The sequence below is a fragment of the Pogoniulus pusillus genome, chromosome 8 (genome assembly GCF_015220805.1).
Source record: "Pogoniulus pusillus isolate bPogPus1 chromosome 8, bPogPus1.pri, whole genome shotgun sequence".
Taxonomy (NCBI): domain Eukaryota; kingdom Metazoa; phylum Chordata; class Aves; order Piciformes; family Lybiidae; genus Pogoniulus; species Pogoniulus pusillus.
In genome coordinates this window covers 30,557,142-30,823,691 of record NC_087271.1, presented here as the reverse complement: position 1 = coordinate 30,823,691, position 266,550 = coordinate 30,557,142, and the positions used below count along the sequence as shown (strand labels likewise).

General features: G+C 43.2%; 7 protein-coding genes and 1 long non-coding RNA gene across 15 annotated transcripts; 7 read left to right on the top strand and 1 right to left on the bottom strand.

Annotated features, from left to right (window-relative positions):
• The first annotated feature begins 31,600 nt into the window (after nt 1–31,600).
• DDAH1 (dimethylarginine dimethylaminohydrolase 1) lies at nt 31,601–97,023 on the top strand. 3 transcript variants are annotated; one of them, XM_064147932.1, is made up of 7 exons: nt 31,716–32,535; nt 75,860–75,959; nt 77,223–77,296; nt 78,484–78,603; nt 91,058–91,201; nt 92,554–92,717; nt 94,936–97,023. In XM_064147932.1, the coding sequence occupies exons 1-6, from the start codon at nt 32,110–32,112 to the stop codon at nt 92,668–92,670; spliced, it is 981 nt and encodes a 326-aa protein (XP_064004002.1). In that variant the 5' UTR covers nt 31,716–32,109; the 3' UTR covers nt 92,671–92,717; nt 94,936–97,023. The 3 variants fall into 3 exon arrangements, with proteins under 3 accessions (XP_064004003.1, XP_064004002.1, XP_064004000.1); XM_064147930.1 differs by having other exon boundaries at nt 31,718–32,535; nt 92,554–97,023; XM_064147933.1 differs by lacking the exons at nt 91,058–91,201; nt 92,554–92,717; nt 94,936–97,023 and adding an exon at nt 89,141–91,000 and having other exon boundaries at nt 31,601–32,535.
• Nucleotides 97,024–102,418: 5,395 nt separating this feature from the next.
• Nucleotides 102,419–109,466, top strand: BCL10 (BCL10 immune signaling adaptor). Its single transcript, XM_064147928.1, has 3 exons — nt 102,419–102,563; nt 105,778–106,066; nt 107,127–109,466. The coding sequence occupies exons 1-3, from the start codon at nt 102,486–102,488 to the stop codon at nt 107,492–107,494; spliced, it is 735 nt and encodes a 244-aa protein (XP_064003998.1). The 5' UTR covers nt 102,419–102,485; the 3' UTR covers nt 107,495–109,466.
• An 857-nt stretch (nt 109,467–110,323) lies between these two features.
• Nucleotides 110,324–112,986, top strand: C8H1orf52 (chromosome 8 C1orf52 homolog). Its single transcript, XM_064147929.1, has 3 exons — nt 110,324–110,929; nt 111,052–111,262; nt 112,454–112,986. The coding sequence occupies exons 1-3, from the start codon at nt 110,669–110,671 to the stop codon at nt 112,534–112,536; spliced, it is 555 nt and encodes a 184-aa protein (XP_064003999.1). The 5' UTR covers nt 110,324–110,668; the 3' UTR covers nt 112,537–112,986.
• A 4,242-nt stretch (nt 112,987–117,228) lies between these two features.
• LOC135177899 (uncharacterized) lies at nt 117,229–121,571 on the top strand. Its single transcript, XR_010303227.1, has 3 exons — nt 117,229–117,444; nt 118,282–118,338; nt 119,438–121,571. It is a non-coding gene; the product is annotated as an uncharacterized LOC135177899 (long non-coding RNA).
• Nucleotides 121,572–139,863: 18,292 nt separating this feature from the next.
• Nucleotides 139,864–171,382, top strand: SYDE2 (synapse defective Rho GTPase homolog 2). Of its 2 annotated transcripts, none has more exons than XM_064147927.1 (7): nt 139,864–140,129; nt 143,695–144,423; nt 153,065–154,164; nt 157,213–157,339; nt 161,473–161,654; nt 162,545–162,776; nt 168,229–168,946. In XM_064147927.1, the coding sequence occupies exons 1-7, from the start codon at nt 140,021–140,023 to the stop codon at nt 168,237–168,239; spliced, it is 2,490 nt and encodes an 829-aa protein (XP_064003997.1). In that variant the 5' UTR covers nt 139,864–140,020; the 3' UTR covers nt 168,240–168,946. The 2 variants fall into 2 exon arrangements, with proteins under 2 accessions (XP_064003997.1, XP_064003996.1); XM_064147926.1 differs by having other exon boundaries at nt 139,866–140,129; nt 168,864–171,382.
• A 6,358-nt stretch (nt 171,383–177,740) lies between these two features.
• Nucleotides 177,741–209,699, bottom strand: DNAI3 (dynein axonemal intermediate chain 3). Its single transcript, XM_064147920.1, has 23 exons — nt 209,680–209,699; nt 202,682–202,796; nt 201,338–201,376; nt 196,542–196,723; nt 195,926–196,030; nt 194,421–194,576; nt 192,812–193,011; nt 191,431–191,544; nt 190,536–190,717; nt 189,094–189,218; nt 188,906–188,995; nt 188,377–188,448; nt 188,026–188,154; nt 186,370–186,443; nt 185,692–185,836; nt 184,437–184,524; nt 183,366–183,487; nt 182,602–182,665; nt 182,093–182,223; nt 181,239–181,443; nt 180,601–180,692; nt 179,296–179,429; nt 177,741–177,988 (listed from the first exon to the last, which is right to left on the bottom strand). Exons 2-23 carry the CDS (start codon nt 202,782–202,784, stop codon nt 177,982–177,984), a joined length of 2,559 nt encoding a protein of 852 aa, XP_064003990.1. The 5' UTR covers nt 202,785–202,796; nt 209,680–209,699; the 3' UTR covers nt 177,741–177,981.
• Nucleotides 209,700–209,795: 96 nt separating this feature from the next.
• Nucleotides 209,796–228,863, top strand: MCOLN3 (mucolipin TRP cation channel 3). Of its 4 annotated transcripts, none has more exons than XM_064147924.1 (14): nt 209,796–209,836; nt 214,755–214,999; nt 216,723–216,890; nt 217,413–217,566; nt 218,056–218,140; nt 218,223–218,319; nt 218,907–219,006; nt 221,463–221,575; nt 221,653–221,802; nt 224,020–224,121; nt 224,234–224,356; nt 224,895–225,101; nt 225,457–225,586; nt 227,235–228,863. In XM_064147924.1, the coding sequence occupies exons 2-14, from the start codon at nt 214,772–214,774 to the stop codon at nt 227,252–227,254; spliced, it is 1,677 nt and encodes a 558-aa protein (XP_064003994.1). In that variant the 5' UTR covers nt 209,796–209,836; nt 214,755–214,771; the 3' UTR covers nt 227,255–228,863. The 4 variants fall into 4 exon arrangements, with proteins under 4 accessions (XP_064003994.1, XP_064003995.1, XP_064003993.1 ...); XM_064147925.1 differs by having other exon boundaries at nt 209,814–209,836; nt 214,770–214,999; XM_064147923.1 differs by lacking the exon at nt 209,796–209,836 and adding an exon at nt 212,712–213,014 and having other exon boundaries at nt 214,770–214,999.
• Nucleotides 228,864–231,196: 2,333 nt separating this feature from the next.
• MCOLN2 (mucolipin TRP cation channel 2) lies at nt 231,197–258,698 on the top strand. Of its 2 annotated transcripts, none has more exons than XM_064147918.1 (14): nt 231,197–231,551; nt 234,763–234,922; nt 238,014–238,187; nt 243,044–243,188; nt 244,194–244,281; nt 244,415–244,511; nt 244,986–245,085; nt 245,749–245,864; nt 247,868–248,017; nt 250,774–250,875; nt 250,985–251,107; nt 255,164–255,370; nt 256,721–256,836; nt 258,132–258,698. In XM_064147918.1, exons 1-14 carry the CDS (start codon nt 231,502–231,504, stop codon nt 258,166–258,168), a joined length of 1,665 nt encoding a protein of 554 aa, XP_064003988.1. In that variant the 5' UTR covers nt 231,197–231,501; the 3' UTR covers nt 258,169–258,698. The 2 variants fall into 2 exon arrangements, with proteins under 2 accessions (XP_064003988.1, XP_064003989.1); XM_064147919.1 differs by lacking the exon at nt 231,197–231,551 and adding an exon at nt 231,602–231,885.
• Nucleotides 258,699–266,550: the final 7,852 nt, after the last annotated feature.

Sequence of the window (266,550 nt, the reverse complement as noted above, 5' to 3'; positions counted from 1 at the left end):
CAGTATCACTGTGGCACACACAAGTCAATACAAAAGAGTGGTTGGTCCCCATCCGACAGCTGATTTCCAGTACTGAGGGGTCCTGGTCTGAATGCTGAGTGACATTTTGCTGCTGTTGTGAATGGGAGCCGTCTTTCCTGCAGCCTATCTGGAAGCCTCTTGCTTCTTATCAGTCTCATCTCTACCACTCCAGATGACAGCACCTTCAGCATGCCCTTTTTTTTTTTTTTTTTCCTTTCTGCCTTTGCTTTTTAGTAACTCAGTGCTATTTAAACAGCAGTTTGAGGCTAAGCTGCTTCTGCTCTCATTTTCGTGTTAGTTTTAGGAAGGAAAATATTTTGAGAAGCAGATTATCATGGAAAGAGAGAAGGTGTGGGATACATGGACTAAGCTGTAAATACAGACCGAGGCTGTGTCTTGCTGTCCTGGTCACCTCCTGCAGCAGGGGATGTGCTGTCAGCTCACACCCTGCAGCCTGTCAGCTCTGCTGCAAGCCATCTTGACAGCAAAGTGAATTCCTGTCCCACAGACAACAGCCCAGCTAATTTTGCAGTTGTTCATGTGATGCATATTTATTCTTCATTGTCTTAAACAGGTATTTATTTTTAAGCCTCTATGGTGTCTGGTGCCATACAGTCTTACTGCATGTGTTGGAAATGTCATCTGTATGTGCCTTTGCATTTTACACGTGGGAAGCCAGGGCACAGGGGAAATAGAAGATGACTGGATAATTCAGTCTGGAATTCAGAACCCAGTCTGAACCTCTCTTTTCATGCCCAGCTTCTCTCCTGTGCCCACCACTGTGAGCAGCCTGGCTTTGCCTTCTGGATAAACACCCTGGAGGTGCTGGGGGCTGCTCTTGGGTGCCCTGGAGCCTTCCCTTCTTCAGGATGACCAAATCTACTTCCCTCAGCACATCAGGCCAAAGGCCATCTTCACCACTGTTCTGTGCCTGGTGCACGGGCAGGAGGCCTGCATCTTCATCACTCTTCATGCCTGTTGCAGCCGCTGAGTGCAGGAGAGGGAGTCATTGGTTAGCTTTAACAGCCCCCTGTGATGGTGTGCCCAAACGCCATGGTCACTGGAATGTGCTTGCCTCCCTTTTCAGTCTTTTTAGAAGTTAGATAGCTGTAGGGCATCTGACACCTTCAGCGCTGTGAATGGCGATGGGTGTGCTCTGGGTTTTGCCTTTGATTTGGTGCATTTGTTCCGTTGTGTGTTTTCATGTTGAAGCATCTTACTGCCCCTGCGAAAGGCGCATGTGAAGCAGTGTTTAGCGCAGCAACAGCTGCTCTGTGGCACGGACCCGCATGCAGGTCAGCAAAGTTCGGCGGTGTTTCCTTGCCACCGCTAAATAATTAGTCTCGCTGAGAGAAAGCACATATTCACAAGAGAGCCACTCCTAAGGTGGCAAATGCAACGTGCACCTGCTTAGTTGTGTGTACGGGAGGAGTTTGCTAGCTTTCTTCCACCTGCTCTTCTGTTGCTGTGCTGGGTGGTCTGTGGCAGAGATTGGGATGCTCCCTCATCTCATGCCTACAGGAGGAGGTAGGGAAGCAGCAGTTGTGCTGCTGGGATTGCTGGGGACATAGTGAAAGGCTCAGGAAAGTAACTTTACTGATGCCTGAGAAGGTAACTGAGAGCCTTTGTCATGGCTCCCTCCCTCCGTGCCTGTCCTCAGCACTCAAAGATGTGTAGTGGATGCCTAGTGCCTCCTTCCTGGCATTAGGGAGGTTTTCATTCGTGGCTGACTCAAGACTCTGAGCTGCTCCTGCTTTGTAGTATAATGTTTTTGTGGTGTTGTTCAGCTGGCTTTCTTATTAAATGCCTTTTTTTTCAGTTATTTTTGCCTGCAAGTTCACCCTCTATTTTTGAGTCCATTGGATCAATTTCAGCTGACCATAAAAAGAAGGTATTTGCTTCCAAGAGATTCAGTCAGAGGCCAGGAAGATGAGCAGGCAGAGGGAGGGGGGATACCCTGCAGATGTCCTCAGGGAGCCGGCAGCTAGAAGCTGGAGGAAGACTCTATGGTGAGGAGGCAGAGGGAGAGGTTGTGAACGCCCTGACCACAGAAAGTGCCTCCTTGGCACTGACATGGTCTTCAGACACCGGAAAGTTCAACCACAAGACACAAATCCATAGGAAATTGTGTCTCATTAGTTCCACTGCCCTCAACTTGCTCATGGCTCCACCAGTACTTCCAAGCGTTCGGCTTGGTCGAAGGGCTACTGGAAACTGGGCAGATGTCTCAGTCACCCTGTGTTTCTATCTCCCCAAGGTCAAGGTGCTTCACAGGTCAGGACACTGCTAAAAGAGGTGGTGCCCTGCTGTCTGTTATTGTAGGTATAGGCTGCATATGGGTAGGTATAGGCTGGATGTTAGGAAGAAGTTCTTCACAGAGAGAGTGATTTCCCATTGGAATGGGCTGCCCAGGGAGGTGGTGGAGGCACCGTCCCTGGGGGTCTTCAAGAAAAGCCTGGATGAGGCACTTAGTGCCATGATCTAGTTGATTGGTTAGGGCTGGGTGATAGGTTGGACTGGATGATCTTGGAGGTCTCTTCTAACCTGGTTGATTCTATGATTCTATGATTGTACAGGCATCCAACCTGCCTCTGCTGCACTGACACTTTGAAATCTATCTGGATCTTCTTTGTGTTTTTGCCAGAAATGTTACCAACCAGAAAAATGTGGCATTGGAAGAAGGCTGTACCACCCTGTTATTCATATCCTCTCCCTGGAAAGAAAGAGACAGAGAGCATGTTGTAAACATAACCTATAGTCAGATGGTGTAGTGAATGCTGGAAGCCTGAGATGGTCTGGCAATAAAAAATTTCCCCAGCCATGCAGCCTGGGCATGGATTCATGGCTGGATCCACTCCCAGTGCACCCCTGAGCGAGCTCCTGCTGCAGAGTTTGTGGCCACTGGTGAGGGATAGGCTCTGCCCTGCTTTTGGCTGCCAGAGAAGAGGTGGTGGGGGTCCAAAGGAACATCCTTCTTCCTTGTTGGCAGCTTTGCAAGCTGCTCGTTATGGGAAGAAACTGTCGGTGGGGCTTAACATTTCAGAGGGAGGGTAGGGTGTGCTTGCACAGCAGGAGCAGCGGCAGCAGGGCTGGGCAGGGCACAGGGCCAGGAGTACTGCTTGCTGGCCGTGCTGCCTCTTGCGGTTGGGATCCCATCAGGGTGTTTGCTGCAGCTCTGTCATGCCATCCCAAAGGGAGCAATGGGAGGAGGTAATGCAGAGACTGGGAGGCACAACATACAGTTTAAAAGAAAAAGTTAGCCCTTCAAGAGCATCATTAGGGAACAGTTGCCTGTATGATTGGGCAGCCACTGCTCGGTACATGCTAACAGCAGCTTAGATTCAGTGGTGCTGAAAACACTGTCTTTTCCTCCTGCCTGTGTGATGCTGTAAGTCCACCTCCCATCTCCCCCCCCCCCGTGAAGGACAACAGCCCTGTGAAACCAAATTTTCCAAAGGTGGCACATTTCCCTAAAATTGCTTTCAAATGTTCCTAGTAAGAGCCTGTGCTACTCATTTTGCCCATGGCCCCGCATGGCCTGTGGCATGGGTCAGTGTGATGAGGCTGTGGGTACAGCTCTGGCTTGACCAGCAGCTCCCTGCTGGCCACCATAAACATAGTATCCCCCATAAGACAGGTTATTGCTGGGGAGGTGCCATTAATGCCCTTCCCAGCACTGCCCAAGCCATCTTTTCCAGCCGGCCGCTTCGCTGATGGTTTGAGTGCTGTGCCCAGCTGGAATGGGCAGCTCAGCAGCCAGCTGCAGCCTGGAAACATCACGTCTGGACAGGGTGTTTGAGCTGCTTTTGGAGATGAACCCGTGTGTATCCCAGGGCTGAGCCAACTCACCCCTGCTTGCAGGAGGGGTCCACAAACTTCTGGAGGATGGAGGGGCTTGGGAGGCAGGCAAGCAAAATGTCCAGAGTAATTCTTTAGAGCTTAGAGGAATTTGAGTGTAATGCCAACACCATCCTTCGATGTTCCCACCCTGTGTTCTTTCCTTCTACCTCTGTAAATAGGTTCCTTCTTAAACAGAAGGGGAAGGCAGCCCTTTGATATCAGATCCAGTCCATTAAAAACAAAGTTATGGAGAGTTTTCCCTCCTCTGAGCCCACCTATCAGTGTTTGCAGTTTTACTATCATATTTTCCAACATCTTCCCAGTGTTTTTCTCTCCTCTGTTGCTGTACACAGACGCAGAGGAAACTTTCCTGTACAGAGGAAAAAGTGAACCAGGCTTTCTCAGATGTTCTAAACAGCCTGAAAAAGCTTTACATGATGATCCTACACCACTTTAGTCATCAGAGGTCTTATTTACAAATAGACCTCTCTTTAAAAAAAACCTGAAAACATAACAGACACAGCAGACCACCTGTAAATGTAGCTCACCTGGCTAAATGAAGAAAAAAGCCTCTGCAGAAAATTGTAAATAGATTCAAAAGGATATTATCTTAAAAAAAAAAAAAATCAAACCAAAACAATCCCTCATGAATATTGTCTCTTTAGGAGAAGATGGTACCATTTAAAAGTGCTAAACCAATGTAACAGCTCTAACACTCTCCACGTGTTTCCTGGCCTCCTTCCACGATGCTCATAAATATTTTAACCCTTTGGTAAATCAATCCTTTGCTGTAGAATGGAAAGTCATAGAATCAACCAGGTTGGAAGAGACCTCCAAGATCAGCCAGTCCAACCTAGCACCCAGCCCTATCCAGTCAACTAGACCATGGCACTAAGTGCCTCATCCAGGCTTTTCTTGAACACCTCCAGGGACGGTGCAGCCATCTGAAACCTCACAGAATAGTCTGATAGTTCACAGGCAGAGATTTTCAAAGAAAGGGATTGTAGAGATTGATTTAGTTTTTGTGTTTTTCAAATGAGGATGAGTGGAGGTAGGTCAAGAACTATGCCCAGAAGGCAGCAGTGGTGCCAGCAGGGCGTTGCATAGCTGCCTGTCTTTGGCAGGCCCTTGCAGGGTTCTCCTGCCACCCTTGTAAAGTGCACGTGGAATTCCTTGTTTACTTTCCCTAACTGAAGGCAAAAATTAAAACAGCTTAACTGGAGAGGGCTGAGGGCCATGACAACAGCACAGCAGGGAAGGTTAAGCAGCCCCTGGGGCGACTTGGAGCAGCACTAAGGCTGCTCTAAATTATTCAAGCTATTAACAAATTGTAGGAGTTGCTATCCTGGAGTGCACTGGGGTCCAGCCAAGTCCTTCTTGTGTCCAGTGAGTTGCTGGCAGGTTCCCTGCTCAGTGATGGCACAGAATTGTGTGTGGTAGAGCATCTTAAGCAGCGTGGGCCAGGGACACTGGTCATGCCTGGGCTGCATCAGCCTGCCTCAAGAATCCTTGACGGGGAGGGTGACGCTGGTATTTTTGGAACAGTTTTGCTCCAGCTGGAGGAAACAAAACACACTGCCAAATGGAAAGGGCAATGTAGTATCTCTTGGATAAAAAACAAAACAAAGTACAAAGGTAAGGTAATTGCAACATGTTTGTATACAGCTGTCACGCTGAAAAGATCTGGTGTGAGTCTCTGAGTTCATCTGGAGTGCAGAGCAGCAGAATTATATGCAGGTGTTTTATTTCATTAGGAAAATCACCTAATTTGCGTGGGAAACTTTGTTTCCACCAAGTCCTGGTATGGTTTTTTTTGTTAATGTTTATTTGTTTGTTTGCCATCGTACACATTGTGTTAGTTAAAGAAAAGTATTTAAGTCAAAGGAAGCATGACACAGAAGATTCAGAGTGCCATTTGATAAACAATGGGCTGCAAGTTGTCAGGAGCCAAAGGAAAAAAAAAAAGAGGCAGGTCTGGCACATGCTGAGTCTATTCCTTTCTGTACAGGAAGAAAAATAACAATTCGTTTCCCATATGGCCAAATTCTTTCACAATCCACATTGCTCAAAGCTTGAGTAATGGCCAGCAGCAGCAGGGATGTTCATCTGTCAGGACAGCCTTTGCGAGCAAGCAAAGGTAAGTCATGCGGTGCGCTGCCAAGCTCACAGGGACCCTGTGGCTGATGAAGTATTGTCTGCATCTTGGTGTAGCTGGGGAGAGTTAGTTTTCCCTGACAAAAAAGCAGTGGGCAATGTCTGAAACATGCTGAATACTTTTCTGTTTGTGCCAGCTTTGCTCACGATGCTGGTCTGGGTGAATCATAGCATCAACCAGGTTGGAAGAGACCTCCAACATCATCCAGGCCAACCTAGCGCACAGCCCTAGCCAGGCAACTAGACCATGGCACTAAGGGCCTCATCCAGGCTTTGCTTGAGCACCTCCAGGGATAGCAACTCCACCACCTCCCTGGGCAGCTCATTTCAATGCCAATCACTCACTCTGGGAAGAACTTCCTCCTAACATCCAGCCTAAACCTCCCCGGGCACAGCTTAAGACTGTGTCCCCTTGTTCTGTTGCTGCTTGCCTGGCAGAAGAGACCAACCCCCACCTGGCAACACCCTCCCTTCAGGTAGTTGCAGGCAGCAATGAGGTCACCCCTGAGCCTCCTCCAGGCTAAACATCCCCAGCTCCCTCAGCCTCTCCTCACAGGGCTGTCTTCCAGGCCTCTCACCATCTTTATCATCCTTCTCTGGACACATTCCAGTATCTCAACATCTCTCTTGAATTGAGGAGCCCAGAACTGGACACAGAACTCAAGATGTGGCCTGACCAGTGCTGAGTACAGGGAAAGAATAACCTCCCTTGTCCTTCTGGCCACACTGTTCCTCATCCAGGTCAGGATGCCATTGGCTCTCCTGCCCACCTGGGCGCACTGCTGGCTCATCTTCAGCCTACTCTATACCAGTTACCCCCAGGTCTTTCTCTGCCTGGCTCCTCTCCAGCCACTCTGTCCCCAGCCTGTAGCACTGAAGGTTGCTTATGTGTCTCATGCCTAAAATGAGTTGTCTTATGGCATTACCAATCACTGACTCAAGGTGGTGATACAAACAGTGCAAAGTTTTTATCTCATCTTTCTGGATCATGTTGGCTGACAAGCTAATCTTAAAATAACAATTATCTAATGGGGAAAATCCTATGGATCTGGAGAAGTGGATTATGAAAATAGTTGCCTTCACTGGTAAGAGTCACACAGTAATTTTTGAACCATGCTGTGGTTGGGGGCTGTGTTTGATAACATGTACCTGTTACCAGAAAAAAAGAAAAAGGAGAAGCAAGAGGCTGGGAAGATTTCCCCTCTACTCTACTTGGTATCAGTAAATATCTGCAGGTCAGCAGAAGATGTATTTATAGTTGTAACCACATGAAGTGAGAAAGCCTACACTTGCCCTGTATTTTTCCATGAAAGAGGTGAAGTAATTCAGGGTTCATGAATAGATCACTGTTCCTGGACCTTCTTTTTTGACTCTGATTCCCTTTATATAACAGTCTGCTGTTCCTCCTGTGGATATGGGGTTTTTTTTCTGGGAAAGTTATTTTGGGAATGAAGGTTTATAATTGATGTTCAAGCATGCAGTAGTGCTTTGACATATATTCTGTGCCCTCACACTTGTTTTGTGTAAATGCCACCAAAATTCAGCCTGCTTTCTTTCAATGTTTTTCCCATATTTACATCTGCTTTTGTCTCTTCCTCCTGACTAAATTATCCAAACACATTATTGGACATGAAAGATTCAGTTTGAAGTTCAGAGTTGCTTCCATTCATGCAAAAGTATTGATATCTTACTAAGTTCATTGTCACATTTTGTCACCTACTTAGGCTTTTTTTTTTTTCCTGTAGAAGAAAAGTAGTGAATTATGGAGCAAAGTTGGAGGTGGGTAGATTCAGACTGGACATGAGGAGGAAGTTCTTCACCATGAGAGTGGTGAGACTCTGGAAGGGGTTGCCCAGGGAGGTGGTTGAGGCCCCATCCCTAGAGGTGTTGAAGAAAAGACTGGATGAGGCACTTAGTGCCATGGTCTAGTTAATTGAACAGGGCTGGATGATAGGTTGGACTGGATGATCTTGGAGGTCTCTTCCAACTTGGTTGATTCTATGATAATGTGCATAGACCACCCCACTGCACCTGGGAATATCATGGAAGGAGAGTGCTGAAAGCAGGGGGCTCCTATTCCCTGATCTAGGGTAGGGTGTCCCTGCCTGTGGCAGGGAGGTTTAAACCAGATGATCCTTGTGGTCCCTTCCAACCCTGACTGATTCAATGATTCTATGAATTATCTTAACATACTTCTATGCACTCAGAAAGACAAGGTAATAAATGAATGTGTGCTTAGGACCTACTCTGCTTCCCCATAAACCCAAGAGGGGAGGAGTAGAGCAAGGAAAGATAATTATTTCTACTTAGTTTGTGGAAGCCTTAAACCTGGCCTTTCTGCAAAGAAAGATCAGCAGTCCCAGTCTTAACATACAGATGTACTGAAACAGCTGAAATTTTACCAGGTAGTGACTTTGTTGCATGAGCCACACCAATTGAAAATACATCCTGGCCAAGGGACAGAGACTTGAACCTTGTTCTGAGAGGGTGCAGTTGAATAATGGCATGTTTGCTTTGCATAATTTCTCCACATCTTGAAATCCAGCAAACAAGGTTAATTTTGCTAAATGAAGAGACAAGAGCTATTCTTGCAAGCATTCCTTTTTTCACTCTAACCCATACTCAGGTTGGGATGCTTGCTGGGATTATTATGCTCTTAAAATCCTGCTTAGGCATACAATCAGAATGACCTTGCCTTTTGGAAGTATTGAGTGTTTAGGTTATCCCAAATTCAATATGGCTTTCAGAAGCCTTTAAAAAACTTTAAAATCCTTAAGTTATGCTTAAGGCCTGAGCCTGGAAGTGAAGTGGCTGAAAGGCTCCATTTTGCTCCTAGGCACAGGAATATGTCTGTTGAAAAAAACCTATCAGGTTTGGTAACCCACATTTGAAAAAGTCCTGGAAACTTAGGGTGTTGGTGACTCATCCTGGAGGTGAGCAGTGCTGGAGCTGGTATTGGTTTTCTCTAAAGGATATTTTTACCCTTGTTTTGTTTCCCAATTCAAGAGCTTTTTTGTGAATGAGATAATCTGTTATTTTCAAAACTACAACTAGGTATTTTTTAGACTGTGCCATTTTTGGTACCCATTATGTCTTTCCTGAAACTCATTCCCAGATCTGAACAGATAACTCTCAACATGTGGTAAAGTAATTTTGTCTCTGAAGTGTATATAGATCATTACAGACTGCATCCCAGAGCAGGTGTCCATGGATGGAGATGACCATTTTCCATCTGTTTGTTTTATTCCCTGGTTTATTTATCACTATTAAATGATTACTGCAGTGACAGAACTCCCCAAGTATGCATTACTGAATTTCTATTTCAGCCAGGAAGCAAGATGATAGCTCTTTGGCATGCACACAGCCAAGGGAAGACAAATATGAACAAAGTGAGGCTTTCAGTTCCCATATCTTCATGAAATCTCTTTTTAAAATAACCTTGTAAGGCTCAGTAATGAGTTTCTGCCAACGTGGTCTCAGCTGCAAAGCCATCAAGGTCAGAGGCGAAGCTAAACAGAGAAGGAGTCATTCTGACTGAGGGGTGGCCAGGGGAGCACTGCAGGTGACTGGAGTGGGACAGGGACAGTGCATGGGCATAGGAGCTGCTTCCTGTACTACCAAGGTCCTTTCACGCCAGTATGCTGTGCTGTGAGGAGCAGCTGGCCCTGTCTCTTAGCTGGGGAAAGGCAGAGACTGTGAACCACATTCCAGGTCCAAGTGAAGACAGAGCACAACTTCAGAAGACCACTTAAGTTCAGCTCAATGTGCTTATTAAGCTAGGCAAAATTATATTACCAACTACTACTTCTTTCTTCATTACCAGTACTGAGTCAGTTAATAACATAAACATATAAAGGATATTTTTGTTCCTTTGGTCAGTTCCATTTAACTATAAATATTTCACAGTCTTAAATAAATCCCATCAGAAACTAAAGTGCTGCTGCAAAAACATGACATTATTAGGGACATGTCCTGATCTCTTGTCCCCAAAAGCATTTGGTGCTCCCAGAGTATAGGTAAGAAAAAAGCAAATTACCAAAACACATTGGATTTAAAGAGTAAGCTTTCAATTGACATACCCAGAGAGGTTGTGGAGTCTCCTTCTCTGGAGACTTTCAAAACCCACCTGGATGCAGGGAGGTGGTGGAGTCACCATCCCTGGAGGTCTTCAAGAAAAGACTGGATGAGGCACTTAGTGCCATGGTCTAATTGACTGGATAGGGCTGGGGGATAGGTTAGACTGGATGATCTTGGAGGTCTCTTCCAACCTGGTTGATTCTATGAGTGAATTACCCTAGATGATCCTGCCTTGGCAGGGAGGTTTGACTCAATGATCTCTGGAGGTCACTCCCAAACTCAAAAGTTCTGAGATCACTGAAATGATTGGACTACAGGTTATGAGTCTAGGTATGCTACCAGCCTAGAAGCTGTGGGTCAGTATAGCATTGGAGCCAAGAGATAAAAGAGCACAGGGGCTGGAACCAGGCTGCTCTTATTTTTAGGTCCTGACTCAGCACAGCCTGGACAGATAAGGGCTGGGAGGTTTCCCATTGACAGCTGCTAGCTCCTAGTAGAAGAGCTGGCTGCTCCCCACAGGCAGGGGATGCCCTCCCCAGCTGTGGATTGTTCCACGTCAGGAGCAGTGCAACTAAAAGGAGCAATGCAACTAAAAGGAGCATCAACTCCCCTGCATTCTTCTGCAGCAGCACTGGTGCTGCAGACTGGTGAGGTCTGTTGGCCTCTGACACCTGTCTGCAACTCCCTGCTATATTTCTATTTTCAGCAGTGTATTTTTAATAACTCTTAGATTTGAAGAAATTGCAGCATAAAGGTTGATCTTTGTGCAGCCATTTTCCCACATGCTCTGATGAGTGTGAAAGATGATGGAGGATTCCCAAAGGTGTGAGCATAGGGTGGCAGGAGGGCTGTGGACTTGGGGGCTGGCACTGGGAGCAGCCATCTCACCCTAATGGCCAAGGCCCACCTCTGCCAGGAGAGAGAGGAAATGAAGGAGCTGTCTGCTCTGGTACACCATGTATTAGAAATTAATGGCACCAGGGAAAATTCAGTGGGAAATGTGTTTGCACAGAACATCTAGAAGCCTTTCAGGCATTTTTTGAGGTGGGGACAGGAAGGTATCAGGGATAAAACTGTGGCTTGGAAATTTATTTCCAACTATTTTTAAAGGAAACAAACTCCTTTTGAAGTTTAGGCTTGTTGCATAAATTGTACATTTGACAGAGTAAGTGGTGGGATGTTATGGTAATTACTAATGTCCCTTGAATATTTGGTTAACCACTATATATAATCCCACGTGCAGGAGCTTTTCCAGGGAGAATTTAGGTTGACCCTTTGGGCAGGATTAACTGTTACTCTCTTGTTTCAGCAGGTTTTCAATTATTTGATTCCAGCACAAGGTGTTTTCCACTTTGGGAGGGGAAAAAAAATAAGATGTCCATTTGACATCTGACTTGTTTTTAAAAGTTCCATCCTGTACCTCTGTGTTTGCTGAGCTGTGAGGTGACTGCTTGGGCACTGTGTGGGAGCACTGGGAAGGCTGTCCCAGCTGAAGACCCTGTCTCTGTTGCAGAAATGGATGTGACATTTTTCCTCCCCAGGCCCAGACACACAGCAGATGCATGAGTGCAATGCTGAACTCTGTGTTTCAGGTCACATTTCTTGCTTGAGAAGGTTCCCATCCCGAACTCGCTTCTCCTACTGGCATCCAAAACTGCCCCCATACTGTCCCTGCAACTGCGTGTTAAAAGCACAGACCACACCTCCCTATGCTTTCAGAAGAGCTTCTAATCTGAGGTGACCTTATTGTGACCTTCCAGTATCTGAAGGGGGCCTACAAAAAAGCTGGGGAAGGACTTTTCAGGCTCTCAGGGAGTGACAGGGCAAGGGGAATGGAGCAAAGCTGGAGATGGGTAGGTTCAGGCTGGACACAAGGAGGAAGTTGTTCAGCATGAGAGTGGTGAGAGCCTGGAATAGGTTGCCCAGGGAGGTGTTTGAGGCCCCATGGCTGGAGGTGTTTAAGGCCAGGCTGGATGGGGCTCTGGCCAGCCTGATCTAGGGTAGGGTGTCCCTGCCCATGGCAGGGGGCTTGGAACTAAATAATCCTTGTGGTCCCTTCCAACCCTGACTGATTCTGTGATTCTAATCTGAGTCAAGTTGCCTAGACTGGATCTCTCAATGGTATTAGTACCTCTCTGCTTGGTTTTACAGTGTGCTTTTAGACATTTTATTTGTATGCAGTTGTTATCCATTCTGTGGTTGGGATGTGTGTCTTGTTCTTCACTACTGAGGCAATACAAACCTTACAGTACTCTAGACAGAGCTATCCAAGGCTATGGCTTGCATGGATGCTGAGCACTGCCTTGTTCACCTTCCTGCCACTGGTTCTTCTTCCTCATTTCCCATTTTCATGACAGTTTGTCTTATAAATGCACTCAGGCATCACCAGCACAGCTCTCAGTGCTTCCCCTATACCAGAGGAGAGAACAGGCTCTGTAATTGCTATCTTTGGTGCCTTCTATTCTTTGAGACATTAACAGCAAGTAAAAGAACACATTACAGCCACTTACCCACAGAAATCTTTATAAGCAAGTTAAAATAAGATCTTAGCTCACTGGAGTACAATCTGAAGCTCAGACAAATGCCAGATGTAAGCCTTTGTACTTTTCTGTATAAAATGAGTCTGACTTAAGTTACCAAAAATTATTTAAAATATAAATTTAATACATCTTTCACTGGGGACAGACCTTTTTATGAGCTGCAAAGGTTACAAGAGCAAGCTTTAACAAGCTCTCAAATGTGGAAAATGGGACAATCACTCTTCCACCTTTTTGCATGTAGAAATTGGGTAGCAGTATAGTGTGAGGCATTTTGGTACTTAGATATCTACAACAGAAATGCAACAGCTCAAGTATTTTAAAAACATGTATAACTTCTTACTTCATTTTCCATCTTACATGCTCACCTGGAGACTCCTAGGTTACTGTGTCCAGTTCTGGGCTCCTCAATTCAAGAGAGATGTTGAGATACTGGAACGTGTCCAGAGAAGGGTGACAAAGCTGGTGAGGGGCCTGGAACACAGCCCTGTGAGGAGAGGCTGAGGGAGCTGGGGGTGTTTAGCCTGGAGCAGAGGAGGCTCAGGGGTGACCTCATTGCTGTCTATGACTACCCGAGGAGGGGTTATAGCTATGTGGGGTTCGGTCTCTTCTCCCAGGTGAACAGCAGCAGAATGGGGGGACACAGACTCAAGCTGTGCAGGGGAGGTCTAGGCTGGATGTTAGGAGGAAGTTCTTCCCAGAAAGAATGATTGGCATTGGAATGGGCTGCCCAGGGAGGTGGTGGAGTCACTGTCCCTGAAGGTGTGCAAGCAAAAACTGGCTGAGGCACTTAGTGCTGTGGTCTGGTTGATTGGATGGGGCTGGGTGCTAGGTTGGCTTGGATGATCTTGGAGGTCTCTTCCAGCATGGTTGATTCTATGATTCTAAGCTTTGTCTTTTTCATTTGGTCCAAGTCAGCTGAAATGTTGCATATTGCTAATCATGCTCTGCAGAATTAACTGGGCATGGGAACAGTGCCATTCCTAATCAGCATGGGTATTCATCAAATACTAGAAACAGATATTGCTAGGTGCTTTAAGAGAAATCCTTTTACTGGAGGTGGCATAATCCAAATTTAAGCAAGACCAAAAGCTTCATATAAAAACAAGCTGAGTGTTTCCAACAGAAGAAGGGATGGAGAGCAGAGACTAGAGCCACAGACACCAGTTTTGAGGTCAGGGCACCAGCTCTGGAAGGGGAATTGCAGTGGCTCTCACAGTGTTTTGTTCCTCTTCACCCTTCCTATGTATGCAGTAACCTATCCTGACTTCCAGCAAGCTCCTTTGGCAGCCCTGTCTACAAATGCCTGGGAAAATAGTTACACCATAATGTGGCATAAATTCTTGAGAAGCTAATGCAGATAACCAGACAATACCTTGTTTGCACTGTGAGCAGGCTGGCAAGAGTTTGTTTGAGGAGGCATTTGAAAGATAGGATGTTGTAAGCTGAGCAGAATTAGCAAAATATTTCCTTATGGAAAGTGGTGCAGAAGAGAAGAAAACATCAATCTGGATGAGCCTGAGATGTGTATATAACAGATGCTGTTAGAGGCTGGATTTCCAAAGGGGGAGCAAGGTGTAGATCTACAAACAGTAAAAAAGATTTATACTGAGGTCAGAAGGACCTAATGTGGCTTCCATTGGCTTTAGGCTTACTTTGAGAAGCTCAAACTTGATGAAAGAGCATGAGAAGCTATGGTTTGGGAGGATCCCAGAGTTGAGCAACTTGGAAAGCAGCATTATTAGCCAGCAGGGTGGGGTGGCTGAGAGCCAGGTTGACAGAAGGGATACCATGCTGCAGGCATGACCACATCAGCCTGCACTTCTCAGTAGAGTTGTAGAGGACTAAATGTCAGAGTCCAGACACACTTTGGGGAGACAGAAGAAGTAAGGAAATAGATGAATCAAAAATTGTCCATCTCCAAGTGTTTGAGTGGAAGGAGACACAGTGGGACTGCTGACATGAATGTGGGCAGAAGGGAGAGGGTTAGGAGGAACATGGGGATTTGGTCTATCACTCACAAGTGCTCTGCACATCTAAGCATTGCCTATCTGCTCTCACTCCTGTCACCTCACTGGGAAACCCTCCAGGACACAGACATCTCCACAGCAATTGGTACTGATCTGCATCCTTGCTGATGCTGGCTGGGAAGGAATAAGGCCATTAGGGGTGTGGGCAGTCTGCCCCAGGGACCATAGTGGTGGCTGCTGAGGCCAGAGTATGGCACAAGAGGCTGGGGACAGCTGCTTCCAGCTATTGCTCCTGTGAGCTTAGTGGACTTTGGTTTCTGTCCAACTGTAGCCTTTCATCAGCTCCAAATCCAGTCATAAATTTTAAAATACATTATGGCTGTCACGTGGTTGCACCCCCATGCCATTCTTTCTGCATATTTCTAAGTTATTTTCATTAAAAGCACAAGTTTGCAATGAGTTCAGACACACCTAAGGCAGTTGGTGTCAACTAAATGGATGCACACAGCACCTAGCTCTGAGAGGGCTGCAGCTGGAGAAGACTTAGAGAGGATTTGATAAATGTTTATAAGTATCTGAGGGCTGGCCAGGATGGGGTACAGGCTCTGCTCACTTGCTCCCTGGGATAGGACAAGGAGCAATGGGTGTAAGTTGCAGCACAAGAGGTTCTGCCTCAACACAAAGGCTTAACTGTAAGGGTCACAGAGCACTGGAACAGGCTTCCCAGAGAGGTTGTGGAGTCTCCTTCTCTGGAGACTTTCAAGGCCTGTCTGGCTGTGTTCCTCTGTGATCTGTGCTAGATTGTGTGGTCCTGCTCTGGCAGGGGGGCTGGACTTGATCTCCTTGGGTCCCTTCCAACCCCTAACATCCTGTGATACTGTGATCTTTCTGGAACAGACATCCACTCTATTTAATAGGAAACAACCCCATGCACACCCTGACACCATGCTCACAGCTCTTTGCTATGCTCGAAAGTTATAGCTACTCAACAGGAAATAATGAACCAGTTTCTAAGCACCTCTTGATTCTAGGTTGGGTAAAGGAAGCTCATTTACATTTAAGGCTCAGGGGTGACCTCATTGCTGTCTACAACTACCTGAAGGGAGGCTGTAGCCAGGTGGGAGTTGGTCTCTTCTGCCAGGCAACCAGCAACAGAACAAGGGGACACAGTCTCAAGTTGTGCCAGGGGAGGTCTAGGCTGGATGTTGGGTGGAAGTTGTTCACATAGAGAGTGATTGACATTGGAATGGGCTGCCCAGGGAGGTGGTGGATCGCTGTCCCTAGAGGTGTTCAAGCAAAGCCTCGATGGTCTGGTTAATTGGCTAGGGCTGGGTGCTAGGTTGGACTGGATGATCTTGGAGGTCTCTTCCAACTGGTTGATTCTATGAAATACCTTGAACCTCTGAAAGACTTTGTGGGTTTCATTATGTTTGGAAAATAGCTGATGCTCCTTTTCTATGTCTCAGATGTTATTCCCTTATTTACAACTGGCCTCTTGTTTCAGAAGTCCACGTATTCCCATATTCATCTGTGCCAGGCATTTCTGTAAACTCCTCCACTGATCTATGGTATGTGAAAAATATCACAGATTTTCTTACACCTTTCTAAGACCACTTTCTCTCCATTCTATCTTGTTTGGTACTGCCTGTTGTAGGCTGCAGAGTATCAGTATATGGGTGGAGCCTTTACCATGGTGGATAATTTATGAGTTACTTGGAATTGATGTTTGGGCTTGCTAGGAAGATTCTGTGTTAACAATTTTTTCTTAGGAAAAATCACAGCTGACCTTTAAAGTCTGAAGGTCATATTTATGAATGACTCAGCCTCCTCTCAGTGCAGCTGAAGATTACTGTGGGCAAACAAAAGCTGAAGCATACTTCTCCCATGTAACTATTTGAGAAAGCAGTATTTGCCGCTGGCATTCACTGAGGGAGCTTTCCCTTTGTGTGCAAGAGGAAAATGGGACAGGCTACAATAAAAGGCATTGTTGGTCCCAGCATGCAAAGAATGATGATCCAAGAACTGAAATAATAGAAAAGTGTCGAGAGGGAATTTAGTTCACAAACATGTCAGGATAGCTTCAGGCTTACTCAAGTTTTGATTCAAGCTTCTTATTCTTCTTAAATTCTTTCCAGGCCAAAATAGATTAAATAGTTGCAAATCTTCAAGCAGCCAGCATTTTGCTGGGATGAGCATTTAAGGATGGCCTTGCTGTGCCACCACTCAGCAGCAGATCCCAGGGAATTGCAGAGTATGTGCTTGTGTGCCATGATTAGGACCTGGCTCCTCAAATATCATGGTTAAGGTCTCTGCAGGATGGGCCTTTTTGCTTTGTGCCTTGAAGAATATCTGTCACGATAGTCATTGGGTATGACCAAGTATTGCACTCAACGTGAACAAAAACTAGTGTTGTTGTGGAGCCTGTTTCTAGACCAGAATATTGCCTGAAAGCTGTGCTTGCAAATCACTAAAAGATGAAGAAGAAAACCAGCCCTGCCCTGTGTGTCATACCTAATAAGATACCACCAGCCCTGGACTTTTATCAAAGGGAAAATATCATTTGGAATGGTCATCTTTTTGTTCTCTTGCTAATCTTCTTGGGATGTTGTCCAACTGAACTGATCACAGAATAAGAACAGTGATAATAAAACATTTCCATATAGACTTTTTTTTCCCTCAAACGTTTTGGTTTTTTGAGAGTCTCCTTTAAAAGCTCAGAACATGTCTATCTTTTTTTTTATTTTCTCCCCCTCTTCATCCTTATCCCTCCTGAACTTGCCTCCCCCCTCCCCACCCAGGAGCAAATGCCAGGCAAGAATTAGTGGTAGCAGCTAAACGTAAAAACTAGCAAATATAATTACAAACCAAGTTCACAGCACTGCAAGTTACACAGCACTTCACCTCTGTGGGAGATGGCATGTTGCCTATTGTGATAGATGATCCCACATGTAGAATGGCAGCTTCTGAAAGATGGCATGGCATCCCTTTTGTGCCTGGCTGATGAAGGACAGATGGTCTTTTTCTCCTTCAAGGAGAATTCCCATCAGGCTTTATTTGCAGCAGTTTATGTGCATATGAATTATTTGTATTAAAAGAATGAATATGGAATTTATTGGCATCAAGATGAAGTAAAATGTTGATTGCTGCACCAACAATAGTACTGACTGTTTGGTATTTTTTTCTTCCTTTGATAACTGAGATAATTTTCCTTAGCTCTGAGGCACACTTGTGCTTCTCTGGCAGTGTAAATTAATTTATACCTACCTCTAAGGCCTCTCTATCCTTCCAGAGCAGTGCAGCAGAGGCTGAGGATAAATGAGAATTAAAGTGCTATTAAAGGGACCAGAGAAAGACGTAACGCAAGTTAATACTCCTTAATGCTCAGCATACTCTATTTAACCTTCCTTCTCTTTAGAATCTGCCATGTAAATTGGACCACTGTGGACAGCTCAAGGGAAATAATGGATTTCCTCTTACCTTTTCTCCCTTGATGTATCCCATAGCTTGTTTGTTCTTTGGTGAATAAAGTTGAACCGTGTTCAGATAATCTTGTGGCTAAGTTAAAGTAATCCAACCATGTTGTGCAAACACAAGGTGACATACAGCAGAGTGTTTTTTGGTGTTGTGATCTTGAGCTGCTGGGCTAAGTGCAATACTATTTTACCTGTGACTTTTTAGAGCTGTTTTAGAGCCTTTACTCTTGGACCCATGGGTACTTAATGGATTTTCCCAGTTTAATTCATAATAAAGTGGTAATCGTGGTGATAAAACAAGAGGCCTGAGCTTTCAATGAGGGTTTCTTCTTGCTATTCTTTGCATAGCTTCACTAATTGCACTACACTTTTAGACCTGCATCATGGACATGTTCCAGCACCTCAATGTCTCTCTTGAATTGAGGAGCCCAGAACTGGACACAGTACTCAAGGTGTGGCCTGACCACTGTTGAGTACAGGAGAAGAATAACCTCCCTTGTCCTACTGGCCACACTGTTCCTGATGCAGGCCAGGATGCCATTGGCTCTCTTGGCCACCTGGGCACAATGCTGGCTCATCTTCAGCTACTATCTATCAGTACACCCAGGTCCCTTTCCAGCCACTCTGTCCCCAGCCTGTAGTGCTGCTTGGGGTTGTTATGGCCAAAGTTAAATGTCATCCCATTGGCCTCTGCCCACCTGGAACACAAACCCTATGAGGAGAGGCTGAGGGAGCTGGGGTTGTTTAGCCTGGAGAAGAAGAGGCTCAGGGGTGACCTCATTGCTGTCTACAACTACCTGAAGGGACATTGTAGTCAGGTGGGAGTTGGTCTCTTCTCCCAGGCAACCAGCAATAGAACAAGGGGACACAGTCTCAAGTTGTGCCGGGGGAAGTATAGGCTGGATGTTAGGAGGAAGTTCTTCACACAGAGAGTGCTATTGGAATGGGCTGCCCAGGGGGGTGGTGGAGGCACCGTCCCTGGAGGTGTTCAAGCAAAGACTGGCTGAGGCACTTAGTGCCATGGTCTAGTTGATTGGATAGGGCTGGGTGCTAGGTTGGACTGGATGATCTTGGAGGTCTCTTCCAGCCTGGTTGATTCTATGGAAAGTGTCTGAAAAAAACCCCATGTATTTTGGTCAAGGAAAAATAGAAAGAGTTTGCACTGCTCAAGTTCAGCTGTCCAGTAGTTACTTTCATTTATACAGCACTAAAATCTGCCCAAAAAGTTAGAGATTATCAAGTTGTATGAGAAATTTTTGCTATATTGTTTCTTACAAGGGAAGTAAAAACTGCTCTTTCCTGTTAGAATCCAGACCTGCCTCATTTAACAAGAGATGGATGGATGCTGTAATGACAAAATACTGTCACTAGTGTGCCCCAGGGATCAGTGCTGGGCCCAGTCCTGTTCAATATCTTTATTCATGATCTGGATGAGGGGATTGAGTCCACCAACAATAAGTTTGCAGATGACAGCAAGCTAGGAGCAGGTGTTGATCTGTTGGAAGGTAGGAGAGCCCTGCAGAGGGACCTGGACAGGCTGGATGGGTGGGCAGAGGCCATTGGGATGAGATTTAACAAGGCCAAGGGCAGGGTTCTGCACTTTGGCCACAACCACCACAAGCAGCACTACAGGAAGGGGACAGAGTGGCTGGAGAGCAGCCAGGAGGAAAGGGACCTGGGGATACTGATAGATAGTAAGCTGAAGATGAGCCAGCAGTGTGCCCAGATGGCCAAGAGAGCCAATGGCATCCTGGCCTGCATCAGGAACAGAGTGGCCAGTAGGACAAGGGAGGTTATTCTTGCCCTGTACTCAGCACCGGTCAGGCCACACCTTGAGTACTGTGTCCAGTTCTGGGCCCCTCAATTCAAGAGAGATGTTGAGGTGCTGGAACGTGTCCAGAGAAGGACAACAAAGCTGGTGAGAGGCCTGGAACACAAATCCTATGAAGAGAGTTTGAGGGAGCTGGGCCTGTTTAGCCTGGAGAAGAGGAGGCTCAGGGGTGATGTTATTACTGTCTACAGCTACCTGAAGGGAGGTTGTAGCCAGGTGGGGGTTGGTCTCTTCTCTCAGGCAACCAGCAATAGAACAAGGGGACACAGTCTCAAGTTGTTCCTAGGAAGGTATAGGCTGGATGTTAGGAAGAAGTTCTTCACAGAGAGAGTGATTTGCCATTGGAATGGGCTGCCCAGGGAGGTGGTGGAGGCACCGTCTCTGGGGGTCTTCAAGAAAAGCCTGGATGAGGCACTTAGTGCCATGGTCTAGTTGATTGGATAGGGCTGGGTGCTAGGTTGGACTGGCTGATCTTGGAGGTCTCTTCCAACCTGGTTGATTCTATGATTCTATAAGATAGGACTTTGTTGCCGAGAGAATCAGACAAATCCACGCGTGTCAAAATGAAACCTCCTACTGTGTTTTGAGTGCTCTCAGTGGCATGCACAGCTAATAACCTATAGATGAGGTTACCTGCTCAAAGGTGGCACTGGTGGGTGGTCTGCATGTGCAGTCCCACCCACGTGCAGCGAGCTAGCATTCCATCTCAGCCATGGCCTGTGCTGCTGCCAGTATGGCAAGCAATGCAGAGCCTCAGCAGGCAGTGTGATGAGGCAAAATTCAGTGTGAGTGAAAAACAAGTGGCTAATGAACAAGTAAGCAGAAGGGAAATAAATAATAGAAAATGTCCTGGCAGGGAAAGGTGGGCTTAAAAACTCACTGGGAGGTGAAAAGTGCTGAAAATTGAGTGGAAGAGGAAGACACTGCCTGGAAGAGTCTTGCGTAGTACAGGGACCAGTGACCATCGTGGAGCATCCATGGGGCTTTGAGAGGATTGCTTCACTGGTGGAGCCAGGGACAAGCATGGACTGAAGACTTTTTAGTTAAATACATCAGTGCTAGCAACAGCAAGAGGCCTGAACTGTAATCTTAATAAATGTGGCACAAGGGATGTTCCAGGTAGAAGTAAAACCATGGGAGCTCTTGTCTGTGTAATAAAGGCACTCAGCAGATGCACAAGCTTTAATTGCCATCCAAAGCTCCCAATCTTGCCAAACAATGAAGAGAGTGATAAGTTCTATTGATTTCCACCTGGGCAAACAAATCACATCCTAGTGCTCATCAGTCTGATGTGTATCTTCATTCCCTGTCACTGCTGTGTTCAAGCTAAAGCTGCTTTCATTGGCAGATTTCAGGTGGGATTTTGGCCGAATCTATTACTAGAATTGCAAGGCATTCATGGTAAAAGCTGCCTCACTTACCACAGTGTGCTGTTAGTTTTGGAAAGTCTCCACATCTCCAGGTCCTTTTATAAGGCCTCTCTTTGCTGTAGAGTCCAGTTGCGTCCCAAAAATAAAATGAGCACAGAAGGAGCCTTCTTCTCTCTCTGCTCAAGAGGAGCTGGGCAATGTTTATTTTATATGATGCATGTTTGTTTATGAATGTGGTGTTACTGAGCAGAGGACTAGATCAAAGAAGTGGATTTTGCATTTCACTTTGAAGGAACAGATGTCCACAGTTAGCATGATCTATTTTGGGGGAACCTTCCAAATTTTGTGGGCTAAATGCCATGGTTTTGCCCTGTGGTTGACAGTTTCATTGTTCCAGGGGCACATAGCTGGTGCAGGTCATGATCTTGAAACAGAGACAATGTGAGAAAACTCATGTGGATATAAAGTATAGCAATTTAAGCACAAAACAAAAGGCATTTTGGGAGGAAAAGATTGAGAAGACAGGAGGAGCAGGTAGATTTACCTTTGCAAAGCTATCAAAAAACCAGACTTGCAGCAATTAAGAGTATGTAAATAGCATAATTAGGTAAAACTCAATTTTTATTCAACTACTCAATCTAACACTGTGTGTGAAATGCAGATTAGTGTGCCCGGCAAAGGTAAATGTGTATGAATTCTTTTCTGAAATTAAAAAAAAATACAGTTAGAATTATCAATTCTCATCTATTGAGGAACAGATAATTACTCAAATGCTAATATTCAGGAGATGCAACTTACTAATGCTGGAAATTCCATCATAGAATCAACCAGGTCGGAATCCAGGCCAACCTAGCACCCAACCCTGGCCAATCAACTAGACCATGGCACTAAGTGCCTCATCCAGGCTTTTCTTCAACACCTCCAGGGACAGTGACTCCACCACCTCCCTGGGCAGCACACTCTCTCTGTGAGGAGCCCAGAACTGGACACAGGACTCAAGGTGTGGCCTGACCAGTGCTGAGTACAGGGCAAGAATAACCTCCCTTGTCCTGCTGGCCACACTGTTCCTGATGCAGGCCAGGATGCCATTGGCTCTCTTGGCCACCTGGGCACACTGCTGGCTCATGTTCACCTACTATCTACCAGTACCCCCAGGTCCCTTTCTTCCTGGCTGCTCTCCAGCCACTCTGTCCCCAGCCTGTAGCACTGCTTGGGGTTGTTGTGGCCAAAGCGTAGAACCTTGCACTTGGCCTTGTTAAATCTCATCCCATTGGCCTCTGCCCACCCATCCAGCATGTAGTTCCTCAGGGGCATTGGACACTATATGGTAAAAATAACCAATAGTCAATGGTTCAATAGTAAAAACGTTCAGATGTACTCAACTCTAGCAAAAATATTTCTATATGAAATTGGAAGACATGTGAAAGCACATGGGTTAGGGTTAGGGTTAGGGTTAGGACTGGCTTTCCTTTTGCTCAAGTTTGCATCTTGAGTGGGTTTACTAGGATAACTCCATACTGACAGTAGTGATAGGGTGGAATTGACCTCCATATGTGTGTATGTATATATATATAGTGTGTGTGTGATGAAGTTAACTGATGGCTTAATAAACTAAAAGCAGTACTTGACTAATGTCTAAAAAGTAATAATCTAAGGATAGTATTGTCTAATAAGTTTTATATTCTAAAATTGTCTTTTTGTGACTTACTAGGAAAGAAATGCCTACCATGGATTAATATGGGAATTGAGTAGTTATATCTCCTTCTCATTTTTGTTGTCTTTTTCCTAGAAAGATGTCACTTGATGCAGTAGGAAAAAAATAAATTCCAAATTCAAACAGGCCCTCTTGGAAACAGTGATTTATTTCCTGTTGACTTCAGTAAGCCTATTAAAACAGCCTGTACTGGAAAGCAAACCTTGCCTGTGGACAAGATAGTAGAGATGTAAAGGCTACTATTGGTTTAGATCTGTAGTTGCCAAATTTCACATAGGAAAAATTATGCATTTTGTGTTGGTTGGTTGGTTAGATCCTGGATTCCATCTTGTGCCATTAGAATATTTTTAAATCATGATGTCACTGCTGTGCTACTTTTGCTTATGTGTGTGTGTATATATATATATATCTACCCTTCTAATCAGAAGATGACAGTATGCACAGCAAAAGTCATCTGGTACCTCAAACAGCTGTTAAAATACAACAGTTAATGCTATATGCCCTTATGTTCAGTATTGGATTATAGCCTCTTTTTATACACAGAGCAGGCCTAGTTTGTAACTAAATAGTTCCCAGATGACATTGTCTTGTCATCATCACTGTTTCTGGAGGCATTTTGAAAACTTACTCATGATGTGCTCTACTCTACTTCTGATGTTGCTTTTTCCAAGATGCTTCCCCAAGTCTTCAACTTTCAACTCCTGAAAGAACAGTACCTATAAATGGAAGGGACCCAAACCATTCATTATCTTCTAAAATTTGCCTTTCTGTTGTGAAAAAATGGAAGAAAGAATAGTTTTCCCTCAGCTATTAAAAAAAAAAAGTTACATTAAATTATTTGTAACTGAAAGGAATATAGTTCCATTTCTGCCATTAATGCATCTGTTAAAGTGAGCAGATAACGCTTCAGACCTACCTATCCTGTAAAACTATGACCCTAACTATTATGTACTTATACTCAACTCAGGTCAGGCCTTGAGTACTGTGTCCAGTTCTGGGCTCCTCAGTTCAAGAGAGATGTTGAGGTGCTAGAACCTGTCCAGAGAAGTGCAGCAAAGCTGGTGAGGGGCCTGGAACACAAACCCTATGAGGAGAGGCTGAGGGAGCTGGGGTTGTTTGGTCTTGAGAACAGGAGGATCAGGGGGGACCTCGTTGCTGTCTACAACTCCTGAAGGGAGGTTGTAGCCAGGTGGAGGTTGGTCTCCTCTGCCAGGCAACCAGCAACAGAACAAGGCCACACAGTCTCAAGTTGTGCCAGGGGAGGTCTAGGCTGGATGTTAGGACAAAGTTCCTCACCGAGAGAGTGATTGGCATTGGAATGGGCTGCCCATAGAGGTGGTGGAGTCGCCGTCCCTGGAGGTGTTAAAGAAAAGCCTGGATGAGGCACTTAGTGCCATGGTCTAGTTGATTGGATAGGGCTGGGTGCTAGGTTGAACTGGATGATCTTGGAGGTCTCTTCTAACCTGATTGATTCTGTGATTCTATGATACTTTACCTAGATGCACCACAAAATTTCTTCCGTTCCCCACTTAGTGAGCATATTACCATATGGCATTCTCCAATCCTGTGTGGAATAAAAGTATGAGCATTTTGAAGCTCTTGTCTGTATGTATTTATAGCAGTAAGGAATAGAACTGCCAAAATGCCTGAAATACTCTTTTCTGCTTTCAGAGAAATCAATATGAAAGCTATCTCCTTTCATGGCTGATCTTGTCTTTGCAGTTATCTTGTGAAAAGCATAACTGATTCTCTTCACTTGATTTCACAAACTCATTTCTAATAGAACTGAATTTATGTGGTCAGCAAAGCTATTGGCAAGCATATTCACTATGTGAACTGACTTCTCCTGGCAGTTTAAGACAACATTCATGCTTTTCCAATAATGTGACTGGCAGTGTTTTTGTGTCGACCAAAGAATAAAGCAGCTGGATTTCCACAAAATATTAAGTTGCTATTAAATGTACAAGGACAGAGATTTTGAAATATCAACAGATGAGAAAGAAGTGTGAGCACTGGTGCAGAATATCTGCACCACATAGTAATTTAACAGGTCATTGCAAGTCCTCAGGATTTCAGGGGGAAAAATTACTGTAACCATCAGTTTCAAGACAGCACAAGAAAAGGTTAATGAGATCTCCTGTTGGTCTAACTAGACATAGTTCCCTGCAGCTGAATACAGGCACCTGATTGCCATGGGAGTGTATGGAACTGGCCCATTTTTGGGTAGAATTTCTGCTAATCAGGTGAAAAGATAGGAGGGTTTGTGCTATGTCTAGAAGGTAATTCAGTTTCATTTACCTTTTCCCTCTTTTTGTTTGGAATATGCTGAGGTGGAAGTCTTCATTCTGAGTTGTGCTGATCTGTGGGAGAATTAAGATGGACACTGCGAAACCTGAGCACTGGGCTAGCAGCAACTTGATGAAGGTCAACATAGACAACTGCAGAGATTTGCAAATGGGTGGATCTGCACAAAATAGGAACCACTGACCAGGAGCTCTACTGAAAAGGATCTGAGTGTTAATGTGGGCTCCAGGTTTACCTGTCCAAATATGCAATAGTATATTGGCTGCGATAGGAAGGTCATGGCTAATAAACTAAGAGAAATTACTGTGTCTCTCTACTTGACACTGGTGAGGCCGTATCTGGAATACTGTGTCTGGTTCAGAGAGAGATGTACAAACTGGAGATTGCCCTGCAGAGGACTACCAAGGTAATTAGAGGTCTGAAGCACCGTGGCATGGAAGAAGAGTTTTAAAGAGATAGGCTGTTTTGGTCTGGGAAAGAGAAGGCTAAGAAGGAGATAATGGCAACCTATGAGTACTTGAAAGGCAGTTACAAACACAGTAGAGACAAATTCTTCTCAGTAGATGCAGAGGATAAATCAGGCAGAAGCTGAGCATTGAGAAGTGCTGCCTCTGGTCCCTGTTGTGTGTGATTGCAGGGAAATTGTGGGGAGTAGAGTTCTGACCTATACCTTAACTGCTCTATTTCTCTATTCTTTTTTACTGAGTTAGTCATCCAGGAACATTTTGGTTAAGTGATAAGGAACAGCACAAGTTCAAATGGAACAAACTGAACACCCACTGCCTCTTCAAGCCTTCCAGGTGGTGTCATTCCCTGTGTACTATCTGCTTCCTGTGGAAGCAACTATCCATTGCTCCCCTATGGCAAACAGATACTGGACTTATCCTCTGAAGAAGAATAGATCTTTTCACATGTATTTTGTGATGGATTACAGCAAGAGTTATTGCCACCAGTCTTGGACACATTAGTGCTGAAGCTCATCTGTGTATCTTTTTATGTTTTCTAGCTTCTTAACTGTCACTCAGGACAGCATATTAATAAACCTAGTAAAAAAACCCACACCTATTTGAAATCCTTCACTTTCTTAGCTTGACTTGTGATGTATTAATCTGTCAGTTTGTCTCTTGCACTAATACTGAGTGCCAAAGAAGCTGGCAAAAGAACTGCTTGCCCTTTGCAAGCAGTACATATATATACATACACAGATGTGTGTATCTCTACCTCGATATTCTCTTTCATGTAGATACAAAATCTAATTCCACTTTAACAAGTTTCATGTAAATATACAGTTTCATAGTTGTATTTTTAAGTTATTGACCAAGTCTACACCAAAAATGTAATGAGTGTGTATACAAATCAAGGCAAAAGATGCCTAAGTGATAAGAAAGGAATTAATTATCAGGCAGATGGCTCCTGGAAGGAATGGAAAATTAAAACTAAGAAAAGCAAGAGATGCTACAACCAAATGTCACTGCATCCTACTGCTGAGCTTGTGAGGGCTTTTCAGGCAATGAAAGGGAAGGACAGCCTGCCACACCTGCGGGGTGCTGCCAACCGGTCAGTTGGCTCCGTGGAAAAGGGAAATGGAGATTCAGGATAAGCATTAACATGCAACTGCAGTTACACTGCAACGGGCCTGGGTCCTTTAGAAAATATTAACCTGCATCAATCAGCATTTTTAAGCTTTTGATTTTCTAGGGAATAAAGGTGGAAGACTTGCAGGGGAGCAAAAAGCCCAGCATGTGCATCTTTACTCTTATATCAATGCATCCCAGTTTAGCAGCCATGATTTAGCAAACCTTATCTCACTCTTCCCTCCCGGCATCTGGTTTGGGATTTGTGAGGCTCACTGAATAGTGTGAGTGGCATGAGACATCCTCCCTCATACTGCTGGAGCTGATGCTTTCTTGCCAAGCTGATAAAGTATCATACTTCATTAAAAATGCTGTCTGACAGCAGGAAAAGTCTTGCTGTGTAATATTCCCGTGGCAGCTACAAGAAGAATAATTTACAAAGCACTTATCCTATCCTTGTCTCCTCTTTCTGTCCTGGCTGGCATAGTATTTCTGGGAAGTATGTCCATCAGGGAAACAAATTATGCCTTTCCACTATTTTCTGTAAGGGATATGTCAACTATTGTAATTCAGCATAAATTTCCACAGAATGCTAATCTCGTTTTTCAGTCACAGCCACCTGAACCTGTGGTGCCTAGCCTTTTTTATTTTTTAATTCAACAAGTGACAAAGAAAGGGAAGCTGAAGTGAATGGGAGGCATGACACAGGTGAGGAGATAGGAGCATGGGAGGTGAATAGTCCTGCAGCTCTCTCTCCAGTGATCTGTTTGCTCAGCCAACTGAATCCAAAAGTTGATCCTGGCTGGACTACTGCAGTCTATTGTGACAAAACATGTGGGAGGACTATAAATGTGAGGAATGCCCTGCTCTTTAGTGTGTTGTCCAGGCTCCTTGGTGCCATGTGTCATGGCAACAATGCTGGCAAAGCTGACTTTTAAAGAATCTGCCTTTGACAGCTTTGTCTCCCAACAACTGTGTAGCCGTCAGCTCATGGGAATTCCTTCTTCTCTGGAGGCTGCAAAATACCAGCTGAGAAAACACCCAGTTCATTATCCCATAGCAGACAAAACAAATATTGTATTTCCTCTTAACCAGCTATACATAGAATTCATCTGACCCTGGTAAGACTCCCTGGGATAGCTTGGGTTCAGCTCAGGCAAGGGAAAATGCTGCTCCCCAAAAGCCTGGCAGATGCACTGTTGATTTACACCATCCAGAAGAGGTAGGTCTCCTCTTCCAGGAGTGATCTGTTACCCAAAGAATAGATGGCAAGCTAAATCTGTTCAGCATTTGGAAAATTCAAAACCATGTCAGAGTTTGTGCACACAATAGAGGAGAAGTTAAGGCGTTGGTATAGCATCTTTACCTCCTCTAAATGAGGAGCCCAGACAATTATGTAGTAAAAATACTGCTTCACAGAGTCATTGTGGAGTTTTGTATTCACAGTGCTTGAGCAGAAATTGAAAACTTTGGTGAACTGTCTGGGTAAAGTAATTTTGAGTCACTGTTTGTGTATCTAAAGCATAATTAAAATAACATCTTTTCTCTTCTTTGGCTGTGCGTAAGACCTGATCTTGTACCTTCACTAAGAGATTAATTCACTGATTTTAATCACAGCTTTTCCTGCAGAGCAGTGTTTCCCTCTGTTATTAATAGCATTTGGCTGTGCACTAGTTGCAGTTTTCTACTGAGCTGAAGAAATCATTTAAACCTGTATTCCTTTTAAAAAGTGAAGCTCAGTGTCTCTCCGTCTTTCTGGAACAGATTCGCATTGCTGCAGCAGGACATGGGGGTGACTGAATGGCTTAGCTGCTATCTTGTCCTGGCTTTTGACTGTCTTGAGTCTCAAGTATCAGAAGTATCATGTCATTAATAGTGTGAGAGATGTCCATTAATGCTTTAGAGACAGTGGTGGTGTTCTAGCATCTGTAAGTGATAACAAACTGTGCACTAGCATCTAACATGCCCGAGCAGTCAGCCTGTGTGGTATGTATTTGTATCTGGCCGCGATCCAATTTGCCTTTTGTCACGGTCACACAAACTGTTCAACAGCAGTGACCAGCTGTGACCTTCAGTCACCTAGCGGTGCACATAAAAGTTGCACATTTGTTACTGGGGCTGTCAAACTCATCATTACATAGCTGTTCTCACTAAAACGGTAATTTTCAATGTAAAAAGTATAATGGAATCATAGACCTGGAAGGGACTTGTCATCCATCCTTCTTCCTCGGATCTGGCTTTCTGCTGCTAGCAGCTATTTCTTTAACAGCTTCTTTGAAACACCTGGTGTAGAGGCTGTGCATTCTTTCCAGGCAATCTTTTTCTCTGCTTCATATTGTTAACGTTTTCCATACTTCTCCTCACAATAACTGAAATCCATTGCTTGCCTTCTACCTGGTGGAAGTTACTCCCTTCATCTTTGTGGTAGTTTTTTTCCATAGCTGCAGGCTGTTCTCAAGTCATGGCTGTTAAAACAGAACACAACCACTGGAATCTTAACAATACACTGCTACTGATTTTGTTAAATACATACACTCTGCGTATCAAAACATTATCTGTCATAACTTTTAAACTGCAACTCCTCTTTCTCCTGAAAGCTAATGTGCTATTCACATATGCATCTTCAAATACATTTTGCAAAGCAATTTTCTTCTTGCTGTCACTGCCAGCAGACGACTCCGTGTAGTGTCAGTCATAAAACACCTGGATTGGCATGCTTTTGTATGTGAAGCATTTTCTCCTTTCTACAGCTTTCTGTGATACTGCTTCAGTGGTCTACAGTCCATCTGCTGTTACAAGCATAAGTTTTCATCCTTCTGCAGGAATTCTGGAGTGTGACACAGCTTTTTTTTCTTTGACAAAGGACAGCTTTGCTCTTTTACACTAGTTCCTCCAGCAGGAAAAGACAACAGGATATAGAGCAAAGTAGACAATAAACACTGTGTCAATGACTGTAGCTGATCCACTTTGTGTTAATGCATATGATGAATTTTAACATCACTCCCACAGGACCGTGTGAACACATTCTACTATGTAATGTTAATTTGTGAGTAAGCTGGTATGTTTTTTAATCCTGTTATAAATATGCACAGTTTCACTCTGGGTGCATTTGTTCCTAGATGATTAATGATGCCTTTCTCTTCAACGTAAATAATAGAACAAGCACAATCAGCAAACAAATCTTCACTCATATTTAAACAGCACTTATGGAAATACAGATGACTTTTTCTACTGTAGTCATTACTTCTGCAATCTCGTCTAAATAGCTAATGTTTCCTGTTTCCCAAACACATTGTATTTGTAGCATACCACTGTCTCATACCACTTCACCTCATAAAGAGATCCTACTTCCTCCAGTGTTGTCTCTGATAATGCAGAATGATTATTGAGAAGCTGTCAGAAAGGATACCTGGTCAACTCCCCGGGAGCAGCTGTGGCCACCTAAGGTCAGCCTGGGCTGGTGACAATGCCTCTGGGGCAAACCTCACTGCCCTAGTGTATCACGTGCATACAAGATGACTGTGTGGCGTCACCTCATTTATCATATTTCTGTAATCTCAGACCTAAAACCTGCTACCACTTATAAATTCACAAGGTATTTATGTATGTAAGAAAAAAAAAATCTTTATTAACTAGAACTTTCTGATCCACTGGCTGTAAGAACAACTATTTTCAAGTCTTTTTCAGATAGGAACCCCAGCAACTTTTTTAAATTACAGAAGGACAATAGCACTTTTCCCTTTGGTTTAGAAATCATCTTAACAAAAAGCAAACTAAAGTGTGCCGATGGCCATGTCCCAAATCTGTGAAGAGTAAAACCGGGTTGCAATGGCTGTGGAAGGACCACACAGTATACCAGAGATAGTGTAATTCCATTTGTAGTGGTTTCTGTGAACTTGAAATGTTGTATATGATAGCAGCTCTGCCCATTAATTTAAGGAGAACAGTATTTGCACATTATTTGGTGAATGACAGCTGTTCAAATAACTGTGCCTATGCATGTTGAGTACAGTCAGACATTACAGGGTGTTTGGAGAACATATGAGAAGTGCAGATGAAAATCTAGTCAGATGCCATTTTGGAACTACACTTTGCTGTTTGAGCTGTGCAGTAACTATATTCTCAGATGCTGAACATCTGCTGATGTCCATGATAGCATAGCAAAGGCAGCTGCACGGATTCTGTCTGGGCACCAAAGGTGAAACAAGGAGCTGCTGCTGGTAGGGTCCCCCTGTAACCAGAGTGGTGCCCAAAAGAGCCTTGCCAGTAAAGGAGGAGGTGGAAGGAAAAAAATCATTTCTCTCTCTTCTTATCTGCACCAGTGAGGAGACATCTCAGATGGATTTGGGAGAGCAGAAGGAGGAGCAGTACAACCTGGGCCTGGTGCTGTGGATGTTACCCATGGTGCTGATGCCCAAAGCTTCATTCACCTTCTGCCTGGAAGTCAGAGGTGTGCACTGGGAAGGCATAGCTCTTGCCTCACATCAGGATAAAAGCTGGGGAGAATTAAGGAAAGAGAAGTAAGACTGGAAAATGCTAGCTGTTTCAGTCCCTGAGCAAAATGCTGGCATCCCTTCTACCCTACAAAGGTGAGAACTTTGACCGCATAAAGGAGTGGAAAAAAGCACATGCGCTGCTGACGAGAGGTCATGAGAAAGCCATGATAAAGGATTAGGAAGGGCTGGGTTTCCTTCGTTTGGATTTGTATTTGGAGCTGTCTTTGTCATAGATGATTCCTTTGGCCGCAGGGATAAGCCACCCGGCCTCTTGATCCACTGCGGGGATGCAGCAGGCAAACCAATTGCAAGAGCAAGCAGTTCATCTTTAACAAACGCAGAAAGACACTGATGCCGGTGCCTGGATTCAGTCAGTACGGTTACGTGTTTACACCCAACTACTGTGAAATTCCTATGTGAAAGCACCCTGCCCCGCAGTCCACGTTGTGGTACTGGAGCCGCGCATCAGACACACACTGCTCCAACACTGCTCGGGCTGCGGGCACGGGCTGAAGCCCCACCGTCTCTCCCAGGCTGAGCCGAGCTGTACCGCCCCAAGGGCATCAGCCCAGCCCGGGGGCTCGGCCTAGCCCCTCGGGGCTGAGCGAGTGACGCCGCCGCTCCCGCCCGCCGCACAGGTAAGCGGCACCCTACGGGGGGTGGCCAATGGCGCGGTCCGGCCACGGCCGCCAGCCAATAGGAGCGCGCTCGGCTGCGGCCCCATAGAAATGTGCCTGGTGGGGAGCCAATGGGGCGCGGCCGGGCCGCGGGCGGTGCTTTATCAGCTGCCGGGGCCGGCCACGGCGGTCGCGGCCGCCTGTCCTTCTGCTTCTCCCTTCCTGGAGCTCCGGCACCCCCACTGCACAGCATGGCCGGGCTGGGCGGCGGTCCCGCCGCCTTCGGGCGCTGCACGCACGCCGTGGTGCGAGCGCTGCCCGAGTCGCTGTGCCGGCAAGCGCTGCGCAGCGTGGCGGGCCCCGAGGTGGACTTCGCCCGCGCGGAGCGCGAACATCAGCTGTATGTGGGTGTACTGCGGGGCAAGCTGGGGCTGCAGGTGCTGGAGCTGCCGGCCGACGAGAGCCTCCCCGACTGTGTCTTCGTGGAGGATGTGGCCGTAGTCTGCGAGGAAACGGCGCTCCTCACCCGCCCGGGCGCGCCCAGCCGCAGAAAGGAGGTATGGTATGGTAGAGGCCGGGCCGGGGGTAACAATGTCCCCGCCGTGAAAAGGCGCTCGGGGCAGTTGCTCCCCTTGGGCGTGTCTCCGGGCCCGCCCCGGAGCCTCGGCGGGTGTGTAGGGCGGGGGTGGCGGTGCGGCAGCGGGGATCGATTAGGGAACATCTTTCCCCGGGGAAACCGGCACGGCGGGGGCCAGGCAGTGGCTTTACCCGGCCTCCAGCTGCCATCCTGGCGGTTCCGCTGGTAGCGCCCAGTGCCGCCGAGCTGGCTACGCCGGGGTTTTATGGAAGAGCGATGTTCACCTGCTCCTGAAGACAAGTGAACGGTGTAAACTATGACCTTTCCGGAGTTCCCACACCCCGCCAACTCGTGCAGCTCTGTTCTGCAGGGTGGGTCGTTGGTCGGTTGTGCAGGTTTGTGTCCATGCTGCAGCACTACTCAATCCGAACGCTCTTTCCAGTGCATGCTCAACTTGAGCTCTGCTCCCGGCAACACGTTAGCGGTATCTATGGTGTACTCACTAGCCCGTGTGCAGGAGGTGCTGTGTGCTTTTTGTACGCTTTGTGTCAGCCTGAATGCCCTTGAACCTGATGTTGCCTGCCCTGTGCAGCCACTGCCACTGCAGGCCCTTGGGTGGGTGGACATGATGGGGATGTAAGTAGTCTCGTTGGAGATAGGTGTGAGTGAAACCGTGACAGAAGCATTACTTAAGTAATTACTTAAGAGTTTTTAAACGTATTCAACCCATTCATAAACTCAGGCAGTGCATGCTTTGGAGTGCCACATGGTTATTTCCTCAATGAGAGGTGAGTAGCAACTGAAGAAACCTTACCTTGTTTGAAGCTGCAAAGCTGTTGCACTAGCAGCCTGCCTGTTTTGTAAGCACGTTTTAATGTAACCCTTTTCTTGTATCTCCTAGTTAACCATCATCTTGGTGGTACCACAGCTCATCTTGTGATCCTCAGGCATGTACTATTGTGCCTGTGGGACAGGGTAGGGCCACTGGCTTGTGGCATAGTGGTAGCTGCTCTTGGCTATTGAATGCAATGGATGAGTGTCTGTACTTGGTGTATTTGCCTTCTTTTACCCATTAACAAAGTTTATTTGAATGCTGCCCAGACTAGCAGTCTGAGATACTGCACACATCTTGTACACTTGTAATTTCTTATATGTACTCATGTGTATTTACTCTTTGAAACATGTCTGAATGCTTATATAGTTGACAGCATCAGAGTAAGGTGTTAGCCAAATACTATTCTCGCTGGTCCTTCCCACCACTCACTGATGGGTAGCCATGTGATTCTTGCCACCATTTGCATGATTTCACCTTTAAGAGAGCAGATATACTTTCCGTGGGTGACTTGAGCAGAATCATGAGTCAAGAGGTGAAAAGAAGCTTTGAAGCATAATTTGAACATGATTAGTTTTCTTGAATGATGGAGCAGTCCTTCCCCTGAGTTTTCTGTGAAGTAAAGAAAAAGGAATCCAACAAATATCCTCTTAAAGCTGTAACAGTATGTGACACTGCGGTGTAGTGCTTGTCTGAGCATATAACTCAAAACCATTTACAATTCTTCCCAAGAACAGCATTACAGCACTGCCTTTCAGACACAGGGAGAAGATGCTTGTTTCTGTGGGCACTTGTCTTGGCAAACATGTGTGATAACCTTGTTTTCATTAAGAGTCTTGCAAGAAGCAGCAGTGTTTCTAGCAGTTTCATGGCTTGGTGTGTTCTACTGCAGATAGAACTTCTCTGTTCTTGTTGCCTCCAGCCCCGGCTTTGGAGGTACCAGGAACAAGTGCTCAGGCATTGAGGTCTGCAGCCACCTCTAACTGAGGGAGCTCAGTGCCTATTTCTGCACCTCCTGCTCATCCTAATGGGTGGCTGTTGTCAGCCTCCCAATGTCTTTTTTTGAGATTTACATTCAGCTTGAGGTCCAGACTCCTGTTAAGAAGGACCTTATCAGGCTGAAGGAAAGGAACAGTGACAGGTGTGGAGTCCTGCCCCAGGAAGGTCCCTCAGTGGGTGTGGCACAGCTGTGCAATGTGTCCCTCCAGTAAAGATGGCCAAGAGGCTCCTGGGCTGTACGAACATGAACAGAACCAGTAGACTGAGGGAAGTGATTATCCTTTATTTGGCACTTGCAGACTCTGTCTTACCAAGAACATGGAGCCAGTTGTGTGGCAGCAGGGCAAGAGACAAGAGATGCAGATTGAAGCAGGAAGTTTTAATGGGTTATAAAGAGAAGGCTTTTCAATCTGGACAGCCACACAGCAGAACGAGGGTAATGTGGTCTGTTCTTTACAGTTGGACTTGCTTCAAGGAAGAGGTTGGCCTAGAAATATCCCAAGATCTCTTTCAGCCTGACTTATTCAGTGAGCATAAAACCCATTCTGTACATGGAGTTGGGTATTTGTCAGCTGAATTGCCATGGAATCTTCGCTGTTGAGACGGTGGGTAGTCAATAAATCTGGATTGTTCCTGGTCTGATGGATCCACTGCTAGAAAATCATATGTGTGAAGCCCTGTGAAACCAGCTGCTTCATGTTGCCTCTGAAAGACTCTACTCCTATCTTGGCTAGCTTGGTCAGCTTGCTATGAAAGTGAACCAAGACTGTTATGAGTTGTCACTTGTACAGTCAGCTGAGTCACAGAGGTCAAGAAGGTGGGTGCAGTCTGCATATAACACTGGTTTCTCAACGTGTGATCTCTTTCTCATTTTGTAATGTAAGTGCAAACCAATGAATATTTTAGTGGTTCAGTTGACATACGCTTGGCTTGACCCACTTTTAACATGAAGTCCAACTCCTGAGCGTGCACTCCTGACCTGAACCTCCCTGTAAGGCAGAACTCAGCCAGACTTGCCTTGCTGATCTCTTAACTGTTTAACAGACTCCTGCATAGAGTAGGGTGAGTGAAACAGGGTTATAGGATACAATTTCTGCAGAGAATTAGTAGAGGGAGGACTTGGGTCCAGAAAAAATCTACCAAGAGACGTGGTATGTTGAGCTTTGAAGCCTGATTAGACCAGTGAAAGTTCCTGGGGCTGTCAAGGAGCATCTAAAAGAACAAACTGGTTGAATAAGCAGTTGGGGCAGTGCTGTTTCAGGTGCATTACCCTTCCTGATAAACTGTCTGCCAGATGCATGAACTGAACAGCACTGCCTCCATCTCCCTTGTTTCATGCTACTGAAAAGTCATAATGCAGTATTCAAGAACTGATGTAGCATGTTCTTTCAGTGACTAGACTCTTCATTAAGAAGGCTTGTTGTCAGTTATTATAACACTGTATGCAGCAGGCAAATTTCTGTAGCACTCATTGATTGAACTTTCAGGCTTTTTAGATACTATTATTTGCCCCCCCCAGCACCATGGAATTCTTTATTGGTTGTCTGCCTGGGAAAAACAAACAAAAACCCTGAACAACCAAAGAAAAACCCACCCAAACAAACCCAAAACACAACTCCCCATCCCAAATTCTGGGGCTGTGTCTATTCTTGCTTCAAGTTATTGTAGGGAGAAAAAAGGAGTTGAATTAAATTTGGTTGTGATCAGCCAGTACCGGGAAAGAGCCCAGTATTTTTTTAGTGAAATAGAAAAATTAGCCATGCATTTAATGATTTCTTTGCAAGAGTCGAACTTATTTCAAGGCATTATGTTTCTGTATTATCAATCTCTGAACTTGATTTTAAAATTCAGTTTCAGGGAAGTTTTGGGTTTAGCAGACATGTAGGGGCCTTTAAGATAAGCCAGGGGTGGATTGCTAATGCGAATAAGCTGGTGTTTTGTTTAGCTGTGTGCAGTCACCAGTGTGCTTGATGTTCAAGCTGAGTAACTCCAATGGGAATGTTGTGATCACTGATCAGACTGCCAGTTCCAGCACCTTTTGTTCCAGCAGCATGTTCTCAAATGTTTATTCCTCTAGTATAAACTTCATGTCACCTTGTGAATACAACAGAGCTAGTTGCTGAGAAAAGCTCTCATCAGCACATTGCTCTTACTGCCTGAGTTGTGCTTGGGATATCACAAACCAGCATTTTCACCGTTTCTGGGCTTATGTAGACAGATGGAAACCCAAAAGCTCAGCAAAATGCACCCACAGTGACCTGTACTCCTCTCAACTGCTGCACTGGGGAGGGAGAATAGCTTGGTGCTTGGAAAGCTTTAGGAGCTGCTGCAGAACAGTTTGCTCTGGTTCCTTCCTTAGTTATCAGAGCAAACCTCCACCCAGAAGTATAATTTCACATTCTTTCAAGACCCATAGCAATCAATGTGTGGTACTGCATTCCTAGGCTGCAGGAAGACAGTCGTTCAGCGAAGGAGAAGATTTGTCAAGCACTGGAGAAGCATCCTCACTGTCTTTTCAGTATCTGTAGATATGTCTTCCCATGTCTGCTTTGTGTGTGGCAGAGCTTTGTCAACAGCTGTGCTGGGCCAGGTAACCTACTGAAACACCCTCACCTACTCAGCTGCCACCCCTCTCTCCCACACTGTACAGCTTCTGCACAGCTATATGTGAACTAGAGCTTGCACTATGTGCTGAGCCACAGCACCAGCTGCAGCTTACTGCTTGTAGGAATGATTCTCAGGCTGATTGGTGGAAGCTTCTGGAAAAATAGAAGGCCAAAAGAATTCAGTGAGTTGTGTATGCATTGTGTAGGCCTGGGTAATACTACATAGTTGCTGCTAAAAGCTAGCCACTTCCTTGGACTCCCTCTGTAGAGCCTAGGTAGTTCTGTAGCATAATGATGTCTATATTGCAAAGCAATAGAAAAGCTAGGCTTAGGAGAAGCAAATTCAAGGCTTTCCTGGCTCTTGAGCTTATTTAGGTTATGGGGGTTTTATTGTGCATGCTAGTACAAAAGAACCTGTATTTGCTGAATAGTCACTTAAACCACCATCTCTACACAGCTTGTGGAGATCTGTCTCGTTTCCATGGGGGATTAGTTCTTGCTGAACACTAGAAATGCAAGAGATTAAACATTTTATTACCGCTTCAAATAATTCATCTCTCTTGAAACTGTCATAATAAACCATTCAGGTCTTGTACATTTGTGCTGACCCCTTTGCATGTACTTTACACTTCATGTTACAGACTGACATGTGATGAAAATTAGGAATGGCAGCAGGTACACTTCCACCTTGTTAGATCTTTTTCATTGAGCACCTTTCCCGTTTTGCACTGAGCCATACATGTGCTCCTTTAGTCTATCCTCTGAGCCATATATGTGCTTCTTTAGTCTATCCTTTTCCACTAACTTCTCAGTCTAACCTCAAAACTAGAGTGAGAGTGTGCAAGATAATGTCAGAATGCTTTCAGTTATACTGAAAGCAAGTGGGAAAGAACCAGTCAGACTTAAGGAGTACACCAGAGTTTTAGCATGTGTTTCGATTGCCTTTTGCAGAGCATCTAATAGGGAGAACCAAATGCAATGATCTTCTATTAAGTGAGTGTGTGTCACCTGGAGGCTTTCTCCAGGAGCAAAGGGGTGATGCCCGTCATGGGGTTTGTAAAGCAGGAAAGTAATTCTCTTTGGAATCTGCATCAGTGTTTTCTTTATATTTTCATTAGCTTTCACTTTCAGTGTCTTTGTATTAACATACAGAATAACTAAAAAGCATCCAATGGAGGGGAAAAAGCTCCCTGAAGTGTTGAGCAGTTTAAAAACCAATTCTTTCAGTGGTGTCATGTAGACCTCTATCAGATACCTATAGAGTGGTACTTGGGAGGCATGAGAAGGAACATTTTTAGCCTCCTGAGGTAGTTTGATTTGTTTCTGTGGCTCTGCCTCTTCCGTCTGCTTTGCAGTTTGAGTGTTGTCTCCTGTTCCAAGTAGGTGATTCTTTGGTCTTAAAGTTCATTGCTAATACAGGTCTGATCCTACATCAATAGGGCTGGCACTTGGGCAAATTTGCTGTGCCGAACACTGCTTGTTTTGTTTTGCTTTGTTTCAATTTAGTTTCTTTGGTCACAGATCTAGTGAAAATACTAGGATGTAGCTTCTAGTCAGAGAAATGTAAGTGGACTGTATTCATTGCAATTGGTTTCTATCTATAGAACTGTAATACAATCTTTAAGGACAGTCTCTTAGGTTTTATGCTTTTCTAGCAGAGGCAGTATTTGTTATTAAATTGCAATGTCAAGTTTCTCAGTAATATCCAAGCTGCTGACCAGACCCTAAATTAACTGCCTAGGTTTTAATCTTCTGTGGACACTGATGATTGTGCAATCTTGATGTCAGCTTTTGTACTTTGTTAATCACTTTTATCTGTGATATATAGCCCTTATCATTTACACTGAATCATAAGCTCACTATGTGCTTAAAGGTTCCAAATACTGTAAGCATTTTCTCAAGTTAAGAGCCTTTTCTACTACTCAGACCTAGACATATAGCTTGGAGATGCCCTATTCCTTCCTCAAGAGGTTTCTGCCCAGATTTTACATTCAACCTAAATTTCTTTGGAACTGCCCCCATTTAAAAGCATTGCAAAAAAAACCCAAATTGCCATAGTCACTGCTGGACTTGTTGGTTTGGAAGTCAAAAGCTGGTTTATAACATACTCAGTGTATGTTGCCTGATATTATTTTGGTTTGGTTTTTGTTTGTTGGGTTTGTGTTACTGTTAATCACTTTGTGCAAGAGAGAGGGTTGGTGTGCTGACTGCAATGCTTCCTTGCTCATTGTGAGATCTGACAGCATCTCTGGAGAGTGGTGGAGCAGAGCACGTGATGTAGGAAAGCTCCTGTGTGCTCTCCTACCTGCTGGCCTCAAAGATGCTGTGGTATAGAGAGCAAAGTCCTCAGCTGGCATTTCCCATGCTGCCAGCAATACAGCAGCTGCTCCTAGAACTGTACTGGGACACACATTTCTAGAAGCATTGATCTTCACTTTCTTTCCTTTGTCCCTCACATGTTTCCACTGGCAAATTCACCTCTAGTCCCGTGTCTCAATACCTGGGCTCATCTCTTCCCCTGCCTCCAGACTGGCCTCTCATAGCCCATGTGTACTGGTTCCTTGAGCAGGATCCTCATGTGCCCTGCCCACTATGCTCCTGTGCCGAGCACGGGCTGTAGTGCTGTGGGGTTTTACTGTACCTGCAAGGGAAGAATGGGAGCAGGGAGGACATCACTGGCAGGGCACATCTCTGACAGCACCTCTGCAAGTCAGAATGGTCTGGGCTGGAAGGGACTTCTAGAGGTTGTCCAGTCCATGCTCCCCCTGCAGTGAGCAGGGACATCCCTGCTAGACCAGGTCACCAAGGGCCCCATAAAGCCTCACCTTGACTGCCTTCAGCAAAGGGTCTCAACCACTTCCCTGAGCAAGCTGTTCCAGTGCGCCACCATCCTCACAGTAAAGAACTTGTTCCTAACAACTGATTTAAATTTGCTCTTCTGAAGCTTGAACACATTGCCCCTTGTTCTGTTACTGCAGACCTTTATAAATAGCTTCTCTCCATCCTTCCTGTAGTCCACCCTCAGGTACTGGAAGGCTGCCATTAGGTCCCCCCAGAGCCACCTCCTCTCCAAACTGAACAACCCCAGCTCCCGCAGCCTGTCCTCATCGCAGAGATGCTCCAACCCTCTGATTGTTTTTGTGGCCAACCTCTGAACCTGCTCCATCAGGTCCATGTCCTTCTTATAATGAGGACTCCAGAACTGGACACAGTATTCCAGGTGAGGTCTTACCAGAGCAGAGTAAACTGGCAGAATCACCTCTCTGGATCCGCTGGCCGCACTTCTTTTGATGCAGCCCAGGATATGATTGGCTTTCTGGGCTGCAAGTGTGCACTGTCTGCTCGTGTAAGTCTGGGCTGTGGTTGAAGCTAGGTGCAGTTACTCTTCAGTAACTAGTGCATGACAGGTTCATATAGCAATCTAGCATTTCTTCTGAGCAGCATGATGCCAGGTCTTTTAGCTATGTGGACTTCAGTCATAAAGCACCCTCTCTTGAGACAATATATATAATGCTTGTTTCCAAGTCCTTTACTACACTTGCTAGCAAGAGCCATGCCTCATGGTTTTGCACAATGTTATTTGCCTAGCTAGGTGTATAACCCAGTGGGATAGATATTAATCTTTCATTCCCATTGCCTTTTAGACCTTTGCAAGCCCTTCTGGCAGTTAGCTATTGAAAAGCAGTACTTTCTGCATTCTGGTGCCAAGGTCATTGTGCTTGTCTGTTGTCCTAATGCTGCATTTTGCCAAGCTTCCCCCAGGTCCTGATTATTTTATACAGACCTTCAAATGTTAGATATAAACCAATGTGATTCTCTTGATATTTCAAGAACATGAATTTCAGGTCTGGCTGCAGACAGGCTGTTTCATTGTAGAATATTCTTCTGATGTAGAAACATGAATATGACAGAAGGAAGAACCTCTAGTTGGTTTCTTCCTAAACAACATTTGATTAACAAGGGCCAGTCATGTCCTTAAACTCAGTGCCTTCAGTTGCCCTTCTTGGTCAGGTGGTCAGGGACCACAGTTCTTAAGTGAGCATGACTGGCTGAAGCACTGACTTTATTTTCTTAAATACAATAAACATACAGACTTGCAATTTCTACCAGTATTAGTAGTTATTCTTCCCTTGCTAGTTTCTCTGGAGTGACTCTGGAACAGGTATACTTGGCCTTTGCTGCAGATACATCACAACTCCACTGAGGATGCTGTGGGCAGTGATCATGTAGCGAACTTTAATTTGCAATCCTACACTTAGGCTGAGCACATTGTGGGTTTAGCATTTTAAGTTAGCCCATGCAAGCAGTATCTATGCTTCTGTGTTGTTCCATTTTCAATTTCTTGTCTTTGTCAAAAATCTCCTGGATCAAAAATGTGGACCTGATTATGGAATGTCTGAGTTGAAACAAGTCACCTTTACAAAACCCTTTGGCCATGAACTATCCTGGTACCTACCAGTATCTGTGTAGAAGCCATTGCTTGTGGCAGGCCTGCAGAGGTTGGTAGCTGCAGAGCATGTATTCCTATCAGGAAGGAAATCACTGTCAGTAATTAGTGATCACTAATTGCTGTTTTTAAAAACCCTGTTTGTTTTGCAGGAGTGTTTATCTAATCAGTCAAGTTCATGGAGTAGGAGAGCTTTGTACTTGGTATCAGACCCAGGCAGTCACAGGGCTGGGGTGAAGATAAGGGATGTGCTGATGGCATCAGGGGACAGTGTCTTTTCTTGCTACTGCTTTTGTAGTAGTAGGAAGAAATTTTCTTTCAGGAAAAATTAAATTAAATATTTTATGTCTGAGATAAACCTGAGTCAGGTTTGTGTTCATCCAAGGCCACTAATCATACACAAGTCAGCTGTCCACACTGTAATATGCCATTTTTCTGTCATTTTGAGTCAATAACAAAACCAAACAAGTGTTTCAAAAATAGCTTGTTCAAGACTTGCAGAACTCATTATTATTTCAGTAGAGCTTCAATATTTGGCATTGCCTTTTAAAAAAACAATTGTGATAATTTGTTTCTGGAAGGTTTATGGATGTTAAAAGAACTGACTATCCCCATCTGTCTCTGGATGCTGGATTCTCTGGCAAGATGAAATCATCTGTCTCAGCTGAATCCCAGCTGGCCACTGGAGCAAACTGAAACAAGACTGTCAAGTAATTGGATGCTACTGGTGGTGTTGTGATTGATTCTTGGATTTCTCTTTTTCTAAGGCTTAATGTAAGAGCTATCTGGGAAGCTGAATCCCATACCTCATAGAAAAGGTGATCTTCCAGGGTGAGAATCTTGCTTGTGCGTAACGCGCTTTAGTACAGTTGACATCCTTTGAGTCACAGGCCAGCAACCATGAAGGTGGTTGTTTCCTTGCAAACCCAAGCCAGAAAAGGAAAATTTTTAGAGATGAGGCTAGGGTTGTTTTTTTTTGGCCTGCTATCCAGAAATAGGAAACTCAGTATTTTAAAAATATTTTAAATGTGCATCGGTTAACATCAGGCAATGCCTACCTAAGGGTGAGAGACATTTGCCAGTCTTGCAGGAGTTAATTTTGCAAACAGTGCAAGGGCTTTGGAGAGTTCCACGTACCCAGATAACTGTGTGTGCCTGTCATCAGTGTGCTTTAAATGGTGAAAGCGATGAATCTCAAGTATCTCCTCATGTTATGTGACTGCACAGAGGTGTGGTGTGGCTGTTGCTAGTCACTAGGTACTCTCTGGAGTTCAATGCAGTGGTTCATGGCTCTGTATTACAGAATCACAGAATTAACCAGGTTGGAAGAGACCTCTAGGATGATCAAGTCCAACCTATCACCTAACCCTTCTAATTAACTAAACCATAGCACTAAGTGCCTCATTCAGCCTCCTTTTAAACACCTCCAGGAATGGTGACTCCACCACCTCCCTGGGCAGTGCCAATGGCCAGTCACTCTTTCCGTGATGAATTTATTCCTAATGTCCAGCCTAAACCTGCCCTGGTGCAGTTTGAGACTGTGTCCTCTTATTTTGTCACTGGGTGCCTGAGAGAAGAGGCCAACCCCTGCCTGGCTACAACCTCCCCTCAGGTAGTTTTAGAGAGCAATAAGATCTCACCTGAGCCTTCTCTTCTCCAGGCTGAACAACTCCAGCTCCTTCAGCCATTCCTCACAGGGCTGTGCTCCAGTCCCCTCACCAGCCTTATTGCCCTTCCCTGGACACGTTCAAGCACCTCAACATCTTTCTTAAATGGAGCAGCTCAGAAAGTTCCGATTTGGAACCTTCTGAAGAGTGATAACAAGAGATAAGGTGAGCAGTGCTGTTGAGAGACAAATAGAAACTGTCAGAAAAAGTAGATACTGATGGAGTATTATATGAATGGGATATCTGGTTTTTTTCCAGCAAACACTGAAGTCCCCTGTGAGTTTGCCACCTTTTTTAAGGTGACATGTGGTGACTTCAGCCCTGTGTACCCAAATTTTCAAATATGGTGCTTTCCTGGAGTATAGAGTGTTAGAGAAGGAGGTGATGACACAGAGTTGTGATACTCTTTTTGCACTCCTGGCTGCAGCAGCCAAAAATGTGTGCAGAGTTACTAGAGGAAGTTGTGTAGATACTACTCTGCTGTTGGCTTTACTGATCTTTGTCCAATAATTCCTGATCCTTTTGACCTGAACTGATTTCAAGGAAGGAAAATGAAGAATGAAATGTAGGAAAAAAGTAGTCAGGGCAGAAATTGAGGTGGAAGAGGCGTATTGTGAAAGCCAGTATGAAGAAAAGGAGGAGAAAGGTGACCTGACAGTCTATGCAGAGGAGAGCCTTTGTCAGCACCTATGTAGTATCCAGCACAACACTTCTTCGTTGATGCTGGCAAGATAAACTGTGAAACTTCAATGGTGCCAATCTCTTCTCTATATGACCTTAAAGCAACTGTTTAGTTAATCTTCTCTTGTTCTAGGGTGTGTTATTGTTGTCACAGTAGAATAACCATTTTGCCAGGCCCGAAGAGCTCTGGGCTAGGATAGCCCCTTCAAGCTGAGCATTTACAAAACTCAAATGCTGTGTCTCAAGTGTTGCTGAAAGGCCATTTTCGTGATTGGACTTAAATTGATTGTTCAGCTGAACCTGAAACACTGCATGAGATTCTGGTTACCCATCCTGGAAATGCCCTGTAAGCAGAAAAGGGATGGATGAGGAGACCTTCCTGCAGTGTAGGACTGCTTTTGTGTGAAGTGAGGCTAATTAGATACATGCCTTCAAGTCAGTAACTTTAAGCAGAGGAGAGGAGACATAGGAGGATTCTATGATATCTCAAATGATACAGAGAAAATTAGGAATAGAATCAAACTTGATGAAATCCAGGGAAATAGCCAGGCAGCAAATCGAAGCAAGAGGAAGCACTTCATCATGCAATGCACAACTGAACCATCAGATTTGTTGCCAGGATGTTGCAAAGGGCAAAAGTACAGCTGTGCATAAACTAATGAAAGAGAACCACCAGTAACTGTTTAATGCTTTGATCTGCATGCGATATCTGGCTTTGGAAGTATCACAGTATCACCAAGGTTGGAAGAGACCTCATAGATCATCAAGTCCAACCCTTTACCACAGAGCTCCAGGCTAGACCATGGCACCAAGTGCCACGTCCAATCCTGCCTTGAACAGCTCCAGGGATGGCGACTCCACCACCTCCCTGGGCAGCCCATTCCAGTGTCCAATGACTCTCTCAGTGAAGAACTTTCTCCTCACCTCAAGCCTAAATTTCCCCTGGCACAGCCTGAGGCTGTGTCCTCTCGTTCTGGTGCTGGCCACCTGAGAGAAGAGAGCAACCTCCTCCTGGCCACAACCACCCCTCAGGTAGTTGTAGACAGCAATAAGGTCACCCCTGAGCCTCCTCTTCTCCAGGCTAAACAATCCCAGCTCCCTCAGCCTCTCCTTGTAGGGCTGTGCTCAAGGCCTCTCACCAGCCTCATCGCCCTTCTCTGGACATGCTCAAGCATCTCAATGTCCCTCCTAAACTGGGGGGCCCAGGACTGGACACAGTAGTCAAGGTGTGGTCTAACCAGTGCAGAGTACAGGGGCAGAATGACCTCCCTGCTCCTGCTGACCACACCATGCCTGATGCAAGCCAGAATGCCACTGGCTCTCTTGGCTACCTGGGCACACTGCTGGCTCATGTTCAGGCAGGTATCAATCAGCACCCCAGATCCCTTTCTGTTTGGCTACTCTCCAGCCACTTCAACCCCAGTATGTACACCTCCTCTACAATAAGCTGGGGAAAATATGCTGGAGACAGCAGCACTCCATAGTTGTTCTCTTTCTGTTGTTCTTTCCTTAAGCTGGCAATACTGATGGAGTGGCTGTTGGAGTCAGACTACTTGGATATACAGGTCACTGTGAGCCACTTAGGTTGCTCATGTATTATGAATGAGCAGTAATACTGATCGCTATTTAGCAGACTCATGAGTCACTTGATGTGATCAGGAAGGTCGTGAGTCGTCCAAGGACTGCCATATGGGAGGCAGCTGCCCTGCCTTAACCCTGCAGACATCTTGCAGGTGTCTCTGTTCTACCAGGCAAGGGGAACCTGCATTCAAGCTTAATCAAGGTGTCCAGTGGCATATGATGAACCATCATTAGCAGCAGAAATGGTGCTCTGAAGTCAGATGTTGATTTATATTTTCTTCTCTGCTTTAGTATATCCAGATAGCAGAAAAAAGTAAATGTTCCACCATTAAGACAGAAATGTTTTGTCTGCATATGAAAGGATTCTCCCTTCTCCTCCCCAGCAAGTCAGACTGTTCCTATGAAGCCATGCAGGCTTTGTAAAGCAAGAAACATTTCTAACTTTGCCACTTCACCTGTACAAACCTGGATGGGAATACAATTCTGAGAAAGGCCTAGCAGTGAGTACTTGGCATAGAGAAGTCTGATATATTGAGAGTCATTAAGAAAGATGGTGTTCTATAACATTCTTTGCAGAAGGGTGCCTTCAGGAGGATGATCTCCCATGGGCCCTAGGATCTGTTGTGGGACAGTTGAGCTACTGATAACCTGCCAGTCTGTGCTGTGGATGTGGTGGGTCAGCTTTTCCTGAATAGCCTCATAGAGATTGCTGTTACTCTTACTCACTCATTTGCAATAGTAAATAGTTGGTTCCTTTTCAGAGCACAAGAAACCTTTTGGAAAAGGCACTGCTTTCTGCCCTTATGCCTCTGCTTCACAGCTGACTGAACTACTAAAATTTGAAGCAGAGCTGCTGGTTTCTTAATGCCTCTGGATGGCAGATGTAGGAGATACTTCTAGGTGGGCTTGACAAGTTGTAAGGTGTGACATCCATCTTATCTGAGATGATGCCATGAGCAGCCTGAAAGGCATTTCTAACAGAAGGCTATCAAATCAGCTGTGCATTGCAGTGTGACTGAAGAGCCTTTACAGGAGCAGGACTGGAACTGATGTATCTGAGGCTGGATGGCAAGCATTTCTGTGGCCATGTTTGCAAAAGTCCTCCTAGTCATCAGGCCTTTGCATGGAAGCCTGCTATGACCTCATGGCATCACTGAAGTGCTGATCAAACAGGCTGTGAGAGCCTGGGAACTGTAGGTGTCACAGCTTGCTGGGCAGGGAAGAAGGGCTCTTGAGCTGCATCTGTTTACTTTAGTGCCAGCTGCTTGGCTGTGGTAATGCTTCAAATGGGTTTTTCTGACCTGGTAGCTGGAGCCATGGCACCCCTGCAGCCCAGATTCCTGAGATACTGTTTCTTGGCCATGCACAATGATTGAAGGGTAGCAAAAGTAAATGCCAGGGAAGGTGAAACTAATATAGAGACGGGCAACTGCTCTACAGGCTCCGTCAGAAGCAGATGGGTTTGCGGTACCAGTGGGAAAATACTCCCATGACTGTTCCCTCTGCTATCTGTGAGCATGTCCTGTCTTCCTGGGGCTTGGTGTTTCATGTCCTGGCCTTGATATTTCCTGCACATGACTGTCTTTCTCATTGCTCCATCCTTAAGGGAACTTTGGCACAGATGTCAGCAGCCACCAGAAACTGCCAAAAGCTTTTGTGCAATTGAAATGTGCTCTGACTGCACTTCATCTTAAGGACTAAAGGCACTGCTTGTGATTCTGCACCAGGCTCTCCGTTATTAACCTAGTTTCCACTTTGCTTCGTTTCCTTACCCTCTTCACAAGATTGTAGCACACAACCGGAAGCCAAGTAGGAGCTCCTGAAGGTCTGCCAGCCCTACAATACACAACAGCATTCTCAGTACTTTTTAAGAAATGGGGTTTTATTTCTACAGAATGGAATGTAAACAAAGGCTTGCTAATAAAACAGCAGAAGCTCTTACTCAGATTTGTATAAGTCCCATGACTGCCTGAAAGCAGTGCCCTGTTAGGCATTCCTGAAAGCAGATTCACAGTATTATCAAGGTTGGAAGAGACCTCACAGATCATCAAGTCCAACCCTTTACCACAGAGCTCAAGGCTAGACCATGGCACCAAGTGCCACGTCCAATCCTGCCTTGAACAGCTCCAGGGACGGCGACTCCACCACCTCCCCGGGCAGCCCATTCCAGTGTCCAATGACTCTCTCAGTGAAGAACTTTCTCCTCACCTCAAGCCTAAATCTCCCCTGGCACAGCCTGAGGCTGTGTCCTCTTGTTCTGGTGCTGGCCACCTGAGAGAAGACAGCAACCTCCTCCTGGCCACAACCACCCTTCAGGTAGTTGTAGACAGCAATAAGGTCACCCCTGAGCCTCCTCTTCTCCAGGCTAACCAATCCCAGCTCCCTCAGCTTCTCCTCGTAGGGCTGTGCTCAAGGCCTCTCCCCAGCCTTGTCGCCCTTCTCTGGATACGCTCAAGCATCTCAATGTCCCTCCTAAACTGGGGGGCCCAGAACTGAACACAGTACTCAAGGTGTGGTCTAAGCAGTGCAGAGTACAGGGGCAGAATGACCTCCCTGCTCCTGCTGACCACACTATTCCTGATGCAGGCCAGGATGCCACTGGCTCTCTTGGCCACCTGGGCACACTGCTGGCTCATGTTCAGGCGGGTATCAATCAGTACCCCCAGATCCCTCTCTGTTTGGCTGCTCTCCAGCCACTCTGACCCCAGCCTGTATCTCTGCATGGGGTTGTTGTGGCCAAAGTGCAGCACCCTGCACTTCGAGCCATTGAACACCATCCCATTGGACTCTGCATACCTGCTTCTACCATGAAGTGCTATGCTGGTAACAAACTGGACCTCTTGGGAGTGGTATGAAAAGTACTGAAAACCCATGTTAACTTTCTTGGTCTGACAAAATGCGTCAACAGTCATGTTAAATATTTGAACACATGGAATAGACTTCAACCTTTGCACTAGCAGGAAGCATTCAGTATGGGAAGTGGTCAATAGATGTCCATTGAAGTGTTAAGAATTGGCTGCCTGCTCTGGAGCTGGCAGGGCATGGAGGGAATCTGGATGTAGACCTAGCTGATGGTTTCAGTCCAGCAAGAAGTGAAAGGATAAAGACAGGCAATTGCTGTACGTTCTGTGTGTGATGTTAGGATTCTTTTAAGACTTGTAGCTCTGATGCAAGTGTGTAAATAGCTGAGGCTCAATCCTGTAAGGTGCCAGTGCTTAATGTGGAGCCTGAAATCTGTCCTGTTCATTTAAACTCTTTCCTGCCCTGTGTCTGCTTGCTTACCATTGCTGTGAGCTCATCTCATGATCATGGTTTTCTTCAATAGTGGAAAGTCTGATGTACTGTAACATTTGTCAGGATGATCAGGCTTCACCTTTAAAGTGTTTCTTAACCTTAAACATTGACTATGAGATTTTTAGGCTGTAGTGTCATGCCGGCCAAATGGTGGTTTAAAGCACAATAGAATCTGCATGTGTACCAATATTAAATACAGCATGTAGCAATATTAAATATGAGTCTATGATTCCATTAAATATAGCCTGCAATGAGTTTTAAGAACAAGCTGAAGCTGTGTGGAGCATGGATCCTTAAAGAATGCTTAATCTTTGTGCCTTGCTTTCAACATGTTTTTTTCATGGCTGGGTAAGCTGTCTCTTCATTGTTGATGCATAAAGCATCTGACATGCTTCTTATATGTGCTGACTGATTTAGTAATGAGATTTTCTGTTGGAGTGCTCCTTTAAACCTTGTAAAAAATAGATGCCTTCGTTTAGCTTTTTGAGAAGGTACTCCAGAGGAGCTGAGGATGAGGAAATGGTTGTCATCAACACTCGCTTTCCTTGTCAGTCCATACACTGTCTGGTGCCAGACCTTAACCTCAGCCCTGCACAGACACCAACACAGGTGATAGCTCCTGTAGATTGTATCAGTGGCAGAATCTTTAAGTATTTTAATGTGACTAACTGCTCACGCTGCTGCATGTGTCCTCTGACCTCTGGCTAGAGCCCTGAATGGAAAGTATGGGCTCAGAATCTCTGAAAGGGGAGACTCTTTTTCCTAAGCCTGCTTGTGATTTAGGAGCTCAGCCCAGCTATATGCACTTGTACTGAGAAGTTTGTGCTTTTGTTTTTAAGCTCATCTTTAAAACTCAAGCTGCATATATGCTGAGAGTGGAATTTGTTTGTTACAGAACATTCTTGTCCATACCCATCTGCTCTTGCTGCTGTAAAAGTCTAGCGTGAGACAGAAGGACATGCCATTGCACACAGGATGTAGGAAAGGTGTGTTCAAAAGTATCTTAAGCATGACTGCTGCTTGTAGCAGCACAGGTTGTAGGCAGCTGCATTCCCAGTGAGCAACTAGAAGAACATCTGAGGGCCACTCCTCCTGAAAGGAACCTCTACAGCATCCACTGGAGTCCTTACATTGTAGTACCAGCATGGGCATGTGTTCAGGCTCTTCTGTGAGGCAAGACCTGACACGAGGAGAAGAAATTTGTCTGACTGCCTCCGTATGTGGCTCAGGTTCTGAATTTCCAGCACATCTTTTTGCTGAGTTGATCTGTCAGTGGGAATTGTATTAATTCAGCAGCAATGTCTAGAAATTTGTTCCTGAAGTACAGGTGTGAGCTGGAACAGCCTACAGATATCTGAAGTATTTATTTATGAGACATTAGTCATTGAGAAATGGCCTTTGTCCAGCTGTGTTGCAGGCTTGCATGGTAATAGAAGAGAGCAGAAGATGTGGAGATTCTGGTGCTCTCAGTCCATCATGAGTTGTTCTTTCAGGAACACATGCAAAAGATCTTTAAAGTCTTGTATAAGGCTTTTATGCAAAGACTTCCCTAGCTAGATGGCTTCTACAGAAATGCTTGCTGGAAGTATCCTGGGGCTTGTGGAAAACCTAATGGTTTTAGGAAAACTGAGAACTTGCAGAGTCATTTGTTTGTTCATTGCACAACACTTGCTTCTCTGGAGTAAACCGCTTGGATACCCTACTGCACGGGTGTCTTAGCGAGCTGTTTGCTGGGAAGCAAGTGTTTGCTGATGCCTTCAGAACTGTGGTTCCCAAGTTCAGTTGATCTCAGTGGAAGCTGTCTTTTCGTATGGAAGCCAACTAGGCACCCAAGGCAGCAGAGGGAAGAAATTCTGAAAGCTGAAGTTGTGGGCTTTTTTCACTTGCGTTCCTGGGTCTTGGCCTGAAGAAGGAGTGGTGGTGCCAGAATAGTGCGAGAGCGTCTGTTGTCGCAGTATGTCTGGCTGAACCAGAAGCAGGAAATTCTTGTGAGAGCCTGTCTCATGAGATTGCCAGCCAGCTCTGAACCATGCTGTTGTGAGCCTGAGGTGGGAATGGGATGGAAAGAAGTATCTGAAGTTGGGTAAAATGGTTCACTAGAGGTGTAACAGAATATACGTGCACAGGGGTGATGGGTTTGTTTTGAACATGAGCAAGTGGTGAATACACAAAGCAAAACTTGCATCACTCACCTCCTTCCAGTGGAGGAAGAAGCAGGGAAAAGTCACTGCATGGATTGACTGCTGCTCTGCCAGAGCTAGTCTGCTTTGGTGTTCTCCCTTTGGGTTTCCCTCTGGTTTGAAGGGGACCAAATTCAACCTCCTGGTTGTAACATCCTTTTAAAACTTGTAGATCAGGATTTTTTTTGTTACCTTAAGCTAGACTCCGCTCTAAAACTTTCCATATTGTCATGTATGAAGCTGCCTTGGCAAGAGCCAGAGATGCAGGCGCTGCAGTAAGAGCCTTGGTGTGCAAACGCCCCTGTCCAGTAGACTTATTCCACCTTGGCTTCATTTCAAGACTATTTTAAAAGGCTGTAGCCAGTCTGTGCTGCTGTTTTCAGCATTATTGCTCCTAGTGGAGCTGTAACGGTGGGTAACTTTAAAGGAAAAGACATAATGGAAACTGATTAGAAAAGTGGAGTAAGTCTCAAGGTACAATAAAGCATTGCCTAAAGAAAAGGGGGAGGGGGGGGGGCAAGATGAGGCCTGAAAAGGCATGTATTCGATCACAGCAGGGCAGGAAATAGCTTAAGGAGAATTTTTTTCTTTGGTGCATTCATAACCTGGTTTGCACCTCATTAACTTTCTGTTAGTGCTTTTTTTCTTCAGAAATCCAGGGTAGCTTATTCCCACTGAAGTCACTGTGAAGAGTTGTTCAATACAGAGTACATGAATCCTCTCATGCAGATTAGATGAGAAGCTCGCAGTGTTGCTCTCATCCTAGAGGGATGAGAATTATGTTGAGGATGTGTGCTTTATTTACTGTACTGCTGTGGAGCTACAGTAAGCTTCCCAGGGCTGCCTTTTTCACTATATTTCTGTGATACATTGGATATGCAAATGACAACCACTGTGAAACCAGTTGCACTCTTGCTACTGGTTGCATTGAGCATGTTAAATGGTTAGAAGCTCCTGGTTTCTGAAGGAATTGCTGTAAAAGCTGCATGGCTTAAAATGCACCTGATTTAAGATCTTTGAGATCCTTCTTTCAGCCATTCCTTGCTTACCTAACAAATGTTTGCTTTACAAACTGTTGTTCTGTGGTGCTAAAATTGTATTCCAGGTATTTTGAACTGTTCCATTATATCCTTTAGGAAAGGCAGCTGGGGTTTTGTCTTTCTGATGAAGCCTAATTTAAATTACTTCCCTCATCAAGCCCGTTTAATTAAAGATTCATTACTTTCCGTATAGTGCAACAGTAAAAACACAGAAGCATCCCCAGGGCAACCAGCTGCTGAAGGGGAGGGATTAGCTGTGGTAGATAGAGTAAGAACCTGTGGGATTAAACCACAGTGAGCCAGAGACAGATTCAATACTGGGGGAAATGGAAGAGATAGTCAGGTGTTAGAATAAATTGTGTGGGTGCCCAGAGTGTTCCAGCCCTGGAGAGCAGGGTAGATGTGCATCTCTCAGATGCACTTAATCCTGCCTGTGGTTAGGAAGGTAGACCATTCATTGCCCTCTGCTGCCCTCTAAGAAGTTTAAAACAGTGTGAAGATGGAGGATGGACTCTTGCAACCTTTTGCAAAGCCTCTGTGGTTTGCAGTTACGTGGGTCTTATTAGGGAGTGAGTGAACAGCAATCCAGAAGACAAAGAATGGAAGGTCATAAAATGATGCAGCAGGTTTATAACAGGAACAGTGGTCACACTCCAGCTGCTTGGTGTAGTTTTTATCCCTGTATCACAACTGTGTGCTTCTATGGGGAGAGAGGTGGATTTTAGAGTTGTTCATTGACAAACACTTGCCAACTCCAAGTGAAAACCTTTTGTACCAGGGTCTGTGGTGCGAGTCAGCTCTGTGATGGGCAAAAAAGTATTCTGTGATTTCCCCCAGTGGTGTTGTGATGCCACTGCAGTGTCCATACAGGCCATGAAGTTTTAAGTCCAGCTTGTGCATTAAGGCAGGGAATAAGAGTTGTGTGCTGCATTTGCAGAGGTTCAGAATTCAGCTTTTCTGGGGAGGGTGTTTGTGGGTTGTGAGTGGTTTTATGTTTCGGTGTTTGCATTTTCTGGGGTATTTTGGTTTGTTTTTGGGGGGGTTTGCCTTGTTTTCTTGAAATGGAAGAAGATTTGATGGGTTTTGTTTCTATTTGTCACTTGTATTTGAAAATGGCAATGACTTAGGTGGAGAGGAGCATTTAAATCTTAAATGTAGCCTGGGATTTTTTAAGTTAGTGCTTCAGAAGAAGTACATGTTGGTCTTGGTTGCTCTGATCAAGAGTTTTTTCTCTTGACTTGACAAATCAACCATCAGCATGATTGTTCTGTGAGGAGTCTACTGAAAACAATACTAGTTCTGTTTCCAGTTTGTCCTATCTGCTCAGGTTTGTGTTTTCTCGAATTGGGTAGTTTTCTGCATTCACAGCAACAACATAGCAGGTGCATGTTCTTCTGTATCATGGGTGGTGTGGCTGTCACTTTGAAGGCATTTTGGTTCCACCTGCTGCAGCCACTAGTTTGTGGTAAGACTCCACCTTGCCAGATCTGCTCTAGCAGAGCTGTGCCACTAGGCAGCTGTGCCCTGGCACTGCTGTGCTGTCTGCTGGGATCCCAGGACATGGGGAAGCACCAATAGCAAACCAAGCATTGTACTGCTCTCAGATGGTCTCCCAGGAGTCCAGCTGTCTGGACAGAGATGTGCCATTTTCTGTCTGCAGCGGATAATGAACCCTCTGAGCTGCAAAAGTATGAGAAGGAGTCATTAACTTCAGTAAGAACACTTGAAAGCTGATGGTTTATGTGCCAAGCGATTTCAGATGCAAGTGTGAATGGAGAGACGCAATTGCATCTTGGTTCTGTAGCCTGAACCTTCCACAGATGGCTCTGTCATGGCTATTCTCAGTCTTTTGATGTTTTTGGGAAATGTACCTGCACATGAGATTTATTATGTTGATTTGTCTGTTTATGCAGTTACTCCAGAGAACTCCCAAGGCACTGCAGTCTTCATGGCTTCCTGCACAACAGGACTTTGTGTGGCATTGTCCTCTGCTGAGTCAGACTGAATCCACACACATTCACAAATCTCACTACTGCAGGGATCATTCCTTCTCTCCTGTTAGTAAAATTCCTTAGAAATTATGTGGAAGATGGTACAAATGCTGAGCTCCTGCACTCTACTGGGTCCAAGTCCTCTTTGCAGGAGAGCTTGATGCAGGATTAAAGTGTATAAATCCTATGTGCCATACGTGGAACTAAAAACATTCTAGGTTTGGGTTTCTGTCCTATTTGATCCAAAGTCTATAACAGATATGTTACTCATGCTCTTTGCCTAAGCTGAAAATATTCACAGGTTCTTCAGGGGCCTTAAGGTCTTTTGGATGCTGGTGGATGACTGTCCTGGGAGCTCCACACTTTGTAATGCTACAGTAGCTGGTATGTGGGGCTTGACTTGCTGTGCATGAACCCCTCTAATAGAGGACCAAGCATGAGCTTGTCCTAGCACAGTCTCAAGGAAAAAACATTTAGCATTTTATAGCTAACACTGACAATGCTGTGTTGGACATTAACACTCCATACATTTTAACTGAGATACCAGCAGTGTCCCAGGCACAAGTGCTGCTCTTGTTAGAGTACATAATGCTGGTAGAGTGCTGCTCTTGTTAGAGTACATAATGCTGATAGAGCAGGCCAGGTGGAAAACAAGGTATCTGAGACTTTGCAGGGCACAATCTGAACTTGGAGGTTTCAGTAGGAGACAAAGAAATGGTGTTCTTCTGTTGAAAATTGTGGTATGATGAATCAGGTGATGTCCTGCAGTGCAACTCTGGCACTGCCTCCTGTCAGTTCTGCTCCGTGCTGGACAATTTCTTGCAGACCTGTCTGTGTGTGATGGGAAATTGCTATTCTAGGAGATACCAAAAATGGAGATCTCCCTTATCCTGCGGAAGTTCACTAAGCATTCTCATCTCTAGTTGAAAGACTCTCATACGTGTGTATGTGCATGTGTGCATATATATAGTGTATGTAGTTATATGGTTACTTGCTCATTTTGCATAGTACTTCAGGGTCTTTTATTACTGCAGAAAACTACTTTTGCATGGTAACATCTGTTAAATGCTCTGTTGAGAACTATTTTTCATCTTGATCTTAGGCAAATCTTAAACCTGGAACCCAGAGGTAGGAAGTGTCCTAAATCATAGAATCAGCCAGGCTGGAAGAGACCTCCAAGATCATTCAGTCCAGCCTAGCACCCAGCCCTAGCCAATCAACTAGACCATGGCACTAAGTGCCCCATCCAGTCTTTTCTTGAACATCTCCAAAGACAGCAACTCCACCACCTCCCTGGGCAGCCCATTCCAATGGCAAATCACTCTCTGTGAAGAATTTCCTCCTAACATCCAGCCTAGACCTCCCCCAGCACAACTGGTAGGAGAGACCAACCCCCACCTGGCTACAGCCTCCCTTCAGGTAGTTGTAGACAGCAATGAGGTCACCCCTGAGCCTCCTCTTCTCCAGGCTAAACAACCCCAGCTCCCTCAGCCTCTCCTCACAGGGTTTGTGTTCCAGGCCTCTCACCAGCTTCGTCGCTCTTCTCTGGACATGTTCCAGTATCTCAACATCTCTCTTGAATTGAGGAGCCCAGAACTGGACACAGTACTCAAGGTATGGCCTGACCAGTGTCCCTAGCTAACTCTGACATAGGATGCTGCTCTTGCTGCCACTTTTCTTTTTCATCCTTCTTTCTGAGTGTATTCCAGGACATCTTGTGGGAAAAAGGAAAAGTCATTTCCTTTAGAACTGGCTGGTTTTCTTCCTGTAGATGGTTTCCCTCTGCCCCACTCTCAGATTAAATGGGAAAACAAAGTGTGCAGTATCACTGCTGCAGAGTGAAATATTGATGAGGATTTAGATGCCTTAAAAGACTGAGGAAATTCATGGGCCAGGAATAAAAATAAACCCCAGAAAATTAAAAAAAATAAAGTGTATGAATAGCCCTTTATCTTTCTACCTTCCTACATGACTTCCAATAAAATATTTCAGTATCTTGATGCAAACATTCCAGTTTCACTGAGCTGGGGACAAGGAAGTGCTGTACAGTAACAGTTACAGAGGAAGGGGAAATGTTCTGTACTGTGTTGGTCTTGGACTTCCTCAGAGTGTTTCTGTTCCAGATGTTAAACTGTTATTTTTTTAGAAGCCTTGTTAACTTGCCAGAACATTAGATTATTTTTTTTGAAGGATTTTCTGAACCCCAGCTGGTTATCACAACACACAAGAATCCAAACTTGGGCTTGGATTTGCTGCGCTGCAGCTGCTGCAGAAAATCCGTGCAAAGACACAAGGTCACAGCACCATCACAATGCCCTTATAGGGCAAAACGGGGAGTGAGGGAATTCTGCTCTGCTGTCTCCTACGACGTGGGGATTCACGTCAGCTGCTGAGTAACACTGAGATCCCCCAAAGCAGAAACACCACTACATGTGCTCTGCAGCCGAGGCTGTAGCAGAGCTCCCAAAAGAGCTACAGCCGAGTAACTTGTGGGCGGAAAAAATGACATCCCTTCTGCCTCCATCCAGGCATAGGATAGCCTGCTCTGAACAGAGGCAAAATCAGTCCCCAGTGTATTTTGTTTCCAGATATAACGATGCTTTCTTGAGCTAGTGGTATGTGATGATGCTGGTGTTGCGTGGCACGGATCACACATGGCAGCTTAAGTCAAATGCTGGATCCACCTCCTATGCGTGGCGCCTTCCCTAACGCAGACACCTGTGCCCCAGCTACTTGGAGCCCTGCTGCTCACATTGTTCTCCTTCCTTTGATCTTACCCTTTGAAAAGAGGTGGGAAAAAATCTCCAGGCTCTGGTTAGTATATCGAGAACATTGTCAATAGAAAGCTTTTCTTAACAAATGCATTAAATATAGAAGCATCTTCTGCTTTGTACCTGCTCTTCACCTGTCCACTTTTTCTCTGTGCATTCACAGGACCTCCCAGCTATGGTATTTTTCTACATAACCAATCTTCATGACACTTGCTGTACCTCCCCTGCTAGCTTAATTTTGTTTTTAAGGATCATCAACTCCTGTGAGCACAAACCTGTTGAGTATCGTAGTTTTAAAGACAACATGGAGCTCAGTGTGTTCAAATACCTTTCCCTGACTGCAGGCCACCTTTCAGAAGTGAAGTCTGCCAGCAGCTTGGGTGCCCTGCTCTTCTGTGCCAAAAAAGGCTACTTGTTTAGCCAAGGGTATCTGCTTTACCTGGAAGAAGGCTGCTCAAGGCTGCTGTAGTGTGACTCCTGCCTACAACAGGAGAAATCCCCTGGTTGCTGGTGGCTGGTGTGGTGTGGGACTGCCAGGGTATGCTGCCAAAATGGTAAACGGATTAAGCACACTCCAAACATCATTGTCTTGAGTCTGTGCCTGGTTTATAAGTACCATGATGTTCTTGTCTGGAGTGATGTGGAGTTGGAGCACTTGCATGGTGCCTTGATGAAGCTTAAGAATGGGTTCCCCACTCCAGGCAGAGCTGGAGGACAAGATCTACTGGAGAGGTGGCGAAGATGTCTGTATCTTTAAATGATATTTTGTTCATTTGGGTACTAAGCAAGCAGCAGCTTGAGGCAGTTGAAGGAGAAAGGTCCACAGTGTCAGCTCTCTTTTGCTGTAAATATTGATGTGCCAGGGAAAGGCTGGATATTAGGAAGCTCTTCACAGAGAGAGTGATTTCCCATTGGAATGGGCTGCCCAGGGAGGTGGTGGAGGCACCGTCCCTGGGGGTCTTCAAGAAAAGACTGGATGGGGCACTTAGTGCCATGGTCTAGTTGATTGGTTAGGGCTGGGTGCTAGGTTGGACTGGATGATCTTGGAGGTCTCTTCCAACCTGGTTGATTCTATGATTCTAAGGGTGATGAAAACCAGTGCCCAAAAAATGAGAGGAACAAATGCAGTGGGTAAATTGCCATAAATAAAATAAGATCTCCAGATCTGGCTTGTACTAAAGATCCAAAGGGGTTCCTCACTGTAATCTCATTAAGATGAGTCTGAGATCCTTGGAGTGGATTGTGTCCAGTGTGCTACAGGAAAAGCTCTTGTCATGATTCATGGTTGTAGCTGCAAGGGAAAGATCTGTGACTTTGTGCCCTTGCTGTGTGGGATTAATCCCAGCAATGCTTTTCCAGTTCTGATTTTTTCCGTAGTATTTCATAAAGGATTTTTCTACACTACCTTCCTACGCAAAATCAGGATTGAGAGACAACTGTGGTAAAACAAAATCTGAAGTTTGAAGTAAAACTGGTCAACAAAGAGAGACATTTGGCTGCAGAAAGAGTCTTGTCTCTGTGGCAGCCTGGTCCTCAGCTGGGCTTTGGAGGGTGATAGAGTATAGCGATGTGTCAGGATAGATATTTGTGCACTCTCATGCTGCTTCCTGCTGTTCCACTCTGACTCATGGATGGCGCAGACGTCTCCAGATACTTCAAATGCCAGTGAGCCATGCATCAGTAAGCATGAGATTAAGGCCATCTTTTAATTGATATGACTTTGGATAGGGTACCTAGGGTACCCTCATTAGCATCCTTCAGACTTTTCCTTATCTCATTTCAGAGCAATGAAAAGGGAAGAATTAATTTTTGATTTACATAAACTGATGGATTTTAGCAGTTTCCCTTGAAAGGTGCCATTACCCTAATTACATGAAAGCAACCACTGAAAAGTCTTGGCTATCATAAAATCAAGATGTTGCAGTTCAATTGTATTTCCAGACTCAGGCAGGCTGCTGGAATGCATGCAGTTTAACTTTCCTCTATGATATAATAGTTTAAAAGAGATCAGGGTACATTTTACCATAGTGTCTAGCAATGTGAGTTTATTCAGACTTTTGGCAGGCAGTTCTGCACACTCTTGCTACAACTGTGAATCATCCATTGTTGGCTGATTGCACTCTAGTTGCTAAGAGATCTGTCAAGTGCATACTGAGGCTTAATTCTACATTTTCTCTAAGAATGGCTAAATGTATTAAATTGGAAGGTGTCACATCCTTCCTAAACAAGTCATTAAGGCACTGCTATGAGCCTGTCTGATGGAGAGAAGTGAAGGAGCTGGGAACAGCTGGAAGATTTAACTTGGGGTGAGGTTGGTCTTGTGTCTGGGAACGCTAGCCTTACTGCACGTTGGATTTTCACAACCTGATGCATAGTGGAAATAGAAAGAGGAGGGAGACATTAAAAAAATAAAATTTGCAAAAGGACTTGTTTTTCAGTGTCCTTATATAAACCTCTTAAAATGATCTAATGCTATTTCATAAAGTGTCATTTTTAGTAATGGACAGACAATACGTCAGTGTTTCCCAAGCTGCCTTGCCCCCCACCCTCTCCCAAGTGAGCTCTACCGTTCTCACTGCTCCTCCCGGCTTGTCCCGTTGCTCAGACCTGCTGCACTACGTATTGCAGATGCTGTGTGCCTTCCCTCAAGATCCTACCATTTAACGTTCCTGCTTGCTAAAGTATGCTGTGGCAAGTAAGTGGTACCGGTTAAAATACCTTCAGCCACCTTGTCTGTGCTAAATAGCTGCAAGCTTTTACAGAGAGGCCTTTCAATACCTGCAAAGAGAAAGTTAAAGTGTAAATAGGATATGTCATCTGTTTCTGAGTGTACCCTTGCCTGTGCAGGTCTGTGTGGCAGCATTTTAAAAGAGAAACTCTTTGAGATTCAGACTCATCTGTTCCTGAAATTACATCATTTGCACTGTCTGAAAAGTGCCTTAGTTTCTTACCAAATTCTGCATCTTCTTTCCCTTTGCTGAACAAGGAGGAAAAATTGAAATTGCAAATTGTCCATCAGCGTTTTCTGTTGTCCAGAGTAGCAGTAGTCTCCAGCATCATCTCCTACACCCACACTGTTTGCACTGGTCACAGGCTGCTTGCTGCTTGAGCCATGGATGCCCTCTGCTCAGGCTGCAATAGAGGGAGTTTGACACAGTCCTTGTGAACTTACCTGAATTGTCTTCCTTTTCAAAGAAAAAACCACGGTGCTCACATCAGCCATGGATTCTGGTTTGCAGTCAGCTTCTAGGCACTGTATTTTGTCAGTGCTTGTTACTAAATTTCTCTTCCTTGTGTAGGTCTTTGTAGGTGTGATTGAAAGCCTTTGTAATCCTCTCTTTGATCAGCAAAACGACTGATCTCTGAATGCTGCTTTGAGGGTTGGAAATGCCTTCCTTCTGGTGGCTCCTCTCCAAGCCCTTTGTGACTGTTGGATGTTCTTCGTGCTATGAATGTGGTACTGCACTGTTGGTGGATCTTTCTACCACTACAGAGTGTTCCCTGCTTGTCATTCTGAAAGTGTCTCTTCAGTCACAGGATCGCTGTATACACCTTAACCTGGTGTATCAGTGCCATTGACTAGAGTTAACCCTTTCATCAAAAGCTGTATCAAACTAGACAAGATTGTTTTTCTGTAAACATATGCTGATTGGTGTTAATTATTTTATCCTTCAATTCCATATTACTCCCTTGTCAGTCCTTTTGTAAGCACTAGTCAACTGAATTATTTCAAACACTACATAGCTCCTCCTTAGGTGAGCTGACCTGCTGGTTTAAAAGTGCTGTAGGAACTATTTAATGTTCTCCTGTGTTACAATTGGGCTGAAAATTACTCTCTGTAATATAATCTGAATATTTAATAGTTTTTTTTCTTCATGCAGAACAAAAATATTTATTTGATACTTTTACCTTTTTGATGTGAATATTGAGAATTTCACCTTTCCAGGTAGCACTGAATTGCCACCACTGTTGCTACTACCATTGTCCCTAAGGCAGGTAAGCAAAACAGAAAAGGGGCCCTTGTGAATCTTGAGCCTGCTATCCAGAGATTTTTCCCCCCTAGGTTCTTTTGCTTCTATAATTTCTCTTGCCATTTTGATACATTGCACTAAACCTTTAAATAGTTGTTTTGTTTTTTTAATAGCTGATTCAATTTCCCCTCTGTGCCAGTTAACTTAGCTCTTGTCTTTGATCATTAACCTAGTAGAGTGTTCTTTTCTCAGCTGTGAGTGCAAGCCTTCTGCACATTTAATGACACTTGCTTAAAACTGCTCCTGGCCATCACTTTTTTAGTATACAAATTAGTTGCTTAATGATTTGGCTCAACTATTTCAGCTTTGTGAAAACAAGGCTTTTGAAAATCATTAATTTTGCTTCTGTCACTGCTTTTACTTATTAGGGACATCTTCTTTGTTAATAAAATCTGTCACTTGTTCAGTGCATTTTAGGTTCACCAAGTGATCTGTAACTGTAAGAGCATGGACTGCTACCTGTATTCTGAACAAATTGTTGTGTCTTTATAAATTCATATCTAACTGTACATGAGTTTTTCAGGAGCACCCTCTTTCTGGTCGTTGTAACAAGTGGTCTCTGAAGGAGAAGCTCTATTTCCTTCTATAGAGTCCAAGTCAGTTTTGAAGTGACTTGGTGTATTCCAGTGTGTTGGAGACCTGCCTCTGCTTCTGCCCTCTTTTCAATCAGTTTATTCTATTGAAATGCAATAGAAATGTGGAACAGACCAAATTAAATGTCATATCACTTCTTTTATAACCACACAGACTATGTTTGTTTCTGCAGTGTCTCTTCACTGCTGTGTAACTACAGTTAACTTTGACCAGCCAGAACAGGTAAGAAAACAGGCTTCTGTCTTTCCTTTTGAGCAGGTATCACTTGTGGAACATCAAAAGCATTCAGCAGCAGATAGTTTCAGAAATTATGCTGATATCTGTGAAGAGTGATTTGCAGTGATTATTTTCCCACGTTTGCATTTCATTGTTTGACTCACAAGCATGTGCAGTTTAGGGTTACACCACGCAGCAGAGGACTCTACCATGAAGTGAAGAAATATGGTACATGCATGTCTCTGGTCTTTCCCTGTGTGACCCAGTGATTCAGAAGTGAATGCAGATATCTTCATCGGTTTTCTTGACAAGGGGGTAGATAACTACCAAGTTTTATGGAATTTTTATGTTCTCCAGGTTACTTGGAGAATTTGCACTAGGGGTTGGATGTTGCAGTCAAAGGTGGTTGTCCACAAACCAGGTGCTTATGACAGTTTTTCCCCAAGCTTACCACAGCATGGGCATCATTTCTTTCCTCCTAGGCTGGTGACATGGCATAGCCGTAGCTGAGGCCCTCTTCATAGGGGTGGTGCTTGCCCGACTGGGACTGTGGGAGCCGCAGCCACCCTATGCAGCAGTGACATCCTCCCCAGCAGGGCAGGAGCCCCTGCAGCTGAAACAAAAAACAGCTGCCAAGGAAATACTGAGTTCAGGTCCTCCATGGCAAGAAGTGCATTAAGTGGTTTTCCTTTAACTTTTTTATTGACTTAGTGTTGCTCTAGCCCCAAGTTCACCTTTTGTTTGCAGCAGGTCCTGCAGGTACCTGTGGGCTCTGGCGTTGCCTTTGTCTGGGAGCACTGTCAGGTTACTAACATGCCTCTGATGGTATTGATAGCATCTGGTGAGGTAATAGTTTCCATTTAGTTAAAATGCTATAAATTTCGGTGTTACTCTTTATTTCTGTAAGGCAGAAAAGTTAGGTAGTACTATGCAGAGAAAGGAAAAGCCATTAGGCTGACTGTAAAGTAATACTGGAGTCTGTTGTATCAACTCCTGGCTGATATTCCAGCAGATGTGCTCCATATTCCAACACAAGTCTACAAATGGGCTGCTGTTGTCTTGCATCTGCCCATCATTGCCACTGCTATTTGGTTTGTACAGCAGTGCATTTGGGATAGGCTTCTTTAAGGTAGGTATTCCTCCAAACGTAGGACCCACTGGGAGGATCATAGCATTACTGCATCCCTCAAAGCAGTACCTTGTGCATGAGAAGCTGGCAATAGACAGGAGGGCAGAGCTCAGATGCTCTGGTATGTAATCCCTTGGGAATATCACTGCTGCTCTGTGGAGGACACTTGACTTGGATGCAGTGGAACACGGGCATGTGCCATCTCAGGTATAGGAGGTGTACTTAGGAAGTGTAGGCCAGAAATTAGCCTAGTACAGTGTAGCTAGACAGAATTCTTTGTGGATTTACTAGCTCTTCAGAGCAGTTCTTAAGTAATACCCAAAGAATTCCTTATTCCTAAGGTGCATTTAAAAGCCTGCAGAGAGATGCTTCCTCTTCCAAAGTAACTCTGCAAAACAAGGCAATAAGGTACCAAAGAAGTTCTGTCTCCAGTTCCACTCATCAGGCACTGCACTAGTGAGAGAGTGAAGGGTAGACAGCTCAGTTTTGAAGGGAGCACAACTGAAATAGTCTCACACTTGAAGTGTCTTTCTACCAGAAAAGCATTAATTAAGTGGAATCTTTGAACAGTTACTTCTACTTAGCTCTTATTTTGCCTTTCTTCTTTCCCTGCATCCCTGTGCTTTGCAAGGTTCCATCGGATTTCCCTTTGTTTAAACCCACTCCTATTTTATGTGGGTACAAGTGGAGGATGTTTTTGCTGTCTACAACTACCTGAAGGGACATTGTAGCCTGGTGGAGGTTGGCCTCTTCTCCCAGGCAACCAGCAATAGAACAAGGGGACACAGTCTCAAGTTGTGCCAGGGAAGGTATAGGCTGGATGTTAGGAGGAAGTTGTTGTCAGAGAGAGTGATTGGCATTGGAATGGGCTGCCCAGGGAGGTGGTGGAGGCACCGTCCCTGGAGGTGTTCAAGAAAAGACTGGATGAGGCACTAAGTGCCATTGTCTAGTTGACTGGCTAGGGCTGGGTGCTAGGTTGGACTGGATGATCTTGGAGGTCTCTTCCAACCTGGTTGATTCTATGATTCTACAGTAGCAAAGTGCAGAATAATTGAATAAAATGTCAAATAACTTTTTTTTTAATGTAATACCATCTTGCAGCCCCTTCCCCTGCAACTGCACTGCACTTAACTGAGCACTCTATTTACCTCTATTGAAAGACTTTAACCTCAGGATACATAGAAGTGTGTAGCAGCTTGTTTGATGGGGGAGACCAAGACAACTGCCTTGCACCTGTTAGTGCTGTTAAGGAACTTTCCTCACAGGCATGCTGATATCTGCATTTCTGTGTTTACTGTATAAAATGTAATGGGCATTTCAGGTGGCAGGGATTCTGGCTTTAGTAAGCCAGGATTTTATCCTCTGCTGCCTGCCTAAATGTCAGGTCCTGTATTCAGATTTGAACCACCTTAATTTCCACTTGTAAATAAATTCTCTCCTGGCAAATCATAGAATCAGTCGGGGTTGGAAGGGACCACAAGGATCATCTAGTTCCAACCCCCCACCATGACCAGGGATGCCCTACCCTAGATCAGGCTGGCCAGAGCCTCATCCAGCCTGGCCTTAAACACCTCCAGGGATGGGGCCTCAACTCAACCACCTCCCTGGGCAATGCATTCCAGGCTCTCACCACTCTCATGGTGAAGAGCCTCCTCCTCACATCCAGTCTGAATCTCCCCACCTCCAGCTTTGCTCCATTCCCCTTAGTCCTGTCACACCCTGATAGCCTAAAAAGTCCCTCCCCAGCTTTTTTGTAGGCCCCCTTCAGATACTGGAAGGCCCCAAGAAGGTCACCTGGGAGCCTTCTCTTCTCCAGACTGAGCAGCCCAAACTCTTTCAGTCTGTCCTCATAGGAGAGCTGCTCCAGCCCTCTCATCATCCTCATGGCCCTTCTCTGGACACACTCCAGCATCTCCACATCCCTCTTGTAATAGAGGCTCCAGAACTGGGTGCAGTACTCCAGAGGGGTCTCAGCAGAGAATTACCTCCCTCGACCTGCTGGTCCAACAAATCCTTGGTGTTGTTGATGCTTGCAGGTGATGAAAGCAGCAGTGTCTTTTAAGATTTGAAATGACTGTTACTTCAGTTTGGGATAAGAGCCTAAGCAACTTCTGTTAAAAAGGTGTGGCAGTCTACTTTAGGTTTTGGTTCTAAACTTGCTCAGTAGATTTACCCATCATTGACTATTAAAATGGTGTGTAGTGCTGTGCTGCATCTTTACAAAACATTTTGAGTTATCTTTTGTGCTTACAGCAAAAATTGGAAGTTGTGTGTCAGTGCACTGTCATGTAGACTTTGAAGTAATTAAATGCAGAGAGTCCTTGAAGTTCAGGGATTTGCATATCAGAGTTTGTGTAGGTGCCCTTTTGTGTGGATGAAACATCATTGTAGCTGTTCTCTTTTCCCAAGCACAGGCATTGGTCATAAACAAGAAGTTCACAACTTTTCAGGACTTTTGGTGATATCACCTGTATCTGAAGCTGGTGCTTGATCAGAGGATAGGCAACTGCCCTTTACAGCAGTTCTGGTGGCAAGGTTGTAGAATGCCTTTGGGAAGGCTCCAGTGCTCCCCTCTCAGGACCAAGAGCATGTGGTTCTGTCTGGTGGGTTATTGTTGCCTCTTGGGCAGTAGGACTCAATCTTGTTATGTAAGAGGCTTAATTGCAATGAACTTACTGTTCTCTAACTCTGGTCTTGTAGTTTTTACTCATCATCCCCCTGAGTCCATTGGGGACTCAGCTGTTGGAGAAGGAGAGAAGGCAAGGTGGGAGGAGGCTGGTGTAAAGGTAGGATCTGTATTTGATATGTATTATGTGGGTGGAACATATGTTAGTGAGGGTAGTCAGCTCACAATTATTGATGCTTTTAAATGAGATGTTGAGTTTTGTGGGGGAGAGGAGCTTGTCCTGCAATCCTTCAGTCACTAGAGGTGCAGGAGGGTGAGGAATGTTGTGGCCAAGTAGCCTGCATGACAGCATTGTCTCTCTCAGTGTTTGCAAGGTGGGCAGAAAGTATTTGTAGGGCATAACATCTCTTTTCAGACCAACACTGCAGGCAGCTGTCTGAATGCTTGGTAAGCTTGCATTTTTCAGACCAACACTGCAGGCAAGGCACAGCAGATACAGAAGTTTGTATCTCTTTAAACTGCTTGACTTAGAGAGACAGCACCAGGTGCTTTGTCTTGCGTGTGCTGTTGATGGTTTAGTGCTTGCTGTTTTATTCTTGTTTCTTTCTTGACTGCAGGTCTCAAATGGGAAGTTGATGCCCTAGGCAGGACGCACAGAGCTGACTTGCTCTTCACCTCTGTCAGTTTGAGTTCAAAAGATAGCAGTCATCTAATGTTTAAAACTTTTTTTTTAAGGCTTAAGAAGGTATTAAAACTTGTCAGTATAATGCTAGATTGCTAAAGGTTATTTTGGGGTTAAAAGGTCCCACCTAATGCTGTGATGGCAAAATTGACTCCTAGAATGCTTATTTATATTGGCTACTTAAAACTATTGAGGTGCCTTCAGGGATTTAATCCTATTGCACATACACCAGCAAACTTCTGTAGTCCAATGGGAATGTGGAAACCTTACTGGACTAGCTGGGAGATGAAAAATGGTCAGAATTCACACCTTCTACCTTTATTATTATTGTCATATATGTCTAGACACTGTTACTCAGTGTGTTAGCACAGCTAAAATAAGATGAGTCAACTTCTCTGAAGGTATGAATGAATCCTACTATTAGAGAGGGGGAAATGCTGAGTGAGTGTAACCTCTGCCTGTGGGGCCCTTGTTATAAAATAATGCAGGAGCACCCAGATGCTTCTCAGACCAGCTGTTGAGTGAATTCAATGTGAGGAAAAATGCTCTTCCCTGTGACAATGACCATGGCTCTTTGAATTGAGCTGGTTCTAAGACACTCTGGGCAGGTGCCCACTGGACCAATTACTTCTCTCTGCCTGTCCATGATATGCAGCAATGGGAACCTGGTGACAACTACTAGGTCTTGTCTGTGGCTCCTGACTGCTGATAATCGTTGGCCATTTAAGCAGCAGAAGTCTGCAGTAATTTCCATGTGTGTGCCTTGGAGAGGTAATGGCAGAGCTGGTTGGTGATGATGGTTGCCTTCTGGGATGGTGCTGGGTGACAGCTGTTTTTCAGCAGTATTGGTTTAGTTAATATAAAATTAAAGCTTCTAAATTCCTCTCTGAGAAGAAGGCTGTCAATCCTTTCAGTTTAGAAATTACAGAATTTGAAGTTCTCTTGGAACAACAACATTATGCACACAGCAACATCAGAAAGCAACAGCAAGCTTGCCAGGAGCTTGACAACTAAGTGTAAGGAATCTAACAAAGTCCATTTTAGTACAAAACAAAGTCACTTGGAAGCTTTTTGGTTTGTTTTTGTTTTGTTTTAATTTTGAATATTTTGGTTGAGAACTAAGATTTCATAGAAAGAAAAAAAGGAGTTGCTTAACTACAAACTCAAATGAAAATTCAGCTCAGGGCAAGCTTGACTGGGCACTAGGGAAGCTGGAATGTGCTTATGCTGTTTGCCATTGCATTCAAACTGAGTACCACGTTCAAGAAGTTAAAAAACTTCAAATATCCTCATTGAGGTATAATTATTTTTCACTTCTTTTGCATTGATTTTTTTTTCCTTTTGAAAAGAGTTCCCCACCTTAAAATAAGCAGTGTATTATCCTTGCCAGAGATCTTTCAGCCTCTTCAGAATAGGGCATTTAGATTACTGGGGACAAAGTAAGTATCTTGAATGCTCTGTGTCAAGGCACGAACAAACACCACAGAAACAGTAGTACAGTACAGAATGAAACCTGACAACTTGGTGTTAAAGGAAAGGAATGCTACTGTATGGTTTGATTGTGATCAACTTATCTTCAAGTGGGTTTATTAGCAGTTTAATGGAATATTGGTTATTCAAGAGCCATAATAGCCCTGGTTGAAATGTCCCTTCTACGCAGCTTTCCCATACCCTGTGGAATGAGCAGAATGTGACAGTTGAGCTTTCAGCAGACTTCATGAATTTTAAATACTTTTCAGCTGTGAAATGGGGCACATGGCGTGTGGTCAAGGGTGGACAAGAAGCTGGCAGCCGCTGAGGGTATTATGGGATATTGAGTGTCTGGGAGATAATGAATGCTTGGCTTATCCAGGTGCATTCTTGGCCCACTGTGCATGTCCAGGCAGAATAGAATATAATTCTCTGTCCAACACTTAACAATTGATCATTTTGTAATTGTGAGCTGAAAGTATTTAGAACGTTACTTTCTCAGCATGCCTGTGTACGACTTAAATTTCATGTCATCATCTTTATCCTGCAAAATCTTCACTGTTTCTCTGGAACAATGCATTCATGCCACTTGAAGTTTTTCCACTAACCTGATTTTATGCTTCGTGAACCTCAGTGGTGAGTCTTTTCTTCCAGCAATTTAAAATCTCCATCTTTTTAAACATACCTTTTTTTTTTTTTTTTTTGTAATGAGCTTTTATTTTACCCAGCTGAAATTATTTCTGCTTTGTGGGTAGAAATTTCAGCCCAGCTGAAGTGGGGAGGTTGCTGGTGTCCCTGCATTTTAAAGGGTAAGTGATGGTAGAGAGGCAAGAGAAACCCAGGGAAGACTTACTGCTGGTGAGCTTTATACAATTCTCATGTGCTTCAGTTCTGCTTAGCTATTAAAACACCACATACTCTAAGGAAATCCAGATTAATTGAGCTTTTAACTGCATATACCTGGAAGAGGAGGTTGCTGCTTGACCTACTGAAATCTACCAGGCTGCAGCTCTCCTCCTGTGTGCTGAGAAGCTTTTATGGGAAAAGGACAGAAGAGGCCATCTGCCACTTTCTGCTTTTCCTCCATGTGTTAGTCCCCCACTGTTACACCTGGTCCAGCTCTTTCCATGTTTGTCCTTCCCCATTAATCCTTAGTGATGCTGTACTTTGCTTTCATCTCAGGTCATTCAGTAGGGGCAATGGACTTCTGGCACCATATACACCAGCTCTAGGTGCACAGTTACAGTTAGACCATTTCAATAGTACAGCAGCAAGTGGGTTTGTATCTGTAACTAGAACTATGTGGGAAATAGCAAATGGGTTAGGTATCCATGCAAGCCAAGCTGCTGCTAGTCTTCACCTTCCCTCCTATTCTCAAAAGATAAACACAGCAGCACAGTATAGTTAGAAAGGGAGATTGGTTGCCAAAGCAAACTGTGGTCTGTCAGCTGCTGGGGGTGAAAGTGGTGGGTACAGGATGTCCTCACCAGGCTGTGCTGGCGGTGTGTTTGTGGGACAGAGATGACTTGTTTTGCACATAACACAATCTTAACAGCTTGATCTGCATTGAATATCAGTGCTGGAGCATCTTGTTCTTTCACCTCTTTCCCACTGACCTCCCAAGAGCCAGGACCTTTTCTGCTATCAACGCGGGGAGCAGGTGTCTAACTCTGCCACAACCTACATCTCACAGATCACTGTATGTGAGGGTGTGTCTGATGCATGTCAAGCAAGAAAACAACCAGTAGTGGGGTTTTATTTTCAAAAACCTCAAAACACATGATAGTACTGCTTTAATATTCTTGGAAGTTTCTGCAAGCCCAGAAGGGCAATGCTTATCATCAAGAGGCGGCAGACTTTCCAAATTGAGTGGGTTCAGACAGGCAAGAGCCTGGATTGTGACCAACAGTGGTATCTGGTTTTGCAAAAATGAAGTCTACCCTTTCCTGGCCTCGAATCTGTCTGTCCCTATTTATAGCCTTCCCTCAGAGCCTTGCTGAAAAATGCATTGTATATTGACACTAGCACCTCCTGAGTTCAGAGCTAATGGCTCCAGAAATAGTCACCTCAGAGATACCATAGTCTAACTTCTGCATATGTTGTCTGACATTTGCTTTGCACAGCTATGTATGATGCTTTAAAAAGTAACAAAGTGAAGAATGAAGGCAAATAACAAATTTACCACACTGGAGAAATTTCTGGTGGACATATAAGCTCAGGAGACAATGTGGTAGTGTCTTGATCTGAGTGACCATTTTGTTAGAGGTGTGGTCGATCTCTGGAGAACTGAGCTGTTAGCACTCTGAGTTGAGCTCTGCTAGTTTATAAATGTTTAATCTCTCATTGAAGGTTTTCTGCTTTCTGAGTGTTTCTACATCCTTTCATTCAAAACAGATCTGTAAATGTCTCCCCCTTTCACCAAGAGCTCAAGGCAAAGGTGGATGGGTAATTGCAGTCATTAAGGGACGCCTCATTTGGTACCATCCACAACTTCAGCTGAGCCCTAGCTGTCTCCCTGCCCACTGGGGATGTGGGAGCCTTAATGGTGGCTTGCCCCAATCCTGCTGCTGAGCCCTGCACTTCAGGGGAGAAGCTGTCCTGCCATTGGCAGGGGTTAGTCCGTGACTCAAAATCACTTCCCCATTTCCACTGTCGTCTTACTGTCAATAAGTCCCCTAACACAGTTAGTGCACAGGAGGCCAGTAAATAATTTAGGAAGAGGCCTCTGGAGAGTGCATCAAATACTAATATAGAAAAGGAAAAATCCCTGTACATCAGTTACAGTAATTGGTGGAAGGCACAAGTCCAGAGGATAATGAGCTCAATTTTTAAAGCACAAGGAAATTAGATTCTTATAAATGTCAAACCCAGTTATTGTCCTCTTTCCTTGAAACAGAGCTGAGCTGGCTGGAGCCCATTGTCTCTCAATCAGCTTTGCTATGGATTAGACACATCCCATCTCACACCAGGAATGTGCTTATTAGAAAAGAAAAAATCACTACACAAAGCATACAAGCTTTAACACTCAGCCCGATGTACTAATGGCTGCGTGTACAATAAAACCCAATATTGTGTTACAAACCCGAAGCTGACCTGAGATAATACGAGACAGGAATCTTAAAGGATACAGATGAGTGTTTCCTTTGTGTGCTACAATTCTGCCTACCTGGGATTTTAGTTCTCACAAAAAGAGATTCAGTGAGGAAAGGTGACTTTTCCTCTTGCGTACTTGAGAAGAAAGCGAGCGCATCTTCATAGTGAACCTGTTTGTAACCAAGTAGTGTCCAAATACTTTGTTTTACTGGAGTCTCCTGGGTAACTGTGGCTTCACAAAGGACTTTCTCCATCCACCTTTTCTCAGTTCCCTCCTGGGAAAAACAACAGGTGGCTAGTTGTTAATATATGAAAGCTAGCTCTGTGAATTAGTCTTTCCTTCATTACAACAATCTTGATAGTATTTAAGACTCAACACTTCAGAAAAAATTGGTACCAGTTACTTGCAGAGAATAAAATGTGAGGAGGGCAGCCAGCTTGGTAAAATCAAACTCCTTTGCTGCACCCCTACTTTTAACCTCTTACTGGAAAGTAACAACCGCTTGTTCCTCCTTAGCTGGAGACTATCTTGTTTTCTGTCCAGTGTAGTTCTGTTGGAATGTGGCACAATTCATCCTGATGTAAGAAAGGTCAAGGGCTGAGCCAAGCTCTCAATTCCCTTTCACAGTGATGAAAATGTGGCAAGCTACTTGCATGGACTTAACCACATAGTAACTCAAACTTGGATGTTTCCAAGGTAGTCATGTGTCAGATGCATACCATGGACGTGCTATGTTGGAGACCCTACTCCAGGACAGCCTTATAGATAGTGTGGTTGAACTAATGTGAATCTTTGCTGTCTCCCATGCAGGAAACCACTATTTGTAAAAGATGGGCTATTAATTTTTGCTTTCCAGAATCCTGTATTTACACTTTTTTTTCTCCAGTTGTCTTTTTAATAATATGAAGTCTTTCCTCTGATCATGTCCAACTTAGCTTGTTCTCCTGTTCTCAATTTCTTCATCTACTGAATGAAGTTCCTGGTGTTGCTCATAGAAGACAATGGTAACTTGAATCTTCTACCTTAAACAAGTAACAGTTATTGAAAGATATTCCTAGCATATGTCACCATGTGTGTGAATAGCACTTTCCAATTAAAGCTCTAGGAATTTCTATTGGCTGCATAAAATCCAATTAATCTAGCTGATTGGACAGGGCTGGGTGATAGGTTGGACCGAATGATTTTGGAGGTCTCTTCCAACTTGGTTGATTCTATGAATTAATTCAACTGTTGGGGGAAAAAAAATCTTGAGGATCTTATCTTCAAAGTCTGGAACAATCATGAAGCAGATTAAACCAATTTTCTATGATTTTGGATGACTTTTAGATGTGGTAACTTGTGTCTGTGCTACAGCTGCACTGACCCCTGTAAGTTAAAAGAAACATTTCAGGGCCTGATGTAGCCTGATGGTTAAATGGTAATCAGCAGCTGGTGATTAAAATATGCATATGACTGAAATCACAAATCCAAAATCAGTATTTAACTTCCATTATTCTCATTAGCTAGGCACTTTACTTAATTGGTACTCTACTGCAAGTGTTATTAATTGGCCATTCTGGCCCAGGGATTTGAAGTGCTGCCACCTCCTTGCCTGCATCTCTCTGAGAATTTCTGCAGGTCTTTTGCATTGGAGTCATTTTGCAGCAGTGTGCAAGCATTTTGCAGGGCTGCATTGCACAGGCTCATGGTAGGCTTCCTGCTTTCTAGAGGGAGTCTGCACCTGCTGCTAACTCATATCTCTTTGCTCTAGTCACAGACACGTCTTGCAGGCAGAACCAGCTTCCTGCACATAGCCAAGGTGTATATTGCTTGTCAGAATCACAGAATTAACAAGGTTGGAAAAAAACCTTGAGGATCATTGAGTCCAACCTATCACCTAACCTTTCTAATTAACTAAATCATGGCACTAAGTGCTTCATCCAGTCTCCTCTTAAACACCTCCAGGGATGGTGACTCCACCACCTCTCCAGGCAGCCCACTCCAATGGGTGATCACTCTTTCCATCTTCTCTGAAGGTTGCTCAGATTTTACATCTCTTTATTCTCTTAGATGTTCTGTGGTCTGGAAGGCTTTTGCCTTTGAATCTCCCCTGCAAAGTGGGTAAGGTGGTCCTCTGATGCAGCAGTATTGACAACTCTGCTGATGCTTCAGGCTGCTGGGGACATGGTATCAGAGAGAAGGACAGGCATGGGGAGCTGGTGCTCAGAGAAGGCAGCTACTGGCTTGATTTTCTTTGCAAGTCTAAACAGCTTCTGGTGGGAGCACCTGATCAGCAGCATGTTTCCTGAGAAGGTGCTCTCTTCCTGGTGTTTTGGTTTTGAAAGCTGCTCAGGAGGTAGATTAACTGGAGATAGGCAACCATGCAACAGGCTGGGTGATCCTTTGTTTCTCCTGTGGTTTGGTCTTTTGCCTAAAATAACTTCATCTGATAGGTGTTTTTATTTATTCCAACTGCCTGTGGCTAGGGTACTTGTGTGTCATGGTGTCTCAGTCATGAGTCTGCTTGTCTGCTTCATAATCAGCACAAAACAGGGAGTCTGTGTTCTTGGGAACCTTCTTATATAATGCTGTAACTTTATTGCTCCCTATCAAGCAGTTATTCTCCTCAAGTATATAGCATCAGCACAGTGAAAAACACTGAGCTTCATGGGCAGAAGAAATCATTCTGCTGTCATCACACAGGTATTACAAAATGTTGCTGTTTGTACAACAGTCAATTTTCCTCTATTAACTAGGCTGCTTCCCATTTATTTTAAGGAGGATTGGACATGTGATATTTTTATAAACCCAATTTTAAAGATCACTGGAGACAGAGCAAGAAAACTAAGAAAGATGAAGCCTTACTACTAAGCCTGGAGACTCTTGAGTGCCAAGTTTCACTTGATGCTGGAATGACTTCAGGCTTAGAGGAGAAAAACAAAGTGATAATAATGGTAAAGGGCATAATAAAAGCTCACTCCAGCCTGTGCTGAAGCCCTAGGTTTGTGTGGGGAGGATGAGTACTTTGGTCTTGAGGAGCTCCCAGGTACAGTTCTGCATTGCAGTGTAACCCATCAGTGTTCTCCAGGTGCTGCAAAGACTTGCCTTTGTCCTGTTCAGCTTTAAACTGAATTACTTACCTTAACGTTATTCTCCAAGCATTGCTGCACTGTACGTTTCTGTAAAGTGACTGCAGAAAGAGGATGTGCAAGGGAGAAAGAGGAATCTCCAGACAGCAGATCAATCTTGGAGAAGATGATGCCCCTAGTGTATCCCTTTCAGACCTGTATCACCTGTTCTGGTAGCTCATCTAGACCTCCACTTGCCTTTTTGGCCTGGATTTGTGGTTAATGTGGTCAGTCACAGATGTCACTTAGCTGAGTCTTGGAAAATGAGCAGGCAAAAGAGGGCTTAAGCGGATCATGTCTACCCCCTCCCTTACTCCCTGAAGCCAGCACCACTCTTAGGAAGATATGACAGCCAAAGCATGTGCTGCTGTTGCTCTGAGGCTGCTGCAGCAAGGGTTGTGGAGTAGTTAACATTCTGTCTCCTTTTTCTTCCTGTGACAGCCATAGCTTGGCAGAACCCAGTGGTAGGACTGCTCGAGTTTGTTCTTGTTGGCATATGGTGCTGGAAGATAAGCTAAAGCAGGTGACAGTAATTTCTGTGTGTCTTCCAGAAATGCTTCATTTTCCACATTAGATAGAGAAAATACCTCTAGGATATGCAAAACTCAGAGCTAACAGGTCTTCACTGTTTCTTCCATATTTATTAATGGCTTCTGGACAGCTCTAGCTGACCTCAGCAAGGAGGTTTCACCAAGCATGAAGATGCTCTTGTGTGAGTTCAGGTTGATGGGTTTCTGTGAGTGAGCTTGTATTTATACTCACATTCTGCAAGTTGTAGTTGGAAGGTTTTGGTGAACCCTTGGTTGTGTGTAGGTGCTTGTTTTGGTTTACAAGGCACCAAGATGATGATGCTGAAAGTAGTGAGCATTAGCTTCAGATGACTGATGTCTCTCTGGAAATAGGTTCTTCTCTAGACATCCTCACCAGCCATCTCCAGGAAAGGAGATGCCTGCTGAAGCTGTGTTCACCACTCCTGGTGTGAGCTCCTTTCAGCAGGACCATGGGCTCAGCAGCCCCAGGCTACTTGGCATATGCAGCTCTCTGCAGGGAGCAGCCAGCCACACAACATGCAGACATAGAAGGTCTTACGTTTCTGGATCAGCGTAGCTCAAAAATGCAAGGTGAATTAGTGCTTGGGAATGCTGTACAACTGTAAAGGAAATGAACATTTATGGATCTGGGGATTTTATTTTTATCATGGATGTTCCTCAACCCTCAAGAGGAGCTTGGAATAGAGCTGCCACCTTTATGATTTGCAGTCATATCTTGTGTCTGAGTGCTGCAGAAGAGAAGGTCACTCCTGGTGCTTTTTACTGCTCAAATCCAAGGGGCAGGAGAGAGACTGCTATTGTGTGGAGGGGCTGGACTTAATGTGAGTTTTGGACTCCTAATCTGTCTGCCCTATATGCTGCTTGGTTCCTGTGCAGAGACAAGAGCTTGATAACTGTCTCTTGACACCCCATTGTTGTGGAGGCAGGGAATTAATGTGGCCGAGTCAGGGATTTTTATACAAAAACAGAGTTACTTTATTTTCCCAAAACCATATAGACAGAAATTAATTTAGTTTAATTAACAGATTCAGTTGCTTGAGAATATCTACAGGGGTGCCATTGATAATCTGACTATTTTGGAAGTCAGAAGTTGGAAAAGGCTTTAGCTATTAATTAATAGCGTTTTTCTTACTAATAAAGTGGAGCCAAAATAACTCACGATCAGGCTCAGTCCTTGAAGCTCTTTCTGTATCCAGGCCAGGCGAGAGCGGGGGAGAAGTCTCAGGCAAGCACGAAGGTTCAGGCAGTAATGAACTCCAAGGTGGGAACCCCCAAAGACGGGAAGCCCCCAATATTTATACCCTCTCTAGACAAAGAGCAAAGTTACCACACCTTAGGCGTGAAAGGCACAGCCAATCCCAGCCCGATTCCAGCGCGGGCACTGCACAGGGCACTCCTCGTGCGGGCAGAACCCCCTTAGCTCACCCCCTTCACGCCTGCAGGGCAGGCAAGGCGGGAGGAGAACCAGGTGGCTTTCCCTCTACCATTTCAAGCCACAGAGGGAGAGGAATTTAGGGGTATACAGGACTCCAGGACACCCATCCCCTGCAGACCACAAAGGCCTGAGGAGAGATGTAGGGAACTGCAATGGGCAGGGACACAAAGGACCCTGTCATTTATCTTGCTAAAGGCGCATTAAAGGACTTGAATTCTTATTAAGTGCATTTTTTTATTAGGTGATTTTCAATGATACAATGTAAACCACTTTTAAACAGGTTGAAGCCATGAAGAGAGTACTAGGAAGTCTCAACCTAAACATAGTAGAGATGGTAGATGAAAATGCAACCTTGGATGGTGGCGACGTCTTATTTACAGGTATGGTGGTAGTGAATTTGCTGTTTACATATTCTGCCTGCCTTGAAGACTTCATGTTCTCTGTCATCTGCATAACAAAACACCATTCATGCAGCTTGTTAAATCTGTTCACTGAATGTCAGAAAGGTAGCTGAGAGATGAATTTTCAGTGCAAGCCTTGATGTCCTGCCTAATGCCTGAGGAAATGAACTAGCAGAACACACTGTACAAAGAGCAGCACTGTGCATATGAATTTTATTTTAGCTTGTAAAATGCCCATAAGAAAAATACTTCCAGTAGTCAACTGCCTGCAGTTGTTTCATATTTCTTACTGCAAGCAGCCACTTAAACCAGACTCATTCTCAGGACTTGTGACAACTGATTGCATCAATATTTACTAGTCTGAATGAAATGCAAAAACTCCCTTTTTAGTTGATGGGAAAGTTGTGGGGTTGCCTGCCAGGTGTCATGTGCTAGATGTTACATGACTTCAAAGATGAAGATATTGACTGTATTTTTGTCATGTTAAACCCATTAAGTATTTTTTCACTTTGGCTGTGCACGTGCTTGCTTTCTGCCTCTGGTGAATGAGCCTGTTTGTTTTGATCAGCGTCATAGTAAGTCTGGCTGCTTGGCTTCATTCACTAAGGGGAAGGAAGGGTCTCAGAAGAGGCAAACCAGGAAGGGAGGCCTTTCTAAATCAGTAGAGAACCAGCACTGATTTTCTTTGGGGCTGAAGGATGCCAGAGGCTGTTGAGCTGATTTTGAGACCAGAGGAAATCTCAGAGGGAGAGGGAAATGGTCAGTCAGTGATGTACTTAATTCAGCCCAGCTGTTCTCTTTCCTGACTCGATGACCATTGCAGAGCTTCAAAAGAGGAAGCTATTTGTGCTTCTGGTGAAATGTCTTCTGGAAAAAGATAATTACTTTACATCAGCTCTCAATTTCAAGTTGTATTTTTCCATGCTGCATTTTTAGTTTTACTAGTCAGATAACACTAGTTTAGTTGACTGGCTAGGGCTGGGTGCTAGGTTGGACTGGATGATCTTGAAGGTCTCTTCCAACCTGGTTGATTCTATGATTCTATGAACTTGAGAAAAGAAAGATAGAAAGTGTTATCTGTGAAAGATTGCTTCAGAATGCCTCTAAACTTAGCCTGGTTTAAAAAGTGTGTTTTCTGAAAGACTCCATGTGATTTTTTTTTTTTTTTTTCTGGGGGGAGGGGAAGGAGTAACTGAAAAAATAAATGCTGTAATTGTTTTACCCTACATTTTCTCATTCCAGGCAGAGAATTTTTTGTGGGCCTCTCCAGGCGAACAAACCAACGTGGTGCAGAAATTCTGGCTGACACGTTTAAGGTTTGTAGATTCTTTCATGCCACAGGAAATGCAAGCTATGACCCACTGAACACCACCAGGGAGGAGGGGGCATCCACAACTTCTCTGGGCAACCTATTCCAGTGTCTCACCACCCTCACTGTAAAGATTTCTTCCTAATATCCAGTCTAAATCTGTTCTCCTCAAGCTTAAATCCCTTCTCTCGCATCCTGTCACTACAAGCCCTTGTAAAAACTCTCTTCCTGACTTTCTCATAGGCCCTTCCAGGTACTGGAAGGCTGCTATAAGGTCCCCCTGGAGTCCTCTGTTCTCCAGGCTGAACAGTCTCAACTCCTGCGGCCTGTCCCTATAGGGAGGTGCTACAGCCTGCTGATCATCGTTGCGGTGTTCCTCTGGACCCACTCAAACAGGTTGATGCCCCTCCTGTGCTGGGGGCACCAGAACTGGATGCAGTACTCCAGGTGGAGTCCTACCAGAGCAGAGGAAAGTGGCAGAATCACCTCCTTCCCTCCTGCTGGTCCCACTTCTTTTGATGCAGCCTGGGACACAGTCTCCTGGGTTGCAGACACACATTGCTGGCTCATGGGAGTGTCAGTTGATGATAAACTCAACAAGTCCTTCTTGAGACTGCTGTCAAGCCACTCCCCACCCAGCCTCTATTTGTGCTTGGGTTTACCCCAACCCAGGTGTTGGACCTTGCACTTCAAGCACTTTGTTTAGGACTGGCTTTAACTTGCCTTTTTTTAACTAAGAAGATCTGAGCATCCTGTAAAGTGAGAGGCTCTGCAGTTTGGTGTGAAATGTGAGATCTCTGCATAAAAGTAACTTGTATAGTGGGAGGCTGTTGTTTATTTGAGACCATATCCATACTTGCATTCTTAATGTTCTAAGCTATCTGCAACATGTCCTTATTGCTGGTCCTTGGAGATATTTTATGTACCTAACCATTTCATGATGCATTTTAATGTATTTCTTTACAGTTACAACAGTAGTAGTATTTGAAACACGTTCTGAATTTTACTCCAGTGCACCAGACAAGACAAGCTGGTCCAGAGAGCTGTGTCATACTTCAACAGTTGACACTATACCCTGGGATATGTTGGTATTGTTGATTTGCAGAAAGTAAAATTAATTGTGGAAAGCCCCAATATAATTATGGAACTAGAACAACCTGAAAAACGTAGCAACCAGTCTTTCTTCCCATACAGGATTATGCTGTCTCCACAGTCCCTGTTCATGATTCTTTGCATCTGAAGAGCTTTTGCAGCATGGCTGGACCAAATTTGATTGCTATTGGATCAAGTGAAGCTGCACAGAAAGCCCTCAAGGTAAAGCACATAAGTTGATGTTCTAAAGGACAGTTTTCTTGTTTGTTTTTAATCTCTACTGAAGGATGCTGGAGCTTTACAAATAGATAGAGATCAATGAAAGAGGAAGTTGGTGCATCTTAGGGTCTCCTATATGTGCAAACCCTAAAGATGGAAACATATAAGGCAAGGGAACAGTGGTGTTATTTTCACTTTATCTTCAGGAACTAATGAAATATACAGGTTATTGCTTACAGCTTTGACTAAAAAGATGGTAATTTGGTGATAGAAAGGAAAAAGTTGTCATCAAAGCAGATGTTGCTGTGAGAAAATGTGGCTTTTAAAATGGCTAGAGGGGAAGTAAAAGTTCTGTCAAGAAAGAGGGAGAGAGGCCTGATCGTTGCTGTGAGGGGTGACCTGTGTACACATTTTGCAGTGTAGACTTTCTGGATAAAATCAGTAACTCCAGTCTCAGGGACCAGAATCCAGGATGCCACATCCCTCCTGTGGCCATCACCAGGCTGCAAAGTCAAGTTCCTTCTTGGTTGTCCTTTTTCTGCTCTGCTCCCTTTGTTGGTTTGAGGCTAATTGGAATATTTTAATGAGAGAAATTAGATCATTGGCTGTGAAAAAATAGCTTCATCCCTAACTTCTAGCCAGCTGAGTTAGTCTGGTGAATCATGAGGGGGAACTCTGAAACCACCACACTCCCATAAGGTTCTCATATCAGAAAGAAAGGAGAGTAGCCTTACTCAAACCTCTCTTAAAGTTTTAGCCTCTGCACATTTTACTTTCAAGTGGGTGGCGTGGGTTTGAACCCTCTCGTGCAGCCAGATCTCTTTGCAAGCAGTGATCTGTTGCATACTAAGACACTGCTGTCCTAGCACCATTGTCCTCAGTGCCAGCTGTTTGTTGTTGCTGTGGCTTTCCAACTTGCTGGGAGCATTCAGAGCAAATCTGACAAATTAAGCTCTGTCAGAAATGTGTGCACAGCCAGCTGAGGCCATGCATCTCATTACACATACAGTCCCTGAAACAGCTCACCCCAGAGAGCAGCTTTTTAGCTCCTGCATGCTGGCACGGCCACAGGCACTGATGCTTTACAGGAGAAACTTTGGCTAGGGTAGCAGACCAGCAAAGTGCAACTGACACTTTACCAGGATTGCACTTTGAGGGAGTTTGTCCTTTTTGATAAATGAGTACTTAGCATCCTGCATACTTTAGTTTGAGATGCAGAAAAGCCAGAGCATCTCTGAAAGCTTTACAACTAAATGTCTTATGTGTTCTTATCAGGACTTGCCTTCAAAGGGTAAACAAAAAATTACTTTCCAGTGATGACAGCAAGTCCTAAATTTTTCTTATGATTATACTGATGCTTTTGTTAATAAATAGTGCAGACTTTGCTCTTTGGCTTTGCAGAAACCTCCTTGATGCAACATGATCACTAATGCATGAAAGAAGCCAGCCATGTGTCCCTTAAAATAAGTAAGCGGAGGGAGAGATAGCTTCTATTGTACTGGTGAGAAAGCTCTCTGAAATCTGCTCAGTTTAAATGGAGCTTATGCAACTCGACTTAGATCTCCTGCCCTGATTTTAAAGCATGAATTATTTTTCAGACCAGCAATGCTATCAGTGCCCATGGCTGCTGATCTGAATCTCTGCCAGGCAGAACATTTACGACAAAGAGTGTTACGCTGAAATCAACATCCCTGGTGCTCAGAGCTTAGGAACCCATCCTGCGTGTCTTATACACCCTACCTGCTCTGCTTCAGTAAGCTAGTGGTATTTATTAATTTAAAACATACTTGCAAGGTAAAGGCCTAAGTGACTTGTCCTTACTGACATGCTGTGGTATTTCAATGCACATTTGCTTTTCAGATCTCGCATGTTTTTCTCATGGGTATGATTCTAGAAGCTTTCCCAGCAGCGGTGTTTTTACTTCTGGAGCTTAGCAGAGATTTGGTGTTTTGTGGTTTGTTTTATTCTTTTTGAAAATCTTGATCTGTGTCAAACTGTTTCAGTCCCTAGCTAAGATAAACTCAGCACTTCAAATTTTGGACTCTCCCCTGCTGGGACATGGGTTGAATTGTCGAAGCCAAGACAGTGCAGTCCTGGCTATCTTAGACTTGTATCTTGGCAGCAGCAATTAAGGGAATAGGATAGCAGCCTTGATTGCTCTGTGTGAGTTTAGGGGAGTCCTTAAACAAGAGGATGATCATTGACATCCCACATAGTTTGGAGTGTTATTAAGTTTGATCAGTCATTTGAACAAGTTGTCACAGTTATTCTCATTAGAAATTGTTTCATGAAGCTCTGGGAGCACATTTCCAGATTATTACCTGTGTCTTCTCCCCTGCAAAACTCAAGACAAATAATTTTGGTTGTAAAGGTCTTATGCTCCTGATGTTTTGAGATGGATTTTTAGTTTGGGATGGAAAATGCCCTCCATCTTTCCTTGTGAAATGTGCACTATCCCAAATACTCAAGCTCAAACTCAAAATGCATTGTGAGCAGCAGGCTGATGCAAATTTCCAGACAACCCTACTGAGTGTTTATGAACAGGAGCAAAAATCAAATACAATACTGGTTGCTTAGAGCTTTAATTCAAACTGGAGCCAGGACTGATCTGAGAACTCATCATTTGGATTAAAGCCTTTTGCACAACTCAGCTAATCATGTTGCAGTGCATCAGTTCAGCTACTGTAGCCAAAAATATTTTTGAGATAAGCTGATTAAATGTTGCTGGTAACTAGTTGTGAAGTAAATATCAGTATCAATTGAGGTACCTAAAAAAAACAGATACTTTTTTTTTAAAGAAGGTGGTAATTAACAAGATAATACAGAGGTCTTTGATTGTTGGTGGAAATGTTTTATTTAATCAACTGTGTCATTTTCAGTACATTTCTCTGCGTTGAATGTAGAGCAACATGTTTAGAATCATAGAATCAGCCAGGTTGGAAGAGACCTCCAAGATCATCCAGTCCAACCTAGCACCCAGCCCTAACCAATCAACTAGACCATGGCACTAAGTGCCTCATCCAGGCTTTTCTTGAAGACCCCCAGGGACGATGCCTCCACCACCTCCCTGGGCAGCCCATTCCAATGGGAAATCACTCTCTCTGTGAAGAACTTCTTCCTAATATCCAGCCTATACCTACCCTGGCACAACATGTGTGTTTACATGTGTGTTGCAGTTGTTTACTCACACCCTGACTGCTGAGGTTAGGAACTCTGGTCCAGAGCAGTGCTTGGATCCCATAGCATGTGCCGTTCTAATAGCGAACTTGTTACATCAGGCAACCGTGCCACAGAGCAACAGTTACCTGGAGTGTGTTCCTTGCGCAGTGTATTGGATCCTACTCCATTCACGTCCTGGAAACATCTAGCTGTTCTTCCAGGAGTCCAAATCTCTTCAGAGAAATCACTGGAAAATGCAGGTAAAGTGCCTGCTTTGGAAATGGAGCTGGCAGTGCTGCTTATAACTAGCTTCCTCTAATATTTGAATTCTTTTTTTTTCAATCTAAATGATTTCTGTGTTCATTTGCTTCCAGAAGAAATAAACCAAATCCAAAAATAAGTTGGTAATCAGCTTCTTGCAGTCTTAAGGAAATGCAATTGCAAGAGGATCTCTGAGGCACTGATACTCAGAATTAAAAGCTGCTCCCTGGATTTCATAAGATCAACTGAGCTATAGCAGTGCTGTCAGCTGCAGCTCTCATCACCCATTGCAGTCTGTGGCAGTATGGTCCCTTGAGCTTCTACAGGGTCATTTGCCTGGCACAGCCCAGCATGCCTTTATTGGGGTAGCTTAGTTTTAAACCTCCTCTTTGTTGCTGTTTTTCGTGTATGGAAATACAACCATACAAGCAAGATGATTAAGCTGTTTTTAACCATCTCTGGTGTAGTCAGGTTTTCATTGAGTGTCTTGTTAGGTAACGACTGAACTGTTGTGTCATGTTGAGTCATGTTGCTTATTTAAAGTAATATTTATCTTCCTACTGAAAAGGATTTTACTTTACTGTTTTTACTGATGCAGCTTATGTATCCTTACAATACTTTCAAAAGTGAAAAGAAATTGCATCTGGTAAACACATGGCCAAGTGCAGTGTGTGCAATATGAAGTGTTGCAGGTGATCTAGGAAATGAGTGCAGAGTTCAGGATTATGGGACACACGGTAGAAGAAGATAATAAATCAGAAATTGCACTTTAACCATGAAATTCTCTTCAGGCACTGGCAAGTATAGAATATTTATTTGGGCTGCAGCTGAAAAGTTGCATTCCAGGAAACTGGGTGAAAGAGACAAATTAACTGCAGAAAGTATAAGGGCCTGTAGTGGCTATTGCATCTGAAACTTCAACTTCCTTCTGCTGTTTTCAGCAAGCATTTAATTCCTTCTGGTTTAAACCTGTTCATAATTCTGTATGCATAATTCCATAGTTGAATATTGACCGTGGTGGTTGAACCAGTAACACCTAGGATTGTTTCCTAGGAATTTCCTCCAAACATGTCACCTGCACGGTTGGAGTTGCTGACCTTTACTGTGAGCATGCATGAGGATAAATCTGGGCTGTGATAGTGTTGGCCCCAGCACAGGGAGGTGACACAGCAGCGCTGTGGGTGAATGCTCTGCTCTTGTTCCACTGCAAGGGATGTAGTCCCGTGGTCTTGTTGGGACAGCAGAACAGGAACTAGCCTGGGACATAATCCAGTTCAAATTCCAGTAGCAAAGGAAAAGGCTAGACAAGATGATGGGAACAATGACAAAGCATCTGTTACACACTCCCTACTGTACTCTGGTTCTACCCTGAAAAGCTGCATTTCTGTCCTTTGGCTTCTGTGTTGCTGCACAAATACCCTCTGCTTTCTGTGATGAATGAAGACTTGAACAGCAGCAGATTGTGGTGGACAGAGTCCTTAGTCTAAGCTTTGTCTATAGCTAAATCATTCCTTGACACCCTTTGGATAACTTGGCAATCCCAAAGGGTCTGAGGGTTACATGTGTTGTTCCCATTGTTGTCAAGCTCAGCTACTCCTTTGCAAATAATACATATTGTATGTATAGTAGCTGCCTGCTAATGAAGTTGTTCTCACACTCAGGGAATGAGATTGTCCTTTGTGTAGGTTCTGATACTTGGCACTCCCCAAAGGACTAGCCCCAGGGTTTCCACATTGGACTGGTAGAGAAAGGTTTGGTGTGAATCTGTGCAAGGTTGATGAGAGGTGCCTGGTGATTGCTGATGGATCAGCAGGAAAGCCAGCATGATGCCTAGTGATGAGGGCTGCAACATGGAGAGCACTCATCCCACCATATGGCCTGATCTTAATCTCTGTGGCCAGCTGTGTTCAGAGTATTCCCTCTGAGAACTGGGGTAATGCAGTCGCATGAGAAATGTCTGAGGTCTTAATTGGTCATTTCAGAAGAATGGATGCTAATTGCAGAGGCAGCATGGCCTTGGCAGATGTCAGGACTGGGTGGCATTGCCAGGCAGGATGTAAGGCAGAGTAGGTAACACAGCTGAGCTTGTAACTCCTTGTGCCTTGGACAGACTTGCCCCAGCAGGACCTCGAGTGGTGGTGACATCTGCACTTCTCAGCTTCTCCTTTGTATCCTGGACTCTGATCTTGTTAGTTGCTGGGTTTTCTTATGGTCAGGAGTGTCTCAGCATATGTACAGTACCACAGCTTCAGCAAATGCCCTTCTTTTATTTTTTTTCTGCTTTTGATAAAAGGTTGGACATGATTACTTTTGCTTGTTCTTGACTCCCATTCAGTACCTTCTGTTGGAAGTGGAGCTGCTCGCTTGTCGCTATTCCCTGAAGGATGCTAATGCAGATGCAGCTATTTTGACAGAGGCTTATCAACCCCACATAGTAAAACAAAGGAGTCATCTTTGGGTAACTAGGTCTTTGGCCTGTATTCAAAGCTATGATCAGAGCAATAAGCATTGCTTGAAAGCAAGGAGTTATGGCATTGGTAGCTGCCCCCATTCCTGTGATTAAGTATTTCTTGTTTGTATTGTGTCTTGTGTAACCAGAATCTATGCAGCATGGCAGCTTTAAAAAGTCAAGGGTGTAGTGCCTGGATAAAGCTGAGGTGTTCCCAGCTCTGTGACAAGCAGTGCCTCCAGAATGCGCTGGGGCACATAAGAGGAAACTTCATCTGTCTCGTGTCCTTAGAAAGCAGAATGAGAAAGCTCAGCTAAATCTGTTCTTCCTATTGTCTACATGTGTCTATTTTTTCTAGTAATGCACAAGATTGTATGAAAATATCTCTTCTTCCTTAAGAATTCATCATTTGTGCCTCTGCTTATTCCCCACATGAAGTCATAATCTTCTATTTATGGTATCACAATGGGTTGCTGTGGAAATGATTACTAATGTTAATAACCCAAAGAGGATGACATCAGGTAGGGAATTAGCAGAAAGTGCAGATGAATGATGACTTTTTTCTGTAAGGCAGCAACAAAGAATTTAGTGAAGGCCAGATAATAATTGACAATTTCCCTTTAAAAAATTAGACTTTGCTGCTCTTAGCCTTATATATAGGAAAATGGACAAATTATTTGCACTTGCCTTCTGTTCAATTTGATTTTTCCATTACTTCATGTATTAGGGGCATACAACAACATCTCAGAGGACATAGGTCCTCACTGAGTAGCAGATGGCCTCCTTCTTTAAAAAGCCACCTAGTTTTGGTTCAGTTTTTTTAATAAAAGTTAAATGCTGTAATAAACATACTACATTTATCTGAATGTCAGTGCTCTTCAGTTTGCTTATGCAGAAGAATCTAGTTTTTGAAAGATACTAACTTACCAGTATATTTTTGTAGAATCAAGACAGTATTTTTGTCACCAGTTAGGCTGTCAGCCATGGGAATTAGGTCAAAGGCTGTCTGAGAAGATGTGATTTGACTTGTGTAAATGAGGCCTCAACATTTTTACTTCTCTGCTTCTTTTTTTTCTCCCTGTGTTCCTGTTCCAAAAGACAGGATGTTTGTCCTTTTGCCACCTTAACTGAAAGCAACAACACGTAAGCCCAGTCCTTTTCCCCTCTTCAGGTCATGGTTTCTCTGCAGTGGTTGCTGGGCAGAGCTGGCAGGAAGGTGGCTCAGAGGGGCAGAGCAGCACAGGTATGCCTGTGAACAACACATGGTACCCGTGACATCTATGCTGATGTGAAAGATGTTCCTTGCCAGGAAAAGCCAAGGAGCAGGGTGGGAAGGGTTGCTTAACTGCTTAACTCTGCCTTCTGGAAAACATGACTGAGAGTGTGCAGCAGGGAGGAAGAACCCAAAGCCCAGCTGCTGAGTGTGTGCATGGTAGGTGGAAATTAAAGTGACAGTCTGTCTGTATGGGCTAAGAAATTTGGCATATAGAATGTGGTAAACTGGAACATTGATGGTTTCAAATACATCTTGAATGCAGTTTGCTTCTATAAGGCCTATGTTATTCTGTCCTTTCTCTGTAGCAGATTTTTTTGGTACCTGATAAACCTCAGGTCACTCTACTGTGATTTATGCTGCTCAAAGTGGCTGTCTTGTCTTCTTCCTACTCAGTCTACCCTACTGTTGTGTCTCCCACCTCTGCATTTTGGGGGTGACACTCGTTATCTTCACCTTCAAGCAAGATTGCTGTTTTGCCAGCTCTGTTCTGCTGATCTTGGCCAACTGTTTACAGTCACTGTTGGCACTGGTGCATTTCAAGAATACTCTTCTAAAGGATGAGTAGTGACTCATATGGCAAGCTGAGTCCTTGTGCCTCAACTATAAGCACTGTGACACAGCTCACCAGACTCACTCTGTTATGCTCTTTCCTTGTTTAACCCTGAGGCTGCTGCTTTCTTGCTTCAGTGCTAATTGTGAAGTGCAGGGGAAACTTAATAGAGACAGGGCAATAAAACTGTGCTTGAAGTTCAGTGTAGATACATGTAAAGTGATGTGCAGCAGGGAGAAGGAAAATGGCAATGTGATCATCAGACAAAATCGTGGTAGTCAGTCATTACCACAGAAATAAAATCCTGGGTTGTTGAAATGGCCAGCTCAGCTGAAAGCCAAACAGAGATGATCATTATGCCACTAATTGAAGCTGTGGTGCATCTGCATGTTTGCCTTTGCGTGCCCTTCATGTGCATGATCATTTCATGATCATTTCATTCCAGAAAAGGAGAACTGATCTGGGAAGGTGCAGAAGGATGCGGTAAGAATGGATAAGTACCTGGAACAGTGTGCCTTGGGAGACAAGCTAAGCAATCTATGAATGTCATTGAAATGAGAACATGAGTTTACTAGGGTCTGTGAAATAAGAAATTGTGAAAAAAGTGACCAAGGATCAATTGTTTGCTGTCTCTTCCAGTGCAAGGAGCAGGGGAGCTCTAAGGGCAAGGAGTAAGTTCCAAACCCAAAAAACCACAGAGGTGCTTCCTGGCACAGGGTGTATCTGAACTCAGACTGCCTTGCTACAGGTTCAAAAGTGACCAAAACAGACTCCTGGGGCAGTGCTGATAGAGGTGATATGAATCATGCACCAAATTTTGCTCCCTTCCAATCACAGTCTTAGAATTTGGGAGTGGGGTATTGTCACCTTTCACATGGGAGCAGAGACCTGCATTTTCTGTGCAGCACTGAAGAAGCTCTTGTAGGTTCTGCAAGCACTACAAAAATGACAGGTTTTGTAATCAGCAGTATTTTCCAGATAGCAAGCAGTAACTTGCTTCTCTCAGTTCTCCATCTAGATGTCAATATCCTGTCCAGGCACCTGCCCTTTTCTTTTGCCTTAAATGTGTAAGGACTTAAGCCTCATGTTGCAAGCGATCCTTCCTCCAAGTAGGAGAGAAGCATGTTGTCCTTCCAAATCTGGGGGTGTGTGGCTACATAATACTGAGTTAGTTTCATCCTCATTAGCTGTTAGGACAAAAATACTTTAGTAGCTTAATCTTTTCTCACAACTTCAAATCTCTTGAATTAAAATATTCCAATTTGTACCCCAGGTCAAATGTTATTTAAGTGCTGGTGTAAAATGGGCTGAATTTTAGTGATCTTAGAAAGAAGGAAGAGAGATGGGGAAAAAAAATCTTAAATAGTTTTAATTGTTTTCTTTTAAGAACATTGATTTAAAAGATTTAGGAAAGGGTAGCTGAAATCTGGTGAGAGAAAGATCCACAGAATCCTCTACACAGGATCTGTCCCCCCGTGGACTTAATTTTGATTCTTTTAAATACTGGGGGGCAGTGGAGCAGAAGCTAATAAAAAACAAGACCTTACAAATCTGCACTTCTACATCTGTTAATATATGGGCTTTAAGTGCAGAGTTCATGGCCATGGTTAGCAAGAACAACATTCACTTTGTTTGGCTTTACTTGTGGAGTGTTGGAGGTACAAAAGCACATTGCAGCTGTGATGGGTTTGGTCGCTGTCTTGCAGCAATCTGGATGCAGGCAGGTCCCGGATGGCAGCAAGTTGCTCAGGCTGGGGAAGGGGAAAATTTGTCACTAGGTTTGGCAAGTTTTAAAAGCGTATGTAGTCATCTTAACTCTGTCAGTGATAATAGACCCTAAAGCATACACATTTTTCCTTCATGCATAATGCTGCTTCATGTTTAGGATTATTTAGCTTATCCATTACCTCAGTTGTCTGAAGACACACTGTAAAAAAAAAAACAACCCCCACTATAGAGAAGGCATTTTAGGCTATGTGAATGACTTAACATAAGGAAATCATGACTAAGGGCTGGGAGAATGCACAATGGAAATTACCCTCTTCAGACTGAAGAAAATTCCCAGAAAAAAAATAGGCATATGGGAAATGTCTGGCCTGTAATGTAGCTGGTTGTATATTTGTGGGCAAAAGGCCAGCCCCCTGCAAATGCATTGTGTGAGCACTGCAGTCTGTGTAAAACTTGTCACTTCCAAACAAATGTGTATTTTGATTTGTCTGGCAGGGAGTACCATCAAAGGACCTTGCTAGTATTGCTTTCTCTGCCCTAGAGTCCTGTATGGCCAGGCACATTTGCTCCATGACTTTACATAAGAGAAATACAGAAAACTTTGCAGGTCTTTAACCTGATTGGAGCCTGTCAGTGCATTTCTGCTGCATCCAGAGCCTCCCCACAGGACAGGTTTGGGATGTTATTGTCTGGGTGTACACTCTACTGGCTTTTGAGATTTACTCCGGCTTGCAGACATAGCTGTAACAGCAATGAAACCAAATACAATTTCCTTCTTGTTTTAAGAGCCAAGAAAGAGAATCTTGTATTACTAAACCTTAAGTTACTAATAAAGGCTTTAATGCAGTGTTGTTCTAGCTAGCTGAGATCCCGTTCCCATTGTTGCAGCTGTGTACTCAAAACCCTGTGCTGCTTCATCTCGCTTTCCCACTCATTTTTTTCTCATTTGTTTCTGAATTTATTCAGCCACTGCTTTGGTGCTTCCTAATCTTAAAAGCAGTCCTCCTAATGTGCCTTTGTCATCATCTCTGGGCTCCCTGAAGATGGTTCCTGAGGCACAGCTAGAGCCCTGCCACTTGTTCTTCATTTCTGCTCACTACTGCTGTTCTCATTTCAGCACTTTGCAGAAGTGAATCCAATGGGAGATGTGTCCATATTCTTCTGCTTAAGAATTCATTCATAACTTCATATGGAAATGTTTCACAGTGATTCACAGTATTTCTTATGAATGAGCTGTTCCGCCAGAAAACCTACAGTATCAGGATTTTGTTTCCAACCAGGACTACAGAAAGCCCCACTGTTTGGGAGCTGAGTAAAATCCAAGCATGGTGGCTCTTCCTCTGATACCTTTAATAAATCTGCACTGAAATACATTTCCTTAATTATACTTTAAAAGATGAGGGAGGAAAATAAGCTGCGGGTAGAAGGATGAATCTGCTGGCTGTGGTTACGTGGGAGAAGACTTGTGCTGGGCGAGGGAATGTCACCTGCTGCTGGATGTTTGCAACATCAAGGAAAGCATAGTAAAATTCATCTTGATATAACAGGAAAATTATAAATGGGAAAGTCAACCATGGTAAGCACAACAATAAAAAACTCATTCAGTGAAGTAAAGGTGCAAGGACTTCTTCCTAGAAAAACACATTATCCTTTTATGGAGGTAGATGTGACCTTGGGAACTCAAGTCTCATAACTTCATTTGCAACAAGAAATTACAATCTGATAACACTTCCTCAAGAATGCATTCTCCATTGTGAACTTCATGTTCTCCATGGAATGTGGATGACTCAAGCTACAATGTGAAAAATGTATCCAAACCTATAAAGGAATTGTTGTGGGTGTGTGTAAGTGATAGCTTGCTTCGTTGTTTCCCACTGTGTTGTAGACTCACTATAATTCAGTCCTATATGGTATGTTTTTTTGTGAATGAGAAGCAGTGCAAATGAATCACCTTGCAAATAATTTAACAAGAAACTTAAGTGTGCCCAAAACTGAAGTCTGCTCTTTGCTACATGAGGTAAATCCATGAGATTTTCCTAAGAAGGGGATTTAATTGAAAATCTTTCACAGACTACGAGTTCATTTTTAAGATGTTAGTATTTTCAAGCTTGAAAAAAAAATACTTTTGTGTCATTACAATGTGTATGTGAACACAGAGGGAATAGAAGAGAAACTGGACCACTTGCACTGGCTTAGGCTTTCAGTAGGATAAGCACTTTCAGCTTTGTTCTCTTCAGTGTTATTCTCCATAGAGCTGGAATGGTGCAATGGGAAGTCAGAGGTCTTGTCTCCAGGCTTCCGTATCTTTACTAAAGACTTGAGCCTTATCCAAAACGTAGATCTCAGTCTTCTTGTGTGTTGAGTCTGTCTCTGAAATTCCTGCTAGGATCCAAATTTGTCTATGAGCCGTATATTTATAAACCAAACCTCTGAAACCCACTGGCTCTGCTTTTCTGAGGACATTATTGTGTTGCCCCCTTGGGAATGAGGATTAATGTCAGTGTGCCTTCTTGCTCCCTGGCACAGGTGATTAGTGAAAGAGTAACTGCTTGAAAGGCAGAAAGGAGGTCCTTGAAAAGAATTAAGATTGGGCTGATATCCAAGCTGGGAACTATTACTGTCCTGTTTGTGTTAATTCATGCTTATTTCATAAATACTGAATGATGGCTGCCGTTTTTCTTTTGAAGGTGCTAAGCACCTACAGTTTCCATCAATGTGAGCAGGACTTTTGCATGCTCAGTGTACATTCCTTGAGGAAAAGACCTCAAGGAAAATGCTTACTGTGTACCCTGCTTAATCCTGCTACTCACAGGAACCATTTTACAAAGGCCTTCTACTGCTCATTTCAGTTAGGGGAAGAAGATTGTTCCCTGAAGAGCAGAGATGAAAAGAGATCTTACTTATGCTGTGGAGCAAAATGGTCCTTGCCTGGCTTGGCAATCACAATTAGCTAGTTTTTGAAGGATCTATTCTCCCATTTGTTTGGGGCTGTCAATGTGTTTGGTCTAAATAGCTGCCCTTTGTTTCCTGGCAGACCATGCAACAGATGAGTGACCACCGCTACGACAAGCTGACAGTGCCCGATGATGCTGCAGCAAACTGCATCTACTTAAACATTCCCAACAAAGGCCATGTCCTGTTGCACCGAGCCCCTGAGGAATATCCAGAGAGTGCAAAGGTGAGAGGTGCACTGAGGGTGCCTGGGAAAGACTCCCAGAATCCTGACCTTGCTAAGAAGTCTGTGGAAATTGTAATAGGGTGTTTTCCAGAGTGAGCTGTTCCATCTCGTGGTGGGAAATATCAGACAGTGAAAGGTGGGAGACTTGAGAACAGAGTTCATCACCACTGTTGATTTAACTGCTTTGGTTCTTGTTCCCTTTGCGCTCCTTTTGCGTAACTGGGCATAGCAACAGTTCCCCTTAGTACGCTGTCGGGTTTGAGTCCCATAGCTAGAAGGGGAAGGACTGCCCAGAAGGGCTTCTAGTGACAGGACAAGGGGCAATGGTTTGAAACTTGGAGCAGGATAGATTTAGGTTAGCATAAAGGTGAAGTTATTTACAATTGAGGCTATGTGCTTGGAGGCATTCAAGATCAGACTTGATGTGGTGCTGAGCAGTTGGAAGTGCCCCTGTTGACTGTAGGGGCGTTGGGCAAGATGACCTTTGAGGGCCTCTTCCAACCCAATGCAATCTGTGAAAGCCTACACACAACTGTAAAAGTTAGCATTGATTACAAAGGACCAGACAGCTTGATGATAGTGTAATGAACTCAGGCCTGTTCGTTCTGTAACTTAGAATCATAGAATCAACCAGGTTGGAAGAGACCTCCAAGATCATCCAGTCCAACCTATCACCCAGCCCTATCCAATCAACTAGACCATGGCACTAAGTGCCTCATCCAGGCTTTTCTTGAAGACTCCCAGGGACGGTGCCTCCACCACCTCCCTGGGCAGCCCATTCCAATGGGAAATCACTCTCTCTGGGAAGAACTACCCTGGCACAACTTGAGACTGTGTCCCCTTGTTCTATTGCTGGTTACCTGGGAGAAGAGGCCACCCCCCACCTGGCTACAATGTCCCTTCAGGTAGTTGTAGACAGTAATAAGATCACCCCTGAGCCTCCTCTTCTCCAGGCTAAACAGGCCCAGCTCCCTCAACCTCTCCTCATAGGATTTGTGCTCCAGGCCCCTCACCAGCTTTGTTGCCCTTCTCTGGACATGTTCCAGCACCTCAACATCCTTCTTGAATTGAGGGGCCCAGAACTGGACACAGTACTCAAGGTGTGGTCTGACCAGTGCTGAGTACAGGGGAAGAATAACCTCCCTTGACCCTACTGGCCACACTGCTCCTGATGCAGGCCAGGATGCCATTGGCTCTCTTGGCCACCTGGGCACACTTGACTGGACAGGGCTGGGTGCTAGGTTGGACTGGGCGATCTTGGAGGTCTTTTCCAACCTGGATGATTCTCTGCTTCTATGAAAGGGAAAACAGGCATATCGGGTTGTGATTCCTCTGTTTTCTTTCCTAAACAGGTATTTGAAAAACTGAAGGACCACATGCTGATCCCAATAGCCAACACAGAACTGGAGAAAGTAGATGGGGCACTCACCTGTTGCTCTGTGCTTATTAACAAAAGTTCAGAATTATGAGCTTACAGAGTCCCTCCCTTGTAACTGGCAATAACGTTACACACAAGGTAGACGAATCTGTACCCACACTTACTATTGGTTTTTATTGACAATCTACTGTACCACTGTGCTACTAACCTTTGTTTACAAATTTTTTGCTTTATGTATTTTTATGCCCTTGCAGATGGTATTTAAGGTGGATGTGTGGTTTGTTGGGGAGCCCATAACTGAAGTATGGTAGTCCTATGGGCTAGCAGAAGACAATTACAGTGGCTAACCCCTAGCTTTAGTGATTTAACATATCTGTATGGAATTTTTTATGAAAATCGACTAATTCTCAAGGTTTCAAGCACCTCTGCTATCTTTATGCTGTTCTTTTTTCCCCTCTGTCTTGCTGTGCATCTTTTTTGCTTTCCTTAATCCTCTTCAGTGATGCAAGATATCAGGAGTGTCTGAGGAAAGCTCAGTAGGCTCAAGAATTTAGTATCTTGTGTGGTAGAGAAACTTTCTGTACACTAACTGGAACAGTGGGCAATGGGCTGTGCTCACTGTCCTGGCCCTATCCCATTGCTGTTTCTGGAGTTGTGGCTGCAATAATTTTCAGATGCTAGCTGAAAAAAGCATTTTCTGACAGGAGTGCTCAGGGGCAACATCTGCCTGGGAAACTTGAATGACAGAGTGAATAGTGCAGTCACACAAGGCAATGTCCTGCAAGATTGAGACCCAGTTTGCTGCTAATGTCATGATTTACATTCGGTGAGAACGGAAGAGGAGTTCTTAAAAAGGCCAGATCCCAGGGAACACCCAGACCACAAAAATGAAAGACTGAGATGTTTTTTGAAAAATTAAACCTACAAAAGTAATCTGAAATATTGGGGAGGTTTAATGATCTTTGTTTAGTTCTTAAAATTTTATTAGGCTCTTCTTTCTATTTTATCCTCTTTTGGAGACTACATAACTGGCAAAACTTCATATAAGAGACTGATAGAAGGAGGTGAAGGATGGCTATTCATGGATTATGCTCATGAATAAAGGAAGCTGTTTTTTCCTGAAAGATTGGTATTTGTACATTATCTGTCTTTGGGGCAGTTTTTCTTGGAAGAGTAACAGTCTTTTTTTTTTTTTCTAATTGTATGAATATTTACTGTGGTATTCAATTAAAACAAACAGAATTCTTGTAGTACATTCCACATCATGTTTACCCACTGAATCACTTTTTTTCATCACAGACAAGTGAAACATACCCCATTGTGTTCACGTGCTTCTTGGCAAATCATTAGTAAGCTGAGGAAGGGGAAATTCCCAAACAGAGGCAGTAGTGGGAACTCTCTGAAGACTGACAAATAGTCTGAATATGTTACCAACTTCCTAGACATCTCCACCTTTCCTGAACTGCTTGTGGCATGTTGCTAAGGCACAGTAGGAAATGAGCAGGGGAGGCCTAGGCAATGCAGTCTGCAGGAAAGCAAACAACATTGACTGGGTGCACACTTGAGTGTTCTTTGGAAACCCACATGCTTTTTTGTGCAGTCATAAGGGAGGAAACACAAGTATTCATATCCATAGGTACTCCTCAGCATATCTGTTATTTCATCTCAGTAGCTAACAAAGAGGAAACCTCCTGGCAGCTACGGAATACATGTGATGCTTTGTGGGTATGCTGTATGTTGTGATAACACAAGGGATCGTGAAAGAGAGCAATGATGACCAAATACAGTATATGTGAAATGAGTATGTCCCAAAGGGAGTCTTTAGCCACTCAAAGTGCTGACCCAAAGGGTTCTCCTAATGTTGCCCCTGTCTCTTCCATTCCCATGCACCATCATTAGGCAGGCTCTAAGGATGTAAACATTTGCTGTAGAGAATGTTTCTTCTACCTTCCCTTAGTGTTTTTAGAATCTAATAAAACATTGCACAGTTTAAAATTACTTGACATTAAACAAAGATTTTTGTGCCAAAAAGAGCCCCTGCAGTATTTAACTGTGACCTTCTAGAGGCAAGCTATACTCTGTTAAAAGCCTATGCAGCTGTAGGAGCTGTCACAGGAAACCTAAACAGAATCTCTCTGGCCTGTCCACGCACTCTCTGGGGCTGGCCTTCGTGTCTTTCATTCTCTCTTCCTCTCACTAGGGAGCTAGTGCATCCAGCCACACCGTGTTGGACAGTGTTAGGCTATGGAATTTCTATTCAGTTTCTCTCCCAAACTTCCCGTTGTGTCTTTTTTGGTGTGTGTTTTTCTTTTTCCTTCCACACTATCTCACTTTTAATGTTATCTCTTTTCCTCAGGTGCTTATTTCTAGTTTATGGTATGGTGAGCACTTTTCTCTCTGCACTCCAAGGGATTTTTGCTTTCTGTGGCCTCAGCTCTCATACTTGAGCTTTCTTTTTCTGTACTCCTTCCTCTTCGCTGTTCGCTCCAGGTATTTGAAGCCATGGCAGAATGTCCTAACCTCCCTCCCTCCTGGAGTAAGTACCAGTAGGAAAGAAAAATCAAATAGTCCACTTTGAGGGACTTCATATGAACTGGAAGGATGACTGTCAACAGGACCTGTAGATCAGAGTGACAAAGATGACTCCTCTTTAGGATTACTCCAGAAAAGATAAACAACTGTGGTGAACTTTGTTATCTTGTGTCCCTGAAAGCAATAGAATACATGACAATGAATTCACCTGGCTTCCCAAGGGAGGGGGGAGCTGGGATCTGAGCTGAGAAACATCTGTGACAGAGTTCAGCCTCTCACCTATTGCTGTTTAGATCTCCTTGGCTTCAAGGCTGCATTTTGGTGTACAGAAAGAGCAACTGAGTGGCTGAGTGACCTGCTTTTTCCCTCAGGTGATTTCGGACTTCAAATTCTCTAACATCAGGCACAGAATTTAGGTGCTTGAAATCACACTTGCTTTCTCTGTCATTCTCAGTAAGTATCATAGCCTACTAACATAGATGTTCTAAATTACATCTTAGTCTGATGCCAAAAGTTACCTAAACTGGTTAGTGGATTTGGCCCTTACCTCTGCTTTTAGTGTCATTTATTCTGGCATTATAAAGAAGAAATATTAAGAGCACCTCAGTTCATGGCATTTGCAGTATGGTACTAAGAACTAAAATTATGCCAAATGCTTCATGGTTTTGCCATTTGCTTTTTTCTGTTGCCCAAATGAAGAATTCAATTGTGAGGATGTTACTGCTGTGACACTTCTGCATCCAATGGGTGTCTTGTACATTTTGTCACTAGAACATTACATAGATTCCTGATAAACCATTACCCCTGGTTAAATAATAAAATCCCAAACCAAAAGAAAATGAGACACTGCATACTTCGTGGTTGCCCACATGAAATACGTGATGACAACTGTCAAGATGTGACACAGCAGGCCAGTAGAAAAGTTCTTGTGGTTAATAGCTCAGTAGTGGGGCTTGAATTACTTATCAAAGGCTATTTTTCTTTCCTTTGAGCAATCAGTTCAAATGAAAGAGCTACAACATGCATTTTGGATCTTTCACTATGCTACCTTTGCTAAGAGTTTTGGGAGAGCTGTGATTGGTGGGTTTCTTCACCAGAATGTGAATGCAGTGTCTTTCTCTCTGCAATGAAAATGTGAATGCATACTGTACCTTATAAGATAAACTTGAATTCTTCCAGTTTTGCATTTCTGTCTTTTCTGTGCTACTAGACTCCTTTTTTGCTTTTAAGTAGATGCCACTGTATGAAGCTGTGCTCTGCTCATTTTTTTGTGATTTCCATGTGGTACATACAGAGCTCATAAGCAACACTATGTCTGTTAAGGTCAGTGTGCAGAACGCTGTTCGTTCACAGCAAATTAGAGATGAAATATAGGGGGGAATGAGCTTTTGGTTTAATTCAGCTGCTTATACATCATATTATTTAAGTCAGAGCCAAATTATTTTGATAGAAAACATCAGCATTGACCTGGAACCATTTGGGGAAAGTAATTTACTATTGAAGATGCTTTTGTGAGGAAACTGAAAAGATAAGACCACTAAAAGAAAGGTACATGTGAAGTGATTGTGAACAAAGTATCATTGGACCTCATGTATTTTCAGAGAAGTTTTAGCTGGACATATGATGTAACTTCTATAGAGTTGCATGTGAATTGTGTTAGTCACTGGTTTACATTGTATTGTTCTGCAGTGCACAAATATGACTACTGAACACAGAAGTGTTAATTTCATCAAACTTAAAATCTTGTTGCAGTATATAGTTCCCCACTTTTTGTGCCAAAAAACATCAATACATTCCATAATCTGTTCTAACAGAGGTTTGCACTTTGGGTTTGGTTTTTTTTTTTGTGTGACTTGCAGTTTCAATTCTATATATCCTCATCACAAAGGAATAAAGTGTCACTTGTACTGTGCACTGTGTAGTTTCTGCCTTTTTGTTTTGAAACTGGAAGTGTATGCATTTCATTTAATACTGTTTCATGCCATCTTTGGTAACGTTTTACATGCCTAGAAATAAAGCCAATTACAGACACTAGTGCTAAAATATTTAAGCCTGCTAGAAGAAATGTTGATTCTAAAAACAAATAATGGGTTTGTGCTCTACATTTAAGAATAATGTATAGAGAGAAGACAGTGCCTCTGTGTTCTAGATACAGTGGTTCTGACTTAATTTTCATATTGTCCCAGATAATTAACCAGATGTTACTGTAGTATAGTATCTTCTTTGTAGTTCCTGTATTTATAGGAAGTTACAAAAGGTAGAACTACAAAGGTGTAGTGGAATGACTGGTACAGTTATTATTCACGTAGCTCTTGTGTCTTTTTTTCCCCCCAGGATGTCGAGAGATGTGACATTTCAGACATTACTTTGTGGTAACATGACAGATGGCTGCATGCTTTATATCTAAATGCTAGTGTGCTACAAATAGTGCTTGTGGGACTAACCTCTGCTTGTAGCTTTGTGCTCTAGTCACTAGATTATGATATTAGGATTAACGATCTCAGAAGACAGTGCGGTGACTCCGGGCTTCGTGAACACTTGTGATTGCTCGTGGGCCTTCAGTGCCACCTTGTGGCAATCCAAGATTCAATGACAGAAGTTTTTCAGTTGGAGAAAGACCTCGGAGCCCAACAGTCAGCAGTTGCTCAGAGCCTCAGTATTGTCGTTTCAACTTCTTAAGAAACCAAACATAATCTAGCAGTACTGCAGCAAAATAATTACATCCTGTGATGGTTTGGGTGTTCCCCCGCCCCCACACACTTTAGAAATTACCCAGACTCAGCTGGCTCTGGGAATATAAATGAAGCTATTTATTTACAGCTAGCACAATATACAAGCAGATATTTACAGTATATACAGTTATATACAGAAATATACAAGGTAAAAGTAATACAGAAACACAACTCCCCTCCCAGAAACCTGAGTCCCCAGGAGGGGCTCTCAACCACCCCTGCACCTTCCCCCTGCCCCTCTCAACCTTACCCCAGTCCTAAGGAAGAACAGAGATTCGGCCAGAGGTTAAGAAGCAAAGGTGGGTTAGGCCAAATGGAAGGTGAGGTTAGGGAGATGCAGTTCAGTCAGCAGCCCAAGGCAGGGTGAGTGAAAAATGGCGAGAGTGTTATCTAATGTTTTCATTTCTTCTTCCCAAACTCCTTAGTGAGACTTCTGAGGGAAGTAGACATCACCATTGTTTTCCTTTCACAGCCTGTGATCTAGTTCTTCTCACCAAAACATTCTACCCTGCTTCAAACTAGCACACATCCCTTCCAAACTGCAGTTTGCTAGTAACAGACCTTAAACCATAATCTAACACTTTTCTTGCTGGGGAGGCAGAGACAAGGAAAGATTTCACAAGGGCTGATCCTAAATACAGCCTTTGTGCTAATTTACCTATACTGGTTAAAAGTATGGGTTTTTTATATTAATATATTTAAATCAGTGCTATATCTAATGTAGATACATTTAGCCTAGTGCTATTAACGTAGTGAGCTACTCCATTTACATGACTTTTTACACATTTACAGGAGAGAGTTGGTACCAATTTGCTCTAATTTACTCCTAAATGGCAGCAATAAATAACAAGAGCTGTGCCAACCACTCCCACTTGCCACATTAAAGATCACCACATTCCTTCACAACCTTCAAAAAAACCCAAACATAAGTAATTGAAGTGCCCTTTGCAAAAATTGGCTGTAGAGTATTACTCCAGCTAGTAGACTTCTGCAGTGGGTGCAAATTCACTCTCCACTCTAACACTTTTTTAGCAGGATGCACTTAGTCTCCTGTATCAAACCCCAAACATTCTGATGCTCTCAGCAACTTCACTCCAAAAATTCATGAGCAACTAGGTTGATTGCTGCAATTCTGTAGTTGAAATCTTGCCACTGGTAGCTGCAGATATCCATCCATTCTGGGCAAGGTCCTCAATCTGGATCTGGGCCCTCAATATGGATCTGTAACTGAACCAGATTCTTTCCTCCCTAGGAAATAATGGGTCTAGACCCTGCTGCTCTCATGGGCTGGGAAGTCCTTCCAACAATTAGGTTGTCCTAAGGCAGGACCCAGGCCTTCGAGTAGATAGAGGCTTCTGCTCTGCAGAAAGGACGGGCTGGCTGGAGAGGTGCTGATCAATGAGGGCAGAGGAGGAAGAAGACATGGAGTCAGCTCTGAAAAGCCAGCTGATCTCGTACACTGTGACACTAGGACTCAGCTCTGAGTTGCAAGCAGTTTCAAAAACTTATCTGAAAACTAGATGAAAATATTCAAACAAAACATTGCCATTTCCAAAATCTTCCTATCTCCTTTAGAAGAAATGACTACTTAACTTGCTCTTCATTGAGATTCACTTCTTAATATTGAAGTGCTGTGTTGACCTCCTGAAAGAAGTTTCATGCTGAAACTAGTCTTATTTCAGTTGCCTGGACCATTATTCCTGTTACAGTTTATCAACATTGTCTGCTGATTCTGTTCTCTAGCCACATGTTTGCTGGTGATTTGTTTTTTGGGATTATGGGTTTTTTTTGGTCCTGGTCACTTGAATTAATTCATGTCAGTTTGTCTGATACACGGGTCAGGAATCCAGAATCCTAATCTTCCAGACATTGCCGTGGCTTTGAACTGCACCTCTTGCTGAGCAGGGTTATTAACAAGTGCTCTAACTCCAGAATACACAATAGCTACATTTATCAGCAGTATTATATGGAGTCAATGAAGTCTACAGTATAATTCACCTTGAAGAGAAGGAGCTGGAAGGCATTTGGTTTAATGAACAATGGCTGGAGTCAGAAGCTGGGAGGATGCCTGATCCTGTCCTAAGAGTGCCACAATCAGCTGACTGGAAAAAGTGGTGAATCCAAAACTGTCACTCTGTGTTTCAAGTGTTTAATCTGGAGGTACACAGACAGCTCTAAGAAAGTCAAATGCACTACAGCAAACAAAAAGGCTCCTTGGGAACAAAAATACAGAAGGCTTTTTAATGCTGTTTTTTTGGGGGGAGGGGGGAAGGGGCAGGGACTAGATGTGTACTGCCACCAATCTCAGGGACTAGAGGTGTACTGCCACCAACCTGAGGAAGTTTTCACTGGGCAGAAGTGTTCCTCACAGGAGTAGCAGGGAACGGAGCTGGTAGGTTGGTTTCTGACAACCAGGTTGGTTGTAATCTTTAATACTCAGCTCTACAGAAATCGGATGTCACCAGGTAAGAGCAGTGTCTACTCTTAAATGTTCTGAGCAGGACCTTTGCTGTCCACTGTTTATGGAAAAGTCAGGAGTGCAAGCACTAAAATGAGTATCATTGCAGCTGCTATTTGAAGTATGATTACAGGAGGAAGGCCTGTCAAGAAAAAATACTTCACAAAGCATTGTTAAAAGGGCTAGTTTTGCCCTGGTATTGAGTTCATGTTTAACTGCTGGAAATTAAGCTGTCAAGGCTACAGCTGTAGCTTGAGTTTTATCTTTGGCACAAGAAAAAATAGCACTTCAGTTTTGTCTCTCTCTTCTTTCTTTAAGCATGTTCTCCTGCGCGGGACTAAGCCACAGCTCTGGGTGTGTGGTGGTACCCTTGAGAGGAGGTGCTGGCAGCTCTACTGCCTGGGCCTTACCTGAGAACAGCCCATTTGTTCCTTGCACACAGCCTAGCTTTTTCATACCAGCAGCCTTAGAAGATAACCTGTCACAGCACCAGCCTTTGGAAAAGCACCACTTCCTAGGCTTCAGGCATTGACCTTGGCAGGCTCGGTACAATGTTTCCCACACATGGACACCCTTCACTCTTTCCCTACGGTGTTGCTGAATGCTGGTAAGAGACTCACCAAGGAAGTAGAGTCAGCAGCCCTTGAGGTATTGAAAAGACGTGTAGAAGTTAGGAACTGGCTGGAGGGCTGAGCCCAGAGAGTGGTGGTGAATGGTGCCACATCCAGCTGGCAGCTGTCACTAGCGGTGTCCCTCAGGGATCAGTGCTGGGCCCCATCCTCTTTAACATCTTCATAGATGATCTGGATGACGGCTTTGAGTCAGTCATCAGCAAGTTTGCAGATGACACCAAGCTGGGGGCAGATGTGGCTGGGTTGGAGGGCAGAAGGGCTCTGCAGTGGGACCTTGACCGCCTGGACAGATGGGCAGAGTCCAATGGGATGGCTTCAATAGCTCCAAGTGCAGGGTGCTGCACTTTGGCCACAACAACCCCATGCAGAGATACAGGCTGGGGTCGGAGTGGCTGGAGAGCAGCAGAAAGAGGACAACTATGGAGTGCTGCTATCTCCAGCATATTTTCCCCAGCTTATTGTAGAGGAGGTGTACGTACTGGGGTTGAAGTGGCTGGAGAGTAGCCAAACAGAAAGGGATCTGGGGGTGCTGATTGATACCTGCCTGAACATGAGCCAGCAGTGTGCCCAGGTGGCCAAGAGAGCCAGTGGCATCCTGGCCTGCATCAGGAATGGTGTGGCCAGCAGGAGCAGGAAGGTCATTCTGCCCCTGTACTCTGCACTGCTTAGACCACACCTTGAGTACTGTGTTCAGTTCTGGGCCCCCAGTTTAGGAGGGACGTTGAGATGCTTGAGTGTGTCCAGAGAAGGGCGACGAGGCTGGGGAGAGGCCTTGAGCACAGCCCTACGAGGAGAGGCTGAGGGAGCTGGGATTGGTTAGCCTGGAGAAGAGGAGGCTCAGGGGTGACCTTATTGCTGTCTACAACTACCTGAGGGGTGGTTGTGGCCAGGAGGAGGTTGCTCTCTTCTCTCAGGTGGCCAGCGCCAGAACAAGAGGACACAGCCTCAGGCTGCGCCAGGGGAAATTTAGGCTGGAGGTGAGGAGAAAGTTCCTCACTGAGAGAGTCATTGGACACTGGAATGGGCTGCCCGGGGAGGTGGTGGAGTCGCCGTCCCTGGGGCTGTTCAAGGCAGGATTGGACGTGGCACTTGGTGCCATGGTCTAGCCTTGAGCTCTGTGGTAAAGGGTTGGAGTTGATGATCTGTGAGGTCTCTTCCAACCATGGCGATACTGTGATGCTGTGAAGTGGTGCTGAGGACCGTAGCTCAGCAGTGACCTGACAGAGTCGGGTCAGGGGCTGGAGCCTCTACTTTTACTGTCTTTTCCAGCCTAACCAATGCTATGACTGCGTTAACCCCGAGAGCTGCAGACACAGGGACTCCGCACCGGGCGAAAGCGGGACGGCCGCTGCGGTGACAGCCCAGCTCGGGCCGCCGGAGGCAGCAGAGGCCGCCGCTCGGTGGCGGGGGCAGTACCCGGTGCGCAGGCGCCGCGGGGGCGTGCCCTCCCTCGGGCGGCGGTGGGCGGAGCGGCGGGGCCCGGTCCCGGGCCGGAAGTGCTGCTCTGAGCGGTTCTCGGAAAGGCGGCGGCGCTGGCGGAGCTGCTTCCGCCATGGAGAGCCCGGGCTCGGGCTCGTGGGCTGTAGGGCGGCTGCTAACGGAGGACGAGATGGCCGAAGTGAAGAAGGATGTAAGTGGTGGGCTGGGTGGAGAGTCCAGAGTGCCCGGGACGCGGAGCGCTGGGGGTGAGGCCGGGGCCCGGGCCCGGGCCCGGGCCTAGGCCAGGGAAGCGGAAGCCTGGCCGGAGCTGGTGTCTGGGGGGTTGCGGGGGGTGTGCAGAGACAAGAGGTCCGCCGGGCCGGGCCTCTGCCGCGCCGCCCGGAGTTCCCCCGCCTTCCCCAGGGCGGGCCGCGGGAGTGGGCCGATCGTGTTCAGTGCAGCAGGGCGGGGGCGCAGGCGGCGGGGCCGGCCGTGAGCCCTGCGGCCGAGAGCAGAAGACTGCTGGTCGTGATTTGCAAACCCGTAACCCTGGGGCCAGCTGTTCACCTGGAAGTTCCATTGTCTGTTGTCCCTCTAAGGGTCTGCTCCTCTGTCGCAGGGTGGCCAGGGTTTGGGCATTAATATTTGGGTTAAATATTAGTAACTTCTTTCCTGAAGCCTTTTGCTCTATGGTTTCCTGACTTCCCCCACCGCCCATGTTTCTTCACTGATGGCTGGACTCTGAGGGAAGACTTACTTCGATTCAGCTTGGGTTTACTTACATATTTGCCAGTCCAGGAAGCAAGCCATGTACTAATTAACCTTAACGAGTGTTTAGTTAATTTAAATAAGTAAATAATAGCTTATCAGTTATTTACTGACCATTTCTGCTTCTGTTTGGAATTTAGAGTGTCTTAATCTTATTTGATTTTTTTATATTCCCTTAAAGTAAACCAAAGAATATTTGGAGTTGTTTTTTTAGGGTTTCTTTGGTAGCTTTATGCATGTATCATTTTTTCTTTCAATGCTTTGTCATACTTTTGTGAGGCATGTTTTTCAAGTTACTACTTGCTTCTGCGTGGCCAGAGGGTATAACTGCAGTAGTTAACATCCAGTAGTTACACCAAAAACAGTGTAAGCACTAGTTAAATCTGACTGTATATATAACGTGTATATATTAACATCTGTGTCAGTGACTGAGTTTGTGGCTGCACGTCACAAAATTGTATCTGTCTTATGGAAAGTGTCCCACAGTACTCGGGTGACTTGATGGAAACTTCATATGTAGAAAGAAAGATTAGTTTTATCATCTAAATACAATCCAATTCGTCTGACTTAGAATCTTCTTCTTTCAGGCTTTAAATGTGACTTCATGATGCAAAGTACTGTTAAACTCACATAGCTGTTTAAGTAGCTTTGGTAGAACCACTTCAAGTAGAAGTGCTGCATTACCAGAAGTTCTGTGCATATTGTATTTTGTGTGACAGCATGCCTCAGAAAAGTGAATTGCAAAGATGACTTGGTCTGAGTAAACATATTTTGAGGAGGAATTATAAAGGATGGAGTCATATGTTTGAGATCTGAGAGGGAAGTAGTGGTCCTTGTACAGTTATCCTATGAAGACACTGCAGAGGGGAATTAAGAACTGATATGCTTCACGAAGTGAAAGACTCATTACAGGAGGATGTTAGTCAAAACTCAATAGTCTCTATATTCCATAGTGACTCACCCTATTCTTTTAATCATAGAACAGTAGAGGTTGGAAGAGACCTCTGGAGATAATGAAGTACAGCCCCCCAACTAAAGCAAAATCACCTAGGGCAGACCACAGAGGAATGCAGCCAGGCAGGATTTTAGTCTCTAAATAAGGACATACCACAACCTCTTTGGGCAGCCTGTTCCAGTGCTCCATCACCCTCACGATAAGTTTTTCCTCATGTTGAGATGAAACTTCCTGTGTTCCAGTTTCTGTCCATTGCTCCTTATCCTATCGCAGTGCACCACTGAAAAGAGACTGGCATCTTCTTAATACCCACCCCTCAGATATTTGTGAGCATTAATAAGGCCTCCTCTCAGTGTTCTCCAGACTAAACAGTCCCACTTCAGCCAGGCTTTCCTATAATGCATGTTCCAATCCTTTAATCATCCTTGTAGCCCTCCACTGGACTCTGTCCTTCTTTCCCTTTCTCTCTTGAACTCAGGAGCCAAGAACTGGACACAGTACTCAGATGTGGTCTCAGTAGGGCACAGTAGCGGGGCAGGAGAACCTTCCTCAACCTGCTGGATCTTAATGCACCCTATGATACCATTGGCCCCCTTAGCCATAAGGGCACATTGCTGTCCCATGGATAATTTAGTGTCCACCGGGACTCCAAGGTCCTTCTCCATGGAGCTGCTTTCCAGCAAGTCAACCCCTAACCTGTGGTGTTATTCCTCTCCAGGCGCAGATCTCTACACTTACCCTTTCTGAATTTAACCAAGTTCTCGATGTTTAAATGTTGACTTATATTCTAGAGTTTGATTGACCCATCTGGTGGTAGGATGAGATTTCCATGAGACCTGAAGACATCTGTATTGCTTGCTATGCTTGTAACCATTCAGGCTTTTTGCGGCTTGACACTTGAGATATATTTGATTGATGCAAGTTGTACTATTGCACTTTTTTGCTGTTTCTGTAGTTGTTGTGCTACCTCTACTGCCAGTGTGATCACACATTAGACTGAATTGGGTAATATGTCTCTGGTGGGGGGAAAGCACTAATTCAGGTTATTGACTCGATCTTCTCATTCACCAGTCCAAGGGAAAGGGTAAGAACACACAACTATCGTGGGGCAGACAACGTTCAGTAGAATTGAAAGTAGATACATCTGTGCATGAAAGTGCATATATTTTGGATGCCAATAGTTTGTTAAACTTATAAATAGTGTTCTTTATTTAACAAATCTTTTAAACAGTGAGTATATTGTTGCTCTGGGACTGCTTTTACTCATTGTACAGAGAACCAGTAATTGCAATACTTTAGAGTTGCGCATTGTGGATACAAATAGTATGGAAATGTGGCAATTGAGTAATCGATGAGAATGAGAGTTGTCTGTAGACAAAGTGAGTAGATGCTGTTGTGTTTTGTTAGTATATTTTCTATTTTACTTCTGAAATATGATAACCATAGACTTGATGATGTAATTAACATTTTCAGTAAGTATTCACCTTATTACTTAACATGCATTAGAAGTCTGAAATTCACTCAAAATTAATGAGAGAGGTAAGCAAATTAGATTACGTGGGTTCTTTTAAAAATATTTTTAACATGGTGGCAGTTTTAAACGTAGTTTTATTAGCCTGTATCATAGTCATGTAAGTATCAAATGCAGGCTCCTAAATAAATGGAAAGGTTGACTAATACTAGTTTGTTTTGTTTTCTTCAGGCTTTAGAAAGGATGCGTCCTTACCTATGTGATAAAATCATAGCTGAGAGACACTTTGATTACCTACGTTCAAAGAAAATACTCACTAGAGAGGACACAGAAGAAATTTCATCTCGATCTTCCAGCAGGAAAAAAACTGGAAAGTTACTGGACTACTTAGCAGAAAACCCAAAGGGACTAGATGCTTTGATTGAATCTATCAGACGAGAAAGAACACAAAACTTCCTCTTAGAAAAGATAACTGATGTAGTGTTGAAAGTCAAGAATGAAAAACTTGAAGCTATCAAAAGTAAGATATTTTTAATAATATATTGTAAGATGTAAATTTTGAGTCTGCAAAATCAAACTTCAGCTACTCTTTAAATCATGTTTCTTGTTACAGATTTTTTTTTTCTTCCCCTAGCATTTGAGACCGTTTTCTTGGACATGTCACCAGTTTGTGTTTAAGATCCTAGTGCATGTATCCTGGCTTTGTTTTTTTACTATCTGAACACATCAGCAAAAAAAAACCTGCAAAAGATCCTGTCATATGCTGTTAGGATGGATAAGTCTATGTTCACATTTCTCTTTTTCTTTCTATGAGGTTCTGATTCAGAATTCAGAATCCTTCTTCTATTTCTTTCGAAGATATGTGCTGCACTTGCAGGATGCTCTGGAGTCATTAAACTTTTGTACCTGAGCAGAAGATAATCCAGCAAATGTAATCTGAAGGGACTTCTCCTCTATGCCTTCAATGCCAAAACTTAAAATTGGACACTGTAAATGCATGCATGTATTGTTTCATGCTACCAGAGAGGTTTTGTTGATAGAGAAATCTTGGAGTGACTATATGTAGTCATATTTTAAGGTAAACAAAGGAAGAATAAGCTTTCTAAACCAAAAGCCTTACTTCTCCTTCCATACCCACAGGAAGAGAAATACAGAAGGAAGTGCATTTTAACGTTAGAATTGAAAGGCCTGAAGTTACTCTAGCTTTTGTTAATACAGCCCCCTGTAGAATAGAACCATGTAGCTGAAGCTTCTAAAAGTTTAAAAGACATAGGAAAATATTATTAAAAGATGGGCCAAAGGTGTAAAGTGACCTTCTAAAATGGTGCTTAAATCGTGGTGCTACTTTGTCAAGTAGTAGCTGTTACAGAGATAATGAAAAATCATCCACTTCAGCCTAGATAGCATGCATGTATTTTTTAATTTGTTGTGATTATTGGGATGTCACAGGTGAGACAAAGAGGTTAGTCTGTTAAAAACACAAATAATTGATCTTTGACAATCTAACTGATACTACATCAAAGCACAGTTCTAAGAATGCGCCATGTTGTAATTAAATCCAGTCTCTTTTTTTGTCTTAGGTCTAAGCTGCAGCACCTGTATGACTTCACTCTATGGAGGAACAAATAATCTTTCTAGGTCATATTCTGATGAATCTAATATTTTTGATAAAAAAAAAGACAAAGAATCTACCCAGATACATCATCCAGAAGAAGATTATAGCACCGCTGCCTTTGTGTCTGCTGTCTCTCTTCATTCAGTGAATTTGTCAGTAGCAGAGATGAGAAATGCAGAGAGTGCTGTTTTTTCAGCCACACTTCCAGGGCCTGGAGAGCCTGGTGCTCCCCCTCTCCCGCCAGAGCTCCAGTCAGAGCAGCAAGAGCCATGTACAAGCTCAAGTGACAATATCTTTTTGCCTTTAAGATCACGTTCTCTTCAACCACAGTGAACATAGTGACTTTGGTCTGTTCTTCAAAATGGTACTGAAACTTTGTGTGATGTAAAAAAGGTTAAAAAAAGTTTTCACGCTTCTAACCAGCAAAATCAGTCAGAGGAAACAATCTGTGCTATTTATTGTTTTTAAGGAGTAACTGTTTTTGTAACTAGGTGACTCTCGAGCTGCCTGATTTTATGTTCTTTGAAAGAAGTATTTTCAAAAGGCCATGGCATTATTCCACCACAGATTTATTTTTTAAACCAACTTATTTAATATTTCATGTTTAGTTGCAGATACTTAAGCTGCAGATACGCAAAATATGTGTCATTTTGTAGTTTTGTTTCTTCCTACAGGAACTAACCCATCTACTTTTCTTAATGTTTTTGTGATGAGTGAATTGGGAAAAATTAGGAAAAGTTAGAAAAAATTAGGAAAAGTATTGAAAAATAACTGTCCAAACCAAAAGCTTATTACCAGGAATCTAATTTACAAAATTAGATGTGTCTCATTAGGACAGATAACACCCTCTATGTATGCATGTGCAGCTCCATTTAAAAACAAATAAATAAATTCCAAATCTGGCCAAATCAGTAGCTATGCATATTTGTAAGAAATCTCTCAAATGTCTGAACTTTTTCCTACTAGCAAATCATAAGGGGTTTCAGTATCACAGTGATTTGAGTTAGTAAATACACTTCCATGAGACTTAGTACATTATTCTCGTATATTTCTGATTTGAGATGCACTTTAAATTCTTATTAGTACTGGAGAAGGAATGTAAAGTGCTGTAACAGCATCATGTGGGCTGCAAGAAAATGTTACTGTATAATGCTATTAAGGAGCAAAGCTTGTGTGTTTTGTCCCAGTCTGCAAGTAGAGGAGGAGTACTGTAGCAAGACAGTATCCATACCTGAAAGACTCAGAAACGTTGCACTTCAGATACCTATTCTTTACATTTCAAGTTGTCTAGAACCAAAGGCATTTTAAACTATTTCAACATGGGGAAAGTTCTCATTTTTTGACACAATGTAACATGCTGTAGTCCTCTCACACTCTACTCTTAAGTTGTTACCTACTTTTTATGAAGTTGGCCTATGATCACTATAAAATTACTACACAAAGAAACTCTTACTTGGAAATGTGTACAGTTGTGTTCTGCAGTACTATAAAGTCACGAGGTGTTTTCAGTATATCAAAGAGTAGGTTCATATTTAAGGCTTTAAATTATTTTGGCTCTGACAGTGCTATAGCCATGTAATTCCATTTAAATTCAAACCCAGGTACTATTCATAAACTGTTCTCCTATTGTGGAAACAGGCCATCTTTGGGACCTCAATATATTTCATGTTTACTATGATTTTCAAACTAGGTTAAGATAAACTGCAATGTCCAATTACACTTCATGTTTAGAATGTGATCAGCTTACATTTGGTAAAGCTGTGGAGTTCTGTTTAGTGTTTATACAAAGCCTTGTTTTTATTGTATCCTTCTAAAGTCCTACACTGTCAGGATAGTGAAAATGCTTTTCTGTAAAACTGCTTGGTTCAGAAGGTACTCTGTAAGATAAGTGCCTAAGTATGCAAGCAAGATTTTGCTCTTTAACGTGAAATTAAGGGTAGGCTTAACTCCTTCTCTTCCATTAACTTGAGCTGCACATTTTCAGGATGAATAAACATCAATTTATCTAAATACCCACTGCAACCACTTAAAAGAGTTGTGCTTCAGATTGGCTCCCTTCTTGGATTCTTGGAGGAGACTGAGCAAGCTTAACTGACTAGGAGCAGCAAGCTCAGGTTGAAGACTGCCTTGCAGACTGAACACAAGAGATGGGAAGACTACCTGTGCTGGGATCATTCCTGCAGTGGAGCAGATGCACCTGAGATTTTACTTGAATGTATTAGCTCACCAAATGTTTATAACGTGCATTTTTTACAAATCTGAAATATTTTTGTCACATTTTGGAATAAATTCTTTTGTATAATTGCCTGGTTTCCTGTCTGCCTCTCTCATTAATTAACAGCTGTAGGCTGTGGGAGGAGTTTATGTCAGTATGTGGATGCGTGGGTTTAGTTTTAGAGGTGGGGGGAAGGTTTTGTTCTTACTGCCTCACTAGAGAGTTTTTCTTTGGTGGAAAGACTGAGCTGGTGTGAAACGCCAGTGTTGTGGAACTACATTCAAAACCATGTGAAATGGAGCCCTCGGCTCCTTGACTACACATTTTGTGGTTCATGACTTGTATTGCTAACCTGATTCTTGCCCTTTTTACAAATTACTCAACCACTAAACTTAAGACATGTGAGAAGTGTTGCTTCCAGCCACGCATACATGGACTTCAATCTTCAATGTTTTACTTTTTTTAACAGTGGAGGAAAAACAAAACCTTTTGAGTGCTGTGAAGTGTGACTCAAAAAGCCTGCAAATGTTGGGGGGGGACCACGGATGCTCAGTTTGGTGGTTGTTTTCATCATAGTCGGTGTGTAGGGTTTCTTTCAAATTAATTACAGTATTGATTATGACACAGGACCTGGAGCCAATGCAGTATCCAAAGATACAATAAAGAAGCTGATCATGCTATAACCAAAGCTCCATCCTCAAGACATTATCCTGCTTCCTTGGCAGTAGTGTAAGTAACCTGGTAAGCGCTATTAATAAGAACAGGTATATGAGCTTTGTCGGTAAGAGAAGTTTAACAAGCATTTTCCAAAAGAGATAAAAAAACCAGTTTTGGCAAGGGCAGCATCTGTGCATAAGCTTTTACTGGATAGGTGACGTTGGAAGCTTTATCTGCCCGAGGTTTTTCTCTCTATTCAACCCTGCAGGTGTAAAAAAGGAGAAACGAAGGTCGCCTCAGTCGCATGTCTGGTGTTCTGCACCTGGTCACTCAGGGGAAAAAAGCATTCGAGACACGGGGGTGGGCTCTGCACCCGCCGCGGACGCAGAAAGGTCGGCTCTAACACCTCCCCCGCCTGCTGCAGCCCTTCGCCAGGTACGGACTGGGGTCTCAGCCACACGGAACCAGCCGTGGGTTTCGCTCTCCGAGACCCCTCGCCGAGTCCGGCCGCGGGCTGGCGGCGGCAGATCCGCGGCCGGGCGCCAGCGCCTGGCTCCCGTCGGAGCGGCAGTAGGCCGGAACCCTCCGCACGGGCCCGGTTTCCGCGCGGGCGGTGTAGCGGCACAGGCCCCGCCATGGCGGCGGAGGGAGAGGACCCCCTGGGCTATTTCGCGGCCTACGGCAGCTCCAGCTCCGACTCGGAGGCTGATGAGCCCCAGCCCGACGAATGCGAGGCAGGAGACGGCGCGGCGGCGGGGGACAGCCCGGGACAGCGGCCGCGGCTACCGCCGCCCGACGAGCTCTTCCGGAGGGTGTCGCAGCCGCCCGCCTTTCTCTACAACCCGCTCAACAAGCAGATCGACTGGGAGAGCCGCGTCGTGCGGGCGCCCGAGGAGGTGCGGGGGCCGGGGCGGGCTGGGCGCACCGACAGGCGGCCGCTGCGGCTAGGCCGCGCAGCCTGCAGCCGCCCCGGCTGCCCAGGGCCGCGGTGATGGGTGTCCTGCTCTTTCTCCTGTAGCCCCCCAAGGAGTTCAAGGTGTGGAAAAGCAACGCTGTGCCCCCACCGGAGACTTACAGCCCGCCCGAGAAGAAGCCGCCGCCGCCGCCGCCTGCCCTGGACATGGCCATAAAGTGGTCCAACATCTACGAGGACAACGGTGCCGACGCGCCGCGGCAGGCCAGCAAAGCCCGGTTTCTGCCGGACGAGGAGCAGGAGCACGTAGAATCGGGTGAGGTCCCGGTGTAAGGCAGCAGAGCTTTGCACAGGAGATGTGTTTCCGATTCGCGTACCGGTGAGGCGAACTGAGTGGGGGATGAGGTCGGTGAGCGGCCTGTGGCTGGAGCGCTCCTGCCCAGACCCCTCTCCGTCTGCACCTAGTGCTGCTCAAAGACAGAACTGTTGTTGGCTGCAGGGATGGTTGGGCTTCAGCGTGTGTGCGTTCTGGTTTTTCTGGAGTTAAGTGAGGCTCTCCAGCAATCTCTCTGCTCCCCTTCCGTTGTCACCAGAAGCAGGGAATGATTAAAGAGTCTGTAGAACTGTAATTGCATGAAACTCTCATGGTACTGTTAGAAAGGGGTGTGAGAGCTTCTTCAAGCTACTGTCCTGACCCTGAGTGTAGATACGCATCAGATTATTTTTACAAGCTTAGAGGCCAAGAAGGGAATGAATTGTCTGTGTGACAGATTACCAAAGAAAAGATTTCTTGTCCTCATCACTTCTAACCATGATACAAACTGTAGTGGTAATCTAGAAAAGTAAAGAGATATTTGTTAGGAGGGAGGAATTTTAGTTTTGCTTTACCTGGTAAACAACCAAGAGAAGAAAAGCTGTCAGCAAACCTTTTCTGAAGGAAAGGGGCTTACTGTCTTAATAATTTTGGGGGGGGAGAGGAGGATAGGGGGAGGTGTTGGTTGGTTGGTTTGGGGTTTGGTTATTGTTGGTTTTTGTTCTTGGTATTCCTTTCCCAGTGTCCATTTTACTGTGTCTGTCTTGCTCCATTTGTTCTGTGTGCTTTCCCTACCATACATTTCTCATGGTGAACCTTCATCCAGAGACTAAGAAGATAAGCTGTTAATTGACCTGGATGTTACTTCCTTTTTCTGATACATCATTTTCTAGCTCTTCATCTTACCTATTAAAATAATTCTTTACTTTGTTTTAGAACGGGTACTGTACAGTGGCATAACGAGGCCTCTTATTAGTTATCCTCAGTGATCTATGGTGGCAATAACAAGTGGTCATTCTCATTCCATCCACATATTATCCATAGCTCAAGAATGATCATGTTGTCAGTTAATACTACTGTCTTTTTTCCAGGCATCTCAGATGTGGTTAAGTCATTTGTTCTGAAGTTAGGATGGTATTCAAGACAAAGATACTGGCTTCACTGACATGGATTAATTCTGTCTTTTGTTTAAAGATGATGAAAAAGATGATGAACCAGCTTCTGCTAAGAAACGTAAACTAGACTCTGGGGAGCAGACAAAGAAGAAGAAGGTATAAGTATGGCATGCTGGATTTAGCCATAGCGAGAATTTCTGTGAGCTTGGATTCCTCTGCTGGAATGGGATGTTTACTGAATTTCTCTCTCCTTTTGGTTAGGGAATTTTATTTCTGTAGTATGCTTGCCTTTTGGAAAGCACAAAATTAAATGGACAGTATGGTGATAGAAACTGAACAAAATTTAAACCTGTTTATTTAAAAGAGGGATCCATTTGTGCTCATGCAAGTTACAGGGCTTCGTGGTATTTTGCTTATCAGGAAACCTGGTAACGTGAGCTTTTCTGGACAGACTCTTCCATTATGTCAAAACCTTTTATAAAGGAGTATGTACTAAAGATTCTTTAAGTACTGTCCTGTGATATGTTTGCATAATGTTATTTTGAAATGTGTGTAAAGACTGCAGATGGGTTACTGGAATAAAACTACATTTAAAAACATCTTTGATATAAATACTGCATTGCATGCTTGGTGAAATAGGAGGGATGAATTCTGTACTGTATGCATTTCAGTGATGTATTTTTTATGATACAACAGATACCTCAGGGTTTTGTTTGTAATAAACATACTACTGGAAACTGAAAAAAAATAACCGAGCTAATAATGGAGTTTAATATTTGATAGTTAGTTTTGATGTTATGTGGTCTACATCAGTGTCCTGAGTTAACACAGCCTGCTCTCACAAGCCTCCCTCTCACCCCACACTGACAGGAGAGGAAGTGTCACAGGTTGAGTTTAAATCTGCTGCTATTCATACCATGCTGTCTCATGTCAGCTTCAAAATGAAAGTGCTGGCTGGAGTTAAGTATCATGGGGCTTGAAGTTCAGATTGTAACATGAGAGACTTTGTGTTCGGTTACTGCTTTGGGTTCCAGGTTTTGAGTGTTGTTTTTTTTCCGTAGGGACAATGGCATGAGGAGAAGGGATGTAGTGCTTTAGCTTGCTTGCTTCTGCTTCCTGCTGCTATCTGCTGTGCTGCTTCTGCAAACTGGCTTAGGTAATTGTGGATTATATTATCACATTTATGTAAAACTCTTTTATCTCAACTCAGAGGGGTTTTTTGTGTATGTGTTACTTTTCCCTCATTTCTGTGTTGGAGGCAAAGAGGCAGATTAATGCATTCCCAGTATTTTAACATGTTATGGAAAGTAACACCAAAAAAACCCCTCTGGACTGAGATCAAAAGTTTTACTGGAAACGATGCAATGCACAGTTACCTTGGCCTGTTTGCAGAAAGCACAGCAAAATGCAGAAGCAGCAGCAGTCAGTGACAAAACAGTTCCCCCACGTGCAAGCACACAGCAGCCAGCCTGGCAGAAAAGACCATCACCCCAACCCAGAAACCAAAGTAGCAACCAGAACAGGAGGCCTCTGATGTTGCAGGCTGAATTTCAAGCCCCATGATACTTTGCTCCAGCCAGCACTTTCATTTTGAAGCTGGCATGGTTGCAGCATGGCATTAAATAAGTCCTTTGGAGACTTTCAAAACCCACTTGGATGCATTCCTCTGCGGAATACTTTAGGTGATCCTGCTTTTGGCAGGAGGGTTGGACTCAATGATCTCTGGAGGTCCCTCCCAACCTCTAACATTTTCTGATCAGCAGGAGATTTGACTCAACCCATTGACAGTTGGTGACCCATGAAACTAAGGGATGCAGGAAGAATTGAAGCATTTAACATATTCTTCCTGAAATTGAAAATAGAATCTAGATATTTATGTGGGAAGGAATTATGACAAAGGTGTGACAGTGTTTGCTGCCAAGTAGTATTTATTTCAGTACAAACAGTTGGTTATCACTGCCAGTGTAGTCAGCTTATGTTGCATTTGTGATAGGCTCTATAGGGTCTCTATGAAAAAATACCAGCAAAATTGGTTTGGAGGGAGGGTTGCTTTAGGTTTATTTTCAGATAAAGCTGTGCTTTAGGAAACTTGCAATTAGATTAGGCCTACTAATAGAAGTTGATGTAATTAAACTATTAATGTAAACATTCATATTTTTTATTTTCTTTCTGCCTTGGACTAACTTTAATTTGGCAGGTCCTCTGCGTGCATATGTGGTAATGTGATTTTTTTTTTTAAGCTGTTGGTCTTTTTTTAATATCTTGAATCTCAATATATAAAAAATGTATTAATTTTCAATGAGTATGTGAAGTCAGCAATAAGTTATGCAATACTAGTCTTGGCAACGTGATGATGCTTTCTCTGGGTCCTTTTCTACCTGCAGACTCTGCAACCGTTCCTTGCCAATTTCACAGGGTGTTGGGCCAAATCCGTTATATATTCCACCCTTTCTATGCTGTTAGTCTGGAAATGATTCAAGCAATGGTACTTGCACACAGCTAAGGGTACATCATGCCTCAGCTCTCTTAGCTCAAGTCCAAATATCCAGTGCTGTTGTAGCAAGTGCCAAGTTGAAGGACCGTATCATATACAAAGCGTATGAAGTGCCAGGTCGGTGCACAGGTGCTCAGAATTCTCCACTTCAAGTTGGAACGGCTGGCTCAGTGCAGGCAGTGGATTAGCAGGGAGCAGACCTGGCCTCCAGGTTGCAAGAGGAAGCCCTACCCCTCCCACGCCCTTAGTGACAACCCTGGTGAGTTCCAGCTGCAGCAAAATACAACTGCTTGCTGAAATCGAGCTTTTACTAGGTGAGCAGCCAGTGTATCATGACAGTGCAACAACGGTGGATAGCTGCATTTTTTTACTTCAAAGACTATTAATGCCCATACTTTGCTTTGTCTGGAATGTTAATTCTCCCTCATGAGGTGTGAAACTTCCACTAAAAATTATCATCTAGTGCTGACCAGTTCTCTTATTACAGGAGTAGCTGTCTCCATGCAGGTAATGCAGCCCTACATTGTTCACTTCAGGATGTGGATTGTCACAAGCTTCTGAGGTAGCTGGTCTCTATATCCTTGTCATCTGAGATGAAATGTTTTCTGTGAGCTTTACTTGCAAAGAGCTTAAGAATACTTTTCTTTAAATGCTGAACATGAAGTCTTGAAATGAAAAGACTCACTCTAACTTGCTTGGGTTTATTTTTTTCCCTGTATCTACTGTCATAAAGTAGCTAGTTTGAAGGTACTAATCTTCAGAGAATGTGGTAAGTAAAAAAGACTTCATATGTTCCTTTTTTAACAGGGAATGAGTTTATAGTATAACTGGCATAGAGAGCTGAGGGTAGGGAAATAACAGCGGGCTCCCTTTTGTGGTGGTAGGCCTGATCGACCCAAAATAGGATTATGCATGTCCTGCCTTGCCTAGGCATGGTTTTCTGCTCCACCAGAGAGGCAAGCGTGGAAAATGGACACAAAAGAACCTGGAGGCACTGAGTCTGGCCTGCCCAGGGTCCTTTGGTAAGGTACACACACTTAGCTTGTGCCTGCCTAGTGCAAGGCCTGTGCTTCTCCCAAATTAGGGAAAAGCAAGCCTGGGGCTTTGCCTAAAATGGTAAGGTTTGGCTAACTGCCATCCTGATTGGCTGTTCTGTGTCCAAAGGGCAATTAATCTCAGCCCATGTTGATAAAAGGAGATACACAGGTGAGCAACCTGCCTTTGCTCTTCTGCTCTCTCTGCTGTGCCCAGCCCTACTGCTCTTGCACACTGCCTTATTGCTTGCCTGGTAAACTCCACTGCTTGCGAGTTACCAGGAGCAGACCCTGTATGCCTGCATGCAATCAGCCTGTGTGGCCAGTGTGACATCGTGCTGAGACTGCACAACATCTGCCTTCTGCATCTGACATCCTGCTTAGAATTCCTGCACATATATACAGGTCATCCAGAAGAAGCCAGGAGACAAGGTCAGAGATTGTTGCTTCTTTCCCCAGAAGCCAGGAAGATTCAAGTCTCAATGTCCAACAAGACAGACTCCCCTGAAAACATTTGGGCACTGCCTGGACTGTGGCTAAGCCACAGTAATAATAGTTAATAACAGTAATAATAATTTTTGAGTGAATGCTTCAATGCATCTTTGTAATTCTCTACTGCCTTCTGCCATAGGGCAGAAAGAGCTTGAGCCCATCTAGTGGGCAAGCAGCATGTTGACCACAAGAGGCCATTTGACCACTGGAACATTCTCTTTCAGTTCAATTAATGTTTATATATTTTGCTGGTTATTAATAGATATAGATATTATCCATAGAATGTTTCCATGACCGTATAAGAACTGAAATATTATTAAAATTAATGGGGGGTGGTAAGAGTTCTGATTAGCAAAATTAATAAACAATATTAATACTAGAAAAATATAATCTCACATCAGTTAATTTCCTCTGTGCAACACCATTCAGATACGAAAATCAGGTGTTCAGTCAGTTTCCCAAAGAATCAGTTCAGGCAGCAAGTGTCAGAATACAGTATGTCTAGCAAGACACCCTTTGAGAACTCTGCCTCTGCTGTGCCCTATGTACAAAATGTATTCCCCTGTTATGTGGTATAAGGGATACTGTTTGTTGAAATTGGGAGGATTTGACATGAAGCACACGGTTCAGTGGACTGCCTAATTCTTAGTCTGCTGCTGAAGTGCTCCTTGAGTGGAAGGTTAATGTCACCAGCTCTTGGAAATAGGATGCATTCCCACGACTGCTGTGACCGAGGAGCTTTTGTCTTTGTATTGTTTGCTCTGCTATTCTACAGGGCAGTTCAGGAAGTTACCATGCTAATCACTCCTTTTGTTTCCAGATCATATGATATACGTGGTGTCCAGTTGTCTTGAAGTTAGCACCATCTGATACTCAGTTTCCAAGGAGAAAACCAGCATGTCTAATCTGGGAGAAGAATGATTAATTGTAGTATATTTACAGGTTGAAATCTTCATTGTAAGTAGTGACCGCGGCAGCTTCCCTATTCAGGAGAAATGGCAAAAGCAACTGTGCTCCTTTTTTTCTAAGAAAGACATCTGAAACAAAGCTGTGAGTGCTCATCTGAAGCTGACTTATCTGGGTGAACTGGTTCTACTGCTGGAAGGTTTTTTGGTAGAGATACTTCAGTACCTAATGTTCAGGAGAAGGTGATGAGAGTTGTGTTGGTGCTGCTGCTCCTGAAGCAACTCAGAAGGTTTCTTGACATGCATGGCATATAAATAAGCCAAGAACAGGGAGGGGATTGACTTTCCTGAGTTCAGAGACAACAGCATTTGCATTTTGTCATAACTAAATCAGGTCACAGGCTTGTATCAGTGACTTGTAATGCAAACAACTACAGATCTTGTGGGAAAAAAATGGTAGAGTCCTAACTGTGGTGACAAAAATGGCTGGAAAGGCACAAAACATTTGCAGTGATCAGCTTTGACAGTATGGGACTTACTAAGCCCTACTTGCTTAGTACTTTCCCCCTTGCTTGGGGAAAAAAAAATAGGTGTAGCTGGTACAAAGAGGCTGTTTAGAAATGGCTGGGCTGAAGTAGGCAGAATGTAGCTGCTAGCCAGGAGAGGAAGAAAAGGAGAGAAAGCCCACTGATTTTCTCAAGGATCTGTAAGGTCTTAGATACCCTAAAAAGCTTCCAAGAAATGGGCAGTATCCTAAATTATAAATGTTCATCTGGAGCTGAGCATCTAGATCAAGATTGCTGACAGTGCATCCGTGACATTCATAGCTATGAAGCTGAAAAATTACCATCATCACTCCAGTTCTTCAGTAAGTCATTGCACAGACCAAGATGCAGTCATAGTAGGCCTTGAAATTCTAGGAGTGCATCCAACAGTCTCCAAAAGTTGGTTCAAGTCTTCTGTCTTCTTTTTGCATGATTAGGAGAAGTGACACAGATGTACAAACCAAGAGAAACTGGAAATGATGGAGCTCTTCAAGGTAAGCATGAAGAGACAAGCCATGGGAAGATTTTCTAATCTGTTTTGAAAGTACAAGAGGGAAAAAGAAGCTGAAGGACAAAGCCTGATTAAAGAAGAAACAGACTTGTAGGTTTTCTTCAGATTTGGGCAGCTATTAATGAAAAGTGGGCTACATCATGGTCTGTGAAATACATGAGCAAGCATGAAACTTGAAGTGATAGCTCAGATGTTCAAAAAATCTCTAACAAGATAACAGTTTAGCCTGGATTGACTGTCAAGAGGAGATAGTGACAGTGAACATACGTACACCCCCACTGATGGATAGGGAAGATTTGCTCTGTAATTTAGCCCCCTATTTTATGATGAATCAAATGTGGTGTGTTATTATATGTAATGGGTAGGAAAGGCAGTAAAAATGCATACAAGTTTGATTTGAGAAAGTTCTCTTAAAATATTCATTAAGATCACAAAGCTAAGAAAGGGCAATGTATTTTTTATGTGGGATGAGTGACTTCAGTTGGAATCCTCCTAATCTGGCCATTATGGAGGTCATTAAAAATCATGGTTTCAACAGAAAAAAAAGCCAGACAGACAAAGAAAACCACCCAAAAAACAAGCACCTTTTTTTATTAACTTGTATCTCATTATTGCAGTTCATTATTATGAACTTGATGATGCTGAAGGTCTCTTCCAAACAAAATGATTCTAGGATTATATTCAAAGCTGCAAATACTTCATAAATAGACTTTTATTTCAGTTTCTCCCAACAGAGAACCAAGCTAATTTCCCTGCTATTTAAAGGTTCTTCTGTTTCATTCACTCTCTAGAAAGAAATTGTCCTTTTTTTTGAGTAGGAGCTTCGTATTTCTTCCCTGCAAGGGTTGTCAGGCTCTGAACCAAGCTGCCCATTAGAGTGGCAGAGTCTCCGTCCATTAGGGGGTTCAGAGCTGTGTAGCAGTAATGCTGAGGGACATGGTTTAGTAGTGACCTGGTAGTGCTGGGTTAATGGTTGGACTTGGTGATGTTAAAGGTCTCTTCTAACAAAAATGATTCTGTTATTAGGAAAACAGTGACTGAAAGGCAGTTAGTTTGCAATGAACACATTGTGTTGCTTCCAGATGCTGGCACAAGAGCAGCTAATTACATGGATTTTGAAGAAAGGATGATCTGGAAAAGAGGAAGGCACATCAGTACAGAAGTACAGCTGCTGAGCATAATGGCTTGCATGGCAGACAGGATCTCCTCCAGAAATGCTAATGGAGAGGTTGTTTCAAGGCAACAATATGTGACAGTTTGACGGATATTACTGCAGCTGAAGAACTGATTCATTTACAAATGGTTTGTGGTGAGGCTAAGGCTGCCAGTTTGAAAGTGAATCCAGGGAAGTGCAGTGTGTTCCACAAAGAGTAATTTATTGTGAACTCAGAGTCAGCACAGAAGAAGCATATTTTGTCAGTGGAGGGAAACAAAAGCTGTGCAGTGCTGGCTAATTATTTCCGTGGTGAGAAAGCTCGTTTGCCAGTTTGCTAATCTTGCAAAATCATGGCAGAATTTAGATGAAAAGATGTGATGCTTTCAGTCACCAGTGGGAAACAATTTTGGATTTCTTTTCAGAATCAAAAGACTCAGGCCTGTTTGTCTTAGCTTGTTGATTATTTCCAAACTCTTCTAACTACTGCTTGCAGACATTTGTGCTTTTGCTTTGGATGTTGTTGTAAGAACAATGCATGAGTGCCTTAAAAGTATGGAAGCTGTTTACAGCTGAAGCATGCATTCTTCAAGGACAAATGGCTGTACCAGTCACAAACGTGATTGTACCGATGCCTATGGAGGTGAGCTTCCTGCCAAGCTAGCTGCTTTAGCAGCAACAGAGTGGAAATGGCTGCCCAGGTGCGCTCAGGAGATGCCCATTCTTGTCTCTATAATTCACAGGAGGACAAAGGTTATAGAGGAAAAAATTACCAAAAAGAAACCCAGCATGTGGTATGTTGATAAAAACCCTGAGCAAATGGAGGCACCTTGCTAAGAATTCTGATTCTGTTATTACCAAAGGCATTTTCTGGATGTGTCAACTAAGGTGAAGTCTGAAGATCAATGTGACAAGAGGTGGCAGTAGCTAGGCAGCCTGCAGCTGTCTCAAAATGTCAGGACTGAAAAAGCAGGATTTCAGTAAAGTGCTGGTAAAATTCCAGAAAATTGCTGAAAGAAAAACCATGTTTGCATTGCACAGGAAGCTTTCCATGGGACATGGGAATCTCAGGGAATGGTTTTGTTCCTAAGACAAACATTCCTGACAGTGGATTGCTTTCTAAAAGCTTCTAAGTCATATAATTAGGAACCAAGAAATAGTGGGATTAACAGAGGGACAGAGATTCCAGTGAGCTCATTTGTCATGTGCAGAGTATCATAGAAGAAACCAATGTTGTCCTCGGAGTCCACAGAACCTGTGTTGCTGATAGAAACGTGCAAAGATCAGTTAGACCTGGAAGAGGGAGTTGCACCAGAAATTGGAATAGGTTTGTGCTGCTTTGAATGATTTTCTTCAGGGCACTTCTGAAAAAACCCCAGGTATTTTCAGGGAAGCCAGAACCTGTGCAGCTGGATTGACAGAAGAATGCAATGAATTTGACGAATGGAGATAAACATTTTTTGGTCCTTATCAAATAATTTTATCAGTACTCTTCATTTAGAAGATGAAGTGTTCTTCATCTTTAGAATACTTTTGTCTTGGTAGATTCAAAAGATAAATCACATCTTTGCTGTAGCTGTAGCTGTGAGCAGCAGCACAAGGACTCTGTATTTCTCTGCCTTCTAACAAGGTGACCTTTTGGGCCAACATTGATTTCCCATCACTTTGCTTACCTTCTCATACCATTTCTTTCAATGCATAAACAAATACAGGATTGATTTAGGGTAACTCCAGGAAAGTTAAACCTAAACCACAGGACCTACTGGGAAAGGATAAGCGTTCTTTCCTCAAAAAAACCCAACAGCATTCCCCCTAACCCAGCAACAGGCTCCCAGCAAAAGCCATTTGGGACCAGTTCTGTTAAACAATTACCGCCCTGTGTCAGAGAAGTTAAGAGATGCCTCAAGGAACCAAATCAGGTAATAAGTTTAACTACTTTCATAGTAAAGATCACAACTATTTAATAAAGACCTCAAAAAGGATTTTACAAAAAAAGTTTTTCTGTTTTGCTTTTTGTCTAGAAAAAAAAATGGTACTTTATACTGTAATTCAAAGATGCTTAAGGAATGCACAAGTCCCTTCCTTACAACTGATAAATATGTACTTTGTGAGACTGAGAGCTTGTATATTGTTTGAAATGTTTTAAAGAGTTTTATTTTTTAATGTAATTATGAGTTTAGCAATGGCAAAGGCTTGTTTGAAAACATACTGTTCTTCCCCTGTACTCAACACTGGTCAGGCCACACCTTGAGTCCTGTGTCCAGTTCTGGGCTCCTCAATTCAAGAGAGATGTTGAAATATTGTAACATGTCCAGAGAAGGATGATGAAGCTGGTGAGAGGCCTGGAACACAAGACCTATGAGGAGAGGCTGAGGGAGATGGGGGTGTTTAGCCTGAAGAAGAGGAGGCTCAGGGCTGACCTCATTGCTGTCTACAGCTACCTGAAGGGAGGCTGTAGCCAGGTGGGGGTTGGTCTCTTCTCCCAGGCAACCAGCAATGGAACAAGGGGACACAATCTCAAGTTGTGCTGGAGGAGGTATAGGCTGGATGTTAGGAGAAAGGTCTTTCTAGAGAGAGTGATTTCCCATTGGAATGGGCTGCCCAGGGAGGTGGTGGAGTCACCGTCCCTGGAGGTGTCAAAGAAAAGATTGGATGAGACATTCAGTGCCATGGTCTAGATGACTGGATAGGGCTGGATGCTAGGTTGGACTGGATGATATTGGAGGTCTCTTCCAACCTGGTTGATTCTATGATTCATGATTCTATGAATAGTTAGGAATAGTGACTTTTACACAAGATCTAAAGGTTTGCTTACTGTCAGTGACTTGTTCTCACAGGAACCCTTATGCATGCCTCTTGGATAGCTATAGATAAGCCGTGTCTCTCTGACAGTTTAAATAAGCCATGTCACCATGATCTTTGACATAGTAATGAAATACTGCTTACATCCTACCAACTTAATTTTTTAAAGGTATCTAAATAAAGCAACACACAGACTTACCTTAAACACAGAGAGTTCTATGCTATAGAATTAGTACATCATTATAGCATGAATAGAGTAATTGCATTATTTTCTTACAGAAGCATCATGGATACCTCAAGCAGGCAATATGAAAGTAAGCAGAATCCCTGTCATTAAGTGATTCCAGTGCTGATGAAACAGGGAGGCTTGCCTGATGCAGACTATATAAATACAGGACTCCTTGAATACTCTAGAACCAGTGGCAAATAAATTCTTGTCTGACCTTGAAAGGATCCAGATATCTTCCCCACCCTTCTGCTGAGGATCTCCTATTTTCCTGCCTTTTTTCAGCCTTCTTGTGACAGCTGTTGAGTCAGTAAAGTAGCTGGCAGAAAGATTCACTGCTCCATTGGCAAAATTGTCCAACAGACCTGTTCTTGCTGATGGATGAAGTAGATAGAATAGAGTTTGTATTAGGATTGAAGGAGTCCACTTAGGTTTGGGATCTTCTTGTAGATGATAAACTGGTTCCTTCTGGCCTTAAGTGTTAAACTATGACTCCAAAGAGGACTTTTACCTGTTATAACCTGTTCATAGTATTTAATGATTTATAGAGCTTTGAGTACTAGAGGGGTTCTCTGCAATAAGAACTTCTTTAGAATGTGTGGCTTTCCACCAGAGAACATATTGTGCCTTATGTCTCTACACCACCTGTAGTTCCAGTTCCATGTGAGCAGTTATCTTCTTACGCTTTGTACTTCTGCCATATTGGGAATCAAACAAATGCAGTTTGGTAACAGGTGGTTGTACCCTGCTGTATGTATCACTTAAAATTTGCTTCAGTATCTTACAGGTTCAGTCTGTGTTCTGCTGACACAGCAATCCACACTTTCATCCCAGCCAGTGGTGAGCAGCTAAAGTAGCTCTGGAACAGCAGTATTCCCTTCCACTGTTAGTTTGGTTTCTTATTTGAAAATAGGAAACCACAGCCCTCTAACCCTGATCTAGGGTAGCGTGTCCCTGGGCATGGCAGGGGGTTGGAACTAGATGATGCTTGTGGTCCCTTCCAACCCTGACTGATTCTGTGATTCTATCCTACGAAGCCTTGCAGTAATCTAGCTGTTGTATTCTGTATTTGCTGGCTTTTCAGCCGTGCTACTCCAGTAGAGGGTGCCTCTGTTAACTGCTGGCATAATAATCGTTTCTGTTTGCAGTTCTGTTTTAAACTGTAGACCCTGGTTTTCTTCTGATTTTCTTTATAAAGCTTGATTAAGTGTCTATTTTGATTGCTTTCTTGATATCTTGCTCTATATTTTTCTTAGTATTACAGTGTATATACAGAAATATACAAGGTAAAAGGTAATACAGAAACACAACAGCCCTCCCAGAAACCTGAGTCATAGAATCATAGAATCAACCAGGTTGGAAGAGACCTCCAAGATCATCCAGTCCAACCTAGCATCCAGCCCTATCCAGTCATCTAGACCATGGAATCATAGAATCATAGAATCAACCAGGTTGGAAGAGACCTCCAAGATCATCCAGTCCAACCTATCACCCAGCCCTATCCAGTCAACTAGACCCTGGCACTAAGTGCCTCAGCCAGTCTTTTCTTGAAGACCCCCAGGGACGGTGCCTCCACCACCTCCCTGGGCAGCCCATTCCAATGGCAAATCACTCTCTCTAGAAAGACCTTCCTCCTAACATCCAGCCTATACCTCCCCCAGCACAACTTGAGACTGTGTCCCCTTATTCTGTTGCTGGTTGCCTGGCAGAAGAGACCAACCCTCACCTGCCTACAACCTCCCTTCAGGTAGTTGTAGACAGCAATGAGGTCACCCCTGAGCCTCCTCTTCTCTAGGCTAAACAAGCCCAGCTCCCTCAGCCTCTCCTCATAGGTCTTGTATTCCAGGCCTCTCAGCAGCTTTGTCTCCCTTCTCTGGACACGTTCCAGCACCTCAACATCTCTCTTGAATTGAGGAGCCCAGAACTGGACATAGTACTCAAAGGCTTTTAAAACAGATTTTGGCCCTGTAAATTTTTGAATGCACTCTGGGGAGGTTACCTTAAAAAGAAAAAAACCCCAAAACTCTCACACAGATTGCAATGAAAAAAAAAATACATGGCAAACACAACTTTGGTCAGGTATGTTTGTAGCAAAGCAATGAAAATCAGTATGAAAATAAGGAATGGTTAAATGTCATGTTAAATAGCTGGTTTGTCCAAACTAATCATTGAGTTGCAAAGTTTCTAACTTAGGACGGGGGGGAAAAAATCAAGAACAAAGGTTTTATCATCTTGTGATTGAAAGAGTGATGCTTAGTTTCAGAACATTCAAGAAACTTCATTTCTGAAAAATGAGGAAGAATTGGGTTTGAAAAGTTGAATTTATCTGATTTTTCCCATGGACTCATAGGAAGTTACTGAAATAAGGCTAGAATGCATCTTCTCCAAGCTGCCCCAGGCTGGTCAGCTGGACCCATGCCATTCCTGGAAGAACTCTCAGCTTTAAAATGATGCTGAAAGGTAAGACAGCAATGCAATAACCATCACCAACCTTTCTTCCAGTGTTGGCAACTTAGCCCCTTATTGGATCCATGGAAATTGGAAAAGCCATGCAGCTGAAACAGAGAGTTTCTAACTTTCTTCTCCATTTTAGGGTAGCATGAAATCCTCTCAGCAGCACTAGGGTTCCTAATTTAATAGAGTTCATATTTCTATGTTTGTACAGACCAAAGAGTCCTGTATAAGCACAAATGTAAATGGCTCGGGATTTACAGCTACAAAATGTGATTTATCTCAGTTTTTGCCATGGTTCTTTAATTGTGGCATAACCAGGAGAGAAAAACAAACCCAAATAATAACCAAAAAAGACACCCCCCAAAAAAAACCCAAACCAAAAAGCCATCAAACATTTTATGTCATTAAAAAAGCCAACCAACCAATCAAAAAAAAAAAAACCAAAGAAAACTATTTCTAAACTAAATGACAGAATTATAGCAAGAGACTAATTTCTGAGAGTAGTTTGGCTGGCCATAGAAGCTGCTGCAGTGCAATATATCCAGGTTTCCTTGGAGCAGACTTTTGCTGCAGATGCTCTGCTACTGTACTGGCATAATTCAGGACAGGATTTAATCCTCAAGCCCTGCAGTTCACTCAGAAGTTAAATTAGCCTTTAACACCCCCCACTCCCCCCCCCTTTTTTTCTCCTCAAGACTCTTCAGAAGAAATGGAAAGAAACTACCATTATACTTGGGGTTGGTAGACCTCATTTAACTTTTACAAGGTTTTTGCAACACACCAAGCTGAAAGTTAATGCTGTAGTTTTCTGTGGAAATATCTAATGTGATTTCTTCAAAGGGCAAATGTTGCCAGGGCCTGAATATGCCCTAAGGTAGGTGGAAACTTCACTTGATGCCTGCTTCCTCTTTAGCAGAACAGTGATTCTGGGTGGCAGACAGCTGTCTTCATTAAATGTTCTGGAATTCAGAGTTTAGTAAGTAACGTAAGGGGGCTTGAATGAAACAGTCATTTAATGTTGGAAGTATTTCACAGACTTTAAAGTGTTTTTTTTTGGTTGTTGTTGTTGTTTTCTTCTCATTCTGCAGAAATCACACAGATTTTAATAACATTCTACATAAATTAACCAGAAAAGCTACCACACATAGTAACAGCACTGATTCCTGGGAAACTCCATGGAGTTTTTCACCAGAGCAGCCTTTGTATCTCAGATTGTGCATACAGGCTTGAGCATTAAGAAACAGAAGTAAAAGTGTTTGGGAAGTTGGCTCTCCTGGTACTTGGGAAATAATCCATTGCAGAAGGTCAGTTCCATCTTGAACATCTGTTTGTTTTTGTCAACTATGCCTATAGCTTTTGTTTTGTTAAATCAGTGGTTCATAGAAGCATAGAATCAAGCAGGTTGGAAGAGACGTGGCACTTGGTTCCATGGTCTAGCCTTGAGCTCTGTGGTAAAGGGTTGGACTTGATGATCTGTGAGGTCTCTTCCAACCCTGATGATACTGTGATACCTCCAAGATCATCTAGTCCAACCCAGCCCTGTTCAATCAACTAGACCATGGCACTAAGTGCCTCATCCAGTCTTTTTCTGAATACCTCCAGGGGCAGTGACTCCACCACCTCCCTGGGCAGCCCATTTCATGGCAAATCACTCTCTCAAGTGAGAGAGTTCTTCTGGTTGTTCTTATAAGAATAAGCAGGTGTACTGGCTCTCTAGTCTCTCTCTCTTCTCTCAGGTGGCCAGCACCAGAACGAGAGGACACAGCCTCAGGCTGCGCCAGGGGAAATTTCGGCTCGAGGTGAGGAGAAAGTTCTTCACTGAGAGAGTCATTGGGCACTGGAATGGGCTGCCTGGGGGGGTGGTGGAGTCGTCATCCCTGGGGCAGTTCAAGGCAAGGTTGGATGTGGCACTTGGTGCCATGGTCTAGCCTTGGGCACTGTGGTAAAGGGTTGGACTTGATGATCTGTGAGGTCTCTTCCAACCTTGGTGATACTGTGATACTGTGATACTGTGACTACTGTGATACTGTAATGTTATGGGGTTGTTGGGAAGCCATATGTGATATAACCAATTCTATTTCTGATAGCCTGCTAAAGGATGCTCTTTAATCTGTGAGTACATTTATATTAGTAAGTCATTTGACACAATAGGACAGTACCTGCAATATGAACTGGTCCGTGCTGTGGGCTAAATGCTTTGTTCCCATAGGCTCAACACCCAGCAGCAGTCCCAGTGCATTAAATGTACTCCTGGAGTGCATCTTCTGCTTTGCATTTCATCTGAAAGGAATCTAGCTGGTGCATTCTGAAAACCAAAGCAGAGTCTGCCAGGCTGATCAGGAGAGTCACTTCAAAAGTAGTCTCTGGATCTAAACTGAAATACTTACACAGTCACACCTTGCCTGTGTGAGTACCACTGCCCATACAGAACCCAAGTGACTCTGGGACGCACCTTCACCCCAAAATATGCCTTTCTGGGAAAAACATAACTGTGTTCAAGGTTTTGTACTCTTGATAGCATGCTACTACCACCTTCTAAACTTAGCTTTTTCCTCACTTTTTTTTTCTTCTTCTATCAATAGATGGACTGGTTCTTACCTTAAGCACAAGGGATGGTGAAGACTGAGAACGAGAGTAAATTTCAGCACTGATCACTACTTATCTGTTTCCAGACTGGTAATGTTTCTCCTTTTAATTTCTGCAAGAATCTGTACATGTGTATGTAGTTCAGCTCTGTATGAATCTGTTGTATGCAAAGCTAAGCACACGTGAATTTACATTGCCAGGGGCCATGGCATTCACCTTCTGACTCCTGACAGGAGCTGAAACTTTGTTGTGCACCCAGCAGTAGAATAAGAAAAGTGGCTTGTGTTTGTTTGTTTTACTCCTAGGAAGACCGGATCTCTTTCTCCTCCCTATGCCTTCTTCTCAGGAAAACATATCCAGCACCTGAATCTAGCAAGCTTACAGAAGCATTTTTCAATTTCACTACAGTTGTCTTAAAATACTAATTTCTCCCTGAGGACATTTGGGTAAGGTGGAGAGGGAGACTGATCATTTCCAGATGCTCTTTGCTGAGAGGCAAAGACAAATTCTCTTTCAGGTTAACATTTGTAAATGTATTAAAACCAAACCCCCAACAGATATATTTATAGAGAGAGTATGTGGATTTGACAGAGAGAGTGCAAGCTAGTACAACAGGCTTCTCATAACTGCCTGAGATGTGTAGATTTGCATTGCCACAGCTGCATTAGTAAGATGGTGCTTGCTCCTGCTGATGGGGCTAAAAGCCTTTGAAGCTTGCCTCTTTCTGTCTCCTATGGACAAGAAGAGATGGATGTACTTTTCATACACAAACACAGAGCTCATGTTCTCTGTGCTTTGCAGTGGACAACTGACTCAGCAGTGCTTGGTGAATCAGGTTTTTCAAAGGCACCATTCCCCTTTCTGTGATGCTTTGGGTATGTTTGCTAATGGGATTCCTAAATACTGCACACTAAGTGCTGGCAAGGCTTGGCACAGTGAACAACAAATAGCTTGACTTTGGGGAGTACCCCAATTAGACAGTCAGGGAGAGTTATCTGAGAGGACAGCCACTGGGAGAGTGATTGTGCATTCACATCCTGCTCGCTGTGCACTCTGCTCCCCTGCCAAGCACCTGCAGCATTCCAGTACCAGCCCTGTGGTCACTACTGCTTCTGCCTCTGCACAAGAAATCGATGCTTGCTTTGGTATTGACTCTCTTGCCTGGCCATAGTCCCTTAAAACTACAACATGAGGCCTTCTAAGTGGTGAAAACCAACCATCAGTCACTTCTGTAGGAGATGCTGATACCTGGGAAGAGCAGCTGCTTCTTCAGTTGATGCTGATCTGTAAATCAGCAACAGCCATGACACCAAGCACAGGCAGTAATGAGGTTCAGGTTGTCAGCAGCAAAGGAAACATGTCCTTGGGAAGGGGTCCTTCCTAACATCCATCCACAACAGCTGCTGCCTTTCTCAAATGATGTGTGGAACCAGAAACTTCAGTGAGTGACAAGCTGGATTTCACTGGCTGAGCAGAAGAGGTAGAGGCAATCAGTGGGACCAACTGTGCATGCTGCCTGACTGTGCACATTGAATCCTGGAGACACAGGTTTCTGTTGATCAGTAAACCTGTCTCCATTCAGAGGCTGCTAACAGTTAAAACTGGTTTAACTGTCAAAAAGACCCATAAACACATTATAGCCATCTACAGAGGGCTCCACTCATGAGCGTGGCAAAGCTCAGGGCCCTGAGAGCATTACAAGCAAAGCCCTTCCAAGAACAAAGAAAGAGATGTGTGAGAACTGCAGTGGATGTGAGGTTTAGAGATGGTAAAGTCCCTGTTGAGGAAATGAATCTTCCATGGAGCTTTTTATCAGAGCACATGTCAGGCCCCTACAGTAAGCTCAGCTGTGACAGAGTAAGTCAGGTGGGCAGCAACGAGGGGAAGACAGAAGACTAAGGGCATCACTCTGGAGCTGCTCAAGTAAAGCAGATAAATACATAAGGGTCTTCATTAAAAACATTGTCTCTTTAAGAGGGAAAAGAAATACTGGCTTGGTTCATTAATTAATTTCTTATGTTTCAGAAGCAAGCAAAGTAGAAGGGAAAGATGACTCTGAGTCAATTTTTTTGAGTGTTTTCTTTAAGGAGGAAAGGGCAGGACTGGGGAATTAAAACAAAATACATTTTTTGTCCATAAAAAAGGAAAACATGCCATACAAAAGAGGATGCTGACAAAGTGTTAATGATATGGTGGTGAATGGTGCCACACCCAGTTGGCAGCCAGCCACTAGTGGTGTTCTCCAAGGATCAGGGCTGGGCCCAGTCCTGTTCAATATCTTTATTGATGATCTGGACAAGGGGATTGAGTCCAGCATCAGTAAGTTTGCAGATGACACCAAGCTAGGAGCAGGTGTGGATGTGTTGGAAGGTAGGAGAGCCCTGCAGAGGGACCTGGACAGGCTGGATGGGTGGGCAGAGGCCAATGAGATGAGATTTAACAAGGCCAAGTGCAGGGTTCTGCACTTCGGCCACATCAACCCCAAGCAGTGCTACAGGCTGGGTACAGAGTGGCTGGAGAGCAGCCAGGAGGAAAGGGACCCTGGGGGTACTGGTAGGGAGTAGCTGAACATGAGGCAGCAGTGTGCCCAGGTGGCCAAGAGAGCCAATGGCATCCTGGCCTGCATCAGGAACAGTGTGGCCAGTAGGACAAGGGAGGTTATTCTTCCCCTGTACTCAGCACTGGTCAGGCCACACCTTGAGTACTGTGTCCAGTTCTGGGCTCCTCAATTCAAGAGAGATGTTGAGATACTGGAACATGTCCAGAGAAGGGTGACAGAGCTGGTGAGGGGCCTGGAGCACAAACCCTATGAGGTGAGACTGAGGGTGTTTAGCCTGGAGAAGAGAAGGCTCAGGGGTGACCTCCTTGCTGTCTACAACTACCTGAAGGGAGGCTGTAGCCAGGTGGGGGTTGGTCTCTGCTCCCAGGCAACCAGCAATAGAACAAGGGGACACAGTGTCAAGTTGTGCTGGGAGAGGTCTAGGCTGGATGTTAGGAGGAAATTGTTGCCAGAGAGAGTGATTGGCATTGGAATGGGCTGCCCAGGGAGGTGGTGGAGTCACTGTCCCTGGAGGTGTTCAAGAAAAGACACTTAGTGCCATGGTCTAGTTGATTGGATATTGCTGGATGCTAGGTTGGAACTGGATGATCTTGGAGGTCTCTTCCAAACTGGTTGATTGTATGATTCTATATTTAGGTGTTACAGCTCTGAGACCCAATACTGTAACTAACAAAGAATCATCTTTTCTTGCACCAGTAGTGTTGCTGAAATGAACTATCAGTTTTGGGACTGTTTACAGAGCAATGCAGCAGGCAGTCTTTGGTGTTTCCTTAGGGTTTTGACTTTCACAACCTGCAGGCTTTGACTTGCCAATAGTTGCCTAGACAGAGTCTTGTCTATCATGTAAGTGCACAATATATTAGCTTAGAAAGGCTGCAAACTTGTAATGGGGTCTTAGGATCTAATTTAACTCATGATACTTGATTAACTGTATGTGTGATGAGAGTGTGCTATTTGGGGATGCTCCTTCCAAAGGGATGCTAAAATCTTCAGCTCTATAATTTGGCCTGATTTTAGTTTGTTGCTAATTGTAAAGATAAAAGCTACTATGCAGTTAAATTCTGTTTTCTTGTGTTTTTGGTTGCCTAAGTTTTATTTTGAGAAGGAGGGAGATAATTTTAGTTCTGCAAAAGTAAAAATGAAATCAAAATTCTGGCAACTGTTCAAGGTAAATGAGCAACCTTGCAATAAAGGGGTTTGTATCACCTTGGAAACATAGCTTGAAAAAAGCCATCTGGAGTAATTTTAGTTTCAGACTTCCCTCTGCCCTTGTCCCTCCCATTCAAATTCTGGTTTTACACCCAGCATATCCTGTTTAGCTGTGTTTCTTTTTTATATAGACAACAAGGGAATTTGCCAGACAAAAGGGAAAGAACACTAAAAATGATCTCATGTACGATGTTTCAAAGCAGAAACTGGTGTTTGGAAACACACAAAGTTAAATCCATCCAAAAGCAGATTGAAAAAGGCATCGAGTGTTTTAGATCTTACAGATCAGTGTAAAACCCTCAGAAGTTTGACTTTAAATACTTGGGTTTTATATACTTTAAGTCTTGTTACTCTGGAAAATAATGTGGCATGTAGGAAACAAATTTTAGCCATGAATAGTAATGTTGGAGAGGGAGAGTTAGACAAAGAAGAATCTACTTTGAAAAAGGAAAGAGATAATCTAGTAAATATACCTGGCCTTTCAGAATTCTCACCAATGTGACATCTGCCTGAAATTTGTTGCATTAAAGTGCTGTGTGTCTTTGTTGTGGATGTTAAACAGATTACAGGACCACAGAATCAGTCAGAGTTGGAAGGGACCACAGGGATCATCTAGTTCCAAACCCCCTGCCATGGATGGAGACACCCTATCCTAGATCAGGCTGGCCACAGCCTCATCCAGCCTGGCCTTAAATTATGCTGCGATTATGCTGTGGCAGGGCTGGAAAGTCAAGTAGAGAAGAGATTAGGATGAAGTGGTACTTCTGTCCACTAAAGAATGCAAATATTTTTAATATTTTCAATAGCTGACACTTCTCAATAACAAATTTCACCCAAAGAGTGCCCTTACTGTAAGAGCCCACTAGAGAAAGGACAAAAGACTTTGTAGCCTTTTCTGTCTACTTGAAACCAGCTGAGATATACATGGACTTTACACCCCCACTCAGAAAATATTCAGAAGTTAAAATTAAACCGATTTTCAATTATTTGAAAGATTAAATTGCATTTATAGTCACCATCCCTGGGGGTGTTCAAGAAAAGACTAGATGAGGCACTTGGTGCCATGGTCTAGTTGACTGGATAGGGCTGAGTGCTAGGTTGGACTGTGTGATGGTTTGGGTGTTCCCCCGCCCCCACACACTTTAGAAATTACCCAGACCAGTCTCAGTTGGCTCTGGGAATATAAATGAAGCTATTTATTTACAGCTAGCACAATATACAAGCAGATATTTACAGTATATACAGTTATATACAGAAATATACAAGGTAAAAGTAATACAGAAACACAACTCCCCTCCCAGAAACCTGAGTCCCCACCCCTGCACCTTCCCCTGCCCCTCTCAACCTTACCCCAGTCCTAAAGAAGAAAAGAGGTTCGGCCAGAGGTTAAGAAGCAAAGGTGAGTGGAAGGTGAGGTTAGGGAGATGCTGCTCAGTCAGAAGCCCAAAGCAGAGTGTGACAAAATGGTGAGAGTGTTATCTAATGTTTTTGTTTCTTCTTCAGCAAGACTCTGAGGGGAGTAGACATCACCACTGTTTTCCTTTCACAGCCGATGATCTAGTTTTTCTCACCAAAACATTCTACCCTGCTTCAAACTAGCACAGACTGGATGATCTTGGAGGTCTCTTCCAACCTGGTTGATTCTATGATTGCAGAATTGATCAGGTTGGAAAAGACCTTCAAGGTCATTGAGTCAAACCTACCACCTACCACCTTCTAATTAACTAAACCATGGCATTAAGTGCCTCATCCAGCCTCTTTTTAAACACCTCCAGAGATGGTGACTCCACCACCTCCCCGGGCAGCCCATTCCAATGCCAATCACTCTCTCTGTGAATAACTTCTTCCTGATGGCCAGCCTGAAGTATATGATTCTGAGTATGTATATATGTGTGTGTATATGTACATATGTAATTTGTAATACAAAATATACAATAATATATTCCTAGAAACTCAGAGGAATCCATATAGGTCTGGCTGACAGTCCCCATGCTAGCATGCGGTGTCACCTCTGCCTGGTGGGTAGCTGTGTGCTCTCTTAGGCTGGGTAGGAAGAGATGCCACCTAGGACCATGTGCCAGTCTGAGCAGCCACAGAAGAGTGGTAGACATTACACAAATACATCACATGACTAACATTTGGGTTAAAGAGTTGGAAATGCTTCGTAATCACATGGCTGGTTAGACTGTTGGGTTAATAGTGGGATAACATAACCTGGGATTGGTTTGAATGAGTGAGGATATGCATCATTGAAGGAGAACCTTTTCTTGGATTCTGTTGTGTCTTCCATGAGTGACTGAACATTATGATGGACATAAATAATTAAAAGAAGCTTGACCATGCCACTTCCCCATCATTTCCTGTGCTTTTGTCATTCCTTGTTATCACAGAAGTGAGTGAGTGCTGTGCTGGGAACGGGTTGTCAGCAGATGGCAAGTCTGCTGGAGCCAGCAGGATCAAATACAAGTATTCTTCCAGCTGCATTGTTCTTCCCAAATCAAGAAAGATCATCAGGTCAAAGCATGTGCTCCATAGTGGCTGGCCTAAGTAGAACAACTCTTTTCTCCTGTGAAAAAAAGGTTTGTTCTGTTCTACTTTTCTACTTTGCCTTCCAGGAGATGCAAAAAGCCTCCAGGGTTCACTTGCATCAACTTTTTTAAGTTTTCAGCCACTGTAAGGAAGCAGCATTGTTCAGATTCTGCAAACAAGCCAAGCATGAGCACATGAACACACACAGGCTTCAGTGTCAGAGCTTCTCACTATTATCTGAAAGATGGCAAAGACTTTGTGAAGGCATGAAGCCAAGGAGAAAGATGTACCACAGGCAGATGTGGGTAAGAACTCTGTTTCTTCCCTGCCCTCCTAGGGCACAAACCTCAGGACTACAAATGTGGTCCTGGCCTAAAGAGATAGGGCAAAATAGACAAATGCATATTTATTGATTTCAGTTCTTTCACAGAGAATCCCCTAAGGTTTTGAGCATAAACTTGAATCTGTTTCCCTCTTTGTTGGTGTTTCTCTTCAACAAAGGTGGAATATTAACAATCTACTGGTTTTGCCTCCATCTTACCAGAAGTTAATGGTGATGATGGTCACAACATCAACTATTTTTACTGTGTGGGTAGTACTTTGGATTCTTCCTATCCAAAATACTTTGGTATTTTTAGCATATCTTCAGTAAGGCTGGCATCCTACCATAGCCGTGACGTGCCGTAAGATTGCAGTCAGAGGTGGTAACGATAGCCCTGAAGGTCAAAGGCACGTTCAGAAAAGCTCATAGAGATGTTAGCTTGCACCCTCTAAAAACATTTTTAACAGAATGCAAGATACTAAAAAGCATTGATTTACTGTCTTCCTTCTGTGCTTTCTTTAAAAGCATGTCAGAGCTGTGAATGCTTCAGCTGCTAAACTTACCTCTTAGCTATGAACAGAAGTATTTCCATCGTGCTGCTCATTTGAAGCTAAGTTAACTGTACATGGCTCTTAAAATCCTCTCCTGTTTAATTTTAATTACAGGTTAACAGGACAAGTTGGCCACAACACTGGGAGCAACACACTGAGCACTTCACAGACAGCCAAGGCAGCAACCATCCTGATGCTATGAGTCATGGTGCCAGAGCCCAGGAGGCCCACGCCACAAGAGTCAGAGGAACTGATGGTGGCAGCAGCTTCTCAGAGCTCTGTTATCTCTTTGTAAGAAGGTACCAGGTTCGGCTGGTCATGGCCAAGCAACAGGAATGCAGGTGTGGTGAATCAGGTATAAGATCTTGACAGCAGTGCCTATTAAAGCAATCTTGGCTTGAGAAGGTTTCTGGTAAGAATGCATTCTAGAAGGGAGCCAGTTTTCTGAGCCAAACACTCGACTGCTCTTGGAGTCTCTATAATTTGCTTTTAAAATGTGCAACCCCAACTGCAAATGGTTCCAGAGTTCTGGGAGCAGATGGTGAAGCCATTTAGTAAAGAACACCTTCAGCTTTGTCCAGCCTGTTGTCTAGCAACCTCCTCAGGTTCAAAATATAAATTATTTATTTTGTCTTCCTGAGAAGATAAGCAGCTGGATTCTGGATCCTCTGGGATGCCTCAGATGGCCAGTTCAAAACAGGGTCTGGAAGAACAAAGGTATGGATGACTGTAGTGGTGTCTGCACCTGAGAGAGATCTTTCTTTTGGCAGGCAGGGGATAATGCTGCCGGCTATTAGCTGCCTGATAGAGTTTTGTTGGGCTCTTACTTCAGGCTGTTCCAGTGTCAGGAAGGCAGATGTTTTCAGTAAAAACAGATTTTATTGGGGCATTCAAATGCTTCCAGTTCCCAGCTGTCATCAGCTCTGCTTTAGTCATATAGCTGGCACTTTATCTCCCTGTCTGTGGCAAATCTTGAGAGAAGAAAGACACCAATTTGCTAAGCTTTAATGCAAAGAAGACTCCCTCATGTTTCCAGACTTTTACTCATATGAATGAATACCACTAAATTAAATATATCTTAATACAGTTACACCCTAAATTAATGTGTAACTTTTATTTTGGGTGCAGCAGCAGGTGTTAGGCACTACAAGGGATGGAATTTACCAAAATCAGACCAGAAAGGTTCAAAACCAGCCTCTGAGCTTGTACAGAAATGAAAGCCTGTGTACTTAGGAAAGCACAGTTTCTTCATGGCATCTGCTGAGGCAAAGTTGACCTCTGAAACTGTCAGCAAGGCTGTAAAGTTTATCTGTCAGTCTTTTATTGGCAATAATTTATGTGATTTCAGCATTCAGCTATATCAGTGCCCAAACAATGCCACCCTAAGCATCAACTTCTTTACCATCTCATCAGCGTATATTTTTTACAGCTTAAGTTTGACCTTTCTCTTGTGCAGTCATTTACAATTCTCATGTCAGAAAAGATTCTCAACTCAGAAAAGATGAAGCAATCGGAAAATTCTCAGTCTGTTACTAAAAGAAAACTCTAAAACCCTTTTTCTTTGTGCCTTCAGAAGAATACTGCTTTCTATTTGCTTGAAGTCACGCTGTTTAACTGATCTTAAATATATTGCCAGTCTCCTAAAAAGCCTTTTCAGGTAGATGCAAGCTCTAGTCTTATCCTCTTGAAGCAGCTTTTACTTGTTCTAGAAGCCTGAGTTAAAGGACTCATGTTCAGCACCATGTGCCTTACAGCTCCTGAAGAAAACAGGCTCAGCTAAAAACAAAAGCTCAGTTTTGACTTTTACTCCACTGGCTCAAGTTAGTTCCAGCCAGATCCTTAATGTTATTTTATCTGCAGGGTTTTTTTCTGTGTGTGATCAATGCCAACTCTGTTGGGCAAATACAGGATGCATAGGGATTAAAAAAAAAAAATCCAGCTGCCAACAAGAAAAAGTGCTTTGTAACCACAGTTTGGAATGGAAACAATTTTCTAAGATACAGATCAAACTGTGTTTATAGACTCAACTATTGGCAGCTTTTCACTGAGCTATTTCCTGTGTGCCCATTGCATACAGGAATAATCTAAATGCTTAAGCTAACATTCAAAACCATACAGAACGTGAAGAAAATACTGTGTGAAGCAGCATGGAAAACACAATGATGTTGAATGTTCTTTTGTTTCCATAGCTAATGCTCATGAGAGAAAGCAGTACTCCAGTTCTTTGCTGGGTTTGATCCTTACTCTGGCTAGTACCTACTCTCTACTAGTAGAGTTTGAACTGTTACCAGGAAATACCCAAGTAACAAAAATGTCCAAAAATGCCACCTAAGTAAGAGGAACTTGCTAAGAGTCACACACTTTGAGTAAATAAATTGTTATTCATTAGGGAAATAATTCAGACAATCTAAGGCACAGGTAAACAGAAGGAATCTGATCTCCCATTAGAACAGGTGGGAAAGCTGCAGGTGTGAAGATGACAGTCAGGGCAGGTGTAGGCTTCTTTTGTTTGCTCAGTTTGAAATGGCTGCAATAACTGTGTCTTGCAGGAAAAGCCCAGTGTTTCGAATCTTATCAGCTTTTGGTGCTTTTTTAATGGTGCAGATTTTCTCTTCCAAACTTCACTGCATGCCCTTTGCTTCAGGCATACATTTGCTGGTGGCACAGGTAACTTCCTGACAATGTCAATTAAGGTAAGTACAATCAAGTTGTGGTGCCCATGCAGAATTTTACTGGGGATTCTGATGCTGGTGTTCTGCTCAGCTGAACTTCATTCCTTCTATACAAGCTATGCCTCATCTAGGAAGGATGGGAGATCTGGTAAGAGGAAAGGTTTAATTGTGGGGAGAGTAATTTAGGTTGGACAAGATCTCAGGAGGTCCTCTGGTCAGCCCCAGTGCAGATCAGGAGCCATTCAGGTAAGCTTGGCCAGGGCCAGCCAACTTTTTGGTCTCCAGAAAAGAGTTCCCACATCTTTTCTGAGCAACCTGTTTTCAGCATTTGGATGTCAGATGAACCCCCTCCAAAAAAAAAACACAATAAAACAAAAGCTTCAAATACATTTATACTTTTATTTTTTTATTATATTGTTACAGATCAGGAGCACAGTTCTGAAAGGTACAGTAAAGACTTAGCCTGGAAATCAAAGTTTTTGTTGTGAATGAAAGCTTAACCACTCAAATAGGTAAGATAAGGTTAGAGGAGTTAACGTTGGGCTTTTGCTTTACTTGGGCTCATGGGTTACTAAGAAGAAATAATTATGAATTTATTTATGGAGGTGGACACCTTAATTGTACATGGTCAGAAAAGCACTAATTTATTTGCTTTTATGCACTTTTTGCATGTTACTTTTCCTGAGCTGCTGTTTGTGACTTAGCCCATGAATACTGTGGCACGGCTACCAGACAGGGCAGGATGTGCTGTCCCTGCAGGGACAGAGGCCAGACAGACCACTTAGGACTTGCAGCTCCTCACCTGCACAACAATGAGCACTGAGACCACCCCAGCCACTGCCACCTCATCTGTCATTTTTCCCACACAAAGGCAAATATTCTGGATGGAATTTTATGTCTGGCTATGAAACTCATACAGAAATATTTCCCAATACGTGTATGTAAAGGAATGCAAATGGTTTCAAAAGACAGGATGGCAAAATAGCACTTCAAGTTGTTGCAATGTGACATACAACTGTAATGAGATTTTAGATGCAATCACAACTACTTTTTCTTTGCACTGTAGAAATGTTACTGCTGTTGGTGTTTCACATATAAAAATTCAGAATTTCAATCTAATTTTGCTCTTCATGAAGATTTAGTTTCAAATTACTGAATTATGAAAACTCTCTCAAAATTTGGTAAGAGAGGAAATCTGTGAACATGTCTGATGTCCATGAGCTGCATTTGTGTTCCCCAGAACAGAATAAGCACTTCCTTTGGCCCAGTACTTGGGTGGTTGTTTTGTATGGAGGCAATGCTGTGGTTGGCATGCCGAATGTGTGGGATGCCTGCCTGCTAACGGCTGCCTTCTGCAGGAGGTTAACATCCAGCCCTCTGCCAACGGGTGGCAGACAGTGATGGCTCCTTCACTCTCACCCACCACAAGACAAGTGTATTGCAGATCGTTTGCAAGACGTGGTATGAAAAGCAGCAAATGCTATTCCTGAAGCTGCTCATAGTGGAATGAAACGCAGGAGACGCAGATCCACGTAGATGTTAATAATGAAAGCTGGTTGAGTACTTCTATGTTGGTAAAAAGATCAATACTGTACCATTACTGAGACTGCTTTCAAAGACCCGCTAATAGAACTGATGCACAACGTCCTGAGCAACACATACACCGAACCTAAAACTTCCCTGCTTCGCCAGCCTCAGTGCACCATTTTCTCTGTCCTAATGCCATTTATTTTCCAAGTCTTTGGCCTTTTAGCTAGAATATTAAATACTACTGACACTGAAGCCAACTTTCTCAGCGTGTTGCTGCGGCCGCTCTGCTGAGGAGCATGCAGAGACTTTCCAGCGGAGCACCAAGCTGCTGTTCTCAGCTCAGCCAGGGCCAAGGGTAACTGCAAAGGCTGCCGGGCAGCAAGACCTGCCACACGCATGGTCTTTGTCCCGCAGGGAGAAGTCAGTTTGCAGCCTACAGATTTTTTTCTTTGGAGGGAAACCCCCAAACGTTATAATGGGCAAAGAAGTATTCAAGGTATGCCGTGAATCGTTCGGTCTTTGGCAAGTAATGCTATGCACGTGGCTGACAGAGGTGGTACTCCGACCTGTACTGGGAACCGCTTCCCAGTACAGCTGTACTGACGGCAGCCTGTTAGGAGCAGGACGCACCCTGGGATGGAGGGGTCGGGCCCAGCACCCACCTGCGGTGGGCCCAGGACCCCAGGCTGCCTGGTCCTACACCGCAGGTCCCTCTCCTCAGACGGCCCAAGGGCGACAGCCCGAGCCTGGCGGTGCGCCTCCGGTCGCAGCACCCGGCCACGCTCGCCAGCGTCCCAAGGCCTGCGGCCAACCTAGTCCCGCGGGGCGCAGCCCCCCGAGCGAGGCGGGGAGGGGAGGGGAGGGCGGTGCGGGCATGCGCAGTGCGGGCGCCCTCTCACCCCGCTCAGCTATGCCAAGTATGTGCGCGGCGGAGCCGGGGCCGGGCGCGCGGAGCCACGCCGCCATGGGGGTGTGTGGCCCAGGGCTGCCGCCGCCGCGCAGGGGGGCTGCTGGCCTCCGTGGGCCGGTAGGCAGCGCCCGCTGAAGACGGTGAGGAGGCAGCACCTAGGCATGGCTGACCCGCTCCGCAGGACGCTTTCCAAGCTGCGGGGCAGGAGGTCCCAGCGCGGGGCGGCCGCTGGCACCGGGCACCGTCACGGCGGGATTTGCGCCCCTCAGGGTAAGTGCTTGCGGACGGAGCTTGGTCGAGACTCGGTTGCGAGGCTCCGGCTGCTCGCCTGTCCGTGGCCGCTCCTTCACCTGCCCGGCGCGGGTGGTGGGTAGCGCCGGAACGGCGGCGGGCAGCCGGTTCCCTGCCGGGAGAGCGTGGCGAGGAGCCCTGTGTGCGCCGGGGATGCGCTGTGCCCGCGCTCCGGAGAGTCGCGGGAAGGGTCCGGAGCTGGGCGCCGATCTTGAGTGTAGGACTTGAACTGCTCCTCGGCGGTAGCATCTGCACGCCGGTAATCGCTTTTCTTCGCAGGGTTACAAATTCTGCGTTAAACAGGAGACTCTTGACTTTCCGCGACGGCTTTGAATCCCTGCACATTTTCTTAGTGCATGACTGTTTGTCATTCTTTGGTTTTGGTTCTCTGATTGTTTGGGTGAGCTTGAAAGCCCACGAATAAATGTTTACTTTTGCTGTTGTTCCATTTAAATACCTAATTATTACTCTTTACAGTTTTCCTAGGGGACCTGGTGGAATATATGTGTATAAATAGCAACCAAAAGAACTGTGTATTGTTTGGTATTTATACAGAGAGGCTGGAAAAAAGCTGCTCCTGTCTTCATTGCCATCTGAGAAGCGGTGCACAGTATTAAGTTGAAATATTTTATGTGCCTGCATACTAGGCAGAGTATCAAATTTGACCTCCAGTTGAGCTGAAACGTGGAAGCTTTTGAGCATCTAAGTGTTGTTACCTTAATAATGACTTACCTTTAAATACCGAATTAATTTTTTATAGAGTGGAAAGTGAAGGCAGCAACAGCATTTTTCTTTTCCTGCTTCTTTTTCTCTCTCTTTCTGCTGCTTTTTGGTTTGTTTTGTTTTCCCTCTTTTTTTTTAACACCATACTGGAGCCGTTTGAGAAAGAACCATTGTGATGGGCTGCATTGACGTGGAGGCCTGGTCTGATTTTGAGCATCTTTTAAATATATTAAAGTACGAGCCAGAGAGTGGGGAAAAGTACTAATAGAAAGTAAGCAGCATTCTTCTGAGTGAAGCTTTGCTCTAGAACAAAAAGTACGTGCCTGACCTGATTAATGCACGAAAGCTCATTACTATAACAGGTAGCGGCGTTGAAAAGTTGCTCTGTGATATTGTGGCGCTGGTTGTGCAGATACTTGCATGTGAAACAGTTTGTTACTTAAATAAACACAGGCATAAGGGCTTTCAGGATCAGGGCCAAGTTCGAATAAAGGGGAAGCAGTGCTTGCAAACGCTGCTATCCGTTGCAAAAGCTGCAGCTGGAAGATGTGCATGCAAGTACCGTTTGGATGAGATTGGGTGAACGCTTACAGCCGCTGACCTCCGGCAGCACGCTGGCCGGTTGGGAGCCTGGAGAAGGGGTAGTTTTGAATAGGTGTGATAGGTGGCATGCCTCTGCAAGCAGCACCCGTGTGTGCTGGAGCTGCTCGATTATTCATGTTTCTGTGGTAAACCTTTGCAGATGGCTTGTTGTTGAGATACCCAGATGGATGTTGAAAACAAAGCAGAGTTTGCTCTTCGTGTTTGCTGCTGCTGGGACAGAAGGGCAGCCTGAGGCTGGTGCCAGATGTGTCGCTGGATGTATATTTAGGCATGCAGTACCTCTGAGGAGCCAGGCTGTTTTGGGAACTGTAGGCTGTCGTAACCAGTGCGGAAGGGCCTGCGTTTCTGCAGCCAGGCAGGAAGTAGTAGATATTTTTGTTCGTGGAAATACAGCTTTTGGATGCTCCAGCTGTTTATTTATGTCTTTAGAACAAGGACTACTCCTTGGGCTGTCCATGCAGAAGTGGAAAGCTTTGAGGTAGTTATCACTGGCAGCAGGATGCCTACCCAAGAAGCTGCTGATCCAAATTGGCTTCTTGGAAACATAGGCATAGCCCTGTGCTCACTGCAGATGACTTCCCTGTCTGGTTGGTTAGTTCTTACACGAATAGTGATGTAAAGGGGAACTTCTACAGCGACATACATACGTTTTCAGACTATAGGTGGGGGAATGAGTACCTTTGCAGCCAAGTCACTGAAACTTTGCCAAAGGTCTGTCTCCAGCCCTGCTTTCACGCTTTCCACAGATGATCTTAACTGACCCTGCTTTCACACCTTCCCCAGGTGATGCTAACTGACTGATTTAGGCCCAAGCGTAACAAAGCAGTTAAGTGGAGGTGTGCGCAATCTCCAAAATGAGCACTGTTGGTTTTGTTAATTCTTCGAACTACAAACAATGTTTGTATTGTAGTTTAGCTAAACAAGCAAACCTCCCTTCAAAACAATCATCTAATTAAATAGTGGTGTTTTAGATCCTATCAAGAACCTCTCCTGTCATTGATCTACAGACCTAAAAAGAGGGTTAAAGGAAGGTGTTCAAGTAACAGTCTTTTTCCTGTCTCCATCAAACCCAGCTGGATTTACAGAGCTGCTCCCTGAGTCCCTCAGAGAGATGTCTGTATTTTAACATCTGTTATTGGTGTGTAGATAATGTTTGTATGAGAATAATGTTCACCCAGTCTCAAATAGCTCTTCCATGTAGAATTTCCAATTGCAGAGGGCTTTGAATAAAAACAAGTTGTCCATTTTATGAGAACCTAGTTACCCTCATTCAGTCTTAGTGGCTGTGCAAACTCTGTGGTTTGCCCTCTTCTGCAGAAGAGCGTGAGGAACATCTGACCTCGGTTTCTTGTTTTTAATTTGGTTGTATTTGCAGCTTTCCTTCCAGTCTCAGCACAGGGGCCAGTGTTTGCTTAGGAGTGAGGTGCAAATTCTTTATGTGGTCCCACTTCCCTGGACAGGCGTGCAGCTGCCATGCCCTGCCGCCTGCCAGGGACATGGCATTGCTGCTCGGTGTACTGCTTGGGACCTGCTCTAAAGACTCAAGTGCACGTGGATTTTTTTGTTGCATAATTAATTGTTTGGCCATTGTTTTAAAGAAATTGTTTCGAGTTTTGGGAGCGGTCAGTGGAATTCTGTTGGGCGTTGTGTGAAATTTTTGTTTCATGATGATATCTGTCATTGTATTTCCCACATGTCAGGGGATGCTTCGATCTTAACTATAGGATAAAGCTGGTAAGGACAGTCCCATCTGGAGGTTGTTGTGCAAGACAGCGCCTTGCTTTTATACATAAACCTGGAATTGAATCTCTGTAGTTCTTTTGTGGCTTTTTAGGCAGTACATTATATCAAAAGCAGGGGCTATTTCCTCATTGGTATAAGAACACCGGAGAAATACTAGGTAGCAACTTCTTAAACCGACTGTTTTTGAACTTGGCAGAAAGCAGCCACTTCTGTGTGAGTATCTGTGACCTTTCAGCAGAGCTATCTCACTGCCGTTTATCTAAATTGCATGGTGTTAAAAATACAGGCAAGCAGACCTGACTCCTCATCATGTGCACGTTCTGCCTTGACAGGCTGAAATCTGATTTTGCAATCACATCAACTTATCTTTTGTCCTTTCCCATGAGGTCTAATGCAAATGTCACACAACAGCATATATATCCTAAACATTTGTCTTTTCCTCTTTTTGTTTTTTTCCCTTTCTTTCTGTCAACAGATTTAATAGAAAATGTTTACATAGCTTCAAGGAGCAGGAAGGAGCCCAGGTACCCCCAGGCCAGCGAGGCTCCTGAACACAGGCCACAGGTGAACAGCATTACTGTTTCCAAGAAACGCAGCTGGCTGCAGCAGAGCACCCATCAACCTCCTCCTTCTCCAGAAGAAAACACCTCTAAGGAAACGCATGGAGCTGTTGTCCTGGTACCCAAATCTCCCATCCTGCTGCCTGAACCCACAGTGCTGCAGGGTCCGTCCATGCCACCAGTGGGGTGGGAGCACCCTGCACGAAGCTGTGCTCCTGTTAGTGCTCCGTCAAGTGCCACAAGCCCTGCTGCACTGAGAAGCACTGCTTTGGACTTCACTGAGGATAACGATGCAGATGATGAAGGTGAAATATGGTACAATCCGATCCCTGAAGATGATGAGCCAGACTTGCTGAGAGTCTGCTCTTCTGCTGTGAATAGCCCTGTGGCTGTGGGCTCCCTAGCGGTCCGGTACAATCCTCACCCTGGGGGTGACTCTGGAATGCCCGTGGGTCCCCACGAAGGTGCCCCAAGCTCCATGGAGAGTGTGGGGAGCAGTCGCATGGCTCATCCTGGTGAAGTGAGTCAGGCCGATGCCTTGCATCCTGGGGAGCACTTTCAGCAGTACCGACAGAGGTTTGGCTGCAAAGCTCCCAGCATGCCAGCAGTCGAGGACAATCCCGCCTTTAAGTGCCCTTCAGCAGGTAAGGGGGTTCAGGAACGTGGAAGTGTTATGTCCTCTATTTTTTTTTTTAAAGGAATAATAAACCCTCCTGTCTTCCTCTTCTGTTTCTCATCTTTGGTGAGCAAATTTCTGGCAGAAATGCACATCGAGGTTGTTAAAAAATCATCTGGTTGTGAGACTGTTGCCTACTGAATGTACAGCTGCACAGTTGTTTCTCAGTCATTTTTCTCATTGTATGTCCAGGTGTGGCTGTCCTTTGTGGTCTTTGGGTCCCACCTTGCAAAGGTTTTACAAAGTGAGCTTACTAGAGCCTGGCACCGTGAGGGGACACCGAGTTTCCTTTGTTAGCTACTGTCTAACCCTGGCCTTGGATTCTATCCTTGAAGGAGTTTCTTTAACTTGCTGTCTGGGGCTTTTTAATAATGACTTTTTAGAAAACAACATAAATGCTATTAATCACCTTGCTTTCTGTAATTACTGTTTTGTTGTCTGTCTTGGGCTAATTTAATAGACTGCAGAGGAGTGGTTTCCACTTCTGGAAGCCAGCCTCTTTGTTGTTATCTTTGGCTAAGTGATAGTCTCATTTCCATAATTCCATTAGTGTGTGATTTTGTCATCATATTAAATATTTTTCCCAGAAGAACCTGAAGAAAAATAAAACCACACCAAGCAAAAGTAAGCAGGAACCCCCCCCAACCCTTTCCAGAAAGATATTTTTAAGAAGTGGTGTGTCTTATATTATCTTGTCTTTAACTCTAGTATCCCATTGAGAGTTAGAAACAGTGTGAAGTTAGGAAACACAGAATTCCAGGTTCCTCTCTTTGCAGAAAGTTGGTTCTTTCTTTGCACTGACTTTTAAGAGCCCTTATCTCTGCCCAGCGTAGCAGAGAAGACCTGAAACACCAGCATTGGAGCCCAGATGTGCATTGTCCTCTAGAGGAACCCCCATCTGAGCTGTCCCCATCCAACCTCCTCATCCCAGCAGGCTTCTGGCTGTGTGTCCCTGCATGCCAGGAGCTGCTGTGCCTGTATTCCCAGCACGGAGGTTGCTTCTGGGAAAGGGACTTGTTTTCAAAGGCACCAGAGCAACTGTTGTAAACAGCAGAATTAAAAACACTTAGTCTTCTCTTCTGGGAGCTCATATTCTGTTCTTTTTGTCAAAATGATGCAGATATGAGCATGGTTTTAGTTGCAAAGTGTGTTAAAGTTATCCTGCATTTATTTAGGAATAGCTCACTTTTAAAGTCGTGTCAAATACTGCAAGACAGATGAAATGCTGTGTTCTTAAGTAGATTTTTTTTTTTGGTCATTGTTGGAGCTCTAGGCACTTTGAAGAGGTCAGTAAACAGGGTTCATTAAGAAATCCATGTGTGTCCACCTGAAAGCCGTTTGACTCCTGTTTGAGTGGTTAATCTCTCAGTATATAGGTGACTTCTTATTTCCTAGAAAAATGAATCCCTTTAAGAACTTTAAAAAAACAAATCTGTTTTCATAGTGAAGAAACATTTATTTCTGATTGCAAAATTGCCTATTTACAGTGTCTCATGAAATCAGGGAAAATGTGTTATGGATTTCTCCTGATTGGTTTGTTATACATTGAGTTAATGAAGGTGCTTTAAATGCAGCTCTCTTTTTGCATGTCTTGAATAGCTCTCGCATTGAATAGATTAATTGATGATAAAGTGGATCCCTGCTGCTCAGTAATTGGCTTTATTAAGGAGAAGTAGCTTAGTTCTTTTTAATCCAGTTAAGGCATCTGCAGTTATTTTCAGTCAAATTTAAAATGACAATTCATCCATACAGAATTACTGCATGAAGGGCAACATGGCCAATTAAATGTATTTGTATTAGGACCTTGTTTGAATTGCACAGCTGCAGTGAAATCCATGTCTGTATTGTCAGAAAGCTGAACGCATTTAATAGTAACTCCTGAGCAATAAGCAGGTACTGCTTTGGGGAAAAGTCAGCTTACCTTTCTTCTTGATATGACTTTATGTATGTCAATGTGCTAGTTTGAGCCTAGCTGGGATGTTTTGGTGAGAAGAATTAGATTACAGGCTGTGAAAATGAAACAGTGGTGATGTGTACTTCACTTATAGGCTTGCTGAGATGTATAAAAACAAGAACATAAACACAGATGACAGAATCTCTCTCTCTGGGCTTTTTGGGCTGCACGAACCTGTCTCTCTAACCTGCCATCTGTGTGACTAATCCTTCTGCTTCCTAACCCCCATGACCAATCCTCCAAACCCACCTTAAGCATAAGGCAAAGTCAGAGGTAAGGTAGAGGGGTGGTGAAAAGGTGGAAGGGTGGTTGGGAGGCCATCTTGGGGAATCTAGTTTCTGGGAGGGCTGTTGTGTTTCTGTATTACCTTTCTAACAATATATTTCTGTATATATTGTAAATATCTGCTTGTGTATTGTGCTAAGCTGTAAATATAGCTTCATTCATTCAATTTCCAGCAGCTGAATCTAGTCTAGGTGATTTTCTTAAGAGTGTGTGTGTGGGTAACACCCAAACCACAACAGTCAAAATCAGTTAGTGTAAGAGTCTAGAGTATTAGATTTTGAGAAGCATGGGTAGAATAATATAGGACACTATAAAAGTCAATAAAATACATAGTTGCTGTTTTTTGTCATTTGCTCTTCTTTTGATAACGGAATCATTTTTACCTTTAAAACTTTAAATGCTGTTGCCTTAGTTGGATTTCCAGCTTCACAGATAGAAAATAGTTGTGGATTTTTTTGTTCTTGTTTTATTCTTTTGAGAGATTGAAGATTAATAAAAACAATTATAGAACTCAGAGTCTTCCCAAACACAGTAGCAAATAAATGCTTCCTGTAAATATTATTGGTAGAATGGCTTGTAGTTGTAGAGATGCTAATTTGCATCGTTAGTTCCTGGTGTTAATCTAGTTACTTTCTACAGTAAATTCCATGTTAATAGGATTTGTCAGGCAACTCCTTAGCGAATGATTCTGGCCATGCTGGCTTTTGAAAACAAACTGATTAAAAATGGGGCACCCCTGTAGCAGAACTTGAGAAAATAATTAATGTATTGTGTTTATAACAAGCACACAGACGGTAAGAGTAAGACAGAAGGTTGGTTCTGAGTTAGTAATGTAGCCAACTTGCACTCTTAGGTCTTTGGGAGAAGTTTTAAGTGGTGAACAGGCCTGGAGGCTGTTTCCTTTTGCAGGCAAAATGGTTACAATCAGAAAAGTAGCAGTATTTTTTATTAATTCAGTATGAAAATACATATATAGGGTTTTGTATATATAAAATATTAAAGGAGGTTTTCTTTACAACTGTTTAGGATTGAACTCGTATGCCTCTATAGATGTGTGCATGCTGAGAAAGAACATGCCCTTAAAATGTTGGCTCCTGCAACGTTTACATCGTGGAGCTCTGAACTGTGCCTTCTGAAGAATCTGTAATATTTTTGCTTTTGGGGAGGATTACTGTAGGGATTAGTGTCTGCCTAATCAGTGGCATCATCTCACAAGTGTCTATCTCAGAGACATCCCAACAGGACTTGTGCAGGTTGCCAGGATGTACATGTGTTAGCTGCCTGTATGGAAAATCCTGGTGGGAATCACCATAAGCAGATTTCAGTGTTGTAGGAAGTGAAAATTGATGCCATATTCTCACTTAGCCTAAGTACATGCCAACTTGGAGCTCTTCCTTCACTTAGACTGTGCCCACTGTCTCAGTTTCCAGTTACATCTTTGGGGGCCAATGCAAATACTTTGCATGCTTAGATATTGCAAATAAGCTTCCAGCAATATCCATACACCAAGCAGAAAATTTCCTTCCATACACTACAAGTACTATTAGCTTAATTATATTTTTTTCCAATTGGAAGATGCTTTTGTGATTTAACAGTTTTCCAAGTGCAAGGAACTTTGTTTTCATGAGGCAGAAAAGCATTCAGGCAAAATATTTGCATAATGTTTGAGATACCAGAATAGTTTGTTGTGTGGCAGAAAAGTCCCTCTGCTCCCTCTTTCTCCTGCAGAGATGAAGCCAGTTTGTCTGGGCTTTTGGGCAGTTTGTGCATGTGCTTTTAAAGTTTGAGGGCTTATTCATGCATGTGTCTTTGATCCATGGGGTGACAACACCATAAAGACCTACTGTTGAGAAGTGGCAAAAGCATGTAGTAACTGTGGAGTAGAAGCAGTTAATTTAAAATAGCTATTGCCTTTTGCAGTTACTGAGTTACTGTTTATCCTCTGACTGGGGAAATAAAGGCAAAGCCACTTTTCATAACATGAAAAGCACAGCAAGGGGAGGAAATCTTCACGAGCGCAGCCCAAACAAGGCAGTGCTCGGCGTCAGCCATGGTACTGCCACTTGCTTTTGGTGTAGTGCCAGCGTCTGAGCAGAGCCGACTGGTTTACTTGCATCACAGAATCACTGATGTTTAAAATATCAGACTCTAAGTTTGGTCAGAGATCTAAAGTGCTGTTATATGTCCTTTTTCCTCTCTCTAATGAGATACTGCTTTCATGGATGCTCTGAGGATCACTGCCATGATGGAGAGCAGGCAGTAGTCAGCCGCTTAACCTCTTGGCATGCATGAGCCTCCTGGGGGTTATACTGTAAATCCTTTCCCATTTTAATCTAAAGCAATTTAGTTTTTATCTTTTACTCCTATAGAAGTGTTTCCTGGGGTGGTGGGTTTATCACAGCCTGATTCATATCAGTCTCCAAGTTTGTGCCCTTTCCTCTGTTAGTTCTCTTACCAAATAGAAATTCTTCAACAAAATGATTCCTTTCCTCTAGATACAGAATCTTGTCCTCTAGATGTTTAAATTCTTTCTGCGATTGAATGATGCAGGAAGCCAGCACCACGGTGTATCTCTCAGCTGTGGGTTCACAACATAGGTCAGTTGCACTCTCAGACAATTTCTTAACAACCTCACTTGGATTTTTACAATACAATTCTCTCGAGCCCATTCTGTATCAGAACATCTGATAATACACCTCATTTTGTGTAAAAACTCCATCATCAGGAAGCTCCTGATTTCGCTGTGCCGTTCTGTTCCCAATATTCAAATTTAATATGCAGAAATAGGAAAATATCCAACTTCATTAACACCAATTCCCACACCAAACAAACAAAAACCTCAGATCAATAAAGTATTTACAACTATCATAGGACATCTGCAGCTGAAAAGGAACTCAGAAGGTCATCCTGTCCTCCATTTGATGGGAAAAGGAGCCTAGATAAGCCTAGCACTGTTTCCAGTTATATCTGGAAACCCTTAAGTGATGGAGGCTGCACTGCACTCTTGGGGATGTTGTTTGAACGATTAAGTGTTCTCACTGGTAAAAATTAATAAAATATGCTGTGATGGTTTGGGTGTTACCCACCCCCACACACACTTAAAGTCACCCAGACTAGATTCAGCCAAGCTGGAAATCAAAATGAAGCTTTATATTTACAGCTTAGCACAATATACAAGCAGAATTTGCAATATATACAACTATATACAGAAATGCACAAGTTAAAAAGGTAATACAGAAACACAGAACCTCTCCCAGAAACCAGAGTCCCCAGGAGGGGCTCACCACCACCCTTCCATCTCCTTCCCACCCCTCTACCTTATTCCAGACTTTACCTTATGTTCAAGGTGAGTTTGGAGAATTGGCCAGAGGGGTTGTGAAGCAGGCAGATTAGTTACACAGACAGCAGGTTAGGGAGAGGAGGGAAGCAGCTAGAGCCAGACAGAGCAACTGTGTTATCTATATTTATGTTCTTATTTTTATACCACACATAGAATCATAGAATCAACCAGGTTGGAAGAAACCTCCAAGATCATCCAGTCCAACCTAGCACCCAGCCCTATTCAGTCAACTACCACACATAGAAATATACATCTCAGCAAGCCTATGAGTGCAGTAGACATCACCATTGTTTCCTTTTTACAACCCATAATCTAATTCTTCTCACCAAAACATTCCAGCTAGCTGCGAACTAGCACATATATACACACACACACATATATATATATACAGTGAGCTGCATACATAAAAGTGATGATCCTCAGGCATGACATGTCTCTTATGTTTTATATCCTACCATTCTTCCATAAAGCTGTTTTAAAAAATTAACTCTTGTGGTGGCCCATGTAGTGCCAGAATGAGTGAGGACAGGGACAATGGAGAGCCTCTTTGTAGCATAGCCTCGTGGTAGTAAAAGGAGCAAGGTACAGCTCGGTTGCTGTAGCACCCTTGTGAGAAAGCTGCACCAGATTGCTTGGCTGGGAAGTGAAGTGTTACTGGGCTGTGCTACGGCTCCTTTTGCAGCTTGTCCAGAGCTGTGTCATGTACACTCTTTAAAATTGCATGCATACCTCAGCACATTGCTGGCTTTAGTGGAACAACATGTGGCTCAGTGCTGATGGGAATACCATCCTGCATAATACTCGACTGTTAAGTTTCTTCCAGCCACATACTTCCTTTTAACTGTTTGGTGCTGAACACAGCACAAGTTGGACACACAAAAGTCAGGGTGTTGGATTGACTCTTCAGTTTTAATGAGCTGAGGAGAGTTTAATTTGCTGGCCTGCTTTTCCAAGCCTGTGCCAGAGGGTTTTGACAGAAAGGGAAGATTAATGTTAGCGGGCGGCAGTATGGCACTGATTGCCGTGGAGCGCTCCAGGCCAGCCCACCAGTGGGACCGTGCTGTGATTTGCAGTACAAGGGAAGGCTTTGTCTGCTTTTATCAAACACCACATTTCTAACTAGCTGCTTGCCAGAAAAACACAGCAGGCGTGCTAGAAATAGCCCTTCCCCTGCAAGGGAACTACTTCCATCAGATCCAGGGCTAAATGAATTTTCCTCTCTTGCTCCAGAGAAGAGATTCTATATGTTACTCTTCATAACTGAGACTTCCCTTTATAAAGATACTTTTTTAAACAACTATCTGCAAAAGTTATTAAAGCCAAAGTTCTGTTGGAAGTAGAGCTAGTCTTTCTAGGGTTCTTCTGGGGAGAGGAGTCAGAATCACAGCAAAGCACTTTGGTCAGACCAGATAGCTTGATATAAATGTTTAAGCTGAGTGAAATTTAAAAAGTAAGCTGTAGTTAAATGGCAGAAATAAACTTTGATGAGTGGGGGATTTGTAAAAGCATCACTAGCTGTGTGATGATTTGAACTTAAAGTGATTAGAGCCTTTAAGAAACCAGTAAGAGAAATCTCTATGAAGTGTGATTTGCTCAGAATCTCATGAAAACAACACGTTTGTCTTTCAGTATTCCATAAATAAGCTTTCTCTTTCTCTGGCTGTCAGGGTAGGATGACAGGTGGATGTAGGTGGTTTAGTCTCTGTGAGCTGCTCGGGCTAATTGCAACACAGAGGGTTAGCGTGCTTAGGGTCTCCACAGTACCCTAGCCTGCATGGGCAAGGCTACACAAGTGCCTTTGCTAAAATTTCATAAGTGATGAATGAATGGGGTGGTTGTTGCTAGCAAGAACCACTCTTTAGTGTCTCAAGAGATAGAAAAGTGGCTCTAAGTAAAAATACTTGTGTAATTTTACTACTGTCTGTCACTGTGGCTTCAGTTCCCTTCTAGCATGCTTAGTTAACTTGTGTGGATTCATTGCATTTTCTGCAGTCATCGCTGCCTCATACTGGTGAAAGTGAAAAGAAGCCTGAACTATAGGTTGATTTGGATTTGCTTGAGTACTGGACCGTGAGGTGAACCACAGATTCCTGGCTGTATGCAGTAGTGGCTTATGTCTGATAGTTTAATGTTCCTTAACCAATTGTGTTTTACTGTGAAATTGAAGGAGTCTCTTTTTCCCTCTTCAGCATCAATGCCTGCTGGTATGATCCTTTCCTTTTTTCGGGTGCCTTGAAAGATAGGTGATTTTCCACAAGGAGATTGAGAACCATATCACTTTAAGCCTTGTCATTGTGCCAGAAAGGATGAAAAGTTGCTGGCAGGAATGAGGCAGTGCAGGATGCAGCTTCTGAGAGGAAAAAATCTTCCTTGTATTCATCCTCCTCTGTCCTGCCACAAAAAGTAGGATCTGAGAGAGATGGGAGAGAAGGTGTGAGACACTGTCTGTGTCTGTGTAGGAGGCATTTAGGGCTCTTTGGGGTAATAGAAGGACACGCTCAAGGGAATAGTCATATTCTTTACTAGAGACAAGTGTCTTTCCTCTAGCCTTAAGTGCAGTGGGCAGCACTGATACGCTGGCTAGGTAGTTAACTGCTTCATAGACAAGAGTACATTTGCCATATTCCAGCGTCTTCCTATTTAAGATTGGCTTTGTTGCACCTGTGCCCCAAGAATGCAGCCACATGTGCTCAAATGGGTGATGCTGCACAAATGGATCAGGCTGAGCGCAGCGGGTAAGTTAGCTTGTTTGTTTATTTGGAGGCTCTGGCCCTTTTGTCTCCATAATGCAGAACAAATCTGGCTTTTGAATGTGAATCGCCAGATTTGGCTGGAGGAGTCAGCAGAGCATAGCTTTGTGATTGCTTAAGAACTTCTGACTGATGAATGAGTGATCGTTGTCTGAAGGAATTATGTTTCTCAAGTTATGACAAATTGATGTCTTTTCTCCTGGTTAAAGATTTATTTTTTCATTGCTATGGAAGTTACTAAGCTGTTTGAAAAACATTGTTCGTCTCTTTTCTTCTAAAGGGTCTGGAGTTGCACTTGCACACAAAGCTGATATACCTTCAACAGAGGTTTCTCCTCCAAGTCCCAGTCCTCTGAAAAAAAGTGGATCAATCAACTGGCCTTTTCCTGATAGAATTAAGTCTCCCAGGACTGTGAGGAAGCTTTCCATGAAGATGAAAAAACTGCCAGAGCTGAGCAGGAAGCTGAGCGTTAAGGGAACTTCAAGCCATACTAGTTCAGATAATCCTCCTTCCCAGCAGAAAGGTAGCTGTCGAGAAACAAGCCATACGGTGTCTTTGCCATCTTCTGGGAACTCAAGCACAGCTGCCAGCAGGAATGTAATAAGCCGTTACCATCTCGACAGCAGTGTGTCATCACAACACACCTACAAAAAGAAAAGCTCAAGGAGCTTCAAATCCTTCAACAAAGGTGGTTACCTCAGTGATGGTGACTCTCCTGAACTTATATCAAAATCAGGTAAACACAGGCATGAAACCAAGTGTGGGAAGGGAAAGGAGAGCCTTCCAAGTAACGGTGGTAAGGGTGAAATAGATATCGATGCCTTCAGACACTACAACTTTTCTGATCAGCCCAAGTGTTCTCAGTATATCTCTGGTCTTATGAGCATCCACTTTTATGGTGCTGAAGACTTGAAACCACCAAGAATCGATTCAAAAGATGTCTTTTGTGCAATACAGGTGGACTCAGTAAACAAAGCAAGAACAGCCCTGCTTACGTGCAGGACAACGTTTTTAGATATGGACCACACGTTTAACATAGAAATTGAAAATGCTCAGCACTTAAAGCTGGTGGTGTTCAGCTGGGAACCCACCCCACGGAAGAACCGGGTCTGTTGTCATGGAACTGTGGCTCTTCCCACTCTTTTCCGAGTGACAAAGACACATCAGCTGGCTGTCAAGCTGGAACCAAGGGGGCTTATTTATGTCAAGCTGTCGCTCATGGAGCAGTGGGAGAACTCTCTTGATGACCTTGATGCAGGGCAGGAGCCTGTGATGTTTGGGGTGGATGCCCGAAAAGTTGTAGAGAAGGAAAACGTGGGCTTGATGGTGCCACTTTTGATGCAGAAATGCATTCTGGAGATCGAGAAGAGAGGCTGTCAGGTACTGTGCGTGTTTTAATCAGTATTGTTAATATTTCTATGTTGGGATAGCTGTTGCTGTGGAGCCTGAGCAGGGGAAGGGGAAATTAAAAACACCTTTACATGTAATTTTTTTTTCTCTGCTAGTCCTGTTTGGTACACATTAGTCATTGTAATATGAGAAAATAACAGAGCTGTGTGAAGTCAGTGCTTCTGGCTTGTCCTTTGTAGACCAGATGTACCCTTGCTCACAGGAGATTCTCATGGTAGACTGGGTGTAGTGAGATGAAACTGCAGCCCCCAGCAATGAAGAATACCCTTCAAAAAGCAGAGCTGAGAACTTGAAAATACTTGATTCCTGAGGTACTGATTGCTCCATATGGACATGTATCTACATGTAAAAATGTTCTCTTACCCAGAACCGAGATGCTTTGTGCAGTGACATGAAGCGATGAGAACAGGTCAAACCTTTACTTTCCTGTGTGCAGTCTTAGGACAGCATGCCAAAGACTTGTCTGGATGTCACTTTGTGCACAGAAGATGCTGAGGGTCTGAATTAGTCCCCGTGTTACTGCTCCTTGCCTTTCTTTGAGTTGTTTTCAAAATTAGGACAGGAGATGACTTCTGTAAAGCAGCAGCGCTCAATGTCTTATCTTCATCCTAATATATAATACAGTTTATTGGTTGTTGTAACCTAGTGGACAAAAACACCCATGAAAAACAAGGTGTGGAAACAACCAGTTATGGATGCTAGATAAGAAGTCTGTTGGGAAGGACAATGCACAATCCTAAGGTCCTATGTTCATTTTGGCAATTAATTTGAAACTAGTGGGAGGCTCTTGTACGATCTTCCGCAGCATATGTTTGTGCTTGGTTTCCTTTACATCTGTTCTTACTCAGAAGTAATCACACCTAACACTGTTACTATTTGAAATTGCTGTCAGATTGGATGTAGTTCCAGGTGTTAAGAGATTAACTCTGATTTATAACCTAGGTCGTAAAATTATTACAGAGAAATAGTACTTCTGTGTAATTGCTTTGCTTGAAGTCGCTACTGATAGTAAATGTATGATTCTTGTTGTGAATGCTTTTCTTAATGTTATGCAAGTAAGTGGAAGAGAAATTCTATTGTTTTTTTTCCCAATGTATACATCTCATGATTTCAGCATTTTATTTTGGGCTTATTAGCACCTAGTCATGCAAATGATATTGGGTAATCAAGGCAACACTGGTAATGAAGCGATTGGAGTCTGAATGTACCTGGTGCTTTTGAGCATGAAATCTAATTTGTGTATTTGCACAGGGAGAATCAAAAATGCAAAATATACTGTTAACTTCTTCTTTTAACAGTGTGTCTGACATTTTTGACTTCCCTTGTGGACTACTGTCACGATGTAACATCTCCACATCAGTTTCAGATGTGGCATTAGAAAACTAAGTGTAGGTGCTTAAGTTTTAGGCAAATACTAGATTGTAGTTAGCCCTGAGAAGAAGGGAGTACAGATTCCACTGGGTAACTTTCAGTTTATTTAAACAGAAGTTAATATATGGACAGACAAATGCTCTTGTTCACAAACCTAGATGGATGTGACCTAAATCAGTACAAAGTCAGAGCATTAAAATTGTATTTTTGTTGTCTTTTGAGTCCTTGGTAGTTTTGGACTAAAAATCCACTGCTCAGTGCAGTGGCCCACAAAGTTCCTTATAATAAAATCAGTATGTTTCACACTGAGCTCCTTAAAATCATAGGAGCGCTTTGTATGAATGGTGTTGAGCAAAATGAAAAGTAAATAATGATAACATGCAAAATCTGAGTGCCTGAAAGCACACAATTTAAGTAGCAGTTCAATCCAAGATTCTGAGTTACATTCCTATCATATTGAGTAATTCCTCTTTTGCATAGAACTCTTCATATAATTTGAAACATGTGGAATTCAGCATCTTGTCTTTAAGACAGCATATTATAGGTCTCATTTTCATGAAACTCTGGTTACTGGTATCAAGTTTTAATTTTGTTTACTGCATAACTTGTAGGAATTTAGGGTTTTTTTTAACTGGTTTATAGCATTTATTATTTTTAGTAGGTAGTCAGTTGTGTGGCTGCTTTATTTTTATGCTGATGATTGACTTATTTTGGTGTGCTGTAATTTTGTAGACATAAAGATGAAAATGCTTTTTCTCCTTCCTTTCTGCTGAATCATAGAATCATGTTGTTTGGAAAAGACCTCTATGATCATTGAATCCAAGCATTGTCTACCTGTCAAGCCTGCTGCTAAACCATGTCCTTCAGATCCACATCTATGCATCAAGTTCCAGTTCTATCTTGTATGATTTTACACACTTATACTAGGGGGGAAAAAAGTGTTCACCTGGATGAGTAGAATAATAAGAGATGTCAGGCAAATCCTGCCTGACAAAGCTGGTGGCCTTCTATGAACAAGTCACAACATTAATAGATGAGGGGCGAGCAACTGAAGTCATTTACCTGGACCTGAGCAAGACCTTTGACACTGTCCTGCGCCACATTCTAGTCTCCAAGCTGGTGAAACATGGGTTTGATGGGTGGACCACTAGATGGATAAAGAACTGGCTTGATGGCTTCACCCAAAGAGTATGCCAATGGGTCCATGTCCAAGTGGAGGACAGTGACAAGTGGAATCCCTCAGGGATCAGTCCTGGGTCCTTGTGGTCCCTTCCAACCCTGACTGATTCTATGATTCTATGTTTAATCTGTATTTCTTTGCTTCCCATGTTTGCATAAAGGCAAAACACTAAGTGATTCCAACTTAAAAGTTGTGTTCTGTCAGTAAAATACTGCTCAGCACGTTCACTGTTATGGAAGACATTATTGTTACTCGCTTGCTGCTGAACAGTCCCAACAGTGACTCTTGTGAAATGTTTGATGCTGCACACAACCATTTGATGGTAGTGATTTGCACTGTTCGAGTTTACTTAACATACATTTCCCAACGATTGTTTGTTTGCAGGATGAGATGATACATTAGCCAACTATTGGTCCTCTCTCTCTTCAAGAAGCTGACTGATGTGGGCCTGTTGTTTTTGCTTCTAGGTGGTAGGACTGTATCGGCTCTGTGGTTCAGCAGCAGTTAAGAAAGAGCTTCGAGAGGCATTTGAGAAGGACAGCAAGGCTGTTACGCTTTGTGAGAGCCGCTACCCAGATATTAATGTCATAACAGGTAATACAATTGCTGGGGGGTTTTGTGTCAATGTGGAATTGTATGGTGTTCCTAATGTGCCTTTTAAAAGGTGAAATTATACTCTCAAGTAGTTTTCAGTTGCCATTTAACAAACTGTTAACTGCTTTTTTGTATATCTGAACATTAGACGAGAATGAGGTCAGAAACAGTGAGATTGTGTAGATGCGAAGCAGTGGTGATTTGGAAGGAGAGGGGTATGGAAGGAGCTGCTTTCATAACTGCTCTACTACTGAGAGAAATGGAAGAGTCTGGAAGGATCTGAAGTCCACAGAGCTGATTAAAACCCTGCTGTTGGTTTGTATTGCAGCAGCTCTTGAAAAAAATGGTTATAATCAGGCACATCTGCCATGCTGATACCTCTGCAACACATGATCCAAGGGCCATGCCAGATCAACCTGTTGTCCTCTCTTTATGTTGAAGATTGTAGGATTTTTGGAAGCAGATTTCCCATCATCTTGTGCAGACTAGTTAGAGCTGCAAAAGTGCCATCCTTTGAATCATTGCTTCCTTTAGAACATAATTAAGTAGCAGCATTCTCTTCCCCTCTGGAGTGGTCCCCTACATGCTGTCATGCAGCAAGCTCCTAGAAAGAGTGAGAACTGGGGGTACAGCAACAGGAGGTCTTAGGAAGCCTGTCTGCATCTGTATCAGCTCTTTGCATGAATGTCTTACAAGAGTTGCACTGCACAGCTGAAGTAAGCCGTTGAGGATTTTTGTTTGTTTGTTTGCTTAAAAGAGAAACAGTTTCATAACTGTTGGTACTTGTTACATAAGTTAAAGTTGATCTGATTTCAGGCATCACCGAGTAAGCCAACTGCTCTAGGAAATCAGTTAAAAGCTTTCATTTCCTTCATATCCAGGGGTGGAAAATGTAATAAAATTAGTCAGTGTATGAATTTTCTGTGCCAAAGCCTTTTCTGTAACATCCAACATTGAGCTGCACGGGACAGTACTACCCTGTTTGGTAGTTCATTTCAGTGTATTAGGAATGAGTTTTGTTGTTTACAGTTTGCAGAGTCATATTAGAGATCTTACCAAGTGACACTTAGAGGGTTAAGTAGGCTTTTTTGATCAGGTGCTTTAATCTTCCTTATCTTGGCTGGTTTCATTGAGTTCAGTGTTGCTCACAGGTACCGGTGGCATTCTCAGCAGTGAAAACTTGTGTTTATGTTTCATTCCAATGCGATATACCTTTTACAAAGAGAAGTTGGGTCGAGGGAGAATGTTTGCCTATGTTTAGCTATATTTGCAGTTCTGAGGCTGATGCACACAATTTGTGCTTTTATCAGCCAAAATAAATTCAGTAAATTCAGTATTTCAATAGATTACAAATCCTCAGCATAAATCTTGGATGATTTGAAGTCCTTTTGGAAATGTGAGTAGTAGTGCTCCTTCTCAAAAAAGACAAAAAAGATTTTTTCTGCTTTTTTTTTTTGGTTTTGACAACTCTCCAAAGGCCAAAGAATGATCATTTAACCTTGACTTAGAAATGTTCTTAGGGTTGGCACAGGCTTACACATAATTAAGTGTGCTTGTGACTGAAGCGTGCAGCAAGTTGTCAGAACTGACCAGCAGTCGTCTTACTGCACTGTGTCTCTTTGCATCCACGTGAATTCATATCTCTGCATAAAGCATGCAGTACTGTTAACAGTCCAGTGGGTCAGCAAAAACAGGAATTAATGAAGTGGATGGTAATTTCTGCTCACTATCTATATTTGTTGTGTGTGACCGTGTCAAGGGGAATGTGCTAGGGGGCTGGCAGCAGCAGGAAGCATAGATTCCTGGAAAAAAGTGTAACAGCAGCCTCTTACCGGGCTGATTTAGCTGAGTGAATAACAAAAAGGATTTAGAAAGGTCAAGGAGCATTCATGGCTCTCAAACTATCTTGTTATTCATGGCTAAACAGGAGAAAGTTGTTTGGCAGGTGGTAGTCCTATGACTGTGGATGCTGTTACAGAAATTCCTACTAAATGATTATTAATAGATGGGTGTGAGTGTTTCAACAGTGTAAGCTGATTTGATTATGAGATACCACTTCCTACTGTAAGCTGATATCAGTTTCAACCTTGACCTCCAAAAAAAGCACAACTGAAACAAACAAAAAAAATCCCAATAAAAGGCAGCATCTCCTGCTAGTGTTTTGCTTATGGGAAAAGGAGAATGTCCCAGACCATATTCTGCTGCACCAGCTTCTGCCGTGTTTGTCTTGTAATGGAACATGAGCCTCTAAAATCTGGGGAAGAAATAAAACTTGGTGGGAAGGGAGGAGTATGAGTAAGTTATTAAAAACTAACCACTTAGCTGTAGCAGTAATAAAAGTGGCATATTCTTTTTTTTTCCTTCTTCTTCTTTTTTTAAACCCAGAAAAGCAAGGAAAGCAAACACCAAACCACCAGAGGGAATATGTTTTCAGGAAAATATGTGGATAGTTGATGGTTGTTTACATATTTTATATTCCTGATGGGACATACCCATTTTTAGCACTGGGTGAGCTGTTAGGTGCTGTGTGGTGGTCTGCAGAGACAGACTTTTTGCCTGGCTACCCCATGCCTTACGCTGCAGAGAGAAATAGCCTGTCAGCTCCAGAGGGTGATGCTGGTCAGTTAGTGCTGCTCATTTGCTGTGGCCTCAATACCTTCATCAGTGCTTGGTGCAGTAATGTTTTTAAAATAAAAACGTGCAGATAGATAGAATCCATCTCTTACTTGCATTCTGCATGTGAACATGGCTATAAAGGGAAAAAGAGTGTGTCCAGAAGATCAAGAGGGGTTCTCCTCCCCCTCTACTCCGCCCTGGTGAGACCCTATCTTGAATACTGAATTCAGTTTTGGGCTCCCCAGTTTAAGAGGGACAGGGATCTGCTGGAGTGAGTCCAGCGGAAGGTTAAGAGGATGATTAGGGGACTGGAGGGCATGGCTTATGAGGAGAGGCTGAGAGACTTGGGACTTTTTAGTCTGGAGAAGAGAAGACTTAGAGGGAATTTGATAAATGTTTATAAATATCTGAGGGCTGGCCAGGAGAGGGGGGGCAGGCTCTGCTCACTTGCTCCTTGTGATAGGACAAGGAGCAATGGGTGTAAGTTGCAGCAAGAGGATCTGCCTCAACGCAAGGGGGGACTTCTTCACTGTAAGGGTCCCAGAGCACTGGAACAGGCTCCTTGAAGAGGTTGTGGGGTCTTCTTCTGTGGAGACTTTCAAGGCCTGTCTGGATGTGTTCCTCTGTGATCTGTGTTAGAGAGTATTGTCCTGCTGTGGCAGGGAGGTTGGACTCGATGATCTCCTTGGGTCCTTTCCAAGCCCTAACATCCTGTGAGAACATTAACTTCCAGTCTGTATGATTTGTTTTTTTTTTTCTTAGAAGCAACCTCATAACAAAACCTGCTGCTATACTGTTCAGTTAAGAGCTAGGTTACAAAAACTGAGATTTGGTGAACTGTCAGTTTGTTAAATAGCACAGTGTCATGGTATTTGCAGTGATTTGGGGTTTTACAAGGCTATGAGGACATATATCTTCCACCTTTCCAATTCTGACTTTTTAGAGGACAGGCTGCTTTATTAATTGCAGTAACTGCTTCCATAAAGCTTTGTTTTTTCAGTTCACCATTTCTTTGTGAAGTATTTAAATTCAATTGTGATTTAGCTGAAATGAGTAATCTCTAAGAGCCCATTCCTTGGCTCTCCCTTGTCTTAGTCAGGATTCTGGTCACCTTGTGCCTGGTGCTCCTGCTTTGGTGCACACAGCAGCCCCTCCATGCACGCCTCTTCTCTGGAGGTGGTGCACCTTCATAGCCTGATTTCAATCTGTTGTTTGTGATAAGCTGCCTTGCATGAGCTTGGAGAAGCTGACAGATTAGGAGTGCTGGTGCCCTCGGCCTCGGCATAGCACATAAATACTTCCTGCCTCTTAGTTGACTTTGTCAGGAGTCCCATGGTTCACTGTGCCCTTTTGCTGTTGACTTCCCATCTCTTACTCCCAAGTGCAAGGCTTGCCACTGGAGGGTTTTTTTCATGTGACAGGTGAAGCTGATGAGCCCTGCTGCTCCCCAGAATCACTGGAAGGTGAATCACTGGAAAGCATGTCAAAAACAACTATTCCTGTGTCTCTTCTGAAAGGTGTCCTAAAGGATTATCTGCGAGAGCTACCCTCTCCCCTGATAACTAAGCAGCTCTATGAAGCAGTGTTGGATGCCATGGTGAAAACCCCCTTGAAAATGACAGCAAACAATTGTGAAAATGACCCAAGTGACTCTGAGCACACTGCAGCCCTTCTGGATTGCTTGCCAGATGTCGAGAAGGTGAGCGGTGTAAGCAGGTTCAAGTAAATGGCATGCTTCAGAAAATAAATCAGCATTTTCACACAGGGTATGAAATATATCAAAATGTGTACACCTGTTTTGTTTGTGACTTAACATTCCACTTGGATTTTTGGTGCTCCATGACTTTGAAAATGCTTCCATACTGTGATTAATTGGAGAGTCCAAACCGCTGGCTTTATTCTAGATTGCGTTTTGTGTTGCCTCTGTAAAACCAAGTGGAAATCTATGGTCACTACTTTTACATTGTTAGGTGGAAGATTTTCCCCTGTGGCACTGTCCTCTCTTTTTATGCAGCTCTCAGATCTGTATATCATAATTACATGAGCAAATGCATTCCTCCTTCCTAAGTATGTGTGATGAAGACTTTGCTTCCCATACTGTGCAGAGCAGTGTGCTGTTACCTGCCAAATTCACTGCCATAGAAAACCAATTAGCCATTTCTGGCCAGGGAGAGAGAGAGAGGTATAATGTGTCCTGCACAGTACCCAGAAGTTACCTGGAAGCTTGTTCTAATGCTGAGGTCATCTTGATATATTTTTTTTTTTTTTATAATGTACCTGGCTTAGCTTTACTGCCTCTGTAGCTTGTCTCCACTCTCTGATGTCCCCTTTCCACTGTGAGAAAACTCAGCCATGTAAAATTTCAGATCAGGTGAGAAACAAGCTGAATTTTACCAGAAAACCTGTCTTAAGCATTTGGTGCTGTCATAATCTAATAGGACTTTTCTGATTCAACATGTATGTGTTCTACTGATGAGTATTGGTAGAAAAATCACAGCTGTTGGCCTCAATGTTACCCTTCTAGACTAGTGATGTTGGCTGCACCTTCATCTAGTGTTTGGATTGCTGAGCAGTGTTCTGTTCTTTTAGGCTACCTTGAAGATGCTGTTGGATCACCTGAAACTGGTGGCTTCTTACCATGAAGTAAATAAGATGACATGCCAGAATTTAGCTGTGTGTTTCGGCCCAGTATTACTGAGCCAGAGGCAGGAGACTACCAACCATAACAACAGAGTCTTCACAGACTCAGAAGAGCTTGCTAGCGCTCTGGACTTCAAAAAACACATCGAAGTTCTTCACTATTTACTCCAGCTGTGGCCAGGTACTGTTCCATTAACCTGATCAAGGAAACAATGTCAAACCATTGCTGTCTGTGTTTACGGTGTGGCAGTTCATGTCAATTCACAGGGTGACTGAGCAGCATTGCATTCCTAAAGCAAGAGGTATGATGACATCACCTATTAATCTGAAGAAATCATGACAGTATTATAATCTTCTCTTTGTACTTGGCCAGTTTGTTTAGTGGGACATTTGTTGTTTTACCTGCATTCTTAGCAAGTGGCTGAGTTTGAATATAACGTTAGAAATAGGAAAGAATGCTTATAGAATCATGGAATCAACCAGGTTGGAAGAGTAAATGTGAGTAAAGACACTAGAAAATACAGACCCAGTGGCAGTATGGTTTCCACATCTGAACTGAGGGTTGTTGAGGTATTTGGGGTTTGTCTTGTCTTCTTTTTTTTTTGCCTCTGCTCTCCTGCTTTGACCATTCAGGTTTATCTGTGTGTGGAATCCATTAATTGTCTGGTCCCTGAAATGTCTGAAGGTTTACTTCACCAAATTATTTTAAAGGGCAGAAATAGTTGGGAATATTCTTACAATAAGAGCAGTGCAACTTTGAGTTGTTTTTGGAGAGCTTTGTTTAAGAAAAAAATGTTTCCAAAAGAAAACACACCAAAATGCCCAACCCAAACAAACAAGAAAAAACAGACCAAAACATAGAGTCATAGAATCAGCCACGTTGGAAGAGACCTCCAAGATCATCGAGTGCAACCTATCGCCCAACCCTATCCAATCATAGAATCAACCAGGTTGGAAGAGACCTCCAAGATCATCCAGTCCAACCTAGCACCCAGCCCTATCCAATCAGCTAGGCCATGGCACTAAGTGCCTCATCCAATCTTTTCTGCAGCACCTCCAGGGATGGTGCCTCCACCACCTCCCTGGGCAGCCCATTCCAATGCCAATCACTCTCTCTGGGAAGAACTTCCTCCTAACATCCAGCCTAGGCCTCCCTTGGCACAGCTTGAGGCTGTATCCCCTTGTTCTGTTGCTGCTTGCCTGGCAGAAGAGACCAACTCCACCTGGCTACAGCCTCCCTTCAGGTAGTTGTAGACAGCAATGAGGTCACCCCTGAGCCTTCTCTTCTCCAGGCTGCACACCCCCAGCTCCCTCAGCCTCTCCTCACAGGGCTGTGCTCCAGGCCCCTCACCAGCTTCATCGCCCTTCTCTGGACACATTTCAGTATCTCAACATCTCTCTTGAATTGAGGAGCTCAGAACTGGTCACGGGACTCAAGGTGTGGCCTGACCAGGGCTGAGTACAGAACAAGAATTACCTCCCTTGTCCTGCTGGCCACACTGTTCCTGAGCCAGGCCACGATGCCATTGGCTCTCTCATGTTCAGCTACTCTCTACCAGTACCCCCAGGTCCCTTTCTGCCTGGCTGCTCTCCAGCCACTCTGTCCCCAGCCTGTAGCACTGCTTGTGGTGGTTGTGGCCAAAGTGCAGAACCCTGCACCTGGCCTTGTTAAATCTCATCCCATTGGCCTCTGCCCACCCATCCAGCCTGTCAAGGTCCCTCTATAGGGCTCTCCTACCCTCCAATGATGTATGCACATTCACTGGGTTTGGGGGTTGTTCTCAATAAAAAATGACATGGAATTCTAGTAGTCAACCTCTTGGAAACCTTGTCTGCCTGAAAATAATAGTGAAAGGGGAGTTAGTGTGACATATCACAGTATCACAGTATCACAGTATCACCAAGGTTGGAAGAGACCTCACAGATCATCAAGTCCAACCCTTTACCACAGTGCCCAAGGCTAGACCATGGCACCAAGTGCCACATCCAACCTTGCCTTGAACTGCCCCAGGGACGACGACTCCACCACCTCCCCAGGCAGCCCATTCCAGTGCCTAATGACTCTCTCAGTGAAGAACTTTCTCCTCACCTCGAGCCGAAATTTCCCCTGGCGCAGCCTGAGGCTGTGTCCTCTTGTTCTGGAGCTGGCCACCTGAGAGAAGAGAGCAACCTCCTCCTGGCCACAACCACCCCTCAGGTAGTTGTAGACAGCAATAAGGTCACCCCTGAGCCTCCTCTTCTCCAGGCTAAACAACCCCAGCTCCCTAAGCCTCTCCTCGTAGGGCTTGTGCTCAAGGCCTCTCACCAGCCTCGTCGCCCTTCTCTGGACACGCTCAAGCATCTCAGTGTCCTTCCTAAACTGGGGGGCCCAGAACTGAACGCAGTACTCGAGGTGTGGTCTGACCAGTGCAGAGTACAGGGGCAGAATGACCTCCCTGCTCCTGCTGACCACACCACTCCTGATACAAGCCAGGATGCCACTGGCTCTCTTGGCCACCTGGGCACACTGCTGGCTCATGTTCAGGCGGGTATCAATCAGTACCCCCAGATCCCTCTCTGTCTGGCTGCTCTCCAGCCACTCCGACCCCAGCCTGTATCTCTGCATGGGGTTGTTGTGGCCAAAGTGCAGCACCCTGCACTTTGAGCTATTGAACCCCATCCCATTGGCCTCTGCCCATCTGTGCAGGCGGTCAAGGTCCCGCTGCAGAGCCCTTCTGCCCTCCAGCTCAGTCACATCTGCCCCCAGCTTAGTGTCATCTGCAAACTTGCTGATGACTGACTCGATGCCCTCATCCAGATCATCTATGAAGATGTTAAAGAGGATGGGGCCCAGCACTGATCCCTGAGGGACACCACTAGTGACTGGCCGCCAGCTGGATGTGGCACCATTCACCACCACTCTCTGGGTCCGGCCCTCCAGCCAGTTCCTAACCCAGCACAGAGTGTTACCATCCAAGCCGCGGGCTGACAGCTTAGCCAGCAGTTTGCTGTGGGGGACAGTGTCAAAGGCCTTGCTGAAGTCCAGATAGACCACATCCACAGGCCTCCCCACATCCACCAAGCGGGTCACCTGATCATAGAAGGAGATCAGGTTAGAAAGGCAGGATCTGCCCTTCCTAAACCCATGCTGGCTGGACCTGAGATCTTTGCCATCCCTCAGGTGCGCAGTTATTGGCCCCAAGAGAACCTGCTCCATCAGTTTCCCTGGCACTGAGGTCAGGCTGACGGGTCTGTAGTTCCCAGGTTCCTCCATCCGACCCTTTTTGTGGATGGGGACCACGTTGGCCATTTTCCAGTCTCCTGGAACCTCTCCGGTGAGCCAGGACTGCTGGAAAATGATGGAGAGTGGCTTGGCCAGCTCAGCTGCCAGCTCTCTCAGCACCCTGGGATGGATCCCATCTGGTCCCATGGACTTGTGGGTGTCCAGATGGCTCAGCAGGTCCTGAACTAATTCCTCATGAATTTCCAGGGGAACACACTGCTCCCCGACCCCATCCCCCAGTTTAAGAGGCCATTTGCCTCCTCCTCCTCTCTCCTTACTGTTGAAAACTGAGGCAAAGAAGGCATTCAGGACCTCTGCCTTTGCTTCATCATCAGTTATAGTGTTCCCCTCCTGGTCCAGTAAGGAGTGGAGGGTCTTCTTGCCCTTCCTTTTAGCATTGATAAATTTATAAAAGTGTTTTTTGTTAAATTTCACGGAAGTGGCCAGCCTAAGTTCTAGCTGGGCCTTAGCCTCTCTAATTTTTCTCCTACATAGTCTGGCTACCTCCTTAAACACATCAGGAGAAGCCTTCCCCTCCTTCCAGAGGCGATACACCCTCTTTTTCTCCCCCACTTCCTTCAGGAGCTCTTTGCTCATCCAGGCTGGTCGCCTCCCCCTGCGGCTCATCTTTCGGCACGTGGGAACTGCCAGTTCCTGTGCCTTCAAGAGCTCCTGTTTAAAGTAAGTCCAACCATCCTGGACCCCTTTGTTCTCAAGAACTGCTGCCCAGGGGACATTGGAAATAAGTTCCTTGAGCAAATTGAAGTTTGCCCTCCTAAAGTCCAAGGTGTAGGTTTTGTTGAGGTGCCTCCCTACCTCCCTGTATATTGAAAACTCCACTAACTCGTGGTCGCTACACCCTAGGCAGCCTCCCACTATCACATCTCCTACCAGCCCTTCTCTGTTGGAGAGCAGCAGGTCAAGCTGAGCTTGACCCCTAGTAGGCTCGTTTAACAGTTGGGTCATGAAGCTGTCCTCCATGCACTCCAGAAATCTCCTGGACTGCCTCCTCTCTGCTGAATTAAGTTCCCAGCAGATATCTGGCAGGTTAAAGTCACCCACAAGGACAAGATCTGAAGATCTTGAGACAGCCTCCAACTGTTTGTAAAATATCTCATCTGTTCCCTCATCCTGGTTGGGTGGTCTGTAACAGACTCCAACCAGGATGTCAGATTTATTAGTCCTACCTCTGATTTTAATCCACAGGGTCTCTACCCCTTCATCCCTCACTTCTAGCTCAATGGCATGGAGTGACTCTCTAATATACAGGGCCACCCCTCCTCCTCTTCTCCCTTGCCTATCTCTCCTGAAAAGGTTATATCCCTCCAGTATAACAGCCCAGTCATGTCTGTCGTCCCACCAAGTTTCTGAAATGGCAACTAATATGCAGCTTCATATGAGCTTGAAGCAACTGAAGACACTTCTGCTCCCTTGACAGCTGCAGCTGGTTAGCCCCAAGGCTGCTGACCACCAAAAAGAAACTTCTACTCAGGTCAGTCAGCAATGGGAAATGTGAGCAGAGAAGGAGGGAGATGAAGCACTCTTTACACAGCAGGAGCTAAGCATGAAACTGGAGATAGCATATGGCATGGCTGCTGTGGGAAACAAGAACAGGATAATGTAGCTCTTCCCACAGGAGTGAGCATTGCTGTACAGGGGGCAGGAGTGGGTTAAGTAGTAGAATTTTCCTAAGAGGGAGCTGAAGCCTATCCCCTATTTGCAAGAACTGTGCAAGGCTGTGCTAAAATGGGTGTGACATACGAATGCAGAAGCGAGCAGGTGAACACCATGCAGTGTAAACATAACAGTTGGACCCAGCAGAAGGGTCACAGTCTGGTCCCTTATGTTTAATCTTCTGTAGATTGAGATAGCTCAGTAATGAACATGTTGTCCAATACTTCAGCTTCCGTATTTCTCCAGCCTGAAAACAAATAGTCCTTGTTGGGATAGACCATGTAATACTGGCATTATCATCCTCAACTCATGCTCCTTTGTCTTAATGGAGCAGTCTAAACAGAAGGGCTTCTGTTACAGTAAGGGGAGGATGGGGAAGAAACAGTGATTGTTATTGCATATTACTGTGCAAGACATAAAGCAAAAATAAAATTCCTTGGAGAGACCCAGAAAGAGAAGTGCTGGGCACATCTCAGGACCAAGCCCTTGTGCCTGTGTGTGAGGAGCCTAACAAGGAGTGGCTGAGGTGGTGAAGAGCACAGGCTTGTGCATGCCATGTTTTCCATAGGGAATGGGCATAGGAGGTCTGTGCTGCTAATTACAAGAGGTAATGATCTGTATAAAACCAGGAGAAGTTTTGCAGCTCAGATGCTTGATTGGCACAGGTCAGTAAATGTATTTGTGCTATTTACCATAGGAAGCCAGTAAGAGTGGAGGAGACTTAATAACTTGTGCTGTGTAATCGTGGGCTCAGGTAACGCTGCCATCAGACCTGTCTGAGTGTGCACCTGGCTCGGGGTTGTGGCTGTCTAGAGAAATGAGTGCAAACGAGCTGCTGTAATAGCACACAACGTTAGGGCAAAAGAGAACTTCAACTCTTGCTGTGTCTTCACCTTCTACTCTAGGTGCTTCTCAGCAGTGGTATTTTTATTGTTGTAACCTCTTTTGCTCTGCCTGCTTTCTGTTACTTCTTTAGCCTGGGTGTGAAGCGTGTGAGCTGAGCTGTTTGCTTTTCTTTGATCCAGAGCCAAATGGTGATTAAGTCACACAGTGAATCTAATCAGTGCTGCAGGAGCTTCTACTTTCGATGGGCTTCTCCGTTGTGATTTGAATCCGGCATGAATCTTCAAAACTGGGCTTTTACAGTAGTTTTTCCAATTATTTTACATCAAGTAGTGGCAGAAAAAGTCATAGTGGAATGTGTTGGCTGTAAGCTTGCATGTACTCATGCATGCTGTTAGTGTGTGACAAAAAGGGAGGACAGTGGGCCTATGTCATGAACTTCTGTTGCAGCATGGACTCAGTCTGACTGATTTAACTTCTGTCTTCCAGTACATCACTCACCCATCAAAGAACCAGCACATCTGAATGCACCTCCTGAGCACCCATCCTCGCTGAATTACCTGAGGCCCAAGAGGCAGAGACCTCAGATGCTGAATCTGAGCAGTACTGAGATGTCTGGAGTACTCAGACCAAGGCCAGCAGGTCTAGACAGTCCATCAAGCAACCGCTATGCTGGGGACTGGAGTAGTTGTGGGGAGAATTACTTCTTAAACACCAAAGACTACCTGAGTGAAGCAGACTATGATGATGTCCCTTCAGAAGATACAGAGAGTGGAGATGACAGCAGCAAAGCCGATGAGTCGAATGCCCTGGTAAGGCACCCGCAGCCCAGCTCTGGAGAGCACACGTTTCACAACTACTTGACAGTGCAAGCAATAGACTCAGCAGTGGACCACAGAGCAAACCTCAAGGACCTGCAGGAAAGTATTGATACTCTGATAGGAAACCTGGAAAAGGAACTCAACAAAAACAAATTAAATATTAGTTATTAAATCCTATCCTACACAACACCTTCTCCTTGTGCCTCCACGCCCTTCACAAGGCTTCCCACAGCTGTGTAAGGACTGACAGTGTCCCTTAATGCCTTATAGTAGGGCCACAGCTCACCTGGCATTAATAAATGTTAAGCCATTCTGTTACATTTCTGCCTTTCTGTTAGAAGATGTTGGCCTGATTTGGGTGTTGGAGACAAGCTGAGAGGCCATGAGGTGAGTGAGTCCACATCGTGACATTTCTCCCTAAAAACACTATGCACTTAGGTGGTCTAGGCAATACCTGGCAGAAGATAAAGCAATATTTCCACTGCCAGTGGCAGCAGAACTCCTTGTTCCTAAAACCTTGGCTCCGGTACAGATGTTCCTCTCAAAAGAGGATGAACGCTGCTTGGCCTGAGTTTTGCAGCATGGACTTCAGATAGACTTCTTCTTCTATATATGCAATGGCTGCTACAAAAAATGCTCTTTATATATATATATATATTATTTATATATGAAGTTTTAATTGTACAAATACTAATGTATTCCTGTATTAACACTTTTCAGTAATTATTTAAACAAGCAGAAAGGAAATATTTTTCTAACCTTGTTTGTGTCTATATATATATATATATCTGTGTGTAAATGTGCATGTGTCTTTAGCCACCTTTGAGGAGGAGAAGTCTCTCAGAATGACAAAATTGATTCTTTTCTAGGAAGACATAAGCAGTGATGCCAACTGAAGTTACCTCTTGGGTAACACAGCGTTTGATTTATGCACAGAAACATGGCCAGAGAGAAGGCAGGGTGAATGATTAATATAAATGACCTTGTTTGTTGCAGGGGCATCAGTTCCCAGGTGTTGACTATTAGCTCTCACTCCTCCCTGCCTACTATCTTTTATCTCTTTTTTCCCCTTCCCTCTTTATGTTATTTTTCATGCATAAAGGAGATCTGGAAGTTATTTACTGTTCAAAAAGTACTTCTGATTTGTCCTTGTAACCTGTTACTTTATTCTTGATGTTTCAGTGCTTTTTTTTTTCTCCAGGGTTACACGTTGAGGTACTTTTGTCTGACTGCTGGTGGTTAGACATGTTTGAGCCCCCCTCCGAAGTCCTGTGGCGCTGGAGATGTGAGACTCCAGTTCTGCACAAAAGCAGTTACGTAGGATCACAGGATGTTAGGGGTTGGAAGGGACCCAGGGAGATCATCGAGTTACTTTCCCATTTGAGTATTTTATTTACCTCATCACCCAAAAATGGAAATCCAAATTGTTACATGGAGTTGAGTGATCTTACCTCTGGGAAGTTTGGGTGGGATTGCTGTTCATTGACTGTTAGATTCAGCCCTCACCTCCTCTCATTTCATCTTTTGTCATTAGTAGTTTGTGGCAAATAATTGGAAGTGTCATGTTAGGGAAACATATTTGTGGCTTAATTAAAAGTAGCTACCAAACTGCAGAGAAATGTTTTGATAGTCCCTCTAACCAAAGGGAGATGTAGTCATTCCTTGTCCTTCACAAGTCATCCCCAGTAAGGAAAGGGGGCATTTGGGCAGCTGGAGGTGAGAGGGTTATGCATTTTTAGAGATCAAACACTAAGGTGGCAAGTTAGAACTTAATTCTCTTCATCTTTTTGGTACAACGTTGGCATCCCACCATGGCTTCCCAGTGACCCTGTGGGTAAGTGCTACTCTGCTAACCCATCCTTCCTTACATGGCTTAATTCGAGAGTTATTTATTTACAGTAGCAAGGAAATAAGAATTGCTATGGCAAACTTCACCCCTCTTTTCTAAGGAATTATTTTAGCATGGTTTCAAATGGTTTATTCAATCTCATTAATTTATTTTTTTGTAAGCATTAAAAGATGCAAAACAATTACTGCAATATAATGATAATGTATGAAAATGTAAATTTAACCTGAGGCATTTATCAAGAAATCGCTGTATTTTTTTAAACTTTTATACCTACAGAATGTGCATTCTTTTTAAACTATAAATTGAAACCCTAAATAAAATCTGAATTAAGGACACAATCTCACTAAGCGTAGTTGGTGGTTATTTAAATCTGTCTTAAGCCATAGAAACGTAGAATCGCCCAGCCCTGTCCAGTCAACTAGACCATGGCATTAAATGCCTCATCCAGGCTTTTCTTGAACACCTCCAGAGGCAGTGACTCCACCACCTCCCTGGGCAGCCCATTCCAATGCCAATCGCTCCTTTTGTGAAGAACTTCCTCCTAACATCCAGCCTAGGCCTCCCCTGGCACAGCTTGAGACTGTGTCCCCTTGTTCTGTTGCTGCTTGCCTGGCAGGAGAGACCAACCCCCACCTGGCTACAGCCTCCCTTCAGGTAGTTGTAGACAGCAAAGAGGTCAGCCCTGAGCCTCCTCTTCTCCAGGCTAAACAACCCCAGCTCCCTTAGCCTCTCCTCACAGGGCTTTGTTCCAGGTCCCTCACCAGCTTCGTCGCCCTTCTCTGGACATGTTCCAGTATCTCAACATCTCTCTTGAATTGAGGAGCTCAGAACTGGTCACGGGACTCAAGGTGTGGCCTGACCAGTGTTAAGTACAGAGGCAGAATAACCTCCCTTGTCCTACTGGCCACACTGTTCCTGATTCAGGCTAGGATGCCATTGGCTCTCTTGGCCACCTGGGCACACTGCTGGCTCATGTTCAGGATGATGATGCCATCTGTTTGCATTGGCTGCACAGGTGAATTAATTCCATAAATATATTTTCTTCTGTTATTTCTGAGTTGACCCAACACATCATTAAAAAAGAAACCCACATCAAACCAACTAAACCCGAAACAACAGACCACTGCTTAATTTAAATCCAAAAGGAGTAATATTCTAGAGAAGTTGCCAGACCAGTGTTGTGGCTACAGTTCTTCTGTTGCAGGATGTTGATGCTTTTGAACGTGGCCTGGCTTTTGCCCTGGCTGTGCAGGTGCATTGGCACTAGTCAAAAGATGTTTGGTGTTAAAGTTATTTGATTAACAATGTGAATTTAATATATCATTTATAATAGTTTAGATGATGGCCTTTCAGTATCTGAAGGGGGGCTACAAAAAAGCTGGGGGAGGGACTTTTTAGGCTATCAGGGAGTGACAGGACTAGGGGGAATGGAGCAAAGCTGGAGATGGGGGAGATTCAGACTGGATGCGAGGAGGAAGTTCTTCACCAAGAGAGTGGTGAGAGCCTGGAATGGGTTGCCTGGGGAGGTGCTTGAGGCTCCTTCCCTGGAGGGCCAGGCTGGATGAGGCTCTGGCCAGGCTGATCTAGGGTAGGGTGTCTCTGCCCATGGCAGGGGGGTTGGAGCTAGATGATCCTTGTGGTCCCTTCCAACCCTGACTGATGCTGTGTAAATGAGCACCTTTTGAATAAGTGTAAGCTTTTTCTTCAGGGGGGTTCTGTAACTTAGTGCAGCAGTTTGCTGCTCTATCAACTTCAACAATTTAACCTTGCAACATTTAATGACTTGATAAACTGTGTCAGTGTTCATCTAACTGGTTAAAATACAAGTAAAGCATTGATAATATTCACATGAAATATTCATCTTTATTCCAGTTATAACCACTTGTGGAGCCTGTTTTTGTTTCTTGGCAATCCTCTCTTGATGAGACATTTCCCAGCAGGTTTTCTGTCACGTTCTGTCCATTCTGTATGTTCTTATATTTTGTATAATTGTTTATATAATTTGGTCAAGCCGCATTCTTCTTATGACTGTTACAGGTTCTTAATGATCAGGATTAGTGTGAGAATTGCCCTAATCCAGAAATCTTCACAGAGAGAGTGATTTCCCATTGGAATGGGCTGCCCAGGGAGGTGGTGGAGGCACTGTCCCTGGAGGTCTTCAAGAAAAGCCTGGCTGAGGTACTCAGTGCCATGGTCTAGTTGATTGGATAGGGCTGGGTGATAGATTGGCCTGGATGATCTTGGAGGTCTCTTCCAACCTGGTTGATTCTATGGTTCTATGATCTAGTAGATTAAAACAACTTGCTTATATCAAAGTAGAACTTCTGGGATGTTTTAGTACCAAAGAGCAGTCTCCTCCCTTCACAGGTTGTGATTTGCAGGGCAGAGCTCCTGTTGAAGCTTCTGAGCACAGCCGGGAACTTCCCTTACCAAACTCTAACCTCTGTTCTCTGCTTGGTATAACTCAGTTTGACATCAGGAGCAGCTCCTCTTCTGCTCTTACCATGGCTAGAAGAGGTTTAATGCAGAGGGTGGAGCATGCAGCTGTGTTCAGAGAGCAGATGTCTCTGGAGCATGTGGACTTCCTTCAAGTGTGACGGCTGCTTCACAGGTAAAGAATGGATACAACTGCTTTTACAGAAGGAGTTCCAAGACTCTCACCAAACCCATGCAGTATGCAAATTGTCATACCCAAGTGTGGGGCAGTGATGGCCAAGTGCTGGGCTGAGTAGCAACCGAGAATCAGTTTGTAGTCTCCAGTGAAAAGCAGAAATGCACCTCTAGGTCTGTGCAACTCTGTGCTGCCAGCCGTTAAGGATATGACACACTTAGGTGTGTTCAGGAATGGACTAGGCCTGTTGGTAGATTTTTCATTGCTGTTTTGTTAAACAGGATTGTTCAAATGCTGCTTGTGCTGTGTGGCTGATCCAGCTTACACAAGCTGCTGCTCCTCCGTTTTCAGCTTCCCAAAGTGGCTTATTACAGGAGCATGCAAGGTGGTGTGGGATGTGGAATAGAGGGGTGACAGCATGATCTTGGACTGGTGTGAGATGCTAGAGACCTACATCCACAGACACCTCAGACCTTCAGATCTGTCTCTCCCAAATGCCTAACCTATGTGGGTGTTTATTAATGCACCAGGCAAGAAGTAATAGCTGCAGCTATTCAGACTTGTTCTAAAAATAGAGAGAAATGGCCCCAACAGAAGTAGATATTCAGGGTTTTTACAGAATAAATCTAAATCTGATAAGCTGGAAGCACATCTGGTATTTCTGCTGCCAGTTCTTAACCCCTTCACTTTCCTCCCCATTCCAAAGTACTGGGTCACCTTAACAGCAGAAATGTAATTTGTTAAAGAAGCCTTTGGGTCAAGTTCTGGAGACAGCAACAGTTGAAAGATGGGTAGTTGGGCCAGAGGAAGGACTGGTATTAGACTTGAGTGTAACTATGGTGCAGTTGTTTTCAAATGTTATCCTACTCAATTAACTTGGTTTCATTCTGTCTGTTTTGTTTTTTAAAGCCATGCAATTTGCCATGATTTCACCTAGCAAATTTTGGGGTTAACTTGTGAAGCAGTCTGCCATGTGATGATACGAAGCCAACTGCGAGTATTTGAACATCTAGGGTTGTTTTAGAGGGGATAAAAGATCACAGTGAGATGTTTAATCTTGTGTCTCTTCTTGTTATTTGGGAATAGACTACTCCTTTTCCGTTGCTGGATTGCTGCAGCTCCCCAGTCTGCTTTGCTCTGTGGACAAAGGGTCTCATCAGCAGAGCCCTCATCCATTGCCTAGGTGTCCTCACTGTTGGGAAAACCCAGCTGAAATCTGACTGTCTTCTGCAATACTTTCTTAATCAACCCTCTTAAAAGTGCCTCTGTGGTGGAGACCAAGGTTCATATTGAGGCTGCTGCCTCTTGTGGGTTGTAGTGACAGAACTACAGAGGAAAAGAAATGGTTGCACTTTCCAGGTAAGCTGTGACCATATGGGTGACTTGAAAAATGTATACACAGCTTGCAGCACTGTTAATCAAAAATCTAGAGGAAGGTCATCTGAGGTGGTGTTCTAACAAAGTCCAGGTCTGATAACAGGGAGCTGAGCTTTTTAATTAGTTGGTTGTGTGATATTTGCATATCTGTATGGAGCAGGCTGTTAAATATTGATTTAGCAGAGAACCTGTGTTCTCTTCCTGTTTGAGCTGTGACTGCAAACACCGTGCTGCAGGTGGGAGGAATGTGTTTGGTTTTAATTTAAAGGTAGCTAATATAAGGGGCAAGAAATATTATTGTAGCATTTAAACTTTAACAAACAAAGGGCTGTTTTTCAAACTATGTTCTCTCTTCAAACCAAAGTTCAGTCCAAGTGATAAAAGTATGTGATGGGAAGATATTGAAGTGGCATGTTTTTAACACTGCCTAAAACCAAACAACAATGTTTAGTTCAGGACATAGGAGCTTCATGCTGCTCCTGTTTTGTGCTTGCCTATGCTCCACTCTGAGCTGAAGCACTAGGGCTGACTGTCATTTGTCAGCTGAAGATCCTCTCTGCAAATCCCCATGTGGCAGTCATCTTTTGTGCTTTACTGTCTAGTGTGACCATATGGATATTTGTTTGACAGGAGCCTGTGAGCCTCAGAGAGTTTGGTGAGTCATGGAAAGAGTGAAGTCACCCGTATAGAGTTTAATCTGTCCTCCTCCAATAAGTTTAATTTCTACTTGATAGGCTCTGCTCAGTTACACAGTACCTGACCTGGCCATTGAAACCCAGCAACCAGCAGAGCGCTGCTTACAAAAGAGTCATCTCTGGATGGGGGATGAAGGTTAATATTCACGAGCTGTGACTCGTTTACACTGGTAAATGTTAAGGCCTCTGCATGACACCATTGGGTCTCTTCCAGCAGTGATCCTCTTCTGACAGAAGTTCACACACTTGAGAGCTGCACTGCGCTTGGCAAAAGCTGCTTGTTCTAACACACACAGATTTCTTTGAGGCAGCAATATATTAGAATGGCTTTAATTCTCTGTTTGTAAGCATTTGCCAGGCTCAGGTGGCAATCGTTTTCTAATCTGATGATGGTGGGTCAAAGTGGCTCAGCCTGTGAAGTTTGGAGGGTTTATCAGTACTGTGGGCAGAGCTATGCTTTTGGTTCATCTTGTTTAGTCCTCCCATAGTGTATCAATGTATGGATTCAGCACAAGTCCGAGGGGCTTGTGATAGCCCAGTCCTTTATTGTCTCAAAACAATGGATGTGGCAGGACCAGGCTGATAGCCTGTAACACATTGAATATTTGTTGTGGCTGCACTTAAGAGAACAGAACCAGACTGCTGTTGTTGAGGAAGCATTGGTGTTCAGTTCATAAGCAGAAGCATTATATGATGCTTTTTGAGCATTGCAGTAGTTGTCTCAAGATAGATTGTCTCTTCCCTGCTGTAATCTGCATGTGCTATTTGGGATAGCAATTGCTTGTGGCAGTTGTGGTGGTAAAGTAAAACTAGTGAACGATGAAATTATCTTTAGCATAAAGAAAAGGCCATTGTTCCTAAGTTTCATGAGCTGCAATGGCTCATTGATTTTTAAGAGCAATTCAAGGTCTGGTTTTGATCTTTAAATCCCTCATGTGAGAGCGCAGCCATTGCATGAGGAGTTCTTCCTTCCATCTCCCTGTATTACTGTGTGTATTGGTGTGATTTAAGCTTCCCAGAGACTCAAAATACCTAACAGAAGAATATAATAATAGGATGCCTTCCCTTCTCCCCTGCTTTGGAAAGAAAGGAATTAGATGTAGAGTGAAAAGGGGTAAAACACCCAAATAATAGTCTTCCTTCAATTTGGAAGTTAAGAAACCACCAAAACTTGAACAATAAATAAAAGCTATTTAAGGTAGGGGAGTTACAGAAAGGTATAGGGAAGGGAAATAAGATACAAATATATATATATATATATATATATATACACACAACCAGATTGATGGCAGTGGATGGAGGCAGATTCAGGAAGGGGTTGTTGTCCCACCATGTGGTAGGGTGGTCAGGTGGAAACAAACAGGAGCAGCAGGAAGAAGGGTGGTGCTATCGGGCAGGCAGGGAAGGCAAAGAGAAATAGGAAGTTCCTCTGTTTTATAGGGCCTAGACAGGAAGTAGGAGTGGGCTAACCACTGCACCTGGGGTCAAGTTCAGACCACCCCCAGGGAGGGTTAACCCTTTACACTGTGACTGTTGTTTAAGGTACCCATGTGCTCCCTTCCTTCAGTGGCAGCTCAGGGACACAGGGCTGCATAAGTCTGAGATGAGTGTTCTTCATTCTGCAGTGCTTTCTGTCAGCACTTCTCCACAGCAGGAAATGTTCTCAACATCTCAAACCCCACTGCTTGTCCCTAAGTTTTCAGGAGGAGTGAATACTTTGAGGATGGGGCAAGAGCTGACTGGCAGAATTTGCATGGCCTGTGGAGTAAGATGGATTCCCCTCTGATGGATACAAGTGGATCTAGATTGTAGGGGTGGATATGTTGGTTTGACCATCAGAGTTGTCTATAAGGTCTTTAGACTTTTATAGAGTCCTGACAGGTGCAAAACTTTGAAACCTATTATTTATATAGATTATTAACTATAACTGTATTAATGAAAGATGGTGGGGGAAGTGTGCCCAAAGGAGTTGTTCTCTAACCACGTTGTGTGTAAACAAATGAAACCATAATCTCTAGCTGCAGGATACTTTATTTCTGAAGCCAAACATGTTCTGCTTAAATAAGAGATCCTGAAATAAAAAGCTCACCGGTTCTAAAGCTGATACTGGGATCTAAGCATCTGATGAGGACAGTATTTCTTGTTCCTTGTTCCATTCCTGGTCCTAAATCTGTTAGTATCTGCTTCTCCACATCCAAAACACAGTATCATCTGCATTTTCTTGTTCTTCCATCTTTTGTTTTCTACAGAGCAGTCATACTCTGGAGGAAAAACACAAACCAGGCAATTATGCAGTGCTAAGCTTTGAAACCTATATGCAGCCCTAATGCTTTGCAGTGGATAGTACCAGTGCTACCACAAAGTAATGAAAATAGGCATCACCTAGGGTTAGATGGTTGGTATTAGTAAACCATTTACCAAACAAAGGGCAGTAAAAATCTTTCTGTGAATAAAGACTGGAAGGCTAGTGTCTCTCCTTCCCTGAAGGAGCCACGTTTGTAGGGAATTTGCCAACATGCAACTTTGTGGAAGAGCAGCTAATGTAAAAAGGAAATGCATAGCTGTTCAATGTCCATAGGAGCGTTAGAGCCTGCAGGAGTTTCACCTGAGCAAGAGCTGAACTTGAATAAAATAGGACCATCTATTCCACTCCTAAGAATTACAAATCTGAAATGAAGTGCTGCTAAGCTGTTCTGATTATGTCCACCTTGTTCACAGAATCACAGAATTAAGCAGGTTGGAAAAGACCTTCAAGATCATCTAGTCCAACCTAACACCTTCTAATTAGCTAAACCATGGCACTAAGTGCTTCAGCCAGCCTCCTTTTAAAAATCTCCAGGGATGGTGACTCCACCACCTCCCCAGGTAGCCCATTCCCATGCCAATCACTCTTTCCATGAAGAACTTCTTCTTAATGTCCAGCCTAAACTTGCCCTGGCACAGTTTGAGACTGTGTCCTCTTGTTCTGTCACTGGGTGCCTGAGAGGAGAGACCAACCCCCACCTGGCTACAACCTCCCTTCAGGTAATTGTAGACAGCAATGAGGTCTCCCCTTAGCCTCCTCTTCTCCAGGCTGAACACTCCCAGCTCCCTCAGCCTCTCCTCATAGGGCTATGCTCCAGCCCCCTCACCAGCCTTGATGCCCTTCTCGGGATATGTTCCAGCACCTCAACATCTTTCTTAAATTGAGTGGCCCAGAACTGGGCACAGTACTCAAAGTGTGTTCTCTACAACTACCTGAAAGGAGATTGGTATGAGGTGGTGGGTGTCGACCTCTTCCCCAGAGTAACAACCTACAAGACAAGAGGAAACAGCCTCATGTTGTGCCAGGGGAGACGGGTTGGACATTAGGAAATACTTCTTTCCCAAAAATGTTGCCAAGCCCAGGCTGCCCAGGAAAGTGGTGGAACCATCATCCCTGGAGGGCCTGAAAACCTGTGTTGATGTGCTGAGAGATGTCCTGATTTTTGAATAGTGGGAACTATGAGAAGTCCTGCTTAGCAAAACAGGTGCCTTTTAATAACCCACAAAAACAGACAACATTTTATACATTCCAAGTGCAACATACTGTTTTCTCCCTCTGGGCCTCCAGCTGCATTTCAGTTCTGTTTTGGGTTTAAACTGATAATAATCTTGAAACTCTTGTTCACAGTACTTCAGATACTTGACTTCTCTTTCAAAATAATCAAGTACATTGGCATGCTGTAAACACAAAGACAAACAAGGGTCGTTACGCACCCAAAGAAAAGGAACTACTGCTGCTGAGTGGAATGGTATTATTAACTGATCTATGCTGGGAATATAAGTATCTCTATCCAAGTAATGTGCAGCAGAATAGTAGGAAAAAATGTGGATTGAAATCAATTGATTTATGGATACAAATACCCATGGGGTACAACAACTTTTATTTGAGTAGGTCATCCTTCAGGAACCTGCACCGAGTAACTGAAACAGTTTCAGGTTAGTGATTGCATTAAATCAGTCCAAATCTCCACTGATCCAGCTTCAGGAACAAAGAAATCTTAAAATGTCATATTTTAGTATTACACTATGCATTTCTCTGAGATTCTGTGTTTTAGTTTTCTTTAGTCTTTTCAACTGCCTTGTATTTTTTGTTGAATAATTCAGTTAGAATGACTGTAATCTAAATATTAGTAACTGCTCCCATGTTACTAGTTCCACAAATAGCATAATTCCAAAACATACAGAATTCGGGCTGAAGCAATGCATTTCCTCATGTAACAGCCCTTGGTTACCTCCTACCTTGCTTTGAGGAAGTTAATGTTACTAAAATGAGGCCACTGACCTGGTGTTAAATTGCTAAGTAAAGATAAACTAAAACTGCTTCCATTGTTTTCATGGCCCTTTGGTACAGATAGTTCTCGTTGCAAAAGAGAATGAATGAGCAGTAATGTTAGTAACAATTTGCAGAATGTGCTTTACCTAAGCTAAACCAGGATGTGTAAATCAAGGCACCAAATGCACAGGGGAAAAAAGATCATGCAAATGTGGCCAGGAAGGTGTAAAGAAAGATAAACTTTGTATATTTTCATTACTATGCACTGTACAGCGTTGTTTTAAAGCATGAAGCCAGGTGTAAATTTATGCACATGGAAAAAGTGCTGAACTCTTTATGGTGTTTTCATGTAGCCAGTTTGGAGCAGTGAAACTCTGCCAACTGTTAATCAGGTTTCTTTTAGAGGCCTCCTTTCTGAGCTCCTTGCAAGGCCATCTTTGCTGCAAGTGATTTTATGAGAACATGGCCACACTGATCACATATTAATTGCCATTCTGTTTTTTTTCCAAGCTGTTCTGTTTCTGTGTTGTTTTTTAGGATAAAGTGTTATGGAGATTAATAAAAATTCTTACCAACCTCATTCCTTGAAGGGTAGCTTAGTGTGTGACTGAGTTCCAAAACATGCAGTACTCCAAGATCATCAGAAACAGCTAAAAAATGCTGCATTGCTGAAAGATATTTGACAAAAAAACATGCAATCACTCTAAATTCCAACAGTAACACATATCTCCACCCAAACACAAGCTACAGAGGGTTGACTTTTGCTGTGGCCTTTGTTGGAAGCCTTATTGCTCTCTTATTTTCTTAATAAATTCAATTCCCTGCAAAGTGTATACTTTTTCAAACGTGTGGGTGAGTTTGTTTGTTTTGTTTAATTAAATAGTTTTAGTTCTCTATGCCATGGTAGTGCACTTAGAAAGGATGTATGCATTTTTGTGTATCCAGTGTAGTGTTGCAGTATGGACTTATTCGGGGAGATGGTGGAGTCGCCGTCCCTGGGGCAGTTCAAGGCAAGGTTGGACATGGCACTTGGTGCCATGGTCTAGCCTTGAGCTCTGTGGTAAAGGGTTGGACTTGATGATCTGTGAGGTCTCTTCCAACCCTGATGATACTGTGTGATACTGTGTGAAGATCATATGTAAGAGGATTAGTGTGCCTTGGTGACACAGGCAATTTTGCAAACAGGGTGGCACAGTAAAGAGCAATCAACATACGTGAGGCAATCCAGGGGCTGATGAAAGTGATCGCTGAGTTGGAGATGTTCTGGACATGAGATGGCTCATAAGTTTTATTCATTAAGTCCCAAATATCTATATTTCCATCATCTCTGCCAATGAAGAAAACTCCTGGTCTTGTTAAGGACCAGTGTCCTGCTGTGTTTCTTCCTGCAGAGCAACTTGACTGAAGGATTGGTCCACTCTTAATTTGTTTGAAAACAAATAAAAGAGATCCAACAATCAAATGGCACTGTCCACTCACTACTTCAAACTTTGAAGAAAGTTCACCATTTGAATTATTACAGAAATGTTATCAATAGCAAAATTAGTATCACCTTCTGCAGATAAAGAGGGGACTTGTGAGGACATAAAGATCTGATATCTAACTTCCAATCTATTAAGGTAATGCATCTATCTGCTGTTCAGATCTGTGGTCCTGAGGTTGTCAGGTGCAGCTGTACTCCTACATGAGAGGAACTGTAGGAAATCTCCACGTTGCTTTGTCTGCAGAAGATGAAAAGACTGCATCCTAAGTAGGAGTTCTTTAAACCTATTTAGCACACATTCTCTTTGTTCTTTTCTAGGAGCAGAAATAATTTGTTGAGAAGCTACAGTTTTTACAAGGTTGGAATTGAAGGTCACTTCATCTTTTTTTCTGTAAAAGGTAAGTTTACAAAGCTATTTCTAAAATACTTTTCTGTTGAGAAAGGAAAAAGAGAAAGGAAAAGTCCCCATACAAAATTTATGTCTAAATTACGAAGCATTGTGACTAAAGATACAGATTCTGAAGCTATTACAGTTCTGTCTTGTATATCTATCAATCATGGTACATCTGTGTTAGAGTAACTTACTGTAACCCCTTCTTTCCAGATGGCAAAACTCTGTCCTCCAATGCTTAGAAAGATGTCTTTAAAATATGGAGATATCTGTAAAGTGTTGATAGTTTCAGTGTGGATGGTGTATGTCTGACTGTGCTTCTGACCTAACAGAATGAAAAAGGCAGTTACTTCCAACTGGTCACTGTCTTCATGATGGCAGTTAAGCAGTAGGAAATGAGTGTGGGATCCAGCACAGGCCTCAAAGGTACTGGTCTCATTTTTTTTTTCTTACAAAGTATAAGAGTTAGATTTGCTGCACAGCCACAGTTACTTCTATGATTTGTGCCTGTAGGTACATGGCAATGTAGCTGTGATGCTGTAGAAGGTTTTTGCTGTTTTCTGTCACGACATTTAAACTGCTTTCACACTTGAGGGTATGCTGCTAAATCCTGGCGTCATGAGCAAGAACCTTAAAGAGTACAGGTGCAACTAATTTTTAAAGTTAGCTAGATACAAACAGGTATCAAAAAAGTTGAACTTACTAACTGGCTTTGCTGAGTCACTATCTATTTCCCCTTTCCACTCAGAATAAACAATTTCTCCATCCTGTGATGCCAAAAACAAAGAGAAGTAAATAGCAATGTTAGAGCTTGGTGGCTTACATATCAAAGTGCCTTGTTTTTAAGCTGTGACTTAAATTATAACCATCATTATGTATGTCCCAAGTAAATTCAAACCTGTATTTGCAGAAAATGAATTTAAAAAACCCTAATATTTTGGATCATGTGTCACTAAAACAGCTTTACTTAACATGATGTATACAGGCAGCCCCTCCTGCAGAATTTGATGTTCAGTTTTTACAGCTCACACTTTGCCTCAGTATTTGAGGAAAAGGTGACTGGAAACAAAATTTCATTTCCCTGTGAACACAAAACTAGGAAAGATTTTTGAATTTTAGATATGTAGGGTAAGTAGAGAGACTTCTTAAAGTGGAAATAAGTTGTGAGAGAAACCTGATATTTTGAGGAAACATTATAAAAATATTACTAATCTTAGGGGTTCTGTGATAAGGGAGTACTGTTTGGCTCCTGATAGCAGGTAATTAAGTTCAACATGTTTTGGAAACATCTTCTAAATCTGCCCTTGAAGTCTATTGAGTATGGACATTTTAGGATTATTTGAAGTATGTAGGTGAATGCATTTTTTTAGTTAAGCCTGAAGTCCATACATCTGTGAAAACTAATTGTTCAGTCTTTCAGATATCATGAATTAAGATTTTTAATAGGAATCTATTATTTTCACTTACTTCAGTTCCAACAAAAAAATTGATGGAGATACTTTCTAGCACTTCCAGGTTATTGCTTGAAGTGCTCATCTCTGGGCTGTCTTTGTTGAGCAGTTCCAGTATGTTCAGAGACTGTGGCTTCTCTGGGAAACAGTATGGATATGTCTATTTATTGTACATTAGAATTTATCAGACCCAGCATATCTGTATTATAAAGGTGGTTCATGGATAAAGAGAATTCCAAGAGGAGAGAAGAAGACAGACTGCCAAGTAGAGCAGGAGTTCTGTAAGTTAATTGTTTCCTGGCGGAATCTCCCCATTACTACAGCTGCTCTGAAGTCAGTGCTTGCTGCAGCAAGCACTGAACTTGTTGCACGGAACAACTAGTTCAGGTAGCGCTACTGTGTTCCCCGTAAGTTCTACACAGCAGCAGTGTCTCTGCGGGAAGTGCCCTTACAGGCTCCTCCTTAGCTGCTGCAAGCTGGAGACAGTATTTCTGCTCGTGCTAATAGCACAACCTCCCCCTGTGGGCTGATGCGTGCACTGGAGCAGCTACACCACAGCAGTTCAACAGCCAGAAAGGCATTTTCTGGCATTATTTGTAGTCAGCCTCTCAGGTAGTCCAACTTTTTGGCTACCTGCGTGTCAGCTTGCCAACTTTACAGAGGAATTAGTAGTAAAATACCTTAATAAGAATTGATCTGCTATGGAATGTGAAGTATGAACTTCCATCCAAAGCACTACAGAAATAGCTACAAATATATATAGCTACTCCTAAAACTAGTATTCTGTAAGGGCTAGAAAAGACATACTGGTTCAGAGGTGAAGAGACTGGGTGGAGGACTTGCACAGGCTCTTCAGTGAAACCTGGCAGAGTTACTGTGGCTATAGAAGTGCTCCTTTTGTGTTCGATACATGTACATAACCTTTGCAGTCAGTAGGTGCATATTGTGCTCTGAATAACAGTATATATAAAAAACATTTTTTTCCACAGATGAACTTAACTATACAACATGCTCACCTTTAAGTATATATTGTAATGTTAAGCTTATTAAGAACATTTTCCTGAATAAGATGCAATAAAAATATTACCTGAGCTTTTGTAATGGCAATGCAGTTCCCTTAAACCAATTCTGGTGGTTCCATACCCTGTGTCAATACCACATTCACACAAGTTTATCTGTTCAGAAAAAAAAGTGGCACTTACTAACTAATTTTGTCAGATCTTTGAGATACAAGGCTAAATTATTTTCTGCTGACCTTTTTTTGCTGCCTCATGTGCAAGCAGAGAGAAAATGCAAACCTGTGGTTTCTCTTGTTATCCCTTCCCTGACAGGTTTTTGCTGTGTGTCTAGGAAAAAACCCTCCAGTGGTCATGCTTGTTCAACAGCTCTACCAACTGCAGCTATTCTGAGCAGCACAGATCAGCAGGTCCAAAAAAAAAAAAGTATATTTATCCTTTTTTAACCTAACAGATTATTTCCAGCCTCACTTTTTTTATTCCCCCACAAACTGCTGTGACCATTTTCATCAGACTGTTTTGTTGCCAGTAATTACAGCACTGCTGACCATGACCATGTTTTGCAGTTTGGGGCCCACTGAGACAGCAGAGTGGCTGAAAAGGCTGTCAGGAACTACTAGAACTGGTTCACCACCTACAGCAGTTTTTAAGAGGCAGTTGTTCTGTTTCTTGTGAGTCATCTTTTCAAAATGTGTTTTATCAAAGTTTCAGGGGAATGCTGAAGTTCTTTATTTCATATTGGAAAGAAATTAACCAGGGTCTCACAATTTGCTAGAAAAAATAAATCATCGAATCATAGAATCAGTCAGGGTTGGAAGGGACCACAAGGATCATCTAGTTCCAACCCCCCTGCCAGGGGCAGGGACACCCTACCCTAGATCAGCCTGGCCAGAGCCTCATTCAGCCTGGCTTTAAACACCTCCAGGGATAGGGCCTCAACTGCCTCCCCGGGCAACCCATTCCAGGCTCTCACCACTCTCTTGGTGAAGAACTTCCTCCTCACATCCAGTCTGAATCTCCCCCATCTCCAGCTTTGCTCCATTCCCCCTAGTCCTGTCACTCCCTGATAGCCTAAAAAGTCCCTGCCCAGAGTTTTTGTAGGCCCCCTTCAGATATTGGAAAGCCACAATAAGGTCACCTTGGAGCCTACACTTCTCCAGACTGAATAGCCCCAACTCTTTCAATCTGTCCTCATAGGAGAGGTGCTCCAGCCCTCTGATCATTCTTGTGACCCCTAAATAACAAGGTAGGAAACAAAACAATACATTCCTAAGGAGTTCTGGCCACATCTACTTCATCTTTGGGTTCTATATATGTGTTCAGTACCTTTATGAGAGGTTTCCAACAGAGATCTAGATGCTTAGAAGTATCTGGAATACCAGGGGGCATATAAAAATCTTTCTGCACTCTTATTTTCTCAGATGAAGGTTGCTGAAGTTTGGTGACTGGAATATCCCAAAGTAATACTGAGCTGCAAAATGATTGTATAATCTTATTAACTGGTTTTGTTTCAAAATCAATTGCAGTTTTCCATAGATTTTAAAGGCTTTTTTTTTAGCCTTTTGTCCCCAAACTTTGCACAGCAATAGAGACTCTGAAAAGCAGACAAATGCTGGATACTTAATTGATTCTTTTGTAAATGATGGCATATATTCCTTCAGTCATCCATTGTTAACTACCAAAGCAGCTAGATAACATTCATACAGGTGAAGTTAAGCGTGGCTGTGTGGCTCTCCAGGGTAGTGCATGTATGATCAACATTCTTCTTAAGGTATATGCAGAAAATAAATGTCTACATTTGAAGTTTTTCTGTCGGTGAACCATTACTGTAAAGGGCTTAACTGGCCAGGAACTCAATGTGCTTGTCTTCTGCATACAGAATTTCAGCTATTCAAGATAGGCTGATAGGAATTCAGAAGTGTGGTAGTTAAATCATGGAGTATGCTTGACAAAGCTTTCTGAAGGTAACTGAAAGACATCTTGTATTTTATACATTGTACACACCAATCAGAGGAGCAGGTTACAAGCTGCACACAAGTCTGAGCTCTGTTTTCAGTAGCAGTACTCATTCGCGTGTCCTAAAAATAACAGTAAGAATAATTACAGGGGCAGAAATGACAAGAGGCAAAAATTAGACTCTGCTAAATAAGTACTTCAACACATAAAATGCTCTTTTAGAAATTCAATCACTGCTTCTGCTTGGGTAAAGTTTGAAAATCAGAACTTAATAACTTGTAGCTATAAAGTCAAGCTATTTTACAAACGTACTTTAAGTGAACTGACAGCAGCTTTGCCTGCTAAACCTTTACAATTCTAAAGGAAGTCAGCAGGGTAAATACCTGCTGAGCCACTGCAAGTCAGGCCTTCCCCAGATTGCCATGTTTGTAACTGTTTTGCCCAGCTTAACCATTAAATCAGATAGTCATAGAATGGCTTAGGTTGGAAGAGATCTTAGACATCATCTGTGCCAACCTCCCTGCCATAGACAGAGATGCCTCTCAACAAGGCTCTGCTGCTCAAGGTTTCATCCAACCTGGCCTTAAACACTCCCAGGGAGGAGGCATCCACAACCTCCTTGGGCAACCAGTTCCAGAGTCCCACCACTCTCACACTGAAGAACTTCCTAAGATCCAGTCTAACCCTCCTTTCTCTCAGTTTCAAACTTCATTCTTGTCCTGTCGCTGTACACTCTTATCATAACAGTCCCTCTCCAGCCATCCTGTAGGATCCCTTCATGTATTGGAAGGCAGCTATAAGGTTCTCCCTGGTCTTCTCTTCTCTAGGCTGAACAACCTCAGCTTCCTCAGCCTATTCTCATAGCAACTGCAAAGAGCAAGTTATTGAGAATTTTATCTCAAACAGTTAAAAGTAGTGAGAGTGCTGTCTCTTTGCCAAGTTTACACCATGGATCATCTCAAATATTACTCAGCTGTCACACTATGGGATGGCAGTGGTGCCTTCAAATGATAATTATTAATATTTTAGTTGGGGGGCAGTCTGAAGGTTTTATAGTACTTAACATTTACCAACTAATCATCATTTTATACCAAATTTATTTCAATCTATTCAGAAAAAGAAATGTATTGGAGAGCAGGGTCAGGTGGGGGGAGAAAGTGAGTATAGTCTGTGCTCTAATCAAACATGATTTTCAGTATATGCAAAACATACATATTTTGGCAAAACTGTACTTATGCAGCAAAGTTTCAGCTACACCAGAACTTTCAGGCCAAATCTTACTCTTATTTTCATTAATGTGTTGCCTACTTGGAGTCAAAATGGTAGTCTGACAACTATGTAAATCCAAATTAAGTTCTGGATACAACTTTGAATATTTCTTTCATCAATATGTATTAATAAACTATTGATTTTAGGAGCCATGCCATAAAAAGTGCAGTGCTGTACAAAGGCTGACACACATTCCAATAAAAAAGTTCCCAATATATATTGACAAAGTGATTCCTTTATCAGTGTTATTTATCAGGCCTGTGTTTCCTGTAGCTGCTATCCCAAATGAATATTTCTGAGCCTAAACCTTGGCAAAAGAACTCCCACCCAAATGACAAAAACCATCAAAGCATTCTGCTGTCCACTTGGTGCATGTTTTCTAAACACATTTTAATGAAACAATTTAAAGAAGAAAAGTGAATTTTTTTAACTCACCTGAAAATAATTTGGCAGACAATACATATCTGTTACTGATTTTGTATGACTGTGCTCTATGGAAGAAAGTGCACAGTATCTCACTAGAGGCAGCTCTGTGCTACTCTGCTGGACTTGCATAAGGGATGGCTAGAAGTGTTTTAAAAAGATATATGTTAGTGTATTTTGAAAGTAGAGGACCTGTCAAAGAAGAGAACTATTGCTTTACATAGTCTGAGTGCTTCTTCACAGATTTCATATCTTAGAACTTTCTAGTGGGTCTAATAATTAAACTCTCTTCACTCATTTTCCCCTACAGGTGGCCTGCAATATATTTACATCAGAAGCCTTTGCGATATTAACAGCTGTTACCTCGATTTCATCAGCAACAGTGTTTGCATTTTGCAGCTTTTCTTCATGTTGAGAAATATCCCACAGCACAATCTGTAAAGAGAAGTGAGTATATTACAAATTATTTCATTCTTCATATTAATATTCTTTTTTTTTTCCAACACAATTCATGGAGCTTTGAGGGAAAGTAAATCAGTCAGACTCTGCACTTGAATTTATGAGGTCTTTAAAGTATTGACTCTTCCATCTGATGCAATCAGCTACATTCATCTCAAATAAAGGCTACATTCATCTCAAAACCAATCCCAAATCAAACAAAAAAATCAGGGTCTTTATAGCTTAAACAAATTTTAGTACTACAGTGAAACATCATAGCAGTAAATGGCTCATCTATGGAATAAACAGGCATAAACTCAGCACAGGATCAGAGAACTGCTGAGACTCTCCAACATCTGCCTTGGGGCACTGTTACTATGGATGTTAAGTAGCTTTGTTCTCATACTGTAAGAGAATACAGAAATATTCAATTTTATGCTTAAAGAATTAGCACCTGCCCATTGATGCATCCACCAGCAATAATGTTTGGATCACTTGGACTGAACTGAAAGCAGTAAATATCTTCAGGACATTCTAACATTAACTAGAAAGAAGAAAAAAAATATATAGTTGAGTAATACAGTCACACTTATTGCTTGTTAATTTAAACACTTTGCATATTTTAAAGTGCTGATTAAATACCTGAGGGTGGATAGGGTCAGAAAAACTCCAAAAAACTACTACTGGCCGTGGCAGCAATGATTTATTAGACAAGATAACTTGTTCTTCATAAGAAAGATGCTCTCTTGGCGAGACTGCTACAATCCCTGATTAAGAGACAAAACAATTCATCTCAGACAATTCAAGTTTCAGCATGCTGCTTAATCTAAGTGAGTTACAGTTATGCTTTCTGAATACAGTGGGGAAAAAGACCCCAAAACAAAACTAAAACTAAAAACCACTCATCCCACCCACACATCTATTTATATATTTGTTTTTTAAGTATCAACATTGAGAAAAATATTTTTATTACTAAAATGAAGTTATTTAATAGTGAGTCACAGAACCTAAGCATCAGGATAAAATTCAGCTTTTTGCTACTGCTCCTTAATGATGTAGTAATAGACCTGAAATGATGTGACAGACATATAGTCCTAGCCACCCATCATGAATTGAATTAATTTTCTATGCAGGCAGCAGTCTTGGCTATTAATATGTTGTGCAGCTAGGGTATTTATATAGAACTTAATTGTGCCTTTAAGCCCCACTGGGTAAAGCACTAATCCATGACAGGAGCAGAAAGAGACACTTAGTACACCTGGTGATGCTCCCTGGCACTCAGCAGAGCACAAATCCTATGAGGAGAGGTTGAGGGAGCTGGGCCTGTTTAACCTGGAGAAGAGGATGCTCAGGGGTGATCTTATTACTGTCTACAACTACCTGAAGGGGCATTGTAGCCAGGTGGGGGGTGGCCTCTTCTCCCAGGTAACCAGCAATAGAACAAGGGGACACAGTCTCAAGTTGTGCCAGGGTAGGTATAGGCTGGATATTAGGAAGAAGTTCTTCCCAGAGAGAGTGATTTGCCATTGGAATGGGCTGCCCAGGGAGGTGGTGGAGGCACCGTCCCTGGGGGTCTTCAAGAAAAGACTGGCTGAGGCACTTAGTGCCATGGTCTAGTTGACTGGTTAGACCTGGGTGATAGGTTGGACTGGATGATCTTGGAGGTCTCCTCCAACCTGGTTGATTCTATGATTCTATGTCCTATCGCGGCTCTAACATTCCTCACAAGTATTAGGTATGCTACCTAAAACAGTGATGAAAAGAACAACGGTGGTATGCAGAGCCACCAGGAGGCCGTTGCACAGTTGCAGGCCCACTTAAATTTGCCTCATAAGGGAGAAATTTCCCTTTCCTATGATCTCCACTTATACATTAGTGCAAGTGCTTTTGCATGGCCTGTCTGAACGCTACCAGGAATTTGTCTGTTTCATTTTTCACTGCCTCTCAAATCCAGGCAGACATACCACATCAGTTTCATTTGGTTTTAAATTAAAATGCTGATCATTTTATGAAATGTGCCTATTTTGTAGCTGCCATATAGTATGTGTCATTCAAGTCTCAAATCAGTATTGTAACTGCCTTACCATAAATGGTTGGATGCCAGCAAATGCAGCTAATAGTTCTGTTCTTGGGATCTGTAAATGATTGGTATACTTTAAGATAAATATTTGGCTTGCCACCAGAACTGCTTTCATCTTCTGCTAGGGCCTTCCAGTCATCAAAAAAAACATTCATAATTTCATTTTGCTGCAATGCAATTTCCATTCTGTTTTGTGAAAAGAACAGTTAACACTTTCAATAATCATAAATGTTTCCATAAAGACAGCTTTTGTTTTACATTAAATTAGGACTATGTAAAAAAATAGTAAAAAAAAATGAATATTCCTCATTAATGCATCACTGGAAGCAACATTTTTCCATTTAAATAACTAATTGTACTAAGAATTAATGCATCACTGTAAGCAACATTTTTCCATTTAAATAACTAATTGTACTAAGAATTAATGCATCACTGTAAGCAACATTTTTCCATTTAAATAACTAATTGTACTAAGAATTAATGCATCACTGTAAGCAACATTTTTCCATTTAAATAACTAATTGTACTAAGAATTTAACTTTGGTTCTGCGTGGATTAAATGCAGTGCTGTTGTCCAATACTTGCACAAAAAGTCTCAGTCAATGTGACTTGTCCCATGACTGAGGGCTGTAAGAACTTCTCTTCTACACAAGTCTCTGCTTGGGTGAGCAGCATTTGAAAAAACAGCTTTGTAGCTTGTTTGAAAAGATGTTCTAATATTGATTTAAACCAACATTCATATGGTGTTAATTTCCACAGAAACAAAAATGTTAATATTAACATAGCAGGCAAAAAAAAATCTGTATTTATTTATTTGTGATCCACTCAGATAAGAGCTCTTGCTTGTATTCTGTGTTGTTTAAGATAGCTTTTAATGTGTACTGCTGGAATAATTTTACCTTAAATGCACTGATGTAAGAAATTCTTTCAGCTTCTTAGATGACAGACTTTCTTTCTCTTCATTTGGCAACTGTCTAGGAAAATACTGTGTGGCTGCATTTTTTGGATAGGTCCTAATCAATTGGAGTAAATTTGAATGTAAGTAAGTGTGGAAATAACTTCAAAGAGAGGAAGCCTGGGTGTGATGGGTTGGGAGTTACCTGCCCCCTCACACTTAAGAAAATCACCCAGACTAGACTCAGACAGCTTCAAGTTAAAGAATGAAGCTGTGTTTACAGCTTAGCACAATATACAGGCATATATACACAAATATATACAGTTATATACAAATTAAAAGTAACACAGAAACACAATACTTCTCCCAGAAACAGTGAATCCCAGGAGGGCTCCTGACCCAAACCCCTTCCCCCTCCCTCTTTTCCCTCCCTTCAGCAATAACTGGATCAACCCACATATATCTCACATGATAAATCTGGAGATCTGAGGTGAGATGTCAAAAAAAGCTGACAAGGAGGTTAGAGGAAAAAGGGATCAGGTGGATTAGAGAGTTAAAGGCAGAATCAGCCAGAGAGAGCAGATTGCCAGAAAGAAGGCACAGCCTGAAGTGAGAGCTAAGAAGTGTGTGTGAAGTGACCATCTTACCTATATTTTGACTAGCTGCATTTCTCAGCAGAAAACTGAGGCATATAGATTACTGGTTTCTTTTCTTTCTTCTCACAGCTAAGGATTTAATTTCTCTCAGTAAAAAATCAGCCTCAAGGCAGCACACTGTGCAACGTCTTAAATTAAAAGACATGTTCAGCTTTTCTAGAAACTCTTTGGAAATAAGTGTAAGAAGGGCAACAAAGCTGGTGAAGGGCCTGGAACACAGCACTGTGAGGAGAGGCTGAGGGAGCTGGGGTTGTTTAGCCTGGAGAAGAGGAGGCTCAGGGGTGACCTCATTGCTGCCTACAACTACCTGAAGGGAGGCTGTAGCCAGGTGAGGGTTGGTCTCTTCTGCCAGGCAACCAGTAACAGAACAAGGGGACACAGTCTCAAGTTGTGCCGGGGGAAGTATAGGCTGGATGTTAGGAGGAAGTTCTTGCCAGAGAGAGTGATTGGCATTGGAATGGGCTGCCCAGGGAGGTGGTGGAGTCACTGTCCCTGGAGGTGTTCAAGAAAAGCCTGGATGAGGCACTTAGTGCCATGGTCTAGTTGACTGGATAGGGGTGGGTGATAGGTTGGGCTGGATGATCTTGGAGGTCTCTTCCAACCTGGTTGATTCTATGAAACATTCTATGAAACACAGAATAGCTTCTTACTGAGTAGCTCCAGAAAGGCTGAGATCAGAAACAGTGCACAGGTTAATTAATAAGACAATAAATATTTTCTCACACTTACCATTTTGTCTGAGTACTAGTTTCTTTTCTTTTTGGAACCATTTGTACACCCATATCTTTTTCAAGCATTTTAATGCTAAAAGTTTTGTCTTGATAGGATGTGCATTCAACATAACTGTCATCTATGCACGAGGCATTCCTATCAGTAAATTTAATCGATGAACCAAACTTTCTCCGTACTTGAGGAATCATATACTTAATCTGGAAAAGAAAGATTTCTGCACTTAGCAGAGGAGAAAGTTTGGGAAAGTCCATTCTGTAAAATGACAGCATTCATATAGTTGTAGGACTAGTTCTTTCGATGGTCTTTGTGCTAACTTTATTTAGATTTCTGCATTTTGGAATGATGAAGTCCTCACATAACCTACTTAAAGAAGACAGCTTTGTATTTCCAAAACAAGAAGTTGCCTTTATGTATGTAAAAATTACTGCTAGTAAGATAAGAGGACTAAATATTCTAATTCATGCAGTATCAAAACTGTACCTTCTAACTGATTTGCAGGAGGTCTTATGTAATACTGCATTGGACTCCCAAGGCCTAACTTTTCATCTCTTAGTGCAATTCTCAACTTCAGATGAGGGTTTTTAGCTTTTGTAATGACTAGGGAGAGATAAGTAACCTGAAGAGGATTCATTAAAAAAGTGAGTGAAAAGATTCTTTACAGTGAGAACCAGGAAGGAAAAATGGACCTGGCTTGGTTTCTACTCACAAAAGAAGGTAGGAACTTTATTTCAGGCAGTAGAGAGGTACTGCTTTGTCTTGGATTCCTATCCAGGTAGCTTTTCCCAGCATTTCCCACAGGACATGAAAGGAGTGCAGGCTGACATTACTTTTGAGTGGACCTTGCCAGCAAGATACAATACAGAATACTTGGACTGTGAATTTGAGTTAAATTTAGTGGCTGTGAATTTGCTTTAGAAAAAACAGATAGCTCTTTAATGTATAAACAAAATATCCAGTTGCTGAGAACTAACGATCTTAGCCAGTCCTCCCTGAACAGACATTTAGATATTGACTAAAAATCACTGCTGGCCTATGAATGGTACCAGTTCAGTGACAGCTGTGAGTGGATCAGCTTTGTGGAGACACAATATTCTCAGTATAATCTACAGGTATAGTTAATGAAACAGATTCTTCTATAAAATCAGCTTGAAAGAACCTGTAGTTGGTAACATTTATTGCAAGGTAAAAAGCACTTACAAATCTTGCATGCTATTTAAATGATATTCATATAATGAAACAGTTCACTGTTTTCCATGGGAAAAAAAATAGTCATTAGAATGTGATTACAATGACTCAACTTGCAATCTGGCCTGATAGTGAATTGAGCAAAAAGTGGCAAAGATGCCAATGGCCAGATGCCCAAAACTTAGCTTACAGCTTAAGAAGTAGCTATGTCCAATGCAGTCTCACATGCCTTATCTACAGAATTTAATGAGTTGGGGGGAAAAAAAGGCATTTTGATTTTTGGTAAAGGTTGAACTAGTTCTTTACCTTTTTGTTTAGTTTTCTTGAAAGACCCAGAGAAAAACTAGAATTGCAGCTTTGCATTTTCTGAGGAGTTTTTTTAAAGGAACTTAAAACAAATTTGGTTTTCATTGATTCTCACCTTTGGCACACTCTCTTTAACGGATTCTTCTTCAACTTCCTTTTCACTACCAAGAGAAACCCAAGGTTTGTGGACAGGAGGTTTATAAGCATGAACTTCCAGAGTTTCCTCTCCAGTTTCTTCTTCTTTTTCTTCTGTGGTTTCTGGAGGCTGTGACTTCAAACAGTGTGAAATAGTGCTTTCTCAAAAGATTGTTAGTAGAATCTAAGTATGAGCTAGAAACCCATCCTCCAGTCTTTTATTCACATATCCTTTACTTTCATCCCCATGCAGTGAGTCTGGCTATGCAGTGTCCCTGGGTACAATTTGGTTAGGTCCCATTCATTCCTGTATTAGAATTTTCCAATAAATGTTACATATTAACTACTAAAGAGAAACTGTTGTCTTGATAGCAAATAGCTGTTATCTAAAAAGAATTTGTAGTGATTTTCTACATTATGCCCTCCTGCCTGGAACTGCAAATTGCTTTTCTACTAATTGTTACTACTTCTGATGCTGAGGGACAAACTCATGTTGACAAATTATACAGTCTGCCTGTAAATGTTTTCCTATGATGCAGTCTACAAGGGGTAATGTTCTATGTATCTAGAGATATTTACAACCCAAGAACATTTAAAAATATAATTTGAAGAATATATGCATACTTATTGTGAAATATAATCCTTCCTTGAGAGGCCAAATTTATTGTAAGCTTTTGTTTTTCACAGGCTGTTAGGGGTTGGAAGGGACCCAAGTTGATCATCGAGCCCAACCCCCCTGCCACAGCAGGACAGTACTATCTAACACAGATCACAGAGGAACACAGCCAGACAGGCCTTGAAAGTCTCCACAGAAAGAGACCCCCACAACCTCTTCAAGGAGCCTGTTCCAGTGCTCTGTGACCCTTACAGTAAGGAAGTTCTCCCTTGTGTTCAGGCGGAACCTCTTTTGCTGTGACTTACACCCATTGTTCCTTGTTCTATCACAGAGAGCAAGTGAGCAGAGCCTGTCCCTGCCAGTCCTGGCCAGCCCTCAGATATTTGTAAACGTTAATCAAATCCCCTCTAAGTCTTCTCTTTTCCAGACTAAAAAGTCCCAAGTCTCTCAGCCTCTCCTCATAAGCCATGCCCTCCAGTCCCCTAATCATCCTTCTGGCCCTCCTCTGGACTCTCTCCAGCAGATCCCTGTCTCTCTTAAACTGGGAAGCCCAAAATTGAACACAGTTTTTATGTCAATCTTGGAAACCTGGCAGAGAAAATGAAGGCTTATTGTAAAAATGCAGCAACAGGGGCTATATTTGCCCTCTGAAGTAAAACACAAAACCTTAATTCAGTCTTTCTCGGTGTAAAAGATACTTTTACAGTGAAACTTATTTTTCCATTATCAGATTAGTCTTTAGAGAAAAATGTGACATGCCAAGCACATCAGACACTTAGGAATACAATATCATTCCTAAAGCTTATGTTTGTGCCAAGGTTCTGAAATATTCATAGGCAGAATGCTGTGGTATACTTGGATTTTCTTACCTTAAGAAGGTTTTCCTTGGCTTCCTCAGAAGCAACAAGGTAAAAGTTCTGTCCAAACTGGAACTTTGCATCAAAAACTACCAGAAGTTCTTCCCCTGGATATTTCTGTTTAAATTAAAACTATTAGTGAAAACTGAAGGCAAATAACATCAAAAACAGACATAAGCCTGTGACTGGCAAAGCTACCACTAATGTAAATTCTGTGTCTTTGATTCATCTCATGGTGATAACAGAGAAGTTCATGTGCCATTTGAAAAGAACTGAGAGATTTTATTATGTAAGAAAAATAAGTCTAGCATAGAAGTAAATTTTCATACAGAGAATTAAACAGAAAAGAAACTTTAAATGATTCTCAGTAAGTAGGCCATGAATTAGGGGAAGCCAAAATATGTAAAGTTCTGCCAGTTCACAGAATCAAAACTAGTAGTATTTATATTACTGTTAGCATACTTTCAAGTTAGTAAATTAAATTAAAAATTGCATGGTGAGCCATGAGAAACTTTGAGCTGACAGTGGGCCATGACAGCATTGGTCAAACAAGGGCAGATCTTATCATTAAATAATACACACTCTGAGAGCATGAAGTCTTCAAGTAAGAATTAAATAAGAGACATACTAGGACAACTTTTTTGACAGGGTGGAAATCAGAAACTGCAGCTCTTGTATTCAGGTCTTGAATGATGTCCTCTTTTTTAATAAGTTTGAAACAATTTTCTTCTGTGACATCTTCATCAACTCGGCAACTAAAAATTTCTTGGGTCTTTGTAGTGAAAACTAAAGGAAAGATTTCTGGGTGGCCTATGAAAGAAAGCAAAATTGCATGATACTCTAATTCAGAGTGCTGCCTTTCAACATAAATCCATACTTGAATAACTAGGAGCCTTTACTGTTTCTTAACAGAATGCCTTTGGATCCCTCACCTTAGTTTTTGGTATTTTGAAAGGCATATGATTTATATTACACTTTGTTAATCTTGGAAAAGTCTCTACTTAACATTTCCTACTGAATGAATATGTTATTCTTAGTATGAGCCTTTTTTCCCTCTCTCAACCAACAGGTGCTTAAGATCCTTACTGAGGAGTCATTAATGGACTGGTTTTAATACAGTAAGGACACAACTGCATGGCTCTGATTTAAGAGAGCCCTTGACTCTAGTTTCTTTCCTGGTAAGCAATACCATGCTAAGGCAATGTTCAATTTAAATGAGGCTTCAGGTGTTTTTTCTGATTTTGGACTTTAATCTTCCTCTTATCCAGTTCCAAGTGCAGCTGAATCTACTTCTCAACCCATAAGTAAGATTAAATAAGAGTCAAGCCAGAGACAAGGCTTTATCTGTACCTTTGCTTCAGAATATATAGCTTTTGTTTTCTACATGCCTGACATCTTCCAAGTTCATTCACATTAATGCAGAATAAAACAGTTATCCTAGCTGTGATAATTGCTACCTTTCTTGTTTTTAATGAGGCTGGCAGCTGTTAAGTGAGCCAGCAGCTGTGCTTTGCAAATGCTTGATCTGAAGGCAATATCCAGTGCTTCTTGTTAAATGTATATGTCAGCTGTATGTATGTAACACTAGTCCTTTCCTTCATGACTTATGTAACAGATATAAGTGATTAAGACCACTATAGGCCTCATCAGTTCAATCCTGCTGCCTAAGAGACTCTTCTCTTCCTCTGCAATACTGCCATGTTAGCAGAATGATAGAATCAACCACTCATGCTCTATGTCTCAGCTGCCATAGCAAGAGCATTCTTCATAAAAGCCACTATGCTTTTGTCTGAGAAGGCCAGCAGGTGGTCAGTTTGAATGTTCTTTTTTTTATATAACCTGGAAAGTGGAAAAGCTTTAGGGACATGTATACATGGGATTTTTAATGAACTTAAATGGGCTGGGCTTTCTGGTAAGAGCTGATACGGCCTGTCTTCTTTGTTTCATTCTATTTTCTTAGGTTGAGATAAAATATTAAATAGCTTAATGCCCAGAAGCATCTAAAATTATTATATTGACCAGCTGGCTGAGCATGTTTTGAGAAGCCATCTCTAACCTAAGCTAACAAGGACTGACAAAAGAATAAATCCTTCTTAATCTCCATCATCCAGGAAGCTACATCTCTGCATAAGCCTATCACATAATACACAGTGTTTGATGAATCTGACATTCATCCTTTGAAATCTTGCAGTGATGTTCCTCCACTGCACCTGTTTTGCTGTAGTCACCACTAAAACATTTATGATGCTTCTGGCATACACTGCTCTAAACAAGTATGATTTACTTGGTGTTCACTAGTTATTGTGCAGACACGGAGTCCATTAGTTCACTTTCTTCACATTTTGTAGCCAATACCTAATTCTTTTTGGTATCTTGGAGATAGACAACCAGCAACAGAACAAGGGGACACAGTCTCAAGTTGTGCCAGGGTAGGTATAGGCTGGATATTAGGAAGAAGTTCTTCACAGAGAGAGTGATTTCCCATTGGAATGGGCTGCCCAGGGAGGTGGTGGAGGCACCGTCCCTAGCGGTCTTCAAGAAAAGACTGGATGAGGCACTTAGTGCCATGTTCTAGTTGATTGGATAGGTCTGGGTGCTAGGTTGGACTGGATGATCTTGGAGGTCTCTTCCAACCTGGTTGATTCTATGATTCTGGGATTTCTGTGTGGATGCTTAAAAAGTACAAAATCATAGGGATGTTGGTTGGAAAAGATCTCTGTGAGTTGTCTGGTCCAAATTCACTGGTGATAACACCAGACCAAGCCAGGACTCATTTATCCTCTGGAGTCCTTTGCTTGCCTTTTTGACATCTACTCTCTGTAACTGAGGTCAAGACCTGGATTCTTCTTTTGCTGATCAATTTGACTATGAGGCCAGATTCATTTAAAGTCTTTATTTATTCCAGGGCGATTTCAAACATCTAATCTCTTTAAGGAAATGCAAAAGTTGATCTGGAGGACTCCCAGGCTACCCTAGCCAAGGGCATGAGGCTTTATTAGCACATTGTTAAGAAGCAAACTCAAACCCTAGTACAAACTGCAACAGTACAGACATACTTTACAATTTGAGACATTGGAGGGAAAAACAAACAAACACCACCAGAAAAAAACCCCAACGAAATGACATTCCTTTTGCAAATTCAAATTCATGGGACAGAAAGAGAATGGAAACCTTGAGCTGTGAACTGAAACAGAATACAATCTCCATCCTTTGCCATGCCTAGCTGGCATATTGCATATTGCAGTCCTTAGAGCTGGTTATGTGACTAGTGCAATTAGGAGGGCTTGAACCTAAAGACATTTTTTAAACATATTTTGCTGATTCTTACAGGATTTTTTTTTCAGTTTATTCCTGTGGCTCACCTTATATATAAGTAAACCAAATTAGATTAAATTTAGTTTGGGCACATCAAAAACCCTAACCAGGAGTAACTGTGTTTGATTCAAGAAGCTTGTATGATGTTATTTTTCAAAATGCTGAATGATGCATACAGCCTTGTCCAAAACTGCTTATGTAAAATGCAATATTTCAAAGAGATGTAGGTTTCAATGTCAGATGAACAAATCAAGCATGGATTAAAGCTGAGCAAAAATACAACAGACATCCCTACAAGAAACAGAGTAAAACAATCTGTTTCATTCGCTGCCTTATTGCTGCAAGCCAAAGTAAAAATCAAAGTAATGAATGGAATTACAATTTGTCCACCTTGTTAGTCTAAAGGAATAAAATTCTGTATTATAGATCTTTATATCATAACAGATTCTATTTTATAGGATCACTGTTACAGATTCAGTATCGTAAGATAAAAAGTCGATATTGGAATTCTTACCAATGTGAACATTTTTATTGAATGCGGTTTTCCAGTAAAAAGTACCCAGCATTCAAATTGTGTTCTGATAGTAAATTCTACACATGTCATTTACAGAATCAGAGAATTTTTTTAGCTGGAAAATACCACTAAGATCATGAGTCCCACTGTCAACCTAACACCACCATGACCACTAAACTGTCTTGAACTGTCATGTGCACTCATGTCTCGAACATCTTCACTGCTTCCCTACACATCCTGTTCCAATGCCTGAACACTCTTGCAGTAAATAATTGTTTCCTAATATACAATATAAACCTCCCCTGGCATAATTTCAGGCCACTTCCTCCCATTCTATCACTTGATACTGGAGAGAGACCAACACCTATCTCACTACAACCTCCACTGAGGTAGTTGTAGAGAAAAATGAGGTCTCTCCTCAGCTTCCTCTAAACCTTCCCAGTTCCCTCAGGCACTCCTCATTGGACTTGCTCTCCAGATCTCCAGAACAACTCAAAGAACTTGTTGCCCTTCTCTGAACACACTGCAGGAACTCAATATCCTTCTTGTACTGAGGGGCCCAAAATTGAACCCAGTATTCAAGGTGTGGCCTCACCAGTGCCAAGGACAGGGGGATGACCACTTCTCTACTGCTAGTTACACTATTCCTCAAGCAGGGCTAGACGCTGTTGGCCACCTTAGCCACCTAAGCACCATTTCAGTGAAGGTAAGAAGAGTGTAATATTTACTCCCACCCATGAACTCACAGGATTATTTAGGAAGAAAAGTGATTTATGAATTCTTTAAAAGTTACCTGGCTTGTATATTTGCCACAGCAATAAAAGCTGTACCGTTAAAAGTTAATTAAGGAGATAACCTTTTGGGCTGTTCTTGTAAACTGTAGATAAATTTTACTTTGATATCAGATTAAGTTATATCCAAATATATAACCTGTACAAATCAGTTCAGAAGAAAAATCTAACTAGACATGTTGAAAAAATGTTTTTATCATTCTATGACGTTTAAGATAATGTATTTCAATTCAAATTAATAACTCATAACTATGGCCACACTTAAACTGCCTCTTTCTTGCTCATAGGCCAAGAGAGGAGCTCAATAGCTTGTGACACTTAAATGGCAGGGTTTTCTTCCTACAAATGAAAATATACCAATTAATTCACATCTGTAATTAAAAAAACAAGTGATTTGCTAAAATCTTCTCACCAGATTCAATGACTTGACAAAGATCAAAGATTTTAAAAAAAAAAGAATAAAAATATTTTCTTTCAATTGCTTAACTACTACTAAATGCAAACATTTTACACCTTATAATTCTAAAGCTCTTAATTTTCCCTGATCCAAACTCCTTTCAATTGAAGATAAAAATGTCTTCTACAAATCCATACCTGCTTCAGTATTCCTTGCTGCACTGTCTGCCACTCAGAGAGTGGTGCTGGTACTACTATTGTAATAGCTGCATTTCTTCATAGTTTCTGCTTTTTCCTACTAATAAAACCCTTTCCTTTTCATTCCCTGGCAATAGTAGTACTGAAGTCTCAAAATATCTAAAGTATTCCAAAACTATTAATTTAAATCCCACTCATCATAGCACTTACCTATACTGGCCATTGAAAGATCAACTTCATCTTTTTCATCTGAAATGTAACATGATGTTATCAGTAATTTTACTTTCTTAATGAAGTCACTATAAATACAGTCTTTTCTGTATTAGGGCAATAGTTGAAACTTAAACTGTGAAGAGGCAACAAGGATTAATTAACAGAAGAAATGAGTGAAGCCTTTTTTTAATAGATCTATATCTTAAGGAGATGTTGGCCTGTTTTGAAACTATGGAGATTTAAAACTCGGTTTTATTTTGTGCAGGTGGCCTGCATAAGAGAGAGGCCATAATCAATCTGTCATCTTGTGGCACACACTCAGTTTCCATGGTTGGAAACTTCAGTGACTGCTACCTCATAGCACCTGCTAGGGACAGTTACCATCTGAATTATGTCATATGAAGAGGAGACAGAGGGGCGAGGCTCACTAACACGAAACAGTAGTGAAATTGGCAGGTGTGTAGGGAGGAGCAGACATTAGTCCCCTCTGACTAGTGGGATGGGCAAGCTTGCTCTGGGTACCAGAGTGCTTCAGGAGACAGGCTTTCTTCAGCTCCTGAGAGTCTACAAACCTCAAAATGAGGTAGGATGGTATGAGGTTAACACTGATGTGTGGAAAGTTCTTTACAGCACATCAGCTATTAATCAGCTGGCAGGGAGATGATTAAAAGGTGAAAGAAAGTTCAGGAGCCTGATCATCGTGGCAGAAATCTGTGAAACAAACTCTAAGCAAGAATGCATCCTCACCTTTACTGAGGACATGCACGCATCACTGGAAAAATTATTTGTGTGTAGCAAAGGCACATTAGCCTTACACTCTATTAACTATACACTTGATAAATGATACAGGCAAGTTAGTACCTCAGCACATCTCAGGAAAAAAAAACACAGTAAGATGTGCTTCCAAACAAAAAAGACTCTGGAATATTTCCAGGTTCTGTTATTGTAACTACAGGGTGATCCTGAACACTTCAGCTCCTGTTTCTGGGAACATCTCTTTCTGCCTGATGCTCTCTCCCTGGGCTGTTAGCATCTGTGAATCTCTCCACTTCATGCAGATTAAGCTGCCCAGTTTTCTCATTTAATTCTGTTATGACACCCCAAACTATTAAATCTGAAGTACCAAGACAAAGCCTAAATTCTGCAATGTAGCTTTCTTATGTTTCATATACTGGTTACAAAACCATCATCGATATTTATAGATCTCAAAGTTGTTTAGATGAAACAGTATAGTCTAATTTATCTCATGTTTACTTAAATGCACAGGACAAAAATAATTAAGGTAGGTGTCACTTGAGTCCAGATTACTGGACTGGTTTGTTGCTGCTGCACTTTACATACCAAGCTGTGTTCTTTTTCCTTTTGATGATTCCTTAGCTTTCTTTCCACCTTTCTGTTTCTTTGATGAGGTTTTTGGACTTCTCAAGGAGGTCTTGCCTGACATTGTTTCAGATTTCTATAGAGATAGATACATGTAATCAACAAGCATCAAACAGACAATGGAATGTACCACTCATGAGTGAAAGTTTGGTCTGTGACTTTATGTAGTTTGTTATTACAGTTCCATAATTTTGAATAGTAAACTGTATTTTCATGTGATATCTAGTAGAAGGAAATGCTTCTTCTGTCCAGGGTAATTAAGCATGGAAACATTATCCAAAACAGTGAAAGATTCAATTAGGATGGAGGTTTCCCTTACAGAAGCTAAGGACCTGAGCTACATTGAGAAAAGTGCAGGTGAATATTCTCCAGATGTAAATATTTGTCTCGAATTCCTTATATGTAAATCATTACTCAGCAGCACAAAGCACATCTATGCCTTTCTATTTCCAGTTGATTTTTGAGTGTAGCTCTGCAGAGGCCAAACTTGGAAAGAAGTTGTGTGCATAATTACATGTAGGCACTACACAACTGGAGACAATACTGTACAGAAGGCTACTCCTGTTTCATTTACTCTCCTCCTTTCCAAGATCTAGAATAAGAACAGCAGCACAGAAAAGGCTCGGTTCCATTGCAGAGAAGGAAATGCAACGCAACAGGCAGACACAAAGTACCCTGCCAGCACCATCATCTGGAAAGCACACACATAGCAGTCCAAATTGAAGCCATCCAACCTCTCTCAGGAAAAGTACTGGAAATTGCTTGATGTTGTTCTTGAACAGCTAGAGATATTCAACTGAGGTAAGGACAACAGCACTCTCAGTTTGTGTCTTCCCTCTTCCATAATCTCATTTTAAGACTGTAAACTGAAGGGGAGTGGAAGTGTTGTTTAAATGTCTACAAAGCACCTACAGTATTTGGGTGCTTACAAGTGGAAAGCAGATGCACTTGTAGCACAGCAAGTGAGAGCACCTTCAAGAACTGTGTCATGATGTAACCATCTCTGATGAACTCTTACAGGAGCTACAGCCAGTCTGCCTGCACATGTGAATGGCACGTTTACTGTCAAGATGCTGAAGGTGAAAAGGTGAGTTTATAAAATAAATGTACTTTGAGACCTTCCTAATGAAGGGTCTCAAATGGTGTGAGCATTAAAATAACCCCACTGTGACCTGTGGATTTGGAATTTCAGTGATCAACCTGGCTTTTCAATGGTCTTTCATTTCCAGATTAAGAAAGTGTTTTTCTGCTTTGTTACATAGTTCTCAAATACTCCATAAACAAGCAGTACAGCTTTAGCTTCTGCTCTGAATTTTAGCTTTCAGATGGCTCCTGATGGCAAGATATAGGTCATGGATTACAGACTGGTGTGGTGTAGCACTGGTATGGGATTTATGGTACAACAAATACAGCTCCCTTCATTATTCCATCTGAGGAACTGTACCAACTTAATCGTCTGATTTTTTTTCCCCCAAAACAATGATAATGCCAATGCAAAACAGATTAATATTTCAGAATTCTGAATTCTTGAATATTTACCTTGACAAGGGATGATGGTTTTGGAAGATTAAAAAATTGAAGGGTATATGTATAATGAATTAAAGGAGGAAGTTGGGAGGCTTTTCTGCCCTCATTCTCACACTCATTTTGTCAAATACAGGACTAGAAACATTGACAATATATTTGTCTTACATTCAATTTATTTTCCCAGTTATAATTTTTGAAAGGAATCTGTACACTGAACAATATGCTTAGTTTATGCTTAGTTTATAATTCTGAAACACTGAAGGCTACCTAGATTAGAATTCATGTCAATCCAAATTATTTAAAGAGGCTAGTTTTCTCTTATTTAAATTTGGGGGGGGGGGGGGTTAAAAATAACAAGTATTTAGTATCCATCTCCTTGTATACTTTATGTTTAAAAAAAAAGACATGTTTTATAAATGGATTCTGTGACTAATTTGAAACCAGTCTTGCCTTTGGACAAAAGTGACTGCCATCCAGGGCAGGATTTCTTTCAGAATTAGTTGAAGGCTCATATGAACTATCTCATATCTATTACAGTCATATTGTCTTACTTCACCATTTCCTAATGATACACTAAGAGAAAACCAATTTGGAAATTTTGAATTTGTTTTTCTGAGTAACCTAAAGCCTAAGTCACATGAATAGAGGAAGCAGAAGGCTGAGGCAAGTCACATGCCTATGTTTAGCACAGTAACTTGCAAGTAAAAACATTTCTTTTCCTTTGACTATTATACCTATAAAAAAAAAAAACTTTTGAAAATTGTCCCCAAATAATGAAGTTCCTCCCCTTTTCCTGGAAGAATCAGGTGCAGAGGTACACACAGCGTTGTACAGGCAAGAGCAGTGCCAGTGAAGGCCATGTCAGTGACCAAGTGCCTATACTTTAGGCTGGCCATCAGGAAGAACTTTTTCACAGAATGAGTGATTGGCATTAGAATGGGCTGCCCGGGCAGGTGGTGGAGTCACCATCTCTGGAGGTGTTTAAAAAGAGGCTGGATGAGGCACTTAATGCCATGGTTTAGTTAATTAGAAGGTGTTAGGCGGTGGGTTTGATTCCATGACCTTGAAGGTCTTTTCCAACCTGATTAATTCTGTGATCATAGAATCATAGAATCAACCAGGTTGGAAGAGACCTCCAAGATCAGCCAGTCTAACCTAGCACCCAGCCCCAGCCAGTGAACTAGACCATGGCACTAAGTGCCTCATCCAGTCTTTGCTTGAACACCTCCTGGGATGGTGACTCCACCACCTCCCTGAGCAGACAGTTCCAATGGCAAATCACTCTCTCCATGAAGAACTTCCTCCTAACATCCAGCCTAGACCTCCCCTGGCACAACTTGAGACTGTGTCCCCTTCTTCTGTTGCTGGTTGCCTGAGAGAAGAGACCAACCCCCACCTGGCTACAACCTCCCTTCAGGGAGTTGTAGACAGCAATGAGGTCCCCCTTGAGCCTCCTCTTCTCCAGGCTAAACAACCCCAGCTCCCTCAGCCTCTCCTCATAGGGTGCTATGTTCATACAAAAAGTATCCTTGTTTTAGAGTTGCAAACTAATGCAATCAGTATGAATGTTCATGCTTCCATCTGTGACGCACAGAACCTCACAAACTGTAAAGCAGACAGAAAAGTACAACACAATTATCTCCTTTTACAGTATGCCTAATTCTGGTATCGCTTTTGCCCATTTGCTTCCCTGTGGGCATATGATTGTCAGCGGTTAGGAAAGACGTAAGGCCTGCAGAGAAAGCAAAGGCAGAACTTCTAAAAACGCCTCTAGAAGCATGATCAAGTCCATAGCCACTTAGGAAGCATGTGTGCAAGGTTTGTTTGTTTTTTTCACATGGCATGACACTACTAACCCTCAGGTACTCCTTGCAGGAAACCAACAGATACTGAGAACTTTAAAGTAGGTACTGAAGAGCAATCTGTTTTGGGGGAAAAAAAAGAAAGTGCCAAAAATCCTGATGGTTCTTAATATCTAAGATCAAAGCCATGTTTTAAGAAGTTGCTTCTTCGGGGTGGGTTTTTTTTCACTCACTAAGTTGTTTACAGTTTTAAAGCACCAAATGCTATCACGATTTGTCTTTGTTAAAGGTCTGAAAATATGGCAAAAAAGATAATTTCTTTAATCTGTGGTTAGTTCCTATCCTCTTAAGCATATTTCTATATTGCTTATTTAGAAAGGACTCTAATAGGAAACACACAAATGGATTATGCTTTTCCACTAATGCATACAAAAATTCATAATCCTATGACTGAGAGGTTGTAAACAACATTTAAATTAACATAATTTGATAAATTTAAGAGCACAAAACCTACAAAAAAAGAATTGCTCTTGAAAATAAATAGTTTCCATATATATTATTTTTAAAAAGTAGGAAATTGATTATATTAAAATGTCACTAATTATGTTCAGTCGATTTTTTTTTCCTGTGGAGTACAGTGCATTTAATTGGTAAATTAACTACAAGCAAATATTTGGCAATTTGGACATTTTGTAGCCTGGTATATTTTTAAATGGCTGTAATGTTTTGAGCATTAGGCTCAAAAGAAAAAATAAGATTAGTGTATTCTAATAATTTAATGTCCTGCAACACTTACAGTTTAAAAAAATCTGTGAAGTTGCTAGGTATTGCAAAAGGGGAAAAGTTAATTAACTATCAGTACTGCAAAAGATGCTGTCTGGAGTGAGGATATGGAATGATTAATTTGTTGCTTAATTGAATGACTTAAGGTCAGGCCTGTGTGTTTTACTAATGTGGGACTGTAATTTACTACAATTTGGAGTGACAGAAGAATTGAGTGCACTTCCATTTAACAAAAGCATTACAAGAAGATTACAAACAATGTGCTACTCTTGTTGTTGTGTTACTGTCAGGCTAAAAATCACATTTCTCTCTGTAAGCATTTAGGAACTTATTAAAAATACTACCTTAAGAATTACTTAATCTCTTCAGAAATTAGCATAAAATATTCACTTTAATTAAAGTTATACTACTTTTATGAGGAAATACAATAAACACCTACAGTTTGTATTACTAATGCTCATACATATTTTTACAGTCCTTCATTGTACAAGTTGTAGGGAGTAAATTGAATCTCTGGCAGCTGACAAATATCAGCACATGAATAGTTCTATTTGAATACACCTGACTTAGTGCATACAAGTTGTCATGAAAGTAGGCCTACCTATAGAAACTAACAGAGAGGCAGTTAAAGGCTCTGGGATGATAAGTATAGTACATGTAAATTTAGGTTAAGAATTAATAAAGAATGACATTGAAAACAAAAAGGGAAACTGTTAAAACACTGCATAATACTGTGTTCTGTTTCCTTCCATTCAAAGAGAAATTCAATTGGAAAAGGTGTAACATGGATGGTTGATTATATGGACCATGGTTTTGTACTAGCAATAAACTAAGATTCTTTTTAGCCTGAATTAAAGAGGATGTGACAGAAGTTGATGAAATCATGAGAGGCATAGAGACAGTGACTGCAGGATAATTATTCAGTCATTTGCAATACTGGCATCACCTAAGTTTACCAAGGGGCACACAAAAAACAAACAGAAAGAGTACAGCACCATTTCATTGCACAGTAGGCAGTTAAATTACAGAGCATACTGCCTGTGGACAAGACAGTGCACAATTTAAAAAGTAACAGGGCAAACTGACCAACAAAAAATTAAGAGTTACTAAAAATAACAAAAATTATTTTGGCTACAGAAAAAAGCTACAAATCTAAGAGAAAACAACAACAACCAGCCAAGCAAAAACCACACACAAAAAAAAAAAAAAAAAAGAAAAAAACCCAAACCCAAAACCCAACAAAACCCAATAAGGGGATTGAGTCCATCATCAGTAAGTTTGCAGATGCTAGGAGCAGGTGTTGATCTGTTGGAGGGTAGGAGAGCCCTGCAGAGGGACCTTGACAGGCTGGATGGGTGGGCAGAGACCAATGGCATGAGACTTAATAAGGACAAGTGCAAGGTTCTTCACTTTGGCCACAACAACCCCAAGCAGGCTGGGGATGGAGTGGCTGGAGAGGAGCCAGGAAGAAAGGGACCTGGGGGTGCTGGTAGATAGTAGTTGAACATGAGCCAGCAGTGTGCCCAGGTAGCCAAGAGAGCCAATGGCATCCTGGCCTCTGTCAGGAACAGTGTGGCCAGTAGGACAAAGGAGGTTATTTATGCCCTGTACTCAGCACTGGTGAGGTCATACCTTAACTACTGTGTCCAGTTCTGGGCTCCTCAGTTCAAGAGAGGTATTGAGGTACTGGAACCTGTCCAGAGAAGGGTGACAAAGCTGGTGAGGGGCCTGGAGCACAGCCCTATGAGGAGAGGCTGAGGGAGCTGGGGTTGTTTGGCCTGGAGGAGGCTCAGGGGAATTCATTGCTGTCTATAACTATCTAAAGGGAGGCTGTAGCCAGGTGGGGTTGCTGTCTTCTGCCAGGCAACCAGCAACAGAACAAGGGGACACAGTCTCAAGTTGTGCCAGGGGAGGCCTAGGCTGGATGTTAGGAGGAAGTTGTTGTCAGAGAGAGTGATTGGCATTGGAATGGGCTGCCCAGGGAGGTGGTGGAGTCGCCATCCCTGGAAGTGTTCAAAAAAGGACTGGATGGGGCGCTTAGTGCCATGGCCTAGTTGACTGTATAGGGCTGGGCAATAGGTTGGACCTGATGATCTTAGAGGTCTCTTCCCACCTGGTTGATTCTATGTGAGGAGGAAGTATGGCTTTACAGCTTTATGATAGTCTTGCCCAGGGTCATGCTGGCCCTGATAGAACTTCTACTGCCTGCCAGTACAGATGCTCTATGTTATTAATTTTTTGGTAAGAGTTTGATGGACACCTCAACACTCAAGAAGTATGATATTTAAACAGTCATAAAAATCCTGCCAGGAAACAGTAGCACATTACTTCCTTGTTATGACTTTTGAAACAGAAGTGTTCCATTGTGAAGCTCTGCACTAGATTTCACTTTCTTTTTCAAGCAAAGGTAGGTTGTTGGAACAAAATGCTATACCGGCACGGGGAAAAGAAGATGCGAGTTTCTTGCAGCAGCTCTGGACGCAGGCCGGAGAGGCTGAGGAGGCTTCGCTGGGTGCTGAGGGGAGCGTTTGCAACCGCCCGGTCCGCTCAGCAGCCCCCCTGCAGCCGGGCCCCTCCCCTGCCACGGGCCGCGGGCAGACCAAGAGCCCGAGCCCGGTAGCAGGCTCCGTGGTAAAAAGAGGCGGCTGAGGTGGTCTCGGTCTCACGGCGCCCACTGTGGCCTCCGAAACGCAGCCGCGGCCCTGCCCGGCCCAATTCGCCAGTGGCTGCTGCCCGTGCTCACAAGACGGTCGCCGTTCACTCCTTTCCACTGCCGCAGAGGGGCTGCCTCCTTGCGTTGATGGGTCCCCTTCGCCCCCCGCCCAACTCCCGCCCGCCCGGACCTACCTTCGCCCTGGCCCGTCCCTGGCGGCGTGCGGTTGTCAGGACAACGGGGCGGGCCAAGACTGACGTCTCCGTCCGTCAATCAGTGCTTTGCCTTTCGAACCCGCCCACCCGGCGGGGAGTTCCTATTGGCATTGCTGGCAGGAAGGCGTCTGTACAGGTAAGAATTACGGGTCGCAGTAGGCTGGTTGTGGGAGGGCTGCCGCTGCCTGGGCTGAGTGGTGAGCCGAGAACGATGGAGTCTGTAGGCAGCGGCGAGTGGCAACCCCCACTGCGGAAGTGGCAAGCCACCCGCGCTCCCCTTGCTACCGCATCTCACCAGTAGCTGCCCGGCAGTGCGAGGGCCTCTCCAGTGCTTGTCCTTCGTGCACACTATAGGCCCATCTGCCCTTTTCATAGTAGGCAGGAAGGATCCTTGCTGTCTTCCACTTCTGTCTCCACAGACAAGCAGTTCCCTCTCACAAAGTGCCTGCTGTTCTTGACTTTGCCTTGTCCTTTTTTTAACCTGGCTTTTCTATACCTGGCTTCGAGATTGGTGCTACAGGCAGGGTTTGGGTTCTTTGATCATGGCTGGTTTTATAAGACATCAGGCCTGATGGTAACATGTGGGAAAGACTTATTATCTCTATGGGGGAAAAAGAGTCCTAGGACAAGAATTAGCAGAGCTTTAAACTAGATTCAAAGAGGATGGGACGTAGCTGGGTTGGCAGCAGTGGGGCAGCACTCAGGTATTAATGAAGGCCAGAAAGCCTCACACCCACCTAGGGTGGAATCAGTGTGCTCGGCTCGCTCCCCAAAATGCCTGTAAGCCAATGCACACAGCACGCCAAACAGGAGCAGCTAGAAATCCATGTGAGTCAAGGGTTGTCATCTGGTGACAACTACAGAGATGTGGTGGGACAGCTCACGTGACTGGAATGTAGTCGTGGCTGGCTGTTTAGGAAAGACAGACTGACAAGGTGAGGTGGTGGAGTTGCTCTTTATGTGAGAGACCAACTAGAATGTGTTGAGTTTTGTCCAGGGGTGGGTGAGAAGCAAGTTGAGAGCTTGTGGGTGTGAATCAAGAGGCAGGCCAGCATGGGTGATACTGCGATGGGTGTCTAGTACAGGCCACCTGCTCAGGATGAGAAAGTTCATGAGGCTTTCTACAGGCAGCTAACAGCAGCTTTGCAATTACAGGCCCTGTTTTTATGGGAGATTTTAACTACCCAGATACTTGCTGGAAGGCCTTACTCAGACAGCCACAGTCCAGGAGGTTCCTCCTATGCACTGATGATAACTTCTTGATGCAAATAGTGGATGAGCCAACAAGGAGAGGAGTGCTGCTCAATTTTGTACTCACTAATAAGGAGGCTGACGTGGAGGAAATTGAAGGCAACCTTGACTGCAGCAAGCGTGAGATGGTGCAGTTCAGGATCTTGTGTGGTAGGGACAGAACACCAAACACGATCACAACTTTAGACTTCAGCAGGGCCAACTTTGGCCTTTTCAAGCAATTTCTATAGGAAGTCCCATGGGACAGGGAACTAGAAGGTAAAGGGGCCGAGGGTAGTTGGTTAACATCCAAGGATCACTTCTTCCAAGCTCAAGATCAGAGTATTCCAATAGGTAAGAAATTTTTGGTTATGAACTGGTTGACAGAAAGAAGTCAGAGAGTTCTGTGCAGTGGGTCAGAGTGTAGTTGGAGGCCTGTATCTAGTGGAGTCCCACAGGAATCCATGCTGGGACCAGTACTATTCAGTATATTAATCAACAACCTGGAGGAGAGTAGACAGTGTACTGTCAGCAAGTTTGCTGGTGGCATAACAGTGGGAGGAGCAGCTGACACATCTGAAGGCTGTGTTGCAGTTCAGAGACTTGGACAGGCTGGAGAGTTGGGCAGGGTGAATTTGAATGAAGTACAACAGGGACACAAGTGTAGAGCCTTGCAGCTGGGAGAGAACAACCCCATAGATCAGCTTCAGTTTGGGGCTGCTCTGTTGGAGAGCATTTCTGGGGAAAAGGACCTGGGAGCTCTGGTGGCCCTTCTAGCCAAGAAGGCCAATGACATCCTGGGGTGTATTAGAAGGAACGTCACTAGTAAATCAAGAGAGGTCCTCCCCCTAAACTCTGCCCTGGTCAGGCCACATCTGGAATATTATGTCCAGTTCTGGGCCCCTCAGTTCATGAAGGACAGGGAACTGCTTGGAGTAGTCCAGTGCAGAGCCACAAAGATGATTAAAGGAGCGGAACATCTCCCTTAGAAGAAAAGGCTGAGGGAGCTGGGTCTTTTTAGCTTGGAGGAGACTGAGGGGTGACTTCATTAATGTTTATAGATGTGTGAAGGGCAAGTGTCAGGAGAACAGAGCCAGGCTCGTCTCAGTAATGTCCAGGAGCAACAGATGCAAAGTGGAGCATAAGAGGTTCCACATAAACATAAGGAAAAGCTTTTTCACTGTGAGGGTGACAGGGCTCTGGAACAGGTTGCCCAGAGAGGTTGTGGAGTCTCCTTCGATAGAGATATTAAAAACCTGCCTGATTATATTCTCGTGACCTGCTCTAGGCTGTGGCTTGGAAGTTGGACTAGATGATCTTTCAAGGTCCCTTCCAACCCCTAACATTCTGTGATGCTGTGCTCACATGGGTACTTGCAGCATGAAGTGGTTAGCTGGTGAGTGGGTGCAGGTACCATCACCAGGCATTACGCCGGCCACTGCCTTCTGCTAGGCAGCAGCTCCAAAGGGGTTATTCCCGCAGTGCAGTGAAACTGGCTGCGACCCATGACAGAGACTGTTTCTTTGAAGTCCATTTAATAACTGTAATAGAAATTACATGTAAGTGGAACTACCTGAGCATGTTCACTGCACTGCTGGCTTCCCTTCATCACTACCTTCCCGTGACTTGAAAGGGGATTTTCAGTACAGATGGGAGACAGCTAATAACAAGCCTTACCTTGTTTTCTCCTGATAGAGAAGCCTAAAATCATAAACCCTCCCATAGAAAGTGCACATAGCGCAGAAAGGCGTCAGCGAGGCGCTGCAGAGATGTGAAGCAGAAAGGGGCGGACGCCGAGCGTGCCGGAGTGCACAGCCCAGTGCAGCCCGGCTCCCGAGGCTGGGGCGGGTCGGCGGAGCCCCCGGCGCCCCCCAGCCCTGCCCCTGCGGGCCTGCGTCGGCCGAGAGGGCACGGGGGAGGGCGTGGGGGCGGGAGAGAGGGGCAGGTCGCCGGCAGCGGGCTTTGGGCGTTGCGTTCCCACGGTCAGGGCCCTCTCCGTGTCGACAGCTACGGGTTTCGCTGCCTGTCTGGGCAGGCCAGTGAGCTGCGGGACGTTGGCGGCCGTGACATGGCCCAGCAGGCAGGTACGGAGAAGCCTTAACCGAGGCGGTGCCGCGGGGCTGCGGGTGCGCCCCCGCCTTCAGCTCCGGGGAGCCGCGGTAAACAGCGCGGCAGGCTGCGCCGAGCCCGCGGCAGGCTGCGCCGAGCCCGCGGCAGACAGGGAAGCTGCCGCTGGCCGCCGGGGCCCAGCATGCGAGCGGGGCCGGCGCCTCGCAGGGAATCGCCGCTTTCCCGCGGCCAGGAGGTCCCCTGTGCGCCCCGAGTGGCTGTGCGAGCTCGCCGTAGCAGTGGATGTGTTTGTTAGTCGGCTGCAGCGGCTTGGAAAGAGACACTGAGGCGGGCAGCGGCTGCGCTGTGGGATGGGGACTGCCCAGTGGAGGTTCTGCAGGCTGGGACGCCCTCCCTCAACTGCGGAGCCCACGCTGCCGCTGCTGGCACGGCGTAGGTTAACGAGAAAATGCTTCCTGTGTTGTGTTTGCAACGTCTTCTTAAGGCGATACCGTGACGTCAAGGTGGCAGGAATACTGCAGTATTAGGGCAGGCTTAAGTTAGAGATGGGTGATCAGCTGTAAGGAAGGTGAGTGGAAACTGTGGCATACTGTATCCCGCAGGACAATGGAGAGCTGAAACAACAGGAGTTGATTTTTTTTTTTAGAAGCCTATTTATAGGCTTGTTTTCAGGCTTAAAATGCTGATTCGAAACTTTTCTTGCCCTTTGTGACAGATGGGGAAATTGAAGGTCTTGAATCATACCAGAAGACAGACTTGTGTGCAAGGGCTGCCTGAGTAGAGTGGATCTGATCTATGCGTTTTAAAAATCAGCATTGGTGATGATATTTTTAGTTCTATAAGAAACTTCTCTTGTGCAAATTAAAAAGTAATTTGTCTAATGTCTTCAAATTTATTTGCAACCTAGGCTGTCTTCTTGGTTCTTACTGTCACAACAATCTTTTATCTGAAATAAGTATTGGAGGCTTATTCTTAAGTACTGCATAAAGCATTGATTAAATGTTTGGGAGTCGGTGAAGCTATTAACAGATTAAGAACTGAAACATATCAGATACTATAGAGAGTAACGTCTCAAATGTTTATAAGGATCTCTTGTAATGTATCTAACCTATGAGCCTCTCTGGCTAATTACAGTGCGTGAATACCTTTTGGTATGTCTGTTTCATGGTCACTGTTGGTTTGCATTCAGTCTTTTATGGCTGAAGGAACAGGTATAATCTTACTGAATGACAAATTCATCCACTCAGGTAATTTATCTGGATTGCTGGGTCTCCATTTCCAAGAGCAAACAATAATAGTGATGTATAAGAAAAAAATGCTGTTTGTCTTGACAATTCCATTTCTTTCAAGGGCTGAACAGCCAAGGAAAATAAAGAAGTGGGTAAGATTTCAGAAGGGTGAATGTTCACAAGAGGCTTTTGGTACTCTTCTGGATGCAGAAGGAAATGAGTCGGGATGCCTTGTATATATGATACTGTTGGCAAGGGAGAAGGAAAGAATTTTCAGCAAGTAACTTTATAATTACAAAGGGCCAGATATTCCACATATCCTGACAGCCTATCTACACATTTAAGAGCTTGACCAAACTTTTATTTTGCTTCTGCAGAACATGTACAATATTTAGTAAGGTCTTAAATTCAGTGTAATGTATAAATCCCTTTCACAGAGGCTAAACAACTTTGGAGGCGAGGTCATAAGTGCAGACTGATCTGATGCCACTGTATTCACGCTTGCATGTTTTCCAATTGATGCAGACTTTTTTAATTCAGAAATGGAAAATCCTGAAGTATCTGTGAGCAGCTGCAGTACTCATGATGATGAAGATCTTTACAGCTACAAACGACAGCTTTCGGTATCACAGGAGGGACTTTTGGAAGACCAGCTTAGAAGGAAGTTAAAATTCTTTTTCATGAACCCATGTGAGAAATTCTGGGCCCGTGGTAGGAAACCTTGGAAACTTGGGATTCAGCTGCTCAAAATAGCAATGGTTACTATTCAGGTGAGTGACTAGAGAAGCAGGGACTCTTTTTAGTCCGTGAAAATTCAAATAAGGAGTGCGACTGACAAATAGTAGTCTTGGTGTGGTGCAGAGACAGGGCAAAACTATCACAGTAGCATGTATGTATCTTAGCTCTCAGATGTCAGTTTCTCCAAAAGCCATTGCCTAAAACCTTTCCTAAGAGGGAAGAGGAAAGGAGCCTTGTTTAAGAGCTCTAGGTTTTGTTTTACTTTTTTTTCTTCCCCATTTTTTCCCTCCCAAAAGGTGGCATCCTTACACATCTATTCCCCTCAGTGCCTTCTTCACTCTGAGTGTATTTCTGTGCAAGGGAAGGAACAGTTGCTTGTGTTTCAATACCACAGTGATAAGAACTGAAATTGTTAGCTTTTTCATGCTGTTTGCTTATGGCTTGCATATGGTATGTAAACCCTTCTGTTGAAATGTATTGAAAGAAATCCAGAAATGTTGCTCCACTCTTCCTCACATCTAGCCTTGCACCGTAGATTCTGCACAACACGTTTATCTGCTGCCTAAAACACAACTGTTTATCTCAAAGTTCTGTGGTTAAGGAGGGGTAAGATTTTTCATAAAATCTTTTAAATGCCTCAGATGATGATCCTCCAGAGTTGGCTGCAAGTAATTTACATTTATGATGGTGTTAGCACAATTATGGAGCAGAATGTTTTCTACAGTTGTGTGAATAACAGGACAAACTGCAGTAATAATAATTCTTTTACTATAAATCAGGGACTGTGCTTGTATCTCTTACTTTGCTTTTTAGTTTGAATTATATCATCTTCCTTTGATTGCTATCTGATTGCAATGAAAACTTAAGTTATGGAAGAAGCTAATTAAAAAATAAACTAATTGTGATTTATCCTTTTCAGCGAAAATCAGCCAGCAGGTAATTCAGTCACAGCACTGTTGATTTGCTGTATTCCTGTGTGCTTAGCATGCTGAGCTTGCTCACAAAGCATTTTAGTATCTCTGTAACTGAGTTATCCTTATCGAAAGCTACACATCCAGTTTGCATCGTGACCATAAAGCTAATCTCTAGATTAGTGATTCAGACTTATCTCTGATGAGTTTTTTCACAACACTCCTGACGCTAGATTTGAAACAATAGTTGCTAGAAAGAATTGCATAAACAATGCATCACATTCTTCTAGGAACCTTTTCCATCCTGGATAGTAGCTGGCAGGGTTTTATGCTAACAAGAACATTTATCATTTCTTTTTTGTCAGCTTTGGAGGTTACCCTGTTACAAGCATGGTTTGCTTAGTTATTCTTTAAGGACTTTCTGCCCAAAACTGAGGGAAAGATGTTTGGTTTTCTGGCTTGCCTTTCCTGCACTGGAGTAAGGACTTCAGAGTCTTGTCCTGTCTTTTTGGCTGAGATACACTTACATTCCTCAAGGCAAGCCATATTAATGTCAAACTTCACTAACAAAGCACCTGTAGTAATATATGGGTAGCATGAGTTTGAGGTGGTATCCTTTTCTTTGTAAAAACCCAAGTCCTTGGCCAAGATGCTGGTAGACATGGTAAAGGAATTTTCTTGAAACCCATTGTTTCCTAAAGTCAAACTTTGTTTTGACCAGCTGTGAAATGGAGTTCCTGTGTCTGCCAGCATGGTGAAAGAGTGACTGTTTGCAGACCAGGATTCACATGTTACTCCAGAAACTAATTTGCCTTTGAATGGAAAATATAAATGTCTTTTTCAGCTGGTGGTTTTTGGATTGAGCAATCAAATGGTGGTTGCCTTCAAAGAAGAGAACACTGTTGCATTCAAACATCTCTTCTTGAAAGGATATATGGACAGAATGGATGATACATATGCTGTATACACACAAACAGATGTCTATGACCAGATATTCTTTGCAATCAACCAGGTACGTATTATTGCTGCAGTGTATACAATGCATATGTTCCCTACCTGGGTACCTTTTCATCTTCCATCTTGCCTGATGGTGTCTGAAATCAAACTTCTGTGGCAGTTGCTTAAGACTAGAATCTTGACTCATTCAGGTTTTCTGCCATTGCTAGAATGTTGTACTTGTGGTGACATCCTTAAAGCATCTATGTATTAATTCTGCCCTAAATCCAGGCCTTGGGTTAGAGCCGGAGAACTTTGCAGATTACAAGTTAGGCTTTCTAGTGAGAGTTGTAAGGAGATTTGTAAAGGCAAATAAAAATGGTATTTAGATGTAAAACATGGACCTACTGTTTTTGTCAAATACCTTAAAATATTAGAGGACTCAGGTGTAGCATGGTCTAGGTTTCTGAGTTCTTTAGGTGACCTTTAAATAAAAGAGCTAGATGGTGGCACAGATACAACCACTTCTGGGATTGTTTTTTTCACAGATCAACAGTTTTGTTTCTATATAACTTAGTTTGTCTGTTCCAAACTTCAGTACTTAAAGCTGCCCAACATTTCTGTCGGAAACCATGCTTATGAGAAAAGGGGAGCAGAAGAAACAGCTCTGGCTCTGTGTCAGCAGTTCTACAAGCGAGGAAACATCTGTCCTGGAAATGACACCTTTGATATAGACCCAGAGATTGTGACTGGTAATGAACATAATCTATTTTATCAGTTCTTTGGGAGGAGGACCCTACATTTATGATGAATTCTTCTGAACATCCATTATCATATACTCCTGTCAACCTATACTGAACTTAACTACCAGTGAAAACTAGCAAGAAAACTACTGTACAGCCCTCTACCTCTAGCTCTTACCCACAAAGTGACAGTCCTTTATGTCTACTGCCACAAAGCAAGTGATGACCTGTTAGCACTGATAACTGTTTAATACAGCTACTTCAGGCTACTTTCAGGACCCTTCCCTGAATGGTTAGATATTCATGATGAGTAACTTGGCTGGTTCAGGAAAGCAAATACATTTGCTAGCTAGCTTCCCAAATGACTGCTCACTTAAGCATGCTGTCTTGCTTGGTGTAGTCAACAGCTCTTTCCAGCCTTGGGAGTGAGAAAGGCAGATTGCAGTTGAAGTGTATAATACCTCATGCAGTGTTGTTATGAATACTTATCCATTGCAGACTGCTTGTACATTGAGCCAGTGGTGCCAATAGACAATGCAACAGTGGGAAAACACAATTTGAATTTCACTCTGGATTTCCACAGGTAAGGAGAAGTAACCCACACCTTTTGTACTGGGGTGTTCATGCATTTTCCCTGTGAAAACTAATATAAAGCTCTATTGCAGACTGGTGGCAGTGCAGATCATGTTCAATCTGAAGGCAATCAACCTCCAGACTGTTCGTCACCACGAGCTCCCTGATTGTTACGACTTCACTCTGACAGTATGTGGAAGCCTGTGTGTCTTTCTGTTGAAAATGAAAAATTGTTCTTGCAGGTTTACCATGCACAGTTAGTGCAGATATTTTCTGAGCATCATTGGGCACCGTTAACTGGACCCCAGGAGTGTCTGGATTACTCTGTTAGGGCTTAATGTACCCTGCAAATAACCACCAGTTGTGACTATGGGAGATTAAGCTCTGAGTGCTTTTGGTGTGGTCCTGAAATACTTCCTTGGCTTACTCTAATCTATCTGAAGTATAATGAAAACATAAACCTCTTCTCTTTAGAGAGATGCTTTTAGGAAAGGTTGTTTTCAGATCATAATGAAATGAGGCAGTAGTCTGAAAGAATTTCACCTAGGATCTACTTGATTAAGTCATTTAGCAAATACATGTTTACCAGATTTGTATTCCACTCTGACAACAGTTACTTGAATAAACTGGAATTAGGTTGTGCTTAAACAAGTTGCATAACTCCTCCCTTAGGAAAATGATTCTGAATCGTCATGCAAGCTTAGCAGTAGAGTGTGCTACATATGTAATGGTTTCACTTTGAAAGGACATGTACTTTTTTTTTCTGGTTCATACAGATAGTGTTTGATAATAAAGCACATAGTGGAAGAATTAAAATAAGTCTAGACAACGACATAGCCATCAGGGAATGTAAAGACTGGCATGTTTCTGGATCAAGTAAGTGTCATCAATGTGTTTACATTTTCATGACAAACTTTTGCTACATTAGCACAATGTTTGTAACTTTAATTAAAAGATGAGGCACTATTGACATGCTTTAGTGAGTATGCTCTAAATTCTGATTTTCTAAAGAATTGTTTTCTTCAACCTCTGATTTGAAGTCCTGGGAACTGGCCACATCATTTGTTTCCTTAGCAGTTGTCAAACCTTGCACCACTGATACTGTCAAAGTAATTTTTTCCACACCTCACTGTGCATCCTTCTAGGTTTGGCTGCCAAAATTATACTAGCATTGCTTAAATTAGTGCTGTGAACCTTTCTAGCACCAAGCAACCAAAGGACACATGATAGCTGTGAAAGTTGAAACTTGTTCACTCTTCTTTTGAGACTTAGCACCAGGAAGATAAGGAAGTACTGTTGCTAAGGCCTGCCAGAGTGGATGTGATGGTTTGGGTGTTACCCACCCCCCCTCATCCCCCCCCTTTGGAAAATCACCCAGACTAGACTCATTGGCTCTGGAGATTGAATGAAGCTTTATATTTACAGCTTAGCACAATATACAAGCAGATATTTACAGTATATACAGTTACAGACAGAAATATACAAGGTAAAATGTAATAGAGAAACGTGACACCCCTCCCAGAAACCTGAGTCCCCAGGAGGGGCTCACAACCGCCCTTCCACCCCTCTACCTTACCCAAGACTTGCCTTATATTCAAGGAAAGTTCAGAGAGTCGGCCAGGGGGGTTAGGAAGCAGATGGATTAGTCACACAGACACAGGTTAGGTTAGAGAGAGTTCAGCTCAAAGCCCAGAGAGAGAGAGACTCTGTTATTTATGTTTGTGTTCTTGTTCTTATACGTCTCAGCAAGCCTATGAGTGAAGTAGACATCACCACTGTTTTCTTTTCACAGCCTGTAATCTAGTCCTTCTCACCAAAGCATTCTAGCTAGCTTCAAACTAGTGCAGTGGAATTAGGTGGAAACACTTCTTACTGCTGTGTAAATATTGTTTGGTGTGTATTTGGGTGTAACCTGAGATGCATGGTGTAATTATATAGTCTGTCTTAAATAGTTACTCCCAAGAGCACCCTTTGTTGGCAGCTATTGAGTCTGGCCACAATATTGTCCAAAATCTTTAATTAGAGAAAAGAATGTCTTTGAAAGTCAGGAGCTTTCCAGAACTTTATATTGCACTTGCTTATTGTTGTTTGGTTTGGTTTGGTTTGTTTTTTCTGAATTGAGCAACAGGATGAGTCAAGTCCATTTTTCTACTTTGCCACTTTCCCCTTTGCTATGCCAGTATTAGGAAATGAAGAGCTGGCAGTGGAGAAAATAGAAAGAGAAGTGTTTTGTTGATGTTTTTTTAATCCAATTTGGAACTAATTTGGGGGAAATTAATGAAATGCATCACACCACTTTTGCAAACATGAGTTCCACTAAACACTCTTTATTGAGCAGCTGCTGTGTTATAAATGTACACCAGATGGCAAGCTACTTCTAGCAGATTGCTACTGAAACAGTACAAGAAAGTTTGGATAGCAGGGTTCTGTAATAACACACATTTAATATCTATGTTGGTCATCTCTGGAACAGTTTTCTAAATAATCTACTGGAGTATACCAAGGTAATGATTACAATTGAACAATAACAAGTTATTGCTGCTCCAGACTACACTCCAAAATGAATTTAGATGGCAACAGCAGATGTATTAGTGACTGTGATATAAGCAAGTAGGTGTTTTTTCCTGAGTAGTGCAGTTTGTGAAGTCAAGTAGAAATTCAGTATCACATTTTTAAGAATTGCTGCATCTTCTTGCATATTTGACACTAATTTGCTTCATTTACTTCCTTAATCACTCCGTGCATTAAAAATCTAGTCCTTATGATGCCCCATCTAGTTTCAGATATGTGATAGGTATAAAACTCAAAAGAAGTCTAATGATAGATTTGGTGCAAAATTTAACCTTAATTGATCAAGAATGTGAATTTTAATAACATTAGAAGCAGCAAACTCATGTCTAGCTCAATACAGGGTTTGGCTAGCTGAGCAGCAATGCAAATTATCTTCTCCAGGACAGAAAACCTAACTGATATTCAAATACTGGTCTAGAAGAGAAGATACATACTGTAAAGTTCCAGGCATTTATTTTTTTTTTACAAGTTCTGTCACTCCATAAGCCAGTGTGGTAAAATGTACAAAATGCAAGGCTATGAGAAATGCTTATGCTCTGGTACAGTGTAGTGCAAATGCACAGCACTCTGCAATGCAGATGCACTTGGGTCTCCCGTGAAAATATGTGAGAGAAACTTTTGGAGGAAAAATGCTAAGGCTTTTCTTAGTTCATTTGAGTACTGAAGTAAGAATCAAGTTTGGATGTTAAGAATGTTTATACAAGATGGTCAAGAAGATTAAATGCATTTGATTGTGAATATGCACACTTTTGTTTTTGCAGTACAGAAGAATACTCATTACATGATGATCTTCGATGCTTTTGTTATATTGACTTGTCTGGCCTCATTGATCCTTTGCACACGATCAGTGGTTAAAGGAATTAGGCTCCAAAGGGTGGGTATAACTCTTTCTGTGGAAAGACTTGTTTTGTGGAAGTCTGATTAACTTTTTTCTTTCTTGTTTTCCCCTAGGAATTTGTAAGTTTTTTCTTGTATTACTATAAGAAAGAAGTATCTTTCAGTGATCAAATGGAATTTGTCAATGGTTGGTACATCCTGATTATAGTTAGTGATGTCTTAACTATTGTTGGATCAACTCTAAAGATGGAGATACAAGCCAAGGTAAGCTTGATTGAAGCAGCAGTGATTGTTTTTGTCCCAGCTCAGTTGAAATCTCTCAAAGAGCTTTAGGTTGGCTGTACTTGATTCTGAGTGGCATGAAATTTTAACACTCTCATCTTCTGGAATTACAACTGAGATTTGTTCTTTCCAGTTGTGAGATTTAAAAACCCCAAATATCACTAGATGTTACAGTTCTAATTATCTTTGCTCCTTTATGACTCTGAGGAATAAAATGAGGTTTATCTCTGAAAGGTTAACTGTTGACTTCCTCTTTTCCACATTTAGGACCATTTATATTTCCTTATTTGATAGATTTTTTTAAATTTAGCATTTAACTTTCTGTTCCCCATTTAAGAAGTGTTTAACTAGCACTGATAGAGTCCTTATTGCTTTGCTGCTTTCCCAGCTTCTGGTTTCCAGCATGTACATAACAATCAGCCACAGTCAAGTTCTAGGCCTTTAATTTCTAAAATAAGCCTGATATGTTTTTAAAATAGGGCTTTTTTCTTTTCCACATTATATGCATCCAGAATTAGGGTAGAAAAATTACCTAGGAGCTACAGCTTATTGCAAAGTATGATTATTCTGATATGTGTAGTAGAATCATAGAATCATAGGAATCATAGAATCATAGAATCAACCAGATTGGAAGAGACCTCCAAGATCATCCAGTCCAACCTATCACCCTGCCCTATCCAATCAACTAGACCATGGCACTAAGTGCCTCATCCAGGCTTTTCTTGAAGACCCCCAGGGACAGTGCCTCCACCACCTCCCTGGGCAGCCCATTCCAATGGGAAATCACTCTCTCTGTGAAGAACTTCTTCCTAACATCCAGCCTATACCTACCCTGGCACAACTTGAGACTGTGTCCCCTTGTTCTATTGCTGGTTACCTGGGAGAAGAGGCCACCCCCCACCTGGCTACAATGCCCTTTCAGGTAGTTGTATACAGTAATAAGATCACCCCTGAGCCTCCTCTTCTCCAGGCTAAACAGGCCCAGCTCCCTCAACCTCTCCTCATAGGATTTGTGCTCTCACATAATGTTCTTAACCAAGTCTGTAGCAGACTTTGATGTATTGACATTGCAACACAACAGACTTTGGACAGTAGTGATGAAAGGATTGGCCTGAAATTCATCTATTGACAGCTTGACTATCATAAATGCCCTATACAAATAGTTCTACCGTACATTAGGAACTATAAACTCAGTTCCTAGGAGCAGAAAGAAGCTATGAGAAGTTGGCTAAGACAAGAGATAGCTCCATCCTGCTCTTGGAGATGCAAAGATTAGAACAAGACTGGAGCAAGATCTTGCATTTGGGATTCCAGTATCTTATATATATAAATACATCTGTTCATATATGTTTCTTTTCTAGTAGATCATTTTACTAAACCTCTTCATTACAGGTGCATTTCACTTAATTTTGCAAACCTTGTGGACCATAACAAAAAGACCTTTTCCCATGTTACTGCATGAAAATTAATGGCTCAATAACAATTTCACATTAAAGTAACTTAAATTTGCTTTTAGCCAAGCTGTAAATGAATTTTGCTAATATAAAATAATAGCCAACTCTTAGAGGAATACAGACAGAAAATAATGAACATTTCTTATTTGAGAGAGTTATCATGGTTCATTCCAGAGTAGAGCTGCAGCACAGCAAACAGAGTGTATGCTCACTTGGGTGAAGACAGGCCAGTGTGTATAAGTGGAAAAAAAGCAGTGAAGTACCAATAAAATATAAATGAAGTTCCAGGTAAAATTAATTAGTACCTAATTAGTTTTCTTCTTGATAGCTTTCTACACCTTACAGTTCCCAGCTACCTAACAAGATCCTTTTTAGTATTTATCTGAGCTCTGCTGACAAGTGGTGCTGTTTTTTAAAAAATGCTTTGCATACCTACTGGAAGAACCTTCTTTGCTCTGCAGTTGTAGTCTTTTGAGATGCATTAGAGAGGTTCCCAAGCTGTTGCTGGGAATCTTTAGATGAAGATTCCAGAAGCAGTTGACACAGATGTGGAGGCAGCATAAAAATGTTTGCAGAGCTACTCTGCAGGTCTTGGTGAGCCAGGTAGAGAGGGGGTGTCTTTGTACCTCCAGTGCAGTCATGCTCTTGGCCTTGCAAATTCAGCAAGACTCTTGTAGTAGAGAGAGTCATAATTTAGAACCTGACAATTGTTATAATACTTGATTTTTGTCTTTTTTTTTTCCAGAGCCTGACAAGTTATGATGTCTGTAGCATACTCCTGGGAACATCCACTATGCTTGTGTGGCTTGGAGTCATTCGCTACTTAGGTTTCTTTCAGAAGTATAATGTAAGGATTCTCCTGGGATCTTCGTGCTGTTGGTATTTATTCTGTTTGTTGCCATAAGAGGACTGGAAAAAATACCTGGTTCATCTCTAACTGTTTGCTTTGCTTTGTGTAGCTTCTCATCCTAACACTGAGAGCAGCGTTACCTAATGTAATGAGGTTTTGCTGCTGTGCTGCTATGATCTACCTGGGCTATTGTTTCTGTGGATGGATTGTACTGGGACCATACCATGTGAAGGTAATATATTTAACATGGAAAAAAACCAACTTGAATAACATAATGGAGTCCAAACAAAACAGAGATTACTATTGCTGTCTTCTAAGTTCCTGTGTCGGGGCTTCCCTTAATATAAAAATAGCACATCTTCAACATGGTATTGCTCTGAGGAGTCTGACTTCCATGACTCACTCAGACCTGCCTCAAGTTATGAAAGCTGTGAGTCAGGAGTGGAAGCTGTTGTGACTCCAATCACATGTTGGTATTTTGAGGAATAATTTTCATCTTGCAGAACATCAGTGTCAGACTAAAGATTTGGAGACTTTATCTCTTTTAAAGGTGAAATTGGCTAACCTGAATTGAATGTGTGTATCTACAGAGGATGACAAACTTTGCTCATTCCTCAAATATTTTATTGTTTCACTTTATGACACCCTGGGTGTACAAGATGATTTGAGGCAGCCAGTCATCAGCTGTGTGTCTTCTTTGTGTTATATACAGTCTTTTGGATCCAAAAAAAGCATCAACAGATGTCCACATGTTCTTCCCACCTCTCTAGTTTCGCTCCCTGAACACGGTTTCCGAATGCCTGTTTTCACTGATCAATGGAGATGACATGTTTGCCACATTTGCAGAAATGCAGCAGAAAAGTTACTTGGTTTGGCTGTTCAGCAGAATCTACCTTTACTCCTTCATCAGCCTGTTCATCTATATGGTGCTGAGTCTCTTCATTGCACTCATTACAGATACGTATGAAACTGTCAAGGTAAGCATAGGCTCTTATTCTTTGGTAGGAATTAAATGCAGGATTAGTGCCATTATGACTTAACTTTCTGACTATTTTGACTTGGCAGTTCGTGCCAATTTAAAGAATAAACATAATAACAACTTTAGAGGGTGTAGAATGATGATAGGTTTTTAATCTCTCCCTGCTAAGGTTTTCTTACATGCCTGTTTGATTTCCTACTTCAGTGGAAGCTAAATATTTATTGAAAAGCTGTAATTCAAGGTTATTGTGCTATGAATCTTCTAATTGAAGACCTGAACAATGTCTGATAAGTGGTTTTGGAAGGATTTGGATTATTGCCTTGTTAAAAATTTAACTAAATGTCCATTTTCAGCACTACCAGCAAGATGGCTTTCCAGAGACAGAGCTTCAGAGATTTATATCACAGTGCAAAGATCTACCAAACTCTGGCAAGTACAGGATAGAGGAGGAGAGTTCTGCATCTATCTTCTGTTGTTGTAATGGTATGTACCTATATTAAAATTTTGCATTAAGGTATACACAAAAGCAACACACCACAAAATGTCTCTGGTATGATGTTTACGAAGAAACTTTACATTTTGGGGGGTTGGCTGGAAGTAAAAAAAAAAATCACAAAAATCCCAAACTGTTTCTGATGCTCTCGAATGGAGCACTTCAGCAAAATGTCTGTAACCAACAAACTCCTTAGGAGAAGAGAGGGAACTTTTTGAATTAAGAAGTGCTTAATACATGAAAAATAGTAAACATATACAGTAACTTGGGAACTCTGTATGTATAATGTGCAAGCATTAACATTTGCTCTACTCACTGCATTTACAGAACTCATTCAGTGTCCTCTTCTCCGTATTTTAATGATACCTTTTGCAGTAAAGTTCTAACTTCAGTGGTAGCTGACATGAAATTCAGGGAGAAAATTAACTTGTAAGGTTTTAAGACAGCATGCAGTTTAAGATACTATCACAGCACTTGGAAAAGCATTGCCTGACTTCCACTATGGAGAGCTTAATGCTTCAGTTATTTCTGTCTTCAGGAACACTGACTGCAGAATACAAGGTTTATATTTAACCTGGCTGGCAGCAACTCTGAGTTTTTCTTGCTGAAGAGTCCCTTAGTGAGGGACCCTTAAAATATTTGCAGTTTAATTAAAAATATCAAAGGCATGCATGGCTCCTTGTTTTTTGTTTTTTTTTTCCTGATGTGATATATTGTTATATGCCAGACAGAATATGAGGAGGAGGTGGGTTTGTATTTTGAAGCCCAGAGACAATGGAGCCTGCAGTGAGCCAGTCCAGAGTGGAGAGTTTTGCCTGAGTGCCGTACTGGAGGTGAAAGTGTGGAGTGAAGCAGAGCTGAGCATCTTGCTTCTGGCTAAAGGGCATGGGCATGTTAATATTTCCTTTTCTGCACACACCTCTCAGTTTAACAAGACAAGAAACTCAACATGGGGTGGGACAGGGTGGGGATGTAGTACCTTTTCCAGAGACTGGGACGTAAGGATTTGGACTCTAGAAGAGCTTTCAAAAAGGAAAACTTCATTACTCCCGAGAAACTTGTTGTGCAAGAGTACAGGACAGAAAACATCACTTTGGACTTAAACAGAGATATAGGCATTGAAGTGCCTCGTTTTAGAGACTTGTTTCCTAGGCAGGTTAGGTACTCTTTAATAATTTTAACCTGATTCCAATGTCTTGATTCACATATATGCCTCATACCTTGTATGTTAGTGTTACAAACATTTTTTAATCTGGAAATAGTGCATTTCTTTCTCCAGAAGCTAGACAAGAGGCTGACTTTGCAGATGGACATAGGCTCATTAGCTCTGTACTGTGGCCTTCTGGTTTTACTTTGAAACAAATTATCTGTAGGAATAAAAAAGTATCTCAAGTGAGATATTGCATTATATGTTCTATGGCTTCTGTTCCTAAAGCAGTCATATGGTCCTTCAGGACACACAAGGCTTCTCTTATTTCTTTTGCACATTTGAAATATTTTATGGCAGTTTGTAGTAGTTTCTTGTAGGTATGCATCAAATTAGTAATTAAATACTTCAGATATATTTTTTAAGGCTCCTTGCAGAATAGAATTATTATTTTGATGCATGTGCCTGACTTTTCCTCCTGTCCTTTACAGGTTGTAGTGAACATACTTAATGGCGTGTGAGAGTGTATCATGGAGGCTTTGAAGCAGCAAGAACTGGACAGTGGAGCTGGTGTAAAACCTTTATACCTAAAACCTGAATTTGCTTCTCTTGAAAAACAGTGTAAGCCTGTGGCAGATGCTTATCATAAGCTAACAGTCCTTCTGACTAGGTACTGTCACTGCTAGTTCAGGGGCTTTGGTGTTTTGGTTTTTTATTAGCTTCGTTATACCTTTTTCCTCAGTTAAATTGTGCTAGAATGCAAAGGGCATTAAAAACCAATCTGTGTTCAGGTACTTTGCTGGATTATATGAGTCGTCTAGAAATGCAGTAACTGGAAGTAGAAATAATGCTGGGCAACTGCAACTTGAACACCAACCTAACCTTCAATACTGTAGGCATTACCTAAGTGTAACTGACCCATCACTGAATGAATGGGCTCATCCTAGAGCCTTCAGCATTTCTATTATCTCCACTCATAGTAAAAATAAACTAAGACTGTGAAATTTGGTGTAATTTGTTTCTGGAGACATTGCTGTTCAAATATGGGTGAGAGCATAAAGTAAATACTCTTGTAAACATAAGTACCTCTTGATGTAACTGGCAGTCTCTTCTCAGAGAGGCCAGTGATATGCTGGTTTGAGAGTTGAGCTGAGTGGTGAAAAGGAGATGTCCTTCTGTATCCAGCACTGGGTAGGATCATTTACAGCCTCCAGCTTCACCGTGTGCTGATCTTATGTTTTTAAAAGAGAAGTGAGACAAAAGCACTTTCAAAAGATCTATTTTGTTTTTAATTTGAAATCTTCCTCCGGTACACAAGCCTGTGAATCTGAAGTCTAGGCTAAGTTAAATACACAGAACTCTGAGAGTAATATATCTCCACACAGTTGAACCTGGATATTTTCTACCAACCTAATAAACTGGTACTGCCAGTGGCTGTCTGAAACGCTAGATCTTAAAAGGTTCAGCTTTGACAACTTTGTTCATGTATTTTATTGATTGTGCTACCACTGAATGAATGCCTTATTTCCAAGAGTCTCTTCACTGTAGGAGCAGAATAGAAAACCAAAAGGATTTTGGTTATTTTAGGAATTTGGATATTTCAGATGGTTTGCATTTGTGAGCAACATTCCTGTAGCTGTATGTGACAATGTATAATGCTGTCCATAAAAGTGAAGGACATTAAACGTGTTATGTCTACATATTTACACACTGAAAATGTGCTACAATAAACACAGCTACAGTAAGTATCGGGTGTGTTGGTGTTTATCTGGAGACTAAATGTTGCCAGGTTAATATAGGAGCTTTTTTTAATATAGCAATATGTAATTTCTGGCATGCAACAGTGTGCAGAATGTGTAAACTTGCATTTCCTCAAGCTAGTTGCTGTGGACCTGGGTGAGGGCCCATTCCCAGCTGATCCTGTTTCACAGTATTTCAGAATTTGCTGTAGATTTGATTGCAAGATTTAAACTTTACATTAAAAATGCTCCTGTACATTGCATGAAGTTCAAATTCAGCAAAGTCAAACCAGGTGGGCAGAGCAGATTATTCACAGTATCTGAAAGTTTCCTGTTCTTGTCTTCTGACTGTCATTAAAGGTTGATGACTTTTGAACCTTTTCAAGTAGATTCAAGGCAATCTTGCTTTGAAAAGCAAATATTAAGTGACTGTGTTTTCTGTTGACACATTGAACATTGTATTGACTTTAACACACCGTATGTAACATGCACATCACTATTATACAAAACAGTTTGTGTAAGGAATGCTGAGAAGGATGGCAAGCACATTAAGATTCCTGAAATGCAGAAGGCTGACTTCTTAGCAAGACTGCTTTTATTTTTTTCAGAATTAAGAAAAATTAAAATTGATCACTTGCACAGAATTCAAGTGCCTTTTGTAAACAGCTATGAAATACTTTGCCAATACAGTTGTAAGGCAAGTAGAAGTGTAATTTAGAAATGGGGCAGAGTGTGTGCTTCATCACTATTAAGAAACTGACAACAATCATCAAACTCCTATAGATTTTTATAGAAGCAGAGAGATTATGCAATAGGAACATAAGGCATGGAAAGCTAGAGTGACCGACCCCAAAGCAGGAAAAGATATTGTGTATAGATTCTTTCGCTTTGTAATAGGAGAAATCTCCCACTGAAGACTGATTTGTGTTGCCTGAAGAACAAACTTCACTGAAGCTTGTTTTGCAGTGAAATCTCTGATACGGTTTTTCAGTAATGACCTGTGCTTGTGCTACAGCTAAAAATTCAATCAACTGAGACACAGAAATTCATTGGAAAGCCATGCTCTGCTACTTCTGCTGACTACACAGGTTTTAATTCAGCATTGCTGGCAGCTGCATGAGTTTGAGGAGAAAAGAGTTGGTGAAAAGCAGCTTGCCTCTAAACAGTAATGGGCACAGCCACAGTGTGAAACCAGAGGTGAAGGCTATCAAAAAGTAGGAGAAGAATGTATATATGTGTATAGTAAAGGAAAGCCTGCTTATAAAGTTAGCAGAGCAGTAGTTGTGTTCACAGATGCAGGGGAAAAGAACAGTACCTTGAAAAGTTACTTGCTTACAGCTGCTCAAAATGTCAGTTCTGACTGGAAGGGTAAATGCTGCTTGAATTGTGTATCTTGTGTTTATATTTTGCTTTTAAAAGAAAAACAGGTGCTCAAACATGTATATTTCACCTTGGTAGTGTTGCTGGCAGCCTAAGTACTTGGCTCTTCTAGCTGCTTGGTCCCTGGTGTTCAGAATCTGTGTCTGCCTGAGTGTTTTGCTCACCTGAGAAAGCAACCAGTAAATGCTGTGTTTTCTACCCTTTTGGCTGCATTGGAGATGGAGTACAGTTTTACCAAGAGATCTGTGGTGGCTGCCGTTGCATATGCAGTGGGGCTTTTCAGTCCTATTTGTGTTAACGTACGATGGGCTGTTTATGGCCTCGCAGAGCCAACAAGTGTGACAATGATGCTGCTCTAAAAAAAACACAACCTTGTGACTTCAGCAGCATCAGTGATCTCAGCATTAGCAATGCCAGTACTGCATCCTGGAGACATCAGTATCTTTATGCTGATACAATCAAGCATAGAGCTGTAAAATGCATCTAAGGAGAGCAAAGAAGCAGATAAATACCAGATAAACTTGTTATACGTTAAAATGCCACCCTACAGGGCTTTCAGTGCTGCCCAGGAAGTTGTGGAGGGGTAAGAGAGTGCTTTTGTTATGATTCTCGCTGGGCTGTGGAAAGAGTTGCCTGAAAAATACTGATAGTGTTTCCTCATGAACTTAAGTTGAAGAGTGCTAAATTTGTGCAACAGCTGTTTTTCTGTCGAAGTTCATTTAAATGCCAATGTTTTGCATATGCCCGAGTAGCAAAAATTTGTTTCAGCAGAACTCGGATCTCTTCATAGAACGAAGTTGAGAGTGGTAGGGGCCATACTTGCTTCAAAGTAGCAGTTTCTGCATTGTATGAAATCTCTGGCAGATGAGGGGGGGAAAAGCAGATGCTGCTTCAAAACTCAAACCTGTGCTTGCATCGGGTGAGGAGAGCATCTTCCTGCCTGAGGCAGTAGCTAATACCAGGTGCTTTAGGGGAAACCTTAAGAAAGCTTTCATGCTTCAGCTGACAAAATGCTCTTTCAGCTGATTTTGAGTAACTTCGCATAGTTGTTTAGCCTTTTGTTCCTTCTTTTGGTTACAGTGTCCCTGTAACCAAACACAGCATCGCCTGGGAGCATTATGCAAGGCGCCTACACTGCCCATCCGCACTGCGTGGGCAGGTAAAGAGCCCACAGTTGCTGCAGTGGAGACCCTTATAATTCAGCATTCTATTACAGACACCCTAGTTAGGAGTAAGCGCTTTAAACCGCATCCTCATAGGAACCAAGTACCTTTTCAGCTGCAAAACGAGCAGCTGCATAGTAGCTAATCTAACCTGACAGTCTGCCACCCTTGCTTCACTTCGCAGGAGCCGGGGCCCCGGTAGCTTTGCGGTAAAGGAAGAGGCAGCTGCCTCTGCCGTCGGCTCGGCGGCCGCGGGACACGTGGGCGGCGGGCCGCCCGCCTCCACCCGGGACACATAAAGGCGGCGCGGCGGGGCAGGAGAGGGCGCGACGCGGGACTCGCTGGTGGGACGGGGCTGCGCGGCCCGACCCGGCCCCGGCCTCTAGGGTCCTGGCGCCGGTTTTCCCCGTCAGCCACCGGGGGCTGCGGGAGCTCCGCGCCGCCTTGCCCGGGCAGCGGCTGAGCCCCGCCGCCCCATGGAGATCTCCCTCAAGTACCTGCCCGGCGGACGGGCCGCTGCTAGTGGGTGAGCTGAACGGGACGGGGCTGGGCTGGGCGCGGCACTGTCCGCTCGGGTCACGCCGCCCAGCGCGGTAAGGCAGGCGGTGGGGCAGGGAGATTAAGATGCGCCTTCACCAACGGCTACAGGAAGGGGCGAAGCGACCCGGGGCGCGGGCCGGGCCCCGGGCCGCCGCTGGAGTCACGGCGCCCGTGTGGGACTGTGATAACGGGCATGCCCCGCCGCAGCAGCAGCAGCAGCGAGGGAGGGCAGGAGGGGAGCAGAGCGCTCCCGCTATCGCGCTCGGCAGCGAGCGGGTGGAGGTGTGGCGCAGGCTCCTGCTTTGAATTTGCTGTACCAGGTAGGTCCTGCTCGTCTTGACCTGTGGCTTTGCTTCGTCGTGCTGTGCAGCAACTAAAGAGCTTCCCTGCCTGTTGTGCTGCCGGTGTGTTGCGGTCATGGAGAGGAGTTCAGCGTGGCTTGCGTGTGGATTTGCTCTGGCTGCTCTTGCGATTATTTCTACTCCTTCTGCAGCAGTTTGGCCAGGAGCTAACAGCAGCTCTGTAAAAGGGATTTGTCCGGTTCTTAGAGCTCATTTCCCTGAGAAGTCCTGGGCGATGTAGATAGTCAGTCTATGCCCAGTAGATTTTTAGCCACTCTGCTTTTTCTGCTAGGTAGAGCGCTTCATATTAGAAGTGTATTTCATGAGCAGGTAACTGTAATCATTACTGTTGAAACCACTTTCTCGAGTAGAATAGCGAGCTTTGAAGTGCCTCCCTACAAAACGTCATCCAAGTAACGCATTGTCCCATCAGATACAGCATTGCAAGGGTGGCTGTAGTAATCGAATTAGTTGATTACTACCGAAACTAATTAGTAACAACTATTATTTGTAATGCATAACACTTAATGATGCTTAGATATGAATGTAAACATGCATAATAGAGTTAGTCTTCAGCTACAGAATTTGCTGGTGCTTTACAAGACACCGTGAAAGTCTCCTGAGCACCGTAATTACGCCGCTGTGGCTGAACGGAATTGTTCCATTAGGCTGCCTAGAGCTGGGTACTTAGTTTGGATTCCTTTTGGATTGTTACGCTACTAAACAGCTGGTAGAACTAGATGGCGTATTTTAAATGTCACTGTTAATCAGTCTGAGCTTTTTAAGGTTTTTAATGCTTTGGTTGAAGGTGCTAGTTCTGCAGATTTAATGCAGTTTATCTGGTATTTCGAATCTATCCTGGGAACAAATGGATTAGGAAACAAATGCTGTATTTCACCTGTTGCCATATGTATTATTTCCTAAATGATACACTGGAGAACAATGTTTTTTAATTGGAAGACAAAGCTCAACAGTGATTATATATATATATATAGGCTCAGATTTAATCTCTTGCTGTTAAGATGAAAGTGTGTTACTTTCCTTGGCTGAATTTCTTGGTCACAATTTCTTCAACTAATTGATAAGGAAGCTAAAAGCATCAGTGAAAAGAATCCCTACTGAGCAGAGTTAAATGAAGGTTGTGTAAGAATGAAAGTACTGTTAGTAGTCAGCATCAGGTTTTTAAGAGTTGCTGTAAAGGCTTGAAAGACAGATTTGGAAGAAACATCATCTTTTCTATCATATGTATGTGACTATCAGAGGAAATAGTGTCATTAATTTAACATCTGATTAATTTATTTTTAAAGATCTGTCACTTCTGATACACTGTTGGGGGAAGATTTTGTTGCTGTCTTAAGGTGCTTCTCATGTCATGCCTTCATGCTTTAAATCCTGACTAGACCCAGATTTAACCTGTTTCACTTCATCTTTCTTTCCTGCCTGCTTCTTTGACTTATTCTCGGGGTTAGATTTTGCTCACTGTGTACACATGCAAATACTTCTGCCCGATCAAGAGAAGCTGGTACAGGAGCAGTGATGTCTTGAGGTGTCAATGCAAGGTTTAGGTATGTTTGTACCTGCTCCTGCAGACAACAGTCACAGCTATAATTAGCATATACTTTTTGGTCAGATGTGTTTTAAGATTTTCAATTAACACGTTAGACGTTATTAAAATGACCCCAGTGTGCCTTTATAATAAATTTACATGGGGATGAACTCCACAGTTTCTTTTCCCTGAACTTTGCTGTGTTTTTCCTGTCTCGACAACAAAATCAGCCTAACTCCCACCATCTTTGTGAATGATTGATTTAAGGCTGTGTATTAAATACGACCTTTGAGCTTCTCATGTTAAAATAGGTATTTTTTTCACTTCCTGCTATGAGGAAACACCACAGAGTCAACTTCACTGTTTTTTAACTTTCATCTCTCTTTGTATGCAATAGCTGATTCTAGCAAATCAGATGTTCTTGGGGGGTCTACATTTTGGGCTTAAATACCTGTGTGCTTCAGACAGGTGAGGACAAAAGAAGTAAGAATGCATCTCAGGACTTGGAATTGATGCTTTTAACATTAGAACATTGAGAGACTGTGTCCTCCTTTTTATAATTCAGAACATGCAGAATCGTTTTTCTGGATGGTAAATGGGATTGGTAATTGAGATTCAGGTTCAATTGCTCTACTTTAACACATGGAGGGTAGACAAAAATTACAAGTTTGGTTCTGGTCTTTGTGTGAACTTTCCAAGTTCTGAAAGCTGTTACTGAAAACAGGATTTAAAAGATTAGAAGGATACTATTTTCAATGTCTTCAGTAAAGAAGAAGAAACTGAGAGTGATTTAAGACACCTATAGTAACAGTTCTTTGTGCTTGTTGCTCTGATTTTTACACAGCCAGATACTGAAATAAATAAAGACCTGTGCGTGTAGTCCTTTACACTGTGTGTTCCTAACAGAAGCATGCTGTGAAGACTGCTCTGGTTGTTTAGTCTTTTAAGACACCTTTTCCTGGTGTTAGAATGTAGCTTATTCAGTGAAATGTGTTAACAGTGGCCTCTCTTTATTTCAAATATTTAGCTTAAAGGAAGAGATAAATGTAGACCTGCCATTGCAATTACTGATCCTCTTATTCAATGCCTCTTTTATGACAAATGTGTGACTATGGCATTTTTAGTGATCTACTGTGATTGAATGGTTTATGATGATGTGATCATAGGGATATATTTAATGTGTTTTGTTCTAAAACAAAGCTATTACAGACCTTTCATGTCATGTGGTGATCTGGGGTGAAGCTGCAGTATGAGGAAATGGTTTGCCAAAGCATTCTGTTGGTTTCTAATTCCCATACTATTTATGGCAGAAGTATGATGGCTCAGTCAGATTTAGATCTAGAAGAGATGACTCTGAAAGAGGATTTGAAGTTTTACTTCATGAACCCATGTGAAAAATACAGAGCAAGACGTCAAATACCATGGAAACTGGCTTTGCAGATTTTGAAGATACTTATGGTTACTACACAGGTAATCCTTCCTCTGTTTTCACTCTTAGAAAACACACCAATGATGTGCAGGAGAAGTAAATGTGTGATTCTGGGCCTTTGCCCTTCCTGGGTGTTTGTTATTGATTTGAATTTCCCACTTCAGAGAGAGAAGATGCTATAAAAAGTGCTTGGAGGGGGAGGAATAGTTGGGGCAGTACTTGACCAGATATTCTGCTGGTTTAAGATAATACTTTGAAGCAAATTACTCATCCCCCTAAATTCAACACTGTCTTTAGGTTAGGTTTGCTTTCACAGTACTGCTGTGTGTTCTGCTTCCTGTTATGTTCATAGATTATAGTTTCACTGGACTGTTTTTCAAAGCAATATTTCTTGAAATCTAGTCAGTAATTTGATATGTACACATTGAATGTGAAAATGCTGTGATCTATGTTGATAATGAAAATGACTGGGCTACAGGAATTGGATGTGCTCTTGCTTTCATCTTTCTTTGCCTAGATAGAGGCAAAGAAAGGGTATTTCTTTGCCTAGATAGAGGCAAAGAAAGGGTATTTTAGACTGCACTGATAAAAGTGTAGTTGATTATTTTACAGTCCACTGAGAAGTGATGAGTGGAGGCTGAGAGAAGCAAAACAGGGCATGTGTAAGTAGAAGTTAGTTTTCTGGACCTTTGACATGCATGGACTCTGATACCAGATGCTTTGCAAGAGCAAGAAATACACAATTCCTAAAAACATGCTGAGTTGCAGGGTTCCAGGTTTGTGTTTGACTTGTCTGCTAGAGAGAAATGTAGCCCTGGCTTAGAGGTTCCTGTGTGTTATGGGGCAGCTCTAGCTTGCATCCCCATTGGGAAGAAGCAGCAGGCTCTGGCCTTGCTGAGATGGGAGGGGGTCCAGCCTCTGCTGCTGCCATGCTGCACCAGGGTCCTAAGGAAGGTCTGGCTGCAGGAGGCAAGACTAGCTAAGATAAGCTATTTACACTAACGCTGGCACAATTGTGACTTGTAGAGACAAGAGCTGCTTGAAAAGAGGAAGTGTATTAAGGGGTGTGTGGGGAGGGGTCTGAGCTCATAGGAATAGGTGTCCCATTTTTCTTTACTGACAGCTGCACCTGGGATGTAGGCTGTTTCCCCTCACTTTGAAGGCAGGGAAGTACTCTTTGTGTCTGAGTAGTGACACAATGCAGCTTCACATGTCTATGCAAAGATTCAGTACTTACCTGTCCTAAACTACTGACCTGCATTCTTGGGTGAGCTACTAAATGTGTAGCTTTGTTTGCTGTCCCAGTCTCCTGCTATCTTTTGTAAGCAGGAGTGCTTTGCAGCTTGACTTTCACAGCCCTCAAGATTTTCTGTGTTGCTGCTTAAGATTTTTGTCAGCCCTGAATCTTGTTCAGATGGCAGGCAAGAAATAGTTTCTGAAGGAAGATGTGTACTGCTCACCAAGGAGACTTCAGATGTGAGCTGAAAGTAAATGGACAGGTTCGACAAGCATCTGTGTATTTTAGAATGAGTACAAGACCCTTGAAGGACAAAATTAGGATAATTTAAGCTGTCTCCTAGTTGCTTCTGCGTGATGTTAGCCTGCTAGTCGTGACACTTGTGTTGTCTTCAGTGTGGTGCAGCTGGGGTATCAGTGCCTGACTGAAAAGTCGGAGAGGCTTCTGTCCCAGCACGGGGATTAAGTTTTATTCCAACACTGTGCTGAAATCCCCAGGCGAGTCCTCCAAGGAAACCCATCTGAGTATGTTTTATTTCCCTATGTTGTAGTTGGAAGATTCTGGATTTTTTTATAGATAACTAACTAGGGTGCCACAGATTTACTTGTGCCATTTGGTTAGTGATTTTTTTTTTCCCCAGTCAGCTGAAGATATTAAGTAGTTGATGAAGATATTAAGTAGTTGATTTAAAACTTGACTGAAGGAATGGAGGTTTAATTCTTAATCTGAAGGCTGTACATACTTAGCAGAGCTGACATCCCCTTTTCTTTGTCCTAGTTATTACTTTGATGTGTAGCTAAACAGCCCTGCACTAAATAGTCCTACTGCATGTATTCTTTAAACCAAAACACTCTACCCTGCTTCAAACTAGCACACTGTCCTAGATCTAAGTGATTGCTTTCTAGGACAAAAGATTAACTATTCCAAGGAGGAGGAGTGGTGTAGAAAGAGGTGTGCTTTCCAAGGGGGAGAAGGAGGAGGAGTGGTGTAGAAATAGGTGTGCTTTCCAGTTTCCATTGTTTCAAATGAAGGAATTTTGATGTTTGTGAAGCCTATCTGATTGCTTTGGGGGATTTTGAAGTTCATAGTTCCTTTTGTTGCAGTTTCTCACTCTTGCTTCTTCCCTACTTCTGCCAGTTTCTTGTGGGGCCTGAAAACTCCATGCAATAAAGACAGCTTCGTATTTGCCATTAGTAAGCAGCTCAAACCTAGGATGATGAAGGGTTAGGTATTTAGGGCTCTGGCATATTCTACTGTTACTATGCCCATGAAGAGATTCTTGTTGCTTGCTTTACTTTTTTTCAGCTCCTAGGCTCCATTTATGTGTTTTTTCTTGGTGGTGATGGGACCGGGAGCATCCATATCACAGGACAATACAAATCCTGACTAATAACTCTGCTGCTTCCTCTTATAGCCTCCTTAATCAGCATCTGGGTTAGGCAGGTGGTGCCTATGGTTGCTGTGGGGTCCCACACAGGTTTATTCTTATGTGCCATGTTAGAGGTAGGAAGAAGGTTCAGGAATTTTCCCATAGAGAAATAGGGCATTACTGTGAGGAGCAGGCTATGCTGTTAGGTTAGATCTTCTGCCACTTGCATCCTCAACTTCCAGTTACAGATGTTTGTCTGGATGTGTGAAAAGTAGTAGCCATCTAGCTATCTAATTGCTGCACTCTTAAGTTTTGGAATCAGCAAGTGACCTAGATTTTCCTCTTACCTTGCATGTAGTAACCTTGACTTTTAGGGCATTAGTTAACAGGAGTAAATTACTTGTAGCAGAGTGATAGCAGCAGGCACCTTTCTGTTATAGGAAAAAGCTTTGAATTGTAAAAAGCACAAAAGGTTGCTGCTTTGCCAGTGTTCAAGATTAAACCTATTTTTTTCTTGTCTTGTCAGCTTATTTTTTTTGGTTTGAGTAACCAGCTGGTGGTCTCATTCAAAGAGGAAAACACTGTTGCTTTTAAACACCTATTCCTGAAAGGCTACTCTGGAGTTGATGAGGATGACTACAGCTGCAGTATATATACACAACAAGATGCTTATGATAGCATTTTTTATGTTATTAATCAGGTAAGCATGTGTGTTTACAATGAACAGTGCCAAAGTTCTAACTCTAAATTTCTAAGGTTCTGGTTTTCTGTCTCTGTTCTTGGAATTCAGTTCTGGTATTTCAGCACATCAGCATAGGTGGAGTGTCCTGAAGTTTGTGTGTACGTGTCTACATTTTTTTGTTCTTTGGAGATGAATATAAGGAAATTTTACTTGGGTAGTGCAGAAAGCCTGAAAGTTTGAAAATCAGTCATCTTGCTTGAGCTGGATTGAAGAGCAAGCTCTTCAATCTTGCTTTGAAGAGCTATGGGTCTGAATATACCTATGCATAGTATAGGGGGGGGGGAAATGTGCTTACAGCTATACTGAATTGCAGCTTTATAGTGAGTGCCAGGAGCCTCAAAATGTGGAATGTAGAGGCACTTGCACTGGTTAGGAAGAGTATTTTAAAGAAAAGCCCCTTTACAGCCATGGGAGGAAACTGAATAAATCTGGGATGAAAATTCACTACATATAGTTGTACTTGGTACATTTAGAAGTCATGAGATAGAAGAGTGTGTGTGTGTGGAAAGTGACACATTTCTTGTGTAGGATGACAATAAGCCCAGAAACTGTTTGTACTGGATGGGTAGGAAATGGTTTGAAACCATCTTTCATTTTCCCCAAACCTGGAACGTTACCTCTGATGCTTGGTTTAAAATACTTTGCCTGCCATTAGTTATGCCCAGCAGACTGGAGGGGTAGAAAGTGGCTTGAAACCATCTTTCATTTTCCCCAAACCTGGAATATTACCTCTGATGCTTGGTTTAAAATACTTTGCCTGCCATTAGTTATGCCCAGCAAACTGGAGGGGTAGAAAGTGGCTTGAAACCATCTTTCATTTTCCCCAAACCTGGAACATTACCTCTGATGCTTGGTTTAAAATACTTTGCCTGCCATTAGTTATGCCCAGCAGACTGGAGGGGTAGAAAGTGGCTTGAAACCATCTTTCATTTTCCCCAAACCTGGAACATTACCTCTGATGCTTGGTTTAAAATACTTTGACTGCCATTAGTTATGCCCAGCAGACATCTGGGAGTTGCAGTGATCCAATGGCTTGTACCTTACCCACTCCTTAAAGGTGCTCACAAGGGGCTTTGTTGCTTGTCTTCCATCTCCTTTGAAATGCAGCAGAGTCATCAAGGGATGCACTGTTTCTGCTGTGCTGGACAAGGCCAGGACTCTTGCTCCTAGTGTGCTAAAAGTGTTGAAGTTTTCTCAGTTTTCCTTTCAACTCTTGATACTGCTGCTATTTCTGCTGTAAACTGTGCAGTTGTTTTTTCCTTCCTTGCTTGCTTTGTCTCACTTTCCTTCTTTTGTAGGCACTAAGGCCGAGGTGAAGTCCAGATAGAAGACATTAGAGAAATAATAGCTTTAAATCCTCAAGAACAAGTAATACAGACAACAGAAAAAGGTCTCTTCATGAAATGTCTAGGTTGTGTAAAGGTAGACATGTCTTTTAAAGAGATTAAACTTGTGTAATCTGGGTTCTGGATGTAGTTCCTGAGGAGTTTTGGGTTTTTTTATGGCATGCAAGATTTCAAGAAGTGTGCTTGCAGGTGAACATTGACTGATGTTGCTTTGGGGGGGGGATTTTGTTTGTTTTTTAAAGGATGCGTTTTTAGGAACAGCCAAGCCAAGTGACTCTAAGCTTAAAAAACCCCAAAGCTTTCTAAAATTGTGAGATGGGCATCTAGGAGCTCTAGTTTTGGTGGTTTGAGTTATAATTTGAAATGCATGGTTGGTGAGAGGGTTGCAGGAATAGAATCATAGAATCAACCAATTTGGAAGAGACCTCTGGGATCATCCAGTCCAACTTATCCCCCAGCCCTATCCAGTCAACTAGACCATGGCACTAAGTGCCTCATCCAGTCTTTTCTTGAACACCTCCAGGGATGGTTGCTCTGTCCCCAGCCTGTAGCACTGCTTGGGGTTGTGGCCAAAGTGCAGAACCTTGCACTTGGCCTTGTTAAATCTCATCCCATTGGCCTCTGCCCACCCATCCAGTCTGTCTAGGTCCCTCTGCAGGGCTCTCCTACCTTCCAACAGATCAACACCTGCTCCTAGCTTGGTGTCATCTGCAAACTTACTGATGCTGGACTCAATCCCCTCATCCAGATCATCAATAAAGATATTGAGCAGGACTGGGCCCAGCACTGATCCTTGGAGAACACCACTAGTGACTGGCTGCAAGCAGAAGGACGTGATATTGCAGAAGATGGTAATAGTACATAGCAAAGCTGGAGTTTAGGTAATGTTCCATTAGGATATTTTTACACTTAAACCCCCACCAAAACCCAACCACGGGGGAGAAAAAAAACCCAACCAAAAAAACCCCCCCAAAACACCAACCAACAAAAAAAACCAAACCCAAAAGCAAGAGACCATCGTCACTGAAAATCCTCCAAACATGCTTTTTCTGCTGCAAAGAGTGCAGATTTTTTCCTTGCTCTTCTAGGTCTAGTTTGGAAGTTTCTATTACACAGCAGCCATGTGGAGTTATTAAACTTGTGTTCTGCTCTTCAGCAGAGTCTTGTGGGATCAGGATGTTCTGCTGGCTGCTCTGTCTGAGGCTACTTAGAAATGCATAACTGGAAATTTTGCTTTTGCTGTTTCATAGTGTTAATGCAAAGTGGTATGTGAGTAATTGTGGTGGTTTGGGTATTACCCGCCCCCCCCCCCCACACACACACACTGTGGAAATCACCCAGACTAGACTCAGCCAGCTCTGGAAATTGAAGCTTTATAGTTACAGCTTAGCAGAATGTACAAGCAGATATTTACAGTATATACAGTTATATACAGACATATACAAGGTAAAAGGTAACACAACAGCCCTCCCAGAAACCTGAGTCCCCAGGAGGGGCTCCCAACTGCCCTTCCACCTTCCCTCACCCCTCAACCTTACCCCAGATGTTGCTTTGTGCCCCAAGGAAGAATGGAGGGTCGGCTAGGGGGGTTAGAAAGCAAGTGGATTAATCAGAGATGGAGGGTGAGATTAGAGAAATGCAGCCCACAGCCTGCATTTCTCTAATCTCATAGATAAGGAAGAGCAACTCCCTTATCTATGTTTGGATTCTTGTTCTTATATCTCTCAGCAAGCCTATGAGTGAAGTAGACATCACCATTGTTTCCCTTTCACAGCCTGTGATCTAATCCTTCTCACCAAAACATCCTAGCTAGCTTCCAACTAGCACAGTAATCCAGAGCCATGTGTTAAAACGGCCAGGAGGGCAGAGCCTGAAAGCAGAAGCTGATAGAGCAGTGGCTGTTAGGTGCAGTGTTCTAGAGATGTCCCCAGAGTCATCTCAGTGGAGTTGTATCTAACTCCTGTTTCCACTCACCCGACCTGCCTTAGTCAAACTGGACTTCCTAGTTGACTCTTGAGTTAAGATAACATTCTGACAGGGTACAAAGGCTGTGTTTTTTTTTCTCTCAGCCTGCCTAAACTTGCTGCCAGCTCAGCCATGAGGGCTTGGAGCAGGATTGCCAGGCAGAGCTTTAGGCAGAAATACCCTAGTTCTGTTGCAGTTTTCTTTAGACATAGAGCATGCAGTTATTGAATGCCTGCTGGGATTTTGTACCCCACAAAATAGGCTAGTGGCCATAATGACCACAGGAAGGAGGAAATAGGATAACCTTGAGTGATTCATTAACAAAAATCTGTGTTGAAAGAAAAAAAAGGTCTAGTCTGTCCCACAGCCAGCTGAATGGGGATTTTTAAGGCATGGGAAGTCTTATCGGGCTTCCCACGTTTATTTACTTTGGGCCCCCTGGGAAGCTAAGTACTTCCTTCAGAGCAGACTAGTACAGAATGCTGCCCTGAGCCCTTTTGCTAGGTTAGGTAATGATAAAAGTGAATGAGTTACTAGATGTTTATGCCTTCTTCCTCACAGGGCCATGGGTGAGTCCAGCTCCTCTTGGACAGTGCTAGCTGGTGCCCAGCTGAGCTGGCAGCAGCTGCCTTTGTGATCACAGGATCTTAGGGGCTGGTTAGTCACTGATCTCAGGTGTTGAGTTGAGATCCACAGGGAGAGCTGTGCCCCAGGGTTTTGTCTTGCTTGTGCAGATAATGGAAGATGTTGCTGCAAGGATCAGAGGGTCTTGCTTCCAGTAGACACCAATGACATCTGGAAGGCAAGTCAGGGAAGAGCTGGCCTTGATCGGAGTTCTTTGGTGGTACTCTGGGCTGATCCATGCATGGGCAATGCTTGGCTTGCATTGCTTTATGTGCTACTACTTCTCATTCTTGTTTTCAAGGGCATTTTAGCATATGAAGACAGTGACTTGTGCTGTGTTTAACATGAAAGAAGAAATGCTGTCAGTTCTTCTGTGCTTGTGTACAGTAGGAAGGTTAAATTACTCTTGGAGACTGGCCAAGCTCTGTATGTTCCTTGGTTATACAGGGGATGTGTGGCTTCCCTTTTCTGTGCCACGCAGGGCTCAGCTCTGGTTTTACTTGAGGTGGATTCGATAAGAACTGAGACTTAGATTTTATGTAAAGCAATCAAGTTTCAAGTGATGTGAAAGCTAACACCTTCATGAGATAAATACATAAGATATCCCTGGTGTGCATGTAGGGAGTAGAAACACTGTGTTAAAATCATTGCCAGGCATCTAATTGAAAGCTGTCTGCTGGCTTGCTGTCTGGCACGTGGGTAATCATTTGCAGGCAGCCCAGTAAGTACAGGACATCCAACAGGTTTGTGGGCTTTTTTTTTGTTGTTTGTCTGTAAAAAGCTATATTGATACACAGCTTTGAGATTGAAAGTTACTATCTAGTGGAAGAAAGCAAAAGGTCTCTGACATGTTTTTTTCTGTTCTTGTTTTTCAACTAGTACAGGCAATTAAAAAGCATCTCCCTGGGGACCCTTGGTTATGACCATGAAGGAGCAGGTTTAAAAATCTGCAAACAACAGTACAAGAAACACACAATGCTTCCTTCCAACGACACCCTGAACATAGATGTCTCTACTGAAACAGGTGCTGTACTGAAAATGTGCAGTGATAATGTTTTAATGCTAAATAATCAAGTTTAATAAAGTTTTATTAAAAAAAGGAATAAAGTTTTGCTGTCTACAACTACCTGAAGGGAGGCTGTAGCCAGATGGGGGTTGGTCTCTTCTCCCAGACAGCCAGCAACAGAAGAAGGGGACACAGTCTCAAGTTGTGTCAGGGGAGGTCTAGGCTGGATGTTAGGAGGAAGTTGTTGCCAGAGAGAGTGATTGGCATTGGAATGGGCTGCCCAGGGAGGTGGTGGAGTCACCATCCCTGGAGGTGTTCAAGAAGAGACTGAATGAGGCACTTAGTGCCATGGTCTAGTTGATTGGTTAGGGCTGGGTGCTAGGTTGCACTGGATGATCTTGGAGGTCTCTTCCAACCTGGTTGATTTTATGATTAGTACCAACAGCTTTTTATGTGGCAATTATAGGAACGTTTAATATGCTCTTCGCCTGTTTCTCTTTTGGGTTTTAGTACCTCTGTAGAAATGGCAACTCTGTAGACTATAGGAGGCTCTTGTTAACTGCTGTCATGAGTCGTAGGTATGTTTCTGGGTGGGTTGTTTGTTTTCTCCCATATAGAAAGTTCAAATGCAGAGTTCTGGATGCTGATGAGTCTGCTTTCATTGGGAGGTTGTCTTTTACCATCTCTGAGCTGAGTTCTTGCTGTTGTCTCCTGAAGATTCACTATGCCAGCAACAGAACAAGGGGATACAGTCTCAAGTTGTGCTGGGGGAGGTCTAGGCTGGGTGTTAGGAGGAAGTTCTTGCCAGAGAGAGTGATTGGCATTGGAATGGGCTGCCCAGGGAGGTGGTGGAGTCACCGTCCCTGGAGGTGTTCAAGGAAAGCCTGGATGAGGCACTTAGTGCTGTGGTCTAGTTGACTGGCTAGGGCTGGGTGACAGGTTGGACTGGATAACCTTGGAGGTCTCTTCCAACCTAGTTGATTCTATGAGTTAAGATTACAGCTTTTCCTCTTCTCTTTCTAGAATGTATCTTTTTTAAGCCACAGGAGTTAGCTGGTAAGAAGGCTGAACTGAAGCTGAACTCTTCTTTTTTCAACCTTGAATTTTACAGGTAAAGCAGTGATGAGATTCTTTCTAACTTTTGTATGAATGTGGTGGATTTTGAGTTGTGTAGTTTCCTTGCTGTGTGTGTGTGTGTGTTTGTGTCTTTATACTTGTATTTATACACTTTCCAAAACATTCAGGCTTATACAGGTTGAAATCTCCTTCAAGCTGAAAGGCATTGCACTACAGACAATCCATGCCCGTGAATTGCCTGACTGCTATGCATTTCAGAACACTGTGAGTATGGGCTATGGGGCTTCCAACACTGTATAAGTAGCAGGAGCTTCAGATAAGGCATTGTCATCATCCTTATATTTAGAGTCCAAGTTAAAGGCAATTGAGCATGTCCTGGCCCTCACCCCTCCTTCCCAAAGGTTGCTGAAATGGTATTGCCATGGGTCAGTATCTTGTGCCTTATGCCAGCCAGTGACTTCATAACCTGTGGAGGAGGTAAGTAATTTCTTCTTCCAAAGGTTAAAGTTAAGGTTGGCTGACCAGAATGCAGCTTTTAATGCCATACATGATGTTCTCAAGTTACACCTGTACCAACACTTATGGTGACAGTTTCATTAAGGCTCACCTGCCCAGTAAATATTATTGTGTATTATGTCAAAGCACTTAGTAAGTTGTTTTGGGTTTGTTTTTTCTTTCCTCCATGGAATGAAATTTTGTCTTGCTACTCTTGTTTCTGATATGCTTTTGTGTTTGCAGATAACTTTCAATAATAGAGCTCACAGTGGAAAAATCAAAATCTATTTTGACAGTGACACTGATATTCAAGAATGTAAAGATTGGCACATATTTGGCTCTGGTAAGTACAGTACATGTGTGTTTGTGTGGTAGTAGCATTAGGCATCTCCTCCCATCATTTTCCCTGCTCAGTAATGGTCTGGTTAGGAAGATACTTCCCCATCCTGTTCATCGATTGACATATGAGTAAGCCAAGGAGAATGCCTGATTTGGGGTCACAAGATGCTTTATAAACCTGTGGATGAGAAGAATACAGGATACAGTACAGCAAGTCAGAGCTTCTGGTTGCGTTCTAATTGGTCATGGCATGAGTGAACAGGTGGAACTTCTTGTTTGGTTTTAAGTTGATAATGTTGCTATGGCCCAAAGCCTACTTTTCTTTTACCCTGTGCAGATGGACAGATCAACTTAGTGCAAGAAGGGAACTCTTTATTTTATAATACTCATTTTTTTGTTTTATTTTGGAGAACTTTAGTGTGCTTTTTCTTCTTGTAACCCAAACTGTAATTGCAGAATGTTTCTAGTAACCTATTTATTTATGGAGTGAGAGTGTTTAATTGGGTTGGCCCCAGTGGGTCCCAGTTTGACCCCAGCGAGTCTCAGTTTGGCCCAAGTGTGTCCCAATTCAGTCCTAGTTTGGCTCCAGTGGGTACAATATGTGATCTTTTGTAACAGTTTGTGCTGATATGTGAAAAGACTAATTCTCCTGCCTTTGATTCTGCAGTTCTCCAGAAGAACACTCAGTATATTCTAGTCTTTGATGGATTTGTCATTCTAAGTTGCTTTGCTTCTCTCATCCTCTGCACAAGATCCATTGTTCTTGCCCTGAGACTGCAAAAAGTAAGCACAATGCTCATAATCTCGTTTTTTGTCTCTGCTCTGTCTTTTGCTGCTAGTCTTGTCAAGTGATATGGTTTGAAATATTTCGTAGTGCTTCTGTGACAGGACCATGCCCTCTTACTCTATCTCTACAAAAGATGTGTAGATATCTGTGGTGAGTAGTTGTTAGCTGAAGGAGCTTTCACTTCTGTTTGTGTAGTGCCGCAATACAAAGTGTCTTGTATCTGTTGGGGGCAGTAGAAGGTGATTATTTAGTCCAGGATTTTGCACCAAAAAAATACCTGAGTTTTTGTGCTGCTTACAGCTGCTAATACATCCTGCACCTTCAGAACATTAATTCATCCCTGGCTGCAGACTAGAATTTCCACAGAGGTTTTGTCATAAATGAATGCTTTAGTGAACATCCCTCAAGGCTAGTTCTAACTGGAGAAAGTTCCAGTGTCTCCAGTTAGTCTATATGCTGTGCTGGGGTTTTTGGGCTTCGTGGGGCTTGAACCACAGGTTTTCAGTTCTTTTCTCTCCACTGTCTCTGAGCGCTGTCTGCTGTGACTTTCTTTCCTGATCACTCTCCTTTACAGACTGAAACTAAACCTGTCTGATGTAGTCTCGAACTGCTTTCACAGCTTCGTGTAAGCAGATTTAGCTCCTTTGGTCCAAATACTGATGCAGAAACAGGCTGGACCCTGAGATGTGCTAGTTATAACCATACATTATATAAAACTTGCAACCATGTGTCTTATGGGAGCTGGAAAAAAAAAGGTCAGAACGAGTAGGATATGAAAGTGCAGACATGGGTTTATTTCATTCAGTATCCTTTTTGTAGCTTGTGAAGAGGTTGCCATTCAGCCAAGGCATTGTGAAACTGCTGTCAGAAATAGGCGTTGATTCACGAGCAAAAAGAGCAAGTAAAGAGACCAGCAGTGCTAGGTGTGAGAAGTGATGTTGTTGTTGTTACTGGAAATAAGAGCTCTCACCTTAGTTGTATTTGAGTTACTGATTCCATTTTTTCCCCACTCATTCCTTTTGTGGCCTCGGTCTGTTGAAGGTGGGTAGAAACTTGTGAAGGAGACTAAAAAGGAGGTAACAAGGTAGGATTATGCTAGTGGGGATTTGTTATGAAGTCAGCTGTGCTGTGGAAAGGTGCTTTTTTTTTTTTTTCTGAGCTTTTGAATCACCTACATCTAAGATAGCTGGAATGAAGTGTGAACTGAACTTGTGATATTCATTGTTGTAAACATTGCTTTAGATTAGACAGTTCTCAGCAATACTCGGAGTGAAATAGACAGGGATGGGTTGTGCCAGTTTGAGCCTGGCTGGGCTATTTTGGTGAGAAGAATTAGATTATGGGCTGTGAAAAGGAAATAGTTGTGGTGTCTACTTCACTCATTGTCTTGCTGTGATCTCTAAAAACATAAATATAGATGGGAGAGTCTCTCTGGGCTTTTTGGACTACACTTCTCTCTCTAATCTGCCTGACTAATCTGTCTGCTTCCTAACCCCCCCTGGCTGATTCTCCAAACTCACCTTTGAACATAAGGCAAAGTCTGGGGTAAGATAGAGGGATGGGAGGAAGGTGGAAGGGTGATTGGGAGCCCCTCCTGGGGACTCTGGTTTCTGGGAGGGCTGTTGTGTCTCTGTGTTACTTTTTAATTTGTGTATTTCTGTCTGTAGCTGTATATAGTGTAAATATCTGCTTGTATATTGTGCCAAGCTGTAAATACAAATCTTCATTCAATTTCCAGATCTATTGAGCCTGGTCTGGGTGATTTTTCTGAAGTGTGGGGGGGAGGCAGGTAACACCCAAACCATCACAGGCCTGAACCAATCTTTTTAATTCTATTTATTTATGTTGCTATCAAAAGTGAGTTTTAAACTGGTGTTCCAACAAACGCTATAGGAAAAAGGGGTATGTGAAACTTAAGCACTGCTGTCCTAGTGGGACATCTGCACCTATTTTTCATCCAAGGTGACCTGTAACTAAACACCTGAATGCTTGTCCATAGAGATTTGTGAACTTCTTCAGGCAGAAATACAAGCGTCGTGTCTGTGACTCTGATCGTCTGGAGTTCATCAATGGGTGGTATATCCTGGTAATTATCAGTGATGTGATGACAATCATCGGTTCAGTCCTAAAAATGGAAATAAAAGCAAAGGTAAGAGTTTAAAACTTAATACATTAAGCTTGTTGTAACCACATTTAACGTGTTTAAACCTGGGGACAAATGAAAATGATCTGCCGCAGATTCACAGAATTTCTTTGATTGGAAAAGACCTTCAAGCTCATCGAGTCCAATCATTAGTTTCACACTGACAAGCCCTTGACAGTGAACCAAATCCCTCAGCACAACATCTAATCACTATGAATCGCTATGGTTGGAAAGGACCACCAGGATCACCCAGTCCAACCTTCATCCCAGCATCCTTCATCACCAGACCATAGCTCCAAGTGCCAGTGTCGTGGTCACTGATCTTGTTAACTTCTGCTAGTTCCTGCTTTTTTCTTATTGCTAGTTTGGCTGATACCTGGGGAAGAGAAACTGAAACCAGTTTTTCAGTAAGACCATGTAAACTATTTAAACATCTTATTTCCGCAGTGCTAATCCCTTTTATAGGACCTGTGTGGGCAGACACAGTTGTTGAAAACAAACAACTTGAGTTGTGTTGGTTTTGTAAGAAGCACTGGTCTATGTTGTACAGGGAAACCCAGAGTCATCCCCTTGGATAAAATGGGGGTCTTGATGGCTTGTGGAACTGGAAACATGGTGTTTTAGATGGCTTTCCTGGCCTGTCCCAATTACAGGCACAGACAGCATCACCTGCTGGTCCTTGATCTCTGTGCTAGTTTGAGGCTAGCTGGAATATTTTGGTGATAAGAATTAGATTATAGGCTGTGAAAATGAAACAGTGGTGATGTCTGCTTCACTCATAGGCTTGCTGAGATGTATAAAATCAAGACCACAAACATAGATAACACAGTTGCTCTCTGGCTCTGGCTGCCTGCCCTTCTCTCCCTAACCTGCTTGTCTGTGTAATTAATCCTTCTGCTTTGTAACCCCCCTGGCCAATTCTCCAAACTCACCTTGAATGTAAGGCAAAGTCTGGGGATAAGGGAGAGGGGTGGGAAGGAGATGGAAGGGTGGTTGGGAGCCCCTCCTGGGGACTCTGGTTTCTGGGAGAGCTGTTGTGTTTCTGTATTACTTTTTAACTTGTCTATCTTTGTATATAACTGTATATATTTGTGTATATATATGCCTGTATTTTGTGCTAAGCTGTAAATATAAAGCTTCATTCTGATTTCCAGCTTGGCTGAATTTACTCTGGGTGACTTCATAAGAGTGGGGGAGGGCAGGTAACACCCAAACTGTCACAATCTCCTGCTCTGAGCTTGCTGTAATCAATGTGTTTTGTCCACCTGGCGGCAGCAGTTCAGGGTGTTTTCTGTCCTTTGCTGGTTTTGGGTGTTTTGTTTGTTCATTCATTTTGTTTTGGTTGAGTTTTTTTTCCTCAACAGATCTCTGTAAGTAATTTGTGTGCCCACAAAATTTTGTGTTCTGGGAAAAACGGGGTGGGTAGTGTGCTGCTCCTGCTTCATGTGCTCAGTGGCCTTCAGAGGAGGCACTTGAGAACCTCCAGCTGTATGGGAAGGTGGAGGAATGAGGGAAGGAAATCTTGAACTAGATGGGTATCTCGTGCTTGTTGCAACAAATTCCACCCTTCTACACTAAAATCAAGTAGAACTGGTTATAAACTTCACTGATAGTAAAAATGACATTCAGGCTCCAAACAGTTGGCAACCTTTTCAGAGATGTAAGTGTGCGTAGCGTGAAAAGGGCTCTGCAGTCTTGAGGCTCACTTATCTTTTAAATGATGACTCTGTGGTTTGGGTTTCTTTCTCTTTTGACTGGATGGCAAATGAGAGCTTGTTTTGCCTAGCATAGCATATATTAAGCTTTTTTTAAAATAAAAATTGGGAGATACTAGCTATTATAACTGTGTTGTGACCAAGGTAAAGACTTAGAATCATAGAATCATAGAATCAACCAGGTTGGAAGAGACCTCCAAGATCATCGAGTCCAACCTAGCACCCAGCCCTATCCAGTCAACTAGACCATGGCACTGAGTGCCTCATCCAGTCTTTTCTTGAACACCTTCATTCTTCATGCAGAACTACAAGAATATCAGTGCAGATGCCCTTTAAAGCATTTGGGTGATCTCACCAAGTTGTGCTAGCTTGAAGCTAGCTAAGGATATTTTAGTGAGAGGAATTGGATTACAGGCTGAGAAGAGGAAACAATGGTGATGTCTACTGCACTCACAGGCTTGCTGAGATATATAAAAACAAGAACACAAACACAGATAACAGAGTTGCTCTCTGGCTCTGGATGCATGCACTTCTCTCTCTAACCCTTGTGTCTGTCTAATACTTCTGCTTTGTAACCCCCCCTGGCTGGTCCTCCTAACTCACCTTGAATGTAAGGCAAAGTTGGGGGTAAGATAGAGGGGTGGAAGGGTGGTTGAGAGCCCTTCCTGGGGACTCTGGTTTCTGGGAGGGGAGTTGTGTTTCTGTATTACTTCTTTAACTTTCATATTGCTGTCTGTAGCTGTATATATTGTAAATATCTGCTTGAATATTGTGCTAAGCTATAAATAGGAAGCTTCATTCTGAGTTCCAGCTCGGCTGAGTCTAATCTGGGTGATTTTCTTAAGTGTATGGGGGAGGCAGGCAACACCCAAATTGTCACACTAAATTAACAACAGTTCACTTTTGTTCTGACTTGTGATACAGCAAGTCTTTTCAGTATTGGACTGCCCTTCTTTCTTTGTTTCAACTGCTGGAATTTGAATAGCCATCACGCTAACAAATCTGCTGCTTTGTGACTTGAATGCCTGCTCTGTTTGGATCCCACAGAACCTCACAAGTTACGATGTCTGCAGCATTTTACTTGGAACATCAACCTTATTTGTCTGGGTCGGAGTCATCAGATACCTGGGATATTTTCAAACCTACAATGTAAGACATGAATCAAATATTCAACAGCTAAAATATGTATTTGTCACTTTTACTCGGGTCACTCTAACTTGTGGCTTTTTCTTATCTTTTCTTCCACCCTGACTTGTAGGTGCTAATTTTAACTATGCAAGCATCGTTGCCTAAAGTGCTAAGGTTTTGTTGTTGTGCTGGGATGATTTATCTTGGCTATACTTTCTGTGGTTGGATTGTCCTGGGACCTTATCATGAAAAGGTATGTACTCCTTTCCTGGTCTAATGATCTGTGAATATCTGTGTGCACAGCTCATAGTTAAAATAACAATGGAAATAGGTCTTAAATTTGTGGGTTTGTTGAAAAACTACAATGAGGAACACAGGAGTATTTCTCCTTCCATGGACACGTATCTCCAGCTGCCTGCTCTCTTCCACAAAGTAATCATGTCCTTGTTTCACTGTGCACTTGAACTCAACGGGATCCCAAGGACAGGGCTGTATGTGTTCAGCGGGTGAGTTGTCCCTGCAGTGTCTGGCTGCGGACTGGAGGTGTATTGGTTTATCTCTTTCGCCCTCTTCTGGCAGTCGCGGTTCAGCTGCGCTGAAGAGGCACCAGTTCACCCTTAACCATTTCTAGGAGTCTTCTTGACTCTCTTATCCAAATCTTTCCTGTAGAGTGTAACTTCAGCTCTTCTGTCTTAACTCGAAGTCTTGTTTATACACTCAATCTGTGTGGTTGGGCGTTTTGTTTCATTTTGCTTGGGAATTTTTGTTGGGTTTATTTGTGGCTTTGTTCAGTTTTGTGTTTGTGGTTTTGGTGTATTTTTTTTTAAGGTTGACATCAAAGTGTATTTTGCCTTGTCTAAGACCTGGGTACAGCTGTAAAGCTTTGTGTATTCCAAAATGCTGAAAAGCAAGCAACCAAAACCCAAGCCAACGACACAACAAAAACCCAAACAAACCTCCAACCCCCCTCTAACCAACAAAAAAATCTCCCACTCATGAAGCTTGTTATTTGCTTGGGTTTTTGTCTTGGGTTTATGCAGTAGCTTAAAAGGCAGATTGCTGTTGTGCTAAACTCTAGCTGTCCGTTCATCGGTGACAGGTGACTGCTCACTCCTGGTTGTTGGTTAGGCACAGCATGTCTTGTAACAAGAGATACCTTCTTAGCTTCTTGCACTCACAGAGCTCAGATTCCTGTAGCAAAATGTAATCCTTTGAGAAATGTAGGTATTATTTCTGCCTTTGTTTTAAGCTGATGACAGTACATTTCTCTGTGGGATCCTCCATCATATTAGAGCCTCAACTGTTCCTAGCAGGCATAGCATGAATACTGTTGTAACTTCTCTGCAGTGAGAACATGAGTTATGTGGACAAAAGGAAGTGTACTCAATAATATGCTTGTCTGTGAAAAGACTACCTCTTGCTAAACGTCACAGCTCAAGAGCGTCAAGGAAAACAACCGTGCCCAGATGGGTTCTTGTTTGTGACAGTTCCCCACTGGACGGCAGTGTGGCACTGTGCAGAGCAGCGAGCAGCTGGCTTAGCAAGGCTCTCTTGGCTGCACATGCTCAACCTAGTAAGAAATGGGCAGAGCCTTCCCTGCTGTGCCAGTACACAGGAGAAAGGTCCTTGTGCTCAAAGATCCTGAAGGCCATAGCTCAAAAATATAGAAGTACATACAGGTGTTTGCTTTCTACAGCCAGAGATACTGAGTGAGAATGTTCTATTATCAAGGGGCTTATAGGTGGGGAATACTTAGGAGGCTTCTCTCTGTACTCATAGAATCAACCAGGTTGGAAGAGACCTCCAAGATCATCCAGTCCAACCTATCACCTAACCCTATCCAATCAACTAGACCATGGCACTAAGTGCCCCATCGAGTCTCCTCTTGAACACCTCCAGGGATGGTGACTCCACCACCTCCCTGGGCAGCCCATTCCAATGCCAATCACTCTCTCTGGGAAGAACTTCCTCCTAACATCCAGCCTATACTTCCGCCAGCACAACTTGAGACTGTGTCCCTTTGTTCCATTGCTGGTTGCCTGGGAGAAGAGACCACCCCCCACCTGGCTAAAATGTCCCTTCAGGTAGTTGTAGACAGCAATGAGGTCTCCCCTGAGCCTCCTCTTCTCCAGGCTAAACACCCCCAGCTCCCTCAGTCTCTCCTCACAGGGCTGTGCTCCAGGCCCCTCACCAGCTTTGTCACCCTTCTCTGGACACATTCCAGCACCTCAACATCTCTCTTGAATTGAGGGGCCCAGAACTGGACACAGTACTCAAGGTGTGGCCTGAGCAGTCCTGAGTACAGGGGCAGAATAACCTCCCTTGTCCTACTGGCCATGCATCAAAACTTGTGAATTTCCCATGCCATTCACCCCTTCATCTCAGAAAATGTGCTGCTGGGTCTCATAATGGCTTTAAATAAATAACACCCCCCATAAGTCACAGGTAAGAGCAGACCTGCTGTTTCTGTGCAACATTATGTTCCCCTTACAAGCATGTGCCTCTTGGCATCTTCCTTTTGATAAAGGACTTCAAGTGAGTGTAGTCCTTTTACTGCATTGATGATATCTGCATTAAAACGTCGTGTGTTACTCTTTTTTTGGACAGTATGAATTATAATTAACAAATCCAGCTATTTGGATGGGCAGTGTGATGGTGGGAGATGTGCTGACCTGGTGGTTGAATGGCATTTAGCCTCAGAGCATCTTTCAGCTAGGGAAAGTGGAGTTATGAATTTAAGAGGATGTCATTGAAATGAAACTGTGATTTTGCCTGGACTCTGTTTAGTCGCTTGGTGGTACAGCTGCAGCCTTTACATAAAGCTTGGGATTTTCTGAATGACAGATAAATTATGTAGGAGAGCAGCAGAGGGACCTGGACAGGCTGGATGGGTGGGCAGAGGCCAATGGGATGAGATTTAACAAGGCCAAGTGCAGGGTTCTGCACTTCGGCCACAATAACCCCAAGCAGCGCTATAGGCTGGGGACAGAGTGGCTGGAGAGCAGCCAGGAGGAAAGGGACCTGAGGGTACTGATAGACAGTAAGCTGAAGATGATCCAGCAGTGTGCCCAGGTGGCCAAGAGAGCCAATGGCATCCTGGCCTGCATCAGGAACAGTGTGGCCAGTAGGACAAGGGAGGTTATTCTTCCCCTGTACTCAGCACTGGTCAGGCCACACCTTGAGTACTGTGTCCAGTTCTGGGCCCCTCAATTCAAGAGAGATGTTGAGGTGCTGGAATGTGTCCAGAGAAGGGCAACGAAGCGGGTGAGGGGCCTGGAACACAAATCCTATGAGGAGAGGTTGAGGGAGCTGGGCCTGTTTAGCCTGGAGAAGAGGAGGCTCAGGGGTGATCTTATTACTGTCTACAACTACCTGAAGGGGCATTGTAGCCAGGTGGGGGTTGGCCTCTTCTCCCAGGTAACCAGCAATAGAACAAGAGGACACAGTCTCAAGTTGTGCCAGGGTAGGTATAGGCTGGATGTTAGGAAGAAGTTCTTCACAGAGAGAGTGATTTCCCATTGGAATGGGCTGCCCAGGGAGGTGGTGGAGGCACCGTCCCTGGGGGTCTTCAAGCAAAGCCTGGCTGAGGCACTTAGTGCCATGGTCTAGTTGACAGGCTAGGGCTGGGTGATAGGTTGGACTCGATGATCTTGGAGGTCTCTTCCAACCTGGTTGATTCTATGATTCTATGTCATCATGAGACAAATCTTGTTTAGACCATTCAAGCTCTGAAGGCCCTTTTATCTCTAACTTCTTAATGCATTATTGATTGATTAATTACTCTTACTCCAGTGATTCCGGAGAGCTGTTCAGAAGATGTGGATTCTGTTTCCAGCATACTGCCTCTGATTTACTGTATAGTTTTTCATAGATTTTTTTTTGTGAAATTGATGTATCTATGGGCTTTGCTTTTTTTTCTTTCTTTTTTTTCCCCTGCAGGTCTAAAATAGCTTAAAATTCTGTAACCTTTACACTTTCTGTGGTGCTTGGCCACTAGTTGCTGGCTGATTTACCTGTCAAGCATTGCAAATTGATTTCTTGTTCGTAAATCTTCTTATTTCTAATGTAAATATAAAATCTTGGCTGAGTATTATATTTCTGATTGTTCTATTTTTGACACAGGTTTTGTTCTGAATATACAAGGGGGAAAAAAGTGTGGTGGCATGTGGTTGTCTGGTTTGACTTTTTCCTTTTGCTGTGAAGAAAACTAAAACCAAATGTGTTGTGCTGTTTGTTTTTTAAACACTGTTCACCTTTGGAGGAATAATCTCCATGCTTTATTTTTGAAACTGTACTCATTGTTTTCTAGTTTGAGGATCTGAACACAGTGGCTGAGTGTTTGTTCTCTTTGGTCAACGGCGATGATATGTTTGCGACGTTTGCTCAGATCCAGCAGAAGAGCACACTGGTGTGGCTGTTCAGTCGGCTGTATCTGTACTCCTTCATCAGCCTGTTTATATACATGATCCTCAGCCTTTTTATTGCACTCATTACTGACTCTTACGACACCATAAAGGTAAAACTTTTGTTTCCCTTTGCACTTCTAATCAGTTTTATATCCGTTCTTGTTAATCATTCAGCACCATACTATCTAGCATTAGTTATGACAACTAGTAAGTCTGTTAAAATCTTTTAGCTTAGTCTGTGGCAAGACTGGGAGGGTGACTGGGTAGTCATCCAAATGACTAAGCAATAATTGGTTTGGAAAACTGTCCTCAGTGCCTGACCCTGTTTTGTGCCTTCTGCTGCTTCACTTGGCTTTAAAAAACTAAGAACTAATGAAAACAAGTGGAAGGATGAGTGGGAAAAGTCAGTTTATAAGTCCTGTTTGGAGTAAATGTTCCTTCTTGTAGCATCAAAAGGCGGGGTCAGGAAGAGTTTGCTGGCATCTCAGAATACATCTTTGGTAGGAGTGTGACAATGGCCAAGTTTGTAACTCAAAGCTCATGTTAAATGTCCGAGCTAACAGTGTGTTGCTTGGAAATGTGTGGCTGAAAGAAAACGTTTTCCAAAAGACTTGCTACTTCTTGTTTAAGTTACTGTTGTGCCAGTAGAAGTGGTTGGAAGTGAAGCAAAGTTTTCACTAATCAACTCCTGTCCTTGTCTTCTAGTGCTGTCTCTTTGTAACTAGTGGGAAGATGATATGGCTCATGCTCTTTAGCTTTCATCTCTTTCTTGTCTTACTATCAGATAGAGGCCATCCGAATAAAGTTACTCTGATATGAACTACAATGTCAGACTAAGCAAAATCTCCACTTCCTAAGCATCTCAAAATACAACTTAACTGTCTTCTGCAACTGAGTTAATTTGGTCTGAAGAAGAGTGTTTTGCTGTTGTTATTCTTTCCCCTGAGCAATGCCTGTGGATCCATGTGGAACCATTTCCATGTGCTGAACTGGTGTTTTGCTGATCTTTTCTGTGGCATGACAATGCTCAATACCCACTTTAGGTATTCCTTCAAATCCAGCATTGATGTTCATAGGGAAAAAGATCCCAGAACACTCACAGTGAGCATAGTAGCTGATGTGAACAAGTGACATTCAGTGCCAGTATAACTTAAGATTGCTTGCTTGGTCTGTATAGACAGCAAACAAAATGTATGAGAGCTTATGAACAATATCAATTCTATGTCACATAGATTTCTTTGTTCTGCAACTAGAGCTGTGGTGTTTCTAAGATGGAATTGGTTCCTTTAATTTGTGTTTTTTGTTGTTTTGGGGTGGCTTTCTGTTCTTATTTCCTAAAGCAGTAGTGAACGAATTAACCAAATAGTTTGGTTTTGACTATCACACTCCAGAAGAGATTTTAGAACACTTCATACCCAGTAACTTCTTGTGTGTTGCAAATAAAATGCATTCTCTTTCAGAAATATCAGCAAAGTGGATTTCCAGTGACAGATTTACATACATTTCTAAAAGACCATGGCAGTGCTGATTACAGGAAAGAACAGACTTCCATGTCATTCATCTGCTGCTGTAGGAGGTGAGTAGGCTGTTTATAGTGAGTGTTTTTCTTAGAAGTACAGCAGTAAGCTTCTCAAGGCAGAGTGCTCTTTCACAAATGCTGAAGCATCCAGAATGCAGCCCATAGAATAGTTGGAGTTTTGTTGCTCTTACGCTTGGTGTTAGATCTTTAGTCTGTTGATGGTGCAGGAGAAGCAATTCTGAGGTTAAATGCACATTTCAAATGCTTTGCTCATATGAACGTTACTCTACAGAAACTGGTGGAGGTCAGTGGGAAGACTGCAGACGAGTCTGTCAAGGAGTCAGAACCAAACTAAGTCTCTGCTTCTTAGGGCTTTGCAAGCCTTCTGTTTCTGAAAGGCTTTCTACTAGGCTGTGGATGGTAGCAGAAAGCAAGAGAATGCCATTCAGCCAGAAACCCATACTTAATCCCAGATCTATGCTGTGTCTGTGAGGCAAACTAGTTCAATGCCATCTGTCAGAATAGTGGGAACAATTGTAAATGTCTGGTTGCCACCAAATTCAAGCCTTTGGAATTCTTAGCACTGGCCATTTTTAAGCTGATGTTGGTGAGAGATTAACATTTCACCTAGTGCTTGCTGGTCAGGAAATAACATTCTTTCTAGGAAACCTGCTGCACCTCTGAATCCTTTGAGAGTGGATGGATTTGTCGCTGCTCCTAGGCAGTCTGGAAGAGTTCCTCCTTGTGTGCTGAATGGTCAGGGGCACTGTGGAAATAAGCCAGGCTGTGGGAGAAGGAATAGAGTGGAACATGAACACTTGTTCAATCCCAACTGATGTAACAAATCCTATTTTAGCAGTAGGATGCTTGTTTACTTATCTACTGAGGCTTTTGTGAAATGCAGCTTTATAGTTTTGATATAGTCTGGTAGAGGGAAACCTCATAGCTGTATAAAAAAGCATGTGAGATGGTGATGGGCAGGTATCCCAGAGCTGCTGTGGACACTTGAAATCCAATTAGTAAGAACTCCAGCCAGGTACAGCTTCAGGTTTCACATCCAAGTCATTGTGCAAGATAGGAGATTTTTCTTTGTCTGCTTGAGCAGAATAAATATGCTTTACTGTAATATACTGTGGAGTATTTACGGCACAAGCCTGGTAACTGGAATGCAGATCTAGAGCTCCTGTTACTATAGCAGTTACTGCTTTTGTCCTAGTGCAGGTGTTGAAGGTGTTTGCTGAAATGGGGTAGCACACAACAGAAGGATCAAAACTCAGCTTAGCATTGTATGAGTAGGTGCTTCCTATTTAATTTTCTGCCAAATGGAAATTTGTGACTTTTTTCTTTTGCAGACAACAGAGTGATGACAACTTGATACTTATTAACTGATGATTACACATCAGAATTCCCCAGTAATATATGCAAAGAAAGCATGGTTGCAAGGAGAATAATTGTTCTTCAGATTGTACCGAAGCCCGCTATCAGGACTTGCCTTGTTGTGAGCAGACTGATCTTACCCAATTAAGTTGTTGGGGGAAGAAAACCAGCTAGTGTGACATCAGCTGGCTGGCCAGGAGGAGAGCCCAGAAGCTGCATCTGGAGGAGAGCTGTGAAGAACTCTGCTTTCTTGCCCCGAGTTTTGTCACTTTGAAGGCAGCTGATCCTTGAGCAGTGTCCATGGGAGCTCCGTTTGCTACTCATCTCTGGGGGGAAGGAAACTGGCCTGGAACCAAGTGTTGTTCTTAAGGAGAAAGAAACAAAAAAGACATGCAAAATTTTAAAGTATAATTCTGCGATTAAAAAAGTGTAGGCAAGGAGAAGAGAGGAGTTTTTTTCACGTGAAGTGATGCATTTGGCATTAAGACTAACTTCTACTTGGTGCAATTCATGTCCATGAAATAAATTTATGTAAAACTACAGAGCTGCATAAAAGCGACAATTAATTGCTGACCTATCTCTTGAATATAATTTTAACACAAACCACTTATCACAGTCTTGTCTTTATCAGCTGGAAGTGATGGTGGTTGTGTGTGGTTTTGGTGTATGGTGTGGGTTGGGTTTTTTTGTAGTCAGAGAGGGGATAGCACATTATGGAAATTCTTCCTGTTTCATGAATGGTGTGACAGGCTCATCACCTTGTGAGGTCCAGTGCTTCTCTCCCCTAAAGCAGGAGAGGTACACCCTGTACCCTTGGTGCTGAGAGTCATAGGGCAGGAGCCTCTAAACTCTGACTCAGAACTTCTTTCCGGTCTAGCAGGACATTGAGTGTGACCTGCTAAAGCCACTGATCAGTTAAATACTTGTTTGTGAGAGAGTCCTCATGGAATGAGGATGACTATAAACCAACAGGACACAGAAAAATCCTTGTAGTTCTTTCTGATTTTGAAAATTAATTTCTGTAATGGAATCATAAAGCTGACTTGTCCAGTATTGATTTTCTTAAATCAAATGACCTGAGTGCTACCTAGACTACTGCTTCAGCCCTGCCATATTAGAGTAGGTTGCTAATGCATTGTAGAAGCCAATTTGTCTTCACCATCTGTTTGATGTTTTTTTCTTCTTGGAAGACAAAAAAAAAAAAGACCCAGGTGCTGGGGCTTGTCATTGGCTCCCTACTCCACAGAGATAAAGCATAACAGGAAATCTGGCATATGTTGACTCCTAATTGTGTGTATTAATGTAGATTTGAGTACTGTTGCTGACTGATAGGCAGTGCCCCTCCAACTGCTAAGGAGGTGATGCACAGTAATGGAAGTGTAAGCTGCAAAATGTTAAAGTAAGCTGTTACTTTTGGTTGTCTTGTTCCTTGGGAATAATGAGCTTTTGCTAATTGCTTATGGGACTTTAAAAAGGAGGAAAGAAGTGGATGGAAAGGCAGTGAGGTTTCATTAGAAAGAAGGATGCAGAAAGGAGAAGAAGAAAGCTTCCTGATCCATCTCAATGTGAAAATTCAAGTGATGGAGACATGATCAGTAAGATTTTTCACTCTTACTTTGGGGCCTTTCATTTATGGAAAAAATAGGAAGAAGCTGCTGGAGTGGATATTTCATGTGTAATGTGCATGTGCCAGGCTCCACCTAGTCTTTTAACACTTTGTCTAGGTTTCATGCTGTAATCATTGCCAGGATTTCTGGAAGTGAAGTAAGTTTTCGCTAAGTTTTTCTTTTGTCAGTTCTACAGCCCTGATCAGACCAGTGAGTAGCGCTCTGCTCCTTGGATTCATGCTTGGTCTCAGTAATGATTCAGGTAGGCAGCAATGGGTCAGATCATCTGATCACCATTTTCAGGTAAGTTTGATTTTGTACCATCTCCTACGTTTGAGTTCACTCTTCATGACACAGTGGTGCATGCCCAGTCTCACACTTTGGAGTTAACACGACCCTCGGGTTTCTGGATCACTGCTGGGTGTGAGGTGGTTCCTGTTGCTTCCTATACTGTGTCGCGGGCACCTGTCTGTGCTGCTCTGTTCACGGAGCTTACTGCTGTTCTCTGCGGCTTTTGCTTTAGACTCCCAGAATGTGCCTGCTGATGGAACTGGTGGGCTTTTCAGGCCCCACAGCCCCTTAGACGTGGGCAGTTCTGTGTTTCTCGAAGGTGCTGCCTGCGTGCCTCCCCTCTGCCTGCGCTCCGCAGCAGCCCAACCTTCGCAGCCGGGGGAGAACGAACGCGTCACCAAACGCCGCTCTGTGCGCTCCAGCGCAGGTCGCGGGGCGCAGCTCCGGCGCGGAGCTGCCCGGCTGCGGGCCGAGCGGCGCCAGACGGGTTAAGGCAGCTGGGCGTGGGAACGGGCGCTCAGCGGGCGGCTCGGGAGGGCCCGCTCGGCGCGGCGGCGGCGGCGCGGCGCTCCGGGAGCAGCCGGTGAGTGGGAGCGTGGGGGAACGGGGCAGAGGCGTCCTGGTCGGCGGCTCGGCTAAGGAGCCAGCGGGCTTGACGAACTTCGTGAGGCGTTAACTGTTTGTGTAGTTGTCGGAGAGGACGAAACTTCCTGCGGTCCTGTTAAACTTTTTCACGTACGCGGGGCTCCCGTTGCCGGCTCCCGTTGCCGGTTCCCGCCCCGCGGCGGTGAGCAGAGCGCGGGGTCCCGCTGGGTGTCCCCGGGGGCGGCGGGTCCTGCGTTGGTGCCTTCCTCCCAGGCACATGTGTGAGCCTGCCCGTGTCGGGTCCCCCTGAGACACTGACACTGGCAGTAAGTTCACTTGAGCTGGTACAGAGGCTCTTAGAAAGCGTTTTATAAAGTGTCATCCTAATCTACCGGCTTGTGAATCGGTGCTATTGCAATGCACTGAAAAATGCTCTGGGGCTATTTTGCACTATATATTTGGATTATTTTTTTTCCTCGATGTAAAAACCGTGCACCGTTGTACCTTTTGTTTGCAGAGGTTGGCTAGATAGGTCTGTTCTCCCTTCCGTAAGAGGAATTTCTCGTTACAGATTGGTATGGTGAACTGCTGTAGCTTTGTCCTTTACGTTGTGCAGGAGATGTGGTTTCCTTTATACTCTGAGGTCTAAGAAGTGTAGTAAGAAGCATAACTCAAATCCAGTTATATGGTGGAAAATCTGATTTCACTAACTTTGTGTACTGACAATGAACTGAAATTAAAAACTCAAACACACACTCACACACAAAAGCACCCAAAAACCCAAGCAACCAAACCATCAGATCTACACAACTGGTGAAGAAGCAGCAGCTTTCATTAGCAAGTAAAGCTTAAAGACTGGCTCTTTTTTTGCAGAATGCCAAACAGTAGTTTCAGACAAGTTGGATTGACTGTATCCACGTTCTCCTGTGCTACTACCACAGTTAACCATTTTTAAACGTCCTCCAGCACAAAAGTCTTTCTGCTTTCAGCTAATGAAGTAAAATCTCTGAAGTATAAGGTTTGACATTACAGAGAATATATTCCTCTTGGGTATTAGCCTTGCAGACTTACCTACCTGTTTCATTAGATCCACTTCTATGCCTCTAGTAATTTATGTCTTGAAGCCCAGAGTTTCTACCAGTTCCACGGAAATGTTAGTTGGCAAAGCAGGGCTCTGCATGTGTTAACAAATCAGCTGCAGTCAGGTGGCTTGTTTTAATCAGCAGCGGTGTGATTCAGGCCCTCGTCAGCTCTGTGCTTTCATAAATAGCAAAAATTCACTTGGTTGTGTCTCTACTGAAGTATTCTGTGAGTTTTGTGAAAGAAAACTGTTTTGCTGAGGTGTAAAATGGAGTTGATAGCAATCAATGAGCAGACCTGGAAGCTCTGCACAAGCGGAAAAGTCAGTTTAGAAGCAGAACAGGTATTTTCTTCTAGGCATGTTTCACAACATACAGGCTGTTTGAATGGCTTTTAAATACTTTAAATACTGTGTCTGTTTCCACATTATAGGATGACCTGCCAGTTCCTTCCAGAACCACACTTAAAGGAGACCAAATGAAAGCTTTGCAGTGAAGTTTTTAGTTTGAAGTCCATATATAGATTTAGTGAACCATAATTTCAGAAAGTCTTAAATTACCAAAGTCTGAAGTCTAAAGTTGTGGTAACTAGTAAGTTACTTAGTATCTGTCCCTAACAACTTTCTGCAGTGGATCAGAGCTTGAAAAAGCAATTTAGTGCAGTAGAGCAGCTTTGTATTAAAGGGATTTCGGGATCTGGAGTCTTGAGCTTTGGTGTAGGTGCCCCAGTGTCCTTGTACTGCACAGTTCAGCTGCCTGTGCCAGTCTGCACCAAGCTTGCAGAGGAGCAGCACCGTTGCATACGTGCTCAGGGTGACACTGCTGTGCTCTGAATTTTAAGCCCGTTACCAGTCTGTGTGTACAGAATGCTGTGGTCCATAGCTGACAGTACTACTGCCTCTCTCTGCAACTTCTGATGTTTGTCTTGAGCCTCTACATTTTCTGGGTGGGTTTTATACTTTTATTGAGGCTCTTTGTACTATATACCCTTGGTATTTTACACAGGATATATAATAAATAATAAAATCCTAGATATTTCCACCACTAGTATGTGAGTTGCCAAAGAATCATCTTCACTCCCTTCCCACTCCCCCTTGTTTTCAGTCCAGAAGATGATGCCATTAAAATGGACTGTTCCTGGAAGTGACCAGAAGCAATGTGAAAGTTTGAGCACTGCTGTAGTTTCAATCAAGTAAACAATGTAGATGAAGGAGGCTTGGAGAATGGATGTGGCACTCTGCTCTACTTATCCTAAAAGGCACTGAAGACCAAGATGATGGGATGCTGCTGCTTATTAATGCTTAATTTGAGTTCAGCCAATTATCTGAAACTGGGGATACTTAAGTTACAGAGGAAACAAACGTAGCCTAACACAAAACAACCAGAAGTACATTTCCTTGATAAGACATGAGTTGTCTGGATGAGAAACTTAGTCATTGAGCCTTACAGCTTTTTAATAATTGCTTCTTGCCCAATTTGTAAAGATGGATTTTAAAAATGGCTTTTTAAAAGTAGCTTTCCAGTTCCTTAAAGTGGACCACGTAGCACATTGTTCCATGTACAGAAAGTACAGAGCCCACAGCGTTTCATTAAAAGATGTGAGATGGTTACTTCTGAGAGAGTCTCTCTGTAAAAACCTATTAAATGAACATCAGCTTCCAGCATGTCCTTCAAGACCAGACAAAAGAAAAGCTTTAGTTTAAACTGAGGCATCTGGGCATAAATTCGTGTTCATGTTCTTCCTCTCAGTTTGTTTCTCTAAATTGCCTTTTCTGTTATAGTATCAAATAACTACTAAAGACAGTTAAAAGTGAACCAGAATACTTACCTCACAAAAACTCCTCCTTACAGTTACATATTAACATTTTTGGCCTCTGCTGTGTTCACACCCTTCTCTGCCCTGCTATTTCTTTCTAAGCTGAAGCAACCTGAATGGGTTTCTTGGGTTACTATGCAATCACTTGGCTGTGTTTTCCTCCGTGGCCATACATGTACACAGGGTGTGGAGTGAAACAAGGAACCAATTCCCTTTCTGAACTGGTACTTCTTGTATGTATAGCTCAGCCAATGGGCACCCCCAGCTCTTCCGCTGCCTGAGCCTTTCTCTGGGAATGAGGTGAGAGACTTTTCGGTGGCCAGAAAAGTAAGCCAGCACCAGTTGTTTATCCAGAAGAGGAAGGTATAGAGAGTGTTTGCACCTGCTTTTGTGACACAGGCTGCAGGCAAGCAAGAGCACTGCTGCAGGGAGCCCTTGCTGAGGGCTGTGCAGTCTGCACGGCTCCAGATGCTCCTTTTGTGGTACTGTATCAAGGGCTGTCTGCTGCTTGTGGGTTTCAAAAGTCTCAGCAGTGTGTGCAGATAGGTAATTGCTGTGGCTTAATTCTCTACGGTAACAGTTTGAATGCAAAGAGTATTTCGAGTGACTTGCCTTCCTGCTCTGCCATCACCAATGCCTGTGATCAGTCACCATGATAAGCACCTTATGAAGAGCAACTCTGTAAGTTGTTGTGTCAAATAATCTTACAGATACCAGTAGTTAATACCACATCTTTGCTAATGGACAAGGAGAGGCAAGAAGATAAAGTGCTCCAGCATAGGCTGGCAACCTGAACAGTTTGCAGGCTGAGCCTGGGAGCTGCTTGCTCTTATGTGCTGTCCCACAAATTTGCCCAGACTGTACCAGCTTTGCTTTCTTTCCTTCTGTTCTGGGGTGTTTCATTTTATATGCTGAAGAGCTCAGAGTTTTTGCGTGGAAAACTCTGTGCCAGCTCAGGAAAACCAGCAGTAAACCAGGATGAGGTTCTGCCTCGATGAAATTTCATCTCTCACCCAAGCTAATGTTTGATCCTGCTGTAAGGCTTCACTGCTGTAGAACTGCTATGGATTCAGTCCTGCTCTATGGACTTCTCAGTCCAGAATGCAGCTGACTCAAATCCTTGCTCACTGTGCTATCCCAGGCTTGTATTCCCCCTCCCTGTAACATTTATAAAACATCAGGGCAGAAGCCATCAAAATCCCCTAAACCAGTGCCAACTCTTCAGTAAGATTGTGGCCAATGCATTGAAACCGCTTGGTTTTTAATGGACAGGAAAGAGGCAGAAAACCAGTGGGGTGTGCCAGGAATCACATTATGCTTGCAGGCCAAATTTTGTAATGACCTTCTCATTAAAAAGCTATTTGAGCTTTCCTTCAGAAATGTGTGTGTTGGTAATGAGTAAGTCAAGAGCCAGCCTGCAGGCTGAATTTAATTGTGAATCAAAGTGACTTTAAAGCTGCTTTTAATCAGTTTTGAATCGAGGATTTTTGTTGATTCAATACCTGGTACTAAGTTGCACTACGAGTATATTGGATAGGGCTGGGTGATAGGTTGGACTGGATGATCTTGGAGGTCTCTTCCAACCTGGTTGATTCTATGATTCTATATAAAGATTTTTACTAGCTTTCTTGAAGCAACGAGATTCTAATTCAGTAACAAATGCTAAGGCATGATAGCTTAAAGCTGATTGAAGCTTTTATCCAAAACATCCCAAGGATCAGTGCTGGGCCCAGTCCTGCTCGATATCTTTATTGATGATTTGGACGAGGGGATGGAGTCCAGCATCACTAAATTTGCAGATGACAGCAAGCTAGGAGCAGGTGTTGATCTGTTGGAAGGTAGGAGAGCCCTGCAGAGGGACCTGGGCAGGCTGGATGGGTGGGCAGAGGACAATGGGATGAGATTTAACAAGGCCAAGTGCAGGGTTCTGCACTTTGGCCACAACAACCCCAAGCAACGCTACAGGCTGGGGACAGAGTGGCTGGAGAGCAGCCAGGAAGAAAGGGACCTGGAGGTGCTGGTAGATAGTAGCTGAAGATGAAGCAGCAGTGTGCCCAGGTGGCCAAGAGAGCCAATGGCATCCTGGCCTGCATCAGGAACAGTGTGGCCAGTAGGACAAGGGAGGTTATTCTGCCCCTGTACTCAGCACTGGTCAGGCCACACCTTGAGTGCTGTGTCCAGTTCTGGGCTCCTCAATTCAAGAGAGATGTTGAGGTGCTGGAATGTGTCCAGAGAAGGGTGACAAAGCTGGTGAGGGGCCTGGAGCACAAATCTTATGAGGAGAGGCTGAGGGCGCTGGGCCTGTTTAGCCTGGAGAAGAGGAGGCTCAGGGGAGACCTCATTGCTGTCTACAACTACCTGAAGGGAGGCTGTAGCCAGGTGGGGGTGGCCTCTTCTCCCAGGCAACCAGCAACAGAACAAGGGGACACAGTCTCAAGTTGTGCTGGGGGAGGTCTAGGCTGGATGTTAGGAGGAAGTTGTTGCCAGAGAGAGTGATTGGCATTGGAATGGGCTGCCCAGGGAGGTGGTGGAGTCACCGTCCCTGGAGGTGTTCAAGAAAAGCCTGGATGAGGCACTTAGTGCCATGGTCTAGTTGACTGGATAGGGCTGGGTGCTAGGTTGGACTGGCTGATCTTGGGGTTCTCTTCCAACCTGCTTGATTCTATGATTCTCTCTAGGTGATGTTTATTTCTCTACCTTGTTTTGGTAGCTACTGTAATATATTCCTATATACCTCTGGAAAATCGTGACTTGTAATGGTGAAGATATCCAGGTTGATACAAGTTGCCCAGAGGAATTTAATTTCAAGCTGTCTTTAAAACAAAGAAATCAGGTTGTACTGGATTGAGAAGAAATCTTAATGTATGCTTTTGGATTTGAAAGCAGCTAAACTGAAGTAGATCCTTTGAGATTTTTTGGATCAGGTGATTTCTCCCACTTACAGGTTAGGTTTGCTCAGAGTCGTAGAGGAAAACGTACTTCACAGCCTGTCAGTTTCTGATCTATAGCTACTGTT

Excerpts from the sequence above, each read along its gene's own strand:
- DDAH1 (XM_064147932.1), top strand. The coding sequence starts at position 32,110 with ATGGGGCGCGGCCGGGCCGCGGGCGGTGCTTTATCAGCTGCCGGGGCC. Across the intron at positions 75,960-77,222 it reads TGGCGACGTCTTATTTACAG|GCAGAGAATTTTTTGTGGGC; the intron begins GTATGGTGGTAG and ends TTCTCATTCCAG. Across the intron at positions 91,202-92,553 it reads AATATCCAGAGAGTGCAAAG|GTATTTGAAAAACTGAAGGA; the intron begins GTGAGAGGTGCA and ends TTTCCTAAACAG.
- BCL10 (XM_064147928.1), top strand. The coding sequence starts at position 102,486 with ATGGAGAGCCCGGGCTCGGGCTCGTGGGCTGTAGGGCGGCTGCTAACG. Across the intron at positions 102,564-105,777 it reads TGGCCGAAGTGAAGAAGGAT|GCTTTAGAAAGGATGCGTCC; the intron begins GTAAGTGGTGGG and ends TGTTTTCTTCAG. Across the intron at positions 106,067-107,126 it reads AAAACTTGAAGCTATCAAAA|GTCTAAGCTGCAGCACCTGT; the intron begins GTAAGATATTTT and ends TTTTTGTCTTAG.
- C8H1orf52 (XM_064147929.1), top strand. The coding sequence starts at position 110,669 with ATGGCGGCGGAGGGAGAGGACCCCCTGGGCTATTTCGCGGCCTACGGC. Across the intron at positions 110,930-111,051 it reads TCGTGCGGGCGCCCGAGGAG|CCCCCCAAGGAGTTCAAGGT; the intron begins GTGCGGGGGCCG and ends TTTCTCCTGTAG. Across the intron at positions 111,263-112,453 it reads GCAGGAGCACGTAGAATCGG|ATGATGAAAAAGATGATGAA; the intron begins GTGAGGTCCCGG and ends TTTTGTTTAAAG.
- SYDE2 (XM_064147926.1), top strand. The coding sequence starts at position 140,021 with ATGGCTGACCCGCTCCGCAGGACGCTTTCCAAGCTGCGGGGCAGGAGG. Across the intron at positions 154,165-157,212 it reads TCGAGAAGAGAGGCTGTCAG|GTGGTAGGACTGTATCGGCT; the intron begins GTACTGTGCGTG and ends TTTTGCTTCTAG. Across the intron at positions 162,777-168,863 it reads TTTACTCCAGCTGTGGCCAG|TACATCACTCACCCATCAAA; the intron begins GTACTGTTCCAT and ends TCTGTCTTCCAG.
- DNAI3 (XM_064147920.1), bottom strand. The coding sequence starts at position 202,784 with ATGTCAGGCAAGACCTCCTTGAGAAGTCCAAAAACCTCATCAAAGAAA. Across the intron at positions 188,449-188,905 it reads GTGGATGCATCAATGGGCAG|ATTGTGCTGTGGGATATTTC; the intron begins GTGCTAATTCTT and ends TTCTCTTTACAG. Across the intron at positions 184,525-185,691 it reads GTTGGAAACCTCTCATAAAG|ATAAACTTGTGTGAATGTGG; the intron begins GTACTGAACACA and ends TTTTCTGAACAG.
- MCOLN3 (XM_064147921.1), top strand. Across the intron at positions 218,320-218,906 it reads GTTACGACTTCACTCTGACA|ATAGTGTTTGATAATAAAGC; the intron begins GTATGTGGAAGC and ends TGGTTCATACAG. Across the intron at positions 225,102-225,456 it reads ATACGTATGAAACTGTCAAG|CACTACCAGCAAGATGGCTT; the intron begins GTAAGCATAGGC and ends GTCCATTTTCAG.
- MCOLN2 (XM_064147918.1), top strand. The coding sequence starts at position 231,502 with ATGGAGATCTCCCTCAAGTACCTGCCCGGCGGACGGGCCGCTGCTAGT. Across the intron at positions 238,188-243,043 it reads TTTTTTATGTTATTAATCAG|TACAGGCAATTAAAAAGCAT; the intron begins GTAAGCATGTGT and ends TTTTTCAACTAG. Across the intron at positions 251,108-255,163 it reads TGGGACCTTATCATGAAAAG|TTTGAGGATCTGAACACAGT; the intron begins GTATGTACTCCT and ends ATTGTTTTCTAG.